This window comes from Patella vulgata, chromosome 4 (genome assembly GCF_932274485.2).
Source record: "Patella vulgata chromosome 4, xgPatVulg1.2, whole genome shotgun sequence".
NCBI classification, from domain to species: Eukaryota; Metazoa; Mollusca; class Gastropoda; family Patellidae; genus Patella; species Patella vulgata.
Window position 1 is genome coordinate 52,648,108 of NC_065882.2, and position 288,358 is coordinate 52,936,465.

Genomic DNA, 288,358 nt, shown 5'->3' on the forward strand with positions numbered 1-288,358 from the left:
GGTCGGCGTAGAATTCTTTCTTGTATACCCCTTCTTTTCGAGATCCTCGAACAGCCAACATTCCACCCAATTCTATAACTTTTCATAACGGTAATTTAGGGGTAGAATACATGCATTCGTTGTACATTGTATATAAATGTTAATTTGAATTGGGGATACTTAGCCATTTATCTTGAGTGAACGACATTATTTGCGAGTTTGCATTATACAGAGGTCGTGTTGATCTGCTGTAATTGGGTACCGGTAGGTACCCACACCGGGTCTTTGATGGATAACTAAAACAAAGGACCAAAAATGACTCTCGAAGGTAGGCAATAACAGCTGTGTGTATCTTAACCGGGCTTTGATATGTATAAAGTTAAAGAAAGAGTTACCAACACACGCACACAAACAAATATTTAATTCCTTAATATATTCTACAATCAATCTTACTGTCTTTGTTTTATGTTTTCAAAATTGTGTCCATAATTTACTGAAACTATGACTTAGTGAAAATGCAAAGTTCTATGAATTCAAATAAAATACTGTATGTTAGAATATTTTGAATTAAACCTTCTAGCATATTATAAGGAGTGATCGCTGTGGATAATTTTCATAAATTTTTTATAACGGTCCATTTGCCTAAACATAAAGACGGGTAACGTGCATCACAGAGAACAATCAATACTGTTTCTCGGGTATTTGATCGGTTTTTGTTCGATCTTATGTATTAACAATCCCTATTATTACATTCACTGTCCTTATTCTAATTTGCCGATTTTTTTACATTCGACATGTAGTTTGACTAAAGTTTATAATCGATTTTGTTCGCTTTGTCCGCACCACACAGAAACGAAATAAAAAGTTCGTTATTGTGACTTTAAGCACGTTAACAGCAACGGTGTACCGTTAACAGCAACCAAAGTCACTTGGAAAACAGTTAGAGTAGGTGGCCGTGTATGTCAAGCTTTCTGATTCTGTGTCGCTGCCGCGCTCCTGTACCATCATCAAAATTCCAGGATCACGCCTTTATCGGGTTGTATAGGATTTATGTTTATTGTATGCACCCGGCTACCAGGGGATCCATCGGCATAAAATCATAAATATATTATAGTTAGTTTCACGAAGTTTTATCTGGTTTTGTCATGGGCATGATGACTAAAAGATAAATAGTAGACATAGACGTCCCCAACACGAAAATCCAAAACATACACCGATCAACAACAATACCTACTTCCTGCCATTGTTTACAAAGATAATCATTTTTATCTCGGTCATTTTCACGACACATCATTTCATGAACTTTACACAATAGTTCATTAAGTTCACGATTCTCACCGCGATCATCACGTCGCTTGTTGGCGCGCTCCAGATTACGGCCATTGTTGGGTTCGCCATTTTCAAAATCTATCAAACCACAACCCGAATCGTGTGAAATGTTGTTGGAATTTCCTTTATAGAACATTTGGCTATTTCTCTTGCTTGCACACTGAATAATTTGACCGTCACAAACTGCCCGATTAACAAATCTAAGTTTTATGCAGCACACTTTGGAGAGAAGGATAACCACTGCTCTTATAAATGGCGGTAATGCCTTTTCGCGGTGACCACTATTACTGATGTTAGATACGACGACTGCTAAAATGACTGACATAGAAGTTAATGCCATAATTGTCGTCAAATAGATTCCTGAAAGATAAATATTTCAAACTATTAAGTTAAAATGTGAAATGAAATTGTTTAGGACTAAGATTACCGCCACAAAACCGGGGGTGGGGATTTATTCTCAGGTACGGCGATTTTTAGTACAATATTTACGACATGATCGATTTTTCCTGAGTTGTTAGTTTTTTAAGGATTATAATGACCTTTTCTGGTGCGGTCATTCGGCAATTACTATTAACCTAAATCTTCCCGGAATAAACAAACGTGCAGGTTTACATCCACTTAACACAAACTAGGTCATTTCGAGACTAACGTTGTACGTTTTTAAAATGTCATTTGTATTATTTCTTGCAGAGGTCCATAGCAGTTGGGCGGTTGATTACGGAGAAAAGTCACGAGTTGGGCAGTCGGCTCTAGTTCATAATACACCGAACTCTTAAGACTGTGAAAGGGAATGGCAACGTACAACATGCTAGGTATATTGTCTATGCATTTATAGTTAATTAAACGAATCAGTTCAAGTGAAATTGATGGATGTTCTAGCTGGTTACGTCTTATAATGAAGAGTGTGATAACCATATGGATTATATGGCTTGTTTACGAGCTTACTGATATCTATTGGAAGTTTTATCTGGCCATATTTCTTACCTATTAATGGGACGAAACTTGATGTAGCTGGCATGTTTTCAGCTATTAGAAGCATAAAGACCGAGAAGGCTAATAAAACTGTCAGACCCAAGGTAACCTTCTCACCACTGTCAGGACTCATCCAGAATACCAATAATGTCAACACCGACAGCATTATACACGGCACAATAACATTATACATGTAGTACAGAGTTCGGCGACGCAGATGAATCGAAAATGTCACGTCTGGGAAAGGCTCTGGACAGCAAGGATATTTGACAACATGTCGTTCAGCTTTCACGCTCAGTAAATCCCATTCGCCGTTACTAACAAAGTTGGACAGATCTATCGGATTTGAGCGGTTGAAGACATCCACTTGAAAACCATCATATGCCCAGGAGCCGAACTTCATATGGCAAAGCTGATCATCAAAAGGAAAGTAGGTAATGTCGATGTGACAGGTGCTGCGAAATTTAACAATAGGTGGCCAGAATACTTTTCCTTTATAGGACACCATGGCTAAGGCTTGCATATAACCATTGGTATAGTCTTCAGCGCTGAAATAAAGATACTAAGTGCATACGGTTAGCTGAGTAATTATCTATTTTAACGGTTAATAACGAATACCCATGTGATTTGATTAACATGTGGAAAATTAACTAATTAACACGTCATGGTCTTTATAATACACAGAGGACTGGTTACTAATATGGCATGGGATACTTATTTGATTTATGTAGAGTTTTATGTCCTTGACTAACTAATATGCGTAAATATACATGTTTTTCTTAATACTCAGCAACCGGGTTGTTAAATACGGTACAGATGCTGGGAAACTGTAATTTAAAATGTAATTAATGTAAGATAACATTATAATTAAAGATACTTCCGCGCGTACAGACTGTGTAAATTGATGATATATTTGGACTAAAACATATTCAAACTAATCAAAAGTTTGCTTCAAATCCCTCTCAACAAAACGGTTGTTAGACGCCATGTCTGTCACCTCAATTCGTTGAGAGAGGGTCCATTTTTCAGGATGTATTTTGCATTACTTACTGTCCATTTATAGTATATATTGAGGCCTTAGTAAATTCTTAATTATTTTCTGCCAACTTCTTTTTCCGCCGTTTAATTGCAGAGTCTTTTGTACTTGACACCCTCAATGTTTTCAAAACCGATTAACTATATATTTGATCAAGAAATAACAACCGCTGCCTCAGTAAATCTAGCATACAATAAGCTTGTAGACAAGAGTCTGGTTGCCAGTTATTGATACTTTGACAAATTTGCCCAGTGCTTGCCCCATGGGTGTTTATCGGTTAATCCAGTATGTTTCTGGTAAGATTGTGTGTCTATACTTTCCATATATACCAAATTTGCCATACTTCTACCGGACATAACCATCCAATAAATACTTTCAGGACAATGTATCTTTAAAGTAAAAATACTGTTATTAATTCAGAACACTAGTCATGTTCAGTATGTGCATAGAGTACAGACATACTGTATTATCCACAGCTTACGCTACAAGATAGTTTAATACCTATATGAAATCATTCCCCAAAGATAAAATGATATTAGGTGTTCTAGAAAGCGTAAGCATGCTCTGTCTCGTACACAACCTCCATCACTACTTATAGCTAAATAGTCATACCCCCGTGCGATGGACACCCAATAGAGTAACCGAACAGTAGAACACGCATGAATCAAACAACAATTAGTATGCCATGCAGTGCGCTATGAGGAAACCTTTGCCCGGATAACGGTGCTACTGTCTTCTCTTATTTCGAATTCCAACTGTCCGAACAACTAGACATTGTTCCTTACCAGGCCTTCCGTCACGCAACACTGACCAGGGGAACCCATGCCGTAAAATCCCCCGGAACTCCCTCGGCCAGCACCGGGCGCGAAACTCGGACCTTCTGGTTTTCGAGTCAGTGCATTACTCAATGAGTCACTGCGGCTCCACCAATAAAAGAGATCTAGATAGTATGTTGTTATACCTATTATATAAAATAATATCTGGTTTCCAGATTGTATGACATGGTACTCTTAACATTTTTAAGCCATTAAAATCATCAGGGTTCCATTTTAATTTCTCATCCCACCATTCCTGTAAAACAAATTTTATACAAGGGCTACATTTAAGTAATTGTGCAAATTTTTTGCATATTAAGTAAGAAAGCTCGGGGGATTCGTAATCATTAATGGTGACCGGAATAGGGTATAAAATGAACCAACAGCTAAATCACCTGTATCCAGTCTGAGCATTTCGCAGTGAATGTTCGCGATATATACAAGTTTCAATGCTAATAAGTGTAACAATACACATTTTATATTTCGATAATATGCCTGCAGAATTTTGTACTCAAAACCTCTCTAAAGGATGTTCTTATTATGTCAATCATCCTAAAAAAAACACTAGTTAATGACAACTTTAAGAATGACAGAGTTACCTCTCCTATACACGGCACTTCTATAGTTTTATATGATCGATTATTTCCATTTGTATAAATTCAGGGTAGTTAGTTGCTTGAGATTGATGGATGGACCGACGTCAGAATGACCAAATAGGATTCAGTATATTATTTTAAAACTCGGAGGAACATATTACATATCCCCATTTACGCTCCAAATATAATGGATTTCTCTGGGAATGATTCTTATAAAACTTCAGAGATGAAAAATAATGAAAAATGACTTAAGAAGACTTTCAGGATGAGCAAAAACTATTTCTGAATAAAGCAAACGTGGAGATATTTGTCCCTGAGGTGCTGTTATACAAGATGAAATCCACACATAACCTTAATGTTTAATATCAGATTAAAGTGAGCATTAGTTAAACTTGATTTTCAAAATAATTATAGATGCTAATTAACAAAGACATGACTTGCTTGTGTATCTATTAAAAAGGGAGGTTAGAATTTGTATACATGTACATACAACCAAAAATCGCAAAAGAATTCAAACATCCCAATTAATATCGCATTCTGCACACAGTCAGCTATCTACTAATTGTGAGTTTACTATGTTAAAACCGATGCGAGAATACCGCACCCATTAGCTGAAAACAGTATTTTTACATTACCTGCAATAGGCAGGTTTATCTTTTGCATAATGCATGTTTAATGTATATAAAAATGAACAATCTAACCTGGTCTAACCAAACATTTGTTGTCATCACTTGATTCTTCTCTTCCTGAAAAACAAAACATATCGCGATTGTAATTACTGTTCATCACCCCTTGAACTCTAAGGATAATAATTTATATCGATGCTAAATAATGGGAAATCGTGTCATTATGGTAGCCGTGTTGTGCAAATCGGTTTTTGTTTTTGCGTCATGGGCTTAGAATTTGATTGAAGAATCGATGGTTAAACATGGTTTGTTAACTTGTATATTTGGAATGATTGCGATGATATATATTCGCCTAGTTTTATCAAACTCGGTGGTTGATTTCAACGAGAATAGATATCGCACACTCTCAAGGTCTATCTGAGGATTTATTTAAACATACATTATGCAAAAGATAAATCTGCCTATTGCAGGTCTTTCTTTGGGCCTGAAATGTTATCTAAATTATTAATTAGACATTAATAAACTTATCCAGACCATAATCAACTCTCGATGGCATCGTTAGCCCGTGATATTTACTGGATTATGATCCCATTTGCTGCTAGACCACCATTCATAATTTAATCATGAAATGGATGATCGAGACTATGTTTTTATCGTACAGGCTTTAGCAATGGTGAAATTTAAATCGCTTAATTCTCGGTTCATAGTGGATAAAATTGCCTCAGCAAATTGCCTTTACCTTGTCTAGTTTTTAACTATTATAGTGAGAACTGCCAGCGCCCATAATGTATCTTTAATGATTTTTATCTAGAGATCATCCGTTTTATGGTACCCCTCATAGCGCATGCGTGGTTTAAGTTCACATTGCACTATTATCATTTGATCTTTTCAATTACCGTTTAAATCATAAATCAACTTCCATTCATATATTTGAGCTATCCCTATACTTAACCCCGGTCTGCATCCACTATAATATCGATTTTAACATGTTAACTGAAAAACGCACTTCATAACATAGAACGCTAGACTCAGTTTGTGTAATGAATATTGCAGACATTAAAAAATGAATCTTGATGAAAATCTGAGATTGGTTTCGATATTTATATTGTATCAAATAATATTACACCATTCATGCTTTCACAGACTTGTAGCACAATTTTTAAAATAAATATAATTAATATATATAAATTGTTTAAAGATACATTATGCGAGAGAGAGAAAGAGAGAGAGAGAGAGAGGGAGAGATAGAGAGGGGGAGGGTTGGTTTAACGTACACTCGACACAAACTAGGTCATTTCGGGATTAACATATGGTTAAATTATATCAATAATTCGCTTACGCGTAGGGGTCTATATCAGTGGGAGGAAACCGGAGGACCCAGTGAAAACCCACGAGGTTGGACAGGCGACCCTACTCCTCGTCACGTACAAACGGGGAATCGAAACCACGCCAGTTGACTCGATGACAGACTTTATGATACAGCGAGCACGTGCTAACCATTCGGCCATCCATTCCCACCCCACCCCCACCCCTCTGCCCCTCCCCCACCCCGTCATTTGAGATTTGCCTGTGATTTTGTTGGGCAAGGGAATGCACTTTCTTTTATCTTTGTTATCTTTCCGCCTCAAAATCAGGAATATTTACCAAAATATTATGTCAGAAAATAGGAATCCACATCCTCTTCTTTGATTCTCGCCAACCAGAATGTCAACCAAAATTAAAGGAGCTAATTCGCTAACATTTGGGACCTAGAAATTGACAAAAGTGGGTCGCAACGCATATAATACTGTAATATGAATGTATATAAACTGATTTACATTTAATGGTTTCCGTTTTTACTCCAATTTCAAATCAGTTATGTTCGGCGAAATAAGTCAGCAATCTCAATCGAGTGCAAATTTCTAGTGTCTAGTTATTCTAGTCTACATAACTCCATTTGATTTGGTGCAATGTGTCTAGCCTCGTCCCTCGAGTCTCTCAATACAACTGGGGCTGAAGCGCATTATGGTACACGATTCGTGTACCAATGTTAAAAAAATTATTTTATCTTAAATATCGGATATCAGAAGCTCATCTTTTCCCGGTAAGTTTACATCATCAATGTTGATTTAAATTGACCAATAATTCGTGTTTTCGATGTCGAAGATTTTGAAGGATTTTGAGTTACGGACTTAGGTCATTTAAATATACACAAAAACTAAAGGGAACTACTTTAAAGGAACTACTTTCGTTGCTAAATGATCTGTTGACGGTTTTCCATTATACGACAGTAATTATGGCAGTTATGTTTCTTGAAAGCTGGAACCATTTTTAACCATGCACTATGTCTTAGCTCTGAAGGATATTCATTTCAATATGTGTAAACAACAGAAAGAATATTAACTTCTATATTTGATTGATTAATATTTGTTTCAGTTATAATTGAAAGAGATGATGGCCTGGTGCGTGTTTATTTTGCGCTTAACAAAATAAATCTGTTGTAGCAAACTTGTACTATCACATAAATTTCATCTTTCTTTTTAAAGGCGACCATATTAGACATATCATCAAACATAGGCGTATAACTAATATCAATAATGCATATCGGAATTTATAAATCCCGAGTTGGGTTTAAGATGTGGGAATTTTGTCTCAAGACCAAATGTTTGTTTCATACGATATTTCCGTCAAAAACTAGAACGTTCCTTTAATCCGATCGGTTTACCTCTCCTCACAAAGCAATGATTGTGTAGTCAATGTAAACATCTACACGGACAAGGAGTTTTACATAACGATTCGCAAAGAACCGTCAAGAAAGAAAAAGCAGTTCAGAGACAAATGTTAATCTCGTAACCTACATAAACGTCACTTCTATAAAGCACTTCGATTTAGAAAAAAATATCGTTATAAAAGGGTTTACCGTCCGTGCTCCCCATTTTTTTGTTATCTCAATATTGAAATAGTTTACTCTATTTTAATTGATGGATTTGCTGGGTTTTGTCAAGAATAACTATCTAATGATAATATTTATATACGGCATTGGGATCAATGTTCGCTAGAATCTATCATCGAATTGTGATCACAATCTTGGTTTGTTTCTATGACGTTAGTAAGAACCTGTAAGAACACATGGTAGAAAACGGTTGTTAATACAGATTTTCAGTTTGTTAACTAAATGGTTTCCATACTGGAACAAGTCTAATGAGATTGTCTATAAAAATATGATATTATCCTAGTATACAAGGCAGTAATATATTTTTATATATGTAATTAGCATACATACACTTAACATTTTGTTCATACTTTTTAACTATTTTTTTTTTAATTTTAGATTATACTTAGGGTAAATTACAAATTATACAATAGGGCGAAAGGGAATAGAAAGCAATTTATAAACAAGCTAGGAATCAAACCAATGATTTCCTTTTTTCTGTCGTTCATAGGCGTTCAATTGTCTGGTAATTACTGTATTGTCTACGGGAATTATACCCTAATCAATTACCTTTCTCTATGTAATCTACTTAGTATTTAAATGAACAGTATTGGAGTGTTTTGTTTTAGTCTATTAAAAAAGTAACATACTAGGATGAAAGTTGGGCAAGTGGGCAGTGGTATCAGTGCGTTCAGAAGCGGCCAATTGCTTTTTAGTTTTATAGAGTAAAATATTATCAATGACCAAAACTGACATGTATGTTCTACGTTGAAAGCCCCGACATTTCAGACTAAAGATGGACTCTCGGGCTGTACACAATTACAGACATATCGGTCCAACTATTAATAACGTAGATCCATCCTAAAGTAATCCCATTATTTTCTATGGATCTTACATTAACCATTTGACGACTGAAGGAAACCTCATTTCTATCCATGAACATCGAGGCCAACTATTGTGTATCTAACCAAAGATATGTGTTTTAGTCGTCTAAATAACTATCTGAAGATTACCCTTCAGCCTTACTTTAGTTAAATCTAAATAAGGAAATTAATTAGCCGTCTTTAATGCATAATGTATTATTCATATACGAGACGAAATATGCAAACCACAAAAGACTGCAGAAAAGCTATGGGTTTTATTTTCTCAGTAATTGTCGAAAATATTTAATGTGAACAATTACTAATATGTCAAAGATTAACGTTATATGTACACTGTATTTTACCCAACACTAGCCACTACTACACTATTATTTGCTGAAGTGATCAATAGTTCGAATGTCATAAGCCGAAGCTACTGGGTAGAAGGTGATTTAAACTCAAAATGGACCTTAAAATATGGTATTCAAGAATGTGATACATATGAAAATAATACATTAATAAAAAGATACAAAAAAATAAATTCTTTTGATCTCAACCAAGATATTAACCCAATATAAATAAATGACCGAGGGTAAGTAAATCACAAGATTAAAGGTTTTATGAAAATCAATAATTTATTTTATGGTTTTCCTCATATTCTAAACATAACACAAATCGGCGGTATGCTCCATCCCAATACCTATGTAATTTTGTCAGTATACGTTTAATCAGCATTTACAAAACATAAAATAATAATACATTAAAATATGACTGTTCATTTGTTTTTACAAAAAATACATTAACAGCGTATACTGTTATCATACATGGGAGCAAATAAATAAATAAGCATTATGAGTTCAAGGCGTACGACGATGATGCCTTTTGATTGCGGCTTTCTATTACGCATTGCTCAGATCTTAGCAAGCCACCTTCATAACATAAAGATTACTGGATATCTTGACAAATGGGGAAAATGCCATATTTCTATAATGTAACAGATTAATCAGAATGAAACGAGGCAGTAAAAAGCCCCAGAATGGTTTTCTAATCATATTAGAAATAACTTAGATGTGAACTCCTTAATATATTTAAGTCTGATAAACACATGTTTATGACGGTTCTGCGAAAATTGAATACTTAATAATTTGATTCCACTGGTGCCTACCAACCCTAGGTTATCTTCTAAAATGCACGTCCAGACTATTGATACGTTCAGCAAATAGTAAAAGCATGGGTTGCGGGCAATGCAGAGTATGCATATAATCTATGTTTGACTCATCGCCATACAAAATGGAGACTATAATAAGACAATTATATATAAATATATATATCAAATATCAAAGCGAGCGAAATAACTGTTACCAGCCGGCATAATTTCGTTTTTATATCTTTGTATTCCAACTATTGAAAACGAAATGGAGTTTGGCCTCCTACTGTTCTGCCCCGACTGGGCTAATGAAGACGGGCATACGCCATGCAGTATCCTATGAGGGAAATTTTGCCCGTACAGTGGACCTACGGTCTACTCTTAAATCGAATTCCAACTGCCAAAGGATCTTTTACTTGCACTCCAATGTATACACCGCTCCTCGTCCCATCCGAACGACTAGACAGTTGTCCTTGCCAGGCCCTCCTTACTGCACCACTGACAAAATAAGGAGAAACCACACTGGGAAATCCTAATGAACTTTCTCGGTAGCGAACCCGCGACCTTCAGGCTAGCGAGTCAGCGTCTTACTCACTTAGCCATAATGCGCCGCCCCTCTTATTAAAGAAACCAACCTCTAACTCAATATTATCCATAATATTCGAAATTAAAAAATCGATTTAGAATTCAAGATTGGTCAATTCCAATCAATATGGATGTTCTCTTTGTTTACCGTGAGCATATGGTATTCTAATATTCATTATCTAAGACACAATGAACAGTTAAAATTAGTACATTACATCATGTACTTTATGGTTTTGAGCGTTATTTAATGAACAAAAACAACTATATCCCACCCACAAAATAATGTGAAAAGAATAAAAAATGTCGTTCAATTTAAACTGTCACCGAACAAAATTGTTTTTAAAGAAATTGAATGTAAATCACTTATATACACTCATATTATATTAATATGTGCCTTTAGACCCATATTCGTCTATTTCAAGTTTCCAAAGCATATAACTATTTGCTGTTTAACAGGAACCAAATCCACCGAACTGTTAAATTTTAAAGAACTTCTGTACACTCAAAGATGTCAGTTTCCCTTTTAAAAGTCTAGCAAACAAAACATATTTGGTACATTTTATGCAACACTTATCTCAGCCGATTTGACTAATTTAAACAGACATAAACCAGCCTTTTCTTGGTATATTTCTCCTGTGCTTGTTTTCTTTATAACAAATTATTATAACCCAATGAAATGGACACTGTGACCTTATGTCACCTCAAGGCCAAGTAAATATCTTATTTGAGAAAAAAAAGTATCTTTATGCGTTATATTTAAAGAAAATGCTAATACGCACAGTGGCTGATAATGGCTGATAATTTTCACCCAAATCATTTGCAATATAATGATGGGCCGGTCCCGCCTTTTGCTGGTCTTGAAAGTACTGGGGGCGTGGGGGGGGGGGATTTCGGGTGTGAAAATAAACGTGCAGGGGTCGACACAATCTTAGTCGAGATTTGACAGTGAAACGCATTGAAATGAAATGAAATGGGGGTTTAACGTCCTACTGTTCTGCTCCGACTGGACTAATGAATGCAGTATGCCAGAAGCGACACTACGATATCTCTTATATGAAATTTCAACTGTCGAGAGTTATTTTACATGCACGCCAATGTGTACCATAAGTGCACAATGGCCAAGTTGTTTTGTGTTATATCTTTTCAAAACACTGTGTGCTAAATTCGGTGTCTGGATGTTCGTAGGTGTTGGCTATGATTGGTGCATGCTGATATCAATATTGGCGTGCAAGTAAAATAACACTTGACAGTTGAAATTTCATATAAGAGATGTCGTAGTCGCCCCCTGCACGTTTATTTTCCCATCCGAAAGCCCCCCCCCCCCCCACACACACACACACGCGGTACTTACAGGACCAGCAAAGGGATTTCGAAGAAGAATAGGCGGGAACGCTGTCCGGGCAAAATGGCCCATCATTATATTACAAATGACTTGGGTGATAATTAAAAAAATAAATCATATTACAAATGACTTGGGTGAAAATTAAAATTTACTTGGGTGAAAACTATAAAAAAAAAACAAATTATATTAATATTGACTTGGGTGGAAATTAAAAAAAAACAAATTATATTACAAATGACTTGGGTGGAAATTAAAATTGACTTGGGTGAAAATTATAAAAAACAAATTATATTAAAATTGACTTGGTTGAATATTAAAAAAAAAAAAAATATATTTTTCATGTCCCTTATCAGCCACCGTAAATACGTTATATAAATGTAATTTATCGTGAACTTAAACTGGTTGTCATATTTCATAAATACCTTCACCCCCCAAATTTATTTTTGAGTTAATTTATTTCCAATGTTCAAAGGTTGATATTTTAAAAGAAAAATTCCTACCAATCCAAATTATTCGGTATCGCATCATAGCGTCATTAATTCACCCGAAATAAAATATTCAGTCAAGAGAAATATAATTAGAAACTACTTAGTTATAGATGAATGCACATTTGACCGATAAACGGTCTTCAGGGAATATCATAGTACCCTATTTTTAAAATTACTTTCTATCCTTTTCCTGATTAAAAAGTTTTTGGCCATAAATAATTCATTTTTAATAATTCTCCCAAGTTGTTTCATTGCAAGGAGCTTGTTTTTAGGCACTTATTTCCGATCCCCGTCTTTTAAAAAGAAAATAATGAACCAATTTACCGTTTACTGGATATTGGGTATTTATATTCTCATTCATGTTATATTTTGGCGTATAGATCTTTTTTATATGGATTTATGTCTCCGGACAAGAACAATGCCACAGAGTCGACGGTTGTCAAATAGCATAATTAAATTCGACGTTTGAGATACTTCCAATGCCAACATAAAATTGTATTTAAATATTTCGGTGACTATCGTATTACCTAGTAAAGACCGTGATCAAAAATGTCCACAAATAAAACAAATGTATGCAGTCGATCACTTTCGGTTCAAATCAACTCCTATCTCCAGGGTCTAACCTCATTGTGATGTTCTTGTAGTATGAAATGGAATGGTTCCTGAAATCTCGTCGATACATTGCTAAGACCATTTTCCGGCATATAGCTAAAGCCATGTATTCATTGTGGAGAGGAGAATTTTGCCTACCTTTCAAAATTAGGTTTCAACCAGTTTATTATTGATCTCCTAGTATAATTCGGATTTTTTCATATAGTCATCAAAACCAAATATACATGTAGGTTAAACGAAAAGTTTTGGAAAAAAGCTTCACTTCCTGTGCTAATGTCAAAAAACCTGTTATTGTCAATGACAACATAATTATTGTGCTTTACACGCCAACAATTATATATTAACCCTTTGGATATCAAAATTAGCATAATAACCCTAAATAAACGACATCTGGTTTAATATGTATAAAACATTCCTTTAAACCATGGCAACACAAAATATGCCCATACTACATACTACACTACAAATTTTTCACTCGTGCAATAAAATAAGCAATTTGAAATGTTATTACATAATTTACCTACCACGTCAAATATTTGTGTAAGGGTTATTCCCATATAGACATCTACAGCATGTGATGCATTAAATACTGGTCTTGTATGATTATCATAGTAGTGCATTAAAGTCATAAACAATCTCTGCTCATCTGTTAGAACTGGTACACTTCTATTAAAGCATATCTGGTACTCTGTAAAACAAAGCATGCCGCATTAATTTTCAGGCGGTTTAATAACTTCTTTAAAATTCATAACGAATTATTATTCTAGTTGTTACAATAACTAATACCAACTATATCGGCAATATCAATATCACTCAATTAATAACAATCAGCCCGGTGCATCCGTTCCGATTATCTTTTTAAAAAACGACAAACCAAATAATACAATAGTTTGTGGCACGTACTTCACCCATTTTGTAAAATTAATATCACCAACTTCAGCTTGTGGAATCAAATATGTAGAAACCAAAGTAAACTTTTAATGGTCACGACCTCAGTTAGATTTGATCGATTTGAAATTCTGGCTGTAACAGTCATCACTATTGTTTTTACAAAGACTCAATATACATTAAGAGCAGTTTTCCGTCTTTTAAATTCGTGCATCATTTCATACAGAATGTTGAAATTACACTCTGTGACATCTGCTTTAGCAACCAAGAAATAATCATATTTATTTATACTGCATGCACTTTGACCCCAATAAACATTTGATTGTTCTGCTCCTAAATAAACAGCTGGTCAATCCTGGATTAATCAGAAGACTAATACCCAGCTCACTCGATAGTTTCTCTTATTTTATTTTATTAGTTTATTTGATTAATGAAATGACGACACTTAGTAACACTCAACAGAAACCTCGTGTTGTGAAGATTAGCATCGGCGTTTTGAAATTTCGTTTGCTTTTTATGAATAAAAATTAGTTATCCCTTTATAATAGAATATAGCCACAATTCGACTTGACTTATCTGTGACGGTTTAGGTCAATGACAACTAACATTATACTAAATAAATTAATAGCAACAACAGATTAAATATTGCTCTTTTTATGAGTACCGATTGTATTAACTTCGATCAATATGGTCACAATTCAGGGCAACACGTTGCAGATTAATTCAGCAAATTGCGACTGTGTTCAAGATATAGTTCGGTAAATGGTGAGCCAAATATTACATTTAAACTATGTGAAAAGAACGGTTCGGATTAAAATACTGCAATAAATTGTTGGTTTATATCCTCAACTATTTTGGTCCGACATAATTATAGTTTAGCACCGGGGATTTAAATCTTACTACAGTACCCACGAACAATATCTATTCAACCATTATTTATTTGGTGACTGACAGCGCCACAGTACAACAATTGTAACAGTTAAAACTAGTGTGGAACTTTACGAAAACCGATTGTTATTCAACTGTTCAACCACCTACCTGTTAATGCTAATATACTCAAGTCTGGTATTACACACAGGTATAATGAAACTATAATAATCAGTATAACAGCCATTATTTCTCATCAATAGTCCTCTTTCATCGCTATCTAAAATATAAAAATAAGAGTAAAGTAAAAGAAGAAACACAAAACTATAATACAATACAGAAACTACAGGACACACAATGCAAAACAGTAGTACAAGTATTATGATACAATACAAGAGTACAAGAATGCTATATAATATAGCTGTACAAGTATTATGATACAATACAAGAGTACAGGAAATGCTATATAATATAGCGGTACAAGTGATATAATACAATACATGAATACACGAAATATGATACAATACAAAAGTATAAGAAATGTGATATTATACATAAGTACAGGAAATATGATACTATATAGAAGTACAGAAGATACAATACAGAAGCACAAGAAATGTGATACAATACAGAAGTACAGGAAATATACAATACAGACGTACAAGAAATATGATACAATACAGAAGTACAAGAAATATGACACAATACAGAAGTACAAAATATATAATACAATGCCGAGGTACAAGTAATATGGTCACGAGCGGATCTAGGGGCCGGGTACCTTTCATTGGGAATCATCTACTTTTAAATGCTGACCTAAAGAGGCACGGAGGTTGTGCCTTAATCAATGAAACTTTGGCTGTTTCAAAGAAATCCATACAGTTAATATCCGCTAAGCATAACCGGCATTTCAGAGTCGTCAGTTGACGGATTTTCGGCTTTATTGAATGGTATCAAGGATCACTTTAAACAAAGATGTTAAGAAGAATTTTAGATAAAATGTGGATGAGGGCTTTATGACAGTCTTTCATAACTTATGAAGTCCGATGGATAAAAAGCGAGCGCAAAGCAATATAATAGATCTACATATCTGAAACAATTTTCAAAGGGCATGCATTCCACAAATTAATCTGAATACTTCAGGGGTCATCAATTTTTGACACATGTCGCGTGGACAGTATAGGTCACCGTAGGCCATGACGAATAAACGACATTGGAACAATATCCGTCATAGCCAATAAAGAGTATGCACGGGGTAACACACCATCTGGTAGACATGCCCACACTTAAGTGACAGTTGAATAATACGAACAACGTGAACAGATGCGTCATTTGGATGAGACTTGTGGAGACTTTTAACAACATATAGATTCTTTATTCTCCACAAATAGAACAGACCGCCTGTTTGGATTTCAAAGCAGTCATCCGAAAGTTCTATAATGGCATCGATCAACAACATTTATAGCACAAATGAACACAAATATATTGTGAGTAACATTGACAAAAACTATCAATCAATCTTGGACACTAACACTTTCAAGCATGTACGACGATATAAGCGCTTCGTTGAAGGATGCAGTTCATAAAGGCGTGTGGATACTGCGTACAACACGATCTGAACACAATCTGTGTATTTCCGACTAAGAAAGCAGGGTTACTCCCATCAAAAAATGGCTATAAAAATATCACGATTTCACTAACAAAAAATGTCATCTCCGCTGGTATACATTTAATGTCTCATTAGAATAGTTTAAAGTTTTTCAAATAAAATTATTCTTAATATTCCGTAAGAAAATTCAATCGACGTTCTTATTCCATCTTATCGAACATGGCTTCTTCGTTTGGACAGTTTATGGGTCACGGCGGCTCGTAGGGTATGGCGGTTGCTCACTCCCTGTGTTAAGCCAGAAAGTTTCCCGCCCTTGTCAGCAGTGCAGGGTGGAGGAGGACTCTAGAGGTTCGAATTATTTGAAAAACCGAGCTCCCGGGGATACCATTGGTAGCAAGCTAAAGATTGAAATAAGGATAGGCCTCAGATCACATTGCATGGTGTACGCTGTTTCTAGATTTGGTCAAACTATTCAATTGGTTACCATCGATTGTCCATCTCCTTTCCTCTTTTGATCTAATTGAACTCATTCTGACCAACCGATAACGTGTGTTTGTCTATATAACCTTGAACGACGTATACCTATGGATAAACGACTATCTGCTCCGGTATCAAAACGATACGGTTTGTTAATTTCGTCCAATATGCCTCCATGTAATACTGTAGCTAAAATTCAACAAACTCTTGCCTATACATTACATTTTTTATGCTTTGTGAAAATTTTGAAATTCTTACAAATTTATTTGTGTTTACAGAATTAACAGATATGGGGAAAATTATACTTATAGGTCGTCGGCCAACCATATCTAAGCTTAATAATTACAGTGAAATCAGTACTCAAATTAAACACAAATCTGTAGACGGTCTACTAGTAGGAACGAGTGATATCAAATGATGAAAACCTTAAGATAAATAAATTAAGTTTAAACAAAAAGGTAAAGGTACCAAAATCTTGGCATTGACATCTTATAATGACAAACTATTATACTTTACAGTATTACTCACATTATATAAAACTAACAAAATACCCTATTACCAATGAAATTATTTGGTGTTTGGTTTCCTTTTTTCTGGAGGGAGGTGGGCGTGGGAGGGTGGTAGGAGCAAAAGTTGAAAGTAATTAATCATCTCAAAATAAATTCGCCATTTTCGGGAAACCATATACATAAATTAAGTAAAAGAGGCTAAGTTTGTCTTCAGCACTTTACTATACACATGATATAACGTGAAGTTACAGGTTTACTGTGCGGATGTCACAAATGGACAAACAGATTCAATATCAAGAATAAAAGGAATGATTATCGATGGTTCCACGTTTATGAGGTTTTAACAAGAAGCTGAAACTGTCAGGAAGTTGGTAGAAGTGCTACTAATTCCCGCAACTAATAAAATCAGTCACGGTAATGGAACCAAGGTCTATAGACTCAACACTTGAAAAGGGGTTAATGATGGCTAACTGCAAAAGAAACTGTTGTCTATTCGAAAGATCTTTGATGACACTTGACTAAGTTTCTAGCAACCCTTTGATCAATATAATCAGAGCTGCAACCAAGTCACTTAAACTTTCACATGGCACACACTGTTGCTTTATCGAAGGTTCTAATTAAAATAGTTAGGGTAAAGTCATTTTTAAAACCAATGAATACAGAAACGCAAGCATCTCTTTGACTATAGGATTTTCACCTTAAGATCTTTCCAATTTACAATATGTTCCTAATGAACACAAAAGTTACTCCGACACTGCAGAACAGTAGGACGTTAAAACTCATTTCATTTCACTATGACACATTATTTAAAATACAACACAAAATGGTTACACGCCTTACCTGGTGTACAGCATTCACAACTAAATTTGCAAAGGTTTTGATGAAGTACATAAATCTAGAATGATAAGATTCACACAATCATGTCAACAATATCCTAGGACACCAAGTCTTGTGAAAATATTAAATAAATGCTATATTCGTGGAAGTCAATTAACATAATTTCAGTTTATCATCCTTCAGTTTAGGACTGTATCCACGGTATGAATAATCCATGTTAATTTACTGGCTTTATTTGAGATAAGGCGCAAATACTATTTTATCTCCCGTCGTGATGTATAATTAACAAATCATTTCCAGACATCTGTATATTTAAAAGAGATGACAGGTTTCCGGCTACGTGTTATTTTTAACACCTGACATTAAAGGTTTATGGGCTGATTTGATGACGCAGGAAATATTCATTTCACTCGCTCCACAGTAAAATGAGAAAACAATAACAGTTTTAATAAAATATCACCTGTTTCAAAAGTTATCGTTCAAATGACCACACCTACCATAACAAACTAAAGAATACGTCAGGATAACTTAAGGCCGATGAGACAACGACCGTGCTTATATACTGAGGAATCATACACAATCGCCAAAAATAATGGAAAAAAAGCAAATGCTATGTTTGGACGTTCTGTTGTGGCATTGATAGATCGGAACGTCCACTTTTGATTCCATAGTTCATACATAACCCAACAGTAACATACTGAAATATATCTTTAAACAAACATGATTTGTATTCTCTCAAAGCTAAACAAGATTAATATATACGTCAATAACATGCCAGATTGCGTGTAGATTTGTAATCATTGAGATGATAGGTCAATCTTAAAGTATTCGTATCATGCCAATCATTTATATTCTCGTTCAACTATTAACTTTAAATAATGCGACACCAATCTGGCACCACTTCTAAGGCATACACAAAAAAGAATACGAAATTTTGCAAATAATGTTAATCATATTTAAACATGCGTATTTGCAGTAAACTAAGGCAGATGCTTAGATGGTAAGTGTTAACCTACTACGCCTTTAACTGTCCCTCTTGGCCATTAATGGGTGGCAGTTATCAAACACGGATGTCGAGGAAGGCGAACACATAATAGAACATTACCAGAAAATAGGTATTATCCTGCAAACAAACATTTCAGTTTAATAAATTTATGCAAGTTAGGGGTAGAAAATGATAAATTTAAATGTCGGTTATTTAATCTCAAACTGACATCAAACTCCATCTGTGTCTTTTAACTAGGCCCGATGTACTTTGATCGCGTCTCAATATTTTTTTTTACTCCGTCGGCTCGGGCGTGCAGGTAAGTGGGTGGATCGAGAGCTATCCAAGGGTTATTTGTTTGGACGCAAGTGTTGAAATTTCCCGACGGCCCCTATCACTAAATACTGAGTTAGTTAATCTGAACTTGTTCGTATGTTTGTCGAACATACATGCATTTCTTGATGGAAAACTTTATCTGTTGATATTAGTTTAACTTATGTGTTTACCTACATGGCGCGAGAGACTATATATATGTAAGTGCCAGACTAAAATAACAAATAGTTGAATTATCTGCTATAATAATATGTATCTGATATCTCACACATAAGGTTCCAGACTACAAAACAGAAATGTAACATGGTTTCTGTTATCAAGCTCACATATCGCCTACCAAGATATATTGGAGATAACTGGGAACGGAAAGTGTACGGTCGCTTTGTTTTGGTTAATGTTTCTGGGCGCTTGAAAATTATTTTGATAAAATTATGACGCTTAAGTGACTATTAAAAGTCCCTGAAGATTTCGGTATATGCATACTTAGCAACGTACATTTATTTCTGTAACCATATTGAATTCTGTAGTGGTGAGGGGGAGCCAATGTCCAAGAGCCTTTAAGTTTGAAGCTAATTCTGCTATTACTAGCAAACTAAGAATCGTTTCGGCTTTTCTAAACTTTATAAACACTATTAATGTAATGTTATTTGCATAGACATAAAATGGATATTCTATACGCCTTTCCCGAAACAACTATCTAAATAGTTAAAACAATCTATATTTTGAATTATTTACAGCAGTAAATCATGATTCAGTTGAACGACGTAAACGACAATTAATGTTAAGTGCAGTTCAATGTTCTTTCTGGATTTTTTCAGTGATTACACAAGGGCATGTTTAGGAAAGATATATTGGCCGCTGGGTCTGACATAATTTAAGCAATTTGTATTCAAGTGTACAAATTATTCTCGAAAATCCCATTCACGAGATATTCGCATTTTGCATTCCCTAATATTACGAAAAAGCTTTTAAGATTTCACTTTTGGATGGAGAGTTGTCAATAAGCAATGATTAATTATATCTTTAAAATCATTCGTAATTATTGCACGTGGATCATTAATCTTCAGTTCTAACATGTTCCTCTCATTTTCGCCAAACATAACTGCTTTGCAGATAAAGAGAGCGGCGTTCGACTGCATACCAAACCAAATGAATCGGAGTGATATTTATAAAGGCATGTAGTGTCTATGAAGGTAGTCGAAGAGGCCATTCTGAACCCAGACATATAGAGGAAGTTTTTATTGAATTTGTGATATTAAACATCATAAATCGCAACCCTAACAGTCTTAGCAATATATTCTCACTGACACTGATGATCTGTAAATGTCTTGCTCTTCCGTCAAATTAAACCTCGTCATTGATCTTCTCCAGTTACGATTACGACTTCTAGACCTAACGTTGAAATACCTCTTACAAACTTACCACTTCTATAAAGGGCTTCATTAGCACATATTAAGAGAAAAAATTCTACGTTTTACCATAGAAACTCGACTAATACCGTCGATTATTCTTCATAAATTTACCAAAATCGTCTGTTGAATATCTTGAATATCGTCTTAATTTTCTAAAAATGCACAGACGCAGATGTAGCTTATCATGTAATTTACTAGGGAAAAAACCCATAAAATTATATAATATGGTCGATTATTCTATATAGATAAAATCAAACATGTCTGCGTGTATGTTCGCCCATCACCCTTCGTCGCCGTGCTCCACCCCATATAATGTGTTATCAAATAAACCAGCATAACCCCGTGAATGTTTTAGGCCATCGAAATTAGGATGGGTGAATTTTGGTCACCCCCACATATATGGTATCAAATTAACCAGCATGGCTCCGTGCATATTTTAGGCCACCGAATTTAGGCCCCAAGCGAATTTGGGTGCCAGTCTGTGTACAGATCCTTAACGTCGGCTTGTATTTCCAAGAAAATATGAGCACAGACTAAAGATGGTGATACAATTTATTAATCTTTACTGGAGATTAATCGCTGAAATCTGGTAATTCTTTAACTAAGTGGACTTTGAATCTTATTAACTTTAATACCAAATGTCAACAAACCATGTATAATAGACGTTGATGAAACAATTTTTATGGTTGAACATGCTCATTTGTAAGATCAGCAGGACACAACTTTATCGTAATGATAGAAGTGATGATCGATTCTCCAATCCATATTACAGTTTGTTCACAATGTAAAGAGATGGTTGCAACTCATGTAGTTGCAAAACATAGTTTTTAAAAGATGTTTTGATCAATAATACATCTTCACATTTCTCAAGTGCTGATTGATTAAGTCTTCTTTAATTCTTCGAGGTCTCTACAGGAAACCAGAGACCAATCATGCTTGCACAAGTCACTATTAATTACTACTTCCACCATTCCCTCTTTTCAAGAATAGATGCAATTATATTGAACAAGAATTTTTTTGCAAAAATTGTATCTTTATGCTTTTCCAACGACTATTAGACTTCGTCATTCAGTGCAAAAAGTATATTCAGCGCGAGACGGATCTTCACTATATGACTAAAGTCCTGGAACCGCAACAAAAAACAAAAGTTTTTCCGAGGATTATTCTTGAAAATATTTTTTTGTTATTAGATGTCAAAGGTTAAAGTATTATAAAGATTAATTTTAAGTCCAATATTTCGCATATTGATAATGGTGGTGCAGAAAAAAAAAATGTTAACCCCATTTTATATCATTTAAAATGTAGTCATGGTTTATTTACTTTCCGAGCAATTCATGCGTGATCTTGGATTCAGACCGATATTATTATTATACACTTGGTAGAAACTATTACCCAGTGAAAAATGATATATAACGCTTTATTTAATATCGGAAAAGAAATTGAGTTCAAGGGTTAATAACTTTTCCTTACGTATCAATTCAAACAGTGAATTAAACATATATTATGCCTTTCTTTAGGCCTGAAATGTTATCTAAATTATTAATTAGACATTAATTAACTTACCAAAACCATAATCAGCTTTCTATGCCATCAAATGCCTGTGATATTTAGTGAATTCAAATACTTTTGTGGTGGATTCGGTTACCGTAATATTGAATAATCAAGACCTTGTCTGTAACGTTGTCGAAACAACAATATTAATGACAATCGGGGCTAGCCTATAATTATATCGCTGATTCCTTGACTCAGAGTGAGGTAATTTAACGGACATTTTTAAAGGATTTTCTTTTTATTATCTATTATTTAACTAGTATAGCGAAAACTGTCAGCTCTTTATCTAATCTTACCACCATATTGCCGCTTTAATAATTATAAGGCGCATAAAAAATTGTGCAAATACATCATATCATTCTGAAATAAATTACTGAAATAAAATCTTGTTTTTAAAAAAAAAATTTAAAAAAAAATGCTTTCATCCACATCGTTTGCATGCACCCAACTATCATGAGCTAAATCGTTATCTTCAAAGCACTCATTCCTTTAAAACCTTAAAATTTTAAATTAGAACTCTTTTGGAAGATACTCATCAAAGGATCCGCATCTTTATTTTCGTTAATAGCTTGTCGTTCAGAGATTAGTTTATATGCATTAAATGTTATTTGACATCTTATTCAAACATTGCGTCTTGAGAATGTCATTCTGTCGCATAAAAAAATGATGATTCGGAAATGGAAACTGCAATTACTTATCTATTTTCAGCTTTTGGACGCCTCATATATGAAAGGGCTGTGACGACCGGTGTATTTAAATTGTGCTTTTTGCACTCACGGCTATATAAACCATGTACATTGAAAACTATAAGTTTCCCAAACGCAAATAAATATAAATCCTGTTAAAAAAATATTGGAACTAGAAAGATTGCCCGGGTAATTTCCGTTCTTGGCTCCTTTTTCAGAAATTGTTACGTCTAGGGACAGTGGCATATTGCTCAAAAGAAAATCTTTAATGCTATCGATGGTAACAAATTAGATGTATGAATGCAAATCGTTCGACAGGTCCGATCCCAGTCGCCAACTCTATATTGTGTGGACGATAGTGGACCTGGTGTAAAGACCATAAAATTAGGCACATGTTATAAGTCTGTTAAATTGATGTTCGCAAGATTGTTATTCCAGGAAGCCTTAGAGATATTTCGTTACACACCTAAACATATACTTTCCCTAAGCAAGGGAATTTACACGCACTCTCAGTCATGACATTTTGGAAGAAGAAATTCTCACCTAAATTAAATGTGCTCGTCGGTAAAATCCATTAGGGAGTCTTAGCTTATTCATGTATGCATCACCAAATAATAATAGAACTTATTGGAAATCAAAAGCGATCCAGTAAAATACGTTATCCTGTATCAGGGTTGTAGGAGTGGGATATTAATTCTTCTCGAAGTGAGTTTGAGCTATATAACGTCATGACTGTTCATTAGCTTCGTATTACAATCATGTCGTTATTTTCATTTGCATTTATTTAACAATATGTTAAAACGGGTAGAATTGTCGGATTGTTTTATTCGTTTCTTATGGTATTGCGACCGAATGTCCAAGTCTGCAAGCGGTCACCTGTCGTTTCGGTACTCCTCGGGGTCAAATATCTAGAATAATTACATTAAACTTGACTCAATCTGGGCAGGAACCAAACACTCCGGGTTATAGATCTGCCTTTTTAGTATTGTATAATGGGTGTGCCCTGATTTTACTGACGTATACCGCTGTCATGTGGGCAATTTCCTGGAAAACGGCTTCCAAGAACTTAGAACCCAACCCGGTCACTTTTGGAGATACTGCGCGGAGTGGCGCGCCTGTAAATGGTTAACCAGGACTCATGGGCTCACGATTTATTTTACCATGCTAACAACCACACACATGATGTTCATTAAACGTACTTCCCGATTGAGGAACGTAGGTTATTAAAGGCCTTGAATCTAAAGCTACAGAAACAGTATTTGAAAAGTTTGACGATAAATTCAAGATACGCTTTAATTAGACGCTTGAATACTGGGTATTTATTGTTACTTAACTCCCCCATGTTTCATCGCTCCAAGATAATACCATTACAAACTTACACAAGATTCGAGATAACTTTAATAGGGGCCTCAAACATTTCTACACATTTCGTGTTTAACTTCCATTATAACTGCTACCAGAATCTCTACTTAGCGTTTCTTACATTACGCTAAATTGGTTTCCTTTTCAGCCAATTCAGATCTACAGACAAGAAGTCTGCAAGTGACAATTTTATCAGACTCCGATCCCCCAGTACATTCAGTTTTACTTCACATTTCAATGATCGCAGTGAATATTTATTCATATTTATAAATTGATATTCTATCACAAATAACTATACCCTAATAGTCAAAAACATCCTAACATATGATTTATAGATAGCTGTAGTTTTATTTTATTTAGTCCTTACAGTATAGAAATAAATCAGGTGAGCTCCTCGGTGCGAGACTACCAATGATTGTGAAGTTATACGTTATAGAAGAACATTTGCAAACATGAAATAAATTATATCAAAGTCATACCATGGCAATATTCTTAGCATTCGCAAATCAAACTCATTATGGGTCATAAAGTAGCTAACCTTTATCTCATTGTACTGAATGAGCAAAGTGTATGTTATTATTTCCAGACACAGTGTATTGTCTAAAGTAGAAACATCTATCGGGTATGCGAAAAAACCAACTTCCATCCGTGAACTTGTAGATAAGTACACAAAAGGGCCTTTGGGTATTGCAATTCAATAAGAGTTGGAGAAAAAGGTCACTTTTTCCGACAAAGACGATTTTCTACCGAATGTCAATCTCAAATGTGTGAGCGACTCATTTAAAAATACCTCATTTTTCGTTCTTTTTTTTTAAACCGGTCCTGTTTTCATGGAGCAACAAAGTGCCAACTAAAAGTAAATTACCATGGCTGAGGTATATATATAGAAAATATAATTTTAGCTTGTCAATATATAGGTAGGCTATATGTAGATAGATTACTTGCGGTCTAGACATTGTCAATCAGCCAATCAATCAAAAACACCTCAAATAATCGTTAAAGAGAATAATTGAAGCGATCGTCTACTTAACATTCCCACAACCATGGTAATATATTACATACACCCGCCGTAAACATCCTAATAAACCATGTTTTCTTATTACCTGATTTGATTTTAGATGGGTTTCAGATAGTTCAATTCTGATACAAATGATCGTAAGAATTACGTCGTTTGAGTTGGTAACATAATCGCCCACATACCATTGTACTTTTAGGTTGTAATGGCGTCTAGATGGTAGGAGACCATAAACCCTTTATATATACTAACAATTCTACCCAAACAATATTGTGTCATTAAAAACACACTGTGGCAATTTGACGTATCTGTGGAATGAAAATGGGTTTAACGTCTTACTTTTCTGCACCAACTGGGCTAATGCGGACTGACGTACGGTTTGTTATAGGGCAAATTTTGCTCGGATAGCGATCTAGTTTTATTTCTATTTCTAACTATTCAGTTATCTTTAGGGTGTTGCCAATGGTATACACTGTTTCAGAAATTGCATTTTTTTTGTCACAAACATTGCAAATATTAAATAAGCCAGTTATTCGACACTAAGCCTTGGCATATCTTCCAAAGATCGGTGGGGGGGGATTATATTATTACGCCTGCAATTCATATAAAACATACGTGCACAGTACGGACTAGGATACGAGTGTAGGGTCTTCACAGCCATCAAACATGAAATCCGTCAGTCGGTGCACAGTATTCAGAGAACTATCTACTCTACTTTGAGAATAGAACTCTGCCCTAAACGGCCGCCATATCCAACAATTGTTATATTGTTTTGTAATGCGGTTCTACTCCAGTTCACATCTGCTATACACAAAAAAAACAAATTAAACCATTTTAATTTTATTAAATGGAAGCAGAATATATACTCCTTAAAATTATCGAAATATACTTAGTGTTTTCAACTAAAATCGTCGATTTAGGTCAACTAGCTTAGTGTCTGTTCTCAAGCGGAGCTAATTGTAGACAGACAGCATAAGTTTAGTATGAGGAGCAAGCATGCCAAGTGTTATGTAAAAACTGGGAACAGCAACAAAAATAGAAAGATGGACCAAAATATAACATTTGCAGGTGCGCCAATGGTATACCTTAAAGTCTGGTGGTCCGTGTTATGTATTATTGGAAAACCGACCACATACTAAAGTATTTCGGAGATTGTTAACTCAGCGGTAATTAGCTATAATAGGTACCGCTTTTAAAATATCAAAATAATTCATTAAAAAGTGTCGAAACTTTGCACTCTGTTTACACTTCTTATTTTATATATTTTAGATATCGAGTTTCCTCCCTTCATTTTTATCTTTGTTAAATTCGTTCATTGAACAGTTCCCAGTGAATTATACGCGATTATATTCCTTATTCCTTTTGGTGCGCATGATCAACATTTAAATTCTTGAAATTATTACAGTTCCATGTATGGATCAACACAATGCCGCCAACATTCAACCATGCATTGAACATGAATCGGCAAGGCAAGCGAACCCAGAACCAGAGCCTTATAGATGATGCTGCACTAGACGATATCGAGAAGAAATCTATAAGCTCTGAATTAAAGACAACTGGTACGTATTGGGGAGATTGGCTTTCGACCCTGGTCGGTGATAATATGTTGTGAAGGCACAATGTTTCACATGGAATGGAACGAACTAAAGAAGAATGCAATAGAAAAGTTCACCATGTATACCATTTTATATCATAAAAACACCGATGGGTCTGGTGTGTGTAACATAACATTAAACTACCATTAGTTTAAAAGCTGAAACAGGTTAACGAAACTTCAATATAATGAAGTCTAGAGACAACTTGAATTCTAAACTAAATAACCATTATTAAGTGCGGATCGAAACCACAACTGTTACTCCATCGTCATTTATATTGAATGGAAAAATATTGTAATCGAAATTAAAAAAAAGAGTAAAAATACCGTACATGTATAGTCAATGCCCTGCACCAATCCATTTTTCCAATATGCAACTCCCCTATTTGTTCTTTTAGCGTCCTGTGACTCATTCTAGTGAAATTGGAGATTTCAAACCAATTGCCTGCTGGTTGAAGGTATAGCTTTGAGAATAATGTCACTGACTGGGATTGTTTCAGTTGGTTTTATTCGCCCTATTTAATAGTAAATGAAGTTACGGACACAGGATTTTTAAAAAATCTAACCCTTACCACCTAGCACTCATTTACTATTTAACTAACCTGGCAAATCAGTGGTGGCTGGGGGAGTACGGCGCTGGTTCATTAACCCGGTCCCAGGTTCAATCCCGGTGTTTGCTGAAATCGGCTTCCACGTAAAAGAATTATTGACAATTTGAATTCGATGGTAAGTGGTTGGAACCGCTATAGGCTATGATTTACAAATAATTAAGAATTACTGTATAGGCCTATCATTAAATGAATGCGCGTATTCGTATTCTTATAATATTAGTCATAATATCTGGTCGTTCCCAGGTGGTAGGAATAGCGGAGATATACCCGTTTACATGTAGGCGTGTACGCATCAAAACTCACTGATGAGAGGTTGTCAAAATGCCACTGACCTGGCAAAATCCCCACCCTATAGAAAAGATTAACCGTTACAACCGTATGTATGTATATGTTACTTTCCATTCCCCATCCTTTATAATGCCCGACTAATATTCAGGTTGCATACCCATCTGTGTTCTTTCCCAGAGATAGACACTTTCCAACGGGAAAATAAAGGCCCTTTTCGCCGATCCATTATCTTTTATACAACTCCGAAACTCTTTGTAATTTTATTTAATAGGTAAATAAAGGGGAAGCACAAACGATTATAACTTTTAAAAGAACGATCCGAGTCAACAAATATGAGTAATAACAAACGATTTTTTAAAATACTTGGTCGATTTACAAGATTCTCTCTTTCATATTTTGGGGACTAACATGTTCTGTAAGTTTGATAACCAAATAATATAACTGCGTGGAAATAATAATCTTTCACTTGTATCGAAAGCTACATTTTAAACGAAATGTTTGATGGAACACAATGTGAATCATAAAATAACCAGTTTAAAAGTTTCAACAGATATTGAACACATCTGTGTCATTTCTTTTGTAATTACAGCAGGTTTAATGCAAATAGCAAAAACAAATATGTGTCATTATTTGTTTTGTAATAGCCGCAGGTTTAATGCAATATGTAAAAAACTTATTATATGCGTCATTATTTATTTTGTAATAACACCACGTTTAATCCAAATAACGGAGAATGTATGTCATTGTTTCTTTAGGGTTTTTAGCCAATTACCATCTGCCATTAGGGTTAATATTTTAGCACGGCAATGTAACTGGGGTGCTGTATCTTTGTGATAGATATACAACGCTCAGTACACAGTTGACATTTAAAAAAAATAACGTGGAAAAGTAATTACTTTACTATTCAAGAAAACAATTTATGTGTATTTTCTATAATATTCCTGAAAGTGTAATCAATTTTAAAACAGTGATTTGTTAAAGTGGAGAATACATTCTTGTAATATCTCTCCATTTTTTATTTGTTTAGTTATGAAACAGTACATAATCCCTTGTTTCGGTTTAAAATGTCACTTCCCAATCTGGCTTTAATATTTTTGAATAATTAAGCAGGGTTGTAATTTTAGAATTTTTGTCGATCAGAACATCCGAATACAAAACTGATTTTTTATGAAATTTCATCCCTGCAAGTTTGTCAAATTTCTAACGTATTAATAACCAAATACCCTCATCCCGCCCCATGATATATTACTTATCAATAAATGTAACTCGGATACTTTTCAGGAAAGTTATTTTTCCACACGTATTTAGAACCAAAAGTGCCTAGCGGAATTTAATAAAACCTTAGATTAGCATCATCCATTATTAATAAGCTAAACATATCTCAAGGGAAAATGGAGTTTGTTCTACAAATATCATTTGTTTTACTGGACGTTTCATGAACACCTTCAGTGGATTTTTTTTATACAAATAGCTCACGATATAATCGGTTGCAACAGAATTTAATGAACAATTTGTCAGTATCAAATGGAATGAAATGGTATTACTCTTCTCATCAACACCGACTTCAGGCGTTTGGAGACTATAACAATATATTAATTATTGTTCCCAGTAAAAAAACAATCGACCTATTTAAAGTCTGCAAATTTAAGTCCTTTGATATGATTCCTAAACTTCTCCAAAGGACAACCCGTGAAAACTCGCCATGTCTTCGTCACACACTAAGATTTAGAATATTCAGTTGAAATTTCAATATATTTTAAACAAAGGGCAATTTTCAGCCATTATCAAATAACAAACAAGTATATTTCTAAACAATTTAGTTTTATTCTTTCAAATTCATAAATGGAACGATAATATTAATAACTGTTCACATTATGCAATCCTGATGTGTAAAACGTATTTAGTGGTTTCTTCAGCCAATAATTGTTGTTAAACCTGAGGAACAAAGATGTCATTGTCACAAACTGAAAATTCCCCCAGATGACCAGGTTATACTACTTGAGTAATCAAAACGATGAACATTCTGATCAATGCTTTTCCTTGGAGGATTTATCTCTATAACTAGAGTCCGGAATCCAAGCGAATGAGTCCCGATGCTATAATTAATAGTAAGGCTACCTACTTTTAACTCATATTTTTACATACGGCACTTTTGCTATTCGTATACTCAATAATGAATATCATCGGGGTGTCCTATACTTGCACACAAGAATCAAAATATATCAATACAATAACACCCAAATTAAGTTGTAAAAGCTTTCAAGTTTCTAGGTATATATTTTAAGATGATAATCAAGATTTTTAGTCCTCGTCCTGGCTGCTATGGAATACATTTTGTTCTCGCAGTGTACTAGTTTTCTGTGTAAATCAACAAGCTGTAGATTGTTTGTACCTAGGATTATCGAATTCTAATTCGTCTATTTATTTTCGAATATTATGAAAAGTATAGGGTTAGAGGTCAAACTCCTTTAACACACCAATAAGCTTATAATGGATTGCGATATATACTTCTATTCGTGTTGTTAAAGGTTCCTTTCTTTCCTTTTAACTTTTATTAAAATTTAGTTGTGATTTGCATTTTTTGGTAAAGATCAAATTTTTAACCCTATTATGTATTCAGATAACTTAACAAAATCAGCATATCAACCCTAGATAATCTTCGGCTTGGATTAAATCCGATTTTTTCTTCCATGTTACCTTTTATTATATCATTGATGTGTATAACAATGTGTGATTTACATTTTTCGGTGAATATAAAACATTTCACCCTATTATGTATTCATCAAAGCTAGATAATCTTCTGACATGGATTAAATCGGATTAAAAACATAAAGATTGCGATGGGCTTATTATATTGGAATATATAACAACGTTCTTAAAATCCGGCAATAAAAAGACATGTAACTGGCCGTTTATATCGAAATATCATTACGTCACCCTAGAAATACGACAATAAAATACTTGTAACTGGACGATAAAGTGTATCATGTACATAGGGCTCAGCATAAATCGGTGGAATTTCATATCTTTGTAAATACTGGACGGAATTGAACCAATTTTGAATTGTTATTTCTATTAAGAATCGAATTTTACAATACTGTGGTTTGCACGGGATTCCTATTTCGCTCAAACTCACGGGTGTATTGTAGACCCATGGTAAGGTAATTGATTAAATTATCAAATTATACTATGCAAAATTATTCAGTTATTCTTGGCAGCTATACGTATACGCTAATTTCCTCGTGGTTATGATCTTATCTTACACAGTTAGTCAGAACTTGATACTTAAAAACATATTCTTCCATTCCCTATTGGTGGTAACAATAAGTCGAATTAGAAAATTGATTATCGACAACGTCTAAGTAAAACGATCAAATTATATATCAATTGCCTTGTGTGTGCATCATATCACTGAGTACAGTTTTCTAAATTATATTGGCAGAATGAAAAGGCCTGACGAGGTCATCTTTGTTTTCAATAACGGACTAATACATACAGCTAACATATCTTTAGATGCCATTAACCCTATTGAATAAGTCCATGGGTAATCCACAGACCAGTACCACTAGAGTAATAGTTTATTTGCTCAAGCTTACTTATTTAAAAAGTCGTGACCGATAATATTAGTATTTGCAGAATAAAGCTACGGCCTATTCAGATTACCAATAATGACCGCCAATTTTATATGTAGAGGATCATTATGCTTGATATAAATGTAACTACTAAACTTGTAGAATATAATACTAAACTAAATCTTGTAGAATATGATACGAATCTTGAAGAGTATAATGCTAAACTTGTAGAATATAATACGAAATTTGTAGAATACAAGTTTATGGGTGTATATACTTGAATAGGTCGCTATATTTATACCACCACTATTAACCGGTAAGAAAACCACAAGAGTCTTTTTGTGAATAGCGGCATACATGTACGTATTACCAAAAGCGATGGCAAGTACAGATATTTTATAGAGATGTATATTCTGCACATCATATTATATAAAGTTTAAACACATTGACAAATTATGGATAATTGAAATTTTGACCCCAGCAGACCAAATTTATCGATTCAAGATTGCATACATTTCATATAGCACAAGTAGTATATATTTTGAAATATCTCCATTAATATCATTTATTCAAACGTAACCGTGTTTGGTTGGATATGCTAGATCTCTCTTTTATTGGTTCATGTCGGTAAGATTATTTTATGTCTTGGTCCTTGTTTGTGATTCGTGAAACAATAAGGTTTGTAGAGACATTTCTGACTGAACTGATTGTTTTACATATAGTTCATCCAGATTTTCCGGCGTGGTTCCCCCTTGTCAGTGATACAGGACGGAGGGCCTGACAAGGGCAGCTGTCTAGTCGTTCGGATGGGACGAAAAACCGAGCTCCCGTGTACATATTGGCGTGCACGTAAAAGATCCCCTGGCAGTTGGAATTCGATATAAATTTCCCTCATAGCACACTGTATGGCGTATGCCCGACTTCATTAGCCCAGTTAAGGAGCAGAACAGTAGGACGTTAAACCCCATTTCATTTCATTTCGTTTTACATACTCAGCCAAATTAAAAACTTGACACTCGGGATTTTTGGGACTACATTTTTAATATTTGGTTTAAGGCAACTATGTTAGTGTTATGTTGTGCACAGACGACCTTGACATCAACAGAAAGCAAGAATACGTCTCGCCGAAAGTCCTTGACATTGATAACGTTCGTGATGTCACAGTACCCCCCAAAATGAAATTCACAGACTTGAGAACAATCGGAATAAAGTGTTTAGTAACGGTTGTGGCCTCCTCTAGCGTCTCGTACTGCCACACAACGTCTTCTCATGGATCTCAGAACATTAGTAAACACTACCCGAGGAAGACGTCGCCATTGCTCAGCAAGAGCATGTTGAAGGTCCTGCAACGTCAGTGGTGGATTCACTTGCTGACGAACAAGTCGACCCAGTTCGTCCCAGATGTGTTCAATAGGATTTAGGTCGGGGCTAAGCGACGGCCAATCCAGGACTTGGACACCGGCATTTCTTAAAAAATTCTGGGTTGCAATTGCTGTATGAGGTCGAGCATTGTCTTGTTGAAACGTTAGTCCAGGCCCATGTCTCTGCATAAACGGAAGAAGAACAGGTTGCAAAATCTGATCCCTGTACTGGACAGCATTTAAGTTCCCTTGGACAACAACAAGAGGAGAACGTCCATGTGCACAAAAAGAACCCCAAACCATGACGCTGCCGCCACCAAATCGGTCAACTTCTCTGACGCATACTTGAGCGTAACGTTCACCTCATCTGCGGTACACTCGGACCCTGCCATCGGCAAATCTCAAAGTGAATCGAGATTCGTCACTAAAGACAACCGAATTCCACTGTCTTTTAGTAAATCTTATGTGTCTTGTGGCCCACACAAGTCGGTTACGGCGATGAAGAGGTGTCAATATTGGTCCATTATAGGGCCTCCGAGCTCGAAGACCAGCAGCCTGCAAGCGATTTCGAACAGTTTGTGCAGTTACCCTTCCACCAAACATCTCTCTACTTGTGGAGGTTGCAGTGACAAATCTGTTTCTAAGATGACGTAATCGTATTGCTTGATCTTCCTGGAGTGACGCCCTCGGGCGGTCGGCAATAGTTCCAGTTTGAAGCACTCTCATTCTAAGATTAATTATTGTCTGGCGTGAACAATTAAAGGCTCTTGCAACAGTGACCACAGACTGACCAGCATAGAGCCTACCTATAGCACGTAGACGTTCTACATTTGAAAGGTGTGGCATTTTCTAACAAAGATGAAAATAACAATTTTAATTTGTTTTTCCAGTTCAAGTTACGTGTGCGTGTTCAGTTTAAGCAAACTTGCATCGATTGACCTCACGAGTTTGTGTTTGCACGTGTTTTTCATCTTTATATGCTCAAAAGTCACGTGATCCACGTGACTTTACAATTTTATTCATCAAATTCATCAAATTCATCAGTGTCAAGTTTTTAATTTGGCTGAGTATATTTAGATTATTATCTATTATCTATCACATGGTTAATTACATACCCTGTTCGAAGTGAATTATTACGGTTGGGCCCTGGGTCCATTCAATTTATTTGATAACACCTTTGTTGTTTATTGCGTATGTCCGTGTATCGGACAGTATTCAAGGACCTGCAACTGAAAGGACTAACCCTAACACAGATACATACCAAGATGGTCTCCACTTTGGGGGATAATGCCCCTTCCTTTTCCACAGTTAAGACGTGGACTGGTGAATTAAAGCGTGACAGAGAGCACCTTAGTGATGGCCCGCGTTCTGGAAGAACATCAACCATTACCGGCAACGAGTTAGGAATGACAAAAGTTTCTGTAAGACGGGTGCCAAAACTATTGACTGCGGATTGTCGTTGGCAAAAGTGTGTACATCTCGAAGGGGACTGTGTAGACAAATAATTGGAACCCATCGACTATGTACAGGTCTTTAACAGATAGGTTTAGAACTTTTCAGCCAGCCCTCGTATCATATCTATACACAAGTTGATAAATATCATATCTCTATATATAAGTTGGTAAGTATCATATGACTGTAAGCTGGTAAGTATCATTTCCCTGTAGATAAGTTGATAAGTATCATAAGTTGGTATGTATCATATCTCCGTGTAAACTGATATATACCCAATCACGATTAAACGTGGGTTTTTGTTTTTGTTTTGTTTTTTTTTTGTTTTTTTATTATTTCGATCGCCTATCACATTTGTAGACAGAATTCTGTAATGAATCATGGTAGTCCTCTGCAGGGCAACCACATACCGGTAAAGATTTTTGTTGATGGGCACCGGCTGTGGCCAGGCCCTATTCCTCAGATACTGCCGGTCCCCAAAGTCTGTGGTTTGTTCTACCTGCCCACATGTGCACATTGTTGATGGTTACAGGTGCAGCTTGCTGTGAAGATTGGACGCTAGTCTGTTGTGCCCAGTTCTGACTTCTGAGTCGAAAGATGACCACCTGTTCTGCTCTGGTTAGCTGATGGTAGCCATCTTGCTGCTGTGATGGCCTATATGGCGCCTTCATGATTGAATTCACTTCTGTCAGGCTGTGCCAGTTTCTTCCTGATGGCCCTGGGCAACAATTTTTGCCATTTTATCAGCGCCCTCTAGAATGCCGCAGTGAGACGGAATCTGGAACACTTAATATTGCCCAGAGACTATTCTAATTTGGTAGGTTGTATGCAGCAAGCCCGAGGCGTCTGTAAGGAAGACAACCTGGCTGTCTCGGCCTGCTTTGCCGCTTTGCCCGAGGCGTCTGTAAGGAAGACAACCTGGCTGTCTCGGCCTGCTTTGCCGCTGACGATTAAACGTTGATTTTATCCTTTTTGTTATAGTTTATATATTCAAGATTGGCCAAACTACACCCACAATAGCGGAAGCTTTACAGTTGAGTCACTGTGATTTATAATTATTCGCTTATATATATTTAGTAATATTCAAAATTGTTGTCTCTGAGAGATCAATAGAACTAAAATAAAAAGTTAAAAATATTAATACATATTTCTGCAAGTAAAATTATCACACAAGTATTATCTTTATCTGAAAGTAAATGATATTTCTAATAACCTGTAAAATTAAATTTGCGAGTGAAATGGATCAAAACACACACAATAAATTAAGATAAGATAAGTAGTGCGCGTGCATTGCTCAATGACGACTAGTATATTGACCTTGACTTTGATCTTTTAATATATATTTTTTTTTTTTTTTTTGGCAACAAATATATATTTGTTAGTAGCTTGAAATATATTTCCCAAACGATATATTTAGGCACTTCCTTGCTATTAGCCAATTGCCAATGCGTATATTTATAGATAGATTAAGCGTACGAACTGTGTGAATTGATGCGATATATTTGGACTGAAAATTATGCTCAAACTAATTGATATATCAAAAGTTTTTTTGCCACAAGAATCTATATTAAGCTTCCTTGTTTGTCACTGTGACTTGAATGAGGGTTTTTTTTTAGAATGTATTTGTCGTTGGTCGCTATCCATTTACCATAAATATCGAGGCTTAAATAAATTTTCGATTATCCCCTCCTAACTTCTTTTTCCAGAGTCTAAAGGACGTATACGTCTATCAATGCTCTCATAACCGGTAGCCAGTAGATCAAGACATAAGGAGCGGAACTTACGTCACTCGAGGAGACAGACTGCCAGTTAGTGAAACGCTCACATTTTCGTTCAGTGGGCAACCCATGGGTGTATCATATATATAAAGCAGTCCCACGACGGACGAAAAGTACTTTAAAATGTTAAAATGTTATTAAACCAGTGTTGAAATCAGTTTGTGTCCGCATACCTTTTATCTTTTCATCGTTTACCCTGAAACAAAGTAATGCAACTTTGCGGTTGTGCTAATGTCATACTTTCATTTGGAAATAACTACTCTATAAACACTTTAGTGAGAAGGTGTCTTTTGTGTAAAAATTACATTGAGACAAGCCAACAGGTACATTATTTGACATCTCTGCCAAATTTCAAAAATAAAAAGCAGAAACATTCTTACGGTTAATACTAAATATGACATGTGAAAAAGAAGGCGTGAACACTTTTTTAAACCAGTTTTTCTTGTGCAACTCAAGACATCTTAAGACGAGTCACCCTCTGGAAACTGGCGATTTCTCGGGTTTTGGTGGGATTTTATTGTACAACACCTGGATGTTGTGTGGCTGTAAATGCGAAGTATTGGTTGTTCTTTGAGTAAGCATACACGACAATAATGCATGGATTTATAGCTAAATGGAATAACAATTTGAATACTGGCCCATAAACCTAAGAATAAATGTTGTGTCACGAGCCCAGATGTTTAAACAAAAACAATTAATACACGGCCTTTATTTTCAAACCACACCTTTAAATATGGCTTATTAATAATAGATATGATTTAAAGATACATTATGCAAGAGTTAAATATGCCTATTGCAGGTCTTTCTGTAGGCCCGAAATGTTAACTAATTTATTAATATTATTAATTAGACATTAATTAAGTTATCCAGACCATAATCAACTCTCGATGGCATCGCTAGCCTGCGATGTTTATTGGATTAGGTTCCGATTTTCTGTTCGACTTCCATTCATAATTTAATCATGAAATGGATAATCGAGACTATGTTTTTTATCCTACCGACTTTAGTGGATCAATTTGACTGAAATTTTCAGCAAATTCCCTTTACATTATCTAGTTTTTAACTATTATAGTGAGAACTGCTAGCTCTTTATCTAATCTCCCATAATGTATCTTTAAGTGTAGATAAAACGATAACGACACAAAAAATACTCTAGCAATAATATTGACTAGAAAACTAAAAACGCATGCCCATTTTAAATAAACCAATTAAAAAAAATGCCTTAATATGTCTATGTTAACCAAACACATAGATCCAATTATTAGTATTATTTTTCAAAATATTCAACACTGTTAAAATCAACAAAACATATGAAAACATCATACCTTCTGACTTCCATCTTTGTGTTTATTTAGTTCCAAGTAATGGCAGAATCCTTTCGTGTTCAGTCGTTTAAGTCATAAACTTCTGTTGACCATTCTACACCAGACTACAAAATTGATAGCTCCGTAGTAAAGCGCGGCAAACGTTTACAATTCGCTTGACTTATATAGGAATGATTGACTTCGTGAAAGAGAGTCTAGGCAGGCAATGTATTCTGATAGCAGAAACCGTAACATTACCTTAACTTTACACGCAATAATCATTTGTGCCAGTGTTCAATCGTTGTTTGATTGGCGACGGTGTTTTGAAGCTGTTAATACGCTTAGTTAAGCCCTTTACAATAACTTCCATTTACGACCAAGAAATGCGACTTGACAAGAGACAAATCATCAGCGGCTAACACGGGGGTCGATTTCGATTTTCTTTTAACAGTTTTAATATTAGAGAGATTCACCTTTGATCTTACAATCTGTAACCGTCTATGCTGGGTGTAAGTCACGGAGGCCATATAAATTAACGCCATTAAACATGGTCAATCTGAAGCATTTTAGCTAAAGGGCTTTGGACTGAATACCGGGATTCACTTATAAATCCCTCTTTAATCGCTAGGATAGTTTACGGACGTTGTCTGTATTTTTAGCGTCCATAAATCGATGCAAAAATAGCAAAATAATGTCGATGTATTCTGTTTCTCAAATCGTTTGCATTGATGATGGTTTATTTTATAGGGGTGAGTTTAACACGGTTATTATAACATGGCTTCAATACCAACCAGTTGTATATTTGATCGAAATCAACGGGTACCCCGTACGGTGTCAGTTATTTTATTTATAGATAACTGAGGCGTGTTCAAAACGATGTAGGTAGAGTCTGACCCGTACATGAAATTTGTTACTCGTTATTGTTTATCGGGCTAGTGTGTGCGCTATTCAGCTGCCCTCTGCAAAATGATAACTATTATTAGAACTAAAAGATGCGAAACAGTATTATTTGAGGGTATCTATATACTGCGACTTTGTGAAATGAAATGAAATGAAATGGAGTTTAACGTCCTACTGTTCTGCTCCTATACTGGGCTAATGAAGACGGGCATACGCCATACAGTGTGCTATGAGGGAAATTTTGCCCGGGCAGCGGCACTATCGCCTACTCTTATATCGAATTCCAATTGCCAAGGGATCTTTTACGTGCATTCCAATGTATACACGTCTCATCCGAAGGACTAGGCAGCTGTCCTTGTCAGGCCCTCCGTTCTGCACCACTGACAAGGGGAAACCACGTCGGAAAATCCAGATGAACTTTCTCGGCCAATGCAGGGATCGAACACCCGACCTCCAGGCTAGCGATCCAGCGTCTTAACCACCTAGCCACCGTGGCTCCCCTGCGACTTTGTAATACTAATAAACTCATTACGAGTTAACTTGAAGTAATATTGTAAATTGATTATATATTGAGTCCTCTGAGGCTTCACATATAGATATATATTTAGGCCAAAGGTTACACGTGTTATCTGGTCGGAATGCTATGTCTGACAGTGATTGAAAACTATAGAAGGCAATTTGTGTAGATGTAATTCATCGCTTCTGTGAGGTATAATTTCAAATTAAAATTGTAATTAATAATTAATGAAAATCCGGAAATATAAAAACCATTCTTTTATAAAATGATAGTCATCAACGAGAACATCAAATGCAACAGTGGAAAGGTAGTATATCGTCGTTGCGACATTGTTTTTAAATTTATAGACAGGGAATAGAGATATAAGATGGTTTAAACAATATTTTTATCTTTACAAATTATTCACTACTAGCAGGATACCCGGCTTCGCTCGGGGGTCATAACTCCGAAACCGGAAGTGGTAGACTAACGCCACCTGGTCTATGTTACTCCCCGGTCCGAGCTACCCCTATACCCCAAATTTCAGACTCGGGGCAGACCTAGTGTAGCCGCCATCCCCGAACAGACCGGCTTCGCTCGGGGTCATAACTCCGAAACCGGAAGTGGTAGACTAACGCCACCTGGCCTATGTTACTCCCCGGTCCGAGTTACCCCTATACCCCAAATTTCAGACTCGGGGCAGATGTAGCCGCCAACCCCGAACAGACAGACTTCGCTCGGGGGTCATAACTCCGAAACCGGAAGTGGTAGACTAACGCCACCTGGCCTATGCTACTCCCCGGTCCGAGCTACCCCTATACCCCAAATTTCAGACTCGGGGCAGACCTAGTGTAGCTGCCAACCCCGAACAGACCGGCTTCGCTCTAGGGTCATAACTCCGAAACCGGAAGTGGTAGACTAACACCACCTGGCCTATGTTACTCCCTGGTCCGAGGTAACCTTATACCCCAAATTTCAGACTCGGGGCAGACCTAGTGTAGCCGCCAACCCCGAACAGACAGACAGACAGACAAACGACAGTCACAAATATATATATAGATAGATTGTCAGTGTATTGGCTATGTTATGGGTGTATTTAAAATGCAAATTAATTGTTTATGAAATAGTGTGAGAATAACAGGAAAAAGGGTCTAAGTTCAAGGATAGATTGTGTCAAAAAACATGTGACTGGAAATTTACCTATTGCATCATTTGGTTTAGTTTGACCAATCTCTGTAATTATTTACATCATATTTGACCAATTAGATAATTGAAGGTCCAAAGCCCAAAGCTACAAAACTATCATATTGGTGGGTGATTGACAGACAACAGCTTGATTCCAGAAGGGGAAAAATGTAACAGTTTCTATCAGTTTGAGAGAATGACTTTATTCTATTATGCATTGTATCCATATGTAAGCAGCTATGATATATAAAATGCAAAAACGAACTGTTGCATTGTTATTCCTGGTAAGACAAACGTCTTAAGAACACAGTAAGAAGTTAATACACAACGTGAAACAGAAGCAAAGGCAATAAGTGAAAATACTAGACGATCACAAGGCTACTTATGCAGTAAGAAAAGATGCATGGGTCGTACGTAAGATGTGACGACCGGAGTTGGTTCCCCCGCTCTCCACGTCTGACGGAAGGCCCATTGTATTACAATAATTATCGTTATACATATACTACCTTTCCGGTGTGCATTTTCATCTAGACTCTTTTCACCATTATACCTCTGACAAAAATTAATCTCCAATTCTTACATTTCGATTTGAAATTTCTCTCCTAGGATTCAAATGCCATCCGTTTAAAAATCACAGGTTAAGACGAGTATTCTGATCCCCTGGAACGTCGGATCGCCTAGCTACTGGGTCCATCTTTTAGGTGGTAAGGCGTATAGCAATTTCACGTAACCAACAGCTTGGTATACAGTGCTCTTGTCCTGCATCGTATACGTATTAAAGAGGTGAATTTTACTATGATCTTTGGAGGATTTTAACAATGCTCGTTTAAAGCACCTAATTGTAAATTTGTTCCTGCTTGGCTTTTCGATACTAGCGTAACTTCAATTATGATATATTTTTTTAACTATTTATTTATTTTTCGGATTAAAGTCATATTTATATCTCTTTAACATAAATGTAATTTAAAATATTGTTCCTAGAACAGAAGAAAATATACGCTCTTGTATATGCTGATATAATTAGTGTGGCAAGGAATAGCGTATAGTCGTTCGGATAGAGCAAAAGACCGAGGCCGCGTGTACCCTTCGATAAAAAGCAGGCGGAAACGCCGCGATGAGGCTAAATTGTCCAGTCTGGATGGTGGAGAAAAATAGGATATCAACCACGTGATTTTATTTAAAATTTGTATCTCTTTACAGCACCGCCTTTTAATAGGTAGATCGAGACTACTCTCTAAAGCCGTGTGAACCAAGCAAAACATGGATAATTCTTTTGGACAATCCAGTTTCTCCGATTCTCATGCTATCCATTTGTAACTATCCAGGTAATTTCATAACTTCTCTTAGACGTATGGATCTACACCCAGGTGGATATATTTGTCAATTGTCGTATTTCCTTTTAAATATCCTAGAGAGATACAAATGTATTAAAATGGGTTATTGTGGGTTTCTTTTTATAAAACCGACATATTGCTTTCCAAATTATTATTTTTTTTTCCTCTTTAACACCGACTATCGAGTGTGTAGATCTCAATAGTATAGGCTCGTGGTGTAAATGCACGTGCAACGCACCAACTGCTATAAAAAGGTAAACTATCGTGGAGATTTCAGTAGATTTTTGTTGGCGACAATAATAAGGTGTGTAGTTAATGTTCTGTTTCTTAAAGTTATTTCTTGATTGTGAATACAGCTACTACGCGTGGAATACATGTAGATTAATGGTTTCATTTATGAAAATCAAAATGTTTATGTATTGTTATATTCCAGACAGCTACTGAAAATGATTGGGCTTCGAATGTTCGCTGTTTTCTTCATTTTGTCCGTGAGTACCCTTTCCTCTTTTTTTGTGTCACACCCTTCCAATTTTATGATAATTACAAACCAAACAGATGTGTCCCTTTTTACATCAAATGATTAACAGATTGTCGTGCTGCGTCTCCTCCGCCTAATCACTTAAGGCATCGCCTTTTGATGGTGATGGTTCATTGAACTTAAAACTCGTATTAGAGCCCATTTATGTGTGGGACACCCTTTTCTGTGTGGGACACCCTATCTTGTACGGAACAAAGATTAGTTTTCATCGGATTTTTCTGAAACTTCCAGGGACGTTGTATTAAAAGACGAGGATCCCTATCTCGATTCGTCAAAATCGGATTATGGTTTTCCGGAGAACATAAGGCGAGGATACCCTATTCTTTTCCGTCAAACTTTTCCGAAAACACTGAACGTCATGACTCATAAGAGCCCGTTTAAAAAGATTACGAACTGTGTGGGCATATTCTACGGTTTGCTCGACTGTCTTTTGAATTGACAATCCTTTCCATATATTTATTTTAAATATATATATATATATATCTATGCTTTTTTTCAGGCAGTAGATTATGCTGTTGCCTTGCCGAACGATACGATTTTAATAAGTAATTTATTTTTCATTTGTAATCGATAACGTAAAATGACAAATTAAACAAATATTGCACAAATTAAACAAATATTGCACAAATTAAACAAATATTGCACAAATTAAACAAATATTGCACAATTTAAACAAATATTTCACATTAAACTCCCTTGCGGTACAAAAATGGATTTTGATTGATGTAAACTTGTTGAATCTTAAATATACTCAAAGCCATCAAAAACGCAATGCTTAATTCGTGAAATATTTCTGGTAAACGTTTTCTTGGGCTTTCCTATCTTATGGCATATAGGTGAAACTTGTGATGGATCTCTTCTTGTAGAGTTTGGGTTTGAACCCTTTATCAGTTCTCGGTAATGAACTTTGTTCGTGCAAACGCAACACTTGTCTATTTTCATGATTTTAAGCAGTCCCATGTCACGTTTTGCACGTGCATTGCCTGCACTCTGACCTTTTTAAATACAGATCAAAATTTCAACATTCATCACGCCTTACCGGAACAGAGCTAGTGGCATGCTGGATAAGGGGGCTTTACAGGTAGCCGTCGCCAGACACTTTAGATGTCCACGAATCGACCATTGCTCGCCTTAGACAACACTTCCACGCCACTGGAAGAGTTGCCGATCGAACCGTCCTGGAACGCCACCTGTAACAACCGCTGCTCAAGATCGCCACATCGGACTACATCATCTGCGCAACAAGTCCCAGACAGCTACTGCCAGGGAACTGTTGGGAACACGGCAACGGAGATCAGCCCTCAGTCCGAAGGCGCCTGGCTGTTCTTGGGTTACGCCGCCGTCGACCTTACCAAGGTCAAATCCTTTTGCCTCGTCATCGACTTGCCAGACAGCAATGGGCCGCGGGCCGCAAATCGGGGGTATCTGCACAACACGCCATGGCGTCCGTCGACAGTTATTTTCCAGCATGACAACGCCCGACCCCACACTGCCCGGTTGACAAAACTTTCTGAACAATCATGTCCGTGTTATCGGTTGGCACGCTATGTCGCCCGACATGAACCCGACCGAACACCCTTGGGATGAACTTGGACGACGGGTTCGAACTCAAGCCGTGCCACCACGAACTGTTGCAGACGTAGCACAGGCACTCCAAAATCATTGGCAAACAATCCCACACTGTGTAGTAAGACATCTGTGCCAGTCCATGCCAAGGCGACTTCAGGCATGTGTAAGCGCTCGGGGTGGATATACCAGATATTGACTTCAGCTGACCCCTGCTTTGCTTCATGGTTCTGAAATAGACTTTGAATTTGGCATTGCGTTTTTAATGGCTTTGGGTGTATATCGTGTTCAGTTCGGTTTTAAAAGTTCGGCTGTGTTGATTGGAAACTGGCCTTATTTCCATTCGTTCTGGTGTTGATAGTGAATTGATAAGTGACTGCCGCGAACTGTTCGTGCACATAATGTAAATGGGTAAAGCTTCTTGATTTTTATCGGTTTCCGGACCATTTACGACCAACTGTATCGGGATTAAGTGTCAATACTTATGTGTGCTAGAAATGACCGATTGTATATTGATGTGCTAGAAATGACCGATTGTATATTGATGTAACGGTGGTAATTTAAATGTTATAATTTGAATGTCTTTTCGGTGTGAAGTCATTTTTCGCCATTGCCAAACGCCGTCTAGGTCGGTTGACGAATTAAATTCCAGGGTTACCGGTACGGCGCTAAAACCCGTTGTAGTCTGAACAAGAAACCACTTTAGGGTTAGGTATTGCTCTCTGAAATATTGAGTCTTCAACATGGCTTACTAAATGTGGTGTGGGGAAATATTGGGAGCTTATCACGTAAGTCAAACATTGAATGTAGCAGATTTAGATGTTTTGACTTATTCTGTACTACTTGTTAAATCAATTTCCTAAACTATTGTCGATTTATTCATAATCAGCTAAACCGTAAACTCGACCAATCGCTTTAAACAACTTTGCATTTAGATGATGCATCTTATGGACAACGTATTTTGGATCCAATGTTACTTAATTGATATTTTCGTTTCAGTCACCCCACGATGTTCCGATTTAACTTTGAAAAAGCCAAGTATAGAGATTGTAACCGATCTTTCTATTACTGCTTACGCCCAATGTAAGAATGCTAAAGTTAGCTTCAGTTCTAGCGATAATGTTAATTTTTATTTAAATGGTACATACTTAAAGACCTCGGCTAAAGATATTTGCCAGTTTTACGTAAGTTTTTCTTTTTTATTCCATTGTTACCTTGAATTAAATTATGAATTCGGATATTATTTGAAGCTATCAAATATTTTTTGTGGATAAATCGGAGCAATTTTTAACCCGTATCCTAATCATGTGTAACGGTCTTGAATTTATGTTGCTTCTGTCAACGCAATCAAATCTTCACATAGGAATTTTTTTTATTCATTTTTCTTTTAGAAAGGATTGTTTGTCAAAATCTCAGGCGTTTAATCACGACTGATAAAATATTCATTCACCTATTTACTGTTATGGAGGCCGAGCATTTTATCGAAAAAGAGAAATGACACAATGGTCATTGCATTGGAACTAACAAGGGGTGGAAATCAGCCCAACTGGATAACGCGCTGTTGGATCCCATTCCACTCTGTTGCAATGCTGATTCCAGTATCTCTGGTACTCCTGCCCTCTTGAAATAAAGCAAGATCAAAGTTGACTGTTGTACAGGAATATGTTTACGGAGTTTCGTTACGTCCTTTTAAAGGGGAGTCTTCGAGATTATAAGCTGTTCTGAAACAAAATCGTTTAATTTGTATATTTCAGAAACGCCAAGGTGCCAATGTTTACACTGTGGACGTTAATGTTGCGTGGGGCGAGTTTGGTGGTACCGTAAGAACCCATACAGAAGTTAATAGTGTCACTTGTACCTTCGATGACTATGGGAAGAAGAACACAACTGAAAAAGTAATATCTGAAAGGTATTCCATTTTTATTTGTGAATTGCCAAGACAACACTAGACGTTTTTACCTGGAAGTGTGGCCAGCGTCGAGTCTTCCAAGCGGCTGGTTCCTGAGCTCTTGGGTCGTGGCATTCAGCTAACGTTGTAGTGTGAATGATTCAACCATGTGCTTAGTGTTTAACGTCCGCTTCCAACGAAGTTGATATCGCAGACAAGTCTCTTTTTTGTTATCTTAGCGCACGCGCAGGGGTCTTTCCTGTGGGAGGAAACGGGAGTACCCGAAGTAAACCGACAATTCAACCAGGTATGGGGGTGCATTTTATAGGGCTGGTCCCGGTGAACAGCACGTGCAGCAGGAGTTCCATAAAAATCATGGAGAACACATCACCATCTCCAAGTCGGGTTACGTTTTTGAGAACATTTCCTGGTTTCAATTGTGTTTGGGAAGAAACCTTATTGCTCGGGTAAAGTTTGGAGATGTGGTCACAACTAGACAATAAAACATTTGGCGAGTTTTATGCAATGCGTCTATTCAGAGTAACTTACTAACATGAAATGCTGCTTAGTATATTTGATAGAATGTGAAAGGGGTTGAACCAACGCCATGACAAGTGCAGTGGGGAAACCGCAAAAACATCTGATCTAATGAAGAGCCCGGAATTGAAAACGAATTTAGTTTGAACTGTAAATTTTATACCTTAATATTTTTCAGTGTTCTGGCTCCAGTTGAAATATTAAGATCTATGGGATCAGAAGATAAGAATGCATTCCAACTGGATATTCAAAATGTTTTGAATAAAACAATTAAAGGGAATATTGCCTTAGGAAGAGTTGTGTCTATCGCCGCGACAGGGAAGGGTAAGTAATGGGTTTATACCAAGAGTGCATTTTCTTGATTTCAGGGGCCCGTTTCACGAAATTTGAACTAGGATAACATCCAAATTTTAGTAATTTGATTGAATAATAGATTGATTTTAGTGCTTGGTCATATCGAAATTGAAGTATCTACTAAAATTGGATTTTATCTTTGGCTAAGGTTTCGAGAAACGGGGCCCAGTTGATCATATAATTCATTCATACCTTCGAGCCATTAAAACTTTTTGCACTAAAACGGTTACCAATTTCTTGCTGAATTACTATGACTATGCAATACAAATCGCATATATCTTCCCGTTTACTTTGTAAGATTGTGAATACAGTACATGGGAGGTCCTCGAGTTGTTCCTCGTTCATTAGAAAGAAAAAGGTCGGAAGATCGGGAGTGCTATACATGTATACAGTAAGATAGTGGAATTGCCAAAGAACCGCACCGCACCCTATCTAAATTATGAATTTTCAGCTGTCTCGGCCACTAAGTCGCTTAATTACAAAGGACTGAAACTTCGATATTTTTCACTCTCATTGAATCGAGACTTGATGGATATATCGTTATCATTCCCTTTATACCTGGCGGCCCACAAACACAACCACTAAAATCTAATCTACCATTTACCTCCCATTTACCTCTGCTTCCGAACCCTATGTGATCCTCATTGGTAAATATAGGTTTATTACATAGCAGACATCTTGGGAAGTTCCAAGATCGCCGAAATAGTATATTTGGAGGGAGTGACCATCAAAAGTGGAAAGCTAGGGTAGTAAGTATTGAAGAAAATATACCTGTGTTGTCCGAAACGTTCACATCTATCGGATCTCAATCTGCTCCTAAAATAGCCGGACTACAAAAGATTTCTTCAACCACGAAAACATTAATATTCGACTTGTATTATTTCTCATTTACAACAGGCAACGGACTAAGGGTAATAAGTTGTACCGCCATAGCTAATACTAACGATGGGAAAGCTGTTAAATCGGTCATACTGAGCGGCGGGTAAGTATGTGAAGAGATTTGAAAGATTGAATTCTGTACATATTGACTTATCATTATGCACCGGAATGCACCACTTTTTGAAAGATATACAAAGGCAGTACAGTGACACTTTGGGAGTTTTTAATGTCATCGACTTCAAAACTGAAATCGATCACAAACCTTTCTTATGGCGCATTAATTTTATCGGACTGTATTTTACTTGGCTGCGTCTTGAACAATGGACTTGATCACTTTACTCCAAGAACATTTTCGTTCCTTGCAACTTTCTCCAGACTGTCTATACAAGTAGTGGGGTTCTACTGCAGTATTAGTTACCTGCGTGGCGTATTAGACTTTTGCAGTGTTATTTTAAGTTTCTACATGTGAAGGTTGTAGACGTCATTGAACTTTATGTATTAAAGGTGTGGTAATGGTCGAATATATGGTAAAAAGGAGGGCTTTTATACGGTTGGAAACATTGCCAGAAGTCCTTTCTTTAATATGTTTGCAATACGAAATTTGGCAAATGTGAAGTTTGAATGCCTTGCAACAGTATGCAGAACAACTTGTAATGGGGTGAGAATAATTTTTTACAATGTTTACCCATTATCTTAACAATTCACTATGGAATCGTCCTCATTAAATTTTCTATTCAAATTTTAAAGTGTATTGGTTCACATATTTCATATGGTTCTCAATTTTTCGTTGTCTCTTTGACATGATTAAAACAGAATCCGGCTAAAGCAGATTCGCTTCAGTTTGGGACGCGCGCCTTTTTTAAGCGTCAATAATTTGAAACATTTGTATATATGTTTTTACTGAAAGCACAAAATACAAGTATTTGGATTGTAATCTAGTAATGTACAAAACGATAGCAAACCACGATTTCCGGTATGGGAATCTGTAAATGGCTTTTGAAAATACTTTAGCTTTTGATGGATAATGTAAGGCGATACAGGGAAATGTTATCGGTGAGAATTCTCAACACGAGGCATTTTTCCATACTTTTTAAAGTATTTTATTGGAATTTACAGAGTGGTTGTGACCTGGAAAAGCAACGCCGAAAACGATCATCTGGTAAGTATTAGAAATAGAATAACTTCATTTTTATTTTGACACTAGCGGATGACCCGGCGTTGCACAAGTTGAAAGTAGTAGAACTCAGAAACAGGAAGCGGTAGGGCAACCCCACTTAGTCTGTTACTCCCCGGTCCGAGCTACCCTATACACCAAATTTCTGCCTCGGGGACAGCCCTAGTGTATCCGCCAACCCTGAACAAACGAGACAAAAATATTAGTGTAGAAATAACATGGTAGCTTGGACTTTGTAAAGCCCCTTATGGCAAGAAAAATGGTTGTTTTGGATTCAGTTACATTTGCTCAATGTTTTCATCCTCTTGTATTTTGCTTTCTGGTGTGGAAAGGTTTTGCAATGAAATTTTTAAATGTACTTGAGCACGATTGTCAAATGTATTTATGAAGTATTTTATTGCTATCTCTCGCATTTCAAATCTGTAAGATATTAAGCAGTAAATTGTCCAAGAATGTTTTGAAATTTGAATATTTTCTAGTAAGGAGGGGGGGGGGAGGAAACCAAGATTTAGCCTTGAGGCAATATTTTGCCTTGGGTGCGTTGACTCACTGAAATCTAAAAATTAATTCAGGCTAAACATACCGCAACCGTACACCGTACACTTGTATCAAAGAAATAGAACCTAAACAATGTTTCATGGACTTTAATTAAAAATTCTAAATTCAGTGGAAATGGATAAAATCAACGATAAGGTTTATTTATTAAGTTAGATTGGGGATCGATTTAGAACTTTTAAATTTGCTATAGTTTTAGAGATGCAATAACTGTTTAACTCTTACAATTATGGAAATTTACCTGAAAATCGTTTGGTTTTAATCTGATTTTTTTTTCAGATGAAAAGATCATGATTAGAAGTGAACGCATCTTCGTCGACAATTGGACAATGAATAAATACTGAATCTGCAGATTGTCCCAGAGTTTTTACTTTACAGGGGCATTTAATGTATAATGCATTTAATAAAATGGTTGTAGGTTAATGGGCGTTTCTAGACCGTGTTCATAAAACTGTTAACGTAATATACTCTTCAAAAAAATGTAGGGGATATTGAAATGCAAATACCTATGTAAGATTGTGATATAATAATCATGGACACTTGACATGCTTTGAGAGTATGTTCACGATGAACTTATTGCCCCAACAGAACCACCGCGGTGCACGTGCGACAAGCAATAGCGCCATACACGTGGAAGGGGGGGGGGGACATGACTGGCAGAACGGACTTGCATATAGTTGAAGGGTCACTGCTGTGTACTACCGTGACCACATCCTGGCACCGATAGTTCTGGGGCAGGTCGACGTTTTATCTTTCAAGATAATGCCCGTTCCTACTGCGCTCGTGTCGTGAATGACTACCTCCAGTGTCGCCATATTGTCCATATGCCTTGGCCAGTCACGAGTCCTGACTTCCTCTACAGAGCATGTCTAGGACATGATCGGGAGACGTGTTCGTCAACGTCAACCGACAACATTGCAATAATTGGCCGTGGTACTGCAAGAGGGGTGGGTCAGATTGCCCCAAATCGTGATTGGATTGTTGATTAGGATCATGCCACGACGAATTGCTGAATGTCTGAGGATTGGTGGAGCATTTACTCATTAAGACGAATCAAAAACGTCCATTTTCACATTTGACAGTATCTTTGCTAGTCAGATAAGGCGCCCATATGAACTGTTCATGTGTAGGCAATTGGTCTGTTAACATACACTGGTTACCTCTAATAAAAACAGAGCGCATTTCCGCAGTTTTGTATTGTTTCTGAATATCCCTACTTAGAGTATATAACCAAGCACTCGATAGAGTAATGGGAAGTAACGCACTCTAAGGCATAGTCCATTTCTGGAGTAAAATATGGTCCCAATTTATTTCAAACATTCGCTTGCGCGTACAGTCTTTGGCAGTCCGGGGACCGAGAAGAACCCAGGATTGAGCTGCTGGGAATCGCAACTACGCCGCAAGACTAGATGGCATCTCCTACTCTTAGGCGCAGGCATTGGTCCAACCATACGACCACCCAACCCTCCACAATGAGTAAAGCATTTCGAGCCAGGCATTCGCACAAATCAGTCACCTAATGGACTGGGCTAGTTTCAACTTTTCAAAACTGGCACTGCGCAGTATTCTTGCCTTAGAAAGCTCACCTATAATATTAATATGCGTCGATGGCATAGACAAATTATTTTAGAAAATAAGAAGCATTTTTATCAATGTTGGTACCTAATTTATTCAACGGAGAAAATTCCCTTCCAATTCAAATCATATTCAAATTTAGATACAAATCCATCGCCTGAAATAGAAATAATTCATATTAAAGATACATTATGGGAGATTAGAGAACTGGCAGCTCTCACTATAATAGTTAAAAACTAGATAATGTAAAGGAAATTTGCTGAAATTTCAGTCACTGATCCACTCTGAACCGATAATTTAGCGATTGAATTTTCAGCCTAGCCTCGATCATAAGTCGGTACGATAAAAAAACAGTCGACTATCCATTTCATGATTAAATCATAAATTAAAGTTGAGCGGCAAATCGGATCCTAATCCAATAAATATCGCAGGCTAGCTATGATATCGAGAGTTGATTATGGTCTGGATAAGTTAATTAATGTCTAATTAATGATTTAAATAACACTTCTGGCCTGAAATAGGCAGATTTAGCTCTTGCATAATGTATGTTTAACTCGGATGAAAATTTTCTATAACCTCACATTTAATGAGGGAAATATTCTTATCGCAATCCATCATTCTTGTAAACGCTTGAAAATTTTTATTTCTGCATGTGTTCAGCAAAACGGTAACCTGAAGACAATCTAATGTACAAAAAGATCGCAGTTTTTAGAACTTCCCGAGATACGTTGACTAATCGTACGGAATATCCCGTTCGAAATTCCATTCTCCCTTGCAATTGTATGCCCAATTAATCCCACATACATGGAAAATTGTCAATATTTGAATTCAATAAGACTTTTTGTAAGTGGATACCGATGTAGTGAATGTGGTGCTGTTCTTAAAACCAATTGTTGAGCTGCCTAACGTGCGTGTGTCTAAACTCAGTTTCTTGTTAGAGCTTTGTGTTAGTTTCGTAAAAAAAAAACCCAAACATAATCTTAACCCGGCCTATCAATCAGACGGGGAATAGTCGGTAGACTGGTCAAGCGAAACAAATTTCTAACAAGGGCACGTAACCTATTTACTCAGTGTCCGGATGTTATGACCGACACTCGTAACCATTTTTCAGTCTATTTATGGATGGTTAAATGTTCATAGCTTATTAAGTGCAACGTGGCCGTATATTAAGTGACTATAAATGTGCGAAACTGATTTAAGGCGTGGGGGTGGGGTGGGTTTGTGTGTGCGCGTGTGCTTTGTGGTGTAATTGTCGAGATATATATATATACTCAGCCAAATTAAAAACTTGACACTGATGAATTTCAACAATTTTTTTTTTTTTCTGGTAAGTCAAATAAATTTTAAAGTGTTTCTAACGATAGTAGGTAGTAAGAAGCCTTTAATTTCATAAAATTGTAAAGTCACGTGGATCACGTGACTTGAGCATATAAAGATGAAAAACACGTGCAAACACAAACTCGTGAGGTCAATCGATGCAAGTTTGCTTAAACTGAACACGCACACGTAACTTGAACTGGAAAAACAAATTAAAATTGTTATTTTCATCTTTGTTCGAAAATGCCGCGCCTTTCAAATGTAGAACGTCTACGTGCTATAGGTAGGCTCTATGCTGGTCAGTCTGTGGTCACTGTTGCAAGAGCCTTTAATTGTTCACGCCAGACAATAATTAATCTTAGAATGAGAGTGCTTCAAACTGGAACTATTGCCGACCGCCCAAGGGTGGGAGCGCCACGTGTGACGTCACTCCAGGAAGATCAAGCAATACGATTACGTCATCTTAGAAACAGATTTTTCACTGCAACCTCCACAAGTAGCGAGATGTTTGGTGGAAGGGTAACTGCACAAACTGTTCGAAATCGCTTGCAGGCTGCTGGTCTTCGAGCTCGGAGGCCCTATAATGGACCAATATTGACACCTCTTCATCGCCGTAACCGACTTGTGTGGGCCACAAGACACATAAGATTTACTCAAAGACAGTGGAATTCGATTGTCTTTAGTGACGAATCTCATTCACTTTGAGATTTGCCGATGGCAGGGTCCGAGTGTACCGCAGACGAGGTGAACGTTACGCTCAAGTATGCGTCAGAGAAGTTGACCGATTTGGTGGCGGCAGCGTCATGGTTCGGTGTTCTTTTTGTGCACATGGACGTTCTCCTCTTGTTGTTGTCCAAGGGAACTTAAATGCTGTCCAGTACAGGGATCAGATTTTGCAACCTGTTCTTCCGTTTATGCAGAGACATGGGCCTGGACTAACGTTTCAACAAGACAATGCTCGACCCCATACAGCAATTGCTACCCAGAATTTTTTAAGGAATGCCGGTGTCCAAGTCCTGGATTGGCCGTCGCTTAGCCCCGACCTTAATCCTATTGAACACATCTGGGACGAACTGGTTCGACGTGTTCGTCAGCAAGTGAATCCACCACTGACGTTGCAGGACCATCAACATTCTCTTGCTGAGCAGTGGCGACGTCTTCCTCGGGTAGTGTTTACTAATGTTCTGAGATCCATGAGAAGACGTTGTGTGGCAGTACGAGACGCTAGAGGAGGCCACAATTGTTACTAAACACTTTATTCCGATTGTTCTCCAAGTCTGTGAATTTCATTTTGGGGGGTACTGTGACATCACGAACGTTATCAATGTCAAGGACTTTCGGCGAGACGTATTCTTGCTTTCTGTTGATGTCAAGGTCGTCTGTGCACAACATAACACTAAAATAGTTGCCTTAAACCAAATATTAAAAATCTAGTCCCAAAAATCCCGAGTGTCAAGTTTTTAATTTGGTTGAGTATATTTAAGGTGCCCCCCCCCCCCACCACTAAAGAAGACGGGGCATGAATTTAGCCCTTTTGGAAAGGCGTATAATACTGCAGGCCATAACTGAATTATGCGTTCCATTAACTAGGTGTGGCAGTCAAGATTGTTTGCAATAGTCTTGCTTAGAATATTCGCGATTTTCATTAGTCTTTGCACTTACCATCGTCATCGAAGTAGGTACATATTCGTTTTATTTCTTTGGCATCGGCTTCCTTATTCAAGTTCCTATCCAACTGTTCAAAAAATACTGGTGCATGTTCCCTGTGTGCCAGATTTAAGAAAGTCCACCGTATCTCGAATTCCAGCTTGGAGATAATATTATCACCTAATTAAAAATTGAGTAAACAATGAAGTTAATCTTGTTTTAAATTTTTGTTTCTTTAATAAAGGAATTTCTAAGTTTAGTCCCGTGTAACTGCAGTGCCGTTACAGCCATTAAATTAAGACGAGTTGGAATTGTAGAGTTCTCAAGGTTGTAGTGTAGAAAATGCCAATGGATTAATTTATACTAGTAATATATTTGGATTACGTGCTGCGGATGAGCATAAACCGCGACAAAATGTGAAAGTTTCTAGTGTTGAAAATGCCAAGAGATTAATTTATAATAGTAAAATATTTGGATTATGTGCTGCGGATGAGCATAAGCCGCAACAAAATGAGAAAGTGTGACAAAATGTGAAAGTGCGACTCGATATCAAAATGTAAAGAAATGTGAGACAAAAAGTAAGAATATGACTGAGAGTGACTCACATTCGAAAAGTGCTGAGACAGTTGAAAATGATGACTCGTTTACCATAACATGTTCAAAACGGGTTGTAGATGTTCAAATAAATATGTAAATCATGATTTTGTTATTTTTGTCCCTTTTCAACTGATACACGGCCACTTTCCAACTGATACACGGCCACTTTTCAACTGATACACGGCCACTTTTCAAGCGAAAAGTGGCCGTGTATCGGTGTATACCCTCCCATTTTCATCAAAGAGTCGAGAAAAAGTATGGGTATAATCACTAGATATGGACTTAGTAATATAATAAAGGCACTTTTATAGGAAATACGCCCGGGGGGGGGGGGGGGGGGTACGGTTAGACACCAAATTTATCATCCTAGATTAAATACTATAGGGGATTATTGGAAATAGTGGTCTTCTTGTACGCCATCTTGAATTTCTCAAAACGCTCAAGGTTGACGAGGTTCACCTGGCAGATTCTGAAAGTAAACATCCTAGGCTACTACAATTGTATACAATTCCCAGGTTTACTCGAAATATTGTGTTTGGTGACCGGACTAAGAATATCAATATGATTTATTTCTACTTACTATCGCCATCGAATATCAACCACAGATTTTCACATTCTGTAGATGTAAGGAAAGTGTCATTGTTATTGTCGGCTACATGAAATAAGTCTTCATATGGTTCACTACACGTAATTGTTCTACAAAATATAATCTTTAAAACTTGATCGATAACACTTTCTCGGAATTTATTTGTCAATTTTACTTTAAATTTCATATTAAGAAAATACTAAAGACGACATAACTCTATAAATTAACACGAAGATTAATTGTATAATAACTAGTGGGAATCTGAAAAATTGAATTTAGATCTCATTTTCACCAGTTCTTTTTTTATATCAAAATTCAATCTGAGGGGTAGTAGTACTGTCACTTCATCGATCAAGTTTTCTAATTATCTCTGGAGATCCGCTGTGGCTCAGTGAGTAATACCTGGTTCGCTGGCCAGGATGTCTCATGTTCGCTCCTAGTGTTTCTTTAGAAAGTTCATCGGGACTTTTCGGCGTGGTTTCCCATTGTTAGTGGTGTAGGACAGTCGACTCGTTCGGGTGGAACGAAAAACCGAGGTCCAGGGTACACATTTCCGTGCACTAATAGAACAATTGACAGTTAGAATTCGAAATAAAGTTACCCCCACAGCTCACTTTATGGCGTATGCCCGTTTATCCGTCTTCATTTTCCCCGTTGATGCAGAAAAGTGCAACGTTTAACCCCATTTTGTTTTTGAAATTCGACATGAGGCATCGTAATATCTGTATTTTTAATGAACTCTTACAAAATACCGAATTAACATTTTCAAAGCAACCCGACTGACTATATTGCAGTCGGGTTAGGTTGTCTAACATACACATACCTAACCCTGTTGGTTTTCTCTTGGTTCCTCCTGTTTTCTCCCACTTCTCGAGACGCCCGCATTTGAGCGAATTATTGAAATGTCAATATAACACGCCAATCCCAGAATTACCTGACTGGAGTCGAGTTAAACTTTAAAACCATTTTCTCTTTCCACGTTGTCAATGGGGTACAGGAGAGAATTTCTTGCGACAAGGAATTGTCCAATTGAAAAAAAACCTTCATCGCGGCTGAAACATACTAGCTCAATCCTATAGAAGACCAAATTGGACAATATTCATGATTCTTGTTTCTACATTCCAGTTTGAACATTTTAGACACGAACGCAACATTCTAAACTAATGATTCTCGTTTCTACATTCTTATGTCAACATTTCATGCACAAAATCAACATTTTAAACAAAAAATTGACTTTATGTTTCATTTTCAGCGTTTTATCGGTAACTTTTATATATCATTAAATATTAAAATTAAAAAATAATTTCTTAATTTTACACGACAAAGAAATCAATTCGTTGGTTTCTGAAAGTATCTAAAAAAAAAATCTGGAATTTGAACTCTTATGAAAATATTTTCTACGTTTCAAAAAGTCTTGAAGTTAAAATCTTGAAATGAAAATGTCCAGAAAAATATAATGAATTATCAACATTATTACACCAGAGGGCGTTAGCGTATGTGTACAACTTTGATACAGACTATAGATTAGAAATCAAAAGTAGATTTTTCCACTCGAAACACGCGTAGGTCTAATTTGCAAACACTATCCTATAGTTATAGTTAATATGAAAAAGTAAACAAATAACAGTGAATAGATTCCATTTAAAACACAGCATTATCATCCATTTTTGCCATATTCGAAACACGTGTAGGTCTAATTAAGTAATTTGTAAACATATGAAAAAGTAAACAAATAACAGCGAATATGTAAGAAAGGCCGTTGTCCTAATTTTTCTAGCTGTTTAAATTATAAAAGTTATTTGTATTGTTATTATATCTCGAGCTTAATTTCTGTTTCATGCAACTAATTACGTGTACTGTAAACACAACAGGGGCCCACTTCCACTCGTGGAAAAGTCTACTTTTGAGTTCTAATCTATAGTCTGTATCAAAGTTGTACACATACGCTAACGCCCTCTGGTGTAATAATGTTGATAAATTCATGATATTTTTCTGGACATTTTCATTTCAAGATTTTAACTTCAAGACTTTTTGAAACATAGAAAATATTTTCATAAGAGTTCAAATTCCAGAATTCTTTTTTGATAATTTCAGAAACCAATGAATTGATTTCTTTGTCGTGTAAAATTAAGAAATTATTTTTTAATTTTAATATTTAATGATATATAAAAGTTACCGATAAAACGCCGAAAATGAAACATAAAGTCAATTATTTGTTTAAAATGTTGATTTTGTGCATGAAATGTTGACATAAGAATGTAGAAACAAGAATCATTAGTTTAGAATGTTGCGTTCATGTCTAAAATGTTCAAACTGGAATGTAGAAACAAGAATCATGAATATTGTCCCATTTGGTCTTCCATACAATCCCGCCTGTATTTGCTTACATGACTATTTTATGCACAACTGTTCATAGAACTAACATGAATGACTGGATTCGATTCTGTGTCCGTCGATTGTAATTGCCAATTTAAAACGTTTAGCCTTTTTTAATTGAGATATTTAATCCATTTGAAATTAAACGACATGGAATCAAAACTTTGAGGTGAATTTAAAGTACACAAAATTTCACATTCTAAACCCCTGCCCAAATTTTCTATTCCAATCTAAAGACATAGTAAATAGTTTCAAATTAAATGTTTCCTAAAGCAACGCCATCTGATACCGTTGAAGCCGAATTTGGCGCCTTATCACTTCTCCCCACATATCTGCTATGTAAAGTAAATTACCAACCAGGCTCTAAATCTCAAAATAACTTACCTATATCCTAAAAGAATGCACAAAATACCAGAATATAATATTGATTTGACCATTTCGTTAGCTTTGACCAAAGATGTGTACTGATCTATTTATTTCGGTTAAACAGATGGTTGTTCCCCAGTAAAGATAAGAGAGAATTGTGTGAAATTAGAAAATAAATATAAACTGTTAGATCATACACATATTATTCTAGTCTGTGGGTTTTATACATAGTGGGGAGACACGGTGGCTCATTGTGTAAGACGTTGGCTCGCTTACCTGGCGGTTCCGTGTTCGATCCCTGTGTTGACGGAGAAAGTTCATCGGAATTTTCCGGCGTGGTTCCCCCTTCTCAGTGGTGCATGACGGGAGGCCTGGTAAGGGATAATGGTGTTCACATGGGACGAAAAACCGAGGTGCCATGTACACATTGCATTGCATGTTAAAAAAAAAACCTTGACAGTTGATATAATTGTAGGCCGTAGCGCCGCTGTCCAGACAAAATTTCCCTCATGGCACACTGTCTTCATTAGCCCAGCGGAGCAGAACAGTAGGACGCTGAATTCCATTTCATTTCATTTTCATTTTTGTACATAGTTTATCCAATATAATAGTTCCTCCTTTTTCGGGTTTTACGTCGCATTGTAAAAATTTCAATTATCCATAATTAGTGTAATGAGGGGATTTTCAGCTTTCGATTCGGAGTTACGTCCCCTTTTCTGAAAAGCTTTTTGAGGTTACAGCTTTTAAGAGCGTGTCCGCGAGAAAACCATGCAGAAGGTGCTAAGGCTTCAATCACAGATTTTGACCAAATTTGGTTTATAAGTTGGGATAGTCCCAAAACACATAAATATGCAATATTAGATAAATCTTTCAATTCCTGTATGAGAAAATTGAAAAAACATTTTTCATATGGTGAAATTGCCAAATTCTGTCTTTTCTCAAATACCAACTTTGGCAAGTCCTTACACCTTTACTATACGTAGCAGAAAGACCAAACTCACACAGTTTATCGATGACTCAGTGCTGTTACCACAATATTAACTTCAGACGATTCTGGCGAACAAAATCTGTATACGGACTGGATATCAAAGCCTGCCTAAATTCCCCATTTTTCGTCACCCTAGGTTTGACGCCCTATAGCTACTTCTTTCATGGGGTGGGTTTAAAAAAATTATGCTCACGTGAACAAGCAACCTCCCAACATTTGATACAAAAAATAAAAATGACCGGAATCGACTTGACAAAAACTAGGTAAAGGAAACAATAACCCATGAAATTAACCTGTAATTTCCCTATTTTGGAGATAATTAACCGTAGTAGATAAAAAAAAAACTAACAATTTATTTTCCTCTTCATTCATATGGTGTTTACTACCAGCCCTAAAATACATTAGTATCTGTTTTATAAAAATATCTTGAAAAAAAATACTTTCCAAGGCCTGTAATCGTTCATGGCTCATCTGGCGTCAACGGGAATTGACTTCTGCAGTTGTCCACGACCTTCCATTGGAGTTTCGACGTGCTCAATCTTAACAAACATATCCATTACTCTCAAATAGACATTATTTTAAATAAAATAATCCAACGAAAATGAAAAATTCACCTAAAAGTTAGATTCGAACCACCAACCGAATGACTTCCCTCGACCCACCCTCTCACCGAGTTGCTTGTCCCAGGGCCCCAAGGTCCATGTCGTGGGCCCTGTTCAGGGGGTTTGCCTAGGGCCTCTCTTATTCTAAATCCGGCCGTGAAGGGGGGAGAAGAGAAAGAAGGAAGGAGAGGACAGAAGACAGGACAGGAGAAAGAACAGATAGGAAAAAAATGACAACACAAAAAAAGAAGTGTACTAGAATTCTCAAATTCATCTAATCATAGTGCTCTTAAGTCATTCTGTTATCTAATTGTATCAGGAAATCAAACATTTGCCTTCTTCTGCTTTGATCTGAAATGCTTGGAAAATTTGTTTGCGGTTGTCAATTTTAAAAATTTTCCTGGGGGGGGGGGGCGCCCCAAAGACCCCCTCGGACCGCGCTCGTGACACGCCTTCGGCGGGTACTTGTGTGGGCCTTGGTCAGTGACCTGACAGGTGGGCCTTTGGCCCACCAGTCCGGCACTGGCTGACGGTGCCCGAGAGCTGTAGCTACCATACTACACTGTTCAATGTCACCCACTTCGACGCAATTAGGCTTCGTTGCCGTTAATATTTAAGCTTCCACATTTCTGTATTGTAGAAATCAGTGGATGTGTCCCAAAATGAATTGTGGAAACATGCTCTGAAATTAAACATTTTGTAGCTATTTTCGGTAACTTGTTTGAAAATGAAATCTTAAAGAGACAATACAACAAATATGTTAAAGGGACAATACGACAATACCAAATATACAATAAATACAAATACACACTTATATAGAGTACAACATGGTACAAATAATGGCTATGGATATGATGAAAACGTATAAAAGTCAAAAATTTTATTTCTCTAATTAAATTCGCAAAAAAATGTATCACAAAAGCTTTTTTTAGCACTTTTCAATAAGCTGTATATTTTAAGTATGTTGCATTCCGGTCATTTTTTTTACACCTATGGATACTATGTGCTTAGCACTTCAAAACCATCCAAAGAAATTCTACTTGCGACCATGAAAGAAAAAGTTACAGTGTACCTTTTTCTGCACTATAAGGACAATGTGAATATGGTACCCTAAAACAAGTCCACACAAAATTAGTTTGTACTGATTTTTTTTTTCAAATTAGTGCTGGGGTAGAAGTTGACCACCCGCTTTATCAGACAGGGTCAAAATTAGAAGGTGCTATTCCACCATAGAATGCAGTCTGTGCTTAAAAAAGGTGATAAATACACATGTGAAAACCGCAATTTTACCCATAAAATGAATAATTCCTGTACAGTCCTTTAGAGCGACATCAGACTGTAACCACTTCAGCATGTTACCTCTTGCCCCTAGGGGGTGTCATACCATAAGTTTGATCAAAAACTTCCGACCCCCCATCTTAGCACTTTTTGCGATTTTTGCATGGTCTTCTCGCGGATACACTCTTAACATATTTGTGGCCTCACCCTTTTTGTTAGATTGCCACGAATGGGTTTGTGAACTCGATAGACGCTACTATTTTTAAAGGATTTTTATTCAAATTCGTTGGGAAGCTTTGGGCCTATCTACGTGGACTGGCTTAAGCCTTTTAAACTGGTGGGACGATTAAACTTCAACTTCAACTTCAATGAAATACTTCACAAAATCTTCTGTTGGACATAACATGAAGGTGCTGGGTGAACTGTACATGCGCGAGGTCGGATGTTTCTCCTAAACGTGAAAAGTTAAAAGTCCAACTTGTATGTACACAATACATTGAGTGTCTCGGGTTACAAACCCACAGTGTAATCAGCAAATGGACTGCTCCTCGTGTACAAAATAAACAAACGATTCCAATAAACAATTACGCGTGGGAAATGAGTCTTGATACACGTTAATTTTACAGTGGTATGGTATAAACTTTCTGCTGTGACGAACTGATGGATCTGGTAGTATGGCCAGTTCAGCTGCTGTATCATAAGTGTAATACAGGGTTCTGATAGTTATATAGCTTGCTAAGTACGAATCTAGCTGCATTACGTTGGATCTGTTCTATTTGTTTCACTTGTGTTTTATGCTACGGGTTCCAAATTGTTGAACTATACTCGAGCTTCGATCGTACTAATGTTTGACGTATAACGCGTATAGCAGTGGGAGGAAACCGGAGATAGCGTTTATTCATTTAGACGGTAATGACACCAGCGCTTGTTTTGTGTGATATAGGGGGGTAAATGGAACAGCCAGACATCGATAATCGCATTTGAAATAAATTTCCCGCGATACAACTCATTATTTTGAAAAACAATCAAGTAATATGCCCATTTAGCATCATTATATTGTAGTATTGGGTAGTATGTTGCGATATTGGGGTGGTATTTGGTGGCATTGGGTAGTATTGAGTAAATCGTCCCGCCAGTTCTAAGCCTATCTGTGAAAAACCTGTACAAAGTCGATATTTTCCATTCATATTTCTACATAGTTCCGGCTTGGATTTTTTTGGGGGTAGGCGACTCTGGGGGTTTCCATTCTTTAGACTGAATTTTGGATTATGTTTGAAAGTGATGAAACCGGGTTTCATCAGTGGTTACAAATCTGGCCAAAAATGACCCAGATTCTAAAGGAACGTCAGGAATCTGACACAACTCTGACCCACAGTCAAAAGCTTGGGCATCCGTCTTACAGAAACTTTTGATAATGTACTCAACCCTCATGAGATTTGTCCACGACATTGGCAATATGTCGACTGGTCAATCATCGATCAGCCTTCAATCACCATATCATGCACTTAGGTAAGTTTTTGTGAATGGTTTCTCTGTTGTTGCCCTTCCAGGACGCGGGTCATCAAGGCTCTCTCCGCCACGTTTAAATTTAGCAGCCCACTTCTTTACTGTGGAAAAGGAGGGGCATCATCCCCTAAAGTGGAGATCATGATCCTGTCGGCATGTAAATATTACGCGAATCCCCCGTTCAACTGTTACTCCACCCCATCCCCTCCTTTTTTGAACGTGATAGAGTCTACCGATGTTTTTTAAATGGATTTATTTTTAAATTTTATGTGAAGCATTAGTACTTAAAGAGGGTGAACCTTGTTGAATTTCAGATTTGCCATGAAGCATTCGGATAGGACACGATAAACACAGTTGATATGCAGCATTCTAGGACTTTATGTTCAAGAGATGTAATACGTGTCTAGAAAATCTTGTGAACGCGATATAGATCAGATTACTTGAAGGCATAAAGGAACCTTATCAAGAGTATTTCTACTCTTTGCGTAGCTATCACTGTATTTAAAAGTATTAACAAAGAAAACTATAATTGACCTACTATAGCACAGTGTCTTTTTCTCTCAATGGTATTATAACATACTGCTAGTTCGTTGATTTTTTATAGATAAGATCTATGAAACTTTTATGGGTTCTAATGTAGTCTTATTATTTGGCAACTATATTTCTCCATTGATTTTAAACTTAATTGTAGTTTCTTGCTTGGTTTTAACTTTTCTCCAAATTTCCTTTGGGTTGAATGCTTTCAGACTTAAATGGAGTAATATGCGTCTAGCCCAAAAGCATGTATGGAGTGTTGACGATGGGAATATTGAGATACATAAACTGGTGGTAGCATACTAGTAATAACCAACTTCTAAACTTTTATTTGCTTCCTATGTATTTTAATAAAATGTTGATGAAACAAAATGACAATCAGAGCGTAATGGCACAAAAAAAAAATAAAAAAAATAAAAGAATAACTGCAAACGTGGTGACGCTTTAAATAAATGTGTATAATCAATTGGGTTATGATTTTTGTGGTTCAATTCCAATTCCACCTGAAGAAAAGTACAAAGGGAGATAACTACAAAAATATTTTTCTAAAATCAAACCAAAATTTAAACAAATTGACAAAAAAGGGCAAAGCTCGTGGGGTAGTAGAGCGGAATCGAGTGATCTAACGTGTGCGATTTAGATCATAAGGTCTGCCATTGAGTTAAGTGGAGTGATTTCGTTCCCACGCTTGTATATGACAACGGTCGCCTGTCCAATTTCGTGTTTTTTTGTCGTATCGAACTGATGTTTTCGTGACAAAACTAACAAGGGCAACCAATTCAACTGAAATGGGCGGATTTAAAATCAAGATATTGATTTTTTTAAAGAAAATGTCACTAATTTGAAATATTTCATTTTATGCTCTTAGGCGCGATTTGTAATGCGATGAACAATACTAAACGTCAGTGCGTAAGTGAAATCACAAACCGTACTTCCGATGCAGACTGGACAAACAAGGTGCGAACGGCTACCATTCAATTTGGACTGCTTATTAATTTCAATGAACTGACTTTAGAAATTACAATAAAAGTATTAAAAAATGAATGTAATTTCAGTTTATATCCACTCATATTACATTAGTATGTGCTTTTTGGCACATTTTAGTCCATTTTAAGTTCCAAAGTATATGGTACCAGCTCCCTTTAAGTTATTGTTTTATCTGCCATACAAATTTATGTTTGCTAATATTCATGACAGCTAGGCAACATTCGTTTCCAAAGCAGAGAAAGTGCACACAGACAATATCGGAGACAACACGAAATCAATTATATTAAAATTGTAGTTTTAAACCTAAGATGTGATCTTTGGGGTAATGTTCATTATATAGAATTACTTCCCTTTCATCAAATCACACCAATAAGACCTGTAACTGACATGGAGTTGAAAATCTGTATTTCCCTTAACTTTTAAGTTGTCTGGCCTTGTGAAACAATAAGTCTTAAAATTTGTCATGAACTTTCTTAAAACTTTGCATAGTTGTTACACAGCCACTATTCTCGACCTAGGTTTGGTGCCATTTGCGATGCGCATGCCCATGTTTATCGGAGTAAGTTAGAGTATAAGGTCCGTTTGCTTTACAGACCCAATACTGACTTCATATTATCTTGGGCCTTATTGGTGAAAACTTAAACTGAAAATTAAGAATTATCAGTGGTAAGGCTAATCAGAAGTCGGCTTGTTTACCAATTTGAGTTTAATTTCTGGCTTTAATTTGTGTCGACAGTGGAACATATCTACACACTGGCTTTATCCATAGACGGACAATTTTCTACGTAGATAGATTTTTAACCTACAAACATATAGAAACTACAAACTAACACTTTTAAATATTTTTTTATTCTTTTTTTATTTTTTTTTTGTCCAGCCAAAGAGGTCTAGTCATTAATAAGGCTCCAGGATTTTAACCCACATTGTTATAGGTCGAAAAACTATTGTCCTCAATCCAATTTCTTAATCCAATTTGGCTAATTCTGAAATATTCGTTTAAGCCTCTTTTCCAAAAGGCGCCAATTCACGCTATCATCGACAAATTGAGATATGGGTTTGTCTTGCAAATCGTAATGGTTTTTGTACACAATTCTATCGATTGAATGTCATTTTCCTCTTTAAAATCATTGGTAGCAGCTGCATTGAACCATTAAACGAGATGTAATACTGGATGTAAATGCAAATCACTAAACTAATTTTCAGCTTTGTCAGTTTAATTGAGGTGAAGAACCAGGATTAGAAATCTAAGTCATACCACCAACATCTCTTTATCGATATGGCTAAAACATCTAAAATATGTCGTATAAACCAGAAATGTTTAGTTTTGTATAGCGGTCAAAATTATACAGCTCGGGTTGGGTTTTCACACCACAGAAGATCCGGGCAGCCAAATGTACAACTTATACATCTTCATTAGCCCGTTTCGTGCAGAACGGTAGGTCGCTAAACCCCATTGCGTTTCAATTAATATTGCATTCACTGTGTAGACCGATTTAGTTACTGCAGCGTATTGGTGTGACCGGATACACAGCTCTTTAATTCAACAACCCCCACAAATTTTTTGAGCATGATGATTATTTGTCTGTTTGCTTAATGAAAGAAACGTGAAAATGTCGTTTAAGATGTTTGAAAATGAACACAACCCAGGCACAATGGTCGACATTTAAATCCAGACCTTATTTCGTTTCGAAAGCATAACAGTCGAAACCAAATTTCAATTATTTTGACATCCTTTACCTACCTAGACTTCTGGTAATTTGGAAATCTTAGCACCCCATTACATTCTCATATCACGGTGTAAATAGCCTTCGGTGTGTCATTTTAATACTCAACAAAGCGGCACAACAAATGGTGTGTCTGATGTGGAATAAATAATAAATATAGCCTAAGATGACCAAACTAACAGTGGTGCAGGACGGAGAGCCTGACAAGGACAGCTGTCTAGTCGTTCGGTTGGGACGAAAAGCCGAGGTCCCGTGTATACATTGGCGTGCACGTAAAATACCCATTGGCAATTGAAATTCGATATACGAGTAGGCCATAGTGAAGCTGCCCGGGCAAAATTTCCTCTCGTCGCACACTGTATGACGTATACCCGTCTTCATTAGCCCAGTATAGGAGCAGAACAATAGAACGTTAAACCCCATTTCATTTCATTTCATTGGTCCAACCCTTTATGACACAGTGGCCATTAATCCAACTTTTATTGGCCTAGTTCGTATTAATTAATCATTTGTCCCACTAACACACCCGAATAGATGGCCAACAAAACCTAGATAGATTAGTAAATATTTTATTTAATACTCTGATTTAGCATAATTTTGTGTAACCAAGTGAATGATGATAAAATGACAATTTATATTTACAATTATTGTACAAATTCTTACATTATTACACTATAAAAAGTGATAAACATAAACATGCTATGACTACTAATAAACCCATCCTTAAAATTGTCTGCAATTGATTAATAGTGATCTAATAAGAAAAGAGACCGTTTTTAGTGCGCCCCCGTGTGTGGAGCATAAAACCGTTATGGTGAAAGTCATTTTTTTGGTATTTGAATTGCTTAGATAAAAGTGTGTTTTTCAACAAACACCAATGGTTATCTGATCTTTTATATAGCTTCTTCTGATTTTACAAATATGAAGTATTTTACTTTTATTTTTTTTATCTTTTCAGGTTAAACAAAGCAATGAAAACCAATAAACAAAATGTCTTCCTCCTTTTTTCACTAATATTATTATAAATTAATGTGAAAGATGCACGAGATCGTAGATCGTTATCATTATTGTCTATAACCCCTTTGTCAGGTCACCAATAAAATGTCGAATAAATAAATTGTAGTATTCTCACTTCTAAACGGCAATCAAACACAAAGTCCATTGATACAAAAAGAAACAATAATATAATCGTACATATAATAATAATACACTGTTTTGCACACGTCACTCACTGCTACTACAATACGCACGTGAGTACATACAGAAACCGTGTTAATTTACAGATATGTCGTGATGATATACGAAAAGGAGACAAATAGGGTTGAACATCCACTCGACACCAATACGATCATTTCGGGACTAACGACATTTCCTTGATTAGCGTTCTTGGAATACAGTTTTCAGCTCATGATAAATGCCAGTTATAATCATCGATCCCTTTTATCCCGTAAAACTCTACCTACTCCCACCCCCTCATCACATCATATTCGTGTGTTTCTGTAGCAACATGCACTTTGTAAAACAAGCTATATAAAAAAAAAAGATAACGGGCATATAACTGGATATAGCTGGAAGACGATTGAAGATTAACGTTTACATATCCCAAAGGTAAAGATACTACACGTATTTTCACAATCAAGGACGGTATAACTTTTACAATTATCTTTAAAACAAAACTTAGCAGGAACACAAAATAGTTATATGAATTAAACCTAATGTAAATTATATGTACATATTTATATAATATAACCCAGTTCAATAAGAATTGACCTCTAATTTCTACAACCAGATAAGTACTGATGCAGTTATCCGAAATTGAAAAACGTATGATGCATTCGAATTACATTGTTTTGAAGACTACGTTTGCAAGTACTAAATGTGACTGTGGCGCCATTTCAGATCAACTCATATCAGCGACCTACATGCCTTTTAAAATTAGAGAACAAGGCTTAATAAACAGAGCTTAACCTATCAGTGTCATAGCTGTATCGTTTGAAGGGCACAGTTCATAAACACATAAATCACACAATCTTTCAAAAGATAGATTATTGTTACAGTTACATTATCATAAAAGTAAAGAATTTGATGTTCACGAAAAGCAGTCGTGCGTGCGGGTTATACACCAACCTCTCAGATCTCCAATCTCCCATTTAATAGTCGTTAAGTGAAATTATCATGGTCAAAATCAAGTTATTAACGAAAATTATTTTCCAGAGACATATCAGTTTCATCATACACAGTACACATTTCACTGTGACCGTCTCCGTGGTTTCAATTTATACAAAAATTAAAGCGAACAACGAAAAGGAAAATTATTTCTGTTAATTTGATGCAGGGGACCATACATCTCATTAAATAGTTAGAATGCGTTGAAAGAAGTTAAAGTGTGAATAATAAAGTTCGCCAGTCTAAATAAAGGGCAAAATATACAGGCCTATTGCATCGCATATATTTACAAATCATACGGTATAAAAACGATAAATCACATTGGATGTATACGATAAGCTGATTACAAATTCACACAGTCTTAAGATTTTTACTTTTTAAAAAATCCGTCTATCGGTCACACCCTCTCTATTTCTCCACATTACCATTTATACTAAATATTTACAGTTTTACAATTTATTACAAATCTGGTTTCATTAAAGGTTTAACAACGAGAATAACTATGGAAGACACGACAGCCACAATTAAAAATATCCAGAACAGCAGACGATCCATCACGTGCGCCACAAGCCGCCATTCTTTTACAATGTCTAAATGCGCGTCTTCAGAATCTTGTCGAGCAACCAGGACTTTTAAATGACTGGTCACTCTTTCGCTTTGTTCAGACTTCCGGTCACGTGGCACTATTAATCCATTTGGAGGACGTCCACCATTACAGTTCCCACTTTCAATATTTTCCATAAAAGTTGACAGACATACGTCATCACTTGGGTTCTTTGCAGATTGTGCCGTAGAACACATACACACTGCCCGGGCTAAAATATTAATCACTAGCGATTTCATCCACCGTGGAACTGGCTTTTGATGCGGTCCAACGTGATGAAGTTGCAAAACAAAAACTGTCAGTATAATAGACATTGACGTCATTGCCATGGTGACTGTTAAATAAATACCTGAAAAGATACAATATATTATTGCTATTATATTATTACATTAAATGACCCAGGGATAAAAGTCAACACAAGCTAAAGGTTGTATAGGTGTATGGTCACAGATAACTAATGATTTCCCCATTGACTTTAATGTTAATTCTCGTCTCTTAGACCGCCTCTAATTTTTCCAAAAATTTTCGTTGGGTAGAACGCTTTCTACCACAGATGGAGCAACATGTGGCAACCTCTTGCCCAAAAGCACGTATTAGGTTCTTCCTGAAAAACTTGGGATACACAAGCTGGAAGCAGAGACAGATAAACATGCAATTTTCGGCCCTACATTTCAACCTAACCAAACTCTAAACTCTTGTATCCTTCCGCCTCAAAATTATGAATATTCACCAAAACCTGGCAGAAAATGTATTTTCAAACCCTTTTCTTCGATTCTACACCAAAACATCAACAAAAATCGACATGCAAAAGGGGGGAAGGAAAGGGAGGAGTGACGGCGTAGAAATATTGGATGAGGTGTCCGTGTTCATCATTATTAGTGCGATTTCTTTATGCAAACAAACTATCGCCGCGTCGTCGATTCATTTTCTTTAAATTGTGTATTTTTCATACCTGAACGAGTGTAATTTAAGTGAGCTAAAACCCCTTGCGTTTGATTAGAATAAAGTATTTATCTGGTATGTAAAACACTATACGATTAAATTTTGTTCAAAAAGTATGAGCGGAAGTCGGCTTGTTTGTTAACTATAATTTTATTTCTGGCTTACAGGGTGGACACAAGGGCTAACTATCTGTCATATATCAACACATAAAATCTAATGTAATTGACAACTTTATTTTTAGCCCAAATTAAAGAGGTTTAATCATGTGAAGGTGGACAACACCCCTTCACCAATTTGCCCCGGAGGGGATTCATGCTAATGGCATTAACCCTCTTATCGTTTTTATCTATTGTGTATACATGTATATATATGTATATATATCACCTATGTCTTACGTCAAGCTTTATTGTAATCTTCACAGTTATTATATATAAAAATCGATTAACAGTGATATCGGTCAAGGTCGCCTGTACTACACGGTCCCGTTAGACCAATGTTTCTCAACCAGTGTGCCGCGGCACACTCGTAAGTGTGCCGCGGAATTTTGAACGGCACACCAAGAAAATGCGAAAAACCACATGATCCCAATTGAGTATTCGCTGGTTTCCATTGATAAGTTCATAGCTGTGTTTTTCTTTATTTAGTTCGAGTCAGTCTATGTGTCTATGACTAGTCTCTGTCTACGGTTGTATGCCGCCTGACTTGCCATGTTTTTACTTTGCGAAATTCAGATGTTTTTCATATGTATTTGGCCAGGTGTGCCGTTATGTTTTCTTGTGTTTCAAGGTGTGCTGTTGGCAAAAAAAGGTTGAGAACCTCTGCGTTAGACTATTAATAGTTGCTATTGCTAGCCAGTATTAAAGATTTAAACACATATTCGAATTTTGTTTTTAAGTATGGTAGTCGCGGTGGCTCAGTGGGTAGTAAGACCTGGGGGTACTGTGTTGGCCGAGGAAATTCATCTGGATTTTACTGTGTACCCCCCCCCCCCCTTCAACCCCCGCCCCCTTCCTTCCGCCCGCCACCTGATCAGAGGTCCATGACAGAGAATCTAACAAAGGGACAGTTTATAGTCTTTGGGAGAAAAACCTAGGTCCCGTATACATTGACGTGGACGTAAAAGAACCCTCGACATAAAGAATTAGAATAAGGGAAAAACGGGCCATAGTGCAGTTGTCTGGCAAAATTTCACTTACAGTACAGTATGGCCTCTAAACTCCACTTGATCTTTTAGCACTGATGAAATGTGCGACATTTTAAAATCTGTTGTCATAAACGTGACCTACGTTTTCAGTTCCACCCTGATGCCAAGACGCTTTTCCTAGTCAGGTTCTCCGCCCTGTGCCACCGACAAGAAAAAACCCAAGGAACTTTATTATCCAACATCATGATCGAACCCGAGGCATACTGGTTTGTTTTACCCTAGTAACGAGGGATATCTAAAGGAAAATGGTGAGATGTTTAATTACTGTTAGACCCCATGACTAACCTATCATTTTCATAGATTATCCTATACATACAGATACGATCAGTAGACCAATCAAAGTTTTAATACACAGGATCATCCGATGTCATCGTTTACTCATTTACAAATTATCTATGGATTTTACTTGCTCTCATCGGCTTCTCTTGGGAATTCTGTGACACTATGAAGGATTTTAAGCGCTCAAAAATGCGTCTGGGAATAACACAACCGTGTCACGTAAAATTCTCAATTAAAATGTCTACTTTTTTATCCCGAAAAGATATTTTGGAGGCAGTCGGAATAAATTTCATGACAAAATTCAACCTTTTTATTCGAATCATTCAGCCAGATGACTTAACGAGTCTAATTTCGTAGAGATAGTGCTGTGAATAACTTAGTTAACAGAATAAAGGGGTGCCAGTACTCGATTATCCAAAAGAACATAGTCATCGGATAACAACTCTTAGCATCACTGGTATTTTGAATCAGTTAGTAATTTAGACTCTGGTGTCTGTTGTATAATAATTGCTATTATATCAGAGAATTAATAATAACTTATTCATATATCTAATAAATGTTGTACATAAAATTTTGTATTCATGTGATATATTCCTATAATGCATGCTGTTTATGAAACATCAGACACCACTTCGAATTTGATACGCCAATATACGTGACTAATTTTATACGCCACAAAACGCCTTTGCTTCGGAAACTGCTTTTACAAACACCTTTCACTGTGAAACATTTGCTTTCGTCAATACACAGAGATTGAATCGCTCTATCAATATAATAAGCCATGCTGTTGTGTTGCGGTGATGTTTAAAATATCCACGAATAATAATCACACCATTTAATTATTATTTACAATATTTATTGAGTGGTTGCAATGCTTGTCTTTTATTTAGATAAATACAAAACTTAATATAATCGTTTTGTGGCCCTCTTTACTTCAAGAACAAAGAAACCGAATTTCTGTTTGATATTACCGCCAATATATCTTATATGGCCTTATTCACAAGGTAAGTCCTTGAAATGGCATTCAATGATAAATTTGACGACGATATACGATAAATGGCTCATAAACATGGTTCAAAAGTCGATTATAAAAGTTTATTAACACGTGGACATGGTTTTAAACGACGGTTCACGCAATATCTGAATCGTCACTGTCATTTATATAGACAGGCTTCATCACCTCCTCTCATTCAGTATTCATTTTAGACTAATCCTTACCACGTTACGGAGATGAGTTTTAATGGAATCGGATCTTATTACATCCATTTCTGATTATACAAAAGCTAAACAGGTTTATCATTTACATGATTGTCTGACAACCTCGTGACTCTTCTACCCACAATAAACAAGACGATACACTGAACAACAAAAGAAACGACGTATATACAGATATTTTTGTTTCAAGTAATTGGCACAATTTCTTAGCCCCGAACGTGGATCTCTAATGAAGTTGTATCGGGTGTTCTGAAAATTCAGCTATGTCCTGCTATATAGCTAAAATATAGTACCAACAGAGACATATAAAAAGAAAGAAAAGGGGCTTAACGTAAACTCGATATTTGTATTCCGAGGGGAGGGGGCATTGGCAGCTGGAGGAAACCAATGGACCCAGAAAAAACCCAACAACATTTGGTACGCTATCCCACTCATTGTGGGTATAAGCCCTGGGATCAAATCTACGCCGCTAGCCACAATAACAGACCCTACGGTCGAAAGCGCACGCGATAGACTACTTGACCCTCGCCAAGTTGACGTATACTAATATCACCCTTTAAATCACAAACTCGACGTTTCTTTTGTAAATGAAGATAGATTGTGGAGAAAATTATACTTTCAGGGCCGTGGAAGTGTTATCTATAGTCCATGGCATCTTCTTATGAAATAACAATATATCTTGTGTATTTATTTACGATGTTCCGCGTGTAATAATTGAGCAATTGTGATGTTAATGGAAAAATTAAACAAAGAAGTTAGTTAGGATGCAGGCCGTTTCAACATCAACAATTTATTATCCAATATTTAAAAGTATTATTCTAGAGTTTAATATAACTGTAGGAAATAATATGTTTGCCAATATTCAAATGTATGATACTCTAGAATATGACATTTTCCGGGAGTTATTTTTTTGGGATACAAAAGAGAAATAAATAAAGTTCACAAGAGCATACCATGAATTATCTAATGCCGTTCTGGTTATATAATATGACACACGTTGTGCGGGTTTGTACATTTTCTATGAAACAAAACTGATAAATAATAATTAAAACATAGCAATGACAGAAAAATTTCTAATATTTTCCGAAAAAGGATAAACATAGAAATTGTGATAGGAAGATGTTATGTTAAGTGGGAATAAAAAATTCCGTACAGAATTAACTAGTAAGTGATGTGTATCTGGGTTTCCCCTTTTTAAAATGTTATCATACATACCTATTAAAGGAACAAACTCTGACGTAGCAGGCATACTTTCAGCAATTAATAACATAAACACCGAGAAGGCTAACAACACAGTAATTCCTAATGTTATTTTTTCACCTGAATCAGGGGGTAACCAAAATCCCAATAAACTGAGAATTGTCAACCACAGACATGGGAATATAATATTAAATAAATAATATAACGTTCTTCTGCGAATTATTATAGTGAATCGAACATCGGGATAAGGTTCCTTGCAACATGCATAATAAACTTCATGTCGAACTACTTTAACATCTATCAAATCCCATTCACCGCTATAAATATAGTTCTCTAAATCCACCCGACCCGAACGATTCACAATGTCCACCTGAAACCCATCATACGTCCACGAACCAAATTTTAACTCACACCTCTGGTCATCAAAAGGAAAATAAGTAATGTCTATCTTGCACGAACTTCTAAATTTTGCGGGAGGGGCCCAAAATACGTTGCCTTTACTCGTAACCATAGCTTTACTTTTCATATACCCCGTCGTAAAATCATCGGCGCTGAAAGATAAATAAAAAATTAAGTTATATTAACTGTTGAACATAAATACTTTGAAAAAAAGTGATTTTATTTAAAGGATGATGAAAACAAATGTGGAGAACAATGTATTCTTTTGCTCACCGAGCAGATCATCGTGATTGATTTAGCACTCACTAAGAGTCAGTCTTATCAATATGCCTTTCAAACCAAGGCAACAAAAACTGTATTTACTGCCTATACTCTTAAAGAATGACTATCATCCGATTTATGTCGAGTGAGAAAACACGACTATATTACCTCAATAGACAAAATTGATGAGCTATCGAGCACTATTTCATAATATTAGAAAAATATTTCATACACCAAGTGCATTTAGTTCTGCTCAATTGCTATGGGTTATTTCCTCCATTGATACAACACAAGGGAAAATAGTTATGGATTACGTGTCTATTCAATTCGATGTCTTTTTATTACATCCATGAAACTCATCGGATAGGATATGTTTGTTTAATAACTAAATTCATTCAATAAGCTTTATAAAATGTGCTGTATTTAGACCAGGATTAATATTCCTAATGCATCGTAGTTTAAGGAGATCGTGAAATCTGATATTGGAAGTACATAGTATTATATCTCAATACACGTAATGAAATTTCCAACAAAAGGGATATTGATTGCATAATATTTCAAGAGTTAGGTGTAATCGTCGGTCAAAACAATTTTTATTACAAGGTTCGCTCAATCCGAAAGCAACGGATTTGTATTGATAAAAAAAAGTCAGCTAATGCATTCTATACCGATACGTTAAAGATTCCAAATCTGTGAAAACGTCAAAGCGCTCAAATAAAAATGCTGTTACAACTATATTTCGACATTTGTATCAACCTTGGACAAAACACTGACCACGTGCTAGTTGTTAATCGTGCATATTTCAAGGACAAAATATTACAGAAGCAATTAACTTTGCTTACAATATTAACAAAAATTTAGAAACTGAGTATTCAAAAGATGTATTTAAGAAATGCGGGTATTCGCCTGATACAGTATGGTGAAGGCCGTTATAAAAGGCCTATATTATGTTTTATTCCAAGCAACCATTGGATACCAATTTCCCCTTGTCGGTGATGCAGGACGGGGTGGAAGGTCTGTCACAGAACAGCGTTAAGTCGGTGAGATGGGAACCGTGTACATAATGGCGGGTACGTGAAAGAACCCTTGACATTTGAATTTGAATAAGAGTAGACCACAGCGTATGCCCTTCCTCATTATCCCGGATAACAGAAAAGTAGGACGTTATAATCCCATTTCATGATGAAGTATTTCATGAATTTGTACAGCAGTTCTATTTTAACTCTACAGTTTCCTGCCGTACTTTGGCCATCCAACGGGATACCATGGCAGCTTTAAAGATATACGTTTTGAACGCACCAAGCTTTATAACCGGCAGATGTAATACATGTATTAGCATTTGATTTAGAGTGGTGGCCCACGTGATGTTTACAGATTTTGGTACATTATTTTGATAAATTATTAAATCTTGCTGATAAATGATTAAATACATAAAAACGTACTAAGAACACCTTCCATTCATATATACGCGGGCAAAAGTGAAATTGTGTCCCATTTTTTTAAATTTTAAAATTTCATTAAATATAATCATTTATAATAAGTGTGCACTGGTACACACAGGTTTCGGATATTTTTTACTTTCTTTTTACACCTTTGGATGTTTATATTTACGTTTTAGTCAGGAAATAAGTGTAAAACAGATCAGGTTAAGGTGACTTTCATAGAAAGCGCCAATTTTCACTTTCAAAGAAGTTTAATAGAGCTCGCAGTATCGTTAGTTATTAATCGTATAGGTCTTGACATATCATTAATCATAAAAATACACCAGGTGAACCCAATATTCAACACGTTATTTTACCCTGAATCCAAGAGGTTTGGATTTTTTTTAAAGCCCGAACGTTTGTTTAAATGTGACGTAAAACAGAGTTTAAAATCATACACGCACATAGGTACTTTTACTTTATTCTATGGCGAATTTATTCAAATCGATCAATTACTATAGTTTAAGTTCTGACCATTTAAAGTTTACATTGGTTACTATCGATTTCACACCGCCATCTTTGTGTGTCGTAGATACAGATAGTAACAATATTTCTGGTAGTCGATTTTTTTTTCATATGACGGTTTGTGTTTTACGCAGATCTGTTTAATTATATAATAACAAAAATCAAAATAGGGCATTGTTTTTGGTTTCGAGGTGGTCACGGTGGCTAAGCGGGTAAGACGCTGGCTTGCTAGGCTGGAGGTCGGCTGTGCGATCCCTGTATTGGCCGAGAAAGTTCATCCAGATTTTCCGGCGTGGTCCCCACTTGTCAGTGATGCAGGACGGAGGGCCTGACAAGGAAAGCTGTCTAGTCGTTCGGATGGGACGAAAACCGAGGTCCCGTGTACAAATAGGTGTGCACGTAAAAGATCCCTTGACAGTTGGAATTCGATATAAGAGTAGGCCTTAGTGCCGCTGTCCGGGCAAAATTTCCCTCATAGCACACTGTAGGCTTATGGCGTATGCACGTCTTCATAAGCCCAATTCGGAGCAGAACAGTAGGACGTTAAACCCCATTTTATTTCATTTCATTTATTTGCTTTCGAGTGATGGGTGAGTTATGTGGTCGTTGGTGGGTTTAAGTTTTTAACCAAAGAATTGGGAACAATTTGATAAAGATGTTAGTTAGTTGTATTTTACGTCCGCTTCCGACGAGGTGATATCGCAGACAAAGATAAAGATATTCCATTACCTGTTATATAGTACGATATCTGGAAGCCATATTTTTTCACAAGGTATACGGAGCACTTCCAGACCATTATAATCACTAGGTTCCCAAAGGAGTCTTTCGTCTTCCCATTCCTGTAATTCACATCAAAGAAAATCAAACTAAAGAAATTAATAAGCCTACTAAATTATATTGTGATTCAATGTCATAAGACCAATATTGATTGAAAATCTCGGAAATTGAGATAATTTCCTTCAATACTTAATTTGCTCTGCCTGCATTCTGAATGATTTTTGTTAAGTCTGCGTAAGGATAAATTGATTCGATGTCATATTCTGAAGTTTGACTTCAGTGTGATCTTTGTCTGCTGAGGGCTGTGACAGACGAAGACATACTAGTCCGCCGTTAAATGTATTTTCTACAGAAAAATGTCTTTAATATTTTAATGTTCTGTAGTGTTTCCAGAAATAACATCTCTTTCATTTCAACAAATATCTTGTTTATTAAATGATGGACAAAAACATATTCAGGTCAGATCGATTTGATCACAAAAGAAGATTTGTTTACCAATTGTCAACGTGATAATCCACGAAACTAGACGTATAATTTGGTCAGAACTAAGCTTATATGCATCAGGAAGTTCATTCACTGGTAAAAATTAATTAGTAAAAAAATGTAATATTGTATGTACGATGCCATGTACAAAGCAAATACATACAGATAGCAAGTGTCCATGTCTCTTGTTGATAATAACAAAGTCTACCATATAAATGCCATCGAACTGCGAATGCCTTAGCCATATTCTTTTTACAATCATACACGACGACCATCTCGCAACAGCTTACGGCTCCCTATGGCTGGACTTAAAAAGGGACCGTTGAGAAGCCCTGCAACAAGTTTGACATATCAGAAATAAACCACGACCGTGCCAAGGTCGCCCTAAATCTTACACCTGAAATGGTTACGGGTAACTGTAGTTCGAATATGTCTGGGGCATAAGCAGAACGACGATATTAACATCATGGTCTGTTACTACCAGGAATTTCACGGTGGCAGAGTAAGTAAGGAGCTGGTTCCCTAAACAAGTTCGCTCCCGGTGTTGGCCGAGAAAGTTCGCTGGGACTTTTCGGCGTTGTTTCCCTTTTCTGTGGTGCAGGACGGATGGGCTGGAATTGGAAATTAAAGTAGGACGTAGCGCAGATGTACAAAGTATCCAGCATAGCACACTGTATGGGGTACGCATGGGGTATGGGGTATGTTAATATTAACATGAGAAATGATAACTTGTTATCAGTACGTAAACATATTTGCTTTGCACATGACTCCAATTAACATCTTATTCGCTAAAACGGCCAGGATTTATTCACCGATTGAGTCTTCTTGTGAAACACCTAAATGGTGTTTTGCCTCTGATAAAAGACACTGTTTTGAGATCAAAAACTTGTTATGAAAGAGATTCGTGAAATAATTTGTTCAATCATTTGGTAATGTGTGATGTACATAATAACAGATACTTTAATGTTCAATGTTCGGGGACCCAAATATGACAGCAAACCTTCCGGGAATAGAGTGCGTAATACGTACAGTAACTAAAAGGTCGTAAATATATTTTAGATCTAAGAAGTTAATGTGTTTCTAGTTCAGACCATCTATCCATCTATATACTGACGTCCAAAAGAAATTATACGAAGAAACTTGCCGTTGGCAGGCATCAAATGCAGGCATACCAGAGGCACCGTGAAGGGTTGATGTTCAATTTTCGGATCAAGAGCAACAAAACTAAGTATTTAATTGTATATGACGACTCCGAATTGTGGTAGAATTCCCCTTAGCAAGGTTGAACAGGCGACCCTACTCCTTGTTACGTATAATTGGGAAATCCAAACCTCGCTAGTTGACTCGATGACAGACCTAAATGATACAGAGCGCACGTGCTAACCATTTGGCCATCCAACCACCCTAGCAAGTTTGAAAAAAGAACCTTCAAAAATAAAATCGTAATTCAGAGGCTATAGAGCATTTACAATAATTATGAACAGAAAGGCATGACAATAAGGGTAAGGACAATATACAATCTACCATATTTCGGGACTAACTTTGATATGGTTCAATTTTATTTCAATAGGGGTCTTTAGCAGTAGGAGGAAACTAGAGAAAACCCACGAGGTTGGACACACCATTTGACTCAATGACAGACCTTATGATACAACGCGCACGCATTAACCCTTCGCTCCCCCACCACCGCCCGAGTAACAATACCAGTACTACAAATGAAAAAACACGGACGACAGTAAACTTTATTAAAAACTAAATTATTAAAATCTAAGTGCATGATCTTTATTAAAACCTACCAGAAAATTACAAATACAGCTTTTTTATTAATTCAGTTTATGTTATCTTACCGGTAAACGACTATGATTAAAATATAAATTAAAGTTATAACCTAGCAAGTTTCATCATTAAAATCTTGATAGCTCTTATCAACAGGTGAATTAATATTATCAAGCTTAAACGAATGTTCACGAAATATATATTAAATTATGTAAGTTAAAAGCGCATAAGACAGTTAAAGTGAGAGCAAGAATAGTACAGCCGTATTTTGTATTTCCTGATTATGATGGTCATTAATATAAACATTTGGTATTATTCTCTTACTAAATTATATTAATGGAGATCTATCTCCCAGATGTCTTTTTATGAATTCTTAACAATATTGTGTAACACTGAACTAAAACAAATCAGAATATTTCGTTTATTTTGCTTCCGGTCAAATCTAAAATCCAATCACCGATGCTGTCATATTCTAACAAACATCAACACTCTAACAGGACGTATTTGAATATAAATATAGGAGTCCAGAATCGCATATCGAGCTATTAATCTGGGGCAGTGTGAACTTGAATCCTTTTTCGTTATTCGTTATTCACCAATAACGAATAACAAATAACGAGGTGACTTTCCTCGTTATTGGCGAATAATGAGGTACAATTTTTTTAAGCTACCTCGTTATTCGTTATTCGTTATTCAACTTTACATTCGGGACTCCAATATGCAGCTAGCCATGACTAGAATGATGGATGCCAAGTATCCCCCAGTAGTATAAAACACAGCAAAACGACCTCAAGACGAAAAACAGTTCACATTGTTATTCAAGCAGCGAATAACGAGCTGTTTGTTATTCGTTTTTCACCTCGTTATTCGGGATTCACATATGAAGGTGTTCATGTATCTTTAATGAAGATATTTCAGGATTTAATTCCAAACGATCACTAGACAACAATAGAATAATGGATTGCAAAGTATCCCCTAGCAGTAGAAAACTTATTAAATGACATATAGTCGGTAAATAAACCAGATTGTTATTCAAGCGGTGAATAACGAGGTGATTTATCTCGTTATTGGCGAATAACGAGGTACAAGCTACCTCGTTATTCGTTATTCTTCATTCAACGTTATATTCTGGATTCCAATAAGCAGTTAGATATGCCTAGAATGATGGATGCCAAGTATCCCCCAATAGTAGTATAAAACACGGCAAAACGACCACTAGACGACAAATAGTCCACATTGCTATATATTTTAAACACCAACCTCACATGTTTAGTGTACGTGTGTTTACGAAGACCACAACAGAGAAGAAAGGGTAATATTTAGCGCAAATCCCTTTTCAGTAATTGGTAAATTATTTTAATAATGCTCAGTAAGGTGTCTAGAGTAACAATTTCCTGCTCCCACAATCCTTTATTTCAAAAGCATTCATTTTATATAACAAAATTTGATCAAACTCAAATTAAGGTTGCATCCAATAATTGATCATTTTTGACAGTCACCTGTGTTTATAACCATTGAAGTTCGTTATTCACATATTATGATTACGCAGCCAGAGGACTGGTTTTTGGTGATTCTGTTTTCATAGCCTGGGGGTTAAGAGGCAATCAGTACGGATTTGATTCCAGAAGAAATTGAACATGTTTAGCACAAAACTTTCGATAACAGTGTCTCGATCTTATCATTTCAAAGACCTACGAATAACCTAATTTGGCTCCGTCCTAATCACCACAAACAACATTCTAATGCTTTCGTTATCTCAACAGTCGGTCTCACCTTTTGAATAAGTTCGCAATTGGCCGTAAAGACAAATCAAATCAGTAAAAGTATCTGAAAATAGCCGTGAGGTTATCCAAATTACACAGTTAGTCCGTAACAAGAGCATACATTTTATTGAGTAAGATGTAGGTATTTTTAAAGTATGCCTCGAGGCGGGAGTTTATCTTTTGACTGAAATCCATTAAAAACGTCATCTAACTGCTAAAATAAAAGAATGGAAATATCAAACCAATGCAAGACTACATCCTGATTACATAGCGTTTTTATATTTTTATCTGTCCAAGTTACAGGAATCACAGAATACTAATAATCATCAATGTGCCAAGTAATTATGTATTAGGCATGTCCACGAATGACTGTGAATTAATTCCATGGTTTCATTCGTCTACTTGAGTAATTTGAGGCCATATTAATCTATCTTGTCAATCACGAACCAGGCCTATAGTTGTAAAAATAATGGCATCCTTAGCGTGCCCTTTATATGACTTCTGAGATCTGAATAGATGGTATCTATCTAGCTTCGACTTGCACAACACACAAAACTTTTGATTGATGCTAGAACCTTGCCTAGTTTCTTGACACAACAATATTTGTAATTATTATTGTTCAGGGACACAATCTGATTATCTCACGGTGGCTTTGATATCGGAACTCAGATATCCTTGATAATCAGAACTATTGGGATCGATTAGCCATTGTTATATTACAAGAAAAGAAAAGTGTCAAAGACAGCCGTCAATAACCTCAAGTCACACATCAATTGCATCTGTTAAGTAGTCCACAATTGAAAAGTTTCAAAAAATTGTGTCCAAAATGTATGTCAAACTCCTTGAAAAAGAAAAAAAAATAAGAATTAAAGTCGTCAGAGTATGATATTAAATCGCTATTCTTTAGACCTAGAAATGGACACAAATGGGTCGCAAAGCATATAATAATGTAATATGAATGTATATAAACTGATGTACACGCAAATCGTTTTAGTTTTTACTCTAATTTCTAATCAGTTGTTCGGCGAAATACGCGAAGAGTGCGAATTGAATGGCAGTCAATGGCTTGGAAGCCCAACTTTCCACGGTAAGACAACAACATCAATGCACTACCGACAAGTTGAAACCGCGCCGGAAAATCCCGATGAAACTTTCTCGGCCAACACCGGGAGCGACACCGCGACCTCCACGTTAGCTAGTCAGCGTCTTATTCGCTTAGCTACGGTGGCTTCCTTATAAAATATGTGAATTTTGTCTATATAAAGCTGATAGCAGAAAATATATTCCGGTGTCCGATTCTTGTCTTTTGCTTCTATTAGTGTTAAATGTCCGCTTCCACGGAGAGTGATCTCACAGACACTCGTGGTTATCTACTAAATAGGTCTTCGAACTTATATACAAGCCCTATAGATATAATGTGGTAGTGCCTCTCAGAGTTTTGATGTAAGTGTGGTCTATAAGTAGCAACTTAAATAATAAGACCTGAAAACGAGAAGGTTTAAAAGTGGTGCTTATTTTGTAATTTCTCGAGGGAAACATCTTTAACGTGAACTTCAAATATTGTAGACCGATGATAACGCTGGACACACGAGATCAATCTTGGCTGTCATTTTGATTTATTAGCAATTCTAATTTTCTCTCTTTTTAGTGCAATTTTAAGCCAGTTCATTCTTTGTAAAGATTGTCCGGATGTACACAGCTCTCGATAATCCATTAAGCAAAATAAGCTGGTGCTTAGGGCCCACAGAGTTGCTTTTTCCAGTGCCAGATTTACAATGGACCAGGGTCCACAATAAATGGAAAAAAATACACATACAAAAATATTAAAAATAATGAAATATTGCTATTAATATATGTTTTAATTTTGGGAATATATCAAATTTGAATCTGGCAACTTATACCGTAAGTTGTGCTCATTATATATTATGCTGATCTTTTGTAATAAATTACTCTATGTTTATTGGTATCCAATTCGTATGTAGTTATACTGAGTAACTATCCCTTTATAGGATTTAAAGACATCTATAAGACATCTATATATATATATATATATATATATATATATGTATACGCAATTTGATATCACACTTTTATTCGAGGTTAAACTGATGATGTGGCGTTTACTGTAAGACTTTATCATTTCGAAATATAGGGCTTTATTTTACGATTTAATATTGTTGTTATTTTGAATTACATATACATCCGCCCCTGGATGAACATAATTACAACACTCTTTTCATTTTAAAGATACATTAGTTAAGAATTTTATAAAGAACTGGCCATTCTTGCTATAATAATTCAAAAATAGATGATAAAAAAAAGAAAATGTTGGAAATTTCAGTCAAATTACTTTGTATTGAACGGAATTGTCACTGTTGGAAGTTTGGACTAGAAATAGGTATCAGTTGTGTCTGCACCGTCTATATATGAGCATTGGCGATCGTTTGATTGACAGACGATAACTCCACCCACATATTCTTGATTATCAAGTAACATGCTCAATGGCTATAGTAGCTTCGCTTGGCAGGCCTTCCATAACAGTTTCCGGTAGTGACATCAGCGATTAACGGTAAACGTTAGCTTGATCCGTCATTTATTGATTTTATTTTAAACGGACGACTATTTAAATCCAAACTGTATCCAAGCCATCCGTGGGTCTACAGTGTTGATTTTGAGCTTGTCGTGTAAATAAAGGTCTAATTAATAATTTCTATAACATCTGAAGCCTAAATAAAGACTTGCAATAGGCAGATTTAACTCTTGCATAATGTATGTTTAAAATATGTTTTAACTTTTATGTGAACAATCTGGTTGATTGCGCGCCTTTAAGTCATACTGTCGGATATAATATTATTATACTCTTAAGGACAACCCACATCATGTACTACTTGGTAAAGACATAACGCAGTCTGTAAGAATTCAAGATACTATATTGACTATAAAAAAATCCAGTTGTGTGAGTTTTCCTTAAAATGTCTATAATGTAGTTACAGCCAGTAGTCAATTGTCTGTGTTTAGGCCACACCAATTTTATTTTCTGTTCTGCGGGAACGAATGTAAAAAAAACATACTTCTTATTTCTTCGAGGAAAAGACTTGTTATTAAGTGGATATCTATTGATCAAGACCCCGAAGAACAGAAAATCAATTGGTGTAGTCTTCCGGTCCAAGTTTCGTTTTCTTGTAGACATGGTGACCACTTACTTTGACAGGAAGTTGATCATACCTTAATAAAACTAATAGATCTTTTGATTTAATGTATATCACGTGGTCGTATGTAAACAAACACCGACGTGTTTATTGTACACATAGTATATTTTCATACACGCTGAAGTCATTACTGTTTTAATGTATAGAGTAGTATTGGCGGTCGCTTTCACCCCTTACTTATTTTACGCCCTCCTTCGATACAATGGCACCAGGCGGGCAACATGTCATTTACCAGACGAGACAAAGTTACAAATGCTGTGTAGTTATTAATGGTGTTCTGTTCACTTCGTGGGGCGATATCAATATGTTCCAAGCCTAAAGCAGCGTGTCTCACTTGGTATTTTTAGTGTTTGACCAGACATTTTATGAAAAGGAGACGTTAATTGACACTGTTACTAATAAAATCTTCCATGAATCGTACTGTAGCAGTGAGTATCAGAGATCAGTCTTATTAGGGAAAATGTCCTAATTTCCATTAATACATTTCCAGTTTTGGTTCTCAAAGAGCAAAATGGCGCCCTGGACATGTAACCAATTTTGAAAATGTTTTGCTATCGCTTAATAAAGGTATAATCACTGGTGAGTATCGTGCATGAGTTACTGCATGCTCACTCTTTGTATTTTTATTCTTTATATGGCTTCATAGTTAACTTTAAAGTTCCCATGGCTAACACCGTTTGTAGCGCCTTTGTATTAATAACTAGACTAGCATGAATCAGATGAATTAGTATACTTATCATGAGGAAGAACGGAAAGAGATCTGCAGTTAATGCCCGTCTTAGATATTCACTTGTTACTGACAAAACGGAGCCACGGTGGCTAGGTGGTTACTACGCTGGCTCGCTAGCCTAGAGGTCGGGTGTTCGATCCCTGCATTGGCCGAGAAGGTTCATCCAGATTTTCCGACGTGGTTTCCCCTTGTCAGTAGTGCAGAACGGAGGGCCTGACAAGGACAGCTGTCTAGTCCTTCGGATGAGACGAAAAAAAGGGGTCCCGTGTATATTTTGGAATGCACGTAAAAGTTGGAATTCGATCTAAGAGTAGGGATAGTGCCGCTGCCCGGGCAAAATTTCCCTCATAGCACACTGTATGGCGTATGTCCGTCTTCATTAGCCCAGTATAGAAGCAGAACAGTAGGACGTTAAACCCCATTTCATTTCAATTCATTTACTGACAAAACGCGAATACGTCCGCAAGTGCATTGATTAGGAAGAAAGAAATATTTGTCTCTGAAATTTGTATGCGCTGAATTTCTACTATTCTAAAATTTGGGTGAGGAAAACTTATTTTCTTCATTTTATTACAGAGGTAAATCCGATGGTTCAGAAAATTAGTAGACATACAGGTTTTCTCGTTAACGGTTCAGACATTTAATCGGGGATCGAAGTTGTGAAAAGTGAACATCATCGATTTCTAACAATAAAAATTGAGAAAATCTGCAATCTGCATATAAATCAGTTTAATGGGATTTCGTTTTAATGGTTTATGGAAACTGCACATTTAAAACGTTGGGTCACCTGGGAGCGTGTTTTATTTGCCAAGCCTGTATACTGTATGTCATCACTATTCATTAAAGTGGAATTTGTTTACCAACAAACATCGCGAGTATCATATATTTATTCTAGAAATTGTCCCTTTCCCGGCGGATTAAATTTTCAATTTGTATGTTTGAATATTAAACTATGTTTCCCCCCCCCCCCCAATTCCACATTCTGCAATATGTTTTAAACTACTGATGGACCCATGTGATTCCTGTTTAGGTGCATGGAAATTTGGGGAACTATGTGAAAAAGTCTAATAGGAAGATAAATCAGAAGATAAAACCCGGAACATGACGAAAACCCATAACATGAACAACGCGGGGACATTGTCAGACAAAAACACTATTATCCGAAAAAATGAATGGGTCAAGGAGCTAAGCGTACCCATTTACCACGCTGTACAGTCCAAGGTCTGCAGAGATAAGAATTCATTTTATTTTATGATAACCCAATAATTCCTCAAACATTGTATCATTTTTGTGTGTACCATAATCGATTGGGGGCATTGCAAGAAATGCCAACAAAATTCAAATGCAATCGATTTTGCAGACGACAACATTTTTAGTCATTTACACAAACGTTGATCCAGTAGCCACGGTCTTCTGCTCAAAGATGCACATTAATCCGTCTTGTGTCATTGCTGCCCGATACAATAATAATAACAATAATGATGTACATTTATGATTGCGCTCACTCCAGTACAAAACCCTTATCGTGTAACGGGGTTACATATCTTGCATACTCATCCCCTTTTGAATTTTGATAGTATATAGAATTATGTCAATAATAACTAACTAGACTCAACGTTCTCATTACCACCAGTTATAACTTAATTATCTGGCACACCCTACTTATGGCAATTATTTTATCGAAGATCTTAAAATAAAACTGAACTATTTGAAGCCTTAATGATTTCTCTTGAAAACAGTAAATCAAATTAACAGTCCTTAAAGATTTTGACGAATACAAGGTCTCATACTGAGTTGAAATAGAAGATGAATTGCACTTCCGTTACTATCGAATTTCCTTTGATTGCAAATATCAACAATATGAGTAAATTATGATATACATATCTCATACAGTAGATTTTATAAAAAAAAAAAAAACGTAAGCAATTGAAATTAGTTTCAAAGAATCAAAACATATTTTTTTAGGTGGGGGGGGGCACTTTATAAGGCATGTAAGCTCTAAAAATGGATTTTTTAAATTGATGTAGATTGTGATCTGGTGTGGGAGAGCGTGAACTCGAATGCCACACCGTGCACGACAATGATCACCACTACTTATAGCCAGCTGAAGATATAGCATGCTAGTAGTTTCAAATTGCAAAATATCGTTGTAATGATGGCATTTCCTCTAAAAGGTAACGGGTATAATAATATATGCTATAGCTTATAGTCTGAGAATTGATTTTATGGACTCGTGGTTGGCTGCCTAGTCGCTTGCAGATGGTTAGAGTTTAATACCCATCTGAAAAACACAATTACGACCACGAGCTCGTTACGTTAAAATGTGGGAGACCGTAGTGTCTGGCGAATTAACAATACCTGCTATATAAAGAATAAGACAATTAATGACAGTGACTAATAAAATTAGTTACTTTTAACACTGACCTTTTGTAAGTCTTGAACTTGTGGCATGACTTTGTTTTAAAGTCTATTCTCGTTTGATAGAAAGTCTTAGATGTAAGATCCAGTTTAATAACTTATTATTAAGTATCAGATTTTTTAAATAATGCGTTAATTAAGCGCAACTTGGGGAGAAAATTATAGTAATATTTTAGTAACCGCTTATAAAACATTCCTCCAATGATTTGCAAATTCGATTATTCTTTAGGATATCTATTTGTGTATATATAGAGAATGAAATGTCACAGAGATCAAGACTTCGCCAATTATCGAGCCTGTCATCAAAATCAAGTGGACCAGTAAAGTACATTAATCTAGACAGTGAAAATATCTCAAAATCTAGTCTATCAATGAAGATATCCGAAGAGGGCAATATTGACGTCATTATTGTTATATCTGAGGGTGAAGGGTTCTTTGGGAGCAATCGAAAGAGAGAGGAGAAGATAACCAATAAAGCGAATAAGAAATTTTAAGGATGTTCAAACAAATGTTTTCTTGAATTTTTACATTCGCTTATTTACTGATCTATGCGTGATCTGTCTATAAACATAACCAGGTTTTGTATGAATGTCTCAATTTAAACAGTGGTAATGAATTTCTACGTTATTAAGATATATAAAATGCATTTTTATTAAGCTTTTATCAGTTGAAGATTTGTTGTAATTATTTCCTACGGGAAGCGAGAGAGAGAGAGAAATGGGGTTTAACGTCCACTCGACATAAACTAGGTCATTTCGGGACTAACATATGGTTTAATTTTATTTACATAATTCGCTTGCTCGTAGGGGTCTTTAGCAGTGGGAGGAAACCGGAGGACCCGGAGAAAACCCACGAGGGAGGTTGGACAGGCGACCCTACTCCTTGTCACGTACAACCGGGGATTCGAAACCACACCAGTCGACCCAATGACAGACTTTATGATACAGCGCGCGCACGCTAACCATTCAGCCATCCACCCCCCCCCCCCCCCTACGGGAAGCGAAAAACAAATACGTGTTGTTGTGAATGAAAGGACTCGTACAAGATAATGATGAGAAGACCTACTTATTACATGAGAAGCCAAATTTGCTTGGGAAAATAATGGTCACTGAGTAATTTCCTCATATTGACGCTCAAGAAACTTAAATAAGTAACATTTTTAATGTTTTTCTTGCCTTAGATACTCGGTTAAAATTGTTATATCCTAAACTGTAATGGCCTCGATGTTAGTTGTTCACAAGGTCATTTTACGTCTATTAAATATGCAAGATCTACATTTGCCTTTTTTCTAGCTTCAAATGTTATATAAATTATTATTTAGACATTTATTCACACGATAAGTCAATAATCTAAACCACTGGATGGTCGAGCTATTGAATATATTAGAACACATGCACCATTTAATAATCCAACGTTGAATTGTATAATAGAGACTTGTTATTATCGTAGCAATGGTGCTTGAGAAAGGAGATTATCTTGTCACAGCTTCAAACACCCACACCTTTGCCAATAAAGTAATTTGACTGACATTTTCAAGATATTCATTTCTCATTATCTATTTATGAACTATTATAGCAAGAATGGCCAGGCCTTTATTTAAACTGAAACCCTTTTATTTCTTTGAAGTTCAAGTATTTTGCTCATATTATCTGTAGGTGAACACCTAGATATGCTACCGTGAAACCAGTAGAAATAAGCCAAACCAAAAACCAAATCATTTGTAGGAGTTATAACGATAATGATCAATATATTGGCTGGTTTATTTCGTTACCATAAACAGAATGGCGATCTTCGGATACTGTGAAGCCATGCATATAATGTTCTTGTTAAAAGGAATCCCAGTACAAGAGGTTTTTCGGTAATCTTGAAATATTGACAGACGTTAATGGAATATCTTCAAGACAATTGACCAAAATCTGAACTCCATCCCTGATAATTCGCTTTCAGAGATTTTTCTATTGCCGCCATTCAAGTTAATCGGGTTTTTAAATTCTTTTACGTAGTACGGTCATCGGTCCAGTGATAAGTGTCCTACGGGTCCATTTCATTGGTACAATGATGGACGTAATTAGGTCAGGTTAGGAAAGAGCAGATAACTGACGACACGTAATATTATTGAATCCCTAAAGGTTTTAGCCTTTGAATGCACATGCAATGTACGAAAATTACAATATGGCATTAAGATGCCACTTGACGGAAAACAATACAGTCTGGGCACTTTATTTTCTTATTTAAGGCTAATCATATTTAACCCGGAAATCACTTAATTTCGACCTACAAGATAACGGCGGCGCCTGAAAACCATCGATCCTTTTAATTATAAAAAAGTGTTTGACATATGATTTCCCAGATGGTTGGGAATGTCCAAAAAAGTCACTTCTCTATTGTTTCTAAACCTGTACTACATTTTATGGTGTGATCCGGATGTTTGATCCACGCAAGACGACTTTATTTGTCTAGCCCTGTGATTTTGGGGAAAATTCACATAGCCAGCAGTTTCTGCCATGGTGGCTTAAGCTAATAGCCGCTGTCACGACAGTGCCTACTAGCATTAAGCTGCAGTTTGTGTTATTCAGTTACAGTATATTATACATATTTTATTTATATAACAAATGATTTTATAATGCTTCTCATTAGCTAAAGCTGTAGTACTTTGGTATGGGCTACATTACACGTCAGTCCACATGAGACAGCGAAATATAGTGTCTTGTCTTTGAAATTTGTTGGGATTTTCTTGCTATCGTTTTTAAACTGTTTATGCCATTAAAATGTAGAAACATTGCATCGGGTCGCAGGACAGTGCACCTAGTTTGTATAATAGAAGGCCCCACAGTATGGATCCTTGTGGAACACCATATCACAGAATGAATAGGATATTCTTGCTAGCATTCGACTGATCTACCATAAATATAAGATCTGTATCAATCTTAGACACCGCAATTTATTCAAAATCATTTGATCATACACCTCTATAATTCAGCGAAGTGGCGTGATTTCGGTCTAAGGCTTGCAGGTGGCAAGAGGTGCGGGGTAGCCTACCGATATGTGAGTTTGCTAACAAAATATTATCATTTATAAATATCCACTCACCTGTTCTAACCAGACGTTTATAGTTAACACTTGATTTACCTCATCCTGAAATGAAAAAGAACGAATTGAATTTAATGCTTTTGAATCGGCTGACAAAGACCACAAGGAACTATAGATGTCATTAGAGAGGAATTGTTCACACAGCTTGGTTTCAATTTGAATTATATATTGACCATTGAAAATAAATAATTAAACATGTTGAATCATATACTGACCATTGAAGATAACTAATTTAGTCTTATTATGTATATGTAAAGTAGCTAACCAAGTTCAATAAAAAATATTTCAGTGAACATGAAGGAATTGTCGAGTTCAGAAAAGGTTAATTCATTAGTGGTATGCCTTCGTGTACTTGTCGATCAATACGCAATATAAATTTTACATACTGCATCAGTGATGAGATGTTTATGTGGTGGGTGTCAAAAAAGAGTTGATACATTATTTTGTAGCACAACGGCCACACTGTGTAGCTACGGCCCTGTGTCACGGAAGCTAATAAACGTTTTGACACTACAATTTTTGAACTTCAATATCGACTTCAATATCCATACTTTCCAATGAACCCTTTACTATAATGAAACTATGGAAAACCGTATTGTTCTAAATCCTTGTTTATGCAATCTTTTTACTAGAATAGAAACCACACGTACAGCTATGATATTAACAACTTGAAGATTTCCCCATCGTTGCTCCATGATGTCTGAGGAATCGGAGTCCTCTCAGCTCTTTGTCAAGGAACTTGTTACTTCATTGATCACTTGTACTAATGTACTAATATGGAAACGACGTACCCATTTTTCTAAGAATTAGCTGAGGGTGGGGGGGGGGGCACCAAAGGTTATGGATTGTCAGACATTTGACGCTACTGACCCAGCTTCTATCTTAGCCACCTCATTAACCCCAAATTGAATTTGAAACCCAGACAGACCTCCCAAATCCACGAAGTCAATTGTCTTAAGCAATTACAATAATCTATATGTGTATAGTAGTATTATGGTATCACGTTCAATGTCATGGTATTATGTAGGTAAATGATCCCAATACATTAAACCAACAGTGTATTCCTAATAGTATTATAATTATCCTATCAGTTTTTTAATAGTATGATGACTTTTTTTCAAAATAAAATGCCTTTCCTCCATGAACATTTAACTCATAGTTAATCGCATAACAGCCAAGAGACATTAACACGATAACGCTGCTGCTTGAGAAATGTGCTCAACATGTTAGACTACCAGATTCCAGAACCAACTAGATATCATTTATCTAGAGGTAATCATCCCCACCTTATAACTTTCCTTTAACTTGAAAATTAAGACTGGAAACTTTGACACAAGCAAACATGAAAACAAAGCAAGGAAAAATACATTCTCTTTGTAGACGATAAATTTACTGTCGGCACCCTCCTGGGGTCACATGAACTCGTCAATCAAGTTTTATAAAGTTTTTAATTCCAAATGTAATCTAAAATGTCATTAGTGTTTACAAATACAGCTTCTCTACGGTATATAGTCCACAAATACAAATAACCTGTATTAATCAAAACATGTCGAAATTATTGAATAGTGTAGTTTTATCTGTTTGTTAAATCATTTTGAATATATATATGATTTGCAGGACAACGGTGCAAAATGTCTGAGCAGTAATAATCATGTTTAGGGATAGTACAGTTTTAGGAAAGTCCTAAATTCACGTTTATGGAACCTTATAGATTTGATTATATTATTTTTTATTACTTACAATGTCGGTGTTGTATATGTTATGTGTTTATCTGGTGAGCGGGATTATCTTTTGGGTTCCTAATTAAGTATAAAGGAAATAAAATCTCCAAAACCTGTTCGTTGATATTAATTATTCATACATAAGTACCAGGTAGTTACAGCAATGTCTAACGGATAAGAAAGGAAATGCCGTCTCATCCGAATTTACTTTAGAAAGTGCTCTGGTGGAAATTAGCTTATTTAAATCTCTTCTAGCAAGTGACAGACAGTTTTATAAGTCTATCTGCAACCAAAATATTATTGTCTTATGTTTCAACGATGGAGTAAAAATAAGTTCAAGTTCAAAGAGACAAAAAAATCCTGGGAAATGTTTTAGGTTGTTTGATCACTTTAAAAGAGAACAATTAACCTTCTTGACATCTTCTCGCTTGTATTTCATCCATATTCATAAATCGTTTTGTATAGCATGGTTAGGGTCGGGATAAATCAATGTTCACAAACAAACATTTGCCCCGCTGAACAAAATAACAAACTGTGACAACAGGCATTTGAGGAAATATTCAGATACCAGAAAACAAAATATCTTTGAAGTTGGCCATCATGTAGCCTTCAAGCTGTCGTCTTTTTTGTCTAAAAATCCCAATCTGCTATGCCTCAAAACAATAATTAGTGTTTTCTATTATATATTTATGCAATTAAAAGAAAATCTGGGGAAATTCTAACTTAATGTTAAATTAGTTATTATCTACTGATATCTCGCTTGTATACAATGCCAGGATGACAACTACTCTAGAGCGGTCAAACTGGGGTTGTCTACAAAACTATACCCAGTGAACGTGATACAGGGCAAAGTTCTTGGTAAAATGATTCATTTGGGCCTTATCGAATTTCACCATATAACCATCATAGGACTGAAACAAACAAACTGATATAACTTACTAGAATATATTATGAAATTGGGTCAAAAAGGGGAAATCCAATACAAATCAGGGTTTTAGATGAATTCTTAGCTCTAGCAGAACAATATTTGTCGCACTTTTGTGAGAAGGTATCTAATATGCGACCCCAGTTTGATAGCTGTTGTATAACAACTCCCCATGACACTCATGACAGTGAAGTATACACATGATCTGTGATAACCGAGCCTGAACAATCATCAGTTACTTAAATTGCTAAAATTATCCTTTTAAAAATTACCGCATATTCTCTAATCTTTCGTTATTATCAAAGCTATTAGAAAAGGTCGTATCTCCCAGATTCAAGTTTCATATTGCACAGCACAATCTAGATGAACCGTTTCGATTTTCCTACAAGAAGTATAATAGTGCTATTATTATTATTAGGCCGCAAATCAATTTATTCTCCGTTCGCATTTTAATTGTCAAAGCCAAAAACCCTTTTAAACTTGTTTTGTTGACAACGACTTCAGAACTACTATGGACGGACGAATTTGCTGTCTGTGGGCTTACTGGGAGGGCTGAATAACCCACAGTCTATGTTTAGTATTATTATGGCAGATATGAAAACAATGCTTGCGGTAATAATTCGGGGATTCAATTCTAGTTCTGTTTAATAAACATGGAATCTAAGAATTGTTTAATAACGACAATTATACTAAACAGATCATCACAATTACATTATTATCTCGACGTAATTCAAATAAATTTTCAGGCAGCTTAGAAATAGTTTGGCATAGTCTTTAAGTCGCTTGGGTTATGCAATTCTTAATTCCTATTCTTCTGCTGCGCAATTTCTGTATTAAGATGCAATGTAGCTGAATGTTTCCCAGCACAGTTCTCTAATCACAAGTAATACAGATTGCAAGTCAGATGAACTATTCGTTATTATTATTCAAGGCATTCCTGGGTGATTTAGATCGTACTGAAGTAATCTATTTTCTTGATATGCGAACCACAACAAAAGCCTCTTAACTATGTGGGCTTGCCAAATATATAAGTCTATCAAGTACTCTAGATATAGTAAATATAATTGGTTGCCTTTTTATATTTCAATTTCAAGAGTTGTATGTTTCTTTTGGTGTTATTGTCTGACAGTCTCTCTGCGATGCGGCGCTTCCCTTGAGAGTACAGGGTACTTTACAATGTAATGTATTGGAAATGGCCACTTAAACATATCTGCCCTTGGGATGAGTCTGTATCAGCCTTTCGGGTGTTTGAACGGCTGTGGTTTTAGAACACATATGGATAGATGTATTAAAATTGGCTACATTTCAATTTTTTGAAATTCCAGTTCAATACAATTTATTTAGTTTTCCATAGTGGCCAGTTTCAGAACCTAGGGCTCGTTAATTTATTTCTTGAAACAGTGATAAATGGGAAGAATGATATATCATGCTGTAATGTTCTAACTTCTGTATAATAAAAAAAAAATCTAAAACAAAAATAAAATCTAAACATAAGATTAGATATATATAAGTGTAAATAATGGAAGTTGCAAGGGATAGTATAATAAGTTCGTGATGTAAGTTTGATACTTTGCCTGACGGAAGTCCTTGGGAGCAACAGCGTCGAGTCGTTCGTTGGGACTAAAACGCCTTGGCGTGTAGGTAAAGGGGCCGTTGACAATTCGAATTCAATTGGTGTCTTAGCACAATAGCACACCATATTCATTACAATGATCAGTGCAGAGGACGAAGGGGTTAAACCCTATTTCATTCATATTTACTATTACTTAAAATGACTATACAGTACAAACATGTGCTATTATTACACCATCACACTAGGCAAGCAGTATTAGCTAATATTGGACATATTAGAATCTGTATCCATTTACTTGGTAACACCACTTAAGATTAAGAGTCAGACCAAATCGGATAATATTCTTCTCTATTAAATATGAACCATTGAGGACAGCACAATTCGTTATAACGTCAATTATCGACCTCCATTAAGCAAGGCACGAAAAATGCCATATTAGAAAAAATCTTTTCTAATTTGGCAAATTAAGAGTTTCTATTTTTAATGGTACTGATTAAATTTAGCTAATGGTGATCACGCATCAACACGTCCAATTAATAGAACACAAACTGTAAAAACAAAAGTGTGTTCGGTTGTGTGACTAGAAGTGAATAGTAAGTGATATCAATTAAGCATCTCCATCTTAGCGCATGACAGTTTATAGTTTGTGCATTAAATTTAGCATACTTTCCATAGCTTCAACATGTATTTCAAGACTTCCACGTTTAATGTCATAGATGCTTTTAGTTCCACTTTGCTCCATTTGTGATAGAAAGCGTTCAATCCAATGTATATTTAAGGGAAAGTTAGGAGACGAAAATTAACAGAAATGAGGAAATCTGGGATGCTCTGTAGCCTCTTTTACTTCAGTCTTAGAATAGCGTCACAAGTATCTGCTAATCATAATGCCTTTAAGTCTGTAGCTCTGCTCATATAATTAGTAGATTACTGAGGAATTCGGACTGCTTGACTTCTGTATTAACAAACTACTAATAAAGACAGTGGCGTTACGAACAATGATCGAAAAACATTCTATGGAGTGACAAGATGGGGTTACACTTGAGAACACTCAATTTTAGATTGTGTGTTTGGTTTTTTTATTTACATTTTATGTCGCCACGTTTTTGTAATTAAAGAATCAAAAATAAATCTAATTGACACGGGTGAGGAAGAGTGGGAGGTGTGTGGGGGGTAGGGTATGGGGGGCGGTCCCTATCAACGCCGCCGGGTAATATTGGGCTGTGTGGAACGTGCTAGCGCCGATTTGTAGCATATCTGACCTGCCTTATATGTCTGACACTGATTAAGCATTATGATTATGCTTATGATTATAATGTTGAAAACCGCACTGAAACCACGTGATTTTTTGCCATTTGCGTGAGTGTGGGGGCACAAAACTCAACGGGAGCAAAAACTCAAAACTATGACGTCATTGCGTCCCTCTCACTTAGTCCCTGGGTTGGGGGTCTCAAACACTCCTGTCTCGCATCGACGAATTAACTAAATGTTCTATTTGTATACATTGTCACATCGATGAATTGTTCTTTTCGTGAGTCAAGATAACCCTAGAAGCGCATTTGCCATGATCGATGATTTAATATGATATTTATATTATATTAAAGATTGATGTCTTATTTCCACCTTCAGACGCGGCCATTATCTTTTTTATTTAACTCGTTAATAACACGAGCAAAGAGCAAGTATATGTTAGAAAGAACACTTTAATGTGGATAATCACACGTCTTTCTTTAATGTCTCGTTCGCTTTTTTTATATGTGCGGGACCAGGCGTCTTCAAGATAGATATATTAGGGGGTTGATTTGAAATCCTCTATTCAGATGTCATCGCCCCCCCCCCCCGCTTTACTCCGTAACAACAGCCGATCTCACATCCGGGACTTGGTCGTTGGACATCTTTACTTTATTATCAATATGGTGAACAGGAAATATAATGGGCGCCTAACTTCCCGCTGTCCTTTACCGCTGACATAATCCTACGATAATGCTGGTCGTTGCATATTTCATAATACCCGAAACCACTTGTCTTTGAAGGGATCACATCGACATCACATAGCCAACAAACTTTTGTTGTGGTTTTGTGTTAAAACCACGAAACTGGGGTTCATATGTCATCGTAAAGCCAGTAGGTTCATCTCATGAAATCTGCATCCAAACCACCTATCTATTTAGCTGGAATTCCCAATACCACATCCCTTGAGTGATGTTCATTTTGATAAGGAACTTTAGTTGTACTCTGATATTAGTAATACTACATTATCTAATCAACTACAAACCCACAAGGCAGAAAGACTGACAAGACAAAGACATAGACATTGTAAGACGACTATACCAAATCCAGTGAATGGATCAGGGTGGCCTATCGGAAGCGTAGACTCGGGAGCTGTAATGACACAGCTTTCACTTACTTTGAAAGTGGAAAAGGTCAAAATTGTAAAAAAGACAAGTGTGTGTAATACATTATTTATATCAGTATATAAAATATCATAAAGATGACTACATAATACGATTTGTAAGGCATTTGGTGAGTAACTTATTCATTATGAAAACCACCAAAGCCCATGTTCACATTTTAAATTATTTATTAATAAAAGAAATAACATTAATTGTATGTTTAAAGGAGCGTATGTTTAAAGGAGCGTTATGTGAGATTAGATAAAGAGCTGACTGTTCTCGCTATAATAGTTAAAAAATATATACTGAAAAGGGAATAATATCTTTATAAAATTTTAGTCAAATTACTTCACTCTGAGTCGAGTTATCGGCGATATAATTACAGTGTAGCTTCGATTGCCATGCTAAAGTTGTTACGATAATAAGTCTCCTCGATTATCCATTTTTACAATAAATCATGAACGTCAAAACAGACTTAAATCTACATAAAATCGGAGCCATCCGATGGCATCAAGAGTTGGTTATGGTCTTGGTAAGTTAATTAATGTCTAATTAGTAATTTATATAACATTTAAGGCCTAGAGCAAGACCTACAATAGGCAGATTTAGCTCTTGTGTAATGCCTGTTTAATCAATTCTAGCCATATATTTGATCAGTGTTAGAGAAAGGATCGGGAATAAACCAAATGTTTCATGAAGTATCAATACAAGATGAGAGATAGATAAAGCAAAATCTAACCCATCTTAACCACGTTGATTAAAATGCATCCTTAAGAACAGTTTTGGTAATCGTCACAAGCATGATGGTGCTATAAAAAGAGGAACCCGAAGAACTATCGCGGCCAGCAGCGGGGTCCTGCCCGAGTCATCTAGGTTTGCAAGCTAGAGCCTTATACATCGAGCCACCACGGTTCCCTTTTATCTAATACAAAGTGTATACCCATGTGACAGAATGTATTTTAAGCTTTTATAACTACACGAACTTGAATGAAACAATTAATCCAATTTATTCAGTGTTACGTCATCTACCTCTTTTACAGGAGTGGTTATTGATCCAACTTGTTACGTCTGCACAAAATGGTGTAAATCTCATCGAAACTTTAAATTGAAGAATGAGATGCTGCTGTCTATGTTGTCACTTCCAGTTTTAAGTTCTTTCAAGAAGAATCGTGGCCATCACCGCCTGTGGTCTCTATTACTGTTTCTCATCCCGTCCTGACATTTTGAACGGTATTTCTGAATCCCAAGTTTAATCTGTGAGAGAGGGTTTCATAAGACATTTTAACATTATAGTCTAGCATGACGGATTGAGCAAATAAAATTAAAGTTCACAATTTCCTAAAGGAATAAATGAGTTTTCGTATATCTTTCCAGCGAATAATACGTTTGTTTAGAAATGCTTAGTACAAAAAGGGCTTTACGTTCGAAATAAATGGAAGGCTATGTAATGAATATTGTTTCCATTGATATCCGGCGCATGTGATACGCCAGCGCAAAATTAACGATCATTTGTTGGCGATTATTTGTCTTCAACTAGTAATTGCTTATGTAAAGAATATGAGAAAACCAACAGATTTTGTTGTTTTGGTTCTTTTTGGTTTTTTGGGGTTTTTTTTCGGAGGGGGGGGGGATTTGTAGTAGTTTTTATTTTAAAATAATATGTGCCTTAAACAGATTAAAATTCTGATGTTTTACTTCACTGGTATCTAAAAGAACTTTTTCCGAAAAACATTAACTTGTTGGCCAATCAAATTGTGCTTTGTAGTGAATTATAAGAATTTTTTCAAACGCAAATTTATACGAGTAATTGTTTCGGCTAGAGTATGATTTACAGATACAAATAGAGCTGGAACTGACAGAACACGGCTGTGATAGACAGTAGGTATGATTACATTGTAGTAGAACGAGCGTACTGTGGACAAGAAACCGAACATGGCGTCATCACAGTCATCTTGGAATTGTGACGTCATGTCAAAAATCGAAGTCCGTTGGTCGATGCACAATTGTCCATGGAACAGGCCTGTCAATTTCTATGTTGAACGTACTTGATTTGGTACTTGCGTTGCCCCCAAGAAGAACAACAACCTTGCGTCCAGTTATTTTTCCAAACATCAGAACAAGAAAAATAAACCAACGTAAATGTAATGTAATTTAATTACACTGTCCGTGGCTCTAACTAATCTACATATTGAAATCATTGGAAATTATTTGAACTGTTAATTCTATAACTTTTTATGAATGTCAACTGGTCTAAAACGCATCTTATGTAGTATAAGTTAATATAAGTATGATTTTTCTTCTTATTCTTTCCTATTCTGCACGCTTCAGGTAATTTATTTCAAAAATCCAATATTCAGACATGATATCAGAATCAGAAACAGACATTATACACTTGAGAAAGAATATCGAGACATTGAAGTTCACTGGTGATTGAAATGTTTTATTGACTCGAGGGCAAAAAATATGTCAGTTTCTTTTCTGGACTAGATATTACTTTTTTGCTATATACCCAGATCACATCATATAATGTCTATATTTCTTGTAAGGCTGTCGGAGTATTCTAGACATTCAAACAAAAGAAAGCCGATGGCACGCTTTATATCCACAAGCTAATCAAATTTGAATATCTTTTTTTAAAAAATCTATGCAAAGTGTAAAACTATTTTAAATTTAAACAGTTTAACTTCGTTGGAGACTCTACTGGTTCCACGTATCCGAAAACTTTGCATAGGAAACACTCCAATGTACTTTTTTTGTTCCGAACAATATTATAAGTGAGTTATGTTGCCAATGTCAACAAAATACTTTGTAAGGGTTGTCATCAAAAAAAAGGCAGAGCTAAAGCACTCCGTGGCTTATTGGAAGGCTTCTATCTTCCATACGGTTAAATATGGTTTTAATGCTGACATTAAACAGACCTCGGAACATGTACATCTTTAACTGTGTAGATTAAGGATAATGTTTCAAGAATAGAAATGAATGCTCGTAATTCAATTTAAACGTAATAAACTTGCACTAAGCTTATGCAATTTGTCAGGCACGCTTTTATATCAAAGCATTTATTTAATCAAGGGGAGACGCGGAGGATCAGTGAGTAAGACGTTGACTCGCTAATCTGGAGGCCCTGTGTTTGCCGAGAAAGTTTATCTGGATGTTTCGAATGGACAACATATAGTCGTTCGGATGGGACGAAAACCCGAGGTCCTGTGTATTCATTGGCGTGCACGTAAAAGAACCCTTGTCAGTTGGTATTCGAAATAACAGAAGTCCGCAGCGTTGTTGTCCGGGCAGAATTTCCCTCATAACATACTGCATGTTATTTATGCTCGTCTTCTTTCGTCCAGTCGGAGAAGAAACCCAATGACATTTCATTTCATTTTTTAAATCAAGAGTGGATTACCGCGCTCAAGTAACAACCACAAATTAATAAATTAATGATCTTAGAGGTGATCGGTTCCTTATCCAAAACAGTTCGAATTTTCTATTCGGCATCAACATGTTTTTGTATCTTGTATATTGTTCACTCCTCGGTCATCTTCAATAGAAGGCTTGATCTCGCTTTAACTACGTACATCTTATCAAGGCCTTCACGCAATACCCTGCATATTTCGGCACTAATTTCGATTTGGTAAAAGCCCAGCTTGTGAGCCTATCAGATTCCTCGATCGTCGCGAATACCAAGTCTCGCGCTTTCAAGCTAAAATGTCTACCTGTGATAATCGGGTTGCAAAGTTCAAGGTTCATTCAATGTCAAGGGTTCCGTGGAAGTCGCGATGTCTCAACCTCTGATTGGACGCTACTGCTCACGTGTCTGTAGATAACATAGCTATAAGTTCGGGAATTATGAAGTAAACAAGCAACGTCCAGATGTTGTAAAACTCACAGTCGTTGATTCAGGAGCATGCTCCTCGGTTTGATTTGTGTTCTTTCTGCATTAATCTTTATTTCATACTCAAATATTATTCAGTTTCCAGTAAGTCATATCAAGCTACAATTATATAAATAATGGATTTGTATTGCTAGCAGGTAAATACAGGCTATTGTGCAATATATGGTGGGTGGGGATGGGGTATTGTAAAACCTATCATTCTGTTTCATCAATAACAACTGTCTTGATCTTTCTCAGATCGTATCGAATTCAATTTGGTTCAGATTCGACTGTTTATTATTAGGTTCAGAGCGAATGGGTCACTCCGATCTGACGAAAACCTCTAATCACCATGATTTGCAGTCATGGCACAATGGCACATTTTCATTGTTCTTGTTATAAACAATTTTTACTAAAGCTGAAACACAATATATCTAATTGACGCACACTAAATATTTGGGAAAAAACAAAAAGTATTCTCTACTTTTGTTTTATTTTATGAAGTGTTGTTGAACTTATTGCAAGTTAATCATATGTTTTTGAGGGTTTTTTCTAAACGTCAAAGTTAAAACAAACAAACTTATGTAAACAGCTAGACCAACTAAAAACAATATGTTTTATGTCAAGAAACATTTTGATCCACAAACTACCTTTTGAATTTTATGCGTACTTAAAATCATATGCACACCCTCAATGCTTGGGAGTGTTCACTGAAACATCTTCGCGGTACAATATGGAATTGTCTTTATAGATTTTTGTCGATTTCTCTTTTGGTTGACTGCATGTAATCCTACAGTAACAATGTTATATTTATTAGATTGTTGGAAATTAGGTCCACTATACATTGCTTCTTGAGTGAAACCGGGAAAATCTTAATCAATATGCAGTATCAGTTTAAGTATGGGAGAAAGCAGGGTTGCTTTAAGCCCCGTCCGTCCAGACGATTTCGTATTTGCTCACAATACCATCACACATTTGTATAATTGTTCATCGATAAATATATGACTATTTTCCCAACAAACTTGAATAGCTTCAATTTTTAGCTGCATGTATCATCTTGTCCACAAAATGTTCACCTGTACATTTTCAGCCAGTAACCAGAGAAGATGTATATAGTGGCTTTATATGGTTAACTAATAATGTGACAACAACAGACATTCTTTATATTACCGCCACTTTGTCTGTGTCTTACTTCATACTTCATTAAACAAATGTCAAAGAATCCAACAAATCTGGAAATTATCATACAAATATGATTATACAAATTTGTTTGAAATTGTTGTAAATTGGCTGGAAAATATTAATGACATCACTCAATGTTTCAGCATGGAGAATCATGATACGCTAATTATAATATACTCTTCAAAAAAAGAAACGCACAGCCCCTTTTTCATAATTTTTTTTATTTGAACAGGATTGTTGTTTCCATAAATATTACTTGTTTTTAATGTCATTATGTAAGGATAAAATAAATTCATTATTGGTTATAAAGGGTAGGGTCACTAATTATGACTAGTAATACTTTTTGCCGAAATTTGTTTTGGCTTGATTGCACCAAGACACATGAGTAATTTAACAACTTCGCAAGCTTTTCGCTTGAAACCCTAATCTATGGCCTTTAAAAAGCCCGGGGCCCTCGGTTTCAAAATCAAACGCACATGTAAAAACTCAACGAACCAATCTCAGACAGATGAAGTCATGCTGTTGAATGATTCTCACCTTTGCGATAGGTACTGACATCGGAGTTCAACACGTGACCGCCCAAGCTCAGGCCAAAGGAGAGTGACCGACACCTGCCCTAGATCGTCACATCCGGTTAGGTCATTTGCGGAAACGGTTCACAACAGCAATTCCTGGACGGCGTAGGATCTCAGACTAGACAGTCCATACACGCCTACGTGAAACCGGATTACGAGCCAGAGCTGTTGATTTGAAATACGCCGACACCGTCAAATCCGACTTCAATGGGTTCAGACACATAGGGTATGGGCACAGTAATGCTGGAGAACAGTTTGGTTCAGCAACAAGTCGCGGTTCTATTGAAACGAGGCGATGGTAGAGCGAGGGTATACCGACAAAGAAATGTCACTATGCGTTTCTTTTTTGAAGAGTATATTGGCTCCCTAATCTGGAGGCCCTGTGTTCGATCTCGGTATTGGCCGAGGAAGTTCATCGGGATTTTCTGGCGTGGTTTCCACTTGTCATGGGTGCAAGATAGATGTTCTGGCATTGGACAACGTATAGTCGCTCGGATGGGATGAACAATCGAGGTCCCGTGTAGACATTGGCATACATGTAATAAAACAATTGACAGTTTAATTCGATTATAAGAGTGGGCAGTAGCAAAGCAGTCCGTGCAAATCCGCCGCCCCCCTTCACCATAGTACACTGTATGACGTATATCGTCTTCATTAACCCAGTCGTAGTAGGACGGTAAACCCTATTTTATTCCATCGGTAATTTCTCTTCGAATGGAGCTGCCATTTTGTAAGTCAGATTATCGGGAGCTGTAACACTCGATCGTTATATGTATCTTTTGATGAAACATGCAGTTTTGTTGGGAAAACAGACAAAACATCATCATACAAATAATGATCTTGTTTTGAACAACGTGTGGTCGTCTGGTCCACTTCATCCTAACCCTAACCGTCTTCATTAGCCCACTCGGTGCAGAAAGGCAAGACATTAAGCCTCATTTCAGTTCCTAGCCCTATTTTTTAAATACATGTGTCTTAGAACAAAAAATTTTCTTTAAAGATGATTGTTATTATTGATACGCCATATGAGTTCTTATAATATCTTCACCACTTCAGATCATATATAAAACTACACAACACATTTTATTTGAAAACACCAGTAAACCAAAAAAACAACTTGGATAGGTTACATCTTTATTGATAATTAAATCAATTTAGTTTACAATTCATTCGATGCTTACAGCGAGAATAATAAACAGTAAGTGCTGCAGTATTAGGAGGAAATAGATTTTCTTTCACTCTAATTCACACCGTTACACAATTTAATTACAGAGATAGTGCTGACGGTATTTCCGGATTTACACAAAACGCACTCTTGCGCCAAGACTGTCGTCAACCTCTATCAATTTATCAAATAAAGTATAACAAATGAAAAAAAAAAATATATTAGCGCAATACATGTAAAATTACAGGACAATCAATAATTCCTATAAAGAGACTTGATAATATCACATACAACCTTGTCATTTTATTGTTAGACATTATGCTTGGGGTTCCAAACACACAGTATATTATTCTAAGCAGCTTAAGGAATATATTTTGTGAAATATAACATCGTGTTGGAGAAGAACATCATGAATTGTCAACTGGTTTTGTGAAACAAATTTCTTCATTTACTTTTTTTCTTAAATAAAAAGGTTTCCAATTTATCGATCAAAACGAAAGAATTTGATGCAACTAAATCGAATAGTTATCTTTTTGTGCGAAACAAATTTCTTCCCAGTTAATTTTTTTCTAAATAAAAATAGTTTCCAATATATCGATCAAAAAGCGATAGAAATGAAATGAAATGGGGTTTAACGTCCAGCATTTCTGCATGGACTGGGCTAGTGAAGATGGGAAAACTGATGGAGGAAATTAAACACAAGTATAATTATTTTACTGGCTCTAACAGTTGGTTCTGTGTCCGGTTTGACTCACAGGCGCCTGTAACGTGGAAAATATTTTAAAAAATAACATTAAGCTATGACTAAGTATATGTCTAAAGTCTGTTACGTCCATGTTCGTAAGCGAGAATATCAAATAACTGGTCTGATTCCAATTTCTAACCGATTCTCTTTCAGTAGATATAATTATACCAAGGTGAGAAACGGATTAGATAATCGAATCTACGATGATTTTTTAAAATTATCCACATGACCCTCTTGAAGTCACGTGGACAATTTTTAAACTTCATCGTAGACTCGATGGACGTAACAGCCTTTAGACATTTAATCATAGTTTTTTTTTAATATTTTCCACGTTACAGACACCAATGGTTTGACTGGCCTCCAATTTATATACTGATAACAACTCTATACTTTAAACCAGATGTGGCCGGCGAATTCCACCTCTGTGCAAAGGGTGAAGCCTTTATTGTGGAAAGAGGGGGTTGGATGGCCGAGTGGTTAGCACGTGCGTGCTGTATCATAAAGCCTGTCATTGAGTCAATTGGCGTGGTTTCGAATCCCCGGTTGTACGTGACAAGGAGTAGGGTCGCCTGTCCAACCTCGTGGGTTTTCTCCGGGTCCCCCCCCCACTGTTAAAGATACCTACGCGCAAGCGAATTATTGAAATAAAAAATTAAACCATATGTTAGTCTCGAAATTACCTAGTTTGTGTCGAGTGGACGTTAAACCCCATTTCTCCCTCTCTCTCTCTTTTTTATTGTGGAACGATAGAATGGTGTGATAAAGTATCCCGTATATAAAGTTTCTGCTTGAATTTTGAATAATGAAATGTATCTTTTCTGTAAGCTCCACTATAACACCATTGAAATTAAATTGGAAGGTGATCTTAAAGTGCCTAATTTTGGTGTAGCGTTTTTGTTTGTTTTTTTTATTTAATATTTCAAGCCTGAAATTCGCTTCATCAATCAGAAGAGGAAATATGTTTAGAAGTGGTGATTTATTTACACTGAATTATCGATAATGTTTCTATTTTAATAGATAAACGGTAAAAATCCAGCCAGATAACGATTTCTGTCATAAATCTTTTAAAATATAGATTTTGGGATCAATTTTTTGTTGATATACGATTTCTTGATGGGAGAGTGTGGTGAGGGGAAGATGATTTGACTGTGAAGGGTCAGAAGAAGGACCGTCTCTTGTCTACTCATCTTCCACCATCGTACAACACATCAGTTTTACTTCAAATAATTTATACCGTTACTTTTTTTTACAACTGCGAAAAAATATCCTGTTCACGTCAAAGCATTCTAAAATGGTCTCGTGAACACGGTATTGCATCAAATTAAAAAAAATAAATGATATGTAACTTATCCTGGATGAGTATATATTTCGGAAGCAATGTAACGAGCCAGGGGTTGAGTGACAGGGACGCAATGACGAGCTTTGCGTTATGGTTTTGGGTTTTTGAGCCCTCTCACAAATGGCAAACAATCATGCGGTTTCAATGCGGTTTTTCAACATTATAATCATAATGCTCAACCAGTTTTAAACATATACCGTGGATCAGATATGCTACAAATAGCCCAAAATTACTCTGTGGCACTGGAAGTAAACGCTACACAAACTAGGTCATTTTAGGACTAACATAATAATATGGTTCAATTTTTTAAAATAATTCGCGTGCGTGTCGGGGTCTTTAGAAAGTTTGGGGGGCACAGAGAAAACACACATACTTGCAGGGAACCGAAACCACGCCACCTGAGCCAATGACCGACTTTATGATTTAAAGCGCACGCCTTAGGCCATTCGGCCACTCAACCCTTAAAACCAAGTATACTATAACTGGTGAATGGTCTTGCGTTCGAGAGAGGGAGAGAAATAGATGGGGTTTAACTTGGCACAAACTAGGTAATTCCGTGACTAACATATGATAGAAGGTAGAGCACAGAGATCCCTTCTACCTGTCACCTGTAAGCAGGTGATCGAAACCACCTTATGATCTAACGGACACGCCCCCCCTCCCGATCCACAAAGCCCAAGATCTTAATATTTGCTATAAGATACTGTGTGCATGATAAGTAAGTGATATAGTATGTCCTGTGGGTTGGTGTTATGTAATATAGATGGGTTTGTCACCTGTAAAATTTGATCACTAGAAATACTTTATAATGCATTCTCATAATGAGTTTGGTTTACCTGGAAAGGTATCTTAGATGACACTAATGAAGCAACAAAAGGGGGTAATAAAATAAACAAGGGGATGTTTTAAAAAATTAATAATTATTCACCTGTGTTTTGTGTCCATTTAGTACAAGTCCCGATCACTTTAATTTTTTATTTTTTTATTTTCATTTTTATTTGCTATAATGTATATTACAATAAACATTTGGGGCCATGGTGGCTCACTTTACCAGCAGATCCCGTCTTCAATACTGGGGTTTGCCGAGGAAGTCCCAGTCTGGTTTCCAAGGAAATGCGCCTGAAGAGCATGTTTCCACGTGTACTCGTAGGGAAGCACGTAAATGATGATTGAACAGTTGCAATTGGGTGAACAGTATGCGGAAACACTGGTGGCCTGTTGGCCTGTTGGCCTGAATTATCCAATAAACATTTTGAACGACAAAACGTTATCGCAGAACAGGTCAGCCATCTTGAAAATATTACTTTCTATCTAGAAACTTGCCAAATCGTGCTTGAGTAATACTGCATTTATTGAAATAAGTAACATGCGTATTTGTATTATTTCCGGGTGGATAAAAAAAGATTCATGAATGCATATTTGAAAAGGTTCTACACTATAAATCAATGCAAAGTTTCACATTATTAGGTATTGCTTTCAGTCGGTATAAATGAGAAACTTTTAGCTATATAGGGGAACGATTTTTCAAGAAATTAAAAGGTAATTACAGAGTTAATGATTTTTTTATTTATTTGCTTGACGAATTTTGACAAAGAAAACATCGGACGTTGTCAAATTATATTTGAGACAAATGGTCTAAGCCACACATGACATAAAATGTTTTGACATCAATGAAGTTTAATGAAATTTACCAAACTCATAATATTATGGAGCAATGTTTAATGATATTTTGAATGTGATAACAGGGTACACCAGAAGGTACATTATATCCAATTAAAATACAGATGTGACGTCATCCTTTGATGTTGGCGTGCCATTATTTCCATACTAGATGAAATATTGGACTCGCGTGACGTATTTCATTGAAAAGTACGAGCGGGATAGTGTCTCGACCATTAAACCGCACAGTAGCTACTCCGTGTGGCAAGCGGGGGATATTTAAGTCGTGACAGATGTCTTGTACGAGCCAGTGTATAATTACTCTATCTTGATCACCTTTTACCACTTCTCATTTAATTGGCGTACGTTCTAACCCAGCTCCGTCTCCATTAGCCCAGTTCGGAGCAGAATAGTAGGACGTTAAACCCCATTTCATTTCATTTCATTTCATTTCTAACCCAGCTTTGACTTTTTGTGGACTTTGTATCTAAGTGATTTAACAGCAGACCGGGATTCACCTATTTCTATATTCTAACAATCGATGACGATGATCGTTACGGCTTTTAAAATCTGTCTTGACACGACGGTTAAACGCCAAACTAAATTAAAGATCTCTTTCAACAATTTACTTAAAAAATCTCCATTTTAACCTTCAAGACACCATACTGAAACAGATAGTAGTGTTGATGAGGTGCCCAACGCATTCTATTATTAAAAGTAACGCTTGAACAAGGACATTACAATTTTTATATAAATTGATCAGAAGCTTTTGTTAGAAAATAGAACGATACGCCTTCTCCTTTAATAAACTAGTATTGCGTACGTTACTGTCCTTATAGCTTTTATCTTAATGTCGACATTGCCAAGGCATGAATGTATTGTGTTGAACTGCAGGGATTCAAGTAAACACACTATCCCCAGCCCCGCGGCAAGTCTGGCTGTTGGTCAAGCATATTATCGATAAAGACATAACCGGAGTGCAAACTGCGAAACACTGCTATAAATTCCAATAACTCGCATCTGAAGACACGTAAATAGTACACAAACGTCTAGAATTTACCTAATTTAGACAGCGAGAAAGCTATTTGTCACATTAGTTTCGCAATGGACCTTATGGTAATCATATTTAAAGTTCGAGGTCATTTATGTAACTTAAAGAAACCACAAATCTTCAAATTTATTTCTAGAATGTGTGTACCGGTACCTTAAATGTATTACTATTAGAACACAGTTCATGAAATTAATTAGAGTTTAACACTGGCTTGGGTATCAAGCAAAACATTGAATGAATGAAATGTTGTTTAATGGCACGTCAGCTCCAACCGTATGGAAGTATAACGTTGTCAACATTATTTCATTGTTCACGGTGCAAACTGCAAATGTCAGTAGTTCAAAATACGTATTTTAGTTTTACAATTTGCAATTTCCATTGCTCAACAATACAAATGCCACGGTGTTAAAATACAGAATACACTTTTCAATAATACAAAATACAGTAGAATAGTTATTTTGCACATTACACTTCTGCATTCTGCATTTTGCATAATAGACAAATGCATAATAGAACCTTGCATAGTAGAACATATACCTTATATGGGATCTACGACGAACGTCAGTTGCATACGGAAAAAAGTCCGGACTATGACGGAAATTAATAATTTACGCGGTAAAGCCATCAGGTCACCTGGATACGAAATGAAGTTAGCACACATATTCCTAGCGCCAATAAAAACCTAGATATAATTATAACGAAAATAATTGTTACCTTTATATTAGAAAACGACATATTAATGCAAAGTATATATGTAATAGACCCCCCCCCCCCTCCTCCCTCCCTCATGAAAAAAAAATATTATTACCGTAAACATACTAAAATATCGCACACTAGGCTAACTGAGCACACAGAAAAGGGATACGCCCACGCTGCATCAAAACGCACCGAAACCAGCTTTGGTGGCAAAATGTTTTTTTGTTTCATGGAATCAAGGGATGAATAATCTACTAGAATACAAATTTTCAGAAGCTTCCTAAGCTGACTTTTAGAGAAATTTCACCGTAAACATACTAAAACCATGGGGGATCGGGTAAGGATAGGCTCATGGCGCACGCAATAACTTATAAAATAGCTTGGTGGCTCCAAGATCTTTATTTCACCAAATCAACAGATGGATAAGATATGAACAGGCCAATTTTCATTTACTTTCTATGTTGGCGTATCGAGTTATACCACCGCAAAGTTCCCAGCACCTGGATTCGAGGCGGGGTTCGCGGGTGCAATAAACAAGGGGTACGTCCACACTGCACCAAAAAGCACTCCAAACTGGCTTTGGTGGCAAAATGTTATGTATTTCACGGAGTCAAGGGATGAATTAACTACTAGAATACAAAAATCCAGAAGCCTCCTATGCTGGCTTTTAGAGATATATGTTGGCGTATCAAGATATACCACCGCAAAGTACCTAGCACCCGGATTCGAGACGGGGTTCGTGGGTTCAATAAATAAGGGGTACGTCCACGCTGCATCAAAAAGCACCCAAACCAGCTTTGGTGGCAAACTGTTTTGTATTTCACCGAGTCAAGGGGTGAATAAACTACTAGAATACAAAAATCCAGAAGCCTCGTATGCTGGGGTTTTTTAGATATATTACCGTAAACATACTAAAAATATGGGGGAGGCGTGTTAGGGTAGACTCACTGCGCACGCAATAACGTCTAAACTAGCTTTGGTGGCTCCAGGATCTTTATTTCACCCAATTGACAGGTGCATAAGGTATGAACATGCCAAATTTCCTTAACTTTCTATGTTGGCGTATCGAGTTATACCACCGAAAAGTTCCTAGCATCATTATTCGAGGCGAGGTTCGTGGGTACAATAAACAAGGGGTACGCCCACGCTGCATCAAAAAGCCCCCAAACCAGCTTTAGTGGCAAAATGTTTTTTGTTTCACAAAATCAAGGGATGAATAAACTACTAGACTGCACAATTTCAGAAGCCTCCTACGTTGGCTTTTCGAGATATATTACCGTAAACGTACTAAATATGTGAGGGAATCGGGATAGGGTAGGCTCGCTGCGCACACAATAACTTCTAAATTAACTTTGGTGGCTCCAAGATCTTTATTTCACCAAATCGACAGATGCATAAGGTGTGAACATGCTAAATTTCATTAACTTTCTATGTTGGGGTATCGAAAAGTTCTCAGCACCGGATTCGAGGCGGGGTTCGTGGGTACAATAAACAAGGGGTACGCCCACGTTTCATCAAAAAGCACCCGAACCAGCTTTGGTGGCAACATGTTTTGTATTTCACAGAGTCAAGGGATGGATAAACTACGAGAATACAAAAATCCAGAAGCCTTCTATGCTGGCTTTTGACGATATATTACCGTAAACTTACTAAATATGTGGGGAATCGAGTTAGGGTAGGCTCACTGCGCACCCAATAGCTTCTAAACTAGATTTGGTGGCTCATCATCATCATCATCATCATCATCATCATCGGTGAGGCCTTTAGATAGGTCAGCGACCTTTTGGCCGATCAGATTTTCTAAACAGGAATTCACGGCATTTATTAGATCTTTATTTCAGCAAATTTATTGGGGGGGGGGGGTCTATTACACATTATTATATACTTTGCATTAATATGTCTTAAAATGCTATTTTCTAATATAAAGGTAACAATTATTTTCCTGATAATTATATCGAGGTTTTTAATTGGCACTAGGAATATGTGTGCTAACTTCATTTCAAATCCGGGTGCTGGAATACGGGTGAGAGATTCCGCTCGGTTACTATAAGATTCTTTAACCTTACCCAAAAAAGGGGTTTTAGAGACCTGTCAATTAAATAAGATATTCAATTTAATTTTTAACAAGAAATTGATTCACTTGAAATATCTGGGGTTTTTTACCGATGAGAACAAATAAGAATAGTCTCGTTAAACCAGACTATTATCTTTCAGAATCCTCTAATCGTCGAACTGATTACATTATAGAGCCTGGACGTTGAAGACTAACAAAATCGAGTACTGCCCCCCCCCCCTTCTAATGACCTCGGTCTTATGGCTTTATCGCGTAAATCATTAATTTCCGTCATAGTCCGGATTTTTTTCCGTATGTAAATGACGTACGTCGTACATCCCATATAAGGTATATGTTGTACTTTGCAAGGTTCTATTATGCATTTGTCTATTATGCAAAATGCAGAATGCAGAAGTGTAATGTGCAAAATAACTATTATACTGTATTTTGTATTATTGAAAAGTGTATTCTGTATTTTAACACCGTGACATTGGTATTGTTGAGCAATGGAAATTGTAAATTGTAAAACTAAAATACGTATTTTGAACTGCTGACATTTGCAGTTTGCACCGTGAACAATGAAATAATATTGGCAACGTTATACTTCCATACAACCGGGCTATAATGCGCCAAACATATGGTGTCAAGCAATACACACGAATCTAATTAATATCCAGGCCAATTACCATTAGCACCATGGTGGGTCACAAGTACACATGAATAAAGTATAAAAATGTATAAATGATCAAAATATAATTGTAAAATGGTCGCGCGAAACAATCCTTTACAATTTAATAAAATAAAGTACTTGTGCTTCTTTTACATATTATATTAGTTTACTGTTTAGCATTACTATAAAATAATTTATTGATATAGACCATCTCTATTGTCTCGCCAGTTTTTGTTTTGTCTGAATCATTTTCCACTGACAAAAACATTATGGCTACTGTCATCTAACATATCTTTCCGGGTAAACCATTGAGTCAGGTGACGTGGTTTCGATCCGCGTGCGTTTTCATCGGGTCGCGTGACGTCTTCCCATTGCTAAAGACCCCTATTATTGAAATAGGGTTGTACCATGTGTTATGTGTACAGTGGACGTTATATTGGCATATATGTAAAAACAAAAAGCACATTAAATTGAACTGAAACCATTCTACTCCATTAATACACAGAGACATTAACTTTTAAAGATAATGGTGTTAAAAAGCGTGATTATATATTATAGTTTAAATTTAAATTTATTCATGATTATGATATAACAAGTTGCATATCATTAATTAATGACGTTTTCTGTCTTACAGACTACTTTTCGGAACGTAGGTGGACAGATTCATAAAAGTCCCGCGTCTGTTTATTTTATTATAAATTAATGACTTTCATTGAAGTTTATTTTAATGCATGCGGCTACACATATAGCTAAATAGCACAGAGTTTATTATTTTGAGCAGACATCTGTAGTTTTTAGATATCAGAGATCAAAGCATATTGATATTACTCATGTAATTAACTGTACCTTAAGTTGTGGTCTGTGTAAACTATATGCAGATATGATCAAGAAGTTTGAAATGAGTTCTATTTCTGTACCGGAACGGTCAATAACCAAGAAAAATACTTGTGGTAGGTATTGTGCTAATGGTAGGATATAATGACGTCTCCGTTTTTATTTTGTCCAGTAATAAACTGATTTTAGCACAAAGTACGAACATACTATGGACAAGTAACCGAGCATGTGTTTAATTCATTTTTATTTTAATTAAAAATGAAGGGTTTTAAGAAATGAAGCAAAAACTAAAATGTTTCCAAATATTTTGCTAGCAGATGTGTATGTAAAGTTGCTTTAAGAACGAAATGTCATATTATACGAGGAGCAGACAGTGGTGACACATTATTTATATGATATCATACAGATAATCATTCGCAAGGGTGACCCTTCATTATTTTTAGATTGCTCAAGATTGAACAGACTTATCTATACCCTATCAAAATTAATTACGCATCTTTACGCGTCCAACAACGAACATAAAAACGACCGCCATTTTAAAGCGGGAAACCATTTTGGTTTAAGTTCATCTTATTGGATTAATCAACAATGAAAATGAAATGAAATGAAAGGAAATGAGTTTAACGTCCTATTATTCTTCTCCGACTGGGCTAATGAAGCCTGGCATATGGGGGAAATTTTGCCCGGACAGCGGTGCTACGGCCTACTTTTATATCCAATTCCAACTGCCAATGGCCCTTAGTAAATAAAATCAACTAGATGTAAGAACCCCTAGCCCTAACCCGGTGATAGTGGAACAAACATATTTTAGTAGAAAATCCAATTCTTAGTAGGAAAAACACTAATGTGACTCTCACCCGAGAGCTTCAAATTTATTCCTTTTTTTCGAAAACAAAAATACCAGAATACCACAATCACAACCTAAGAAAGACCGTCAGCGCCACCATCACCAAAAACAGCGAAAACAACTTTGTATATAAAACTGCTTTGTATATAAATGCATTGTATGTATTTTTATAAAACCAGGAAATATCACGAACTGAATTGTCATCATCCTAGGTAGGTGCTTATGTGGAGACCCAACCTCTTCCCCAAATTCTTAAATCTAACCCTAGGTACACCATACCATTACATTCGCATATTCTGGGAAGTGGGCCTTTATGTCCATATGATGGAGGTCATAAATTTACCGAACGGTAAAAACGGGTTGCCGTTTACCTCCTTATAAGCCGATTTATTTCGTTATTATTATCCCTTTCTAGGCTGTATAATGATATTGGAACGGATGATATGTCCATGTCACATAGACTGACGTCAGAGCCACACTATATATTTGACTAAATTATATTATTCATAATGAAATATTAATGAGCGTATGCATTAGCGATGCATTATGTAAGATTTGGATAAAGAGGTGGTGGTTCTTACATAACAGTTCAAAGATAGATAATGTATGAAAAATTGAATATAATATTGAAAATTTCAGTCAAATTACTTTATTCTGAGCTAATGTTATGAGATTTCCAGTTTTGACAAGATATAGCATAAATAGCCACGATTGTCAAGTACTATTGTTACGATAATAAACAAACTACCGATTATCAATTTTAAAGCTAAAACAGTATATGGCGCGGATGTTCTAATGTAAGCCATCCGATGAGAGTTGATTGTGAGCTTAAATAATAAATAATAATTTATATAACATTTGAAGTAGAAAATAAGAACCAGCAAAGGGTAGATTTGGTTCTTACATTATACATTTTTAACTAAAAGACCAGACTGAAGCTATGTGGTAGTAGATGACATTGTGCCAATGGTCACCTACCATGTAGAAGACATGATAAGCTGTGGATATCCCAGAAAGTATCATAACAGTAGGCCTACAAATTATATAAGTTTACCAGCTAAATGAGAAAGTTGATATATGTTTATGCACAAACATGTTTATATTGTAATACTATTGATTTTTCAAACAACTGTATTCTACGGTTAACAACAGAATATAAAATGTATGTTAATATAATAAAAAGGCACCATCAGCTATGTATATAATAAAACTAAGCAGCAAAAGAAACATCAGATCGGTATGTTACTCTGAATAGACGCATTGCATAAAACTTGCCAAATGTTTGTGACCACATCTCCAACTTCACCTGAGCAATAAGGCTCCTTCCCAAACACAGAATTGAACCCAGGAAATGTTCTCAAAATCACAACCTGACTTCTGAGATGGTAATGTGTTCTCCATGATTTTTATGTAACTCATGCTGCACGTGCTGTTCACCGGGACTACCCTATAAAATGCATCCCATACCTGGTTGAATCATTCACACTACAACGTCAGCAGCATGCCACGACTCGCAACAGCTCAGAGGAACGAGGAGCTTGGAAGACTCGACGCTGGCCACACTGCCCAAGCCGTTGTCAATCACTTCCAGGTCATTGTTCGGACCATCTGAGGGCTTCAGCAACGCTTTCGGGCCTCCAACACCACGGATGATCGCCCCGAACTGGTAGACCAAGGGTTACCACAAGGCGACAAGGCGACAAGATGGCCATGCTGTGTGACAGCACGTGCAGAATCCCTTCATAAAGGCATCTGAGACAGCACGTCAGACAGTGGGACCCATCAGTACCGATACAGTGCGCCGACGTCTCAACAGAGAGAACATCCATTTCCGTAGACCTTACCGTGGACCGATCCTCACCCTCGCCATTGACGTGAACGTCTACAGTTTGTCCAACAACACCAGAACTGGCGACACAGGCAATGGAGAACTATTCTGTTCACAGATGAGAGTCGGTATTGCGTATCAACTGCAGATGGCAGTGCCAGAATATGGCGTCAACGTTGCCAGCGTTATTCTGACAATATGTCATGGAACGAGACTCATGGGGAGGTCCAAGCATAATGGTTTGGGGTGGAATCGGCCTGAACCAGAGAGTGGGTCCTGTGGTGTTCCAAAATATTGGTCCAGAGAGAGGAGGCGGCATCACAGCAGTGCGCTACATCGATCAAGCTCTCAGACCCCACGTCATACCACATATGGCACGTCATGGAAACAACGTTTTCCAGCATGACAACGCCCGTGCTCACACGCCAGAGTTACTGGGGACTTTCTACAGCAGAACGATGTCAACGTTATGCAATGGCCAGCCCTTAGACTAATACCCTGTTGAACATCTGTGGGATGAAATTCAGAGGAGACTTAATAACGACGTACCGAGATCAAACACAGCCGATGGATTGCGCCGGGCTTTTGTGAGAGTGTGGTTCCAGGTGCTAATGGCGTTCATCAATCGTCTGGTCCACTCCATGTACAGACGCTGCGCTGCTGTTATTGACACTCGCGGCGGACACACCAGATACTGATGTATAGACTGTGTACCTTCTCGTAATGTCTTGTAATCACTAATGTGTCAACATGCTGATCACAAGTCGTTTTCTAGAATGATTTGATTACAGTGCCTCTTTGAAATCATACTGGCGTTGTTTTATTTTTTGTTTTGTTTTTTTATTGTTCTGCTTTTTATCTTCAATTCTTATGATTAGCATACACTTTAAACAATACGCGTAGGTATTTTATGGATGTCTTCTCTTGAAAGGCTATTGAGTTCAATCGCAAGAAAGTAAGTTTTTAGTGGGCGACACTTTTGATTTACTGCATTGGATAAAAAAAAAGTTGTTGTTCTGTTGGGACTGAAGAAAGATACAAGAAAACCGGTCCTATTTTATATTAGCACGAAAATGCTGCTGCTTGATTGTCTAACACTTTGCTGCACAAATTACCAGCCAAATCAAAAACCGGCAATACTATATACCGGAAAACACAGGAAAACACCGGAAAACAACCGGAAAACAGCATTTTATACTGAATATCGGAAAACACCGGAAAAACACTAAATACCGGAAAATACCCTAAATACCGGAAAACACCCTAAATAGGTAACCCGGAGCCTGGTCCTCTGTGTGCGGTTTTGGACCAAGTGAGCGCCGATGAAGGAAGGTCAAGGTCATTACGATGTTCGTTTTACAAATATACCCCCCCCCCCCAACCCCCCAAAAAACATTTCCGATTTTTTTTTCTCCAAAATTTTTTTGACGAAAAACAATTTCGGTTACATAGAAAAAATTCGAATTTTTCCGAAAAATTGGTTTTACAAAAAGACATTCCGTAGAAAATAACTTTACAGAGAAAAATACTGGAAAATTTTTTTTTTTTTTTTTTTTTGAGAGAAATTTGTGAGAAGAAATTGTTTTAAAAAAATCTGAAAAGAATTTTTTTTTTGACCGTAGGCGATCGCTCGCTTGTATGTTAATGAACTTATTTCATCAGCGCTCATCTGGTCCAAAACCACACACGAGGACCAAACTCCAGGTTACTAAATAGCTACCGGAAAACATAGAAGAGTAAACTGTGCCCGAGATTTTTTTAGAGACGTGACGAACATAGATCTTCAGTTCCTCAACCCATATTATTTCCACAGTCATTGTCATTAATCACAAATTACGGGATGATATACGAAAATGCAGGTTTACTTTGAAATAGTGCAAATGATACTTTTCCATCTACAATCTTCAGATCAAAGGATGCAAGTTCTTACACAGTGCAGCATAATTTGTGCAACAGAAGACATCTCGAATATCGATTGTGTGAAAAAACATTTTCTCGGGGACATTTTTTTCCGAATACGCATTCGGTGTAAGTCTTCAGCCACCAGGAAGTGGTTAACATAGTAATGTTTTATTACGATAGTAGTACATAAAACAAATTGGTTGCCTGAGGTTCTCGGGGGGAGAGTAGCCTCATCGGCTAGAGTCCTCTATTTCACAAACAAAAACAACAATTGCTTCCTTGAAAATTTATCGATTAACCATTTTCACAGACGTCCAGCTTACCACTTTCCGTCAATGCAGTAAGATAGAATATGTAGTTTTCTCATGGACAATTGGGCGAAAGTTGGGGTTTTCTCAAGGAAAACTGGTCAACAAGTTGGGGAAAAAAGCTCGAAAAGTAATCCAGAAAAAAATCCTGTGTGCGGCCCTCGGAATATGATGGAATATGTTGAATATTATTATGGTTCAAGTATATTTGACCCTGGAATGAAAGTAAGCTCAGAATCAAGTAGATTTTTAGCACTTCCAACGAGATGGATAGCTCTTGGAAAGGATAGACACGAGAATTGCGTGGCATCCATTTCGTTTGGTGATTAGGACACATAGCGGTTAAACCTGGAACTTCAACTCGAACTATTCAGAGATTTATTAACTCGCTTTTGATGATACTTGCTGTTTTATGATGCGATTTTTTGTTACCTAGGGAGGAGTTGGCCTAGTCGTGCCTTCCACTAATTCGTACCACCCTGATGCCAGCGTTACTGGTAAGAATCAAGAGACCGGCGCAACCGGCATATAATGGGGCCCTCCGAGGGCAGTGTTTAATCTACTGAGTTACTAAAACACTGAAATCTACTGAAATTTACTGAAAACTAAAATTAAAATACAAAATAAAATATGGTCAATGATGGAGGTAGACTGACTGCGTCTTTTAAAACATTCAAAACATAATAGGCATCAACAAAATTTTGGAGAAAAATAATCGGAATTTTTTTTATTTTATTTTTTTTTTTGGGGGGGGGGGGGGGTCTATTTGTAAAACGAACATCGTAATGACCTTGACCTTCCTTCATCGGCGCTCACTTGGTCCAAAACCGTATACAGAGGACCAGGCTCCGGGTTACCTATTTAGGGTGTTTTCCGGTATTTAGGATGTTTTCCAGTATTTAGTGTTTTTCCGGTGTTTTCCGGTATTCAGTATAAAATAGTGTTTTCCGGTTGTTTTCCGGTGTTTTCCGGTAAATAGTATGGCCCATCAAAAACGTAACTTACATTTAAATTCTCAAATAGCTAAAAAAAAATAATAATAATCGGCCCGTACGAGCAGGAAATTGTGCGTTCGTTATTTTCTAGACATTTAACTAAGAATTACAAAGAAAACTCACCAATTTCTTATACGGGATTTGCGTGAAATATCCCATTTCTGTTGGCTTGTGATGCTTATAAACATGCATTCAAAAGAAAATAAACACGCGAGGCCTTGTTTGATATCCGAATCTAGACTCCGTTATTTACATTTAAGGTGTTTCTTGTTCATCTTTTAGTCTGGAGGTCATTTGTACTGAAAGTGAATGCGCAGTCATTCTTGTATCATGAAAACATGCTGAAAATGATCGAAAGTAATCACCCTTTCAATAAAAATGTAAACTTGCTAAATTCACCTTTGTTCTTTGTGACACCGGAGGTCAAAAAGTCAAATTTTTCGTTTTGGCACTAGGGAGATTTAAAGAAATCAGCGTAAAATATAAAAACTAAAGCCTAACCTGTTCTAATTAATAATAGGAACATTTAAAATTTATCTTAAGGTGGTCTTAGCACAGTACGTTTATTTTGGAACGTCGAAAAAGGTCTTGCATAACAGAACCAAAACACTTCGAACCCTGTTTAAAATACGTAAACACTGTCAAATCAAAATCTCTCAGATTTAGTTTTACAACGATTGCTATACATAATAAAACTAGTTATCCGAGAAAACAAATGAGTAGTTCGCTCTCGGTGTTGGTCGAGTAAGTTCATAGGGATTTTCCGGCGTGGTTTCCCCTTGTCAGCGGTGCAGAACGGAGGGCCTGACAACGACAGCTGTCTAGTCGTTCGGATGGGACGAAAAACCGAGGTCTCGTATACACATTGGCGTACACGTAATAGATACCTTGGCAGTTGGAATTCAATACAAGAGTAGGTTGCAGCGCCGGTGTCCGGGAAAAATTTCCTTCATAGCACACTGTATGGCGTATGCCCGTCTTCATTAGCCCAGTCGGGACAGAACAGTAGGACGCCAAACCCCATTTCATTTCATTTCGTTTCTCTTGGTTTCCATGTTTGACTAGAAAGAAACTAAACAGAGAATTGTTATTAAATTCTGTTTATCACGACCTAATACATGATTTCGAATCTTTTGTGCATATTTTAAAAAATCTAACACATCCGATGATCTAGAGAGCTGATTATGGGTGACTAAATGATAATCTATATAACATCTTAAGTCAGAAAAACATCATGCAATATATGTTAATCCAGCTCTCGCTTAACTGTTTTTTGTAGTTGCCCTTAAAACCCGATTCATTGTTTTGCTACAAAACACCGTAATATTATAGTGTTCAGCATATGTGTTATTTAGAAAGATGAACTATCAAACGCAATATTCCCTAATGGCTATTAAATTGTTTCTTAAATGTTAATATATATAGATGTAACGATCATTAACTGAAAGACATGAAACGAAATTGTCGTAAATATATCACGGTTACCGATTTTATCATTTGGAAGAGTTTATTTTATATGCTTTTTTCTGTTGAAAATATGAAAAGATAAGTTTTATTATTAAATGGTTTCACAGGTAGAATATACCCAACAGTACATGTACTAGTATATTAGATACGATATAATTTATTTAAACGATAGTACTATATGGACCAGTTAGCAATACATTGTCATTTTCGACATTTAATGTTGGATATGGCTACAGCTTGACATGGAATTACAGGGCCGATATGATTCGCTAATATCGATTCATTTATTGGTACCTAAATTTTATTTGCTGTCTAATCGTTTTACATTAAAGTAGCTAAGTCTCTAACTCATTATCATCTAAAGTCTTCGACATTGAAAACACGAATTATTTGTCAATTTAAATCAACATGGATGTTGTGATCTTACCAGGAAAAAAAACATTTAACCATTGGTACACAAATCGTGTTCCATAACGCGTTTCAGCGCCATTCGTAACAAGGGATTCAAAGAACGAGGCTAGACATATTCCACCAGTCATGTCAAACGGTGACGCCATATTCTTATCTGGAGAGCATGCGCAATAAATACTTTTGATGTAGACTGGAATATTAGACACTAGAGATTGCCATTCGATTGCGACGTTTGGCGTAACGGAAACAATTGAATGTAAATCATTTTATATACATCCATATTACATTATTATATGCGTTGCGAGCTATTTGTGTCAATTTCTAGATCCCAAATATTAGCGATTTAGCTCCTTTAACGACTAACGTTGAATTATTGTTAATTATTTCACCTATTTCCGAAGTCAAAAGCAAATTAAATATTAACAAAATGACGTCCGTTAATTTTATAGAAATTTAAAAAATAATTATAGAGGAAATAACCTTTAAAATACCAATATTAACACGTTAAGACGTCCAATTTGTGCATGGAGTTAAAACATACTGCACTATGGTCATCTACAAACTATTTGAATCTTACAAACCTCCGCATATCATCTCAATTGCAACGTTTGAATAGTCCGGATAGAGTTTGTTACTGTAAATGACGTTATGGAAATAAAAACAATGGGCCTTATTCGCGAATTTTGCAAATACCGGACCTTAAATTGTTGGAATTTATAAATTAATATGCATATTCAAAAGTTAATATGACTAAAAGTTAATTACTGAATGCAATTTTTTCTGATTTGTACAAATTCCTTGCCGCTTTAAATGTTGCAAATAAGAATGTTCTCAGATCTAGTTTCTTGTCGGCAGTGAATTCTGATATTTGCGTAGACGTGAGTTTGACTTCTCTTTTGAGTCCGTTCAATTACCCGGGCTGGGATAGTTGACAACTGTTAGAAAATCTGCATCGTAGACAAATGGTTTAACAACAAGACATTTTTCACCGAGGATGGATCGGAATTTAAACTGATTGAGAATTGAACTTAGTTAAGTTTTACCTAATAAAAAACGTCACCTGGGGATTAACGATTGAGTTATTTGCCCTTGGTTCAAAATGTAAAGAGTATCTGATCTTGGCCATTGTTCCAAATCATTCAGAGAATTCTTCAAAGTTTCAACATCGTCTCGAAATAAATCACCAGGGACGTTGCGCACGAACAAGTCAAAATGCGTAGGTAAATACAATTTGGTGACCTTTTGTGAGTTTCAGACTTGAACTGAAATCACTATTCAGTAGAGGTTTGATTTTCACAGTTAATAGGATTAAACTTTATTCGGCTATAAATAATTAATTGATTAAGAAACACATTTCACTTTAAATAAATAAAGTTAGTGAGAAATACCGACAACATTGTGTCGCCTACATCTGTTACTTTATAGCTCTATTTTATGTTATATAATTGAATGGAATGTGAGGAAAGGCCATTGTTATCAATGGTTTGTGTTCTACCGTGATGTATACAGGTTGCAACTATATAATTTATGGTGTGATTCCATTAATATAAATAAATTTAAATCCAAATATAGTTTGCTAGACAGCTAAGTCGCCTGGGCTGTTTATACAGTTCACACAACTAATATTTTCTTTAGTACTTTAACATCTTGACCGGTAACCTTCCTGACGGAACAGCTTCGGCTTCTAAAATCAAATTTCAAACTATTGCTGTTAGAGTGATTGGTGTATTCTTAGTGGTTCTCAATTAACCGAGGCGTTTACATACAGAACAATATGTTATATTGAAAACAAACGACCTTCAAAAGAATAATACGTATCGAGAGTTGTGCGGGTGCGGATTTAAAGATACTTTCCTAGAAAAGTATTTATTGGGTGGTTCTTTCCAATAAAAGTATGTCAAATTTGGTATATATGGGAAGTATAGACCCCTAATCTTACTAGAAAAATACTGGATTACCCGAAAAACACCCATGGGGAAAGCACTGGGCAAAATTGTCAGGGTATCACTAACTGGCAACCCGACTGTTATCTGCCAGCTTATTGTGTGCCAGCTTAAGTGACGGAGCGGTTGTTATTTCTTGATCAAATGGTTAGGCGGTTTTGGAAACACTGAGGGGTGTCAACCTACAAATGACTCTGCAAAAAAAGAAGTTAACAGAAATAATTAAGAATTTACTTAGGCCTCAATATGTATGGTAAATGTACAGTAAAGTAATGATAAATACATTCTATAGCTATAGATATCCCCGGCCAATACAAAGTTTTGAGAGAAATGAAATGAAATGGAGTTTAACGTCCTACTGTTCTGCTCCTAACCTGGGCTAATGAAGACGGGAAGTTTTGAGAGGGAATTGAAGCAAATTTTTGATAGATTGGTTACTTTGAATATGTTTTAGTCCAAATAATATCATCAAATCACAAAGTTTGTACGCGGGAATGTATCTTTAAGAGTGGTGTGTAAGACAATGTCCCCTCAGGTAGAGTGGTGCACAACCTCAAGTATCTTGCTGATAAAAATTTAACCTTCTCTTGTCAACATGACCACCACTGACCAGAATTCTCGAATGAAAACTAATCAGTTACAGGGTCGCACGTGCGCTGCAGACAGCAAACATTCGCCCAAAATAGACATTCACGTGACAATATTCATTCATTTATTTATCAATGTAACTGATATTTGGAGTGCTTTAGTTTCATCTCAGATCATTTTTTCATTATTTTAAAAGCACATGTCCGGAAGTTTATATCCTCAAAAATCAAACATGGCCAGACTTTCATTGTTGATGAATGAAGTTATTATGGTAAGCCTATCATATAATGTTAAGGGCAAGGTAAAGTGACAAAAATTGTCACAACACCTGAAATGGGGGGGGGGGGGTCCTCAAAAAATCATTCACAACACCTTTAGTGCTTTTATTTTGGTGTCTAAACGTGCTTGAAATGATATTGAGCAATAAAAAATGGATGAAAATCAAAAATAATGACATTGGAATTTGTAACTTTGGAAAATATGAAGCAAATATACCATTCGGCACTGTGCAGCTACAGGGTAAACAACTCAACAAATCACAAAGCCTCACAGAGATACCTGAATATATACAATACAACCATCAAGACTTCAAATTTTGAAAACTATCTTTGTTTTAGCACACCAGGTCCATATAATTAAAACAGAATTTCAAATATCCTCCATTTTTTTTCAAGGGACTACTTTTAGACTTTCTGTATGGAGTACCATCATAAACATCATTTGGATTAAATGTTTTGGGTCTGTATGGAATATTGTAAATACTGCATCACAATTTCCTTGAAACTGCTTTTGGTTTTCAGCATTTTTTTTATAATGAATACACATTGTTATCATTTGTATTAGTTCTTAATTCACCCCTTGAAACTTTGTGCCAGGAAGCATAAAGATGCACTGACAATTATACATTGAACATTTTTACTAACTTTTACAGTAAAATAATTTGTTATAAATTGTATTCAATATTTATCCACACTCAACACATTGTTTGATCTTAGATTGTACACTAATAGTCCACTATTGAATGTGGAAAAGTCCAGCTGAATGATTGATTTGAAAATATGATGTGTTTCAAATGGTACTCCATAGAAATGAATTTGCCCCACAAAAAATATATCTAGATAACAAATTCTATATCAGACCCTTAAAATGATTATTATTCTAACATAAATGAATAATAATCTTTCCAAAATTTAGAAACAAGTCTCTATGCTAACATTTACCAACACTTGACAACGGAAGCCATGATAGTTTAGATTTTGACAGTTCTGTTTCATCAATTTATAGAACGTTTTTCTATATGAATAATATTGATATTAAAAGATATTAAAATGAAGCGCAATAGTCCAAATATTACGATTTACCACCTGATGTAAGGATAATTGTGATAGTATAAGTCAAAAAGTATTTATTGCATTTTTATTTACCGTTCTGTGTCGAATTACCGCTCAAAGGAAGTGTTGCTCGCATCAAAGAGTTCATGCATGATTTATTTTTTTTAATATTATCAAATCCCGTAAATGACACCTCATTTGTAATTTGATATGAATTAATCGTACTCCGCAGTTGTTTAAATTGAAAAATTAAAGATTTGTATTTAAAATTAACACTTTGCTGATTGATATTAGCATAAGGTCAAGGACATACCAGATATTCGGACACGAAAGCAACCTACGAACATTGTTTACATTTATACAACGGCGAAATGTGTTATTACTGAAAGGAATACGACATAATTGTATGTAAGGTGATGTAAATGAAACCTTTGCATATCGATACAATGTTCCGCTAAAGTTTGACAGTTTAACGATTATTCGCATCACTCGTCTAAAGACATGAAGGGTCATTTTCAAAATTGAAAAAGAAAATGGCGGATCCCAACCTCGTAGAAATCTCACACTACAAGGAAGTATGAAAGCAACTCGAAAATCTAAGACTCAACTACTGTACTACATAGATCAGTGTATAAATAGAGAGATAATAGCTGCCCCCAAGTTTTATCGTTTTGTCTGTAGGTGTAACCGCGATTGGGCAAGAAGGTGATGAAACTGAAATTTTCGTTTACGTGATAACACGCGGATGTACGAATTAAAGGGGTACTGACAGTGAAATAGTGTATTGCGAGTAATAGAGTTTAATTTGGAAGTTTGTATCCAGGGGCCACTATTCTGTGTTGGGAAATAATATCTTCAACCTTGTTGGTGTTGAGACTACTATGCAACAAGATGGTGTCACTTTACCTTGCCCTTAAAATAAATCCCAAATATTGTCTGTAGGATGAAATTTCTTCTGACTCTCAACCACTCTACCTTAGGCCCAATCCCAATAAATTAAAAGCTCAGATACAATATGTGAAATTCTTTCGCGCCTACGGCCCTCGATTCCATTATGTCATCAGGCATCCACTCTTCTGTCTTATACTATCTCATCACTATCATATTCACGGTTACAGTGAATCGCTCATGCAGTTAGTAGTGTCACTAGTAAGATGGTCGTGAGGCGACAGACTGACTGTACAAATGTTATGTCAACTCTCACAAAACAGGCGGAATTGACAGACAGGCCTCGAGATTGAGATTCTGTCCCTTTCTTATCCTCTTGTTCACGAGAATTAAAAAGCTCAGTTACATATTATACGTTGCTATCTGTAATTTGTTCGAGCCTACGGCGCTCGATTCTATTATGACATTATTCTTCCATTCCTCTATGGTCTTATACTATCTCAGCACTATCATATTCACCGATATAGTGCACCGCCTAGTTAGTAGTACCACAAGTGTGTGGGTCGTGGGGAAACAGATTGTTCAAATGTCTTGTCAACTCTTACAAAACAGGCGAAATTGACAGGCAGATCTCGAGATTCTGTCCCATTGACTCCCATTTCTGGTCCACTCGTTCACAAGAATTTGCACCCAGCAATGACCTAAAATGCCAGGATATTGACTCAATTTTTCAAAAGATCCCCACCCCACCCCTTCAGGTTGGTCAGAGTTAAGGATCATAAGGATCACAAAATGTCTGACGACAAACATGATGCTGGGTTTGCGTTTCATATATTTTTAAAGATGGAATTTTGTTTGGTCGTCTTGGGGTTCGAAGGTCACTGATTATACTGCGCCGGTCATGGTTAAAATTAGAAACCACCGAAGGGAATGATATACCGGATACCACATTTATCATAAGGTGTGATATAATTTGTAACGACAAGATTATATTACACAACACACGCTGATTTCATCCACACTGTCAATCATTCCATTCATCAATGGAATTTTAAAAGTAATATGTGAATTAACTACCACTCGTCCTGAAAAGTTCGCGAATAATCGTAAAATCCGGATTTTAACCTTAGATGCATCATGTCAATTGCAAAATAAAGGCTTTTGTTTGAGCATTTCGTACTAAAAAACAACTAACAAGTTAAATTCAATTGATTCTTTCTACATGATTGAATATTAGAGGATTGCTGAATGTCAGTGGGGGTTTTGGGGTTTTTTTTTTCCTTTCTGTATTTCTTTTTACAAACACAGAATTAGACACATGTTCCTTCAAGCCGAATGAAAGCGAATATAATTCGGCAAACTTTTCTTGAGAAATAGCTCTGATACAGAAACTGCTAGATGGTTAGACCTGGGATCTTATGGCGAAAATAAATGGCCGTTTGTGACGTGACAAAACCAACATGCGCAACAGAGGAGCATCGAGACATGTAAACACGCCTACTCATATATCTGATCTACGACAACATCCGATTCCTGCTCATTACTGTGTCTTAAATATAAATCATAAGTAGTCACTAACAAACAGTCCCTACAGACTGACCTCCACCACTAGAATCGACCATCTTTGATGATCACATGTTAACGGGAAGTGTGTAAGCAAACCTGTATTACCATACAACATAGATTATTGTTGTTGACGTTTTATAATAACGGTCAGTTGTCATCTGACATCTGAGTTAATAATGCTAAAGATCATATAAGGATTAGTGCTCTTTGGGGAATTTTCCTTATGTTAAAGTCACGAATTTCAGTTTTTAAAAACGTGTCTTTGCTTACAAAATACATTTAATTGGCTCTAAAATGCTATATTAGTCCATTTAAATGAAGCCATCATAAGGTTGAAAAAAGTATTCTTTCTTTGATGTTAAAACAAACAACGTATATTAATTGTGGATCGCCATGGTATATCGTTAGGACGTCAACAGATGATTATAATAGAAAACAAAAGGTATGATGAAAGTACTGAAAATACTATTAGACCAATACAACTACATTGTAATATATATGGTCTTGAAGTCTATAATTACCGTTTGATGGAATGTAAATCCATGAAACAATACGAAAAGTTCCGTAAATTAGTTTACATTGATATTCATTTACGCAGGATTAATAATCAATGCTCTCTTTCCTGTGATATTTTCAGTGATGGGAGGGGCACCATTGTCCCCTTTTGTCCTTCATAAAATGCCGCATTCTCGATTGGTGCTCGCCCCCAACCTCCCCAAGTTACCCCTATATGCCCACTCGCAACACATAAGTATTCCGAATCTGGGCGTCACTGAAATCGCTTTATGGGTATGTTATTTGGTCGTGTTGGATGTTAAGTTTCCTATTTATCTTGCTGGCGTTTCAGCCACATGAACAAACATCATGCGGCTGAACCGCCAGCATGACATGGACGTCTTGAATTTTCCAAATTACTTTTGTTTGTTGATATACGTAGTGTGCATCATTATTTGTTTGCAATGTGTGTTAAACAAAATGTAATGATGTCGACGAGCAGCTCATCGTGTGGGTTTACAGGTGCTGTCGTATTAATGCCTTGTTAATATTAATATATTCGGCCTTAATGAAGATTTAATCGAACAAAACTTGCACTCCCGGACACGTTACATAAGATAAATCCCATAATAGAAAGAAAGTGGTACAAGGTGTTCTTAAAAAGGTGGGTACTGGGTGAAAATAACTAACAGTACTGATTCGACTGTAATAATGTAAAGTTTGTTATGTCTGTGGTTTGGTATGCAGTTATCAAGCATTCTTTTGTTTTAAATGCCTATCTATAGCAAATATTGTAATGTTGGCGGAAGACAGCAAGTAAAATCAAAACTATAATACATCGAATATCTCAAAGCAAATAATTCTCTATTAAACAGACATTATGTAAGAGCTAAATCTGCCTATTGCATATTTTAAATTTATGCCTTAAATGTTATATAAATTATTAATTAGTCATTTATTAACATGACAAGACCATAATCAACACTCGATGCGATTGGATGGCTCCGATTAGAACAGTTCTGCCAATTAATGCTTTACTGTAAAAATGGAGAAGCGAGGCTAAGACTGGAATGACCGTTAGTACGGTGGTTACGATCATTGCACACATCTTGTCAAAATTACAACCATTGATAACTTCGCAAAGAATATTTTCAATATATTCCTTTTGCATTATCTAATTCAGCTCTTTATCTAAATCTTACATAATGCCCATTTAATTATAAAAAGTAGCATTTTTTATTATAAGCGAAATGCAATATTCTAACTATCTTTATCTTAGAAAACTGCAATTCCAGCATAAAATGTATAACATCTAATATTATAAGAAAAACAGATTAATAAAGATATCGAAAAATTGAGAGGGTGTGTACCAAGGCACAGTATGGCTTAAAACATATCATACAAGTTCTTATAATTCTATTAAAATAGGTTAAGTGTTTTTAAGTTAACGAACACTTATCGCTTTACTGATTTTGTTTGGATGGATTTTTTCAGATTAATTTATACCTAAAAAAAAGTAAATCTAAATGCATCTAACATTATCAAAGTACCCAAGCGCATTCATATCAGATGTTGAGAGTATTGCGAGTTGTTTTGTTTTTGTTTCTTGGGTTGGTTTTTTTTTCAAACACAAGATTTATTAAATATTTGCTTCATGTAATATTTTTCTGAGCTGAGCGCTAGAATCTGGTCTAAGTATCAGAATTTATGTAAATACTGTTCGGAGAATGGTAACAGAAGTTGTGGGTGTTTAAAATAAATGACATTTCATGAGCAATGTCTCGGTGGCAGCGTCTAGGCAAGACGCGCGATGTCCATATGTCTATGACAAATGTCTAAACTACTAAGTGTGTCTAAACTGATTTAAACTTTCATTAATACATTGTAAATTACTTACCATATCAAAAAGCTGTATCAAAGCCATTCCAAATTTGACCAGAACACTTTTAGAAGCATTAAATATCGGTCTGGACAAAATGTCATAATTTTTAGAAAGCGTAGAAACTAACTTTTGTTCATCTGGGATGGGTCTGTTTTCCAACGGATCTATATGTTGGGTAAAAAAGAAAAAAAAGAATAGCGTAATGAAATATATAAATTACTCACCATATCTGAAATCTGAGTTAAAGTTATTCCAAATTTGACAGTTACAGTATGAGACGCATTATAAACTGGGCGGGACGCTGAATTATAATCCCCTAATATTGTATCCATTAATCGCTGTTCATCCGTCGGTTTATTCTGTACTAAATTCACAAATATGATGCCAAAAAATATTGAATAGAGTATAATATTCCTCGAACACATAATCGAAAGTTAGCACCCTTTTGAAAACTCATGAAACAAGCATCGGACACATTGAAAAGACCATCATATTAATTTTCACATGTGTTTTTGAAGTTTATGCTCCCAGATCGCACTTCATAATCAATAGTGTTCAGGGTTGTAGTACTATAGTTATAGCAATATCATTAACGGTTATCATAGCTAGCCGCTCAACCCATTGCCAATACTGTAAGACAACTCTTTCATGCTACCACAACTCCAATGATAATGAACAGTAGCCAATATACAAGCAAACGCCACGCGCATTGAAAAAGAAAATTATTGTCTATGAGAAAGGTATTAGCCTTATCTCGAATGAATATCTTATTACGGTGATAGTTCAATGACGGGGTGGATATTAATTGGTCGTCGTTATATTTTATTGAATGTGACAGAGGGGCGGGTTACGAATATAATAGTTGTAATGAAAATGACTAATACAATCGTTGACATCGATCTTATAGCGCTTAAGCTGTGTCATTTGTTTAATTATTATCTTTAACAAAACCATCTCATGGTATTTCCATCAATACAGAAACACAATGATTATTTAAATGGCAATAGATTACAACTCAAATAAGACAGATTTAAATCTCTCTTTATCCTCATCCATATTCATCTATTCATACACTTTCACGCTAATATTTATTTCTAGATTTCTATCTTTCCTGGCATATGTTAATTATATGATGTAGGGTTGAAATGGCCTATATTTGTTGTGAAATGGATCAGTGGGATATGTAAATCACAACAGAAAGTAACCAATAGTGCAAACTATTATAAGATTTGTACATGTTTCAATTATTTTATCAAATTTTAAATATATTTTGGATGACACTGTTTATTCTATTAAACTATTTTAGTTTGTACTATTTAAGGCTACTTTGTGGTACATGATATGTTATATTATTTGTAGAAAATATTTTCACGTTTATTTGGCAATCTTTATATAGATGATTTCTTTTCACATTATCCCAAAACAATTATTCTGATACCCCACGGCCTACATAGGGTCCATTAAATTTAAAAAAATATGCCTAAGCTTATGGAAGTCCATTACTACGTTTCCCGAATTACATAGAAATAGCCTGTCACTTTTGCCCTGTTCACTGACCATCAACTCGATGTGCATCTAGTATCACCGGAAGTAACCAGTTCGCATACAGAGAGTAGTTCTCTTTACAATAGGGGGTGGGGGATGACCGAATGGTTAGCGAGTGCGCGCTGTATCATAAGGTCTGTCACTGAGTTAACTGCCGTGGTTTCGATTCTCCGGATGTACGTGACAAGGAGCAGGGTCGCCTGTCCAACCTCGTGGGGTTTCTCCGGGTCCTCCGGTTTCCATCCACTGCTAAAGACCCCTACGCGCAAGCGAATTATTGAAATAAAATTGAACCATATAATGGTCCCGAAATGACATATTTTGTGTTAAACCCCATTTCTCTCTCTGTTTTTCACAATGATTTGTGCATTGAATATTTGATCAGCTATTTTCTACCTTCTTCATTATCCCGGTTGGTAAAGAAAAGTAGGTTTTTTAACTCAGTTTCATTCCATATATTTGTTGAATTCGAACAGCTGGGACAGAAATTTGTGAGTTCGGATTATATGAAACTTACAGAGAGGGATGATTTTAGAAATGAAAGTAGATCCATACATTCCAAGTCGCTAAAGTGGACAACACTTACAGCAAGCCCAAGCAGGGGTCGACGGTAAAACGCCACAACAAAGGTGGCAGACGAAAAGAAATTTCGCAAGGCTATTCTGTCGTGTTGAGTTGTTGTGCACGTTTTTCTTTAATTATTTCATAGAAATAAAGAATTTCCTTAGCAATAGTATTATGCCTTGCGAGTGTTCTGAATAGTCATATAAGTGACATTATTTAAAACAGGGTCTACTTTATAGATTCTAATATTAGTTCATCAAGCTATGTAAACATTACTTGGCATTTGTTGGTGTCCTTGAAGGTTTCTTTTATTACTTGTCGGACCCTATTTGATATGATTTATGTACGCCATGGTGATAAAATATGACACTAAGTCATGTCAATGGCACTGAAATCTTCCATCTGTGTATGCCATTATCGATAATGTCACCAATAATTTATACAAATTGACAATTGCTCTTAAGCCGCCATCCTGTTACCCATGCATACAATTATATTGCGTGTAAATGCTAGTATGTTCTTACAGAATAGATGTACTTTTATTGACCAGACTGGAAATTAAACCCAATCAGAAATTCACGAGACCGTTTTCCATTTTCGTGAACTTGCTGAATCATAAGATGTATTTTTTTTTTCATATATGGCGCCTTAAATGTTTAGATTTTATATTCTATTTTGCCCATATGAGCCAGTGACTGAATCTTGATTTAAAAAGGAACGGTCACCAACTAAACTGTTATAACACAGTCATAGTCATAGGGGAGGGGATGGGGGGTGTATCATTTTTGCCCAACAAATACGGCGGCGGCGCCCGTAACTTTACCAGATAGCGCCCGATCAACAATCAGCGATATTCAACAGATCTAAAATGCTTACATTGTCTGATCTCATAGTGTATTATTCATCATCATACCTAATTAAAAATTATCGTGTACATGTATATAGACACCAGTCTATTGAAATTAAACATGTAACAAAAATCTGAATGGTATGGTGGCCGATTGGTAGCATGTCGTGACGTCGTGGTGTCGCCCTTCATAAGGCGACAACCCGACATCACGACATTTTAACCCGACACCACGACAACCCGACAACACGACATTACGACATCACGACAACCCGACATCACAACACTACTACATTTTAACCCGACAATACGACATTTTTACGCGACATTACGATATTTTTACGCGACATTACGACATATTTATGTCTATTTATGTCGTGGTGTCGGGTGAAAATGTCGTATTGTCGGGTTATAATGTCATGAAGTCGGGTTGTCGGGTTGTTGTATCGGGTTAAAATGTCGTGATGTCGGGTATGATACCAATCAGCCACCATAGAATCGAAATCGGTCTATGTACAAAATAGTAATCTGGCTGGATGTGACGAGAGATTTTTGTTGAAGGGCCACGCGTTATGCAGTTCATAATCAAATTCCACACCGGTCAAAACAATGAATCAGCTAATGGGAAAGGCCTTAGTCATAGCCGCAAGTTTAAAATCACAAAATATCCGTAGTAAAATCTGAAAAATAACGGCAGGTAGCGCCTAGCGGGGCGAATTTTCTGGAAGTGCAGCTTTAATTTGAAAACTAGACACCCTGAATCAAAATCAGAATTGTGTGCTTTTCTGAAACTCCGGCTGGGAATTGCATCACCCCACACAACGGTCAGTAACATTCCCGGATTTCGGGAGCTTTATTTTGCTGGCAGCCTCCTCCTTATAAGTCTATGACACATCAACCAAAAAAATCCAAAATAAATATGAATCCATGAAAATAAGGGCGATATTTTGGAAATTTATCGAAGGATATAAATGACAGTATTTAAAACTCCACCATTTCATTCCATAACGATACCATTACATAAGTCGATATTTTTTTCTGCAACTGGCGGAATACTTATAATAAATGGACACCGAACTGAAATAAATATAACTTTCCAATTAAATGCACATAACCACATAAATATTTATACTGATAAAAAGCGTTTATGGTTCTATAAATAGCAGTAAACATTCTTTAAGTTGTCCATACGTATATTAAGAACCATCAATTGTGGGTTCAACATGTTAACCTTATCAGCGTTACACGGATTTTTCATCTCTTAAAAATACATTCATTTTCATTAATGAGGACTGATAGTCGACATAATTAGATATCTGATCGTCATATGACCTACAAGTAAGTTAATAAGTATCTAGATTCTTATATCATCGCCCATACATAACATCTCTGTTCTGCCATTACATCATCATCTTTTCGTGTACCAAGATAGTCAACATGTTGGACCTTCGTATCCTAGTCAAGAAGTAGCATTCCACTTGAGCGGCTTTGGATTATTAATTTTAGGTTACATTAATAAGTTCGATAGATAATAAATTTCGTTTAGAAATAACTATCGCGCCGGTAAAGGGTCATTTCACCAGTCACGCGAAACCCGCATGAGTTCCAAATGACAACAACTAATAAAAGGTGGAATAATAAGATTTTAAGAAATAAAATGCATGCCGATTTATTATTTAGAATCTTGACCTAAAGCATTGGTTAGTTCGATTAGGTTAGAAATCTACCCATAACTGGACACTACATACTCCAAAGATTAGTTTGAAGTTGGGAATTCATATAAACTCTTCTGTGCCCTCGTGTGTCCCTCGGCTACTCGATCAGCTTTAACGAAGTAGTGGTAGGTCAAGAAATGCAAGTCTATTGCTTCTCATTAATCAGCGTAAATTAGTAGCATGTTAATTGGCCTCGAACGACCTTTCTGTTCTAGATGAAGAAATCTGTTTCTGTATCTACACTAACATGGCTGTCAGTGTCTTCCCTGGATTAATTACATTACTCCAAAAACAAATAATTAAAAGAGTCAAGTGGAGTTGTCTTGCTTGTGGTTGTATTATTAACAACAAAGAAAGGACAGTCAGTATAGAATTGTTTAGAATGGAAAGGGGATTTTTGAAGAATTTTAACCGGATTCTTGGAATCAAAACTGCAAGTGTTCTTTCACGTGCATACTGGTATGTTGTTCTTGTTTTTCGCGCCATCCGAACGCCTTGGCACATATTACCTGTCTACCTCACAGACGCCACTTTTGATAGAGAAGAACCCGGAATTCGAACCTTGGACATTATAGTCTCGGCATAGAATACTTGTGCTACTGTAGAGAAACCAAAAATAGATCATTTTCTTTTACGACAGTAATGGGACATTTCTTTCTTATTCGTAAAAAAGACTGAAAATAAATTATTTTTAAAATATTGCCTTTAATTCCTTTGAAGCTAAATCTAAAATCTTTAAAGTACACTTTCTACATGAGAGTTTTAACTCTCATGTAGAAAGTGTACTTTAGTTGAATTCTCAAAAAATAAGCCTATACACGGACTTCATCAATGTTTTTAGGGTAAAAAAAATAAGACTAAAACAAACCATTGCTTGTTAGATAATAATTAATTAATTGCAATGAAATTGGGTTTAAAGTCCTACTTTTCTGCTCCATCCTGGCTAATGATGATAATTAAAGTTTAATTGATAGAAACGGAAACTATTTGAAAATCCATAATCCTCATCAAGTAAAAAGAAATAATCTTAATATCATAAACTGGAATCAAGTCTTTCATACCTCAGTAGATATGCATTTTAAAATTTGGACGCACAGTTATTTAAGTATGTTGCCTGGATTGTTGGATATTGGTTTGAAGTCATTTTAGTCTACTTGTCCCTTTAATAAACATTGTATTGCTCTAATGTCATCCGAGAACTTGTGATGTCAAGATCATACGCGGATCAATTACTTTAACGGTTACACGGCCATACTTTCGATTCATAAATTCATGGCTAGTTTACATTTTATTCGTTTGTACTGAATTTTATAGAAGGAAATTACCACAGATATTGTTAGCTTGTAAGTCAAGTAAGCATTCAGTTGACTTACTTGAGGTTGACAGGATTATTTAAGGGGCATTATGTAAGATTAGATAAAGAGCTGACATCGCTATAATGGTTAAATAATAACTAATGGGAAGGGAATATGTCGAAAATTCCAGTCAAATTACTTCACTCTGAGCAGAGTTATCGCCGTTAGAACTTAGAAGAACAATGTAGCCTCGATTGCCATTGCTACCGTTGTTAAGATAATAAACAGTCTTGATTATCAATTTTTAAATTAAATCATTACCTGCCAATGGTATTAAATCTGTTAAAAATCTCAAGCATCCGATGGCCTTCCAGAGTTGATTATGGTCTTGGTGAGTTAATTAATGTCTAATTAATAATTCATATAACATGTAAGGCATAAAGAAAGACCCGCAATAGGCGTATTTAGCTCTTGCATAATGCCTGTTTAATAAAGCTAACATACTCGATGTACATTGTATACACATTTGATACGAAAACGGCATTAAAATGAGGTGTATCATTCGGTATTCGGTTAACCTGGCAGTCTTTTTTTGTTATATTTTTGAGATTGACAGGCATGACATGTTACCACCACATAATAATGATCAGTGACAGAGTTGGTGAACGGTTAGACCGACGTTTCCATCGCCGACGTTGTCAAACTATAAAACGGTATTAATATACATGTGTAACGGGTTAGGGTTTGGGCTAGCGTTAAACATAATATCTATACCGAAACGTCAGTAAACGACACGTGATATCTTCTGGGGTCCTAGTAACCGCCGACAAGAACCGACAAGTGCGTTTCTTTCGTCAAAAGTGTCCAAAGGATTTCAAACAGTTATTCTTCTTCGGTGGTGGCTACGCACTAAGGCTCCGCTCGACATTATGAAACCTAGCAAGCTTGTGCATTGATTAACTAACTTAAGATTTTCATAGGCGTAGGGGCTCGATGACAGTTAGGGGGGCAGAACCCGAAATGCCCGAAAAAATTTCGGGTTTACAGACAGCAGCGACCTTGTATACCCCCCCCCCCCCCCAAAGACAATTTTGCAATATTTGACGGCTGCAAAAACGTTTTCCTGCTATTGCAGCCGTTGAACAAAGCAACTTCAAAGTGGTCTAATATAGCCTAATTAAGGTGGCTGACTCGGAATTCCAATCAATCGTTTACAGTCCTCGAAGACGGGACCGTTAGGAGTAAATTTTGAAAATTTAACTGCCGCAAACGCGTTTTCCCGATATATCAGCCAGTGAACAAAGCAACTTCAAGCGGTCTAATATAGCCTAATTAAGGTGGCTGACTCGAATTCCAATCAATCGTTTACAGTCCTCGAAGACGGGACCGTTAGGAGAAAATTTTGAAAATTTAACTGTCGCAAACGCGTTTTCCTGCTATTTCAGCCGGTGAACAAAGCAACTTCAAAGTGGTCGAATATATATTATAGCCTTATTAAGGTGGCTGACTCGAATTCCAATCAATCGATTACAGTCAACGAAGACGGGACCGTTGGGAGAAAATTTTGAAAATGTAACTGCCGCAAACGCGTTTTCCTGTTATTCCAGTCTGTGAATACAGCAACTTCAATTTGGTCCAATATAGCCTACCTGGCTGACCCGAATTCCAAACAACCAATCAATCGTCGCGCGGTATATGGAGGTCTCACCCTCCCGGAGAAAAATTTGAAAATTTAATCACCGTAAATGCGTTTTCTGCTATTCTAGCCCGTGTAAGCAACTCCAAAAGTATCCAATGGTTTTGTAACTGAAATCCCACTCTGAATTATAACCATCCAATCAGACTGTTGCATCTGCATTCACAAATAATAATCGATGCCTGAAAAATGTCGCACAAAGTAGAGTGGCTCCAGACAAAATGTTTTAATTCATAGTCATCTCAGTACAAATTCGTGATATTCAATTACAAGAAAAGTAAAATTAGTGTTTTATTAGGGCTCGATGGCAGTTAGGGAAGCAAAACTAAAAATGCCCGAAAAATTTCGGATTTATAGACAGCGGCGCCGGTTTTCTTTGAGAGGCGAATGACCCGCCAAGATAATTTTGGAATATTTGACGGTCGCAAACGCGTTTTACTACTAGTTTCCTCTGCCGCTTTCCGGCCCGATGCCGGGCAATACCGTTTTTTCGGGCATACCTATCATAAGAGAGCTTCGGGCATATTTTCGGGCATATGCAGTGGACAAGAAAAAGACGAGAAAAATACTTTTCGGGCAGTGTGGATCTCATAGAAATAAGTTAGTTATATTTTTTCTCTAAACGTTAATAGAAAAAAAAGGTCGTCGAATTTTTCATTGCCCGAAAATAAATTTGCCCCCCCTGCCCCCCCGGCTCCTACGCCTATGAAGATTTTGGATATGAGCTTATGACGATTGCGATGACGTCATCCTCGCTTCCTTGTCTATGCACCAACCAAAATGTCTTTTTGTAGACACCTTAACGCTGTTTTCTCATTTAAATGTTAAAGTTGACGACATACAGCTTCCCTTTGGAAAGTTCAAATGCTAATAATTCTTCAATTACTTCACTTGTTTGACTTCTGAACTGATTAACTTCATTTCAAATTTAAAATTTATTAGAAATTGAGTGTAATTCGATTTCAACCAAATAAAAAAATAAAGTGTCATCATGAATTCCGCTTTAATAAGAAAAAAATAATGTGCTTTAGATCACGAGGTCTGTCATTGATTCAACTCTCTCTCTCTCTCTCTCTCTCCCTTGCCATTGTGTTTTCGAATCCCCGGCTATACGTGACAAGGAGTAGGGTCGCCTGTCCAACCTCTTCTCTCTCTCTCTCTCTCTCTCGCTCTCTCTCGCTCTCTAATCTTTGAATACATTAATATCCGATGAGTATTGAATTTTACCAGATATATTGACTTGAAACCCTCACTGCACTTTAAGCATATATTGATTTTAATATTAAGCTATACAAAACTAGTTGACAGAGAAATTTATTTCAAATCGATTGATGTTTAATTAAATGTCTATCATCATGTCTCATGGAAAGATAAATTCGAGAGCGTAATCTTAGAACAATTTTATCTAATTTTGTACAAGTTTTACATCTCAGTAAAGGCCCGGTCCCACTGCAATTACGGATGCAAAGAGGATGTAAAACGGGGAAAAAACCTACCCTCCGTTGTGAACTCATTGCATACGTGTTTCATACGCTCTATCCAATGAGCATCCGTTCACTTTGATTTCATCCGCGCAAAAAGTTTTGAGCTGCACAAAACTTTTATAACGGATGAACTTTCTGCCGTGTACGATGTAAATGCGCGACATATACGAGCACCAAACGTTCCATGTCCGTTATCATACGTTAAACGTCCACTGTATCCTCTCTGCATCCTCTGGGCATCCTCGCATCTCACATCCGCTCCAGCTGAAAACGGAAAGAGGGAGGAAAGATAGGGTACATGGAACGGCTATACATCGTTGGTAGCACGGAAATAGAAATGATGTAAGCGTATGCATCTCGTATATAAAGTTTTCAAAACGGACAAAGCGTTTGTATCTGGGATGTATCTGGTATATTGAAGGATGTCTGGAGTTTGCCTAACCCCTTCGGAGCTGTCATCCACTTCCATCTGCTTTCATCCGCTAGGCTTCTGTGAACATCCATTTAACATCCCCGCTACATACTTCCCACGTTCGTTCTTTTCCGTTCTGTTTTCGCAAATTTTCGTCAATTTTGTACATTTCTGGAGCGGATGAAAACGGATGGAGCCACCCCCGAAAGTTTTCTCGTCCGCTGTGTCCTTTTTGCATACGTTTTGTGTCCATCGGCCACTTGGGCCGGGCCTTTAGTTTAAGAGGCGTGAAGCATTGTGTCTCTATTCCCACCCTCTATTGTTCAACTCTATATTTCGACGGCGATCTGGAAACTACAAAGCAGATATATTTGTACATTGTAAGGTATTTGTTCTGAATTATACTATTTATATACTCCGAATATATTCATCAATCTAAGCGTAGAAAGCTGACACCAAGTCCGATTGTTGAACAAATTTATTAATAATCTAGTAACAAATATAGCCTTTCGTTAAATTGAATTGTATTATTTAAAGATATCGATACAGACCTCTGATCGAACATGTCTATAGAACAGGCGCCATTTTGTAAACAAATGACCACCAATAAAACTTTTTGAACTAAAAGCCAATTTATACTATGATGAAGCTATTCTTATACCATAGAAATTAGCCAGAACATCGGATCCATGCAATCGGTAGTTTGGATTTCAGTGAAAGTTTCAAGATATTGGTCACCATCAAATAGCTAATTATAAGTATAACAAAAACTTATATTTTCGGGGGTCCGGTGGAGATGGGGTTGTATAAAGCAAAAATAGAACCATCGTTTATTATTTATCGATTGTCAAAGAATGGTCACATCATGTATAGAATCTCTGCTAGAAGATTTTGATAAATGTAGAAAACGACATTAAAATACCATAGACAATACAGTAAAACAATGTTCTGTTACATTTACTCCGTCTTTATTATCCCGGTCGGTGCAAAAAATAATAAGACGTTAAACTTCATTTTATTTCATTTATTTGATTTGAAATATGTGTTCTATTAGGTTAATTCAAATCATCGTAAATATCAGATATAATAATTTCTATAGCAACAGATTCTGTGTTAGCGGATTTGTTTCTCAGCTATGCACTTTTCTAACTGAATGACGGATTGTCTCGTAGACAGAATCTACCGATTCAACTGAATGGTGATATGTAGGAAAATACATCGCAATCGATGAAGTAGAAGATAAGCATACATAACACTTGGTATATTCTCACAGAAGTTGCTCTTGTAGTCCTTGTTGCGAATAATACAAGAATAAGAGAAAATCATTTATGTACTCTTCAAATGAGCCGGAAATAAATTACCATATTTTAATCACTTTTAGCTATTTGAGTTCTTACTAATTTGGACTAGCGGTGTAATCATAAGTACGTTTAAGCAGAATGTATCATTCATTTAACGATGGGGCACATCTTTGATAGCTACGTGAATTTATGTATCATTCTTTTAACGATAATAAAAAAAAAACTATTACCATGGCATATCTTTGATAGCTACGTGAATTAATATCACGAATTCATTTGCAAATAGATTATTACGTGTAAGATGTTAAAGATTTTAATATATTCCGAATGAAGCCTTTAAGAATGTATCATACATGTATAGCATTAATACGGTTAATACGTGATTCATCATGTTAGAGGAATGTAAAAATGATATATAACCTGTTTGGTGAAAATCCTAAATATGTAGGGGGTGGTTGAGTGGTCTAATGTCGTGTGGACATTAATCTCCTTATGTAATGATTATCCTGTCCAGAACCTTATTGGATGGTACACTTACTGCGTTCTGGGGTCACCTCCGGAATGTTACTGGAATATATTGAGGAATGTCGAATGTTAAAGGAGTTAAACTTCTAACTCAATATTATCCATTATATATTGGAAATTAAAAACACGAATAGAATTCAATATCATGGTCAATTTCAATCAGTTATCTTACCGTAAAAAATGGGATCCTAAAATGAACATTTTAAAATCAGTGCACGACTCGTGTAGTCTATGGCCATAGTGGTTTTGAATGCCATTTGTAATGAACAAAGAAAATATATCCCAGAAGACAAAGTAATTAAAAATGGCCGATTTACAAATGACTAAAAAACAAATAACGTTTGGACAGGACTAAGCAGGCACAAACGACTGTCGTACATTTTAGACTGTTCGAGTATTTCACCGAACATAATTGATCAGAAATTACAATAAAAACTTTAAAAATTGGTTTTTTGTCACATATTACATAAATGTGTGTTTTAGATCCATTTTCATCTATTTTAATGTTCCAAAGAATAGAGTTATACGCCCTTTAAGAGCATGTAATATCTTTCGTTGGGCATGATTGTATAATGGCGGCAACATGACTCCTCGCGTCATTAGTCAAATTAAACATTTGTGCACAGCAAGAACTCTTCCTAAACTTTTCATAAATCGGTGGGCGATCGTAGATACCAGTTTTCATCCTTTTAAAACTTAGCAGAATAAAAGAGACTGATTTACCATGAAGACGGCGGTGATCTGTGGGCTAAAGTCTGCAGACAGATTAATATGACCTCTTATTTAAAAAAAAAAAAAAAAAAACAACAAAAAAAAAACAAAAAAACTACGATACATTGTGTTTTCGTGCCTACTGCATTAGCATATCTGGATTTGTTTGAACAATTCTATTATTTTGTACAAACCTTTAGAACATCGTAAATATTCGAAACCTGATAAGAGCCAAAACGAATTCATTCTCAACAATTTACTGTTTCCTGAACGGTATAATCTTTTTACAGACATGTTTCCTTTGTATATTGATTTTTTTTAAAAAAGGCACCCTGACATATCTTTAAATCTAGAACTTGAAATGATGTTATGTCTACACTGTTAAAAATGGGTCTAATTAAAAACTATATACAGTGTTAATTTAGAGTAAAATTTACACCACAGCTAGCGTTTTTAAATTTTAACACTTTTTAATGGTAACCAACTAAAAGAGCTACACCCAACAAGTGTAACCGATATTCATGACTACTGAACGCCTGCATAGGTGTAATTGTGGGGTGTTTTGGATAAGGCACACCACTACTGGTGTTATAACTTATACTGCATTGACACCAAAGGGTGTATCTATTAATGGGGAACATATCCTACAACAGTGTTAATTTTACAACATTTATTGGGTTGCAAAAGTGTAACCGATATTCATGAGTACTGAACACCAGGATAGGTGTAATTGTAGCCGCTAAAGGGTGTTTGGGATGATCTACACCTCTACAAGCGTTTTATTGCATTTACACCAGCAGGTGTAATTATTATTAGGGAAACATTCCTCCGAATAAGTTGTCAATTTTACACCGTGAATTGCGTTACCAAAGTGGTTGTGTACTCCAACTTGAGTGTTTTTTTGTAAAATATGGCGTTACTTGCATTAGTAACACCAATATAACTCATTTTAGAGTGTTTATTCGTAACGAATATAAGTCTTCCAGAATATTATCACGTATAATAATTTTAATATATTTTTATAACGCCTCAAGTATAGATTATTTTAGCTTGTTTAAACTTAAAGACATGTAAATGTTCCAATATATTACCAAGTAGGGAGAGCGGGGATGGTTCGGACACTTTTGTTTTTTTTCGCATTTATGCAACTACTAATGCACTTGTCTCCGAACTTAACAATAGAAAATAGACTTTACCTTATTAGCTATATTCAGTCAGTGATACAGCTGTGTAGCTATAAAAGTCTTTGTGTTGGACCAATTTTTGGGGGGTTAGTAAAATGTCCGGATTTACCCCATTAGCAGGGAGACACCGGCCACCCCTGTGGGGATACTTTGGACAAGTGGAGGACGATTGGACAAAAGCAAATTGAAAAGATTTCTTTCACAGTTTACTTCTATTTCTTCAAAAAGTTCCTTTAACAATAAAGTTAACACAGTAGTGATAAATTTAAAGCTGAATGTCATCTGAGACATATTTTTAACATAGTTGGATGAAAATAAATGAACGTATTCAAAAAGGAATTAACTGATAATTCTAAAGCTTTAAAGCTTCTTGCTTTTCTCTAGGTATGACATCAATCTGAAATTTACATCAAAAAAGACAATGAATGTTTATTCCCGCAAATGACGGACCAAATTTGTGGTAATAACTCATCCCCTTGTTGCTACTGGATAAGGGTTTCGGAAGTATTGGCAGAATTTGATTTAATGGAAGTAAAGCAGTACCCACAATTTCAGTAAACCTATTATACCCCGCAACTGCCTGTCATCATTCTTTTTTTTTTATCAAATCTGACTCTTGGAAATACTGAACGGTTTGATCCGAACACTTCTGGGGTAATTCCGGACAGTGTCCGGATGTACCCCAAACCCATAATTCTGATATAAGCCGCCATTATGTTTATCTACAATGAAAATATGATACATTTTCAATGTATTTCTATTAATTAGCGAATGTAGAAAGAGGTGACAGCCTACTCCTAAAAGAAACTTGTAAAACACCGAATTAATTTAACTATTTAACTTTAGAAATTTTTTACACAAATTTGTCAAAAATAGAAAAAAGCTTAATCGCATCTACATTTGAATGTTTATCTCTGCCATGTGTTTTCCATGTTACAAGATGAGATCTTTAGTATTATAATAACCAATCAGAAAACGGATGGTATTGTAAAGATTAAAGCTATGGGAGGTGTCCGGACCATCCACCGTCCGAACCACCCCCCTCTCCCCTAATATATCTTAATTAATTAATCTTAATTCAAATGAGGTACACAAATGAATAAATCACATTATTCAGTTAAGTTGTAAGGATAGGTGTATTGATTTTTCCTCGTGATTTATATTCATTGTAAATTGATACTGATTGTCTAATTGCCCAGCAGCAGTTGAATTTGAATCAGCTGATTGACATTTGTCAATTTAATATCGCTGTAAAATGGAGCGAAGTAGCCGACGGTCTATATGTAATCTGGGTCGGGCTAAACGCCCCCTATACATGTACTAATTATCATAGAGGCCTATAGTCAATTTCAAGTTTTCTGTACTTAGAAGTCGCTGGCTTGAAATAAGTATCCAACACTACAATGTTCTAAAACAGTGTTTTCAGCAAAACAAATTATACCCAATTTGGGGTAATAATTAAAATGGAGGTGTAATTTACAATACATCCGTGAGGGGATATGCTTAATCTAAGTGTAATATTACACTGTCTGAGTACAACACTCATCCGAATATAGTGTATCAGGCAGGTTACACTACTGAAAGTGGCAACTAGTTTTCACCCGAATTGGTGTAATGTTCTACAGTAGTTGGGTGTTATCAGTTGACAGCACTAAAGGTTAGGGGTTACCCCTATTTGGGTGGCAACTAGTTTCTACCCGAATTTGGGTGGCAACTAGTTTCTACCCGAATTGGTGTAAACTACCTTATTAATTTTAACAGTGTATAATTCACAGTCTTTAACCTGCGTATCCCCCTTGATAATTAAATGGTCCTTGAGATATCCCACTCTTGTATCAAAACTAAGTGAATTTATATCACAATGTTACTTCAAAACCCCAAGATATCACAATGACAATAACACATGACCCAATTATATGGAATACAAGTTACTTGAAAGATTTATTTCTGGCGACATTTCGACGAGGGTTCTCTCGTCTTTATCAAGCAAAGAATCGCGGTAAAGATTTTAAGATCAGCCATTTTGATCAAATATTTTTCAAATCGATCGATTCTAACTTAAAAAGTAGTACCTTGTAAAGTTTGATATTGATTTCACACAGCCATCTTAAACGACTAAAAGAAGGTCAATTCTACTATTTTTTGTGTACAAGTGCGTCCATTCTTCATAAACCTTTTTATTCTCGGCTGTGTTTAGTTACCTCGTTACTGCAGTTTTTATATTAAAATTGTGCCTTTAAGGGCGTGGCATTTATCCTTTCCTGAAACGGAACCCGAACTACTACTATCTGAAGGACTTTTAAGTTAATATCAATGTTACCAGTAAATACTAAAATACTTCAAATAATCTATACACATCCTATCATAGTCTTATTAAATCTGATTCCACTAAACAGCTGTTAGCGTCGTGTAAAAACATGGTTTCCATGTAAACAAACAAGCCAATGCTCTGGTCGACTAGCACTGTATTAATCAGTCTATTAAGCAGCTCATTCGTGTTCTGCTTGCCAGATTGAAACGACACATCCACTCTTGTCAGTTTCTCCTCCAGGAATCGCTGGAATCGTGGATGTCATGTCAATTAAAACTTACATAGAATAACAAGCTGATAACGAACTGACCAATGGTCAATCGATTTTAAATGATGCTAAATTTAATCGGATTGATTAATTTTAAGAAGGTGTAGTTTTGAAGATTACCAATGAAATGGCACCTGTTAGTTTTAATCGTTGACCATGTCTTATCGTATAAACTAATTAACATCGTACTGAACTCAAATTACCCCCGTTCAAAGATGCTCTACGAACTTATATTCCGTGTCCATTTATGGCTTTCAGTCGTTTCTCTTTTATATAAAAAAAAGACCCAGAAGTTAAATTTCAATTTATAAATCTTTGAAATCTACATAATTTAAATCATACAAAATGTATAGGCCTAAATGGTTGTGGCGAACTTTGACTATATTATTGAGTATACTGTAGAATAGTGGGATGTATTACAATTAAGGAATACACATCATATGAAAGCAATCTAGCACCACATATTCGAAAAATGATCACAGATAATAAACTACTCTCGAAATGAACAAGATACTTTTGGAAAATACTAAAGTCTGGGCCATACTTTTTTTAATATTTTACATTATGGTTTAATTTCAAAACCATTTTTTTTTCAAATCAATAGCGACATATAGAAATTAATTTGTCAGTTATGGTTTATGACAGGCAGATGAGCAATGTCTTTCTCGTGTTCGCTGTTTTTATTGTCTTAAGGTATAATCTTTCAAAAATTTGTGTATTCAGGGGCAAATAACACCAACCCCCGATTAGTTATCCAAAAGACATTGCTTTTGTTCTTGAAATTACTAAATATTACTAATTTCAAGAACAAAAGCAATGTCTTTACTAATTTCAAGAACAAAAGCAATGTCTTTTGGATAACTAATCGGGGGTTGGTGTTATTTGCCGCTGAATAATATGCTGCCGATCTATGCCCGTCTTCATTAGCCCAGTATAGGAGCAGAACAGTAGGACGTTAAACCCCATTTCATTTCATTTCATTTCTATTCCAAGAATCTATATAATTTCGGATATATGAAAAGACGTGATGGCGGGCTACATTCCCCTTGAAAAATTTAACACCAAGGTCGTAGCCTACTCTATTTTTTTCTTCCAAATTAAACCGTATTTTGTATTAACGGACATTCAACAATATCATAAACACAGCCATATTAATTGGGTAACTCGAATGTAAATATGCCTTTTTATGATCCTTCACACTGATTATAACATAAAGCCATTTGATTACCATTTAATGACTAAAAAAATATATTCATCAATATTTATTTATTCAGAATTCCCAGGGGATAAAGTTAATCTATCATATTTAAAAAAAACTTCTAAGTATATTTTGACACGCTCTTTGGATTGGGTATGGTCCTGTTTGTTATAAAATGCTAATATTTGAATATACTGTAGTTTAATACCACACAGTCCTATAATGAAGGATAGCCTATATTCTTCCGAGAATATCCAGGCAGTAAATTTTACAATGTTTAATTGATTACTCTTTGGTGGAAGAATACTAATTGTACGTGCTATAATTATAAGGTGTTTATTTGAATCAGGAACTAGGTCTGTGAAGCGCTATTCATCTTGATGTTCATAGTCTTCGTTTTGAGGTGACACTCGTCGAAAACAAAAACTTTTAAAAAGCGATCGACATGAAACTTGGCATGCGTGTTCTTTGGACAATTGCACATGGATTGACGGACTTTGTACTTGCCGTCACAATTCCAAGATGGCACCGATGACACACGCCATTACAAACCGGTCTCAATTGGTGTAACTTCTTGATCATCATTATGACCAGATCTGGACCTGGTTTTATCGAGGTCCAGTGAAATGAAGTTCACTCCCACCTAAGCTTCATTATCACTAAGAAAACAGAACGATATACCCAGTCCGGTCCCAAGGAAAGAGGATATAACCATAGACCTAGCAAATCCCAGTCCTTCACGGTGCGTTTTTAACGCCGACAGCTAGACTATAGAATTACATTTTCGTGTATTTCAAGTGGACTAATTATGATTGTCAGATTTTTAATTACCACAGAGAAAGGTAAAAAAGCTCTACCTTCAAGATTAACATACTCGTCTATGGTTCAATTTGGGATAAACGATTCCTTTAATAGAAGTCAGGAGTCTTCATATTCTACATTTCTCTGTAGATGCAGTAATATGGGTTGTATATAAATTTTAATCACTTTTTGCTATAAAGTTCAGGTTAAAATATGCTTTTAAAAACGTAATCAATAATTTCTTTTTTACACATCACATCATAAATAGATTAATGGAAAAGATTGAAGTGCTAACTTGAGTTCTTGATTGGAGAGGGGGCACGTCTGGTCTCGTACAGTCATATAATAAGAATGCATTATATTAGCAGTGTATACTATCAACTATTCGTAGCATCCTAAAACAAAAACCTGATCGCTTTAATATTTCAGTATAGTCACTATTTTGTTTTTTCCTTTCGAATTTCAAACTATATCTTTTTTAGCTTAAAAGGCCAGCTAAGTTTGTGTTGTTGTCGTCTAGTCGAACTTTGCATTGGATGTGCTTTAGATACTAGAAATGTTATTTTGAAACTTAGCTTAATAATTTCAGCTTGTCATTAAAAGGTTATCTTCTTCCATGCAATGCAGAATTTAAATCGGACAGATAGAACCATATATGAAATCAGTATGCATGGCTTCTTATCACCAGCCAAAAGATTGCCCGAAAGGATTAGATCTTAAATACTTCACATGCCGACATTTCTGTCAGAACCAGAGAAGGCGTTAGCAATAAAGACACATGCCTCGAGTACATTTAATAGAAAACGGTTAATCAACGTTGCTCAGAGCGTGAAAGTTTAAATTCAGTTTTGTAGACCAAGTAGGTCTTCTGCTACTTTAATGCCAGCCTGGGGCGCTATCTGTAATAAATGTACTACTCAAAAATCTATCAGATGAGATAGAATATGTTTTGAATAAGAATAGAAGCCCACGGTACATGTGTACAATATTTCAACCAAATATAATGTTTTTGTCATGTTAGTTTTAAAAATAAACTGAGCTCGGGGTCTCTAATACTTGAGCATTCAGAAATCATCAACTACCTCCTTGAGCGATCTGAATTATAACGGAATGGACGTAGGGTTAGGTTTTGTTTTTTATATAACCTTCGAATACAGGAACAGCTCATGACGTCCTTAATTACAGATAGAAAATGAAAATGAAATGAAATGGGGTTTAACGTCCTACTGTTCTGCTCCCACTGGGCGAATTTTACAGATAGGAATGCCGTTTTAACAATCAGTGTGAAGAAATAAAGTATAAGTGAGAAATCAGATAATCCCGCTTCTAAATTCCTTGAAAACTTAAATGTCTAAATTCAATTGTTAAAGCCTCAGTGCGTCATTTGTAAATTTCGGAAAATGACAAATGTTCCACGACTTAACCCAACGCTAAATGTACTCAAATGGATTTTTTGAGCGTTTTATTAAGGAAACAAAATCAGTACATCAACGGTATATGATCCCTCGGCATGGATTCAACCAGATTAAAAAGTGGCACCTCAAAATAGTTCACCGGCTTCAAGTTAACAAAACAATCCAAAGATTTGGTCAATATATATAACTTCTAGTCAAACGACCATAGATTGGTCAAAATCGCCTTTAAAAAATCAAAACGATCGATTAAATATTTGGAGGGGTTTTTAAAAATAAAATAAGAAACCATTGATTTATATTTAGAAAAATGTTGACCATATTTTGGTTTGTGTTGTTTTTTTCCGTGTCCAATTATTTTATTTTTCAAATGACTTATACTATACTTATAGGGTCCACTGATAAAAGAGGGGTAAGTAGGTCATATCTATTCTCACATTCCATTCATTTATAAATAAAATAATGTTTATAAAGAAATAGCACTACATCTTATAAAACTTATAGAGAAATAAGATACTATTTCAAGACATGACAGACAATTTTACACCTATGCTGCTGTGCAAAGGCAGAAGGCAGTATCTACACTTTTGGCCAAAATACGTTTTTGGTATCGTTGTGATCAGCAGTATCTGCTCTATCACATTCTCTTTGATGCATCTATGACAACCCAGAACGAGATTTTGGCGGCAAATGTAAATTGCCTTGGTATAACTAAGGAGAAAAGTACTAAGAGTATATACCGCTGTTCTCCTTGGTACATGTATGACAACCTAAGACGAGGTGTTGGCAGTAAATGTAAATTTCCCTGGTATGACTAAGGAGAATAAATAGTAATTATGTCAAGTGTTTGGACCGGACTGAACAATATTTATGCAGAGAATTTAGACAATGGCAGACAATTTTACACACACTGAATGATCTATACATATTGAATATATAGGACCAATCAACACGTCTTTAACGGTAAACAACATGATTGATATACCGGTATTTCCATACACAATTTGGATCCAATAAATACGCTTTAGAAAGCTTTAGTATGCTGGACTTCTGTAATAACCAACCATTAAATGTACAGGTGTACAAGGAATCCATATCCGTTATTAACTATACAAGTAACACAAAAGTGGCATCAGCAACTTTACAGATGATAAATTGAGGTCAATGATATAGTTATTAACGAGTGGTCCGAATCATCTTTTGACATCTAGACTTCAGTCTTTTCTTTAGAAAATCAACACGAGTGTATAAGTATGTGAGTTCGAGATAGCCACCGTATAAATCAGATATGTCAATGATCATATGTTTGCTGTTTCTTTCAAGGACGACATATCAATCTGGTTATTATCAATCACGTGACACGAATCCGACACATGGCGTCATGCGTTACTATCACGATGTCAGTATTACATGGTTTACACTACTTTTTAAATAATCTCAGTTGGTTTAAAGGATAATGTGGTGTCAATTATTCAAATTAGTACAGCATCCCGAGATCAAATTATCATGGTACCCTAAGATCAATGCAATGGAATAGATTTATTGGTCAATTTTAATTGCCTTTGATTTAATTTATGCAAGTATATACATATATGATTGGCATCTTAGAATGTGTTGAATGACAGTGGAACAGATTTCATTATTCTATCTGTTAAAAAGAACGAAAAGTCAACCTTGTGGTTAAACTCAACTTGTTATTCGTAGATAATCTCCGTCCAGATTGCAACGATTTTTTTTTTGATTTTTTTTTGCTAAGCTCGTATTGTTATAATTTGAAATTTCTTACTTCGTATTTAGTTCGTAATTAACACTATAGAATGTAACTAGATGCGATGATCTCTTTCGGGATTTTTTATTTAAAATCAAATTGCGAAAGAAATTCCCCACCTTACGGAAATACCGGGTTTGTAAACACGGATGCCATATAAATACGATTTAGAAATAAACTTTATATAATGGACAGCTGGTTATAGGATTAACGAGAACTCCGTCCAGATGGTTAAAGTTTTCAGTAATAAATAGAGACTATATAAGATAGATGATTCCAGATTACTATATCGCTACCGTGTTATCATAATTAATGAGGTAGATGTTGTTTCAATAAGCGAGATATTATCAAATCTCCACAAACTGTCTTTATTGGTGAGTGATAATGATAGATGGGGGGCGGTTAGTTTATCTTAATACTTTTAAGACTAGTATATAGAATATCAAACAACTAATTAAGTTTGACCAGGGGCCTAAATAAGATATTCCACGACTTATCTTAATTACACATCTATCTTATATACCTCGCTTCAATGAACCCTTCCTTTTAAATTCTCGTTATATAGGCAGAATCCTGAATTAAATTTCAAAACTCTCATTAATTAACTTCGAAGCGTGCCATTAACCTGATCAAGAAAATCAAATGTTTGGTAAAATTTAATTTCTTAGTCCTGTGATGTTTCAAGGACATAAACCGTTTAATAGCAAATCGACGGACGTTCCATTATCAGAGTAGAGTCGGGTTCCATAACTTTGACCATTTTCTGAAAGGAGCTAAATCGCTATTCTATGGCACCTAAAACTGAACACAAATGGGTCGCAACAATGTAATATGAATGTATATAAACTGATTTACACTCAATCGTTTCTGTTTTACTGTAATTTATAAATTTTTATGGTCGGCGAAAAACCGAAGAGTCCGAATTGAATGACAGTCTTTGGCGTTTGGTTATCCCAGTCTACACCGGTAGTATTCTCCTACATAGGAAATGTTTAGCCTCGTCCATCCAGTCGCATCATACAACCGGCGCTCGAAAGCATTCTGGCACACGAATCATGTGAAAATTTGAAAATTTTCATTTTGTCTTAAATATTGGATATCGGAAGCCCAACTTTTCACGGTAAGATAACAACAGCAATGTTGATTTAAACTGACCAATCAGTGTTTGCAATGCCAAATACTGTGTATGATATTGAGTAGCTGCAATATTTGTAGCTGTGATAATTCTTATTTACGTCTACAACTGATACACTATTCGAGGCAAATAAAATTAGGTTCAATAACAAATTTTTCAACAGATATCATCATAGTTTGCGTGGAAATATATAACTATGTTACAAATAGTGAAGAGTGGAACACTGAAATCTTAATCTTATCTTACCGAACAGTTTTTCTGTATTTTCACCTTTATTTCAATGGGAATTGATTTATGTTAACCTATGTACAGTAAAGTTTTTGGTCAGTGTAATTGAAAGTTATATATAGGCCAGTAACTTATTTGTAGTCAAAACTTGCTCAAAGGAAGGCCTTGTGACGGTCCACTACACTAACTGTGGTTTGAGCAAGACGGAAGACATCAGTTGGCTCCTTTATGGTGGATACTAATTTTCAAATCAAATATTCCATTTTATCAGGAATGCGATGCCATGTTGAAATTTTATTGTAGCCGATTATCAAAGGAATAAAATCTTGTCCAAACCACCCATGACGACTAACAGTTATTATGACACCTTAATAAAACTACGGGTTTATTTGATGTGCCATAGACAGAGTACATATCTTAGACATCTCACGTATATCCTTCAATAAATTACACATTTCATAGCAATTCCTCCAACTAAATTATAACATTGCCAAGTTTTCAAATCAATAAATCGTATAGTAACACTGCCCAGAAGTTTCAAGAAGATAATAATGCTACTATACTATTCAAAAAAAGTAGGGGATATTTGATTTTGGGGGCATAATACTAAAATATGCAAATGACTACGAAAAAAGTCACTATAGAACCTAACAGAAGAAACATTTCCAGTTACATGTGACGCCCAAACGCACCAATAGCTACCGCATGGAATGCAGGTGATGCTTGGGATCATCATGGGGGTCCAACCCAAGATTTGCACGACTCTGACTTTGAATGTTACAGTCATTGTGGCATTGAATTCCAGGGTGGAAACATCAGTTTAATTGTTTTAGTGACCAGAAAACAAATTTTGATATGCGTCGGCTTACCCAAAATGAAAGGTTACGTGCCCTTGGCATGCTACAGATCGGCACAACACAGGCGGTTGTGGCGCGGACGATGAATGTTTCTAAGTCTGTCATAAGCAGGCTATGGTCCAGATACCGTGATACACAATCTGTACAGGACAGACCACGCTCAGGTCGACCAAGGGCGACAACTCAAGCCCATGATCGATTTATCCGCACCTTGGCCTTGAGAAATCGTGTCATCACAGCAAATCAGATCAGCGCTCGTCTTCAAACAGACACTGGTGTGAGAGTGAGTGGCCAGACGATTCGGAATCGACTGCATAGGGGTCACCTTCGCGCCCGACGTCCTCGCGTGATCCCTTGTTTGAGAGATCATCACATTCAGGCAAGACGTCGTTGGTGTAGGGATCGTCAACACTGGGATAATCGACGCTGGAGCAATGTGATGTTTTCAGATGAGTCAAGGTTTACTGTTGATTTTTTGGACAGACGTAGGAGGGTGTGGCGTCGTCGAAACGAGCGCTTCCAAGGCGTTAACGTCATGAGACATGATCGATTTGGGGGTGGTTCTGTTATGGTGTGGGGAGGCATCACTGTTGCTGGAAGAACGGCTTTACATGTTGTTGCAGGGCGTGTTACAGGCCAGTACTACCGGGACAACATCTTGGCAGTCCATGTTGTGCCGTTCGCACGACGTCATGGCCGCCGTTTCATCTTCCAGGATGACAACGCAAGATGTCACAGGGCCAGGATCGTTACAGGTTACCTCCAACAACAGAACATCACCACATTACCTTGGCCAGCACTGAGTCCCGACCTCTCCCCCATCGAGCATGTCTGGGACATGCTTGGACAGAGGTTACGTCAACGTCAACAACGTCCTGCCAATGTCCAAGAACTTGCTGCTGCGTTGCAACAGGAATGGGACAATCTGGACCAAAATGACCTTAGACGTCTCATTAGGAGTATGCCACGTCGGATCAATGCTTGTTTGGCAAACAGAGGAGGATTTACCCGTTACTGACTTGGTTGTGATGCTGTGGTAACTTTGCTGTTTGACCCCGGGTATCATTTTACCCTTATAATGGTCAGTCTGTGCCTTACTTAGTCTAACGATCATTTGGAATAAATCGATGAATGTGAACTTCATTTCATTTTGTCATTTGTTTCTTCGTCAGTTTCATTAGGTGACTTTAATAACACTTAAAAATCAAATATCCCCTACTTTTTTTGAATAGTATATATAAGCCAATTAAAAGTTAAATATAGTATATTTGATACATTATAATATGGTCTAAGAAACCGTACGTCTGTTAGCTGGGTAATACCTTACGACCAACAGATATAGTAATAGGTTATGTGTAGGCGTTCAGTTGAATCTAACCTACTGTGTATGTACTGTAGTAATATCCAATATTTAAAAGTACTATAGCCCACTCGTTTAATAGTCAGATCATTCCGTATCAAAATATGCCGGCGTTGGTCATTTCAAATTAAATGTTTCGGAATACACCAAACGGTTGTTATGTATGTTTTACAGTAAGATCACGGTAGAAATACTATGTTTACAAACGGTAAATTTACAAGGATTGTCTTTATAATAAAATACCTATGTTATAGACACCAAAAAATGTAACAGAGAGGAATAATCACTGTACTTAAGAAAATAAATGAAAATACTTTTATGTATTTCCTTGTTTAAAATATACGCTAGATTCATTGAATTATCAAAATATCACAGCTCTGGTCTGCTTAGGGTCAAAAGTGAACAAAGCATATAATTCTTTCAATGACATCTAGAGGTACGGTTAACTATTCACAACACAACACAGGGTAAATATGGATATGACTAATGACAAATATACATCTGTAAAAAGCATGTTTATGTAAAGAAATGAAATGGGGTTTATTGCCATGTTATTCTGCACAAATCGGGTTAATGGAGACGGACATTTTGTCCTGACAGCAACGACACGACCTACTCTTATTCAACGTGCTGCCAATGGAATACACTTGAAACTCGATTTCCGTCCAGCCAGACGCCTGGAAAAGGGAAAACATTTCTATTTAGCATAGTATTTACCCGAGTTTTAATGTTTTTTGACAAAATATGTGATATTTTGCTGCCTTTCGTTCGCAAAAATGGTTTTACTGCAATGAGAACGTTGCAACCTAGTGATTTATCGAATATTGTAGAACAAATTAGAAATTTCCTCGATTCTGATTGGTCGAAAAGGGTGGTCGAATGGACAACAAACTCTCTCTAAATTATCAAGGCGAATTACTGCGTATAAATATTACAGTGTACTTTTTTTCATTTTTGTGCTCAATGATCTTCCTCAACTCAAATCTTTATTGGCAAATATCTTCAAGAAATTCTGCACACATGGCTATCACACCATTTTAAAACGTCATATTTTATGAAAACACATTTCTGAAATACATAAAACAGTGGAAAATCAGTCATAAATTAGGCCTAATTAAAACCGTTTTCAAGTATCCAAATATATTCGTAACTAGGTAGTGACAGTACGGACAAATTTGTTTTCTTTTTTGGTAGGCTATCTTTACTCGCCAATTTTTACTTCATCCGGTGGAATTTTTTTAAAATCACGTTTTGACTAGCATGATCTACCTAATAAAAAGTCATCAGTCACCAGAAATCGCCTGAAAATACAATGATGGAGTCGAAAATAGCAGCTGAAATGTAGGCCTAATCATTATGTCAAAATTGACATTTGTTGACAACATGTCAGTATAAATAGCAACCACTAGAATCTTAGGCTAGACATCACTGTCATAGTTTTATAGGGTACTTTTGAGGATGAAAGTACGAACTGCAATTGTTTAAACAAGAACTAGCTACAACATTGTGATAACAGTCTGCAAATAAAATAATAAAGGCTGAAAACTTACATGAAATTCGCCCGAAGCGAAGTCATCTTTCTTGCCAAAAGTTACGTCTCTTTTAGTCTCTGATAGCAGGGCGGAATTATTTCAATCATACCAGAATAAGACTACTTTGCTCTTCTTTTAAAAATCTTCAAACGTTTTAAGGGTTGGGGTTTTTTTTTTCATTTCTTTTTTTTTGGGGGGGGGGGTGTCGATATCCGAATAACATAGTTCATTTACCAGCAACTCGAGACTCAAGCATTTTAAATTTACAGGAAAGCAAGGACAATCTAAATCTATTGAGAATATTATGAAAAATGAACGCATGCACGTGACCAAATAACGGCTTTTTAAAATGGATGTAAAAGTGTTTCCTAAATAGTTCCGAAGAAAATATTTGAGCTACAATACCGATAAACACGTTCCTGTTTCGTATTTATCTGGCGTTTATTGTCAATTTAAACTAGCTAAAGGGTTGAGAAATGAGGTTTTAATATCTGTCGCGTCTTATGTTCTAACGATTCATTGGTCCTTTACAATAAACTTTTAAAATGTCGCAGTGAAACCATAGTTTACGTCGACCTCATCATCTTTTTATATTATTACATATTTCCCCCATATCTGATCTCAAGAGATGTTCAAATAAACAAATGTAACAGCAGCAAAATGAATGTCTCAAATAAAACATGTTAAACGGAATGTCACGTAACCTTCACTTCGCAGTGAGTAAGAATATGTTGTCTTTTAAAAAATACCAACACACAAAATAATTCCATTATATCCTAATTTCCTTGTCTGGAAAAACCCTTACCGAATACAAATTTCCCAAACTAGTTAAACTGAGTGATAATTAAAGTATTTCGTCAATCAGATACTAACCAGACTTCGCTCGCAGAATAAGAATTACAAGTAACGAATAGGTGTTAGATTAGCCAAATAGTTGTAGTTCTATCAGAATGTGTTAACGTTTCACTCATTAACTCTAGTTCTGAACACGGGAGAGAATATTGTATGGACGTATTTAATTATTTTTCCTGTGACATAAAAACTGTGTCGAGATCCTGCTATCCTGTGATAATTTCTCGAGATCTCTATTTTATGTTCTCGAAATACCCTAATAATTTTCTTGAGAATCTCCAATCCTGCGTTAACGATCTGGAGAATTTATCCCCCTTTTCCGAAAAACTTAATAGCACGATAGAGCCTATATTTTTTTAACGGATATTTATTTTTCAAATTTGGTGTAAAGCATTGGCGTCACAAGAGGACGGCCCCTATCGATTTTCAGCGCACCTCATCATTCTGAAGTTACCACGTGGTTAATTCAATAGAGGCTACTGTTTGTAACTGATTTTGTTTTTTAATTTTGGTGTGAAATGTACTCCGCAAACTGTCTATTTTTTCCAAATATGGGACGATGAGAGGCTGAACCCTATCGATATTCAGCATTCTGTGACCTTATGTTCCTTAATATGGGGCCATAAGACGATGAACCCTATCGATTTTCTGAACTATTTTTTTTTCAAATTCAGTATAAAGCTTTGGGACCATAATAGAATGGATGAACCCCATCGATTGTCCGTTTATTAGTTAGCAGTTTTCCTTTTTAACAAATGTAAGAGTATTTGGGGGTATTTTCTTTATCAAATTTGGTGCGAAGTATTGGGTCAATGGTCGCTTCACAACGTGGAGAAACCATCATAAGGTTTCGGGAAAACTGTAGATCTGGGGACATTATCATATGTCGTCAAGATCTCGACAATATTAACTCGAGATCTCGAGAAAATTTAAACAGGATTTCAATATCTCAAGAACATGAACTAAGGATGGAACTATCGAGGGATTTTGAGAACATTAAATTGAGATCTCGAGAAAATTACCAGGTGGTCACGGGATTTCGAGAAAGTATCGCAGGATCTCGAGACCTTTAACAAAATTTTGTATGACCCCTATACGCTTCTGCAAAACCCAGCCCAATATTCATGGACAATACCGTGAATAGTTCTTTAAAAGTAAAGACAACGCCAACTCCGATTCCGTTTCTCTTTTAAGTTCAAAATGTCGACTAATGAACACAAGATCGTTCATATATCAGAACCTAAACCACCAGAATGCCCGAATAAAGGATAGATACAGAGTTTGGGCCATGCACAATCCAACATTTTGTTCCAAAATATATTCTCGTATATACACGTATTTATGTATGTGATATATGTGAAAGATCTGCCTTTGAAATCAATAGATTATAATATCAAAAACTTTATATTTTTTCAATATGGGAACCTCACGCCATTATTGACGTATTAAGTCAAAATGTCACCATGAACTTGGTAATTTACCGCGGGCAACTGTAAATAGTCATCTATATTCTGTAAGGGCTTTTCAATACATGCATGAAAATTAGGATAATATTTTTAATTACAAAAAATCAACAAAGCAAATTAAACAAATCGAGGGTTTAGAACATAACTGTGATAAGTCACAATGCTTGATATATTGACTTATCACAATTATGTTCTAAACCCTCGAAATACAGCTACACTGTCGGAAAACAAACTTGGCCCATGCAAGGTTGTTCATGTATTAATGAACAACATTGACAAACAAGGTGGCACCGCTAAAATGTAACCGCTCTTTAGGAGAGCACATATAAAATAAAACACAAAATCCGAAAAGAAGATTATATATATATTATAGCCAAGACTCCGACGGATCTAGTAAACAAGTGCTGATAAATGTGAACAGGTGGGTATTTAGATTGTTATCGGTTTGATCTGAAGGTGAATCAAAGTAAACAAGACATACCTATGTATAGATCTACATGTTCTTATTAAACAGGTAGAACCTTTGATAAAAACTAGACATCCTTGAGACAGAAGGTCGATCTAATTAAAATAAGATCATAAATTCGTTTCGTTTATTTTGTCTTATTTCTACACTTCATTTCAATGTAACCCTCAACCTAAGCAGTGGAGCATCTGAACCAAAAGATTATTTAAACTAATAAACACAAGATCTTGAGGTGGTCTATTTATCAAATATTTTACATGTTTAAGAAAAGTACATCCTGGACCTCTGATGGCAATATACCATAGATCTTCATTAAACAGATTTTAAAACAATTTCTCCTTATTTCTTTATCGCGATATTGATTGGTAGGTTGCTTTAATATATCGACCAATCATAATCTCCAATAAAAAAATTTTCGATACTTAAACAACCGAAGAAATTTTGCTATTTTAATTAATGCATTCGACGATGAACCACTGGTTTTGTCATGAGCAAAGTATAAACAGAACTATGTCTCAAGCTGTAAACCAACAAATTATAATGCTGATCATTTCAAAACATTGGTACGGTGTTTTGATTCTCTGTTAGTTTAGTTTATACAAAATATATCATGCATGACCTTAACAATAATCTGTAATGAGAATTGTATCGATTTCAAACTATCTGGGGATCTTTAGCATCCCATCCGAACGATTCGGCACATTTACTTGCCAAGCACTCCGTCCTGCACCACAAACAAGGGAAACCAAGCTGGAAAATCTACACGGGGATCGAGACCTGGGTCCTGTTTCACGAAATTTTAACTAAAGATAAAATCCAATTTTAGTAGATACTTCAATTTTGATTGGCAAAGCACTACAATCAGTCTTATATTATCCAATCAAATTAATAAAATTTGGATTTTATCTTAGTTAAAATTTCGTGAAACAGGCCCCAGGCCCCACGGGTTAGTAAGACAGTGCAATACTCATGCAGAATAACCCAGAATGGGATATTGTATCAGGTGTTGTATATCTCACATATAAAAAGTTTTACTTTCAATTAATAACATCGCCATCACCTGCCCATAATTCATTAAATGGTTCTATGTCAATCATTAAAAATGTCTAATAGGATATTAGTAGTAATAATACGAGTATTTTATGGATATTAACCGGATTTAAATGTCGATTAATTAACATTAAAATCGATATTGGTGTTAAACCTGTCTATTTATTAAACACACCTGAATCATTTTATTTTCAGATAAATAAAATCACAACTTCCATAGTATTATTCTGAAGTTCTGTTATATTATCAATACATTGCATCTAATATATGTGACCCAATGTAATCTAAAACATTCAAAATATAGATATGCTACTATTTATTTTATTTTTTAGGTTGGGAGGGGGGGGGTCATTAGCTCCTAAGGTCTGTCATTGTGGCAAGTGGCGTGGTCTCGACCTCAACCTAGTTTGTGTCAAGAAAACGTGAAAATCCCATTTCTCTTAATGTAAAAGAAATGAATTTAAAATTAAATTTGCCTTTAGTAAAAATCGAAATCAAAATAGAGTCACGTTGAATGGAATTTGGAAACAAGACGATATGAGTGAAGACACTATGCAGGAAAATGGATTGGCATTAGGTCTCAAAAGTCGTCAATACTAAAATCCCGAATATTTATCAACCTGTGGGTTCTTCTAAAATTTCGTGAGAATATAGCGTGCGCATTAACTGTACTGTGGATATATGCATCGCTTTTATCCAAATCTCATGTCGGAAACGCCTTCATAATTTAAACCCGTCCATATTAGGACACGGAGTTACCTTACCATAAACAGATGATTTCATAAGGGATCTATAGGCCTCATCAGTCTGGAAGTTGCAGTCGTGAGTGTGTCCACAGATGATGTCTGACTTGCATATATCTTTTGACAAATCAAAGCTCACATAAGGACGATTATATCGTTTATATATGAATAAGAACGTAGTAGACATGATATGCATATATACTCTTCAAAAAAAGTAGGGGATATTCAGAAACAATACAAAACTGCACTGCTGTTTTTATTAGAGGTAACCAGTGTTACTATGTTAATAACAGGCCAATTGCCTATACATGAACATAAACAGTTTATATGGGCGGCTTATCTGACGGCCCCATTTCACTCGCAAAGAGATAGACCGTCAAAAGTGAAAATGGACGTTTTTGTTTTTGTTTTAAAAATGAGTAATTGCTCCACCAATCCTCAGACCTTCAGCAATTCGTCGTGACATGCCCCTAATCAACCGTCCAATCACGATTTGGGGCAATCTGACCCCCTCCTCTTGCAGTGCCACGGCCAATTCTTGCAGTGTTGTTGGTTGACGTTGACGTCGACGAACACGTCTCCCGATCAAATTAAACGTAACACACTAAAGCAAAGATACGCTAAACAGTGAATCTTATGCAAGAACCGATAGGAATGCTAACATGGATAGATAAACCAGCACGCGACAGTTTTCATCAACCCTTCCCTGAAGTGTCACATCTGACAATGAACCCCTCCCATGTGTATGGCGCTATTGCGTGTCGCATGAGCAGCTCAGTGGTTCTGTTTGGGCGATAAGTTCTTCATCTGTGAACATACTCTCAAAGCAAGTCAAGTGTCCATGACTATTTACCATATCACAACCGGCATAGGCATTTGCATTTCAATATCCCCTACTATAAGCCCGCACTATAAGTTATATGGGCCTGCAACTGGTGGATTTATTAAATTTGTAGTAGAGCATGCACAGTTCCCGCCCACTTACATGTGGGAGTATATACGGTATTATGCCTTGATGGGTTGGTTTATAAATGATGCGCGGTTGGTTTCCCTGTGATATGAAGACGATTGTTCTTAGACAGGAATATCATCTTGTTATAAATAATAGGAACTAAATGAGACGTGCATGCATGTCTAATGCTATTCCTTGTAATTAGTGTGATAATTCAACGTGATCAATTCAGTAGTTTCACGTCTGGCATACGTTCAAATTTACATTATTTTACCTTTATATTTTATAGTTTTATACTTTCAGGATAACTAACCAGACATCCATCATGATATAAGTCATCTTCAATAGAAGGCTTGATCTCGCTTTAACTACGTGCATCTTATCAAGGCCTTCACGTAATACCCTGCATATCTCGGCACTAATTTCAGATTTCTCGATCGTCGCGAATACCAAGTCTCGTGCTTTCAAGCCAAAATGTCTACCTGTGATAATCGAGTTGCACAGTTCAATGTTCTTTCAATATCAAGGTTTCCGTAGAGGTCGCGATGTGACAACCTCTGTTTGGACGCTACTGCTCACGTGTCTGTAGATAATATAGCTACAAGTTCGGGAATTGTGAAGTAAACAAGCAAAGTCCAGATGTTGTAAAACTCGCAGTCGTTGCTTCGGGAACATGGGTATAAGTAGTAAGTTGTTGTGTCCTCCCTTATTATACATCAGGGAAGATAATTCAATTTGACAGCATTCGTTCAAAATGCTGCTGTATTGCCACTTTATTGTTTATTCCTAATTCTAATTTAAATTTCAATTCTATCGTTCTGTTCTGAACTTCGGATTTATTTAACTTTTTAATGGAAACGATTAATATTCCATTTCCATTCAATTGAGTAAAAACATAACCCCACATATGGCAGCCATAAACCACTCCCGTGTTATTGCGTAACACTAATTGCATTTATAGATATTATAATGTTAGAATGGCGGGCTTATTCTGGAAGAGTCAATCAGAACCGCAACGACTAAGTTCAAAACATTAGAATAAAATCAATTGAACCATAGAGACAAACGATATTTAGTCTCGAAATTGGAATCAAGTTGGGTGCCTTAATGTAATGAAAACCAAATATAGCGCCGTAAATAACATATTATCAAAATATTATTACATCGCAGTCTATTAACAACGGTTGTGTGGCTATGGATATGCTATAAATTTCACTGACAAAACATACGATAATGCTTCGTCTGGTGCAACAATCATAATAACATATTACATCTTATTCACCTCTAAACACGGTCGTTCAGCCTTATACATCGAACACATGGTACTGTATAGTGTTCCCCCAGTGGATAGACATATGAAAAAAGAAACACTTTTCCTGATTTTATTCAATCGCCCTATAAATATGATAACCGATTAAACTCTTGCCATTGTGTTTTCGAATCCCCGGTTGAACGTGACAAGGAGTAAGGTCGCACAATCGCGCACCTTGCCACAGTGTGACACAATTATAACACGTTGGATAAATGTTAAACAATTTGACGTACCTGCAACCACTGAGGATATGATAAAAATAATAAAAACGGTTACATCAGCACGGATCTCCATCTTCATTATCTCAAATTTACTGTAATCTACCAGTATTTATTTAGTGGAACTCAGACGTATTCAACCTGAAAAATACGAATATTTGTATTCAATAATATCAATTTATAACCTATAGCCTATACTGAACAAACTTTTGATGCACTTTTGATGCAAACAATACATAATGTGATATCTGTAAAATAAATCAATTATTTAATTTAAATTAATATTACTAATAATGCTATGCTTGTATTTATGATCAGATTTTTATATAATAATACACTGTATTTTGAAATTGAAGTCAGTATTTGCACAACCAGTTTTTCAGGCTTTAACAAAACATAAATTTAACACCATAACAAACATTAGTAATAACAAAACACATTTATATGGATACCAATTACTAGTTTATTTTACTAGCGATCTCTTTGCTATACAGCTTCACGGCTTCCTTACTCCTGTACGACTATATTGACTCTTGTCTGCGATATTACCCTAGGTGGAAGCGGACATAAAACCCCAAAGAAGAAGAAAGACAATATTGGCTTGTCTGTGATATCAATCTGGGTGGAAGCTACTACTGCTACCTATATGCCCATGGATTATCACCTGTTTGATAAAGACGATTGTGCAATTGTCAAAACGTTGCTAGTGTTGTCCATGTAAATGTGTTGTTAATTAAAATGCGACTTACAAAAGCATCAAAACATTAGTAATGCATGAACATTTTATAAATTTAACGTTATTAATAAAATATAATTATAAATGAATACTTTTTGAATCAAATAATATCAGTCCAAGAGTATTTGTTGGTACAGTATCCATTCTAAAAGTACAATACTGGTGTATAACTGTTTTGCGACCCTATAAATAGATTTCAATTTCTGATAAAGCCTTACAAATATAACTCGTAAAATTGAAATGAAACACTGGAAATAAGTTTCCATATCCAACAAAGAACGAAGTTATTTAATTCCTCATTATCATATATAAAATTCGAAATACAAAGGACTTATTTAATTAAACGGAACGTTTCTTTTTTGTCTCCTTCGATTCTGCCATGTTTGAAATTATTGTGTTTATATTGTACAATATCGATGTTACTTTGGCTGACAACCTGATGGTTATTTTGATAAAAAAATTATCTATTTTGTAATTATGTGAAAATATGACATAAATAAAGCAACTCATCCATAATACGATTTTAGAGACATAATGCCTGTCAAAATATAGCCCACAAGCGAAATGTTTTTCTCCGTGTTAAAAATTTATCACACCTGCAATATTTGAAAACTAATTTCAAATAGGTCGCAAAAGAATGCTGACGTCGTAACATAGTTTTATGTGACCCATTATAACAAACTGAGACATATATACACAAGTTAGCATAATTAGTAATTTTAACAGTCTAATTACAATCTGTTTCACAGAGATTTACGAGTCTTCTAATATCTCTGTAAAAGATGACTGCCTTTAACACATGCCGTCACAGCACGCGGCGTCAATAATTGGCTGAAGGGCGCGTGCATTGTTAACATAAGACGTTACTGCTTCGGGCAGAATGCTGCCTTTTAGTCATTTTAATACACTAAATAGGAAATAATTTTTACCTACAAATAGGTCAAACGTCTTTATATATTTTTCTAATACATCAAAAAAATGTTTTAGAATTTAATTTGTCGGTGGAAAAAAGTTAATATTTGAGACTCATCAAGTCGCATTGATGTCATCCTTATCAGTGATTGTAGCGGCCTATGGAATATTCACTTTTGATCAGTGTGGTCTAATAACTGTTTGAATGAAGCCTACATCCCACAATTCCGGGGTTATCTACCTGATAAGAAAGTAAACTTCTAGGTTCTTGGTGCATGGGGGTTAGAGTGGGTATTTACTTGCATCGAGCCCATCGACACATAACAATCTTGTTTTAGAGGCACAAGACATGTCGTACACATTATATCTTATATAAGTCAAAATTGTGTATTATTTTAATGTAATAACTGTTGTGATAATTTTAAAGCACATTAGGATATAAACACCTTCATGAAGAAAGTGTTGACTTGTACGAAAATGATAGCAGAATTATTATTATGTATTTGTCCAAGACACATAAAGAGAGCAAGGTGAAATCAATAGAAACTAATGTAAACTTTAAATTGCCATTTCATTAATCGATTTGAATAATTTAATTCTAATTTTATTTAATAAACTGCAGTTTAAACATACATTATGCAAGAGCAAATCTGCCTATTGCCGGTCTTTCTTTAGGCCTGAAGTGTTATCTAAATAATAATTAATTAGACATTAATTAACTTATCCAGACCATAATCAACACTCGATGACATCGTTAGCCTGCCATATTTAGTGGATTTGAATGCATTTTGTGATGGATAATTTAACGTAACAATGGATAATCAAGACATTGTTTATTATCGTACCAACGTTAGTAATGACGATTGGGGCTAGCCTAAAATTGAATCGCCAATATCTCGGTTCAGAGTGAAGCAATTTGACTGAAATTCTCATCATATTCTGTTTTAATTATCTATGTTTTTTTAACTATTATAGCGAGAACTTCAGCTCTTTATCTAATCTTACTTAATACCCCTTTACATATAGTGATGTTCATCGTTTTATAAGGTTTTTTTTAGCTCTAATAGAAAAGACTTTTCCCCCATTGTTGAGGACGTGGCATTGCTCTCAACTTGCACATAAAATAATCATTTGAATTGGTGCTTAATTGGCGTAGAGGTATACATTGACCTAGTAAATCTGAACCGTATGTAAATGCTAGATTCTATAAACTTTTGCAAGTAAAGAACATAATTGCATACTCTATTCTATACGTGACAGGCAACCAATGCAGCTCAAGTAACACTTTTTGTATGCGCATATTTAGTTGCACCCGTTGATAGAAAGTAGAGTTTAACAAAGAACTGAAAATGTCCAGCCTAGACGTGCTTGAATAAATGTCTTGGTAGCTTCGGTTGTTATAAACTTTCTGATTTTTACGATAGTACGCAGATGAAATTAAGTTCACTTTACCCACATTTCTAATTTCAGATCCCATGTTTATGTTGGTATGTAATATAGCACCTATGTTTCCTAGTTTCTTTCTCTCTTGCACTCTAACACTAGGAATCGCCATAAACAAATTCTTAGCATGCATTTCTGTAAGTTCAAACAGTCAACCAATCACAACTACTGTAAAGAAGTTAGGATGAATCAACTACTTGAGGTTCGCTGACTGTAAATATTGTAAATATTCATTAAACTGAAATACATAAACTAGACGAGAAATCTAGGGCCATTGATTTCTAAAAACTCGATTACATCGCAATCTATGGAATTGAAATTCTTAATTTTCGCTTGATATTAAAACATAACTCAAAGCAACTGTCAGCTTCCAGAGTATCTTAGTGTTGCCATTTAAGTTATGACCTTCATTAAGAGAAGCATTTCTCAAAAGTATTCAAATCGATTTAAAGCCGTTTAAGCTTAACTAAGGATATCTGGAATCGATCAATGTTATGTTGTGCTTGATATAGATATTAACTATTATTGTCGTGCACGTAAGAATCTTTAAATACACAATCTTGATTGATATATTTAAAAAAGCCAGCGAAAACATGATCCTATTTTTAAACTGATCGAAAAATGTACTCGAAATATTTGGCCTGAAAAGGGGAGTAAGGACCCTTGTAAATCAGTCTCGGTGTTCCCCAATACAATTAAAATCAACTGATAATTAATTTTCCTTTTATTTTTTATTTTGTAGCTTTTAAATATTACGGTCTCAATCTTACTAATACCCGGTTATTTTTTTCTAGACGTCCTGATGATACATACCACTGCTGGTAGTGATGGGTGTTATGCACGGAAACGTATATGCTTACTCTGGTACTACTTCACATTTAAGAGCGCATAGCGAAAACATTTCTTGGTGGCCTATGGTCCATGGATATCATAAGTCAAGTATGCTTACTCTTCTAGAACCTCTGGCACCCCTTCCCATAGCAAAACTAATAAAACTAATCTCGATATAGCCCCTACCTTCGAAATGTCGAGTTCGTGATAACGAGGTTTACTGTATACGCCCACCCTTTTATGGTTACAACACGCAATTATCACCAGGCCATGACACTAACAACAGTGAATTTATAACAAAAATTAAGAATATTAACGTTCATTTAATTGCTTAAGTTAAATATAAATATTTTTTGTTTAGTGTTTACATTTGTTACATTTAATGTCAAATATGATATAAAGGATACCTCATTTATGTCACTTCCTTCCAGATGTCAGGTCTAAATTATCTTCATAAGGTACATAATCTTAAGATGGCTGATAGCTGGCGCATTAAATCGGACCTACTGTAGACTTAAAAATAATTACAGGGCATTATATTAAGTCTCAGATAATTTCCTTGTATCCATGGAACACAAAAACCTTTATCTTTAATTGATTTTGTCTGGAATTAGTCCTGAATTTATTTAGATATTTTTAATGAAATCCATCGAATCGTTTCCATTATAAAACTAAATCGAACACGTCCCAATTTTGTTAAACTAACACCGACAGTGAAACGCATTAATACCCAAAACACAAAAATCTTGGTCCAAACTTTGATGTCTTAGAAGTTCACTGGTTCGGATCACGACACACAATTAATCTTTAAACTAAAGAACATCGATAGAATTAGTTGAGCGAGTTAGTAGTTTAACTTGAAGATTCGGAACCGTACTGTTGTTTTCAGACTCTTCTAGACTTACAATAGAACGCTTCCAAAGCAATTCAATTTGTCTCTAACTTAGGGAATACATAGAAATGGGAATATTAAGTCATGTTTTATGTTTCATAACTAATGCACACATGTGCTCCATTCTAAATTCAAGCATCGTTTATCGATCAAAAGTAAATTTATTGGTGTCTAGTTTTCCTTACGTAACCCTCGTATTACTTAAGATCGTTTGGAGTAGATAAGTTAGTTGAGAGCGCAAAGTCAATCGTCTTTGACATACATCATTTTATCGCCATTAGCCTTTGACTGTTATGAGAAAAATCCTCGTTCGCGATATATCAAATTAGGTTCCCCTTTTCAGCAGAATTATAACTGAGAAAGAATTCGATTTCTCATAAATTGTAAATTGTGTAGATTTATGCTTCACTAAACTACTACAAGATGCTAGCTAAAAATATCTAACTTTTTACGGAACAATACAATTCTTCCACTAGAAATAATATGTTGTAGAAATTTGTCTCAAAATATCTATATCTTTTACAGAACAATCTAATATTTCTACTTAAAAACATATTACAAAACATTATGCTTCAAAAATGTCTGTCTCTTTATAGAGATATTTCTACTTGAATTATATCACAAAAATGTATTTTAATCCAAGATAATCTATTTGTAGAAGAAAAAAAATTAATATCATAAAATAAATCTCTTTTGACCTATGTAACATTTTTAATTAAAAGTATACCAGAAAACTTTATATAAAAAAAAAACATCTAAATATTTACGGAACAAATAATATTTGTTAGAAGTTTTTATATTACAAAAATAACCGAACCGTTTCTCTAATGTATTGGCGTTAAGATGTCTTCTAAAAACACAGCTGATCATAACACACGCAAGAATACAATGTTTGAGAAATTATTCTCTTTTTGAGGGATTGTTTCTCTTGTTGTGAGTTTGTTTTCGTCCAGAGGACGCTTCAAGTGGTTCCACGGATCCACTCACATGATCTGATAATATTTTGCGGGTTTTTTTATTGCTTGCAATGTCCTTGTGTCGTTTGTCTTGTCCTCGGGTTTGTCTTATTGGTTTCTGTTTTTTCTTGCATGGTGCGGTTTCTCTTGCAGTTACATTTAGAGACCATCATAATGCTGAAGTAATTATTCGGTCCACCAATTAATGTTTAAACATACATTATGCAAAAGCTAAATCTGCCTATTGCAGGTCTTTCTTCAGGCCTGAAATGTTTTCTAAATTATTAATTAGACATTAATTAACTTATCCAGGCCATAATCAACTCTCGATGGCATCGGATTTCTTCGATATTAAATAGATTAGAACAGTTTAGCTTCGAACAACCTTCCAAGGCTAATATCTTCGCTCACAATAGAGTAATTTGAATGAAATTTTCAAATTATTCATTTTACATTATCTATTTTCGAACTATTATAACAAGAATGGCTAGCTCTTTATCTAAATCTTACATAATGTATCTTTAAGACACGTGCAACACACTACAGATAAGGTTAATTGGGTAATGAAATCTCGTGGACACGTTTTACTTAAAGGAACCTTTGAAAGTTGGAATTCGATATGAGTAGGCCATAGCGTTGCCGTCGGGGCAAAATGTCCCTCATAGCACACTGTATGGCGTATGCCCGTCTTCATTAGCCCAGTATAGGAGCAGAACAGTAGGACGTTAAACCCCATTTCATTTCATCTTCATCGTAAACAATATGTAAGCAGACTTGGGTAAAATCTCATTACAGTATTAGAAGTAAACAATGCTAAAACCACCCCATGGTGTCGCCACAATGGCCATTAAGGGTGCCAACACGTAGACTCCGATATTTCATTACCATACGCAATTCAAACAGCTGCGAAATTTCTAAATTTATCCTCGGTTTGCCAGCATGCTAGACGCAAATTAAGGGAATTAGAAACTATAATTAATTGTTTAATAGGAGTCACCAAATTAATGAGATGCGGTCAGTACTAGTAAAGTTGGCTAATCTCCTACTGGCAAGGGGTTAATTAGAGATTTGTAACTGCTGAATCTAATTCATAAATCTTAATATAAAATGGCTGTCAACTACCAATACGTCTTTCAGAATGACAAGGTTGATATACGATTTATTCTAAATGGCAGAGGTTGACGAAATCGTATTCATATCGGAACATATTTAGAATTAAAGGGCATATAGCTCTATTCCTTGGACACTTTAAATATTAATGTAATATGATGTAATTTCTAATCAATTATGTTTGGTTAAATACGCGAACAGTTTAAACTGAACGACAGTCGTTTACGCCTGATACACCCATTCTACTTTTTTATTATTTCTGTTGTCGTTTGTGAATCCACCATTACTAATTACTTTCGCATTGTCTCGTAGGATATGTTTTCTTTGTTCATTACATAGGATCCCATAGTTTCACGTAAAGATAACAACATTAATGTTGATTGAAATGGACCAATGTGGAATTCTATTTCGTGCTTTTAATTTGAATATTATGGAAAATATTGAGTTAGAGATATAGCTCCCTTAAAACGAGCCATATGCAATATTTCACAGACGTTACAATTTTACAGTTTTATTTGGGTGGTTCGGGTACATCACGACCTAAAATGTATCGTCAATTAGACTCGAAAATTCGTCAGTATAATAGCTGAACTAAAAGTACAATGTTTTAATTACACAATGGCTCTACTTCAATAAGGTTTAAGCGTTTCCGATCTTTTTGGGATATAAAATAGTGACTGTTAATGTGCTATTGTATTTTGTTAAACTGTTATAATATTTAATAAATAAATATAATATGGGTGAGTAGAAAATAAAATGATTTTATTTCATAATCACTGACAGAAAGCTTATTTTTTAAAGAAAAAACCCCCACAATATTCTGCAGTGTAATGTGAAACAGTTTACAACAGATTGGTTTTCGGGTTATCCAAGGATAGATATAACATCCTACTAGCAAACCGAGGACATCCCATTTCTCCATAGTTTGTAGTCTTGTGCCCTAATTACATACTCGATGATAAATTTCTTTTTATTCCATGGCAAAATAGTAACATGTTTATCTTATTCATTGTAAACTTATTAATCACTTTCAGCGAAAATAAGAACTGTATGTTCTTTTAAAACTACGTTTGCATGTTTCAAATACGAATTAATCAAACTAGAAGAAACATATCTTTAAACAATAATCATTCAGCTTTTCATATTCTACTTACTGTGTTAAGAACTGATTTTTCAATACCAGAGTTTATTCAACCTCTGTAGCCATTAAGGTGGCAAGAAAACGTGATTGGATAGATTTGAAGACAGGTATTTGCAGTACAGAATCTATAACATATGGCGAGGAGGGGTTAGATTATTAAAGATGATGGATATATATATGACTCAAAGTTCAAAGATTTCAAAAATGTTTACATTTTGTATCAAAGTTATATATACATGTATGTCGGTAGTCGGTACCAATACTGACACTGCAGTTGAAATCTAAAAACTAGGCAGTCAGCCTTCTTGTCCGAGCACCTATTTTTCCCACTCACTGCAACATTACAAGGAATACATAAAACCATTTCAGTTTATCTGTTTCATTTCAGAAACGGTAGTTTCCCTTCCACTTAAGACCATGATTAATGTAGAAAGCAGAAACTCTGTCGTAATTAACCGGTGAAATCCGAGCACATTTGCAATAAGAAAACCACGTGGGATGTTGTATCTTGTGTCATATGACACCCTTCACTCCCTGATATTAAACCCCACAAAGTTTCCTATAACACCTTGGAACTTTTAAATAGATTAAATAGTGAGAATTGCTGTACAACTTGAACGGTTACCATAATAATTAAACCCCAATAAAAAGTTCCCTCGAACTTTCCACGCTAGCAACAAAAGCTGATCTGAAGCAATTAGTTTAAAAGGCTGAGTGGTGTTCAGCTGGAGAGGTGGCTTTTGTTTTGTGGTAAGAATTTGACTTTTCAGAAGTTACAACACCAGAGGAAACTTTATTCTCTAAAGCCACAAATAAATCGAAGGTCCACAAAGGGATATTTTCATTCGTTTTGGCACGAAAAACTTCATTAAAGTTGTGATTACTTCTTTTGAGTCCCCGTGTTTCCTACTCGTGGACGAAAGAAATGTTTGTTTTTCTTTTTATACTTGTCATGTTCGCTTCGATGGGTATATTTTTTGTCAAATTGTTGGTTTAGGAAACGGATTTGTTTGTTGATTGTCTAGACAACCTGACAAATTTAACCCCTACTTCAACTACGTCACCTAAAGCATGAGTAAACGATTTTTTATATCATGAAATATGTTGCTAACCTACTAAACTTCTTTGCCAAGAAAATGTGGTTGGCTGTGAAGAATTTAATTATTATTACCATTTATAGATTTCAGTGCATAAGCAGTAATCATTTTACCAATTATCCGAAAAAGTAAATTCATATCTTTATACGGCATGTAAACTTTGTATGCTCACTCATTCTAGAACATTTGATACCACTTCATTATTTGAAGAGTTCACATAGCTTATACACTATTTAGATCATCTGTGACTACTTCTTATCTATTGAGTTAACATTAGCTAACATTGGGTTTGTGACTGTATTGGTGACCTTAGGTTAAGTTTATTTTCTACCCAGTATTATTCGACTTTTAAAATGCAGGTCCAAGGCATTGGTAGGGTATGCTTGACTCTAATTTAAGATGTTCACATAGTTATTACTATAATATGTACCTACAGGTATTATCCCTCCAAAAGGAAATAATTTTTTTTAAAAATGTATGTAATAATATTTAAAATAAGCATAGAATTAGCGAATTATATAAAATATTCAAATAATGGCCTGTTTGGAGTATTTCAATTTACACGCGCTTCTACTGAGCTTCTCTAACTTGCTAACAATTTAGTTTGAGCAGATCCCAAATAACTATACAGATAATGCAAAATGAAATGGGGTTTAACGCCCCGCTATTCTGCTCCGACTGGGATAATGCACCCGATTAGATTTTATTACATACTTTGAGAATGTATTTGTTGAGTAATAAAACCTTCTAGTAGTTTATCGAGGGCGGTAAGGACGGCCAACCCTCGATAAACTACTAGAAGGTTTTATTACTCAACAAATACCTTCTCGAAGTATGTAATAAAATCTAATCGGGTGCATAATGAAAACCTGCATGCGCCATACAGTCAAGGGCTCTTTTAAGTTCATGTCAATGTGTACACGGGACCTCGATCTGTCGTTCCATCCGAACGACTACACGTTGTCTAGATGAACGTTCTCGGCCCACCTACATGAAGATCGAACTCGGGACCTCCAGCTTAGCGAGCAATCTTCTTACTCACTGAGCTACCGTGGCTCCCGTACAGTTAATGCACCTCTAATCAAAAATTATTGTATTACCATTTAGCAGAGATTCCATTGATATGTTGATACCGATATGCAATGGTTTCTAGCAAACCATTGGCAATGGTTCTTACGTCGGATTGTCATTTTCTCTTCAATAACATAAAATTCATTGGTCTAAACATTGGCCAATTCTACTTTAACGGCAAAAATAAAGTACTTTTGGCTTTGGGATATATGTTTTTATCGTAAATAAATCAATTATTAATAATGCATTGTTATTAAAGATATAATGTGTTTGTCGTAAATATATCTGCTAGGCGACTTTTTTTTTAAATGTATGTGGGTTGTTGAAAGTGGATAGTAATGAAGTAAAGACTAACAATTTTTCATCCCTAGAGCGCCCTTAATGTAATGGGGTTTAATTTCTCGTTATTACAATAGTTCAGTCATATTACTAAATGGTCTATAAATGACTGAAGGAAGATGTCAAATTTTATTTAGTTTAAATCCCTTAATATGTTTGCTTACCACCAAGATGATTGCAAACTGTAAACTTCAAGATCTTAAACTTATTAAGTGGTCGGGATAGTCTTATAATAAACTTTTATAAGCTCACATTTCTGTGTGGGCGTACTATGTCGTCACCAATGTTCGTCTGTTAATCCGTCAACTTATTGGCTTGTAGTATAGTTTTCAAATTTCGTGTGAAGCATTTGTGCCATTGTGGCGGGCAAATTCTATCGATATTCGCCATCCTACGACCTACAGTTACCACCACCTCCTCCTTTGCCGAAAACCTTGTTTACAGTTTTAATGGATTTTGTTTCACATTTCGTGTGCAGCATTGCCTTCATGAGTGGGCGTATCGTATCCACATTCAGCGTGCAACAACCTTCCGTACACGATACCTATAAAACCTATTCAATTTGATTTAAAATACCTTCGGGATATTCGGTAACGAGTTGGCAGTTCTCACTATAATAGTTAAAAACTAGATAATGTAAAGGCAATTTGGTGACAATTTCATTCAAATTGATCCACTATCAACCGAGAACTAAGCGACTGAAATTCCCATAAGCCTCGGTCATCATTACTAAAGTCAGTACGATAAACAGCATAGTCTCGATTATCCTTTTAATCCTTTAATCGAGAAGGAAAGTTATACAGTAAATCGGTTTACAATCCACTAAAGATCGCAGGCTAGCGGTGCCATCTAGAGTTGATTATGGCCTGGATAGGTTAATTAATGTCTACTTAATAATATAGATAACATTTCAGGCCTAAAGAAAGACCTGAAATAGGCAGATTTAGCTCTTGCATAATGTATGTTTAAAGGCCCAGGAGTCGAAATGCTGTTATAATCGCGAAATCCTAACGGAAGTTCTTCCCATCTGAAGTTCACATAACTATCTGTTCATTTCGCGGCGCCTTCCATCTTGAGTTAGAGGTTTAGCTCCTTTAAAAACACATTTCGGCACTTTTTGTTGGAATTTCAAAATATAAGTAGTTATTTTAGCCGTTTGCCGCATTGCGCCTTTATTGAAATTGAATTGTTTATCTTTGAGATTGATAGGTTTAAATATTCATTAGAAATAAAACGATAATGGCAAACATAAGATCTAGGGTAACGATTGACATGCTGGTCTGAAGCTTAATCGAATGACAATCTATTTCCACAGATAATGAAGATATGTGTTGAAGAAAATCTTAAGAGTGGTGAGTAAAATACTTCATCAATCCCAGCAAGGCAAAAACCAATACGTCACTGAAGTTACGTCAATGAAGTCTGATGTGGTTCACGTATTAACTACAATTATATTAAAGGAGTACCAAAATTATATTGGACTTTCCCCTTTTATACACATAAGAAGAGGTTATTTAAAACGCTACACACTTTTTATACGCCCACATTTTCATGTGGACGTATTATGCCGTCGCCCCTGTCCGTCCGGACGTCCGTCCGATTTTGACGAAACCTGAAATATAGGTTTATCCCCAAATGATCTCGGCTGCTTTCGATATTGGCATGTATCGGATCGAAACTTCATGGATTATGGCCCCTGATTGTACGAAAAATCACGTTTTTAGCTTGTGGACCCTATAGAGGTCACAATTTATATCCGATTTTGTTGCAACTTGAAATGTAAGTTTATAACCCAAAGATCTCGGTTCCTTTCGATATTTGCGCATATTCTACCGTAACTTCCTGAATTATGACCCCTGATTGTACGAAAAATCGCGTTTTTAGTTTGTGGGCCCTATAGAGGTCATAATTTTTATCCAATTTAAAAAAACGTATTATTATATCACCGTTTCACCCTAAGGGCGGCTGAGTTCAAATTTCGTGAAAATCGACCCAAAATTGACAGACAAAATGGCCGCCGTTCGTTCTCAAATAGCGTAAAAATATGGTATATCAAGGTTGTGGACCCTATAGAGGTCACAATTTTTATCTGATTTTGTTGAAACTTGAAATATAAGTTTATAACCCAAAGATCTCGGTTCCTGTCGATATTTGCGCATATCGGACCTTAACTTCCCGAATTATGGCCCCTGATTGTACGAAGAATCGCGTTTTTAGCTTGTGGACCCTATAGAGGTCATAATTTTTATCCGATTTTAAAAAAAAACTATTATTATATCACCGTTACATCCTAAGGACGGCTGAGTTCGAATTTCGTGAAAATCGGCCCAAAACTGACAGACAAAATGGCCGCCCTTCGTTCTCAAATAGCGTAAAAATATGGTATATCAAGTCTGTGGACCCTATAGAGGTCACAATTTTAATCCGATTTTGACGAAACTTGAAATGTAAGTTTATAACACAAATATCTCGGTTCCTTTCGATATTTGCGCATATCGAATTGTAATTTCCTGAATTATGGCCCTTGATTGTAGGAAAAATCACTTTCTTTTTAGCTTGTTCTCTATCCATCTCTCGAAAATGTGGGCGTATCCTGTCTGGCAGCCGCTGGTTTTATTTTGTCGGGGACCATGCGATGACAAGTTAAGGTTTATGGCCAAACATTTATGCTTCCATGGGCAAGTACTAAACGGATTTACAAATTGTGCATAAACAAAATCCACAATATGCCCCATTACAGAACATCAGTTACTTATTATAACTCACTTTGTAAAATGTAGAGTACCGTATATAAATAATGACTTTATTTTAGCACACCCATATCAAACCCATTAATAATATAGAACGACTCAGCCATTATATTCATTCAAAGAAAAAAACTGATTTGGTTGACAATGAATGGAGGCAAAGAGACTTAAAATATTACTACCAATACTTTGGCTAATTTGCATATACAAAAAAGTATAGCGAACGTTGATTGATGGCGTTCTATTACATCAATCTTAATATTTTCAATTAATTAACTAATGAGAAAAGGGGAGAGCTTCTAATTTATTGCCACACTATATGGATGATACTGAATTTACTTCAGCAGTGACGCCTGCCGTAATCCAAAAAATACGAAGATGACACTAACTTCGTATTTACTGCGCCGGATCAACCTGGTTGGGGCCCGGGCCTTTGGACTTGAGGGGGTGGGGCATCACATTCCGCATTGAGGATGCAAAATCGTCCCTTACTGATAAATGAACAAAATCATGGACAGGGTTGTAGAAAAAGCTTATATCCAGAAGGACAGTAGCTTAAACGCTTTAACCGAATGGAAGACTGTTGGTTATGATCCATCGAACGTTTGAACGTTACTTGGCCGATCAAGCCTACGTTCACTTCATTTTACGTGACAGACATACATTGTTGTGAGAGGCCCAATTGCTGGTCCGACACTGCTTAGTTATTCCCCTACAAAGCGCCGAGCAATCAAATTATTTACTACTTTACTTAACCCAACTATAGAAAATTCTCATTTTCGAATTATTAATTTAATGAAAGTATACACCACGGCTTTCTTTATGGAGAATACAGTGAAGCATTTTCAGAATCTGTCCACTGAACTCTTCCTTAAACATAACCCTGTTAGTTGAACGTGCAGTAAAAGTAATGTGGGTGGTTCACAGGTTCTGGTAGCTTGCTAAATCAGCGAAGATATCCGAAAAAGATAAGTAATTGGACTTGGTGGTAGCTTGCTGAATCAGCGAGAGAGAGAGAGAGAGAGAGAGAGAGAGAGAGAGATGGGGTTTAACGTCCACCCGACACAAACTAGGTCATTTCGGGACTAACACATGGTTCAATTTTATTTCAATAATTCGCTTGCGCGTAGGGGTCTTTAGCAGTGGGAGGAAACCGGAGGACTCGGAGAAAACCCACGAGGTTGGACAGGCGACCCTACTCCTTGTCACGTACAACCGGGGAATCAAAACCCCGCCATTTGACTCAATGACAGACCGTATGATACAGCGCGCGCGTGCTAACCATTCGGCCATCCAACCGCCTCCCCCCTGAATCAGCGAAGATATCGGAACAAGACAATGATATTTATCGACACTTTGATAGGTAATTGGACTCGGTGGCAAGATAACAGAAGAAAAGTTGTTATCACTAGTAAACAAGAGAAGGGAATTCTATGACGATTTAAGTCACCGGTATATATAATTATTTACACTGTAACTCTTAAAGGCATTGTTCTTGATCATTGTTGTAAGAGAAAAAGGTAGTGGGGGATCGCTATACTTCCTAGGAAATTAATTACATTTGAACAAATATTAATTTTCATGGCTTCGAGTTACTTGAGATCCTTAAAGATACATCATGTAAGATTTAGATAAGGAGCTGGCCATTCTTGTTATAATAGTTCGAAAATAGATAATGTAAAATGAATAATTTGAAAATTTCATTCAAATTACTCTATTGCGAGCGAAGATATTAGCCTTTGAAGGTTTGACACGACGTGTGCAATAATTGCAACCACCATACTGGTTGTTCGAAACTGCTATGTCTCGCTCCTCCATTTTTAAATTAAATCAAAATATAGCTGAACCTTTCTAATCTATTTAATATTGGAGAAATCTGACGCCACCGAGAGTTTATTATGGCCTGGATCAGTTAATTAATGTCTAATTAATAATTTTAAAAAACATTTCAGGCCTAAAGAAAGACCTGCAATAGGCAGACTTAGCTTTTGCGTAATGTATGTAAGTTATGTCTTGTTAGCATAGATATGGAACACCAACATCAGAGATTAATAAATCTACAAAAGATGTTTTTACTGAATTTACAGGTTTATTATGAGAATTGTCAACAACATCGGGCATTGTGGATGTAATAGAATTTTAACAGCATGCATTCTTCTTATGCATGTATCTAAAGCGAGGCGCAGAGGGGCAACTTTTTCGAGCAACTTTCAGGCAACAGTGAAATCGCTGGTCGTTGAAAGAAAAAAATCGCTCGTCTGCGCCAACGGGCAACAATAGTTGCCTGCTGTTGCTCCGAGTTGCTTCTCGTTGCCAAATATCAAACATGTTTGATATTCGACAACAGAAAATCGCTCGTCGCCGAGAAATTGTTCATCTGTTGCTTCAAAATTGCTCGTCTGCGGCGGTAGGCGACAACAGGCAACAAGCAACTGGTTAACTGTCCAATCAGCGAGCGCTCTACTGTCATGTGATATATGTTGTTGCATGTACGGCGCAATTTTGAATGATTACGTGATATCGGCATTCCGGATACATCCGGGGAAAAATTGCTTCTCGTTGCCAGTCAGCGCACACGGGAGACCTCGAGTTGCCAATTGCTCGGAGTTGCCAGTAGTTGCCTATTGCAGCAACAAGCGACGAAAAGTTGACCGTCTGCGCCAAGCTTAACGGTACCCATATCAGGTTATAGCAAGACTGAGAGCGCCGTTGCTGATTAGTTTATTTCCGTTCTTAGCTCCAATTATTTAATGGAAAGACGCAAGACATAAAGTTAGGGGAAGCGGGCTATTAGATCAAGTAGCGTGTTTCGATTCCCAGCTTGTACATGGCAAGAATCGCATTACGAACCTCGTGGGTTTTCCCCGGTCTCTCCCGTTTCCTGCCACTGCTAAAGACACAAAACCGCTGGCGAATTAATGCAATAAAATTGAACCAAATGTTTGTCCCGAAATAACCAATTTTGTGTCGCGTGTACGTTAAAATTAAAGACAAGCGTAAACATGTAAGTGAATATATCACACTTCTATTATTAATGAACTTATTAAAATGTTAACCGTGTCAGACTGAAAGATTTTCAAACTTTATGTTATGGTAATGTTTTGAAAATACGACATGATCTGAAAAAGAACCCAAGTCCCGAATACAAGATGAAACTAAAAGCCAATTTAGTATTTAACAACCAAATCTTGTGAATTGGATCATATCCTAACACAGTAATTTAAACAATGACTAGAGTATCCACCACCCTACTGACATTGTTAATAACTCTTTAAAATCTGACCTGTTTAAGCAATATCCAGGTATACTTAATAAGTTAGATCATTTTAGAAATATTTCAATCACCTTATTAGAAGGGACATTTAGTACTGGGCGGCAATTTTTGCTAGCTGCACATTTGGTCTACATGCATTGCGATTAATTCTTAATATTTTAATAAAATTGATATTATTCTTTATAAATTCCAAACTGTCTATTTTATTATATTTGTTTACAGTCTATTTAATACAGTGAACTTATTTTTTGTTTTGTTTTAATGTATCATATTGCATCGGCGCCGCCGAGTAGTAATAGTTGCAGTGTGGCGTAAAGCACCCGGCCTACACGATCGAGGTCAACAAATTTTGTGTCAGACATGGTATGTTTTTGACGTACCAGACCATATTTCTACACCGCTAATAATACTGTTGAATTTTCTAGCATAGAATGCAAAGAAAAATGCATTTTACATATAGCAAGTAAACAGACTTTTGTAGTTTGAAGAAATAACCCTTCAACGACTGTAAAACGCCACACGGTGCCACGTTTCGGTACATGAACAATAAAAACAAATTTGAATCTTATAGAAAAATCACAATATTATAGTAACCCAAGCTAACACAAATATTTATAGTCTCTTCGTTCTGGTTTGATAAACCATGCGCGAAAATTTTTTTAAAAATGTGGCAAGAGTATGGAAATGGTTTTAGTGTAGGGGCCAATAAATCATTATAAATCATTGCATCGTCAAATATACATCGGTTAATTTTTTATGACTAGAAAACCCACAAGGGTGGACGGAATCGTTTACTATTACGTAGACGTTATACGGAATCCCTTTAAGTTAAAAAATGCCTCAACTGTCAACAGGATTATTCACCGTGTCATCGAAACCTTGTTTTCATGAATCAATTATTACGGAGTTGTTATCAACGAAACCCTGTAATTTATGTTTGAAACTTGCAGGAATTGTTCATTGGTCATTAGTCCGAATTATAGTCAAAGATTCGATTGGGGAAATGGTTGGGGAATGTTTAACAAATTTAAAAATGCTGTATTAATATTTCTAGCGACTTCTTAGCTAGTGGATGTATATTCCTTGCTTAGCAACGTTTGTTTTATTTCAGATGTGTATAAATATAATTAGCCAAATGGAGAACAAATATATTCTTCTAGGCATTTTTAAATCCATTTTTTACGATGAGAGGGTATATCCGTATTCCAAATTATTTTCCGTCAGATTTTCTGGATTTTTTAATATTTGTGATCATTGAATATCTTTAAAAATTTTTAATAGTAACTTTTGTAGTCAGCCATTTTGTACTAATAATTGACCCATAAGGGATATCGGACGGTGTCAATGTTTCTTGTAGTGGTTACGTCCTTGCTGATGGCGATAAGATTGTTTTCTTTACACTGTGTAAATCGAGGTTAACAAACCGTAAGGTAATCTACATGCTATTCCAAATGGCGCGTTGCTAAAGTGATACTATAACCTAAAGTGGATTCTATTACTCTGGGCATTGAATTGGAATAATGTCTTTGTCCATTTGAATTAGATTGTTCAGATCGTATCAGAATATTTGGATTTCTTCTGTCTCTCTTTTTGATGTATACGTAATACTTCAATGTTTTAGAATTGTGCAAAATTAAAGAAAGCGCAAAGGACAGTTCGTAAATTGTCAACACCCGAGCCATTTCGTCTCGAACCACAGGTATTCTTAACATTATTGATATAAGAGTTGTCTCCCTTTTTCCCATAACCAAAGCCATTTATTTGAATTTTTTGTTGTCATCTAATTTCATCTGAACACAGATTTCGTAATTATCAACACAGTTTACCAAGATACTTCAGGATATTGCTTTTCACAAAAATGTGTAAATGTATCAAGATCAGAAGTAGAACAACACCGAAGACGACACTCAGATAAATGTAAATAGAAATTCCGGCTCTTTCATTCCATTTATATGCATATTGTAATTAGAGAATTAACTAATTATTATGCGATCATGTCTAATTATAACACTGCTGATTCGCAGAACAGTTTTATTCATCAAAATGGTCATTGTTCCGTATTCAGGTTACTAGGCAACAGGAGGCGCGCCAGTTTATCTTATTGTGATAAATAATAGTCTTATATGCGATCTGTCATTATTCTTTGAGATTAAACAGTCAAAATGATGGCCCATTTCTAGAAAATCAATATAGGTATGAATAAATTGCATATAAACGCTAATTGCACCCGATATTATTAATTGAAGACAGACGAAGATATCGTATGTTTACGAGAAAAGTTGCCTGGGCTTAAACAAGATTTTACCGTTGCCTTGATTAAATCTTACTGAAAGATTTTAAAGTTTAGTCGACAATATCAAGCAAGCTTTTCAAATTTAACAAAAGATGGGTATTTGATTAGTAGAAATATCTAAACAGTATAAAAGACTGGGGTGGGGGCTTTCGATGGAAGGGGCAATAACTTCGTGAATAATTGATGTTGATGTACTATTCTGTCACGTGGCCCACACAGAACAATCGCAAGGGTGGCACAGCGCAATTGGCACTGGCTTACTAAACAGACGGTCCTGTGTTCAATCGAACTATTGGCTGAGAAAGTTTTTCAGGATTTTCCAGTGTGGTTTCCCATTGTGAAGGATTCGCGACGGAGAACCTGTAGGACGTTAGACCTCATTTCATTTCAGTAGAATGTGTTGATTTTTTTATTGATTGTTATTTATTAAATTGTTAATATATTATGCACCTGTCTGTTTATGGATCGTATCGTTATTTAAATTAAAGTTCCTTTATCAATTTGTACACGTACATGGTTATAGAAAACCCATGGTCATGGTCACTATAAAAAGATTCGAAGTTAGATACCAGGCACTCTAAATGTAATTTGATTAAGATGATCCAATTGAGAACTTACAAATACAATGTAGAACACAACAGTCAGAAGTTGGCCATCATTGGCGTACAAATAAAAGAACACTTTTTATTTGTAATTCGCTGAAGCGTAGGGGGAATTAAAATTTCCTTCAAATCACATTGCATGACCTGTGACCGGCCGAGAATGTTCATCCAGATTTTCTGGCGTGGTTCTCCCTTGTCAGTGATGCAGGACGGAGGGCCTGACAAGGACAGCCGTCTAGTCGTTCGGATGGGACGAAAAACTGAGGTCCCGTGTACACATTGGCGTGCACGTAAAAGGTCCCTTGACAGTTGGAATTCGATATAAGAGTAGGCCATAATGCCGCTGTATGGCGTATGCCCTTCTTCATAGACCAGTTTGGAGCAGAACAGTAGGACGTTAAATACCATTTCATTTCGTCTTCAATAGCCCTGTTATTCAATGTTAATGCAGAAGTTATATAATTTTCTGTTATCATTTTGCACTCACCAATATTGTCTATTATAACTAATTACTTCTGCGATTATATATGACTTTGTGACATAATGTACTCGTTTTACCTCCATAGTACCTATTTACCAGATTAGATTAACTACTTAATAGGGCCATGAATATTCAGTAACCGTTAACCTATGAATGAGTCTTTAGTAACAACACATACTTATAAGACGTTCAATATCTACTACTTTCTCGCCCATTTACAAAAACTTAATTCCACGTGACATAATATATGCCACATTTAAGTAAAACGCAAATCATTATTATTAAGCAAATATTTAATCAATTTGACCAACTGCTAACATACAAATGGGGGGCTTGATACTTGTATATTCTCCATGCGATTTCAAATTCGTGTATATTATTCATTTTATATCGTACATTATGCTTAAATGGACGATTAATGGCCGGATAGATATAATATAGAAGCGTTTTAAATGTAATATATATTAGAGATATACGTATAAAATGCTTACCTTATTGAAAGTTCCATTCCACGGTTAACTGACGTCAATGAACTCGTTAGCAGCTGTTCTAAGAAATTAGCAACAGTTTTTAGCACCCGTGGCAATAATGATTAAAACTTTTCATTATGGGCGGTATTCAAGTGAAAAAAACTTGTTGACATACACCATGTTGCAAATATTCACAGGTGCCGAATTAGTTATTGGCTCCAATCACTTGAAAACATGTAAGAAATCATCCAAAAGAGATACACTCCAGCGTTTTTAACTCATTAACTTCAAACTAATATTTTCATATCTCATCTCTTTTCATAAAACATAACTAGGAACACCATCTTGGAATTTAGAAACATTCACTTTTATCAAAATACAACACTCTACGTGTGACTTTTCTATACAATAAATACTCGTCTGCTTTCAGTCGACATTTGCATGTGTCGCTTACCTCCCCCTTATAATGGTATAAGATCTTACGGAACGCACAATAATGAGCAATGAAGTGTGAGATTGCTCAAATTGGTTAGATGGCAACACACTCTATTCACAAAATAGGGGCACGAATATATTTCTATAAACAGAACTGGTCTGATCTATTTATTGTGAAATAAGTATTGTTAAGACAGCTTTCAATAAGTTATCTATAGTTCGATTTGCAATTATTTCTCGGGCTTTATAATAATAGTCATGTCATCAATGGACAATGGAATAATGACAATAGTTAAACAGATGCCATTTTGCTTCACTGAACAAGGTGAAGCTTTTACATGTAGTTTGCCACTATAAGCAAATATTACAAAATGTTTTGTTACAACACGTAGGGTGCGGGATTTATTTTATGAACCTATATGTTATGTTTATATAATGTGTATATGTAAAACATACACGACACTAAAAGATATTTTATCACTTATTGCAATACATACATGTATGGCCCTATGCCATTTTATGGGTGTACATTATGTTTGTGGGTTTATAGAAAGGTGTCAATTCGTGTAGTTATTTAAATAGCAAATAGTATACAAGACAAGTTTTCGTATCTAATAAAATTGATATGACTATTCGATCTTTTCATAAAATAAACACAACTGAAGAGTTATAATTGTTAATGTTTATCTCCAGGAATCTTGTTCATTTAAAACAAAGAAAACAACATTTTGTTTAAACATTTTGAAAGGTGAACCACGGTCCATTTGCACGATACGGTGCATCATATGTTAAAGATGCATTCTGGGAAAAGTATTATGGCAAATGTTCTATATACTACAAAAATACTGATTCCTTGAAAAAGAACATTCATAGGACACACACAGAGCAAAATGGCAACCTGTTGGTGGATGATAATCCAACAAGTTACTTAAGCGTCGATATGTATGGTAAATGGACAACGAGTAACGACATATACAAGTTGTAACCTCGGTAAGGCGGTCTACAACCAGAAAATAAATACAATCATCAAGCTGTAGCGAGCCTATTTTAAAATATATGATAAGACTTACCATTAAAAACATCATTCATGAAAATTTAAAGTATTGCTAAGTTGGATTTTTGAATACTTTTTGTAACTTGTTCAAAAGTTGACCGGTGCCTCTAGCTTTGCAGCGGTAGCTTTTTTGTCACAGCGGTAGCTTTTTTTGTCACAGGGACATTGTCCTTAGTCGCATTAAAATTCCAACCTTCGCCCTGTAACGAATACTTACTTACCTCGGTCAGGATTCTTCATTTTTTACGCGCGTGCAAATGATGATCAGTTGTTAGTTAAATGTAAATAGTCATTGAATAATTCCCTGGCCGAAAACCGAATATATCGATAAACAGTCATTAAATAATATATTTTTCCGACACGATCTCCAGGGCGAATTATCGATGACACCTGAAACGCTTACCTATCAATAGCATATAATATCCGTTGAGCGACGGTTGGAATTAGACCGTGATGCAAGATTTAGTTTTAAATAATGTTTACAGTTACAATTTAGTATTTCATACACACTATAACGTAAAGGCTCAATTTCAAAAAATATTTAAATGGTATATTCAGATAGACTTATGTCGTGCCCGTTGGGAACACGATAAATCTGTATAATAATACTGTAATCAGGTGATTAGAGATACAAGAACGCCGCTTCTAAAACCTTTGAGATCATCTAAGGGTTTTGTCGAGAATATGTACCTGTTTTACACTGATTCAATTAAATCAGCAAAAATCGTCTTTTCCAGAGTAAAATCATCGCAACGACTACAATATATTGACAAATTACCTTATAATTATCGCGTTATCTATCGCGCTTTTGACTCCTATACGCTTCCATATATTCGAACTTGTCGGGAATTTATTAATAATGTGTGGAAAGGGGCCAATACGGCGATATTAATATGGTAATATTGTGATTTCTGAAATAATAATTTTAACCCAGAAAAGACGTTTTTTCGTGAGTTAATTGAATCAATGCACCATGTTGTGTGCCGTCATTTCGTTCTAAGTGCACACATTTGCGTTAAGATATTGCTATTCTGAAGCATTGTCATCATATTCCATTTCGCGGTAGTATATATGTCGACATAGCGCAAGATGATAATGGCCTATGTCGCCAAATTTCCGAAGAGCAATATCATAAAGCAAACGTGCGCATTTAAAACGAAATGGCGACATACAACATAGTGCGTTAGTAAAATTAACTCAACAAAAACTGTCTTTTGAGTGATAAAATCTTCACAACAACCACAATATGAAGACATATTACTATATTAAAGATACATTATGGGAGATTCGATAACGAGTTGGCAGTTCTCACTATAATAGTTAAAAAATAGATAATGTAAAGGCAATTTGCTGAAAATTTCATTCAAATTGATCCACTATGAACCGAGAACTAAGCGGTTGAATTTTACGGCTAGCCTCGATCATCATTACTAAAGTCAGTACGATAAACAGCATAGTCTCGATTATCCATTTAAAATCGTTAATTCGTGAAGGAAAGTTATGCAGTAAATTGGCTCATAAGCCACTAAAAATCGCAGGCTTGCGATGCCATCTAGAGTTGATTATGCTCTGGATAGGTTAATTAATGTCTAATTAATAGTTTAGTTTAGATAACATTATTTCAGGCCTAAAGAAAGACCTGCAATAGGCAGATTTAGCTCTTGCATAATGCATGTTTAATATCGTGATACCTTTCGCGCTATTGACCCCTATACGCTTCCATAATAACGCCTATTACAGGCATAATTTGTAATGTTTGCCCCGGGCAGTTTGGTCAGATTGCTCAATTCAATGTCTTATAAAATGCTGAACAGCAAATTATTGCTGGTCGCCCTTTGGCTGGTCTCTACCCCTCAGATCTCTCTCATAAAGAATAAACAAACCAACAAAATGAATCGTAAAAAATGATTATTGACTAGAAATTGTATTTTAAACATACGAGTCTGGTTAACCAAGACTACGAAAAATATATTCAGCAAAAACCTAACTTCTAAACTCGCGAAGGCGGCAACTAACCATAAGGTCTTATGGTTAAATAAATGCAAATTTCACAGTCTTGCAGTGTTAGTAAGTTGTCGCGAGCGTGAGTTTAAACAATAGAAAAAGGACGAAACTACACAAGTTGGCTCTGAACCGAGAACCGTTACAATCAAATAAATGAAATATAAAATCGACGAGTTTTATACAAAGTTTTGTTCAAGTTTGTAACAAAGTTTGTTAAAAGTCCAACGCGTAAAGAATATATTTTTAAGGGCCCCATTGTAGGGTGCCCCACGATAAATAAATATATCCAAATATCTCGACAATCACACCAGAATATTTGTATACATATACCAAGCCTTAAATCAGTTTCGCACATTCATATGCACTAAATAAACGGTCATGTTTTATTTAATAAGCTATGACCATTTAACCATCCATAAATAATTAATGGTTACGAGTGTCGGCCATAACACGCGAGCACTTTTGAGTAAAAAAGTGCCCTTTTTTTAAATTAGTCTCGCTTAACCAGTGTACCGGCCGTTCTACGTCTGAATGACAAGCCGGGATAATCAAGACTACTTTTTTTTACGAAACATAACAGGAAGCTGGAACAAGAAATTGAATTTAGAAACACGCACGTTAGGCAATTCAACAATTGTTTTAAGAAGCTTGTAAAAGTAAAATGAAACTACTGCTAGTATCATGTTCTTGTCTCACCCGAGTGTTTGAGATATATTTTTTGTACTAAACCAAAAGATGCAGCTCCTAACGGTATAGTTAATGATAAAGCAATTTAAAAAATAAAAGAATGTAATTTGTAAAGCGTTATAGCCAAAAAGCTAAATAATACTGCTATTCAGAATCGTCAACAATAGATTTTTTACGGCTAGAGAATTTCACGTGTGATGGCTATTTATAGATTCATAGACTCTAGCCCTGAGTATTATCGCACTGCGTGATTAGCTAAAAATCACTTCGAAACAAGTCACTGAAGCGTGCCTTTTGCCGTATCGCCGTATAGGGAAAATTTTCGCTGCACGCGGCACCCTACCCATTGATAAATAAGTGAATGAAGATTGTCATGTGAATGTCTATTTTGGGGGAATGTTTGCTGCATGCCATGCATGAGCGAGCCCTTGACTGAGATGAGTTCGTTCCAGTATTTGTCATTAAGAGATGCATCAATGCCATCATGCTGACAAGTAGGTTCGGTGTTTATTACCACAGTACATATTTGAGACTGCATGGACCACTCTAACATCGGCACTCCCTCAGTCAAGTCACTTGACAAACAAGATTTTTGCAGCCCGTGATGTGTGATCTCTCCGACTATAGTTAAATGCCCCTCTTAATTAGCACAGTCGGTGCAGAAAAGTAGGACGCTAAACCCCATTTCATTTCTGTCAAAGTTACTTTTTGATAGAAAGAAATATACTGAGCGCCATGGAAAACGCATCACTTAGTTTTTCGTATAACAAAATGATCCTGTAAACATATCTTATTTATTTTCCTTCTTATTGTGAACAATATTCAAATGGGAACACATCAATAACAACACATTTGTACACTTATGGGTGTTTAATCTGTAATCAACGGTACAAAGTCAGAGGGTCAAAACCAAAAGTACGACACAGGTGTCAGTAGCGCGTGTGTCCTCCACGGGCTCTTACGCACGCTGTGCAGCGACGTCGCATGGAATTTACCAATGTTTGAAAGAAGGCCCGGGGCAAATTGTTCCATTCTTGGACAACAGCAGCTTCTAAAGCAGCAATGGTGTGCATCTGTGGTCTCCGATACAGACGGCGTCCAATCTCATCCCAGACATGTTCTATCGGTGCCATGTCCGGAGACATGGCTGGCCAGTCCAAGACATTGATGTTGTTAGCAGCCAGGTAGTCCATACTAAAATGCGGACGTGCATTATCCTGTTGGAAGTGCTGAAGTTGTGGGTGCGCTCGAAACATCGGAACAACAATTGGTTGCAAGCCATCATCACGGTAGGCTACAGCATTAACGCCACCCCTGCAAATGTGTAGAGCGGTCCGGTGATGAAATATGTGAAGCCTCCCGACACCATTACACTTCCCCGACCCCATCGATTCGTTTCGAAGACGCGGCAGTCTGCAACACGTTCCCTAAGACGTCTCCGCACACGTTGACGGCCATCAGCGTGATAAAGATGAAAGCGACTCTCATCACTGAAGAGCACACTTTGCCAGTCTACTCTTCTCCAAGTCTGGTGTCCTTGAGCCCATATCAAACGCCGCTGACGGTGATGATCCCTCCAACATGAGGATAGCTCCAACATAAGGTCGTCGTGCACGGAGTCCTACTTCTCTTAGACGACGTCTTACGGTGTTGGCACTTACTGGTCCTTGTCTTCCGACGACTGCTGCACCTGTTCGAGTCGCTGGGCGGAATCTGTCACGCAGATGAGTGACCCGGATGTAGCGGTCTTGAGCCTGGGTTGTAACGCGTTGTGGACCAGGACGTTGGCGGTCACGTGTTGATCCAGTAACTCGAACACGTTCCACCAACCTTACAATAGTGGACTGATGACAATTAAATTGTGTCTGGCAATAGCACGTGTAGACATGCCAGCCCTGGACATTCCCATGGCTTCATTCCGTTGATTTTCAGTAAGTCTCGGCATCTCTAGCTCGATTCCTTCACACGTCCAACAACAAATTACGACAGATTGACGTTTCACAGTTCATGTACTGCACATTAAGTTGAAAACATGCTTTTAAAGGGCTCACACGCAATGCTGCACGTGAATATTGGGTTTTTCATGTGCATCTCGTGCAATTTTTGGGGTTTTTTTGCACACGGGCCGATAATTTTTGCGTTTGGGAGCATTGTGTGAAATAATAGTTCATAGTATTGCATAATATTATACATACAAAACCACCTAGTAATAAAATATTTGAGGAAAAAAAGTGATCACGGCGCTCAGTACATTCCATATTTAGTTTTTTTGTTACAGATTTCATTCTGAAACATTAGTCATTACTCCTAATTCTCCTTAACCTTCGAAACGTTTTCTCGGTGAAGGGCAGATCTGAATTGACGTCATGCAGCTTTCCACCACAATTCTTCATCCAGCTATTTATCACGGATAATTCAGATAGAAATCAGTTTCGCTACAAACAAATCTTAACTTCTAGAAACTTTGATCCCTTTATTAGCTGTAATGGCATGGTCTGTCAAAGATATATTGCAAAATAAAATGACACTATTATAATCGAATTGGCCATCATAAGAACGAAACGGATAGATATTAATAAATACGCACCGAAAGGAGGCGAAAATAAATGCCTTTTTAAAAAGAAATCTATTGAATTTGAATATTTTATTGAGACGCTCAGATTGTGGCAAACATGGCAAAGACTTTACTGACAAGCCCTTTGTTTGTTGGTGCGATTTATCATCTAGAAGGCGTTTACATGCTTTGAATTTGTGTTTTCTTTTGTCCTTGTCATTGGGAAAAGTATTGGATAATCATGTTCAACAAACAGAGTTCTTGCGATTTCAATTGTACATGTATAGGTGTATATTGATTTGAGAACTGCTTTGTATTCTTGGCGATTCCAGTAGACACTTCTACATGGTATCATTTCTCTCTTTAAGTTAAAGGTGACATCTTAACGGTTGTTAATAAGGCTGGAAATTGACATATTTTCCTCACCGCGTGGAGCACATATACATTTAAACACATGCCATGACTACACAGAGCGTTGTGGATCATCACTCAGTGTTATCGACAAACCTCTACAGATATGTTAACACATATAGTGCAGAAACTAATAACTTCACAAGAAAAACACAATAGTCAAAGTGTGGCACAAAGGCCATCACATAACAAAAAACACAATTGACTAAGTATTTGAATAAATTCAGTGTAAATATGAATAACAACAAAAAATATAGAAAGCAATCAGGTGCAGAAACAAAACACAGAACAGCTCAACTACATGTATATTATCTACACCGAAAAGCACAAAGATCTGTCTACACGACAAAAAAACACAAAACAACTAACTGCATGACGAAAACACAGAACACAAATATAGGCTACTAACTGCACGATGAAAACACACAACATCACAAATATACTATCTGTGCGACGAAAACACACATCACAACGCAACTAACAAAGCGCTATCAGCTACTTGAGCCCTTTCACGGTATAATTTATCTAACAAATATTTACAATTTGAACCCACCTTTATTTTATTACTATACTTATTTATCTGGTCTCCTTGAAGTCTTCTAAAGCAAGCGAAGTCATAACATTGTTCAACTTAGGTCCACTGTTGTATAATATTGTAAACATAAACAAAAAAATTTTTAGAACCTTAAATGAATGGGCAATAAGAGATGGTCCATCTAATCAGTGACGGACATAGGCGAAGACGTGATCTATGTGTCCAGTGCACGTAAAGGACCCCTGATGTTGGCGTGGCGATACTTTAAAATATCATTTTCTTTTCCTTTTGATAAACACCAGAAGAAAATACTAGTACCAGAAGTGAAAGTTATATTTGGATACTATCTAAAAGTAGGATTTTTTTATGAGAGTTATGTGTCCCATTAAATAAATTTTAGAAATGATTTCAGCAGGCAACGCATATTCTATTGTGAATTTTCTTGATATATTTGGCCGGTGCAATTTCAGTTCATTAAATATCAGTAATGGGTTTCGTCGCTTCACATTGCGAATACTACTTAGTTGGCTTAGGTTTATGTTAAGAAAATGGTAATAGCTTGGGGAATTTTCACAGGAAACGGTGGAATATTCATAGAGATGTTGTATTGTCTGTATTTTGCCATTATTATGCATTGCCGGTGCTTTAGATGTCCTCAAACAAACATAATGCGTGTTTCTATTCATTATTTCAATACAATGATAAACTACAACCCAAAGTATTCGCTATGTGAACTTCCCAAATAAAAAAAAGTGTTATGGGGTTTCTACAAAGAATAAATCTTGTATGCCACCGGCAGAAAACGCGACGGTACGCATAGCTATACGAAGCCATTGTTGGGACTACGATTTCAAAAGCGGATTTTTTTACTTGATAGAAGTTGAATCATAAGGTCTGTCATTGAGACAAGTGCGTGGCTTTTATTCCCCGCTTGTACGTGACAAGGAGTAGTGTCGCCAGTCCAACAGTGTAGGTTTTCCTCCCACTGCTTAATATCTCTCTCTCCCCCTCTCTCTCTCTCTCTCTCTCTCTTGGTAGAGGGTAACCTATCTACCTATCTGCATTGCCTACCAATCGAAATACTGTGAACATCCATTCAAAATGGCATGTGATCTAGAGAGGATTAAGTGTACACCACTATCTCGTTCACGATACCTATCAGTACTTATATCTGTACATAGAAATAATCTATATCTCGGGCAGATGCCCAGATGCCACACTACTAAAATTTCTCATATAAAACTGCTGAAAACATCCATCGGTTGATCAGAACGGTTGATCAATCATTTGTTTAAAAGTGCTATAAATAAAGTAGTGCTAGCTCAAACTATTATTTTATATCAATACTTTCTATTAAACCATAGTCCACTTTCAGTTTAATGTAAAGATGGTGTTGTCCAGCCCGTCGTTAGGAAATTCATATTGTTAAACAAGGGGACACATACTCGCAAAATATTGGGACGGGGGAGGGTGGGATACAACTGCCACAGGTTCCCACGAGTTGTTCGTTATACATCAAATATACATTAAGCTTCATAAAAAATGGACGTGCTTGTACGAAACTGAGAGCAGTATGGTTATTTTTTATTTGTCTAAGGGAAATACAGATGGTGGTGTGAAATCATAAGTTGTCAGTGTAAACTTTAAATGGTCATAAAGTAAGACTTTATTCGGTTATTGCGAAATAATACACACTCCTCCAAATGAAATTTAGATGGTAAATTTGCATATCATACAATCATGTGTAAGTCAAATCAACACAACTACGCATGCCAATCAAATGAACACATTGTCCGGTCTATTAGGCATTTCTTTATTGAAATAGGTGAAAAAAAAGTACATGTATATTATGTCGAATCGAATTCTTCATACAAACCGTTGTATACGCAGTACAACATAATGTACCATTTGTATTGGTATACTTACTCTGAAATGAAATTCCAACCAGTGTATTTGTGTAGCTGAGGCGACAATACCAGTATTATTGACCAGGCACGAGAAAGAACCCGTCTTTAATACATATACCTGTCATAGCTCTGCACTGTATGGTAACAAACTGTTTCCCTAATAAGATAGTATATCGGACATTAATTCCCCTCGCGGGATTTATAGTGTCTTGAACAAGCTTGTCATTTTGATTGCGACAGAGTCATAAATATTATTGATGATAGAATTGGCTGTTTTGAACTCATATTTTACACAGATAGAGAAGAAGTCTGCCGTAATTCTATAATCTAAAATTAATAGACAATTTTGACTGTTTTCTGAATGGATTCTTCCATTTAAATATTCATTTCTACGTTTAGCACTAAGCATAAGAAATCGTTTTCACCATTTAGCTTATGGATAACTCATTGGATACTATTGGAACATAGGTTCATTGGAGCTGAATCATTTTACACGTCAACAGAACATAACGCCTTAAACGCAGACATCTACCAAAGCGATCTGCAGAATGATTGAAGAAGATAAATGAGTGATAAATCGTTCATTAGGGAATATCCTTTTAGTTTGTGTGAATTTTCATTTCTATGTCCTTCATTAGTAACTGTGCCTAAATCAATACGATGGAAACGGATGTATATCATAGTTCCAAATGTTTGTTAGTTTTGCTGATTATATGTCATTTGTGGTGGTGCAGTTTGGCATCGGATACTTCAGTATTACCAGACGAACAACGATTGTCACGGAAATTGTTCTATAATTATGATACGAGCGTTCGCCCCGTATTCAACTCCTCACATAGTGTGATCGTTACATTCAACTATAATTTAATTCAAGTCATGGACATGGTAAGATCCTTATTATGTTTCCATTAAAAATATTAATAACCCTATTAAAGATATTTTACTTTTTATAGTTCTCTATAACATTAAATATTGCTTATATTATATAGTTTTCCCCATCTAGTCGCTATTGTCGGTTTCTTGGCCTCAATTTTACATAATATTATTTTCTATTATTATATAACATTCTTAGTAATATTTAGTAATAAATATAGCATTGATTAAAACATTATTTTTTATATCATAACTAGCAATTCTATACATAGTTTTGTTAATTTATGATGTCATATCCTTCAATAATATTTGCTACGTTACAACGGTGACCTCGAGGTTCTGTGTTCGATCTCAATGTTCCTTGTGATTTTCCGGTGTGGTTTCCCACTGTGAATGGTCCAGAACAGGTATTCTGGCAAGATATCGCGCCTACTCGTTTGGATAGGACGTAACAGAACCCATGACAATTTGAATTCAATTATTGTTCGTGCAAAATGTCCCTATAAGCTCACTGCATGACGTATACCCGTTTCACGATTAATTTATTATAACTAATATTTGTTGTCATTCCGTCAAGTCGTTGGTCTTTATTTACTGAATATTTTACGCATCAACTTAATCAAATAATTATTACTAGCCTAATTTTGGTATGATTTGGCACCACTTTGATAACACAGTAATTAGCACTATAATTGAATATTCGTTTATTTGGATCCTGTAATATATAATCAAATGACTCTATTAAAAAGTTTATTGAAGATTTCAAATCATTCTATTATTATTTTTTTTTAATAATATCTATGGGAAATTCAGACGTTGCGCAATCGATGTTCAAAATTGTACCCTCCTTTGATAGTAAATCCATTTAATTGATAATTGTACTGATTTATGTCCTGCATGGGCAACTCATTTTTTTTTTTTTTTTTTATTGATCTCGAAAATACATGTATTTTAGCCATATTCTATTTTCGTATGACAATAAACGTATTATTTATAAGGAGAAGTAATAATAGAACCGCTGCGCTTTTTAAATTATAGCAGAATCATGTTTGTCGACTTCACAGCAAAGAAAACGCGTTAGCCAAGCGTTAAACTTGACGAAACAAAATGTTGTTTTATGTTGGGTTAAAGGGACATTAAAGGGAGTATTACGAAGAGTATTGTCCACGTGACATTTCACTATTGATTTTAGGATCTGCAGTACAGTAAAAAAAAAATAGCCATATATTATGTACTTATCCTGTAAATTCGGTTTCAAAATATTTACTTGCTTCCTGTACACAAATCTTGTTCATGAAACCCGAAGGGATTAGTCAGGGCGATTTGGTAATGCCCCGCTAACAATCAGAAAGATGGACTGGAGCTGGTGGAAGATAATTTTTCAATAAATGTCTGTGTGAATTAGCTTCGTATACAGTAGCTTTGTATATAAGGATGTATATTGTTTTGAGGTGTATGTGAATGAAAAATTAATTATCAAATTATTGTGGATAACGCCCCAGAGAGGTGTGACGTGTGATTTTTAAGGCGTAATCTTTAATCACAGAATTCAACATCCTAAAATTTCAAACAAATATAATATCTTCCCTGAAGGCAATAAGGTACATGTCTCAATAGGTAATCGTAATAATATAAAATTGTCCTGTCATTTTGTTACGTTACAATTAAAGGGAAGCTGCATCCGGTTTATGTAATATGAAACAATTATATGATCACAATCGTAAGCCATAAATTTGTAGCAACCACTTGTCTGCAAGGAATACTGTGTACAAGAAAGTAGACTGTTTTTGTAAATATTTCTTTAGTTATTCGCGGGTGCCCACTGGTTGAGAAGTTATCATTTTACACTTTCCAGATGGCGACATCTAATTAATCTCAAATGTTTACAGATTATCATTAAAAGTTAGGGATTGAACTGAATGAAATAGGTTGAAGTTACATGGAATTCAAGTAATGCCTCTTTTTAGAGATTAATTTTACTGATGTTAAAATGAGACACTTTATAATAATAAATACTTCAGAACTTTTTAAACATTATATTTTTATAAAGCGGAAATATGTATATGCGAATTTGTTCTCTCAATTTTACAATACGGTAATGTAAGACTGCCCATAACTGGGACATTCTATTTATTCAATTAACAAATCAGATCATTATTAATCAATCTAATCAACACGAGTAACATAACTACACATTGATTTTTTCTGTATTTCAATACGCGACAACCGTTAAGTCAATACCAACATCTGAGATTTAGGCCATTGAAGCCATTAAACGAGCCATCAACGTTTAATAATTAACATCATTGCAAAGTTATTAATATAATTTATCTAGATGAAATTTATTTCTGGATGTGCCTATTTTAAGAAGCATGTATAATAACGATATATTAAAATGGTGTCGTTTTAGTAAAATTCGAGAACGGATACATAGATATATGTGTATGTATTTACTGTTAGCCTTATGCTGTCATTTAAAGCGATACTTTCTAATATAGATACACATTCTATATCAGAGATACGCCATTCTATATCAGAGATACACCATTCTATATCAGAGATACATGCCCATAATTCGTATTAAGATTCTATATCATATTCGTTCTAATTAAAGTACTTTAATATATACATATAAATGCGATGTATAAATTCTTTTAGAGATACACGCATTCTATTAGAGATACATGTATATGCATTTTAATGGAGATAGATGTGCATATATATTCTGATTTAGACATACATTGTAATATAGACGCAAAGATAAATGAATCTTGCTGAGAAAATGAATCCTAAAATGACTACTGCTTTTGCTTATTATGGGACATTAAAATCTAATGTCTATACAGGCAAAGATAGTGTTGAGACATACAACCATCATGACGTGTTGCACTTTAAGCCAAAAACAAAATTAAGATTAGTAAGCAAGCTGACACACGCTTACTCTTTGCAAACAAAAATTTAATTGGTGTTTTCCCCGTCAGTAATCGAAACAGCACATCTGATCAAACCGATCCAATTCTTTTATTTTGACATAAATCAATGTGATTCAACTCCTTTAAGTTGCAAGAGTATGTGGGTGTCTATATTATAATCAGTAAACCAATTTGCCGCAGAATGAAGTTGCCAGCATTGAAGATAACACTTTTTAAAATCACGTTTACTTTTTTATATATCTAAAATCCATTAATCTCGACAGACGCTTATCAACACACACGTTTTTTTTATGAGATTAAAATTACTTCAAGGTTAAGAGATACAGTCTATCACTGCAATGGAAACTGTTTCAACTAGACCTGAAGAGGCAAAATAAACGAATTCATATCAGTAGCTCTTTGAAAGGGACGCATGTTCCAAACGTAATTGAGCGTTTCTTGTTTCTTCCGTTTGCTGGCTCAACCAAATATTAACGACAAAATTTGAAGCTGTTGTCCATTGATTAACCCGTCTGTGGCTTATTTTAAGAAATTGATCTATTTTTATAGACACATTCTATAACGGTAAATTTTAAAGACTTGGATACAATTTTGAATCGAACAATATTAGGCTTCGACATGTTATATAATGTATCAGTGTGCAGTGTACAACTTCCGGTTATATCCAGTTCTGTTCATAGTAATAAATTTGTCATTGGCTTTTCGCTTCTCCTCAGATAAGCTTAAGCAAAATGATTCCCATGGGAACATTGAACATAGTATTTATTTTAACGATTTATCTCCTTACTACAAATCATAAGTTTCAGACGCTCTGGTATCAAATCTGTATTTAATGTATAAAGCTGACGTTCACTTTAAAGATGCTGATTTCATACATAAAAAATAGTTCTTTATTTTGGTAATGACTAGACGTAACAAAAACAACAATACGTATTATTTAGTTAACTAAATTTGATGTGTTGGTCTGTTTTACGAAATGGATATCCATTTATATTTAAAATTTTAGGTCCATATAAATATAGCCATTGCTGGGTTATACTGATTTTGTGTTCAACAGTCTTCGGTTTAAGCCAAAAAATCAAACTAAAATTAGGAAACAAACCGTTTTCCGCTTAACATTAAACAACATTTTAACCGTACAGAACTCGTCCCATCACCTATCAAAGTAAACCTTTATTTCTGTGGGGGGTTTTTTCAAATATTATACGTATAGTTCCTTTAAGGCACACTTGAAAAGAAATGGAACCCACTAATGGAATTAACTTCCATATAATATCCACGACAGTATCAATTGAAATATAACCATACCTTACCAGGTTACTCATGAGAGATTCTTTAAAATATGCATAATATTGTAATGTACATTATTTATTCTGACACTGTTATGTCGCCAATACTGTTCCAACTTAAAAGGTGAGCTTGTGTTTAAAAATTAGTAGGGTCGCCTGTCTAAACTCTCCACCCCCACCACTTCGCAATTAAATTATTGAAATAAAATATTCGATATCTGGAATTGATATAATTTACTGTTAATAAAGTATCAGCACATAAAAATGTCGACATAACTTTTAAGAGATAACGTATTCAAAGACGTGTATAAGTGGTGTCATTCCTTTAAGCTATATCGCGCTATTCTGAAAATCGACGATAACTAACAGTTTGCTTAGAGCCATCGTTTACTAAGATATAAAAAGGTGACCATTAACAATGTCTAAAAATCAAATAATCTGAAACTCTTTTCGAGTTTTCTGTTTGTAGCTGTAAGGATTGGTACACTTCGATTTTCCTCGTGCTTCAAAGAAGTGAAAACAAACGTAAATGCTATGGAAAAAAATGGGGTCAATGCATCGTATTATTCATTATTAATTAGTCGACGCAGTGGAATGAATTCAGTCCCTCAGTTGTTGCTCTCATCTTTTTTAGAGAAGCATTTGAGCTTTGAGATCTTGGAAAATTGTTTTTAAAAAAGAAGATATTTTTTGTTTTGATATGACATCAGAACAATTTTGTATGAAAAAGCCAAGTCAAAATATGCCAGACAAGGTTTGAACTTCCAATTTACGAAATTTGTAGTGCTCTGTAGGGTTTCCAAGAACTCAAAGTTGGTCAGTGTTTATAAATTATATTTTTTAAACATTAAAATCATTGAAATGAGTTAGATGTGCTCTTAAATAACAACGTTTTGGTTAGTATCGCGTCTATTTGGTCGTTATCTGTCTTGGATGTAATGTCCAAAGTGTAATCAGCCCTATTTCAATGCTGTTCGATAAATCATGAACACCCAATAAGCAATGGGTGTTTACAAGCTTGTTAATCAAGTTATTCGTCTACGCAGTGGAGAAATTAAGAAACCAAAGTTGAAAGTCGACGACCGGTAAACATATAATATGTGTCTTTATAACACAGTTTTGGCATCATGCTCCATATAATTGACTGCCAGACGACTTAATTAATCTATATAGGTCTAAGATGTGATCTTTACATGTGAGATCCAGATGCTATTTGAGCTTTAAAATCTGAGAAATGAAAGTCATGGCATTAATGTTCTCTACCTCTATGGCGCTGGTAAAACATTCTATTAAAAGGACACTGAATACGAATGTGCAATATCAACAATTAGCCTCTACGCATTGATCTTCCATTTTTTTTTTTCGGTCCTCCGGTTTCCTCCCACTGCTAAAGACCCCTACGTGCAAGCGAATTATTGAAATAAAATTAAACCATATGTTAGTCCCGAAATGACCTAGTTTGTGTCGAGTGGACGTTAAACCCCATTTCTCTCTCTCTCTCTCTCCATTTTTTTTTCGAAATCATGTTTTCTTCCCTGCTAGGCCATTGAAATATGATATAAGAGTAGACCATAGCGCCGTTGTCATATAGTACACTGTATGGCGCATGTCCGTCTTCGTTAGCCCAGTCGGAGATGAACAGTAGGACGTTAGACCCCATTTCATTTCTGTAGTTAAATTGCTGTCAAAGTTACTTTTTATAGAAAGAAATACATTCGATATTCAATTAGGTTTTCTTTACAGACTTCATTCTTAAACATTACTCTTAATTTCCTTAACCTTCGAAACATTTTCTCGGTGAAGGGTAGATTATATGTTTCCTGAATTGACGTCATGCAGCTTTCCACCACAATTTTTCATCCAGCTATTTTATAACGGATAATTCAGATAGAAATTAGTTTCGCTACAAACAAATCTGAACTTTGCAAATCGGATAAATGAAATGGATACATTGTGTTTTAGGAAAGTATTTATGATATCACCTATTCATGTGTATCAAATATGAATATTCTGTTGCTATTTTTTATTATTATTATTTTAGATTGTTTTAGTAAATTTATTAATATTTCAATGAATGAATTCCAGGAAACTAATTCTACATAATAGATAGCAGATACACTTTGACCAACTAACAATCGTCTTAGTACCAATAATAAAAAAACCACCATCTCTTCCTCCATGTTATTCAAAATAACTGATGAATGATATAATAAATAGAAAAGAATGGGACGGAATCCACGATTTGTGATACTAATCTGTTTAATGAATAAACATTATTTCAAGCTAACAAAACATAATGTTTTTATAACAGAACATTGATAGAATGGTAATCTATCCTTGACATTGTAAAATCTTTCCATTACAGAAGTCGGATGAGATACTGATATTTATGAGTGTAATCTAAAATCTTACGCTTTAAGCTATATCGACTATTCTGAAAATCGAAGATGTACAGTTTGCTTAGAGCTATCATTTACTAACTTATAAAAAGGTGACCATTAACAATTGGGGGGGGGGGGTACCCAAGAGAGAGAGAGAGAGAGAGAGAGAGAGAGAGAGAGAGATGGGGTTTAACACTCGACACCAACTAGGTCATTTCGGGACTAACATATGGTTCAATTTTTGCTTGCATGTAGGGGTCTTTAGCAGTGGAGGAAAACCGGGGGACCCATAGAAAACCCACGGGGTTGGACGGGCGACACTACTTCTTGTCACGTACAAACGAGGAATCGAAACCACGCCACTTGACTCAATGACAGATCTTATGATACAATGCGCAAGCGTTAACTGTTCGGTGACTCATCCCACAACAACCGCTTTTAGAGAGACACATCAAGCCAGATAGTTCACTTATCTCAAAAGTCAGAAATATGTACAATTTCCATAAAAAGTCTTTGTTATTATTTATTTAAGTACATTGACTCAATGACAGATCTTATGATACAATGCGCAAGCGTTAACTGTTCGGTGACTCATCCCACAACAACCGCTTTTAGAGAGACACATCAAGCCAGATAGTTCACTTATCTCAAAAGTCAGAAATATGTACAATTTCCATAAAAAGTCTTTGTTATTATTTATTTAAGTACACGCGTGAGTTAAAAAGAGATCGGGGAATTACTATTATTCTTCTGTTTAAGATACATAATATATGGCGATATGAAATCAGTAGAAACATATGTAACCTTTAAATCGCAGTAACGTAAGTTGGAATTTATTGAATTAATTGAATGATTTCTGAATCTAATTCTTCTCTTCTTTTTTTTTAAAGAGTTCTTTATTTTGTAAATGATCTCAAAATCAATATTTAGCCATTACTCTGTCAATTTTTGAAATCATTACAACGCGGTAGCCAAACGCCAGATGTCACATAAATGTCCCGATAATTTTCAGTTTTGAGACTTATGCATAAAGAGTCTACACTTAAAAGAAACACACGTCTACATATCTGAATTCCCATATTGACATTTTAAAAGGTCGTGTTGTCCTCGTCTAAAATCAACCGAGATTATCAATACCGAGAAAACAAGATGTTACGCGGGTAATTATTATATCTGAGACCATGATAAGACCACGATTACAAGTACAGCTTTGACAATTCATTACCACATTGATTTTCTACAATTTGCTGTATTTGTGAGAATCGGGTTATTTCCTAGGCGTAAAGTGTGCTAGTAATGAGAGAAATCATCTGATAGTAAAATGTTGTTTACACGACATTCGCTAAAACATTTATCAGAGATAAAATCATCAGAACAATCACAATATGTTGACATATTACCAAATTAATATTGTGGTATCTATCGCGCTTTTGATCCCTATACGCTTCCATAAATCCAGGATGCATAACTTGAAAAAGCTAAAATCACCATGGGCGTGAATAGGAACATTCTTTATCATTTGAGTTTCTTTTCATTTTAAATGAGTCCTGGCTATTTTGAATGGCATTTATTTTCATGGCCATTTATGCTGATATTGATAGCGATGTCAACTTCCGATAAAAAGTTGTATTAGCTAGTATATAAAGAGTAAGAAATATTCCAGACAAAAAGCAAATATAGACTTTCGGACCATACACAATACAGAGTCGAAAAGGCAAATCGGTCAGTCCTAATGGAATGTTATGACGATTTATGTTACTTTCTATTGATTTCATACCGACATCTTTCTTCTCTCTGGTAATTTCCGACGTTTGGTCGATATCTCATTGTTATCCACGAACATTGAGGTCAATAATGACATCCTATCTATGTTGGTTTTTTAATTGACGAGATTGCGATCTGAAAATACTTTTTGTTTTGATTGTCTAAATCACTCTACAAAGAACGCTTTAAATCCATATTTTTGTTAAATTATTTCAGGAAAATAGTTATAACGGCAGTATATTGCTTTGAAGCTTTTGTGCTGCATTATTTTGGACCAAATTCCAAAATTGTATATAATAAAGACGTGTACCACATGTGTGAACCTGGGAAGATATTTGTTGGACATGGCTGAGCAAATATTATTAATTATTTTCATATTTATATTCATTAGAAGCCAGACAACATCTTATAAAAAGTAAAAAGTGAGTCACAACCCCTCTGTGTATTTATCGTCGCTGTGATAATGACTAATATAAATTGTCGTTAAGGTAAAGTCTGCCCCAAGACGTATATCACCAACATCCGTTTGAACAGCGTTTTTTATTGTTTTCTGGCTTCGAAATGGCTGTCACTGGCCTGGAATCAGACTGGTTTAGCAAGATACTAATCCTACCAATGACATTAGAGTCAATTTAAGGATTTAAAGGAAAGAAAAGCCATCAACATCATCGTGTGAGCCTTTACCTCACATTATTTACTGTTACAGGTTTCTACGCAGCTTAAAACCAACAACAGCACTATAGACAAAATATATCTGTTTGCTTCCGTTTTGGTGTTATTTGAGCAAAACATACAAATTTAGTCTTAACATCGGAATGATTTAATAAATAAAATAGGATCCTTTAATGATATCTGTAAAATCGGAACAATTTATGTCATTAATGGAACTGATAATAGCATTTCTTACATACGAAAACACCTGCGATCGAAATTTGTCCAATGTGTCTCACTCTTTCCATGGTATAGCTCTTTTCTGGATTTTTCAACTTCGGAGGTTCAAGCTACATTTCTTCTGTGATAAGTATAATGTTGTTTGTTGTGCAACACTGTCTATTAATTCATTGTTCAAAAGTTTATTTATATGCCTTTCTTAGCGGTCATCTATCATTATTTCTAAAGTTTTGGCTGACATGACATATGGTCTCGTGGTATTGTTTTGGACACAACGCTCAACACACAAGCTGTAGCGAGATCTGGTATACGTATTCGGAAACATAAATATAACTTATACTATGTATAATGTATAATGTATGTGTGGTGTTTCGGAGTCGGGGATAAAATCCGTTTGAAAATTCTCAGAACTCCCGGTACTGAAACCCGACATATTGTTTGACTGGTCATTAAATTTGTCATAAAGATTGCTGAAGAGAAAGGGACCGGACTGTACGGATTCAACTAAAATATATCTGTGATATCCTACATCTATAAGGAATTTGTCATTACAAACTGATATAATTCAATATTTTACAAAACACGAGAAAATAAATTATAAAGTGAAATACAAAAGAATGGACTATAATAATACACAAGTGAAATACACAATGAGTTAAAATAATGAAGCGAAATACACAAAAAATGAGCTAAAATTAAAAGTGAAATACACAAAAAAATGAACTAAAATAAAGTGAACTACACAAAAAATGAACTAAAATAATAAAGTAAAACGCCAAGAGAATGAACTACAATTATAAAGTGAAATACAATGAATGAATGAATGAATTTGAATGAACGAATGGACGTAGTTTAACTTTTTGCTTTTCTGCAGAAATACAATGAAACGGAACCTGCACAAGTTAATTATATCTGTTCAAGTACCGTCTGAGAGAGTTATCTATACGATGACTTCTGGGCTTAAGATGTTTAAATTATAGATTTTTCTTTTCTGTGTCTTTAAGTCCATATTTGATGACAATGCCGTCTGTTAAACGCCAGTTAGTTCAATATCTCGCCAGTTTAGATGACTCAAGAACGTCATAAAGACGTCAATTCTGAAGAAAGAAGATTAAGACGCGTTTATGAAAATCTCAATGATAAGAGAAAAACAAACAATGGTGATCTAGTATTGATTTAACGAAGATAGAAAAATTTCCCACTCGCATTAATTTGTCTGCAATATATGCCGGTATTACGCGTAAAAGTATACTTTATAGAACGTCTCTAATTTTGATCCGTTTAAATGGACAATGAGACATTTAAAAAAAAATCGGTTAAAACCTGAGATACTGTAAGATGAATACTCAAAATTAGGTCGAATGGATGATTAAATAAGCCCAGATGACATTGATATGAAGATATATTCACAGCTTAGTTAATTGTAACAGCCAAATTAAATATGAATAGATGATCGCTCGTTCGTTTCTAGAGTTTTACGTCCACTTCCACCCAAGGTGATATCGTAGACAAGGAATAGATGAAATTAATGTTCGAATTTATTTAGGAATCAATCCACTCGAATCAATCAAGTACAGCCACTGTATTATGATTATCAATCAGGGTGTAGTGAGTTAATCTGGTTGACAGTGTCAGTGTAATTTCAAGTCTTATCATCTACAAGTACAATTTACAAACTCAAATGACAAATTGCAATAACTTTATAAAATATGTGCGGATGGCGTTGATGTTCGAACCTAATTCAAAATCCATTTATTAGAGATAAAAGTATTGGGATTTAAATAACCAGCAGATTGCAATAGGTAAATAAAATAGCCAGATGCTGTTATAATGAAAGTGTATTCTAAGTTATATCAAATCCATTCATTAGAATTAAGTAAAAATATTCCGTCAACTCATCAATCAATCAGATTGCAGTAGGCTAATAAAATAGTTCCATATTGGGCGGTATATTCTATGTATTAACGACGATGTAAACATTTTATATCATAAAACATAATTATTATTTAAATTCATTTGGCTCGTTAACTTGAAGATTCCAGGTTCGATTCCAATGTTGGCTGGGAAAGTTTCTCGGGATTTTCCGGCGTGGTTTACCTTGTCTGTCGTGTAGGACTGAGGGTCTGGGGGAATAGCATCTATTCGTTAGGATGAGACGAAAAACCAAGGTCTCGTGTACACATTGATGTGCCCGTAAAACAATCATTGACAGTTCGAATTCGAAATAAGAGTAGGCCGTACCGCCAGTATGCCCGTGTGCAAAAATTCCCTCATAGCACAATGTATGGCGTATGCCCGTCTTCATTAGCCCGAGTTGGGCAGAAAAGTAGGATGTTAAACTCCAGTTCATTTTAGTATTTTCGACAAATCCAACGCTCTGTCTCCTGACAGCTGCTGCTTACGATTATATAATTAAGGCTGTGGATGACAGGACGAGATATAATTAGAATTAATGGAACAGGAAGATAGACGATGTGCATAGAAGTTATTAACAACGTCTATACAAGGCGTGTGTTGTTAATTATTTTCATGTATTTTATATGTAGATACCAAAGAGTAAATTATAGTACATGATACAGTAGTTTATATTGAGACATTTTGTTTAGCGAGTCAGTAATAGGTTCAAAAACTAAGAGATGGATAGAGAAGAAGCTAAATAAAAAGCGATTTTTCGTAACATCAAGGGCCATAATTCAGAAAGGTACGACCATGAGATATGTGCGAATATCGACAGGAACCAAGATCTTTGGGTTATAAACATGCATTTCAAGTTTCATTAAAATCGGATCAAAATTGTGACCTCTAGAGGGTCCACTACCTTGATATACCAGATGTTTACACTATTTGCGTAGAGGGGCGGCCATTTTGTCTGGCAGTTTTCGTCCGATTTTCACGAAATTCGAACTCAAATCATGGTGTAACGGTGATATATTTGAACGTTTTTGTAAATCGGATAATAATTGTGATCTCTAGATGGACCACAAGCTAAAAACGCGATTTTTCGTACAGTCAAGGACCATAATCCAGGAAGGTACGATCCGAAATGCGCAAATATCGAAAGGAACCAAGATCTTTGGGTTATAAACACGTATTTCAAGTTTCATCAAAATCGGGCCAAAATTGTGAGCTCTAGAGGACCCACAACCTTGATATACCATATTTTTACACGTTTGCTTTCGAGGGGCGGCCATTTTGTCCAGCAGTTTTGGTCCCATTTTCACGAACTCAACCGTCATTAAGGTGTAACGGTGATATATTCAAACGGTTTTCTAAATCGGAATAAAATTGTGACCTCCATAGGGTCCACAAGCTAAAAAAAATGTGATTTTTCGTACAATCAGGGGCCATAATTCAGGAAGTTACGGTTCGATATGCGCGAATGTCGAAATGAACCAAGTTCTTTGGGTTATAAACTTACATTTCAAATGTCAACAAAATCAGATAAAAATTCAGGAAGTTACAGTCCGATATGCGCGAATATCGAAAGGAACCAAGATCTTTGGGTTATAAACTTACATGTCAAATTTCAACAAAATCAGATAAAAATTGTGACCTCCTGGGGCCGTAATCCATGAAGTTACGGTCCGATACATGCCAATATCGAAAGGAACCGAGATTTTATGGAGAAAAACCTATATTTCAAGTTTCGTTGAAATAGCATAAAACTTGTGACCTGTAGAGTGTCCACAAACAATTGTGGACGGACGGACGGGCGGACGGACGTCCAGAAGGACAGGGGCGACGACACATGAAAATGTTGGCGTATAAAAAGTCTTGTGACTGCTGCAAAATTCGTCCAGCTCCTTCCGTTATCTTTAAAACCTCATTGCCAGAAAAGACAAATGGTATGATCCTTAACCTAAGCTTTTAAGACAAAATCCTTAATATAAACGTACGTATAGAAAATGCGGTCTAAGTACAGTAGAATCTGTGCGAACAGCCACTCCTAAATAGCGACATCTCCTGTAAGCGGTCACGATAAATTCCCCCCGTAGAAATTCTACGGGAAAGGAAACATTCGAATGGGCATTGCAATATATATCTGCTTGGGCGACATAAATTGGTAGGATCGCCAAACTATTTAAAAAGAATTAGCTTATAGATAAAACAGTAGCATTTTATATGGCTTGCGTTTTCCTTCAATAGGAAATCGATATCTAAGTCATTTCAAACAAAATCTAAAGTAGAAAAGAAATAATCATGTCATCGAACCATTGCTCGCTCGAAGATGGCGTTTAGTGGTTTATGCTAAGTTGGCCATCATCACGCTAGGGGTATCCATTTTTCACTCTTGGCAGTAACATCAAATTCCACTTTCGGGTGATATCGGAGTATTTGCGAGGAAACAGCAGGACAACACGCTACCATTTTCCAGAAAGAGAGCACAATGACTAGATTAGTCTCGGCGCTTCCTTTCTTCGGGTTGTCATTATTAGCCCACTTAGCGCAGAAATGTAGGACGTTAATCACGAGGATGTCATTCATTCCTATTCTCGGGTAAATAGCCTAATTCCTCTGCGACCGAATCTAAGTCTGCAGAGCTACAAAATTAGCATTTCCCATAATCACCGTGCGTTTGCTGGGCCAGTTGGGTAGAACAGCGGAGTTGACTTCCAAGCATTACCGAACGATCTCTATACAGACATGTATTTACGCCGATGATGGAGTATAATACATCCGAAACATAAATCGGAATATAATGTTAAGACTCTTCTGGCCCAGAGCGCTGTACATAAATTGGCGGCTATTATACCAATCCGCAGCTTTCTGGAAGTCGTGATGAAACGATATTTTTTCTGTTCTGTGGTCTATAAAATAATTCTTATCATTTTACCGTAATAAAGATGCAATGGTAATAACATTGCAATTCAGGTCTGCTTTATTGAAATATGTGCTCAAATAATAGTTATCGTTTGTACCAAACCGTTCGCTTCAATGATAAACGCTATAATATCTCTTTGGGAAATGTTAAGTCGTAAAATCTCGACACGAATATCGGCTTTTATTCCGGTTTTTGTAACATCAAGCACATGTATAAAAGTGAGTTTCAGAATATGGCATTTGTCACCACAAACGTGTGATCAAGCAACCATGTTACGTATCAAAAATCCAGACGCGGATCAATCTGTCTGTTTTCTGATGCAAATCCTCACTTTATCTTGTTTTTTGGTTTGTTTCAGGATGAGAAAAACCAAGTCCTGACATTAAATGCCTGGCTGGAGTGGGTAAGGTCATTTCCTAAATTCAATTCAATACTTCCTCTAATCGATAATCAATTATTTCTAGATCTAAGAATCATTTGTTTTATCACAAACTGTCTATTTAAAGTCCACGATATACAGCACCCCGTCGTTTATTTGCATACAAACGAATTCAAACATTTTAACGTCGAAGTCCCGTCTGAGCTAACAATACATACGAGGTCCAAATACTTTTTGGTCTATTCTATTGCTTTTCACCGAGATTCCATCTTAACTAAGATTCAAAGCTTTGTTGCCTTGATACTATTTTCATTTTTACTGATAAAATTAAGAACTCAAGATCAGAATAGAAATGATCTGGAGCAATGAGTCTTTAAATTAATCATTTAAACATTTAAATGGAAGACGTTTGTTAACAGATTTTATAAATTAAACGCAAGGAAATGCATGCAGAACAGTCGTCACTGCGTTATAGCAATGACATTCTAATTTGTTCATGGTATTTTTTCTTTGGCGTTGTCGTGAGCATTTTATTAGAACAACGAGAAAGGTGATCACCACAAGAACACAGAACAAAAAAATGCAAACCCAATGACAGTGACATGAAAATATATAATGAGCTATTTTATTAAGTGACAAAATCAGCCCAGGTGTAACGTAAGATGAATACATAACTACCATCTTGGTTAACCACCTGCATTTCAATTACTTGCTGTTTCCGACACAAACTGAATGTGACCGGAAAATATGTGTAACGACATATTATTTTTCTGCAGCCTTGTTTAATCTTAAGTGGAAAATGTAACCTTTATTCTTAATATGTAAAGTGGCCACGTTTGGTTGGTTATTAATTAATACATGAAATGTATATTATCAGCAATGGATAGATGAAAGAATGACATGGAATCCACAAGATTTTAATGGATTAGAAGTGTTCCGAGTTCCTGCTTCTAAACTGTGGTTGCCAGACATACTCTTATATAACAAGTAAGTTATTTAAAGTGGGGGTTTTTCCGGGTCCTCAGGTTTTCTCCCACTGCTAAAGACCATACTCGCAAGCGAATTATTGAAATAAAATTAAACCATATGTTAGTCCCGAAATGACCTAGTTTGTGTCGAGTGGACGTTAAACTCCATTTCTCTCTCTCTCTCTCTCTCTCTCTCTTCATCTCTTCATTTGCCCCAGATAAATAGGACGTTAAACTCCGTCTCATTGATTCGACCACACTATCGTTTTTGTCGTTTTAGTGATGGACAAAATAGATGGGAAACCTGATTGGACAAAATAGACGGGGAACCTGACAATTAATACATTACTCCAGTAAAACACCATTTATATATAATTTCGAACGGCAGAATCTGCACCACAATTCTCGGAGATTCGGTCACAGAGGTGTAAATAAAAGAGAGCATATTCGATCTGGCGCTCTCTCCTCTGATGACCAACTATAAATACATCAATCGAGCATATTCTCCTTAAAATACGTTTACATATTGTCTTAGGTATTATTATAATATTACACTGATAAGCCAGTTTGTATTTAGAATTATGTTTGCCCTGTATGATCGAAGTTACTATATTTATTTTAAACACAAAAACATTTTGAATATGTTTCTTTTCAGTGCAGACGACTACACTTCCGGTTTTATGAAATGCAACGTCATGATTTTGAGCAATGGCCTTGTTCTGTGGTCACCGCCTGCCAGATTGAGGAGTTCGTGCCACATAGATATCACATATTTCCCTTTCGACAGCCAAGTATGTTCTCAGAAATTTGGTTCTTGGACTTACGACAAGGCTCAGGTTGATTTGCGAAATAAGTCAAACGTATTGGAAGTCAGTAACTACATCACTAATGGTGAATGGACGCTGTATAAGTATACATTAGTCCGTAATGAAGTTAAATATCCAATCGGCGACTCTGTATTTCCGGATGTTACCATATATATTACTATTTATAGACGTATTTTATACTATGTTCTCAATATTTTACTGCCGTGTTTCTGGTTAAACATTTTAAGTGTTTTAACGTTTTGTTTACCACCGGATGCTGGTGAAAAGTTGACTTTGAGTATAACAGTACTTCTGTCTTATTCTGTGTTCATGTTGTTGGTCGCTGATACGATGCCTCCAACTTCAGAATCTGTACCACTCATAGGTAAATTGATATTTTCTTTAAGTAGCCATTATTGCATCATTATGGATTTTAAATTATGGTTGTAACATACTTTAGCAATAGTCAATCGACCTTCCCCGGAACTGTGTTTATTCGTTCATATAGGGCGGAAAATTTGGTAGTACACACAAAAGATCTCTCGGCAGTTAGAAATTCAATAAGTCTACTAGTACGCAGAAAATTTCATTGCACCCGTAACAATATACGATGTATTATTCTCAAAACGACGAAAGCTTTATAAGAACTGTTCACACGGCGCTGAGAAGGAGCCTATGTCTAGTCGTTAGAATGATACAGAAAACCGAGGTCCAGTTTGTAGAGACATTGGGAAATACGTAGAAAAAGTCTTCCTTCCGATCATTGAACATGACGTAGTCATATAAAATAAATCTCAAGTAACGTAAGGGTTCTGTTAAACCATATTCCATTCTGTTAAACCATATTCCATTCCTTTCGTTTCACAACTTATAACAACAAATTAAGCAGTGAAGGCATATGGTAATTAATAATTATCCTTTTCAATATTATATATTTTGTATTTATATATTTTCAGAAGTCTATTTAACCATGTCCATGGCCATGTCGTCAGTCTCGGTCATCATGACTGTCTTGGTACTAAAATTACATCACAGTCCACCAAATCCCACTGAAGTGCCTAACTGGGTTCGATTTCTAATATTGGGTGTTTTAGCAAAAATCATCCAGTGTAAATGTTCTCCCAGAAAGGACAAAAAGAAATCAAACCCCCGATCTGCGATTAATTCCAATAAGTACAAGGAACCAGAAGTGACGTCAAATCTGATCCCGGAACCAACGCCATATTCTAGGAACTCGTTTTCGTCTGATGCATCTAGAGCAGACGATTATACAAGTAATGTGGATTCCAGAATAAATCGACGAAGTACTTCGAATCAGGAATCGTCATCAGAATATCGGGCTCACCTTTATGAACGGTCAGCTTATGGTATGGAAGAGCTTCTGAAATACCTAAAACTCATCGTAAAGAAAACAGATAAAGAAGCCGAGGAGGAAGATTTAACAGATGAATGGAAACAAGTTGCCTTAATAGTAGATCGAACCATGTTTTATACTTTTCTTTTTATAACGCTGTTTTCCACTTTAGTTATATTAGTACTTGTTCCCGCCGCCTCTTATGTAAAAAGTGGTGGTAAATAGTTTGTGGTATTTCCTTTGTATTATAGGAATGATATACATTAGGATTGTCCCCGTAACCTTTGCACAATATAAAGAACCGAAGGTAAAATATATAATGTAGCTTGCTGTAACTTATGCATAGCTAGTATATCAATTCAGTATCATGTACAGTTTATGAAATGAAATGGGGTTTCACGACTTACTGGTTTGCTCCGACTGGGCAGTTTATAAGTGCTCTGTAGAACAAATTTACTGCTATGGATGCGAAAGAAACTTTCAAAAAAAAATTTATTATTTTTTTTTAGGACGTTTAAAATAATCGAACTCTTGATAAATCTCTACGAGCTATATTTTCATTCTAACTTTAAAGAATTGTAATTTACCCAGAAGCGCACCCGATCTTGTTCCACTTTAAGTTGTACTAAAATTAAGTATTATGATTTACCCCGAGCGATACCTGAAGAATCAGGCCAGGATTTTAAAAAATATAAAGTTGCTAAATTAACCAGCAGTAGAAACTTTATACACTCTCAATTAATCTTTTGGGATCTACTTTAAGAAGAAGACATTTGGCAAATCGGTCGTTTTTAATCTAAATTTCTTACGTTGTAATTCGGAGACATAATACATTGTAACTGTATTAATTCGAGGTCTAGCATTTAGTCTATCAGACACCTAATTCAAGACAGAGACAGTTCAGTAGTTTACGATTAAATGAAGAAATCAGGGGTTTATTTCTTCTATCCCTTCTACAGACACATAATGTCATTTAAAGTAATTTAAAACTTGATAATATTGATTTTTTATCTCACCAATAACCAATAACAATAAACGTAAAAATCTGGTAGACAATTTATATCAAAATTAAAATCACCATACGTTGTTTATTTGGTCGTTATAGTTTAATTGAAAAGGGTAAAACTAATTTTGAAATCTGAACTGAACGGATTGAAATGATTAATATAATATGGTGTTTTTGATTGTGTTTACCTTTATCAAATTTCCCCGTGTAATAAAGGTAATGTTTGTATAGTATTACATACATTACCTTTAAATATTATTTCAGCATCTGCCATTTATACTTACCTATATATACAATATAGATTTATAATAATTTAACAATTTGGCGGTATATATTATATTTTAAATAAATGATTTGGAACATAGAAGTCAGGTGTTTAAAACTTGTATTAGTGTTTTAACTATATTGAGTTTCCTGATTTTTATGTTTTTATATCTTAATTGTGTATGGCTGGCCGATTCGTTTGGTCTTTAAGCGGTCCTATTAGAAAGCGCCCTAGCCATTCTGGATGTTTTTAAGCTATTTCTGTATATTTTGCCGTCTGGTGTCCGTAATTAATCCCATTGTTATCAGCTAATACGCTGTGAAATTTCAGACAGAACCTCGAAAGACTTTACATAGAATAATGCTTACTAACATAATTATTATTTACCCTATTTTGTACATCATTATGGCATATGTTTATAGCGCTATCCATCGTTGATAGTGATATTATTTAGTTGCAAACTTTTTTATAACGATCGCTGAAAATAAAGTGATGAATAAATGAAATAACAATACGAAGCTCATCTTCAGTTCTGTTCGAATGCTAACTCAAGTAAGAACAAAGGTTTCTGACCTCAGATAGGTACTGGAGTCGGTTCACTAGAATGTTGCGACGCGGTTGAAATATGACAGCCCGCACAATCCAACAAATATATTTATGTCTCCTAACACTTAATGCAGGTATGTATCTCCTAGGCCAGTTAAGATTATTTACATGTAGGGCTACTTGATTCACATAACAAGTTTTGAAGAAGAATGAGCAGTGAACAAACGACATCAGGCTGGGGTAATCTCAAAGGGCACTGAAAATCTGACAATTCTTTTAGCTGGAAGAGCACGGGGCGGCGTTTGACAGGTAAAACTGCCCTTCAAAAAAATATAAAATATGAGGATGGACATAAACATCGAAATGGACAGTGGTGAAAAACAAATACTTAATTTGGATCTGTAAAAGAGAGAGAGAGAGAGAGAGAGAGAGAGAGAGAGAGAGATGGGGTTTAACGTCCACTCGACACAAACTAGGTCGTTTCGGGACTAACATATGGTTTAATTTTTATTTCATTAATTCGCTTGCGCGTAGGGGTCTTTAGCAGTGGGAGGAAACCGGAGGACCCGGGGAAACCCTACTCCTTGTCACGTACAACCGGAGAATCGAAACCCCGCCAGTTGACTCAATGACAGACCGTATGATACAGCGCGCGCGTGCTAACTATTCGGCCACCCCCCACCCCCCGATCTGTAAATAGACAAACAAAGTATATAATTTTGATATAGATTAGAACAGTTTGGAGGAGATATTATTCAGAAAATGTGTGAAATTAAAGGTAGATTTAGCTTAGATTGGCGTATCTGTCGTAATTAAATCATAGTCTTGCGTGTTCGGATACTCGGGGCGGCGGTGACTCAGTAAATAAGACGCTGGTTCGCTAACTTGGAGTTCTCGGGTTCGCTCTCGGTGTCGGCCGAATAAGTTCCTCGGCACGACGGGATACCTGGCAAGGATGGGGCGAAAAGCCCAAGTCCTGTGTACACACTGACGAGCACATAAAAGAACCCTTGACAGTTGGCATTCGAAATAAGAAAAGGCCGTAGCGCGCAATCGGTGCAGAAAAGTAGGACGTTAAGCCCCATTTCATTTCATGTTCGAATATTCACCCGGGTAAGACGTGGGTCACATTCAGCCAGATCGAAAAGAGCAGTGCAAACTTTGTATACAGAATGTCATTAATTTACTTGAGTGTTAGCAAAATGAAATGGCTGAACTTGTGGAAACCAACTGGCTAATTAGCATATTGGTCAGTTTATAAACATTGGAGTCAACTTAATCCCGATTCTGGCTTATAAATAAGCTAATAATGACCTGTGTCCGGCTGTTCTGAATGGACAAATAACTCCGGAGTCAAAAATATTTTTCCCTGCATTTTATACTATTTACGTGGACCAGTATCCTTTACTATTCTAAACTGTTTTACATGTTCCACGCTGAACTTTCAACAATAAAATAAACCCTAGGCTCAACTTATTATCGAAAAATTCAGAACTGGCCTACTCAAACAATTTTTCCACGAATGCGCCACGTTAACTTTTTATAATGTATACGATTTGTTCGGAATCTTAAAACGTCTATATCTCAGCTATGGGTAGACAAATCTACCTCTAATTTTGGGAGCAATCCGATTCTTACTCTCCTCCACCACCCCCAATCCCCCCTCCCCGATCGACGAAGATCTCCATGGTTCTTAGTTTTGAATCTCCCATTTGCATATACACGATTTCACATCAGCCAAACTGAGCAATCTATTATTTTGATATCTAATTTAAGATTTATGTAAACATTATTTGACTTTGGTATAGTATTCTTGATACAATGTAGTTCTTCTAGAAGGATTCATCTGGAATTCCATAGGGAAATTAACGATTGATTTGTGTTTGGCGGCCTTGACTTGTAGTTAACAGAGTGATGATCACAACCTTTGGTATATTCACCGCTTCAGGAACGACAAACTGGTTATTAAAGAGTTTCACTTAGTTTGTTAAACTTAGAGAAAATGAACTAATGATATTGAACTGGACATTGATAACGATAAAATTGGTCTTTTTGACACGTCTGCGGTGACGTGTTCAAATTAAACCTGAAATTAGTCAATTGACGAGATGTTGGTGAAATCGTCAATATCAACAGGTCGAACGTCCAATAAACACGTCAACTCGAAGGTTGGATTTCTTTAAGAAAGATCATTTTTCATTGTCACGAGCAACTTGTCTTCAGCCATGATTTGGTGATAGCCAACTAATTGAATTTAAATCAAATTCATCAACCCTAATGTAAGGAATTGGCTTATTTGTGAAGAAGAAATAGATCCATCTTCACGCGTAAAACTGCATTTCTCTTTTAAATGTTCAGATTAAGATACAATGATATAAAAAATATAAATTATTTTTCAAAGCCTATATTATCAGGAATGCCAAATTTCAAGCGATTCCGGAGTTCTGAAAGAATCTAAATCTCTTTGATTAAAGGTTTGCTTCGAAACCTTCAGTACAAATCAACATACAAAATCCAACTAAATCACGATTATTTTTTTAAATTGAAATTAAATTAAAATAATCATAGCTTTAAAATGAACTTTGTAGGAGCACACTTAAACAGTCTTAACTGACGAATATTGTAATTAACCCTCAATCAATTAATTTTAACACTATACAATAATTGGGAGGGGTGTGGGGGTCTTATTTTTTACATCATACAAAGCTTAACTATATATTACTTGGAATGTTTTTGTAAATAGGTCATATGAGCAGAAAATCCACGTGTGCTTAAGTGACAAGGTGACAGTATTGAATGTCTCTCTCTCTCTCTCTCTCTCTCTCTCTCTTTTCCTAAGGTCACCAACTTCAAAATATCTCCATCAACTAGAAGTAACATTGCGACAGGGCTGAAGAAGCATCCCATAGGTAGCCACTCGGAGACTTGTCTCCTCCATTTGTGTTGTATAGCTGTTAGAAAACGACACGCGATCCTGACTTTTGATTATACCCATTTAGTCTGTAAAGCTGTTATGGCTTCAGTGGGCTGTTTTAGATTTCCGTCTATGGCTATATGCCCAGTCTACCATCATGCAAGAAAATCAAATTACAGCTGAATTATGTCCCTACAACACCCGTAAAAGGGCCCTTGACGGTTAGATTTCCTCGAAGAGTAGGCGGAAACAACGCTCTCCCGGTAAACGTTCCCTCATAGCACAATGCATGGCGTATGTCCGTCTTCGTTATCCCGGTTGATGCAGAAAAGCAGAACGCTAAATCCCATTTCAATTCATTTTACAAAATTCATAACGTTTTTCAATTATTTAATGAATATGAATAACCTAATGATCACATTATAGATTATCTCTGAGTATATATCCCTTTACCCCCCTCAGAGATGAGTTAATTGAACTTCCGTGTACAACATTAATTCTTTCACTATTGGTTCACTAGAACATAACCTAACTTAACTAACTTAAGAACGACATAACGGGGGACCCAAGGGTGAAATGACCCAAACTGGCGATTTAATTCAACTTCAGCGTACAAATATCATCCTTCCTGCCTCTGTGGACTTACTTAGATATACCCTCCATCCTTTAAGAAAGCCCCTTTACCACCCTCAGGGATGAGTTAATTCAACTTCCGCGCACAACATTACTTTTCTCGTTGAAAGTTTCACTAGAATTTAACACTAGCTTAAGAACGCGAATTTCCATTCTATCGCGGATAAGAAGAAAGTATAAGTAGTACGAAACGCGGCTCTCGGAGCTGGGAGCTGACATAGCTGATGGACCTACAAGCTCCCGACGTCCATTCTGTTTCACCGAAATATGATCTGTAGGATTCGTCATAGTCATGTTATTCCAAGATCTTCTAAACGGATTGATATGTGTATGTTTAAAGCGCAAGACAATACAACTTTTTTGGAAAGTACTTGACTTTGAGATTTCGCTCAGATAATGCCTTTTAAAGGTTGTAGCTCTATTCACCCAGTCATGTCTAATATCTCTTTACAAGAAAGACCCTTAGTCATTGCTCCAAGCGTTGAAGTGTGCCTTAAATTCGTTTGTGTCAGTGCCTGCCGGTTGCAAAATCTTAATTAGCCAGCCAGCAATGGTGCATGAGACCACCGGTCTGTGTGGTTCAACTCAATAAAAGCTGATGTCACAAAAAATTCAATTCGATTTCTCCAAATAGCCGTTCGATTAAGACATTCCCGTAAAACCCGAACAGCACGCAAGTTTGGGCCTTCCGGGAAATCCTGTAATTCTACGAACAGGAGAAGCCTCGCCAATCCTACGCGTCTTGGTAAGTTTACTTAATTTAAAACTAATATTGTTTCCATTGTCGGTCATAAACCTAATTTCAGGTGCACATTGCTCTGACGTACGCCCTTCGGATACTAAGGCCAACATTATGGAAGTTTTCAAAGTGAGCATCTTGTGGAGGTTTAGCATTAAAAGATGCTCCAAGTAAACGCTTTACTAAAAAATGCTGAATCAACTGATTCATAAAATTCTGAAATTGCAGATCTTTGGCAGTTCTCCCTTATTGTAACATTCCGACAAATAATTAACCGCCTCTACCACAGAGGATCGAAATGGATCAACTTGTCGTCTATTGCACCAGCTACACCAATGACGGTTTCTTGATTAATAAATGTAGAATTTTGGGAAATCGTTGTCTTGTCTGCCAGACAGGGGCCACTATTGTTACAGTAGCCCGTTCCTGTAGAATTTTAAACAGATATCTCAGTATCATCACAATGGGGATGGGGGTGCGTAAAGTCCCTTTCGGTTCCATCTCCTTTTAAATGCCAAATTTTGAATCAAACCGAAATAAGACATAACTCCCACCCTAGATTTTCAATATACAACTTAGCTACAGACAGTTTTAGTTAAGTTTTGGTTTGTGTTTTGATGTCATACCAAATACGCCGGAAGGGGCGGGGGCGTTCTTAAGGGTGAAGGGAGGATCGGGGTCTTCTTAAGCAGTGTTTTTGATGACATCTGGGGTTGGTCGACTTATGCACGAAAGTTGGTCGTTGTACGCAAAAGTCGAATTAAACTCGAAATTTCGACGTTTTCTCGGACCCTCCACCCTTATGGGAAGGGGATCCGCAACTTAAGAATCGGGCACCGCTGTTCACTCATCTAGAAAGTAAAATTGTTTTGTAATATAAAAAAATCATTCGCGTCAATTACTAGGAAGTTTATGGCTCAGTAAATCGAAATCTCCGATTTAAAAAGTAGATTTTTCAGACAGTAAATATATTAGCAATATAATTACCCATGTTTTCAAAACCCTATTGCGCCCTATGTATATCTAAAAGCGTTACAGTAGTACCGGTATTTACGATCGAAAAAATGTCAATCTGACATGAAAATCTATATTTACCAGTGGTTCTATTCATGTTTACAATACATTTACAATCCATTATATGCATAAAGATATGTAGATATTTCTATGCATTATTAAATTCACATTAATTGAAATATACTGTTGCGTTTATTCAATGTGACAGTCACCGAGTACAAATTTTCAAATTCATATTCACAACGTCGCTTGAGTTCACTGATAACTATTCTCGTAGTTTCGTAACACTGAATACGTAACACTAACATGCAAACCAAGAGTATTTTGTAGAAAACAATAACGAAGACCCATTTCCCAAAATTTGTGGAACAAAGTGACCTTTTATTTCGGTGAGTTTTGAAATTATTAGGTAGGGGGGCCCCAAAGGGGCATCGGTCAGAAAAAATATTGGTATCAACGATTCCACATTGGGTGGGTTGGCAGCGGGACGTTGATATCAGAAATGTTTCCATAACCCGAAACCCGAAATAAGATTATTTCTGGCTGACAGTTAGCGGTCTTGTTAATTGTCCAATATTTCGGTAGGGACCCGAACAAGAATCGAGAACTGGAGCCATCGTTCCCGAGTATATTCCTGAAGAAACAAATTCTGCACTATTCGGAAATACGATACGAAACTTCAAAACAATTTATCGGGGGAGGACACTGGGGAAGTCAACTTGTTACTGGGCATTGTGGCACAGATAAGAGAAAACGAGAAAAATAGAAATAGTCCGTGTATCTGTTATCACTCGTCACCTCAGTCAGATATATAGACCAAAGGATAACTCGTCTTTTCCTTTTGCGTTCGTCACTTCCCTTTCTTGAAATCTTCATAACGCATCTATCGTATATAGCAATGATCTCTGTATTAAAATTATATTTGAAACGTGTATAATCAGTTCTATCACATATGCGATAATGACTGTATGCACTAATATTGACCTATATGGGTTTTGTTTCGTGTGGTGCGGTCCTACTGCACTTTTTTCTGGAACTATACGAGAGTATGTATATGCATCGTGTATTCATGCATGCAGTAATTTAGACGTTTTATAGAAATCAGACTAATGATGTTTGAAGCCAGACACGACCAACTGACCTATTATACTGAAGAAGAAAAGAGCACGTCAGAGGCAAGCCGATACTGACATCCGTGTCATCTATCTGGCAAATAAATGATAAATAAATGCGAGGCAGTCCAAGACATAATCCACTACAAATTGATGTTAGGGGACGGTCGTATTGGGAGCCCCGTTTGAGCTTTTTAGTCAAAGGTCGACAGCAGTAATTTTTTGTCCTCAACCAGTAATTTTTCCACCGAACATCAACAAGTTAATTGCTTTATATTTATGTACGGATTATTGATATAATGAATACTGACTGTTTTATGTGTGAATTTTGTAATATCTTATTCGATGTTCTCTCTCCAGTTGCACATAAACGTTGATGAGATTAGACATGTGTGTGTAATAGATTATTTTTAAGAGGTTCTTGATGCAGGATGGATTTATCATCGGGAAATCTAGAGAACATTGAATATAAAATATGCACTATACGAGAATAATCACTGCGTATAGCTCAACATTGCACTGAAATACATTTTAAGAAACATTTTCGTCTGGTCACAGGAAAATGAAAAGCATTAAAGATATGTCATCTAATGTAACCTGATTTCATTTTGCAAAAACAATAGAAGATTTTTTTTTACAGTTAAAACGGTAAATTTGCGGATTTCGCCACAGTGAGAATGGGTGTACATATCACAATGGTTCCAATATTTGTCATATCCAACAAAATGAATTTGTATTATTCAGTGTAAACAAACCAATAGACTTCACATAAAAAAATATTTACCCCCACAACCAAACCTGGGAAATCAGTTTAACTTATAATGGTATAAAATTACTTACCGGTTTATATGCAAGCAGTTGACGATAAACTCAATACTTTTTAAATAAAAAAAATATTCAACTGTAGGTCACCTTTCTTGAAATTCTCATAGTTGTATGTACTTCTCCTTAAAGTTATGTCCTTTTCCTTCCATATATTTATCTGTGTACCAACATGGGACTTTTGACAGACGCAGAAGTTGTTATTCAATATATTTCTATATCGTGTGGTAGTGTTCAGGGATTTCATATTTCTTATTGGAAATAATCAAGGGCCAATACATTGATCTGACAGAAGTCTAATACAGTAAGGCTTCGGGTTCAAACTGAAACTTTTGTCGAGGGACAAAAGGAGTAAAGGTCTACAGTAATTAATTTTAGCAACATCCTTGGGGACATGCTTCTGAAGCTGAAAGAAATAGGTATAGACCCCGGTCATATTATTAAATAATAAATCATTTCAGATTGTGTCTGGCAATATTGAAAAAAGGGTAACGCTTCAGTGTGTACATTCCCCAGAGTTAAAATCGGGGTCAAAGTTCAGGGTTTGTGCTGTCAATCTCATATTTTTACCAACAAAACCTGGAATAAAAATTGAAATTCTTATTGCAAATAAAACTGCAGAGAACATAAACAAATAAAACTATGGAAAAATAAAAGATATCTCACCGAAATATAGTTATACACACCGACGAACACGCCAAAAATAACCCCAATGGCTACTTTAAAGTATCCTATTCCACCCAATTTGACCAGAGGATGTGGACTCATGGTTCTCTTTCTGGAAGAAGGATTCAATTTTTTACTCTCCAAACCTACGCATTCATATAATATTTATGCCTACCCTGGTCTATTGCCATACGAAAACCCATTTGATTGTATAGTTAGAATAAAATATTAATGTCTGACCATTAGGTTACTGCGAAGAAAATCCTAACTGAAGGGCCAACATCTCCCATTGGTCTGCAGTTTGGCTAGGTATGCAATTCCCCCTCCCCGCCAACCAATAAATTATTGGCCATCATTATGCTTCTACTGGGAAAGTAGTCGGTGTCCTATTACTTTGCAGTTTGGCTATATACCCGGACCCGTAAACAAAGAAACATCTTTAAAAAAAACATGTAGGCTTAGCAAAAATGAGACCTACTGATGCACAGGCCCCTAATACGAGTGACGCAGCCACGAGCAGAGCATCGCTGGTGCGAGCTTTCTAGCGGGGTCCAGGGGCACGCTCCCTCGGAGGAATTTTTGAATCTAGAGTCCCTGAAATGCCATTTCCCGGACTTTTGGGGAAGAATTTGCAGAACATAACATGCGTAAAACTGAGTAGCCTACACATGGGATTTGATGTTATTTATTAAGGATTTTTGCAAGAACGTACAATTAGTAGTGTGAATCTTATGGAAGTGATAATAATTACATCAATTACATGGACCTATATATTCGATTGTTGTGGTGAATATACATAAATTAGCAAAGTTATGACTGTCCTCATATTTTCATCAAGCGTCCGCGCTGCCATGGATCGGCGATCAGGCGCGGATCCGGGGGGGGGGTGCTCGCGCCTGGCGCCCGCCCCCCGCCCCCTATTTTTTGCGTGGCGAACAATTTTTTACCCCATATATTCTCGCGGGGAAGAAATTAACAGTCATTTTAGGTTGGAAATCGTAATTTACTCCGAAACGAGTCGGTTGGTGACTTGGTTGATTACCCGTCAGTACTCCCACCCCTTACTGAAAATCCTGGATCCCCCCCCCCCCCCTATTTTTTGAGTGGCGAACAATTTTTTACCCGATATATTCTCGCGGGGAAGGAATTAACAGTCACTTTAGGTTGGAAATCGTAATTTACTCCGAAACGAGTCGGTTGGTGACTTGGTTAATTGATTACCCGTCAGTACTCCCACCCCTTACTGAAAATCCTGGATCCGCCCCTGGCCATTTTGTCAAGATCGACCGTGTCCGTCATGTCACGCTCACACGCAAGAGTCAATAGTTCATTGAGGCGTGCCTGTTTTACTAATTTGAGCTCTGAAAAACTGGCGCGTAATTGTGATACCCAATGGAAGCAATCATACGTATACACAGATATATTCATACATATATTTGGGATCCGCCCCTGGCCATTTTGTCAAGATCGAACGTGTCCGTCATGTCACGCTCACACGCAAGAGTCAATAGTTCATTGAGGCGTGCCTGTTTTACTAATTTGAGCTCTGAAAAACTGGCGCGTAATTGTGATACCCAATGGAAGCAATCATACGTATACACAGATATATTCATACATATATTTGGGATCCGCCCCTGGCCATTTTGTCAAGATCGACCGTGTCCGTCATGTCACGCTCACACGCATGAGTCAATAGTTCGTTGAGGCGTGCCTGTTTTACTAATTTGAGGTCTGAAAAACTGGCGCGTAATTGTGATACCCAGTGGAAGCAATCATACGTATACACAGATATATTCATACATATATTTGGGCTTTTTCTCTTCTATTTTGGCATTGTTTGTTTACCTCTTGAATTCATTTAGTCGCCGATGCAAATTTTGAGACTGATGGGCTTCTGTAATAAAATATAATATGTCGTCATATTTATTTATAATTTATTATCAAGGCGTTTTTGAATAGATCTATATTATCAATTAATGAATAAATAAATAATATTTCCCCTGAGGACGTTGACTGTTTTAACTATTTATGTACATGTATAATATTTTTTTTTTCTCCTTTTCTTGGTGCACTCTTCGAACTTATGTCACTGCACGTTCCAATCTGTTTCACAGAGGATTACGAACGTGCATTCGAGTTTGTTATGATAAAAGGGAGAAAACTATATTTTTTTATATCTAGATTTGCCTCCCCTAGACCATAACTCTGTACCTAAATAGAGTAACATCCCTTGAAGTAAAAATGAGTCGACCCTAAGTCCAAAACAAATAGTCAGTCGAATAAACCGGTCGATGGCTTATTAAAATTTTGGAACCGTTTGTAATCTGTATAAGTTAAAGAAAAAACGCACTAATTCCAATATCTTTTATCATTGTTTTTGTTTATTTTTTACGTCCCCTCATGTTCAAATTTGATTGTTCAAATTAAAACTTTAAGGTGTTATCTTAGTTATTGCCACCGCGGCTTAATAAAGTCATGCTTGACTTTTTCCCTCATCCCCATATGCCCCCATCTTTTAAGTGCACGCCAATGTGTACACGGCACCTCGGTTTTTCGTCCCATCCGAACGACTAGACATCTGTCCTTGTCCACCTCCAAAAGAATAGAGTCCCTATATATGATATGATGGGTTAGGGGGGGCGATGGGGATGAGGTATTTGACATTATCATGTGGCCTCGTCCAGTCGATAAAATCAGTCAGTTAGTTCAGTCGAATAATCCAGTCGAATAAACCAGTCGAAAAGTTCAGTCGAATAAACCAGTCGAATACTTCAGTCGAATAATTCAGTCGAATAAACAAGTCGCTCAATATTAAGCAGCGGGCTAAGATAATATGGTAGCAAATCATGCTCGTAGACATAGCTGAAGGAGCCGGGGCATGGGGTAGGGACCGGGGGGCTTCCCAACTAGTTTCAAGAAATGAAAAGAAATGAAATGGGGTTTTAACGTCCTACTGTTCTGCTTGGAACTGGGCTAATGAAGACGGGCATACGCCATACACTGTGCGATGAGGGAAATTTTGCCCGGACATCGGCACTACGGCCTACTCTTATATCGAATTCCATCTGTCAAGGGGTCTTTTACGACCACGTCAATGTGGACACGGGACCTCGGTTTTTCGTCCCATCCGAACGACTAGACAGCTGTCCTTGTCCGCCTCGAAAAGAATAGAGTCCCTATATATGATATGAACGTAGAAAGGGGATGGGGTGGGGCGGGGGATGAGGTATTTGACATTTTCATGTGGCCTCGTCCAGTCGATAAAACCAGTCAGTTAGTTCAGTCGAATAATCCAGTCGAATAAACCAGTCGAATAATTCAGTCGAAAAGTTCAGTCGAATAAACCAGTCGAATAGTTCAGTCGAATAATTCAGTCGAATAATCCAGTCGAATAATTCAGTCGAATAAACAAGTCGCTCAATATTAAGCAGCGGTGGCAGCGGGCTAAGATAATATAGTAGCAAATCATGCTCGTAGCCATAGCTGAAGGAGCCGGGGGCATGGGGTAGGGACCGGGGGGCTTCCCAACTAGTTTCAAGAAATGAAAAGAAATGAAATGGGGTTTTAACGTCCTACTGTTCTGCTTGGAACTGGGCTAATGAAGACGGGCAGACGCCATACACTGTGCGATGAGGGAAATTTTGCCCGGACAGCGGCACTACGGCCTACTCTTATATCGAATTCCATCTGTCAAAGGGATCTTTTACATCCACTCCAATGTATACACGGGACCTCGGTTTTTCGTCCCATCCGAAAGACTAGACAGCTGTCCTTGTCCGCCTCGAAAAGAATAGAGTCCCTATATATGATATAAACGAAGAAAGGGGATGGGGTGGGGCGGGGGTGGGGGGGATGAGGTATTTGATATTTTCATGTGGCCTCGTCCAGTCGATAAAACCAGTCAGTTAGTTCAGTCGAATAATCCAGTCGAATAAACCAGTCGAAAAGTTCAGTCGAATAAACCAGTCGAATAGTTCAGTCGAATAATTCAGTCGAATAAACAAGTCGCTCAATATTAAGCAGCGGTGGCAGCGGGCTAAGATAATATAGTAGCAAATCATGCTCGTAGCCATAGCTGAAGGAGCCGGGGGCATGGGGTAGGGACCGGGGGGCTTCCCAACTAGTTTCAAGAAATGAAAAGAAATGAAATGGGGTTTAACGTCCTTCTGTTCTGCTTGGAACTGGGCTAATGAAGACGGGCAGACGCCATACACTGTGCGATGAGGGAAATTTTGCCCGGACAGCGGCACTACGGCCTACTCTTATATCGAATTCCATCTGTCAAAGGGATCTTTTACGTCCACTCCAATGTATACACGGGACCTCGGTTTTTCGTCCCATCCGAACGACTAGACAGCTATCCTTGTCCGCCTCGAAAAGAATAGAGTCCCTATATATGATATGAACGAAGAAAGGGGATGGGGTGGGGCGGGGGGGGGGGGATGAGGTATTTGACATTTTCATGTGGCCTCGTCCAGTCGATAAAATCAGTCAGTTAGTTCAGTCGAATAATCCAGTCGAATAAACCAGTCGAATAATTCAGTCGAAAAGTTCAGTCGAATAAACCAGTCGAATAGTTCAGTCGAATACTTCAGTCGAATAGTTCAGTCGAATAATCCAGTCGAATAATTCAGTCGAATAAACAAGTCGCTCAATATTAAGCAGCGGTGGCAGTGGGCTAAGATGATATGGTAGCAAATCATGCTCGTAGACATAGCTGAAGGAGCCGGGGCATGGGGTAGAGACCGGGGGGCTTCCCAATTAGTTTCAAGAAATGAAAAGAAATGAAATGGGGTTTTAACGTCCTACTGTTCTGCTTGGAACTGGGCTAATGAAGACGGGCATACGCCATACACTGTGCGATGAGGGAAATTTTGCCCGGACAGCGGCACTACGGCGTGCTCTTATATCGAATTCCATCTGTCAAGGGATCTTTTACGTCCACGCCAATGTGCACACGGGACCTCGGTTTTTCGTCCCATCCGAACGACTAGACAGCTGTCCTTGTCCGCCTCGAAAAGAATAGAGTCCCTATATATGATATGAACTAAGAAAGGGGATGGGGTGGGGCGGGGGTGGGGGGATGAGGTATTTGACCTTTTCATGTGGCCTCGTCCAGTCGATAAAATCAGTCAGTTAGTTCAGTCGAATAATCCAGTCGAATAAACCAGTCGAATAATTCAGTCGAAAAGTTCAGTCGAATAAACCAGTCGAATAGTTCAGTCGAATAATTCAGTCGAATAAACAAGTCGCTCAATATTAAGCAGCGGTGGCAGTGGGCTAAGATGATATGGTAGCAAATCATGCTCTTAGACATAGCCGAAGGAGCCGGGGCATGGGGTGTAGACCGGGGGGCTTCCCAACTAGTTTCAAGAAATGAAAAGAAATGAAATGGAGTTTTAACGTCCTACTGTTCTGCTTGGAACTGGGCTAATGAAGACGGGCATACGCCATACACTGTGCTATGAGGGAAATTTTGCCCGGACAGCGGCACTACGGCCTACTCTTATATCGAATTCCATCTGTCAAAGGGATCTTTTACGTCCACGCGAATGTGGACACGGGACCTCGGTTTTTCGTCCCATCCGAACGACTAGACAGCTGTCCTTGTCCGCCTCGAAAAGAATAGAGTCCCTATATATGATATGAACGAAGAAAGAGGATGGGGTGGGGCGGGGGGGGGATGAGGTATTTGACATTTTCATGTGGCCTCGTCCAGTCGATAAAATCAGTCAGTTAGTTCAGTCGAATAATCCAGTCGAATAAACCAGTCGAATAATTCAGTCGAAAAGTTCAGTCGAATACTTCAGTCGAATAGTTCAGTCGAATAATCCAGTCGAATAATTCAGTCGAATAAACAAGTCGCTCAATATTAAGCAGCGGTGGCAGCGGGCTAAGATAATATAGTAGCAAATCATGCTCGTAGCCATAGATGAAGGAGCCGGGGGCTTGGGGTAGGGACCGGGGGGCTTCCCAACTAGTTTCAAAAAATGAAAAGAAATGAAATGGGGTTTTAACGTCCTACTGTTCTGCTTGGAACTGGGCTAATGAAGACGGGCAGACGCCATACACTGTGCGATGAGGGAAATTTTGCCCGGACAGCGGCACTACGGCCTACTCTTATATCGAATTCCATCTGTCAAAGGGATCTTTTACGTCCACTCCAATGTAGACACGGGACCTCGGTTTTTCGTCCCATCCGAACGACTAGACAGCTGTCCTTGTCCGCCTCGAAAAGAATAGAGTCCCTATATATGATATGAACGAAGAAAGGGGATGGGGTGGGGCGGGGGGGGGGTATTTGACATTTTCATGTGGCCTCGTCCAGTCGATAAAATCAGTCAGTTAGTTCAGTCGAATAATCCAGTCGAATAAACCAGTCGAATAATTCAGTCGAAAAGTTCAGTCGAATAAACCAGTCGAATAGTTCAGTCGAATAATTCAGTCGAATAATCCAGTCGAATAAACAAGTCGCTTAATATTAAGCAGCGGTGGCAGTGGGCTAAGATGATATGGTAGCAAATCATGCTCTTAGACATAGCTGAAGGAGCCGGGGCATGGGGTAGAGACCGGGGGGCTTCCCAACTAGTTTCAAGAAATGAAAAGAAATGAAATGGGGTTTTAACGTCCTACTGTTCTGCTTGGAACTGGGCTAATGAAGACGGACATACGCCATACACTGTGCGATGAGTGAAATTTTGCCCGGACAGCGGCACTACGGCCTACTCTTATATCGAATTCCATCTGTCAAGGGATCTTTTACGACCACGTCAATGTGGACACGGGACCTCGGTTTTTCGTCCCATCCGAACGACTAGACAGCTGTCCTTGTCCGACTCGAAAAGAATATAGTCCCTATATATGATATGAACGAAGAAAGGGGATGGGGTGGGGCGGGGGTGGGGGGGATGAGGTATTTGACATTGTCATGTGGCCTCGTCCAGTCGATAAAACCAGTCAGTTAGTTCAGTCGAATAATCCAGTCGAATAAACCAGTCGAATAATTCAGTCGAAAAGTTCAGTCGAATAAACCAGTCGAATAATTCAGTCGAATAAACAAGTTGCTCAATATTAAGCAGCGGGCTAAGATAATATGGTAGCAAATCATGCTCGTAGACATAGCTGAAGGAGCCGGGGCATGGGGTAGGGACCGGGGGGCTTCCCAACTAGTTTCAAGAAATGAAAAGAAATGAAATGGGGGTTCAACGTCCTTCTGTTCTGCTTGGAACTGGGCTAATGAAGACGGGCATACGCCATACACTGTGCTATGATGGAAATTTTGCCCGGACAGCGGCACTACGGCCTACTCTTTTATCGAATTCCATCTGTCAAGGGATCTTTTACGACCACGTCAATGTGGACACGGGACCTCGGTTTTTCGTCCCATCCGAACGACCAGACAGCTGTACTTGTCCGCCTCGAAAAGAATAGAGTCCCTATATATGATATGAACGTAGAAAGGGGATGGGGTGGGGCGGGGGATGAGGTATTTGACATTTTCATGTGGCCTCGTCCAGTCGATAAAACCAGTCAGTTAGTTCAGTCGAATAATCCAGTCGAATAAACCAGTCGAATAATTCAGTCGAAAAGTTCAGTCGAATAAACCAGTCGAATAGTTCAGTCGAATAATTCAGTCGAATAATCCAGTCGAATAATTCAGTCGAATAAACAAGTCGCTCAATATTAAGCAGCGGTGGCAGTGGGCTAAGATGATATGGTAGCAAATCATGCTCTTAGACATAGCTGAAGGAGCCGGGGCATGGGGTAGAGACCGGGGGGCTTCCCAACTAGTTTCAAGAAATGAAAAGAAATGAAATGGGGTTTTAACGTCCTACTGTTCTGCTTGGAACTGGGCTAATGAAGACGGGCATATGCCATACACTGTGCGATGAATGAAATTTTGCCCGGACAGCGGCACTACGGCCTACTCTTATATCGAATTCCATCTGTCAAGGGATCCTTTACGACCACGTCAATGTGGACACGGGACCTCGGTTTTTCGTCCCATCCGAACGACTAGACAGCTGTCCTTGTCCGCCTCGAAAAGAATATAGTCCCTATATATGATATGAACGAAGAAAGGGGATGGGGTGGGGCGGGGGTGGGGGGGATGAGGTATTTGACATTGTCATGTGGCCTCGTCCAGTCGATAAAACCAGTCAGTTAGTTCAGTCGAATAATCCAGTCGAATAATTCAGTCGAAAAGTTCAGTCGAATAAACCAGTCGAATAATTCAGTCGAATAATCCAGTCGAATAATTCAGTCGAATAAACAAGTCGCTCAATATTAAGCAGCGGTGGCAGCGGGCTAAGATAATATAGTAGCAAATCATGCTCGTAGCCATAGCTGAAGGAGCCGGGGGCATGGGGTAGGGACCGGGGGGCTTCCCAACTAGTTTCAAGAAATGAAAAGAAATGAAATGGTGTTTTAACGTCCTACTGTTCTGCTTGGAACTGGGCTAATGAAGACGGGCAGACGCCATACACTGTGCGATGAATGAAATTTTGCCCGGACAGCGGCACTACGGCCTACTCTTATATCGAATTCCATCTGTCAAAGGGATCTTTTACATCCACTCCAATGTATACACGGGACCTCGGTTTTTCGTCCCATCCGAAAGACTAGACAGCTGTCCTTGTCCGCCTCGAAAAGAATAGAGTCCCTATATATGATATGAACGAAGAAAGGGGATGGGGTGGGGCGGGGGTGGGGGGGGGATGAGGTATTTGACATTGTCATGTGGCCTCGTCCAGTCGATAAAATCAGTCAGTTAGTTCAGTCGAATAATCCAGTCGAATAAACCAGTCGAATAATTCAGTCGAAAAGTTCAGTCGAATAAACCAGTCGAATAATTCAGTCGAATAAACACGTCGCTCAATATTAAGCAGCGGGCTAAGATAATATGGTAGCAAATCATGCTCTTAGACATAGCTGAAGGAGCCGGGGCATGGGGTAGAGACCGGGGGGCTTCCCAACTAGTTTCAAGAAATGAAAAGAAATGAAATGGGGTTTTAACGTCCTACTGTTCTGCTTGGAACTGGGCTAATGAAGACGGGCATATGCCATACACTGTGCGATGAATGAAATTTTGCCCGGACAGCGGCACTACGGCCTACTCTTATATCGAATTCCATCTGTCAAGGGATCCTTTACGACCACGTCAATGTGGACACGGGACCTCGGTTTTTCGTCCCATCCGAACGACTAGACAGCTGTCCTTGTCCGCCTCGAAAAGAATATAGTCCCTATATATGATATGAACGAAGAAAGGGGATGGGGTGGGGCGGGGGTGGGGGGGATGAGGTATTTGACATTGTCATGTGGCCTCGTCCAGTCGATAAAACCAGTCAGTTAGTTCAGTCGAATAATCCAGTCGAATAATTCAGTCGAAAAGTTCAGTCGAATAAACCAGTCGAATAATTCAGTCGAATAATCCAGTCGAATAATTCAGTCGAATAAACAAGTCGCTCAATATTAAGCAGCGGTGGCAGCGGGCTAAGATAATATAGTAGCAAATCATGCTCGTAGCCATAGCTGAAGGAGCCGGGGGCATGGGGTAGGGACCGGGGGGCTTCCCAACTAGTTTCAAGAAATGAAAAGAAATGAAATGGTGTTTTAACGTCCTACTGTTCTGCTTGGAACTGGGCTAATGAAGACGGGCAGACGCCATACACTGTGCGATGAGGGAAATTTTGCCCGGACAGCGGCACTACGGCCTACTCTTATATCGAATTCCATCTGTCAAAGGGATCTTTTACATCCACTCCAATGTATACACGGGACCTCGGTTTTTCGTCCCATCCGAAAGACTAGACAGCTGTCCTTGTCCGCCTCGAAAAGAATAGAGTCCCTATATATGATATGAACGAAGAAAGGGGATGGGGTGGGGCGGGGGTGGGGGGGGATGAGGTATTTGACATTGTCATGTGGCCTCGTCCAGTCGATAAAATCAGTCAGTTAGTTCAGTCGAATAATCCAGTCGAATAAACCAGTCGAATAATTCAGTCGAAAAGTTCAGTCGAATAAACCAGTCGAATAATTCAGTCGAATAAACAAGTCGCTCAATATTAAGCAGCGGGCTAAGATAATATGGTAGCAAATCATGCTCTTAGACATAGCTGAAGGAGCCGGGGCATGGGGTAGAGACCGGGGGGCTTCCCAACTAGTTTCAAGAAATGAAAAGAAATGAAATGAGGTTTTAACGTCCTACTGTTCTGCTTGGAACTGGGCTAATGAAGACGGGCATACGCCATACACTGTGCGATGAGGGAAATTTTGCCCGGACAGCGGCACTACGGCCTACTCTTATATCGAATTCCATCTGTCAAAGGGATCTTTTACGTCCACTCCAATATATACACGGGACCTCGGTTTTTCGTCCCATCCGAACGACTAGACAGCTGTCCTTGTCCGCCTCGAAAAGAATAGAGTCCCTATATATGATATGAACGAAGAAAGGGGATGGGGTGGGGCGGGGGATGAGGTATTTGACATTTTCATGTGGCCTCGTCCAGTCGATAAAATCAGTCAGTTAGTTCAGTCGAATAATCCAGTCGAATAAACCAGTCGAATAATTCAGTCGAAAAGTTCAGTCGAATAAACCAGTCGAATAGTTCAGTCGAATAATTCAGTCGAATAAACAAGTAGCTCAATATTAAGCAGCGGGCTAAGATAATATGGTAGCAAATCATGCTCGTAGACATAGCTGAAGGAGCCGGGGCATGGGGTAGGGACCGGGGGGCTTCCCAACTAGTTTCAAGAAATGAAAAGAAATGAAATGGGGTTTTAACGTCCTACTGTTCTGCTTGGAACTGGGCTAATGAAGACGGGCAGACGCCATACACTGTGCGACGAGGGAAATTTTGCCCGGACAGCGGCACTACGGCCTACTCTTATATCGAATTCCATCTGTCAAAGGGATCTTTTACATCCACTCCAATGTATACACGGGACCTCGGTTTTTCGTCCCATCCGAAAGACTAGACAGCTGTCCTTGTCCGCCTCGAAAAGAATAGAGTCCCTATATATGATATGAACGAAGAAAGGGGATGGGGTGGGATTTAGGTTGGGGGGGGATGAGGTATTTGACATTTTCATGTGGCCTCGTCCAGTCGATAAAATCAGTCAGTTAGTTCAGTCGAATAATCCAGTCGAATAAACCAGTCGAATAATTCAGTCGAAAAGTTCAGTCGAATAAACCAGTCGAATAGTTCAGTCGAATAAACAAGTCGCTCAATATTAAGCAGCGGTGGCAGCGGGCTAAGATAATATGGTAGCAAATCATGTTCGTAGCCATAACTAAAGGAGCCGGGGGCATGGGGTTGGGACCGGGGGACTTCCCAACTAGTTTCAAGAAATGAAAAGAAATGAAATGGTGTTTTAACGTCCTACTGTTCTGCTTGGAACTGGGCTAATGAAGACGGGCAAACCCCATACACTCTGCGATGAGGGAAATTTTGCCCGGACAGTGGCACTACGGCCTACTCTTATATCGAATTCCATCTGTCAAGGGATCTTTTACGTCCACGCCAATGTATACACGAGACCTCGTATGTCGTATGTCCGTCTTCATTAGCCCAGTTCCAAGCAGAACAGAAGGACGTTAAACCCCCATTTTATTTCTTTTCATTTCTTGAAACTAGTTTGGAAGCCCCCCGGTCCCTACCCCGTGCCCCCGGCTCCTTCGGGTATGGCTACGAGCATGATTTGCTACTAATTATTTTAGCCCGCTGCCACCGCTGCTTAATATTGAGCGACTTGTTTATTCGACTGAACTATTCGACTGGTTTATTCGACTGAACTTTTCGACTGAATTATTCGACTGGTTTATTCGACTGGATTATTCGACTGAACTAACTGACTGATTTTATCGACTGGACGAGGGCACATGAAAATGTCAAATACCTCATCTTCCCCCACCCCGCCCCACCCCACCCCATCCCCTTTCTTCGTTCATATCATATATAGGGACTCTATTCTTTTCGAGGCGGACAAGGACAGCTGTCTAGTCGTTCGGATGGGACGAAAAACCGAGGTCCCGTGTGCACATTCGCGTGGACGTAAAAGATCCCTTTGACAGATGGAATAAGATATAAGAGTAGGCCGTAGTGCCGCTGTCCGGGCAAAATTTCCCTCATAGCACAGTGTATGGCGTATGCCCGTCTTCATTAGCCCAGTTCCAAGCAGAACAGTAGGACGTTAAAACCCCATTTCATTTCTTGAAACTAGTTGGGAAGCCCCCCGGTCCCTACCCCATGCCCCGGCTCCTTCAGCTATGGCTACGAGCATGATTTGCTACTAATTATCTTAGCCCGCTGCCACCGCTGCTTAATATTGAGCGACTTGTTTATTCGACTGAATTATTCGACTGAAGTATTCGACTGGTTTATTCGACTGAACTTTTCAACTGAATTATTCGACTGGTTTATTCGACTGGTTTATTCGACTGGATTATTCGACTGAATTAACTGACTGGTTTTATCGACTGGACGAGGCCACATGAGAATGTCAAATACCTCATCCACCCCCACCCCCCGCACCACGCCATCCCCTTTCTTCGTTCATATCATATATAGGGACTCTATTCTTTTCGAGGCGGACAAGGACAGCTGTCTAGTCGTTCGGATGGGACGAAAAACCGAGGTCCCGTGTGCACATTGGCGTGGACGTAAAAGATCCCTTTGACAGATGGAATTCGATATAAGAGTAGGCCGTAGTGCCGCTGTCCAGGCAAAATTTCCCTCATCGCACAGTGTATGGCGTATGCCCGTCTTCATTAGCCCAGTTCCAAGCAGAACAGTAGGACGTTAAAAACCCATTTCATTTCTTTTCATTTCTTGAAACTAGTTGGGAAGCCCCCCGGTCTCTACCCCATGCCCCGGCTCCTTCAGCTATGTCTACGAGCATGATTTGCTACCATATTATCTTAGCCCGCTGCCACCGCTGCTTAATATTGAGCGACTTGTTTATTCGACTGAATTATTCGACTGAAGTATTCGACTGAACTTTTCGACTGAATTATTCGACTGGATTATTCGACTGAACTAACTGACTGATTTTATCGACTGGACGAGGCCACATGAAAATGTCAAATACCTCACCCCCACCCCATCCCCTTTCTTCGTTCATATCATATATAGGGACTCTATTCTTTTCGAGGCGGACAAGGACAGCTGTCTAGTCTTTCGGATGGGACGAAAAACCGAGGTCCCGTGTCTACTTTGGAGTGGACGTAAAGGATCCCTTTGACAGATGGAATTCGATATAAGAGTAGGCCGTAGTGCCGCTGTCCGGGCAAAATTTCCCTCATCGCACAGTGTATGGCGTCTGCCCGTCTTCATTAGCCCAGTTCCAAGCAGAACAGAAGGACGTTAAACCCCATTTCATTTCTTTTCATTTCTTGAAACTAGTTGGGAAGCCCCCCGGTCCCTACCCCATGCCCCCGGCTCCTTCAGCTATGGCTACGAGCATGATTTGCTACTATATTATCTTAGCCCGCTGCCACCGCTGCTTAATATTGAGCGACTGAATTATTCGACTGAACTATTCGACTGGTTTATTCGACTGAACTTTTCGACTGAATTATTCGACTGGTTTATTCGACTGGATTATTCGACTGAACTAACTGACTGGTTTTATCGACTGGACGAGGCCACATGAAAATGTCAAATACCTCATCCCCGCCCCACCCCATCCCCTTTCTACGTTCATATCATATATAGGGACTCTATTCTTTTCGAGGCGGACAAGTACAGCTGTCTGGTCGTTCGGATGGGACGAAAAACCGAGGTCCCGTGTCCACATTGACGTGGTCGTAAAAGATCCCTTGACAGATGGAATTCGATAAAAGAGTAGGCCGTAGTGCCGCTGTCCGGGCAAAATTTCCCTCATAGCACAGTGTATGGCGTATGCCCGTCTTCATTAGCCCAGTTCCAAGCAGAACAGTAGGACGTTAAAACTCCATTTCATTTCTTTTCATTTCTTGAAACTAGTTGGGAAGCCCCCCGGTCTCTACCCCATGCCCCGGCTCCTTCGGCTATGTCTAAGAGCATGATTTGCTACCATATCATCTTAGCCCACTGCCACCGCTGCTTAATATTGAGCGACTTGTTTATTCGACTGAATTATTCGACTGAACTATTCGACTGGTTTATTCGACTGAACTTTTCGACTGAATTATTCGACTGGTTTATTCGACTGGATTATTCGACTGAACTAACTGACTGGTTTTATCGACTGGACGAGGCCACATGAAAATGTCAAATACCTCATCCCCCCCCACCCCCGCCCCACCCCATCCCCTTTCTTCGTTCATAACATATATAGGGACTCTATTCTTTTCGAGGCGGACAAGGACAGCTGTCTAGTCTTTCGGATGGGACGAAAAACCGAGGTCCCGTGTCTACATTGGAGTGGACGTAAAAGATCCCTTTGACAGATGGAATTCGATATAAGAGTAGGCCGTAGTGCCGCTGTCCGGGCAAAATTTCCCTCATCGCACAGTGTATGGCGTCTGCCCGTCTTCATTAGCCCAGTTCCAAGCAGAACAGAAGGACGTTAAACCCCATTTCATTTCTTTTCATTTCTTGAAACTAGTTGGAAAGCCCCCCGGTCCCTACCCCATGCCCCGGCTCCTTCAGCTATGTCTACGAGCATGATTTGCTACCATATTATCTTAGCCCGCTGCTTAATATTGAGCGACTTGTTTATTCGACTGAATTATTCGACTGAACTATTCGACTGAAGTATTCGACTGGTTTATTCGACTGAACTTTTCGACTGAATTATTCGACTGGTTTATTCGACTGGATTATTCGACTGAACTAACTGACTGATTTTATCGACTGGACGAGGCCACATGAAAATGTCAAATACCTCATACCCCCCAACCCCGCCCCACCCCATCCCCTTTCTTCGTTCATATCATATATAGGGACTCTATTCTTTTCGAGGCGGACAAGGACAGCTGTCTAGTCGTTCGGATGGGACGAAAAACCGAGGTCCCGTGTCTACATTGGAGTGGACGTAAAAGATCCCTTTGACAGATGGAATTCGATATAAGAGTAGGCCGTAGTGCCGCTGTCCGGGCAAAATTTCCCTCATCGCACAGTGTATGGCGTCTGCCCGTCTTCATTAGCCCAGTTCCAAGCAGAACAGAAGGACGTTAAACCCCATTTCATTTCTTTTCATTTCTTGAAACTAGTTGGGAAGCCCCCCGGTCCCTACCCCATGCCCCCGGCTCCTTCAGCTATGGCTACGAGCATGATTTGCTACTATATTATCTTAGCCCGCTGCCACCGCTGCTTAATATTGAGCGACTGAATTATTCGACTGGATTATTCGACTGAATTATTCGACTGAACTATTCGACTGGTTTATTCGACTGAACTTTTCGACTGAATTATTCGACTGGTTTATTCGACTGGATTATTCGACTGAACTAACTGACTGATTTTATCGACTGGACGAGGCCACATGAAAATGTCAAATACCTCATCCCCCCCCACCCCCGCCCCACCCCATCCCCTTTCTTCGTTCATATCATATATAGGGACTCTATTCTTTTCGAGGCGGACAAGGACAGCTGTCTAGTCTTTCGGATGGGACGAAAAACCGAGGTCCCGTGTCTACATTGGAGTGGACGTAAAAGATCCCTTTGACAGATGGAATTCGATAAAAGAGTAGGCCGTAGTGCCGCTGTCCGGGCAAAATTTCCATCATAGCACAGTGTATGGCGTATGCCCGTCTTCATTAGCCCAGTTCCAAGCAGAACAGAAGGACGTTGAACCCCCATTTCATTTCTTTTCATTTCTTGAAACTAGTTGGGAAGCCCCCCGGTCCCTACCCCATGCCCCGGCTCCTTCAGCTATGTCTACGAGCATGATTTGCTACCATATTATCTTAGCCCGCTGCTTAATATTGAGCGACTTGTTTATTCGACTGAATTATTCGACTGAACTATTCGACTGAAGTATTCGACTGGTTTATTCGACTGAACTTTTCGACTGAATTATTCGACTGGTTTATTCGACTGGATTATTCGACTGAACTAACTGACTGATTTTATCGACTGGACGATGCCACATGAAAATGTCAAATACCTCATCCCCCTCCCCCGCCCCACCCCATCCCCTTTCTTCGTTCATATCATATATAGGGACTCTATTCTTTTCGAGGCGGACAAGGACAGCTGTCTAGTCTTTCGGATGGGACGAAAAACCGAGGTCCCGTGTCTACATTGGAGTGGACGTAAAAGATCCCTTTGACAGATGGAATTCGATATAAGAGTAGGCCGTAGTGCCGCTGTCCGGGCAAAATTTCCCTAATCGCACAGTGTATGGCGTCTGCCCGTCTTCATTAGCCCAGTTCCAAGCAGAACAGAAGGACGTTAAACCCCATTTCATTTCTTTTCATTTCTTGAAACTAGTTGGGAAGCCCCCCGGTCCCTACCCCATGCCCCCGGCTCCTTCAGCTATGGCTACGAGCATGATTTGCTATATTATCTTAGCCCGCTGCCACCGCTGCTTAATATTGAGCGACTGAATTATTCGACTGGATTATTCGACTGAATTATTCGACTGAACTATTCGACTGGTTTATTCGACTGAACTGATCGACTGAATTATTCGACTGGTTTATTCGACTGGATTATTCGACTGAACTAACTGACTGGTTTTATCGACTGGACGAGGCCACATGACAATGTCAAATACCTCATCCCCCCCAACCCCGCCCCACCCCATCCCCTTTCTTCGTTCATATCATATATAGGGACTCTATTCTTTTCGAGGCGGACAAGGACAGCTGTCTAGTCGTTCGGATGCGACGAAAAACCGAGGTCCCGTGTGCACATTGGCGTGGACGTAAAAGATCCCTTGACAGATGGAATTCGATATAAGAGTACGCCGTAGTGCCGCTGTCCGGGCAAAATTTCCCCCATCGCACAGTGTATGGCGTCTGCCCGTCTTCATTAGCCCAGTTCCAAGCAGAACAGTAGGACGTTAAAACCCCATTTCATTTCTTTTCATTTCTTGAAACTAGTTGGGAAGCCCCCCGGTCTCTACCCCATGCCCCGGCTCCTTCAGCTATGTCTAAGAGCATGATTTGCTACCATATCATCTTAGCCCGCTGCCACCGCTGCTTAATATTGAGCGACTTGTTTATTCGACTGAAGTATTCGACTGAACTATTCGACTGAAGTATTCGACTGAACTTTTCGACTGAATTATTCGACTGGTTTATTCGACTGGATTATTCGACTGAACTAACTGACTGATTTTATCGACTGGACGAGGCCACATGACAATGTCAAATACCTCATCCCCCCCCCGCCCCACCCCATCCCCTTTCTTCGTTCATATCATATATAGGGACTCTATTCTTTTCGAGGCGGACAAGGACAGCTGTCTAGTCGTTCGGATGGGACGAAAAACCGAGGTCCCGTGTCTACATTGGAGTGGACGTAAAAGATCCCTTTGACAGATGGAATTCGATATAAGAGTAGGCCGTAGTGCCGCTGTCCGGGCAAAATTTCACTCATCGCACAGTGTATGGCGTCTGCCCGTCTTCATTAGCCCAGTTCCAAGCAGAACAGAAGGACGTTAAACCCCATTTCATTTCTTTTCATTTCTTGAAACTAGTTGGGAAGCCCCCCGGTCCCTACCCCATGCCCCCGGCTCCTTCAGCTATGGCTACGAGCATGATTTGCTACTATATTATCTTAGCCCGCTGCCACCGCTGCTTAATATTGAGCGACTTGTTTATTCGACTGAATTATTCGACTGAACTATTCGACTGGTTTATTCGACTGAACTTTTCGACTGAATTATTCGACTGGTTTATTCGACTGGATTATTCGACTGAACTAACGGACTGATTTTATCGACTGGACGAGGCCACATGAAAATGTCAAATACCTCATCCCCCCCCACCCCAGCCCCACCCCATCCGTTTCTTCGTTTATATCATATATTGGGACTCTATTCTTTTCGAGGCGGACAAGGACAGCTGTCTAGTCTTTCGGATGGGACGAAAAACCGAGGTCCCGTGTCTACATTGGAGTGGACGTAAAAGATCCCTTTGACAGATGGAATTCGATATAAGAGTAGGCCGTAGTGCCGCTGTCCGGGCAAAATTTCCCTCATCGCACAGTGTATGGCGTCTGCCCGTCTTCATTAGCCCAGTTCCAAGCAGAACAGTAGGACGTTAAAACCCCATTTCATTTCTTTTCATTTCTTGAAACTAGTTGGGAAGCCCCCCGGTCACTACCCCATGCCCCCGGCTCCTTCAGCTATGGCTACGAGCATGATTTGCTACTATATTATCTTAGCCCGCTGCCACCGCTGCTTAATATTGAGCGACTTGTTTATTCGACTGAATTATTCGACTGGATTATTCGACTGAATTATTCGACTGAACTATTCGACTGGTTTATTCGACTGAACTTTTCGACTGAATTATTCGACTGGTTTATTCGACTGGATTATTCGACTGAACTAACTGACTGGTTTTATCGACTGGACGAGGCCACATGAAAATGTCAAATACCTCATCCCCCCCCACCCCCGCCCCACCCCATCCCCTTTATTCGTTTATATCATATATAGGGACTCTATTCTTTTCGAGGCGGACAAGGACAGCTGTCTCTTCTTTCGGATGGGACGAAAAACCGAGGTCCCGTGTCTACATTGGAGTGGACGTAAAAGATCCCTTTGACAGATGGAATTCGATATAAGAGTAGGCCGTAGTGCCGCTGTCCGGGCAAAATTTCCCTCATCGCACAGTTTATGGCGTCTGCCCGTCTTCATTAGCCCAGTTCCAAGCAGAACAGAAGGACGTTAAACCCCATTTCATTTCTTGAAACTAGATGGGAAGCCCCCCGGTCCCTACCCCATGCCCCGGCTCCTTCAGCTATGGCTACGAGCATGATTTGCTACTATATTATCTTAGCCCGCTGCCACCGCTGCTTAATATTGAGCGACTTGTTTATTCGACTGAATTATTCGACTGAACTATTCGACTGGTTTATTCGACTGAACTTTTCGACTGAATTATTCGACTGGATTATTCGACTGAACTAACTGACTGATTTTATCGACTGGACGAGGCCACATGAAAATTTCAAATACCTCATCCCCCGCCCCACCCCATCCCCTTTCTACGTTCATATCATATATAGGGACTCTATTCTTTTCGAGGCGGACAAGTACAGCTGTCTGGTCGTTCGGATGGGACGAAAAACCGAGGTCCCGTGTATATATTGAAGTGGACGTAAAAGATCCCTTTACAGATGGAATTCGATAAAAGAGTAGGCCGTAGTGCCGCTGTCCGGGCAAAATTTCCATCATAGCACAGTGTATGGCGTATGCCCGTCTTCATTAGCCCAGTTCCAAGCAGAACAGAAGGACGTTGAACCCCCATTTCATTTCTTTTCATTTCTTGAAACTAGTTGGGAAGCCCCCCGGTCCCTACCCCATGCCCCGGCTCCTTCAGCTATGTCTACGAGCATGATTTGCTACCATATTATCTTAGCCCGCTGCTTAATATTGAGCGACTTGTTTATTCGACTGAATTATTCGACTGGTTTATTCGACTGAACTTTTCGACTGAATTATTCGACTGGTTTATTCGACTGGATTATTCGACTGAACTAACTGACTGGTTTTATCGACTGGACGAGGCCACATGACAATGTCAAATACCTCATCCCCCCCCACCCCCGCCCCACCCCATCCCCTTTCTTCGTTCATATCATATATAGGGACTATATTCTTTTCGAGGCGGACAAGGACAGCTGTCTAGTCGTTCGGATGGGACGAAAAACCGAGGTCCCGTGTCCACATTGACGTGGTCGTAAAAGATCCCTTGACAGATGGAATTCGATATAAGAGTAGGCCGTAGTGCCGCTGTCCGGGCAAAATTTCACTCATCGCACAGTGTATGGCATATGCCCGTCTTCATTAGCCCAGTTCCAAGCAGAACAGTAGGACGTTAAAACCCCATTTCATTTCTTTTCATTTCTTGAAACTAGTTGGGAAGCCCCCCGGTCTCTACCCCATGCCCCGGCTCCTTCAGCTATGTCTAAGAGCATGATTTGCTACCATATCATCTTAGCCCACTGCCACCGCTGCTTAATATTAAGCGACTTGTTTATTCGACTGAATTATTCGACTGAACTATTCGACTGGTTTATTCGACTGAACTTTTCGACTGAATTATTCGACTGGTTTATTCGACTGGATTATTCGACTGAACTAACTGACTGATTTTATCGACTGGACGAGGCCACATGAAAATTTCAAATACCTCATCCCCCGCCCCACCCCATCCCCTTTCTACGTTCATATCATATATAGGGACTCTATTCTTTTCGAGGCGGACAAGTACAGCTGTCTGGTCGTTCGGATGGGACGAAAAACCGAGGTCCCGTGTATATATTGGAGTGGACGTAAAAGATCCCTTGACAGATGGAATTCGATAAAAGAGTAGGCCGTAGTGCCGCTGTCCGGGCAAAATTTCCATCATAGCACAGTGTATGGCGTATGCCCGTCTTCATTAGCCCAGTTCCAAGCAGAACAGAAGGACGTTGAACCCCCATTTCATTTCTTTTCATTTCTTGAAACTAGTTGGGAAGCCCCCCGGTCCCTACCCCATGCCCCGGCTCCTTCAGCTATGTCTACGAGCATGATTTGCTACCATATTATCTTAGCCCGCTGCTTAATATTGAGCGACTTGTTTATTCGACTGAATTATTCGACTGAACTATTCGACTGGTTTATTCGACTGAATTATTCGACTGGTTTATTCGACTGGATTATTCGACTGAACTAACTGACTGGTTTTATCGACTGGACGAGGCCACATGAAAATGTCAAATACCTTACCCCCCCCCCACCCCCGCCCCACCCCATCCCCTTTCTTCGTTCATATCATATATAGGGACTCTATTCTTTTCGAGGCGGACAAGGACAGCTGTCTAGTCTTTCGGATGGGACGAAAAACCGAGGTCCCGTGTATACATTGGAGTGGACGTAAAAGATCCCTTTGACAGATGGAATTCGATATAAGAGTAGGCCGTAGTGCCGCTGTCCGGGCAAAATTTCCCTCATCGCACAGTGTATGGCGTATGCCCGTCTTCATTAGCCCAGTTCCAAGCAGAACAAAAGGACGTTGAACCCCCATTTCATTTCTTTTCATTTCTTGAAATTAGTTGGGAAGCCCCCCGGTCCCTACCCCATGCCCCCGGCTCCTTCAGCTATGGCTACGAGCATGATTTGCTACTATATTATCTTAGCCCGCTGCCACCGCTGCTTAATATTGAGCGACTTGTTTATTCGACTGAACTTTTCGACTGGTTTATTCGACTGGATTATTCGACTGAACTAACTGATTGATTTTATCGACTGGGCGAGGCCACATGAAAATGTCAAATACTGAAGCGACTAGATACTATGCTGTCATCAGTTTTATGCATCGGACACAGACTTAATTCAAGTTGTTTATATTAGTACGGCCATTGTTTTCAGTTGATGACGTCAGTCGTTGACCCTTAACCCTAGATGACGACCTTACTCGCAAAGAGAGGTCAACACGTTGTTTAGGGTATTGCTATTGGAAGGAAAATCTCAATAAAATTGTGACTTCAACTGTCAGATTTGAACTTGGGGGAAAATAATCAAAATAGACAAAAAACGATGTAATCATATTTGAGTTAGTGCGTTTTTTATTTCAGTCAAACAAACTATTCCCAAATTTTAGCCCAACCATCGACCGAGTTTGTTGACTGGAAATTCTAGTGGTACTTAGGGGTAATTGAATGATTTCGTTTACTATGTCTGGATAATTAGATCTATGTAATCTTCAGTGTTGGAGATTACGGAAGGTGTTCAATGCACATTTTAGAATGGAAGAGCAGATGAAATTTCTTCGCGATAAACATGTTAAGTTTTTCCTTAGAACACTTCAAGTCCTTCCTGCCAGACATGCCACCTTCGATTCTAATAGGTGAGTTAGCAATTATTTGTTTTATAATGATCGGGTTTATCCGTAGCAACAGAAAACGACGTTTTGATTGCTGATATCTTTAGAAAAATTCAGCACAACATGTCTTAATTGACAGGTCTGCTGTTGATCTTTGCAGTTCTCAATATATAAAGGCGAATCTTTGTTTTTAAATTAAAGAAGTCTAGCCTCGACTGACACTGTCAGTGACAGATGATGATTCGTGTTTTATTACCAGTCTACCTGACATCCAGTGAGGATTTCCTGTTATGTTATTACAGCGACAGACCGATGTCATTTCCAGTTGTGGGCTGTGGCAGGGCCACCATTATTATCTCCAATTTATGTCATTCTGTGAAAATACCTGCACACCGGTAGCTTGTATGACACAGAATGGAACTCATGGCAATTATTTCTACATGTTACAGAAGTCAATATTTGTGGAATTATTAATTTGTCTCTAGAATTCTTTTACAGAACGACAGATCACCATCTCTCTATTATTTACTCTAATGCTCTATTTTAGTATTTTCTAGCATTTTATAACACAACAGATATTATCTATTAATTGTTTACAGGAATATTACAGTGTTACATTCAGTGGCCGACTGGACCGTGTGCAAGGTTATCATATCATATGATGTAGCTAGCCTTCTGTGCGGCATTACATGTTGGCCACAGAGGTTGTTCATATAAAAGTAATTCCAGACTATATTACTCTGTATACTATTTGAAATTTGCAAATAAGCTTATAATCCTACGGGCTCAAATGACCTCATCTCAATAGAAGTGAACAAGGCAGCAATTTTCATTTTAAGTTGAAAAGGGAAGTGGTAACTCAAACCAACAGTCTGTCGGGTCTCTTACATAGATGAAAAATGTTGCTTAACGGTAATATTTTCAGTTATGTAAAAGTATTGTCTTGTCGCTACACTAGGGTGATAGGTTTAATTAGTCACGCTGGTTTACACTTATCTTATTTTTAGATGTTACACACATTAATAAACTATGTGATTTTGCAAGGAAAAACTAAAGGGCTAAAGACAAGCATATCAGATTTATCAATGTTTTTAGAGACATTCTTGTAGCTTTGAAAATCTTGAACAAGTGACCCTCCAAAAAGCTGCTGGTGGCAGTATAAAGTTTTTATTCTCTTTTAAATTTAAATTATGTTTCTCATTTATGTTTCAGAATGACCATCGCCTTTTTTGCATTATCAGGACTTGATGTTTTGGATAGTTTGTCATCATTAGATAAAGATAAGGATAATATTATAGACTGGATATATTCTCTTCAACTTCTACCAAATGTTACAGGTATTTGTATAAGCATATATACAGGTGAAAATGTAATTGTGATTTCATTACCTTTTGTCCAGCACCTGACAGACAGGCCATCACTATAGAATTTCTGTGCTACAGTAAATTAGTGTAGACCTACATTTATACTACTTTCCTGTCCATACCAAATTACTTTTGGATAGAGGGGACATCTGACATGTCTTATTCATAAGGGTTATACACGGCGCCAGAGGACTAGGGGAGCAACAATGTAGTCGATCATAGATCTAACTTACTTTTATTTTCAGCTGTCCTAAAACTTTAAACCTCAGTCAAAGAAAGCAGTGTCTTGGACAATTAAAGTATTAATAATTTTCCTGTCTTTTCTTGTACACACAAGAAGATTTATTTATACTTACAATTACATATAATAGCCTTTGTATACAAACAGTACATTATGTTGACTTATTTGCCTTTAAGACATTGTTTTATGAATTTGATCTGTGCCCATCATATATTGCAACAAAAGTGTAATTTCTTATTGCAGAATCTAATTTACATCGCTGTGGTTTTCGAGGGTCTCCTGCCATTGGTAGTCCTTATGACATAGAAAAGGTATGTCATTTCAGTAAAGCCAAGTGCACATTGATTCAAATAAACAAACAGGGCAAAAACAACATTTGTGTAGCTAAGCTTTTTCGTACCAGTGTGGTGCGATAAAAACATTAAATTTCCATTAAGCTGAACAATAAAATCCTTAACACATATTGAATAATTGGTTACCAAAACAAGAGACTGCATTACATTCAGTAGCCCTTAATCATGCCAAAACATTCTATAAAATTATGCCGTAGACCATAACAAATGTTTATTGCAAATCACCGTTGTGAAGTAGAGTTGACAAATCAGGATTTGAATAATTTACAAAAGCAACCAACTTTTCCCGTAATGCGTCGTACTTATGAAAAAAGGCGCAGTACCTACCTTTGTGAGCCTAACACAATTCTTGTCTCAGTCACACAATTAAAGAAATGGGGCACTAGCAAATTTACTCTAAAATATTATAATCCAGTAACAATACTAGTCTAGAAAAGCCCATATTTTCCGAAGAAGGCAGAGGACTATTAAAATGTGTTCGTCCGTCTGTCTGTCCGTCACACTTTTTGGAATACAATAACTCTCCTTCTAATTGAGTTAGAATGTTCAAACTTGGTGTCAGTGTTTATTAGGTCAATGGAGTTCGAAGATGAACATTTTCTGCTTAGGGTAAGCAGAGATAAGCAATTTGATTGGTTGATGATTGGGGACATTATAACTAATTAAGTGAGAGTGATCAAACTTGGTGTATAATTTTATTACATCTATACCTTGACTAAGTTCGATAATGAGCATTTTCTGCTGAGGGTAAGCAGAGCAATAAGCAATTTGATTGGTCGATACTTTGGATCACAATATCTCTCCTAATTGAGGTAGAATGTTCACGCTTGGTGTAGGTGTTTATTAGGTGAATGCCTTGATGGAGTTCGAAGATGAGAATTTTCTGCTATGGGTAAGCAGAGATAAGCAATTTGATTGGTTGATGTTTTGGGACACTATAACTTTAGTTCTAATTAAGTGAGAGTGATGAAACTCGGTGTATAGTTTCATCACATTGATACCTTGACTAAGTTCGGCAATGAACATTTTCTGCAGAGGGTAAGCAGAGCGATAAGCAATTTGTTTGGTCAAGACTTTGGAACACAAAATCTCTCCTTCCAATTGAGGTAGAATGTTCAAACTTAGTGTAGGCGTTGATAAGGTGAATGCATTGATGGAGTTTGATGATGAACATTGTCTGCTTACGCAGAGAATAACGATTTGATTGGTTGAAGCTCTTGGGCGCGATAACTTTGTTTATAATTAAGTGAGGGCGATGAAACTCGTGAGTATAGATTTATTATATCATTACCTTGACTATGTACGATGATGAGAATTTTCTGCTTAGGCTAAGTAGCGATAAGCAATTTGATTGGAACATAACAACTCTGCTTTTAATTGAGATAGAATGTTGTGCTTGATAACGATAAGAGAATACTTGTCGAAACGTCGTGCTATACTTATAAACCAGTGATTGTATTTCCATATAAACTGTGTTGTGTTTTTTAGAATGTTTAAACTTGAAAAAGATGTTCATTAGGTGAATGTCTTTTAAGTTCAATGATTACCATTTCCCGCTAAAGCTAAGCAGAGTTAAGCAAATGACTTTGATTCTATCTGATAGAGAGTGATGAAACTTAGTTTATAGTTGATAATCAGTTTGATTACACGATACTTTTGAAAAAGATCAATGTGCAATTAATTAATTAATATGTGTCATCTATTTATTTTGGGTTTTTGGCGTGGGACATCAGCTTCACAGTTGGCTTGTTTTATATAACTTAGGTAATGATTAGTATAGCCAGCATGTTAATTGAAGTGCGCCGTCAATCCACTTCAGCTTGTATATACAGTGACGTCGCACACCAATCAATGGTATTAAGGCTGTAATCAAAAAATTGAGAAGTGTTTTAGAGGTTCTAGTGTCAGAAGTTCTGACACTTAAACAGTCATACCAAATGATTTAATCAGATTGGTGTGCAATTGGCTAAAGTGTTTATAATAAACACTGGCTTCAAGTACATACAACTTTCATATGGTCATTCATGTTCCTGAAGCAACGACCGCAAGTTTTACAACATCTAGCCGTTGCTTCAATACTCAACAATTCCCGAATTTTTGCGCTCATTGTGTTTAGACGTGACTAATTAGCATTGTCCAATCAGAGGTCGTGGCACATAACACACTGTAAACAAATATGGCGGCCTCCATAGAAAAAGAAATAGACAAGTTTACAGCCTTTTTTGATCAACCATGATTTCCAGCAACCTTGACATTGATCGAACCTTGAACATTGCAACTCGATTGTCACATGTAGACATTTTAGCTAGAAGCGTGAGACTTGATAATCGTAACCATATTTTTAACGAAGGAATCTGATAGGATCACAAGCTGGACTTATACCCAATCGAAATTAGTGCTAAAATATGCGGGGTATTATGTGAAGGGCTTGATAAGATGTATGTAGTTAAGATGAGATCAAGCCTTCTATTGAAGATGATGGTCATTTGAATGGAATGGTACAGGTCACTGATAAAGCTTATGCACCATATTGGTGATGCTCATTGATCCAACTGCATCCCCAGAATATCTTTTTTATACTCCCACATGGAAATGTGGTCGTATATTGCCGTCGCCCTTGTCTGTCCGCCGGTCGGTCCGTCTGTCCATCGTCCACAATTTCTTGTGAACACTCTACAGACTACATTTATCATCTGGAGTTATGGCCCTTGTTTCACTTTTTTGCACCTTGTGAACGCTCTAACGACAAAAGTTATCAACCGATCTGTATGAAATTTATATGCATCATTTAAATTAGTAAAACAATGAAGCCTATTGAATTTTAGCAATTTTCGTTAATTACATCCAGAGTTATGGCCCTTGATTCACTTTGTTGAATCTTGTGAACGCTTTAAATGCTCTAACGACAAAAGTTATCAACCGATCTGTATGAAATTTATATGCATCATTTAAATTTGTAAAACAAAGAAGCCTATTAAATTTCAGCAATTTCCGTTAATTACATAGAGTTATGGCCCTTGTTTCATTTTGTTGAATCTTGTGAACGCTCTAATGACCACAGTTATCATCCGATCTGTTTGAAATTGATATGCATCATTTAAATTAGTGAAAAAAAGAAGCCTATTGAATTTCAGCAATTTCCGTTAATTACGCCGTGAGTTATGGCCCTTGTTACACTTTGTTGTACCTTGTAAATGCTCTAACGACAAAAGTTATTATCCGATCTGTATGAAATTTATGTGCATCATTTAAATTAGTAACGAACAAGCCTATTGAGTTTCAGCAAATTTTCGTTATGACCCTTGATTTACTTTGTTGAACTTTGTGAATGTTCAAACGACAAAAGTTATCATCCGATCTGTATGAAATTTATATGCATTATTTGAATTAGTAAAACGAAAAAGCCTGTTGAATTTGAACAATTTCTGTAGATTACTTCCAGAGTTACGGCCCTTGTTTTAGTTTTTAGAACCTTGTGAACCCTCAAACGACGAAAATTATTATGTATGAAATTGTCTATTAAATTCCCCTAATTACCTACAAAAGAATAGATATGTGACAACCCTTGTCGACTGCTCGGATGATTTAGCTGATGTGGGTGTATGTTTTGTTGCCTGGCAACCTTTATTTTATATCTTAGTACAAATACAGAATAAAAAAAATTTGACCAGAGACAAAAATGATGGCTTAATGTGGGATCAGACCAGGGGAGACATGGGCTGAATTACAAACAGCCATCGGTGTTGGCATCACAAGAGAGGACAAATGAACCCTCATAGTAATATTATATTAGCAATTGCAATTCATATACATAGCTATACCCATTTGTTATCAATCTATTGTAAGAAACTACCAGTAACAATAGTAACTAGACTTGCTTGCAAGGCTGAAGGCTTTCACCATACCCAAGGCGTTACACGGTTGCCGGATGCAAGACAAAGACTATTCTAACACCCCCAAAACACACACTTGCGAAACTCAGATATTGACATGTTCTTTGCATGCGCATTACAAAAGAAGGGAATTGAAAAACAAAGGTGAACAATTCACATCATAATAATCTTAGACGGTAATTGAAAACTCAAAATCCCAAGAAATAACAATTTTAGTAAATTTTCAAGAAAAAATGAGAACAACGTGGTATCTCAATTCGACAGTTATCACATTCGCAATATCCCCAGCTGTACAAAAATATAACTTTTGGACTATTGTACAATGGTTTCATACACCATACCCAGGCGTTACACGAATGCCGGATGCAAGACAGAGACTATCCGCACTCCCAAAAAAACACACACTTGCATAACTGAGATATTCAGACATTCTTCACATGCGCATTACGATAGAAGGAAAGTGAAAAATATAGTTGAACAATTTACAACATAATAACCTTAGATCGATAGAATCGGACAGACGCCGGCAATCTAAATATGCAACTGAAAACTCAAAAATTCCAAGAAATAACAATTTTAGTAAATTGTGAAATTTTAAGAAAAATTGAGAACGACATGGTATCTCAATTCGACAGATATCGCATCCGCAATATCCCAGGCTGTACAAAAATTTACTTTTTCGAAAATCGGTTGGGAATTGACTGAATTACGGCTGATTTTAAATTTTCGTGCACATTAAAGATTTACATCACTTCTCAAAAGTTATAAGTACTAACTGTTAAAAACTTTCATGGGACAAAATCAATATTCAGAACTCTGTCTGTTACTGTTTCAGAGATCTACACGAAATGGAAAGGAATAAAAAAAAACAAAACTGTTTTCCGAATGGGATAAAAAAAAGTATCTTAAATCTAAGATAACTACCACAATTTACATCATACTTACAAGCATTATTTTTCTTTATGTATGAAGTAATGCGACTTTCTTATAAATAGCTGCAGAGGAGCGTTTTATTTTCACTGGTATTAAGTGATGATGTCATGTAGACAAAAATCCTGTCATAATAATTCCAGGGAAAACTGTTACTTGCTAAAATGACTTATTTTCACTCTAGAAGCACCAGTACCAGATTTTGGTTACCAGTAAAACACTCTTAGTTCAAATATTGTCACTTTGAAAGAGAAAGCACTGAAAGTGAATATGCTGTATACTTTGGTAATAGGTACAGATTTTATCCACTCTTCCTGCATTTTTCGCTTAAGTTGATACATCGCATTTTTGAAAATTTTGAAAATTTTTCAGTTTTCACCCCCAAAAATGAGAGCGACAAAGTTTCTAAATCCAACGTTTTTGAACTGCTATGTGCTCAGCAATGTTTTCGGCTATCCAAAAATGTAACTGTCTGAAAAATAGGTTAAGAATTAACAGAATTATGGCCGATTTTCAATTTTCGTGCACGTTAAAGATTTGATGGATTACTGCTATGCGCACAAATTTTATTTTATATTTAAGCGCTAACCCATTTTCCCGACAGAAAATCAAACTTCAGACCTCTATCTCTTATACTTGCTGAGATCTAACTTTCCCCAATAAAAAAAAAATGATAATAATAATCTTATTAATAACAATAGTCTTTCACCAAATGTGAAAGCCTAATGAGACACTGCCTTGTTGATATATGAGATCAAATTATTTATTTAATCATATTTTTTAGTCACAGAAGAATCCTATAAATTATGATAGTGGTCATATAGCTGATACATATACAGCGTTATCTAGTTTATTGATATTAGGTAATGATTTATCTGGAGTCAATAAAAGAGCTATATCAGCTGGTTTACGAGCCTTACAGAAAAAAGATGGGAGGTTAGTAAGATATCGTCAAATAAAATCCAATCTAATTCAAATTATATTACAATTTCATTTCAATTTTAGGATTTGGGAAATTCCTTGGATTGGTTGAACAAATGTTTCAGATGAGTATAACAGTCCTTGAAACTTCATAGGGCAACTCATTGCGAATAAATATTTCTTTGGCACTAAAATGTTATCACAATGGTAAAAAATGATAAACTTCAAAACATAATTACAGCAAATCTATATAAAATCCGTCTTATATGTCATCCACAATGAAATTCAACCTTTAGCGTATTAAGAAAACACACCGGAAAGACCTTATTTCAATGCTGGTTTCGAGATACATGCTGTCATCATCAGACAAGACAATATTACAACTCACAATGGAATTTATATTGACTGTTATTTACTGATGGTGACATATGCTAAACAGGATATATATCTATATGATCACACAAGTGTATGGACATTTATCAATCATAATGTTTAATTTAGTTTGATTTTAGTTATTGCCGCAATAGTGACCTCACTTTTAAAAAAGACAGGAATTACCAGTCACTCAGTGGAGCTTATCAAAGGGTGTTATCTTATTACATCAAAGATATTTTCTTTGGATTTTGCATCATTTGAAATGAAAAAAGCTATCGTCAGACTCCGAATTTGTTAGGCTGTTTTGATTTTTTTCATTTAATACTATTTAAATGTTCTTTTATTGGTGTTGAATGAACAAAAACATCAGGTGATTATCGTGGGATTGTAAACCATATACACTAGAAAACAAATTGCTTTATATTATGAGACCTTGTGTATAATGGTGTATTTTTTGTAGTTTCTGTGCTGTACCAGAAGGTAGTGAGAATGATATGCGGTTTGTGTTCTGTGCTTGTTGTATATGTTATATTATCAATGATTGGTCTGGTATGGATAAAGATAGAGTTGTAGATTATATCAAAAATAGTTTGGTAAGTTGTCTATATTATGAAGGCTATTAAAGATACATTATGAGAGATTCGATAACGAGTTGGCAGTTCTCATTATAATAGTTAAAAACTAGATAATGTAAAGGCAATTTGCTGAAAATTTCATTCAAATTGATCCACTATGAACCGAGAACTAAGCGGTTGAAATTTCCGGCTAGCCTTGATCATCATTACTAAAGTCAGTAGAATAAACAGCATAGTCTGGATTATCCATTTAATTGTTAATCGTAAAGCGGCTCATAATCCACTAAAGATCGCAGGCTAGCGATGCCATCTAGAGTTGATTATGGTCTGGATAGGTTAATTAATGTCTAATTAATAATTTAGATAACATTTCAGGCCTAAAGAAAGACCTGCAATAGACAGATTTAGCTCTTGCATAATGTATGTTTAATTAAACATTGCAAATATGCTTTCCTTTAAATTTTAAGTATTCTCTCAAGAACTGCACTAGTCCTTATGTTTAGTCACAAAATAAATAGTGTTTGTCATCTTGCTATCGGTGTCATCAATATAATGCCACTAGATAAAGGAAAGGTTGTGCGAACCTGAATGTAACATTGTATGGCTATTTACAATCTATATCCTTGGTTCAGTTACCCTGTTTTAGTGTAAGCTTACAGTTTGGTTTTGTGGTCATGTTGGCCCGTCTCATTGATTATTGTTGTCTCCATGTTTTGGTATTTTTTGTTTACATTTGTTTAATTTATATACTTTAGACATACGAAGGAGCTATTGGTCAGGGTCCAGGATTAGAGGCACATGGTAAATTATAACACTTTCGTATTTATGTTTTTATAGTATAATAATGATAATGTCCTTTTATATACAGTAGCACCAAATTCACAAAATGTCCTCATAGCGCATACAAAACTATATAAAAATGCTTTTGTTCATTTTTGTAATGAATTTTGAGATTTTAATTTAGAATGACAAAGAAGTCGAAAAACAAAGTTTAACTGGGAGTGAATTCCATCTTGCATCTTTCCACAGCAGCAAATTTTTAATCAATTTCACATGATTGACAGGTACTACAAAGGGTTTGTAACACTGCAATTTTTTAATCAGAACAATGATATCATATGTTTAGGAAAAATACCTTATCTGTAAGATATTTTGTTCATTCAAAAAAAAGCCTTGTTTTCAAAATAAAGAAGTGTATGTCCAGTGATTGATTCACAAAATTCCTGTTCACTCCATTCGATTTATTTAAATAGGTGGACCAACATTTTGTGCTGTAGCATCTTTAACTTTAATGGGCAGGTTAAATTCTACATTTACACCAACGGAGATTAGAAAATTAAGAAGATGGTGCATATCTCGTCAATTAACAGGTTTTAATGGTCGTCCTAATAAAATTGTTGATACATGTTATTCATTTTGGGTTGGAGCTACATTAAAGGTTAGTCACATTGAATTTATTTTACAAAATTTATATTAGGAATCCAGTCTTTTTGCTGAAAAATTATTTTCTTTGAAGATAAAAGAATGTGTCAAGGACTATGAGGGTTACATATATATGGAATCAGTCTTTTCAAGCTGCTAAAATTTATGATGAATATTGAATTTTTGCATAAATTGTTCATTGTGCTTAAAGCCTCAATGTACTAGACTGCCAATTCAAATTGAACAAAAATAAGGAGGTTTTTTAGATAGGAATCTGGAACTCATACTTTTCTGGAAATGAATTATTTTTATTATAAAAACATCAGATAATGATCTTAGAGAAAATCGAGATGGCAGCATGAAATAATGGGAACTTTAAGTGGCCATAACTTCCATTTAGATTGATCATTTTGATTAATTGTTAGACCAATACTCTTTTATAATTAGACTATTATTTTATTGTGTCTGATTTGAAAATCTTTATCAATGTCTTTTATTGTGGAATATTGTGTATTTAATGTATATTGTTATTTCAGTTATTAGATATATTTGAATTAGCAGATGCTGATTTTAATAGAAGTTACATTTTACAAACACAATCCGATATTACTGGTGGATTTGCTAAGTGGCCTCAAACTTCTCCAGGTAATTAAGGGGTTGTTTTTAAATAAGAAAACAATGTATACTGAAAACAGACAATATGTTTCTTCCAAATTCAACAAGATATTGGTACATTGCAAGGATTCGTGTCACCTGCCTATCTATGAATTCTTTGTTGATTGTACATAGGTGTGAAAACCAGTTATTCATATTAAAAATTGTGTTAGTCTCAAAAAGATTTTGTTGGATGGTGTTCATTTCATGAACATACAACAAACTGAACAGGGACAGATATCTGGAGGAAAAAAACGGATAAGATCTTATTTGAAATTACACCATTTGATGTGTTATAACGTTTGATCGATAACTTTATAGATTAATAATTTATATTTTTAGATGCACTTCATGCCTATTTTGGTGTATGTGGTTTGTCTCTATTGGGTGAACCCGGCCTTGTTAATCTCCATCCAGCTCTAAATATCAGCCAACGTGCCTCTGATCATCTTCATCTTCTTCATCAGAAGTGGAAACAAGAATCATGATCTGGTTTTTATTTGCTACAATATAATTTTCATCCCACCTACTATCAGTTTTCATAAATTTATAAATATTTGGACTTATGAATAACTGTGATATTAATTGGTTCAACATTTTAAAAGCTGAGCATACAAATTAATAAAGTTTTCTTTCCATATAGTTGTTGAAACGACCAAACAAATTAAAGTATTCAGTTAATTAGATTTTATATTTTCAACAGTTGACACAATATGCCAAAATTGAATTTTATAAATTAACCTACGCAAATGGACAAGTAATTGTAAAGAGATTGTTCCATCCCTAATGTAAAATACCATATTTAAATCAACCCAAATGAGTACTTTATTTTGATCTAAATCGAAGAGTTTTAGCGCCTGTAAGTTATTTTTAATTTGTTTTCATTGCATTGTCACGTTAAAGAACAATATTTGTTTGATATATGATAAAATGGTTTTAACACATTCTAAATATAATTTTAAAAAAGAAATCTTTACCATGATTTAAAGTTATTGTTAATTCCAGTGAAGTCAATTCTTCTTATGAATTCATGGTTTCAATATCCACTCACACCAACTCTTTATTTTCATGTAAATTATCAGTGATCTGTTAGTATAGCTATTACAGCTCTCCACTTCAGTATGTGATCGTAACAGATTTCATTTATTTGCATCACTTCCCAAATTTTTAAGCTGATCTCAAAGATCAACAATAGCAAAATTTTCTGTTAAAATTATATTTGGAATGTGTTTAACCATTTCTATCACATATGTAATATCGGTGGACGCCAACACTGACATTCTGTCAGAAATGACTGAGAAAACTTTTCTCAAAAAATCATCCATTAAATGGCCAATATTCTAGACTAAAGAGCAATTATAGACTTTTAGTCCATACACATTAAAAATTAGTCTTACCAGTCCAAAGTTCACATTAGTTTGTATTGATTTCATGCCACCACCCTTGCAGTGTTAAAATGGCTATTAAATGATTGAAGGATAGCTTGAAGATGTTTTAATTTTCTAAACTATGATCTAAAGAACTGTTGATTGTGTATGATCTTAAACTTATTATTATGGCATGTTTTGGAATGGAAACTAGTGTTAAGAATATAAACAATGTGTTATTATTGTATAGCTGTATTAATTAATGTGGATTATAATATATCTAATCTATATTACACAAAGTTTCATAACCACATTTTCTCATTCCATATCATTTGATGTGCTATTGTAAATCTTTCATGTACAAGCTCAAAGATCTGGAACCTATTTCACAGAAATTAAAATCTCTTACTCCTTTGAAATCACCCTATTGCCACAGTACATTTTGGTTTGAAGCGTATTGTTTTTAGCATGTGCATTGATCAAAGATCATGGCTTATGTCTATGTGTATCCATCAAAGGGTAAAATTGACAATTAAAGTCTCTGATTGCCAGTTAAGGGGTTGTTAATCCCTTGTAAACTACAGTATTGTCAAAGTTGAATCTCTAAAAGTAATATGCGTCCAAATTCTGTTCAGTATTGTCAAAGTTGAATCTCTAAAAGTAATATGCGTCCAAATTCTGTTCAGTATTTCAGAGATGAATTAAAAAAATATATTTCAAAACAAGACAGTAACAAATATAGCCGTTGCTAAAAACTTTGAATGAGTCTGTTTTTAATCTGATTGAATCTACCTGGGAGATTGTCTATCATTTTCTTAAATTTAAAATAAATGAATTTGAGTACGTTTTTAGCAAGTCTTGAAAACTATATATTGTCTGAAAAATGAAAATGGCAATCAGCGGCTGAAGATTCAAAGGGAGATAGATACCTTAAATTACTGATTTTAAGAAACTTAACGCTAATAATGAACTAAGTAAGAGTTTTAAGAGATTTTAGTACTGTTTTAGTACTTTCAGAGACTTTCTTTATTAACAATAACATCTTTTTCTATCTCTCCATACATTTAAATGGCGAGACAGGAATATTTAACAACGATGTAAGATGCACAAAAACACATGATATATGGTTATGTACTTTTCTGTATTAATTAGTGCACAGCAAATAACCAATAAAATAATTGATTGTCTAGCAATTTTACTAGAGCTGTTTAACATGATACATGTACTTAAAAGTTTTACAATAAACATTTTTGTTTCAAGGTCTATTTCATAATCGAAATTTTATAATATCAATGAATTTTTAGTTATATTGTATAAAATGTCTTATAAACAATTGAGTGCCTGCTATCATTGTGATTTTCTATATATTATATATTCACGGTAGATTATTAATACCTAATTTGTAAATATTAAGAGAAAATATGACAGAATGGAATATTAAAAATGAATTTAAATTGTTTAATTGAATAAGGTTGTTTTCTATGCTGTTGTGTTGTATTTTTATTTATTATTGGCCTGATGTTAAACCCCATTTCATTTCATTTCAAATTACTGTCCGGGATTACTTTTATATTTGTAAATTAGGACTCTGTTTGAGTTACCTCCCTTACACTGTTTGGTCAACTTGCCATATGAACGTAAAGGCTTGAAATTTGTTAATCAGCAGTTTACAAAATACTCAAAAACATGAAAGACAGTCTAAATAACAGGTTTTGGATTTTTTTTAAATATTCAATTGTTGAGGAGTTGTTGAACCATATTTTCGCTCCCTCCGAACTCCAAGGTAGTTATTGGTGTGATATTTCAATAATATATCGCGATAATTTGATAAATGTATCGCGATAATTTGATACATATATCACGATAATTTGACAGTTATATCACGATAATTTGATAAATATATCATGATAATTTGATAAATATATTGTGATAATTTATTAAATGTATCTAACATATTAACTGATGAGTGAATAACCAGGTTTTTCCTGTCATTCATAAAACAATATCTGTTCAATAAGAACAAGTCAAATGACACTTTTTAATGATAAATCTTGTTGATAGGTTCCAGATAAATGCCAATATTGTATTGAGTGTTGAATGTGGAAGGCACAAATAAATGTAAAAGGTTAAAATGAGCATCATGATGTTTTTCCACTAATGATAATAGAGGTTGAGTTAATGAAAACCTTAATGTTTGCCAGGTACCAGGTTTTGGTAAACAGTTGTGTATTACAGTAGAATATAAATAATATAGTTTCATCTGTAATTATAAAATGATTTACAGAGTAAGGTACTTCGGTTCTCACCCAATCTGATTAAAATCAGATGTCAATTAATTCACGTTTTATTTTTTGATGTTCTACATTAATATCCAACATGTTTTATTTCAAGACGGTGTTTAGATAACATGAACTTATAGTCTTATCAAATTATTAGGATTAGTATACAGAGCTGCATATTGTTTATTGGGTGATAATCATCTTGAATAGGATTAAATTGTGATGATAGAAAGTTTGTTAAGATACAAAGTTTGTTAAGATACAAAGTTTAAGATACAGTCCAGTGCAAAAAAAATCATAAAAAATAAAAGGAACAAAATTGTTGTCTAGTTTTTGGCTGGTCGTCATCCTGGATGTTAGAAAATTGCTCCACTCTGAACCGAGATATTAGCTTTTGAATTTTAGGCTAGCATCGATCATTGTTACTAAAGTCAATACAATAAAAAACAAAGTCTTGATTATCCATTTTTACGTTTAATTATTTTTCAAATATGTATTCCAATCTGCTAAATGTCGCAGGCTAGCGATGACATCAAGAGTTGATTATGGTTTGGATAAGTTAATTAATGTCTAATTAATAATTTAGATAACATTTCAGGCCTAAAGAAATACCTGCAATAGGCAGATTCAGCTCTTGCATAATGTATGCTTAAATGATATGAAACTATACTTTTATTTTCTAGACAAAAGTACTGCTTTCTTTTTTATTTAAAAGCCAAATATAAGAAATTAATATTTTCAATAACAATTGCACAGATAAAATTATCAAAAGGGCTATAATTAAGCATCATTTACAAATTATTTACTTTGTAAATTAGTTGTCTCATTGTTTATCACATGTATATAGTAATATACAGTTTATTAATAGATTTATTATGTATATTTTTAATTATTTTTATTTAGAATTTGTTTAATTTTATTGTACTTATTTAAACACTATATTTACCCAATGGTATGATAAACTATTTATAATATAAGATCTATCACTAAGACATAATTTGGCTGGAAATAAGTATAAAATGTCATTTTAACTGTCTGTGCACCAAAAATACTGAAAATAGCCATTCCTTTTGTGACTGACAACATCCATTAGTTTCATTTTATGTACAGTATTGCTTAGTTTTTTTTAAAAAAAAAACAAACTGGAATTACATTTATTTCATATGGTACATGTATATGCTTAAGGTACTTGTTTGTTGAATTTGGCAGGAAATGTACAAATTTTTATTTTTGTTTATGTTCATCCAGCTATCTGCAGCATCATAAATTATAGCCATGTTTTTTACCACATTTCTCATGTCACAACATAAAGTGGCAAAGAATATGTATATATAAACATCAATGAACAGTGTCACCACTACAGACATGTTCAGTCTTAAAAGATTGCTCAAATTAGCTACCATTCCCTACCTTTCTCAATCTGGACATTAACAAATTGATTATAAATAAGTGAGTGATCAAATACATGCACTATAGATCTTGCTATCTATGCAAGCAAGTCATGGCTTCTATCCAAGGTTTGTATTTGACAAGGAGTAGGGTCACCTACCTAACTGTGTGTGTTTCTGCTGGGTGCTGTATTCTATTTATTAAAATATGTTAGTCCCAAAATGAAATGGTTAGTGTTGAATGGATGTTAAGTGTCTATTTCTCTCCCTTTGTCACATACATTCTAGGGATTAAACTCATTGATTGCCCAGGCAAGAGTCCTTTGATACAGTTTAAACATAAAATAAATTGAGATTCGAATTCTAATTATAAATTAATTATAAAATACAATTTGAATATTTGTGTGGAGCCAATCTTCAGTAGGGTATATTTTCTGAATATTTATGCCCAATTATTCGCTGAGGATACTAGGCCTCAAAGCGACATAAAAATTCTAGAATTCTGGATAGTATATAAGATACATGTACATACTGATGGAATACGATCATAATGAGGGAAATATATTTCCACTCAATCAACCAGTTGGAATTCGGAATAGAAAATGTCTGGCCTATTTCACTAATGACTTTGTGTAATTTCTAAGCCATATGCTTTCATTTCTTATTCGTATTCTCAGGAGTCTTCAATTTTCTTTGTTTCTTTTGATAAATTACTGTAGGTTGTTGGCTTAGTACAATCACAACCTAGACTATTACATTCAGAGTTGTATCTGTATAACTATTGTACATTAATCATCATTTACTTTGTAATTAAAAGACTTTTTCTGAACTGAATAAATGTAAATATTTTTCAATATCCATTTGAATTTATTGATTTGTTTTTTACAACAAAATGAATCCTGCAGGTGTTTGCAAACACTTTTTTTCGTTTCCATAGAGATCTTCACAGTTTGTGTTTTTATGAACAATAAACTAATTATAAGAAGGTCACAATCTAGTTTAAGTGTCGTATTTACCACAACGATTTGCCAAATCGATTATGCAAATCTTCCAACTTGCTTGCCTGCCGGATTGACGATTCGATTTCCAAGATGGCGTCACCCAACAAGGGACACGACGTGCCCGACGTTAGATCATTTTCTTTTGAAATCCACTTTAAAATATGAATATTATGGACATTCCTAATAAAAATAAGGGGCATTTGGGGACAGTCAACTGGTACAACTTTTCGTTTTTATTTTTGGGCGGTGTCGCCAAGAACATAATAAAGAAAAGTGAATTTTTTAACATTTTTCCTTCAATTCTTCAGTCTTCAGCCATCTTGCGAGGCAACTCATCGCGTTTACGAGAACCGATTCGAATACCAACTCGAGACCTATGTCTTTGTACAAAACGAGATAGGTAATCGAAACTGATTTGTTTTCTCGTAAAAACGCCTTATGTCACTATATATTTGTCACCGATCTTATTTTATTTTTACTTACCACCTTTTCGACTTTTGCATTTTGTCTCAAAACCTTGTAAACGCTTTACTGGTCAGAGTTTTTTTTAGATTTTTTTATCCAAACTTGGTTGGATTGTTAATTTTGTCATATGGTGGAATCCTACTGAAATTGCACATAAATTTTACTTGGAATTACTGCCTGTCACTGAAAAGAGTTTTTACTTTTTTTATCCAAACTTGCTGAGATTGTTCTACTAGTCATTGGTAAAACCTAATTAACACTCTAGAAGAGGATTGTTTGTTTTGCAGGGGTGGGGGTTGTAAATTATTAAAATACAGTCAAGGATATGTTCATACAGATAAAGCTTATTAAGTTTTGGGAGTAATGTCATTGAAACTTTTACATATGGAGTTAGTGTTCTTTCTTACATAACAAAACTGTGACAACCTTAGCCATTTTTGGAATGTTGCTGATAAGTGTATAATCATTGCCTGGCAACACTTGTTTTCTAACACAGAACCTTACCTGAACTCTAACTAGTAGCTAGTAGTATGTGCACTACAGGTAATGTTAATGGTTGATTCTGGTATTTAGCCATAGGAGATTACTTTTGACAGACATTTATAAAAGTATTTTTTTTCATTACAAAACCTGTCCCCTCTTCATTAGTGGTTTTGCAGTCAAAACTAAAAAAATCACTTAGGCACAGCTATAGTAAAGCATGATTTAACCACTTGCAAACCACAATATTGTGAAAAATGCAAATCAGGCAAATCAAATGTTTCAAGGCTTGATTGAACACAGATGGTAAGACCTCTGCATTGGCAGATAGTAATAACATCTTCTCAAGATTAAATTGCATTTTTGTTTGTTTGCTGAATGTTGTGTGTTATAGGTTTCATGATATCACTATGAATGTCAACTAATAAAATATAGGTATTCATTGGTCTAGACAAAATGTTTTCACCTACCCATGTTCAAATTTAAACTGCCAAAAGCTTTTTTTTTTTTACTTGTACTAAAATGTATGCATCGTACAGTGGTTGTTAACATAGTCCGAAATTCAGCCACACTTTCCTGGTCTCCCTTGAGATACCAGAGAGAGAGAGTGTGAAATGGAGTTTAACAACCACTTGACACAAACTAGGTCATTTTGGGACTAACATATGGTTCAATTTTATTTCAATATCTGCTTGCGTGTAGGGGTCTTTAGCAGTGGGAGGAAACCGGAGGTCCCGGAGAAAACCCACAAGGCTGAACAGGCGACCCTACTCCTTGACATGTACAGCTGGGAATCAAAACCATGCCAGTTGACTCAATGAAAGATCTTATAATACAAAGTGGACCACTAACCATTCAGCCATCCAACTCCCCTCCTTGAGATACCACTTCTGCTTTGTGCTGATGGACAAATATACAAGATACCCAGTTTAGAATATTTAAAGTGGGTTTCGAGCAGTGCTATAATTCTGATTTTTCATAAAATTATAACCCTGCCCATTCAACTTGTATGCTTTTACACAGAACACAAATAGCATTGATGTTGAAGCTAGGTGGATGACATCATGCCAAAAGTGAACCAGGCTGAATCGGTTTTTTAACCTCATGAAAACCATAAGAGCCACACATGTTGATGATATTCGTTGGAAAGAATCAAACACTAAGTTGCCAATGCCATTAAGACTGTACAAATAGGGGCAGCTTAAGGGAAAGGCCACTATATGTGCCCCAGTCCAAAGAGTTCCATCATTTTCAAATTCTCTTCCTCCAGCGTTGAAAAATGTTATGCTTTGTGGAACATGCTAGAGTATCTAAGCCATGGAACATGTTTGACGCTGGATGAGCAATATGACAATGAAGTTTAAAATCTGAACATGAAGGTTCATGTGAAAAAACCATTGCGAGCCAATAGCGTTGAAATCTGCATTAAACCAAGCAAAAGCATGTCATTCCATCCCCTCCAGTAAATCCCTGAGTGAGAATAAACGTAGTTCAAACACACAATAGCTGTGTCGTCTTTAATAAGTACTGCTATGCTGCAGCAACCCCACAACTGATAAGATCCTGAAGAATCCTGAAAAACCCACACCAAGATCGGATGTGAGACTGAACTTGTAAACATCCCAGACATCTGATCCAAAGTACACCACCTCGAAACTCTCTACAGCCCACCCCTCACTATAGTCATTTTAAGATATATAAAAGAAACAAGAAGACAAATGTGGCTTTTTGATGTTTTAATAATACGATTCAGATTGAACTGTTACTTGGTCAACAGCAATACACTACAACGCTCATTATATACACAGGAAGCAAGACGGTGCCATTATACCATAATATATTATATTTGGAGAGGGAGAGGGGAAATACGGGGGAAAGGGAGTGCACCGTAGTGTAGTGATAAGAGGGGGAGCTGGCTGTCTTAAATGACCTCAACAATACAAAACTTCATCAATGAACGTTTACAAATATTCTTTGTCTACAAAAAATTTCTACAACTTGAAATAATGCATGTACATAATTTTACAAGGCTTAGTAGTTTCACATGGTTGTATTATCCCTGAATAACAGATCTAGGCATAATAAAATATTTCATCTCTCTCTTTTTAATGAAAATCATCACAAGTTCGTTCCAAATAATTCACGTCAAACTATATATTGATCAACCTAAAAAAATTTCAAAAATAAATATACATGATCTTAATTAACACTATGTAATTAAATTTCTGTAAAAATACATAAATTCTAATCAAATCTCTAGGCTTAATTCTAATACAGCTTATTAAAGCGAGCAGAAATTATCTAAAAGATGTACTGTCCAATATAATGAGATCTTTTATGTGGATATCATGATGAGTTTTCTCCGTGGTTCCTCTACTACTGACCGAATAACACACATGGGAATTATTGATTGCCAATAACGACTTGTAAGGTACAGATGTGTTTCTTAGTGTGTGTGTCTTGTAGATTTATATACCATCAAGATGTTGGGGTATTGTGTTTGTGGACAATACATCTTTGAGTCAACATGACAGCCTACATATGTACTAATTAAAAACAATCTTTAGTGTCACGTCTTGAGTATCAAATATACTCTATGTCTGACTAATATCTAGCAATACATTTCCATGGTAACAGAGAAACAATACATTAGTGAGACAATGGTAGGCAAGAATTGATCAAACTGGCAGACTACATCCACAAAACCTATTCCAATATCAATGTCATTCAAATTTTGAAAACTTTATTGAAATGATGAACAACTTTTTTCCCCCATTTAGAAATGTAAATATATTAATATTAACACAAGAAATAGCCTACGCATTGAATGATATAAATTACAGTTCTCTTACTTGTTTATTTCCATCTATTTGTTCAATATTTGTATTCAGTGTCCAGTCCTGTAAAAAAGACAATGTTTTTATTGTCTTTTGTGACAAAAGGGCCATAAAAGTGAGGCTATCAATCACTAAGATAGATAGGTATAAAAAGGTTATAGTGAGTAATAATACACTTACTAACACCTACACCCTAGGCCAATTACAGCATTATCGCCAATATCATTTACACATAAACAAATAAAACTAAACAACAAACAAATAAGCCGTCTGCCAGTCAAATAAATTATAAGTTAGATTTTTTAAGAATACAAAATAATGAATACAAGCATTGTGGTCATAGAGTCACACATTACAAAATATATTATAATATATCTATACCGTCTGGGTGATCTAGTGTTGTGTATCGGTAATCAGGTCTGGATTACCCAGTCTGTCGAGGCTCATACTACATGCAAAGAAATGTCTACAGCCTTATTAATGAATATGAAATATGTAAGTGTGATTGCGTGATGGGTGATACAATTATCATCACAATAATTTACTTTGGCAACAAATATTCCTACAGTCGCAAAAAAAGTATATTACAAAGAAATATGCAACAATAAGATTACAAGTTCCAATTACAAAATAAAACTATTTTATTAGACAACAATTCACTACAATAAATTATATGGATAAACATTCCGCAAGATTCTGTTAAAATTTGAAAACTGTTAAAAATTCATTTGATTTGTATATTTGGGGCCTTTTTTGACTTATTATAATTTTCAAAATATTTTGTGTTTCTTATCTCCATTAAATATCACAGCAGATTTCTTAACCTTGCAGAATCAATAATAAATTATTTTTTTCTTTTTAATTTAATTTACAACAAGATTTTTCTAAAATGTTGCAAACTTTTTATAGAATTGTAATATTCATTAATCAATAATGAAGATGCTCATTATAAAACTTACCGTGATGATTAAATTATTGGTATAATATTAACAATGAAATTATTAATTAAGTAATTGGGTTAATTGATTTTTGTTAGTTTGACTTAACGCCTTGCCTTATATTAACTATTGCTGTGATAACCGGGTCTACGAGATTAAAAAATAAAGTCGTCTGCAATGAGTTATTCCCCTTTTGTAACCAAATACAGTTGTATTTTCTCCAATATCAACATATATTAATACAATTGTATATAAGTAAAATCTATACATATTATATAATAACTTCAATTCATTAACATGGGCTTACAAAAATACACAATGTACATAATATATATATATTTATATAATTCTTTTGTGTCAATAGATAAAACATGAGAGATATGTACAAAAATTACAAAACAGGGAGTATAACACCATACTTCTACATAAGATGTCATCAAACATTTAATTCATTGTAAATCCACATTTGAATATATGTTCAAATTATATCTACAACACAATTAAAATTTTATTACTTCATGCTGCCAAATCAAAAACTGATAGCAATTCAAGTTAATTTTCTTCGTTTATTTATAAAATGAATGATAAATCATTTTTCTCAGAGACATTTATTTGCCCTTAAAATAAAATGTGTAAGAAATAAATAGTATATGTTTAAATATTCTGGTGTGGTGGTAATATACCATAACGATGTAGCACACATTTCACCTAGATGAGGAAGGTTTAGTCTATATCTAGTACCACAGAGAAATTTACATGATTTGTACAACTGTTCAGTTTGTTTTCTTTTTCGTTGACGACAATGTCTGTCTAATGCAAACGTAATGGGACCGTTTCCATGCAACCGTTGAAAACACACACATGGAGAAAGGGCCTAAAACTGTTAGCTCTCGCAGTCCTATCACTAACAGGATGTTTTCACCTTTTTTACCCTTCAAATGCCAACCATGTTAAGACAGATTTTGAAAATAATCTATAAATAAGATCTAGGAAATTATCATAAATTCTCCCAAAACATGCCAGCCTAACCTCCTATATGTTTTGGTTTTTTTTGAGTAAAGATTAGATTCAATGACAAAGATTATATTCAATGACAACGCCAGGTCACTGACGGCAAAAGATGAAAGAGATATACAATCATCTCAGGTAAAAACAAAATAAATGTGCCTATAGGCATTTTTGTTTATGTCTTTCAAACTTGATTAGTTATTCATACAAACTGATGATCAAAACATGGTGTAATTTTATAGCATTATTTCATGGTGTAATTTTATAGCATTATTTCATGTTAAAAAAAAAAAAGATGTATATTATCAAAGAGAGAAAAAATTAACATGAATTGCTGACTCTCCTTGATTCTGAGGCAGTTGTATCGAAAATCACAGAATGATGGCATTCACAAATTATGTAATTAAAAATTATACTCAAATTAAATTAAAAGTTCAATAAAACCGACCAATTAAAAAGAACAACAGAAGTAATAAATAAAGAAGCTTAGCAATAATTAGTAATTGAATAAAATTAAATAAGTTAAGAAATAGCTCAAAAACACCATTATATATAAATCTGGTATACATATTATATATCATACAACAAAAGCCATCCATTGCACTTCATATTTGGCTAAAATTAATTCTGTAAGTTATCAAATAAACAGATCCCTTTTAAAAACAGAGATTTTATTGTCTAAAACTAAAATGAAATTATTCTAAAATTGTGGATAATTTACACCGAAAACCTAGCTACTCTTTTGAAACAGTCTTAACTAATTCAACAATAATAATAGCACTTAACATGTCAGTGCTGTAAACATACAACTGTGTAGTGGGGGGGTGATATAGTGTAATATTAATACGAAGAACAATAATTATTGTTTTCCATCTAATTTAACCAAACTAATGACAACAGAACAATATGATAGTGACCGATATATCTATATATATAACCAGAGAAATATTCATGTGCACAATTTGATTTTTATTAACAACAATACAAATTGCTAATCATAGCACTGTGTTCCTCGCATCTGTTCACATCTCCTAAAAATCAGGGAGTTAATCCAATAACTATCGGCCGCAAATAGCCAAAAATACACCTTAACAAACAATTCACCAGCACTTTCAAATGATAAAGGCGTCAAACATTGTCCGTCCATAAATAAAAGGTCCAAAAACAATTAACATTAGTATAAAGAGGAATCGGTGATTCCTTATAGCACAATATAGTCACATGGCGCAGGCTATTTATATCTATATACAATTCTTGCCTGACATCACTCCAAGGCATCCCGGGCTGCGCCCCTCGACTTATTTTACCATATATGGTAAGGAGATTAAATTAAAAGTAGAGTTCAACTGGAGCCGTGCTTGCTTTTAAGTCGTCCAGGCTTTTATTCGCGAGCGTTTCATCAGTGGGCCATCGTAGTCTTGGATATGATTATGTATGTTGACCGGTGACGAGCTGTTGCTATGGGAGTGCGAGATATGTCCAGGTGACAGATGACCTGGTCCGCTTGATGGCGGCCGCAACATGTGATGACTAGAGGGAGTAGTAGTTTCTCTTGGTGGCGATATGGGTTCACTTTTAATATTCATAGCACTCATTGTGTTAAGGGCCATAGGTGAAACATTTCCAGAGCTGATTCCATGTGAAATTGATCTAAAAAATAGAAAATTTTAAAATCCATGAACAACAGTATTAATACTAATAGACATACTTCTCAATATAAAAATAAGTGACATAATTTTTCTTAAAAAAGTTTCTAAAAATAGTCTCCTTGTTTAAAATGATTAATACTGACCCAAGTAAAAAAAATATAAGTCATGGATGAAAAACTTTAATTTCAAAAACGACATATAAATCTTGTAAGAAAATAGTTTATTTAACATGTACATATACATATTTTAATGTCACATTAAATATTTTGAAGGGTAAAATGTTTCCGCTCTATGTCATTATATAAAACTGTGAAATCATTTCATTGGTTGGATCCACTTTTAATTTAAATTTGATAAGCATGGAGGAAATTTGTCTGGCAGTGTCACAGTAGAAGACAGAATATGATACATGTGTATTCATATTTATTGCATCATGTCATGACATGTCATGTCATATATAACGCTATCACATCAATTCCCAGTTTTCCCACCTGTTTTAAACTTGTACTAAGTAAATTGTACATTATCAGAAATTATCATTCACTTGTTTACAAACATTTTCGATCTATGTACTGTCAAATATTTTGTAATTGATAAGATGGAATATTTATCATTTAGTGAGGAGAGAGAACAGAATATTTAACATAAGTGTCAAAATAGAATAGGATATTATTCATCCTGTCAACAAAGAATTATATATCAAGATTTACAAGGAATTTTCTGTGGGTTGAATTAAAATATAACATTTAGAGTGTTGAGGTAAAATATATTTGCCTTGGTGTACACAGGAATATTTTCCAAGCACACACAAATTCCCCAAGTACAAAGTAAATCTAAAAGTAGATATTTGGGAGACAGAGAAAAATATTTACCCTGAGTGTGGAGAGAGTCCACCAGGATGACCTGGACCAGACATCATACCCTGACTACCAGACCAATGATGATAATTACCAGCATCAGCAGCAGTACTCATTGGAAAGTTATCTATAAAACATTCAACAATATACTTACAACAAATCACAAACATGGTTCAATTATTTTCAACTATTAGACAATAAATTCAAGTGTTAATCTATCAGACATATAATTTGTTTATAATTATTTTTAAAAGGACTCACATTATCAACAGAAATCATGTTGGAAGTCTTGAAATCACAAAATCACTTTAATATTTAATAATATTGATATCTTTAAATAAAATTAATATTGATAAATATACTGAAATATTTCTCAAGTGAAACAATTAAATAAAAATTCACGAAAAGGGTTATGAGGTAAGATAAAGCCCAACTATCTACGTCATCACAATATTTAAATAATAAAACTTACTTTGAAGATATGAGGAGGGAAGAGCGGACGGAGGGTAGTTTGACATGCCTACAGAACTGGGAGCCATTGATACAACTGGGGGTGCTAGAGAAGAGTTCATAGATCGACCGTGTCCCTAAAAACAAACAACAATACTTATAATATAATACATATATATTTACTACTAGAGACATAAGATATTGGCACACTGTAAACTGAAACAGTCTCAAATCTATGTTTGTTTGGTTTTTTTATAAACAAATATTGGGAATTGGGGAACAGGCATAACTTATATTAAACACCTATCCTTGTCAGATGAGATACCCGAATTTACCTTTCATAAATATACAACGTACGTACAAGTGAAAATAAAATTACAGAGTACTTTATTTGCCCAAATTTTGAAATTTGGTGTTATAGTTGTCCCTGGAACTTCTGGTGATTTCGAAATACGAGTATTATATCACATGGTCATGTCATTTCTTTAATATCAATAAAACTCTTTAAATTTTGATCATCCTATTATAAAATAATAAACAGAGATGTGCCAGATATATTTTAGTGAATCAACCTGGTTAATTCTGCTAGGAAGACTTTAATATGATAATCAAGTCAGTCCACATGAGCCGTAACTGCATTTCTAGAAGTGTTGTTATTTTTATGTCAATGATATTTCTTTTCAAGATCACTTACAAGTAATTTTGTGTTGTGTTATTTTTAAGGTAATAGATTTGTGAATGGTTTTAGATATAATTGTATTGTATAAGTCAAAAATGCCAATGTCATGAGCCATATATGGAATTTACCACCAGTGAAAAATTCAGTGCACATGTCAGACGCCACTTTATAAACATGTAAATATTTTCAATCAATAAAAATATGCATATCTATTGTGCTATATGTGTCTCATTGACTGTCCAAAAATAGAAGTCTTTACTATAACTTGCTTAATGGTCTTTGATCAGGTTATAAGTTACATGGAATTTTCCCTTACACATTGATTTCACAATCTCAAACATTTACTTGTTTAATAGAGCTATGAGAATGTACTTATTTAATGAAATCATGTATACATACGTACGATTGCGATATAATTGCTTTAAAGAGAGTGTGATTAGCCGCCATTAAAACTTACGTCTTGTTGGAGAACATCGTTGCGGTTGTTGTTGTTGGGAATCATGACACGTATATTCTGATTAGGGTTGGGGCTGGGTCTCATGCTGGGAGGAGTTGGGGCAGGGGATGGTTTGTTTAAACCTTTATGTGCCATAATGCCAGGTGAACTACACGGTGATACTCGATGGTGGTAGCCATTAGGTGTTGGAGAGTGACTCATATCAACCATTCCACCTGAAAAGAACAATGCCAATTGTTAGTTTGACTAAACATGTAAAATATTTAATTATAAAATGTATCATGCAGACAAACTTAAAGGACTAATATCTCTTTGAATCCCACTGAGCTACTATGAGGAAAAACAGTAAGCCTGGATATACAGACCACTTACAGTGTCACAGCATACTGGTTATGTGTATACTCGTTTTGAAATTGAATATCATATATTTTGACTCTCATCTTGTGATCTTATACCTATAGGGAAATACGTCATCTCAACATGAACACAAAATCAGACACGTAGGATAATCTTTCTTCAGAATCATGTACCAGATATAATGAAAACTGAAAAACTCTTGGTGACAATTTCAATGAGATAAAGTCTCTTTATTCACACAAATACTTTATTCAAACAATTTCTGTGATCTTTGCTGTAAAACATCTCTTACATGTAACATTAGCGATTGTTTTTAAAATTGACTTTGAATCTGAAACACGTATAACAGCTGTATGGAACAGATGATTGAATTTAAATATGTTCATTGATTACAGTGATGTTAAGTTTACATCAAAGATTTCCAGACCCAAATCAGTCACGAGTAAATTCTGCTATAAATGTAATGAAGGATTGGGGACTTTGCTTTTACTGCTTGCTGTCAGTGTTCAGATCAAGTCAAACTTAGATCCAATCAAGTCAAATTTAACCATGTCACAATTTTCTTTATAATTTCAAAGAAGTATATATAAAGGAAATATCACCTGTTGAGTTCGGTCTTGGACTAACACTTGGTGGCGCCGATGGTGGATGTAATAGTCCAGGTGATCCAGACATAATATGATTCTGTTGATGTGGGGACATAAGGTTCATTTGTGGGGGTGGGTACCCGCTGTTAGGTAGTCCCAATCCACCTGGCATACCAGGATTCTGGAAATGTGGCATACCTCCCTGAAAGCAGATGATAGAAATAAAGGTAAAAAAAAAAATCCATAGAAATTTTTAGAGCACATTTCACAATACTCTACTCCATGTTTTTATCCTTTTATCTCTAACATTAAAGCTCAAAGCAAATGCAAATATTGAATGTATGCATTGGATCCATTTGATAATAGATCCATATATAGTTGGTAAACGCGTGTATAAAAAGAAAATACAAGTCGTCGATAGCATATTAATGGTAACAATCAATCCAATAGAATTAAATATCATGTTATGGTCTGGTTGTAGTGACGCATGATGCCATTAAAACATAATACATTTAATGGTAGACAAAGAATTCAATTGAGAAAAAGAACTATCATTACGCAGGTATCTGCTCTTTTGCTTCTTATTTTAAAACACTTTGGTGGATTTGTTTCCTAAAATAACAGCTTTTAAAAAAATTGTCGGCCCAAAATAGACAAATTAACACATAATGCTTTGTTCCAATCTTTGACATCATAATGACAAGAATCAAATAACAGAATCTAGGTATATGAGTGCACAAGCGTAAAACCGCATCAGATCTTAATGAAATTTCAAGTCCTGTCGTACTTTCACAATACTTTGAAGTGCCTAATTTTAATATCTTCATACAAATAGATAGCAATAAAACAGTGATTAAACTTACTCGCATCTGATTCAACTGTGAGTGTTGCATAACCCTTTGGTATTCATCATTGATGCGGTCATATTTATCATCAGTGCGCATTCCATGTACATAGGGGTCTGTATCAATAGGCTCTGGGCTGTCACATCCCTTGTGTTCTTTTTTGTTCAGATGCTGAAAAATATAAAATAAAGAGACACATGAAAATCAACCTTCTGTAGTTTGCTGATTTGATCTGATTTAATAAATTAAGTACTAATTTGAATACAATGACACCATAACACATACAGGTCACAAGTCTACGGAATACAAATACTGCTTATATTACTGATCATTACTAAATGCTGTTGAAACAATTTACTAAATAAAACACATGATGATGGTGTTCTGGTTTCAAGAGATATTCACAGTATATGGACTGGTGTACCACAGGCGTAAGATGAGGTATGTTGAGTTGTATTACAGTATCAAGTAGGTGGAAAGCTAGGATACCATCCAATACCATGATATTATATATATGTCCATGGAAATTTTGAGAGACCTCACATACAATACCCGCTTTTGAATTTAATATCAGTTTAATAGTTTGCCATCCAGATTTCTTCCTCACATTGAAATAGAATGTGCAAGCAATCCAAATAAATGTATTTGAAAAATGAGTGATAAAAAACTTTAAATTATTCCATGATATTTCAAATATTTTATGAATCTTCAACATAAAACCATAGAATTTTCATTATGTGTCTAAAAAATGTTAAAAAGACTAATAATAAGGTCAAATAATATCATTTATTTTTCTAGAATATAAGAAAAAAAAAGACATTGGTCTTCAAAGTCCCAACATGGCAGAATAAGATTAAATATTGAGTTTAAATAAAGAACATACACAATGAAAGAGAGAGAGAGAGAGAAATGGGGTTTAACGTCCACTCGACACAAACTAGGTCATCTCGGGACTAACATATGGTTTAATTTTATTTCCATAATTCGCTTGCGCGTAGGGGTCTTTAGCAGTGGGAGGAAACCGGAGGACCCGGAGAAAACCCACGAGGTTGGACAGGCGCCCCTACTCCTTGCCACGTACAACCGGGGATTCGAAACCACGCCAGTCGACTCAATGACAGACTGTATGATACAGCGCGCGCACGCTAACCATTCAGCCATCCAACCCCCCCATACACAATGAAAACAACATTTATTAAATACCACTTTGATTGAAAAATTCTCCAAATCAATCAATTCTAACTTAGTTATGGCCTTTTAGTTTTATAGGTTACATTAGTTTCTTATTGATTCTGAATACACCGCCATCTTTATGTGTCTTAGACTAATAAAGTAAGATTAATTAATAATAATCAATACAGGGACAGATCAAAGGTTGAGGGGGGAAAGGGGGGATGGGTCCATCCATATAGCAATAGTCTTTACCTTAAAATAGCAAATAATTTTGAGTTTTTGAGATATATGTGCCTTTCTTTTATATTTTGTATCTGTTATAAACTAATAAAGAGATTATTAATTACATGTATGAAAAAGGGGAGTTTGTGGTCCATCCATTTACAATGAGGAGAAGGTGAGTTTATTAGGTGTAAGTGCAGCCGCTGAAACTGAACACTGACTTTATAGCCCATTAATGGGTCAGACCTGTACATGTAGTTACCTGGCTTCTAACTGATCAACATTTTGACTCATGAGCTAGTTATTTTCGGCATCTGGTTAGGTTATTAATAGCCACCACACCACAACCTTGACTATTTTTGGTAATGGATCAATTTTCTTATCACTCTAACCCATATAATGCACTGTTATCTGTAGGCCAAACCAATTTTACCTTATTATTAGGAATGAGGAAACATATGGAGTTTCCAAGCCAATTTTCTGTTGACACACATTTCATATAAAGTATGAAACCTACGCCCACAATCTATTCAAATTAGGCCAAAATAAGGTTTTTTTGTCATTTAGGAAAATAGACTGAAAATTTCAAGTAGTATTTTTTAAAATTGAACTATAATGTAGCTTTGCATCTTGTCAAAAGAGAGTTAATCATTTATCAATAAATAGTTTGAATGAAAAAAAAAAAATAAAAAATAACCAGACAATATATGAACCTTAAAGATATTATTCAAACTCAAACTAATCAGTTGGAGGACTATAAAATAAATAATATCTGACATTCTATTTACATCCTTTATCATTATTTTTTAAATTTTCGTACCCTATAATTTACCAAATATAGACAATTATTGACATATATTTTCTATTTCAAAATTTTATTGGTCAAACATAAATCATTCTCATGGACAAGAAGAATGACTCAGCCAATAAAAAGCTTCAAACTGGGGGTGAGCTTACAAGTTCAAAACTTTAATGTTAAAATGTAAACACAAGTATTCTAGCTTTAAATAAAACTCTCCCTCCTTAAGAAAAGTTATATTGGTAACGGTATATGTAGATTTATATTGTAATGGACTGAGCTATTCTAGTTTGTTTATATCCTATATTTAGCATAATTACAGATTGAGTGTGAGAAGCGCTTTTATATAGATTATTACATAATCCTACGCAACACACTATATTTTTAGTATACAAAATAGGCCACAGATGAGAGAACACGGCTGACGTCAGAGAGCTAGTTTGAGGAGGAAATTACAAACCTGTGTAAAAGCAAAGTCTATATATTCTATTACTAGCAGGTCTAAAATAAGTTGAAAAATATTGATTTTTATCTTGGGAAAATAATACTACTAGTCTATGACATCATTATATATTCAAAGATTAATAGAATAATGTGATGTCACAGAATATATTATTACAAATATATCAATTATTTATTGGATTAATAAACATGTTTTTATGGATTATTATATACAGACTGTTTTATATAGATTTGTGACCTATTAAAATTCACAAATTTATTAAATGTAAGGGATATTAATAATTCAGCATATAAAATAATAGTGTATTTTTTCGGTGCGTCATGGCACTACTAATTAACATAACACGAAACAGATATTTTGTTTTTTTGCTGTGATCAAGTTACACCCCCCAAAAAAAAAAATAAACAAAAAGGACCAATCACTCACATATTTGCAAAGACAATACATAAAACAAATGGTGTTTAAACCTTTATTTTTGGCACCGACGTAATAAAGATCGGCACATGCCATGCAGGGAGCCATGAGGGATATTTGGTGAGGAGAGCAGTGCTACAGCCTACTCTTAGTCTTAGCTATATTCTAATTTCCAACTGTCAGAGAATCTGTAATGGACTGTCAGTGGAGTACATGCAACATCTTTCTTTTTTGTTCCATCCAAATGACTAGACACTTTTCCTTGCCAGGCTTACACTAGGCACAGACAAGGGACCTCAGGGTTACAGAGCCAGTGCCATACTCGCAGAGTTACCATAGCTGCCCTTACAAAATTTCTACAGAAGCCCATCTTCAATTGTAATTATGAGTAATAGACGAATATCTAGACATTAAATATGACTGACAAACATATGATATATTACCCATATATAATTCATACTACATGTTGTTATTATAATTATCATAATTTATTGTACTTGTCATAAATTTTGTATCGGACATAAAGTGGTGTTCAGTGTTTAAGTTCTATAAAAATTACATTAATTTAGATAAGATGAATAAACATAGATCTGATTTTATATCTAGATCAAATTAATACTGGCATTACATGATTTTACATACTATAGTAATTCAAATAAATGTTAAGGTGCTAAATAGTATGACATTAAAAACTTTGGGCATTTTTACATTAAAGTAATGGTGCGTTATTTGCATCTTTCGAGAAATATCGAATTTCTCACAGCTAATTATTCCATGCTAATTAGTATGTAATGAGATTGATTATTTAACAGTGTTAAAAAAAATCTATATATCAATGCTAGATAATCTCCCACCTTGGATTTAATTGTATTAAAAACAGGCCCATTAATTAGATGTTGGGAAAACAAAGATGGTGATAAGAGTGTTATAATATCATGATATTATCCAACAATAAGAACACTTGTATCTGGCAACTAGCCTATGGTAGGTTGCAAAATGGTGGAAAGTTCAACTTCCAAGAAATGTAGAATGGTATTGTTGACAGATTCTGTCAAGAAAAAGAAGCGAGAAGAGAGAAAAATAGAACAAGTAAAGTGTACCATTTACATAACGGGGTGGGAGCCAAGGTGGCTAGGTGGGTAAGGCGCTGGCTCGCTAGCCTGAAGGTCGGGTGTTCAATCCCTGCATTGGCCGAGAAAGTTCATCCCGATTTTCCGACGTGGTTTCCCCTCGTCAGTGATGCAGGACGGAGGGCCTGACAAGGACAGCTGCCTAGTCCTTCGGATGAGATGAAAAACCGAGGTCCCATGTAAACATTGGAATGCACGTAAAAGATCTCTTGGCAGTTGGAATTCGATATAAGAGCAGGCGATAGTGCCGCTGCCCGGGCAAAATTTCCCTCATAGCACACTGTATGGCGTATGCCCGTCTTCATTAGCCCAGTATAGGAGCAGAACAGTAGGACGTTAAACCCCATTTCATTTCATTTCATTTCACATAAGGGGGTAGCATGGAATTTCACTTCATGAGATGAAAAACCGAGGTCCCATGTAAACATTGGAATGCACGTAAAAGATCCCTTGGCAGTTGGAATTAGATATAAGAGCAGGCGATAGTGCCGCTGCCCGGGCAAAATTTCCCTCATAGCACACTGTATGGCGTATGCCCGTCTTCATTAGCCCAGTATAGGAGCAGAACAGTAGGACGTTAAACCCCATTTCATTTCATTTCACATAAGGGGGTAGCATGGAATTTCACTTCATCATTACTTTATAAATACTGAATGGAACTGAGCAGCTTTTGGACTGATATTCTTAGAAGAGATTCAACTTTGACAATATTGTAGTTTGCAAGAGATTCCTATGTCACTTTAATCATGCTCAGTAACTTTAAGAAAGTTATTACCATAGTCAAATTTCTACTTTAAAGTATTATTATCATTCAAATCCTATATCATTACAGTAATTATACTTTCTCATTTTTCCAACCATCACGGTCCTTAGTAGAAAAATGTTATTAGTTTTGCTACAGAATATGTGTAACTGTTCAGAAGTTTCCATTTGGAGTTAATAAAATAGTAGTCACTGGTATATAAAAAATATTAACATTTACACAAAATAATCAGGTGAAAATTTATGGATATGAAAAAATCTTATGTTTGTTTTGTAGACCTAAAAAAAGAAAAAAATAAGATCTTCTCAATCATGCACAAAGTCTCTTGACAGCAGAATCCATAGCAATGCTATTACATGGAAATATTGCCATAACCCATCACTTGCACTAACTTTTTATTTTTAGCAATATTTTTAAAGATCTACTTCCCACCAATCTGATTAAAATAAAGATCTAAATCTTGTACGATTTCTTTACATATGGGTTTCATGATAGGTTTGTGTGGGAGGGTGACATCAGGGGGTCATCATGAATGAATGATGTAGACTATTATATTTTGTTCTCTACCATTCAAGCTCAACAGGTAATTTCTAGAATATATACACAATCGATGGTGATTGGCAACAAAATCATAATTTATCAAATCGCAAGTGTCCAGTGACATTTTTTTAAAAACCATACATGATATAGGAATTGTATTGTGGCAGATGTGTTGCCAAGATATACCAAGATAAATCAATGACACAGTGTCAGTCTGCAAAGAACATATTTACAGTTTTGACATGGACATAATATTGTTTTTCAGATAAAGGTAATTTAAATCAACAGATGTATAGAAATTTTTACAAGTTTTGACATCAACTCTGGCAACACAGTTTTTAATATTAAATTCAAACTTCTTTATTTTGATTTCAACTAAAGTCTATATCCAGTCTTTACTCTGTCTGATCACCCTTTGTTACATGAGCACAATTTTCTGTATGATTGGTACATATTTAATTTTCGTTCAAAAATTACAAACGTGCTTAAAATGGTTGAAAATCCTACAATTTAGTTTGATTAATGTATTAAATATTTACATCTCATCTAATTTCTAACAACTTTCTATAGTCTAAGCTTATAGTACAATTTCTGTACACAAAACGTTTTGTCAGAAATTCAGACACGATTCTTGCTTGTTCATGAAAAGCTCATAAAAATTCAGAATTTCAAAGATTTAAGAAAAATGTTGATAACATAATAAAAAGAACAGAGAAGGACAGGCTGACATAATTATTTCAAAATACCATTGATTAAATTAAAGTGGTTTAAAACACTGTTGACTATTAACACGATGGTGGGATATACAAAAAAAAACAGTTTTATACTTATCTTCCAGAAGTTTTTTTTTTTAAGGCTGGATTATGGGGTGTGTGTGTGGGGGGGGGGGGGGGCCTTAACATTATGACCGTATGCAAAATATATACGGATTCTTGTCAGTTGTCAGGTTAGTTGGCAGGTACAGGTATATTGGATGTATGAATTGCATCAGAAACACCTACATTATGCAAATATCTAAAGGCTCTCTCAAATAAAATGTTTATGGTTTGGTAATAAATATAATTGGCAAGAATGATTTCTATTTTGAATACATTCAAAATGTTTTCATTGGTTTAAAGATATGATTGGTGAAAAACATTTTAAATCCTGCAATATTGACCTTGACAACTTGGTAAATATCTATTCAAACTTAGTTCCGTGTAATGTGTGTGAAAAGGACGTAAATTATGTATAATATGCAAAATCCATTATAACCAAGCCTATTATATTATTATTTAATATTATGCAATGTGGTGTGTAAAGCCTTTATACTTAATAATAACCTAGAATATGATTGGTTGTAGTCTAACGCAATCGTTCTAAAAATATTTTGGGGGAGGAATTCCCCACTTGAGATCCGTTATAAAAGTAGGTAAGGATGGTCGTGACACTGTTATTTGGCCTAAATTTCAGTCACTTGAGGTAAATTTCGACAAATTTCCAAAGATTGATTCATTGAATCAGCTAATATCCTTCCTTTTCAAGCTATTAACCAGGATACCCCTCTCATAGTTTTCCTAAGAAAACGGGATAAACTTTACCAATGGTTTATCACATCCTTAATGCGTGAAATAAGTGATGCAAGTTGTTATACTCAGTATAGCCTATAAGTCACAAATATTTCTTGAAATATAACGAGGAGAAGTTGAATCTGAATTGATAAAAAATATGTCTAAATTACTAATGACATATCTGCTTTAGCATTATATGACTTCATTTATTGAACTTTATTAGTGATCTTTAAGAGGTAATAAAGCTTGAATGTTCTTTATAACACATTTTACTCAACACATTAAATTGACTTCATCAATAAGGTACCAGAAAAGTGTATGTAAGCTTTTAATATAAAAAGGTTTACTTCAAGCATAATGTCTAATGTTTTCAAATTTTTACTATTATATGACTGATCAGAAATGTTCCGATCTGATTGGCAAAAATCTTGATCTGAGATTTACCATGATATTAGACTCACACCTGGTACCGTACATGAAATAAATAATAAACTTACCTCTATAATGTCTTTGTTTGTGCGACTCTCATGGGGTTCATTATATTCTGTATATTTAAGTAGAACTTTATCCATATCTGTACTGGCATATTGAAACAGTTTATTATTGCCATTAAATATAATCAGAGCTATCTCACAGTCACATAAAACACTTAATTCATATGCCTTCTTCATCAATCCAAACTTACGCTTTGTAAAGGTCACCTGCAAAAGACCAAAATAATTCAATGATATTTTGCAACAATATTATTATACAAATATTTGATGAAACATTTATACTTAATACAACTAAATAAATTTTAGCCAAACTAGGGTGGCAGCCAATAGGTGTAAAGCAGAACTTTACGTGTAATACCATATTCCATTTGGGGAACTGGCTGTTAATGTATTTTGATGAAATTATCGATTGTGTTTGACACTCCAGACAAAATCACAAATATAAACTTTCAAACCATCATACACAATAATAATAAAAAATAAAAATGTAGTCCAAAAATGATTAAAATCAATTTGGAATAATTGATTTCACGCCACATTCTTTATTTTATTATACTTGCTATTTGACAACTAAAGAACAGCTCATTTCTTTTCATGAACACTCTGGCCCAGATCCCATCTAAACCAGGTTAGAAAGATCAAAAACGGTATTGAATTGGGTTGATATAATGTGTCATTTCGTTTAGCGATGTAGCAAGCTCTATATGAAATTTTGGTTTGCTGCACGCTGTATCAAGTAGAATAACAAATTGGTTATATTTCTACACTGAGTTTGTACACAGACCTAACATTTTGAACATGTCATCCCACAATACAAATCATTATATAAAATCCAATGAAATCGACAATTTTATTTTTTGACTCAAATTAAAGAGCTTGTGTAATTTAAATAAAGGAACATGTTCAAATTATCCTTCAGCCACATCACAGCTTTAAGTATTCAATTCACTGTTAATTTAACATGTTGCAGATGATAATTCTAAAAACTAACAGAAAGATTTGCAAACAACTTCCAATTCAATTAGACAGTGGTCAATATTCTTATCCTAAAATGGCAGACAAGATGGAAGCCACGAGAAAGATGGATTTATAAAACATTTATTTGTTGATTACATGTTATCAATAATACAGACATTTGTCTGATTTTTCCAAATAGCATTTTAAAAACAAATATTGATTTACATGTTAAAAATCAAAAGCTTACTGTCATTTAAATATTACCTACACAATTTCATCCAAATCAAAATATGTAACATTTTTTTTTTTTCCCCAAAAGCTTTAAAGAGCTGAGAGTTTAATTTGTTTAATGTTAATTATTATTTAGACATTTATTTACATGACAAGCCTATAATCAACACTCAAGACCATCAGATTACCAAGATTTAATTTGATAATCTTGTCAATCTGATTAAAATACAAATCTACACTACATGAAGATCTAACCAGTTGTACTGGGAGGTTGCATCAGGGGGTCATACGAGTGGCTTTTGACCCTATGGCGTCAGACATTTGATTAACCAATCTGCATTTATGTTTTTAGAGGATTACCCACAGTTCCGTGCACCACACGCCAAAAGTTTGCCGTAACAGACTGTTTCATTGGCTAATTCCTCACATCATCCAGAACACATCAATGATAACAACTCTTCCAGATCCTAGTGTAGTTAAGACAAGTAAAACAGAATTTTGAACTATAAAAAAACCAAAATGAAATAGGATATATGTGTTTTAATCAGACTGATGATCTTTTCAAAACTTCAAACACTGATAACTTTGCTCAGAATAAAGTAATTTCAACGAAAAATATTCAATATATTCATTTTTAATTATCTATTTTTGAACTATTATATAGCGAGATTAGCCAGTTGTATTATTAAATCTTCCATAATGTATCTTTAACCCTGTTTTATTCAACAGTTCATAATAATATTAAAACAGAGCCTTGAAAACATGCAAGTTACCAGAGATAGTTACCACATGGTTACCATGATGGAAGTAGTTATAAAGAGGGATGGGGGCAAAAATAATTGCAATCTCTATGCAAATGTCTATAACAATTGTCATATTAATTATTAGCTAATCTATATGATTAAAGGTGTGAATGTCCAGCTGATAATGTCCAGGTGATATTGATGTCATTCAACACCACCTGTCAATAATATGAGGTAATTGAAGGATGAGGTCAGAGGGGTCAAGTAAGTTTCTGACAGCAGTGGCACAATGCCTAATGGCTAATGAGAGAAGCTCCTGTATAAATGGCATGGCGCCAAGTCTATAATTTCATGCTTGTCGGAACTTGTTTTGATGAAACTTTACAGTATTGTTTCCTGTAAACGCAGGTTAAAATTCTCATTAAAGTTAACTTTAAACAAAGAAAATATGAATAGAGGCTTGTCTATGTCTAGATAAAGATGTCTGGGTCTATAAGATTGATATTAGCTCCAGGGTACATCTTCCCTAAAATTATTCAAATCATGACTTCAAAGTCTCAAATTGAATAAAATCTTATCAACATTTAGACAACTGCTTTAGTTTGAAATGGGGGTATAATGGAAGTACACCAAGGATATAATGTGGACAGTGAAAGAGTTACAATGATATGAAGGGTGTACATAAATTATAGTTGTCTTATTAATATCTTTTGTATTTCAATTCATTTTTAACTTCTCTTATGTCCAGAATTTTCATTCCACCTAACTCTTAATAAAGCCAGATAAGTGAGGTTCCAGGAAATGGGCGTGAATGGAGATGTAGCTCATCGCTACACATGGGTATTTGGTGATTGCATGATGATCTGATATTGACAAGAGAGAGAGAAATGGGGTTTAACGTCCACTCGACACAGACTAGGTTATTTCGGGACTAACATATGGTTTAATTTTATTTACATAATACGCTTGCGCGTAGGGGTCTTTAGCAGTGGGAGGAAACCGGAATACCCGGAGAAAACCCACGAGGTCGGACAGGCGACCCTACTCCTTGCCACATACAACCGGGGATTCGAAACCATGCCAGTCGACTCAATGACAGACTTTATGATACAGCGCGCGCACGCTAACCATTCAGCCATCCAACCCCCCTGATATTGACAAGCGACAGTGTTAGTCTCAAGTAAAGTCTGAGCATGTATAAAGTCAACTGTCATTTTAAAGACCACCTCTGGTTCATACATAAAAATGAAATGAAATGTGGTTTAAGGTCCTACTGTTTTGCTCTGACTGGGCTACTGAAGACGGGCACATGCCATACATTGTGCTATGAGTGGAAATTTTGCTCAGACAGCAGCACTACAGCCTACTTGATTCCAACTGCCACAGGATCTTTTATGTGCACACTAATGTGTACATGGGGCCTCGGTTTTTCGTGCCATCTGAACCAGACACTCCTCTTGCCATCCTGTATCACTGATAAGGAAAAACCACACTGGAAAATCCTGAGGAACTTTCTCAACCAAGACTGGGTTTGAACATGGGACCTCTAGGTTAGAGAGCCAACGTCTCACTCCTTCATACATAGAAAATGCTGGTGATTTGTGAAATGATTGTTAAAGCCCCAGTCATTTGAAACATCAGTTATTTCAAATATAACTACTTAGATAAAGGATTTTTAATCAATATCTAGATGAGTGGAATCAGTTCTAAGAAGATTATAAATCTGCAGACTGTTTTAGTTTTTGGTCTTCAATGATTGCATTGCAGTACAATCTATCTTCAATTAAATGCAATCATTGATAACCAAGTTTTTCCATGCGCCAAACTATTATTTTATTAGAACTATGCACATCTTGTGTGAACAAGAGTACTTAACCCAAAAAGCAGTTCTGATATTTGATTTGATAATCAATACCAGGAAATTGACGTCAGAAATCCTAACTACCATCTAGAGAAATAAAAAATTCATGATGTCTGTCATTGTAAGATGATGTAGAAATAAAGTAAACAAGAGAAATATATGGACTTTATCAACATTCAACACAATTGGGAATTACTTAATGATCTACCTATCAAAATTTTACATGATTTACTACAACAAAATATTTTTAAAAAAAACCCATCACAAACAGCATTAGAGGGAAAATGGGACCTCAGGTTTTCATTCCTTCATGTCAACTAGATGCACGTGCACCTGACTAGACTGAAAAGAGGAAACCGGACTGAAAATTCACAAGGAACTTTCCGCTCAGGATCAAACACTCAAATTTTGGGTTAATGAGCCACCTCATCATTCCCTGTCCCACTGTGGCTCCCTGTTATGAAAAGAAATGAAATGAAATTGGATTTAACGTCCTACTGTTCTAATGAAGACAGGCAGATGCCATACAGTGTGCTTTAAGGTAAATTTTGTCCAGACAGCGGCACTAAAACATACTCCTATATATCAAATTCCAACTGCCAAGGGATCTTTTACGTGCATGCCAATGGGTACACAGGACCTCGGTTTTTAATTCCAACCGAATGACTAGACAGCTGTCCTTGTCAGGCCCTCAGCACTGTACCACTGACAAGGGGAAACCATGCCGGAAAATCCTGATGAACTTTCTCAGCCAACACTCACTTAGCCTCATGGCTCCGATATGAAAAGACGTCTCTTAAAATTTATATACAGCATGAACAATAATTGTTAAATCTCAAATTTGTCATGATTTAAGCAACTTTAGACAAAACCAACATGATATCTATAGCCTGCACTGGGGATTGTGGAGTCTAACCGTTTTGCACTAAAGCCAGCGGTTGCCAGGCAAGATACACTCACATTTTGCAAGAGATGGACAGAGAACAAGCTCAAAAAAGAAGAAATTTTTTGTACAATCAGGGGCCATAAGCCAGGAAGTTAGGGTCCGATATGCACGAATATCAAAAGAAGTGAGATCTTTTGGAATATATATAAACATATATCTTAAGTTTCATCAAGATCGGATAAAAACTGTGACTTCTAGAGGGTCCACAACTTTGGTATTACATACTTTTACACTATTTTCGTACAAGCAGCAGCCATTTTGTCAAGCAGTTTTGGTCTGATTTTACGAGATTCGAACTCAACTATCATTTGTGTGTAATGGTGATATATTAAACAGTTTTTTAAATTAGATAAAAATTGTTACCTCTAGCGGTTCCACAAGCTAAAAAACATGAATTTTTGTACAATCAGGGGCCATAATCCAGGAAGCGACGGTCGATTTGCAAAAAATAATGGAAGGAACTGAGATCTTTGGGTTATAAACAAACATGTCAAGCTTCATCAAAATCGAAAAAAAAAAGGGTCTACAACCTCAGTATTACATACTTTTAGACTAATTGCAGTTTCAGTCAGATTTTTACGAAATTCGACCTCAACCATCACCGGGTGCAACGGTGAAATATTTAAACATTTTTTAAAATTGAACACAAATTGTGACTTCTTGAGGGTCCACAAGCTAAAAATGTGATTTTTCAAACAATCAGGGGCCATAATCCAGGAAGTTACATTCTGACTTCTTGAGGGTCCACAAGCTAAAAATGTGATTTTTCAAACAATCAGGGCCCATAATCGTGGAAGTTACGTTCCGATATGAGCGAATATCGAAATGAACCACGATCTTTGTGATATAAACATACATTTCAAGTTTCATCAAAATCAGATCAAAATAGTGACCTCTAGAGGATCCACAAACTAAAAATGTGATTTTTCGTTTAATCAGGGGCCATAATCCATGAAGTTACAGTCTGATACATGCAAATTTAGACAGGAACTCAGATCTTCGGAAGATACACCTTTATTTCATGTTTTGTTCAAATTGGATAAAAATTGTGACCTGTAGAGTGTCCACAAACAAAATGTGAACGGACAGAGGTACAGTGGCGACGACAATATACGTCAACATGAAAATGTGGGCGCATAAAAAGAGAAAATCTACATGAAGATCGGTTGACTGAACAAGGGTACGCTGACTGAATAAAAATAGAAAGAGTTATTGATAATCCTATTCATGGTGTTCACAGTGATTGATATAGCTTACTCAAGTAGTATTTACCGATATATTATTATAGACAAGACAATTCACACCCACACGATCAACTGTGTCCTAATTAAGGTAAACAAATTGTACAATCTACATGTTATGATCTATGAGAGCTTTCTGGTTCACTTCTATGCCATTTATCAGTTTCACCTTAGAAATGTCACCTAATTTCGTGATTTCTAATTAGGCCAAAAAAACTGTCACAGTTTATATTTTGCAATCTGCTCGTGTCACAGGTTGACTGAAGTCTTTATGGCATGACAAAATCTCATTCGTATAGATAAACTGGCATGTTAGTCTCCCCATCCTAGATTCTCTAGACATTTTGTCAAAATAATTCACCCCGAGGTAGACAGATGTAACAAAAGTCATATTTCTTAATACAGTACATGTGTAGTCTATATTATATTCAAGACAGAATAAAACTGTCTAGGATGTATTATATAATGAATGTGAGAACTCTTCTTGTATCATAAAAAGAATTCTATTTTGCAATATCATAACTTTGAAAATCTAAACAAGGAGCTTATAAAACCATTTCAAACTTTGGTGAACATATTAATTTTAGAAGTCACATCGAATATATATGGAGTTTACTATTTAAGTATTCTAAGTTATGGTTAGTCTATAAACAGTTTTTGACCCATCCAAAAAATTGTTCCATAAATCTGTTCCATAAATTTTGAATATTACCGGTAGTCAATTTTAAATGATTTTAATGATCAAATCTTTCATAGGCTTATACAGTGGACTCTGTCACTCCTGACATCTGAATACTATGTAGAGCATTCTGTGAAATCTGTCATCATTTTCATGTTTTGAGTAGTCTGTATTCTGAATATTCCGAATTACAACATTTTAGGTAATAAAATTTTGAATGTACAGAAACATTTATCATATTTTATGTTCTGGGTATTCGAAGATGCATACTTGTGGTATCCAAGGTACAATAATACTTTCGATATTGAGACAATTGAGTATTCCATCATGCTGTATAATTCGGCATATTGTATCGATCCTGTACGTCGTCGGAAGTGACAGAGTCCACTGTACTTACAGGAGACAAGAAATTCATCGAATTCCATCAATTATTTAGTTTTACTTCAGATCGAAAAATAATAAGTACCAAAATATCAGTTCATATAGGGTCGAAAAAACATTTTAAATTTGAATATGTGTGCTCTCTGTCCTGGAAGACAATCTTAAAACAAATAACTAACACAAGATAGTTGGTGTGAAATGTCATTTAAATGATGACTAAAGCATAGGTTCTGACAGTAATTAAATGTAATTAGACTGCCAGTACATTAAAGATATAATAGATGCTTATTAAAAATATCAAACAATTACCCGAAGAACCTCATACTTCTGAGAACCAACCAAAACTCATCACAAACAAAAGCAAACAACCATAAGCAATGGCAAACAAACACACAACATATTCAAATTTAGGCTGGAAGATAGCATGGAAAGAAAGAGGGCAGTTCAAAGTTAGTCTTTGAGTCAGCCTATCACAGTAACACAGTTTATCCCACAATGATCATCAGTGAATATTCGATAGTCGCTATGCAAATTAAATTCTAGAACATTTTTTTAATCATTAGAAAAATAATTCATGGTGTCTCAAGTATATGTAGGTAAAAAATATTTCCTATTTTTAGTGTACCTGGGTATGTAAAATGAGTAAAAGGCACCATTCTGCCCGGACTAGTAGCGTCTTATGTAAACTATGCACGTGCCATTAAGCCAATGATTGACACCGCGTGATGTGACATCAGATGATAAAGCAGTCATCTTTTACAGAGCTATAAGTCTTCGCAATACCCAAGCAGGATAGCAAATGCGCAACAATAATAGTGGCGGGAAAATGATCGAAGCACTACCGGATGAGCATTAATTGATTTTCTAAATGAAAAAAATATTCCTATACTGTATTGATGACATTTAAGAACAGCGTTTGTCATCTCAAGTTTAATCAAGAAAGTTTAAATCATGACATAATGATATATTAGATGTAGGTAACAGCCAGGAAATGGGCTTATTTAAAATTGAAAGAAGACACTATATAGAAAATATATGGATATGTTGCTAATTTCAAACATCCTACTTTTCTGTACCACTACACTTTTTTCCTTGCAAGATCCTCCATCCTGCACCACTGACAGGGATACTGGAGGTTAGATAATCCTCAGGAAGTTTCTCGACCAACACACTGACCTCCTGGTTATTGAGTCAACACCATACTCAGTGAACCAGGGTAATGCTACCCTACACGCATGTATATAGGCCCCAGCTAGGTGACCACTTATTTCTACCACAGATGGAGCAACATGTGGCCATCTTTCTCCAAAACATGCATGAGGTTCACTATGGAAATCTTGAAGTGGCACACTAGCAAACATGTACAACATTCCATCCTACAACGTAACCAAACTCTTAACTCTCCAATCTTCTGCCTCAAAATCATAGAGTTTCACCTAAACGTTGCAGAAAATATAAATTCAAATCATTTTCTTTGATTCTACACAAAAGTTGTCACGCATGGAGTAAAAGGAAAAGGGATAAAAAGACTATAAATAGAAGGAATTACATTCATGGGTAATGACTGCGATATCACCTCGGTGGAAGCGGCCGTAAAATACAACTAAAACTAACAACAATTCATGGGTAACCAAATGGAAGAAAACAGTGGTCTTTGTCTTTTTATACATTTTATTAAAAAACCTGACCTGTCTATTCCTTTCATCACTGATCCGTGATATTTGAATTTTCTTCCTTCCCATGGTTCTCCTCCTGCCACCTTCTCGGTCACCCTCAGTGTTGGCGTTATGCTCCAATTTGCCGACTTAAAATTCACCACAGAAAACTGCAAATAGAAAAATAGAGTCATTAATTCATATGGCATCATCCTTTTTCAAGGAAATAACAAGAAAAAATAAGTAAATATTAAATAATTACCAATTAATCACCAATTAGTAATGAGTGTACATATCATTATCAACGTCATCAGATTTTTTATATTGTGCTTGTAAGTAAAATTTTACATACACATACATGAACAATAAGTATTGTATATTATAATAATCCGAACTACTATCACGTACATATACCATATCAACATGTTAGTATAATAATTCATTTGAAAGCGGGACATTGCAATATCAACATGTGACCATGAAAAGAAGATTTGTGGTTTTACATCTTTATTAATTGCATCACAACTCTAAGTAATAATATACGATTATTCGTCTTTGTTGTTGACAAATAAGATAATGGTATTTTCCGTATTGTCATTGCTATTGTTTGTCAACTTTTAAACATACAATAGGGTACCTGTCTTTTGTCTGCCATGTACATCTTTCTTTTTAAACTTGGGGACAAGAAAATACTACTTTAGATCAATTTTTTTTCCTTATTCCTGTCAGCAATTAAATGTGAACTTTTCTTACCCAAGAACAATGCCAAGGTGTATCTTACACTATGGTTTTGAAACAAAAGACGCTTAAAGGGCAGAATACTTCCTAACAATGGCATCCTTATAATTTGAGTTGACACTGATTTTAAACAAATATTAGCGATTTTTCTAAAAGAATTTATTGTATAGATTTGATACTATTCAACAGGAGGATTTTGCAGTGTTCGTTTAACAAATGTAAGAAAACAATTCATATTCGCACATCACTCTTTTAAATATTATTTTAACATTTCTTTGGAATGCTGTACCTACATATACTGCCCAAAAAGGGTGACTTATGTAATAAAATCTATCTATCAACAGTAGGCTACAGAAGAGTCTTGAGGATGAGTTTGTCTCCTCAAATCTTTCAAAAGTTGTCAACACCATAGAAGACATATCAGCTAGACAAAAATGACTGACAGATCAATTCCATACATTTATTCTAATTATTAGTACAATGATAAAATCAATTGCTTTTAACTACAGATTGCTTAAAGTTGTCTCAGGTTTCCCAAAATGATGAAATACCTCCTAAAAACTTTTAATTTTACAAGTCAAATGTTACTGGTATATGGGCTTGCATCTGTCTGTGAGAAATTCTGATAACTTATATTGCTAACTGAATATGTAAGATAAGAACAACACAATTACTATACATATATGACAATATAGAGGCTTACAGCTCAACATTATAATAATGAGAGAAAGTCATCCACCCTGTTAATGATATTAGGGCCTGCTTGTGCTCCATTAATTAACTGAACATACCTGACAAGTCATGCAATATCACTGATGACATCAAACAGAAAGGAATACTTTCAACAATACACGAAAATCTCAGGGGCGGATCACAGTGGGGGGAACTCCTAGGGGCCCAGGTCCCCCTTAATTAACAGTATAAAAAAGTTTGCTTGTTATATTCTGTTTCTTTGAAACATGTAAATTTGAGCTTTATGTCTGTTGGGGTGATGGGGAAGTTGAAATTGAATATTATACTTGGA

At 36.2% G+C, this 288,358-nt stretch overlaps 6 protein-coding genes across 15 annotated transcripts in view; 3 read left to right on the top strand and 3 right to left on the bottom strand.

The window, feature by feature from the left end:
* Positions 1–385: 385 nt before the first annotated feature.
* On the bottom strand, positions 386–38,164 carry LOC126818777 (neuronal acetylcholine receptor subunit alpha-10). Of its 2 annotated transcripts, XM_050546337.1 has the most exons (7): positions 37,811–38,164; positions 15,225–15,333; positions 13,823–13,986; positions 5,429–5,473; positions 4,278–4,387; positions 2,293–2,828; positions 386–1,668 (listed from the first exon to the last, which is right to left on the bottom strand). In XM_050546337.1, the coding sequence occupies exons 2-7, from the start codon at positions 15,298–15,300 to the stop codon at positions 1,100–1,102; spliced, it is 1,500 nt and encodes a 499-aa protein (XP_050402294.1). In that variant the 5' UTR covers positions 15,301–15,333; positions 37,811–38,164; the 3' UTR covers positions 386–1,099. The 2 variants fall into 2 exon arrangements, with proteins under 2 accessions (XP_050402294.1, XP_050402295.1); XM_050546338.1 differs by lacking the exons at positions 4,278–4,387; positions 5,429–5,473; positions 13,823–13,986; positions 15,225–15,333; positions 37,811–38,164 and having other exon boundaries at positions 2,293–4,271.
* Positions 38,165–41,912: 3,748 nt separating this feature from the next.
* On the top strand, positions 41,913–49,618 carry LOC126818780 (vitelline envelope sperm lysin receptor). The gene is made up of 10 exons (XM_050546343.1): positions 41,913–42,008; positions 42,138–42,192; positions 42,742–42,787; positions 44,808–44,992; positions 45,563–45,717; positions 46,412–46,557; positions 47,485–47,569; positions 47,971–48,124; positions 48,583–48,625; positions 49,475–49,618. Exons 1-10 carry the CDS (start codon positions 41,926–41,928, stop codon positions 49,537–49,539), a joined length of 1,017 nt encoding a protein of 338 aa, XP_050402300.1. The 5' UTR covers positions 41,913–41,925; the 3' UTR covers positions 49,540–49,618.
* Positions 49,619–65,844: 16,226 nt separating this feature from the next.
* Positions 65,845–182,699, bottom strand: LOC126818778 (neuronal acetylcholine receptor subunit alpha-10). Of its 2 annotated transcripts, XM_050546339.2 has the most exons (7): positions 182,262–182,699; positions 161,861–161,986; positions 128,653–128,801; positions 89,741–89,785; positions 76,224–76,333; positions 72,904–73,439; positions 65,845–68,397 (listed from the first exon to the last, which is right to left on the bottom strand). In XM_050546339.2, the coding sequence occupies exons 2-7, from the start codon at positions 161,925–161,927 to the stop codon at positions 67,904–67,906; spliced, it is 1,401 nt and encodes a 466-aa protein (XP_050402296.1). In that variant the 5' UTR covers positions 161,928–161,986; positions 182,262–182,699; the 3' UTR covers positions 65,845–67,903. The 2 variants fall into 2 exon arrangements, with proteins under 2 accessions (XP_050402296.1, XP_050402297.1); XM_050546340.2 differs by lacking the exons at positions 128,653–128,801; positions 161,861–161,986; positions 182,262–182,699 and adding an exon at positions 128,862–129,258.
* A 9,212-nt stretch (positions 182,700–191,911) lies between these two features.
* Positions 191,912–212,076, top strand: LOC126818205 (neuronal acetylcholine receptor subunit alpha-6). Its single transcript, XM_050545473.2, has 5 exons — positions 191,912–192,712; positions 207,139–207,183; positions 208,037–208,146; positions 208,783–209,318; positions 209,890–212,076. The coding sequence occupies exons 1-5, from the start codon at positions 192,488–192,490 to the stop codon at positions 210,510–210,512; spliced, it is 1,539 nt and encodes a 512-aa protein (XP_050401430.1). The 5' UTR covers positions 191,912–192,487; the 3' UTR covers positions 210,513–212,076.
* Positions 212,077–241,879: 29,803 nt separating this feature from the next.
* On the top strand, positions 241,880–258,597 carry LOC126817887 (geranylgeranyl transferase type-1 subunit beta). The gene is made up of 9 exons (XM_050545058.2): positions 241,880–242,006; positions 243,195–243,319; positions 243,831–243,898; positions 249,548–249,699; positions 250,520–250,652; positions 251,390–251,435; positions 251,888–252,072; positions 252,593–252,701; positions 253,053–258,597. The coding sequence occupies exons 1-9, from the start codon at positions 241,906–241,908 to the stop codon at positions 253,196–253,198; spliced, it is 1,065 nt and encodes a 354-aa protein (XP_050401015.1). The 5' UTR covers positions 241,880–241,905; the 3' UTR covers positions 253,199–258,597.
* A 2,814-nt stretch (positions 258,598–261,411) lies between these two features.
* LOC126819606 (myocyte-specific enhancer factor 2A) overlaps positions 261,412–288,358 on the bottom strand; it is an 86,071-nt gene continuing 59,124 nt past the window's right edge. For all 8 annotated transcript variants that reach the window (XM_050547725.2, XM_050547730.2, XM_050547731.2 and 5 more), the window contains 8 exons: positions 286,630–286,766; positions 277,906–278,109; positions 270,373–270,525; positions 269,525–269,711; positions 268,566–268,780; positions 267,452–267,566; positions 266,995–267,106; positions 261,412–266,123 (listed from right to left, as the gene is read on the bottom strand). In XM_050547725.2, the coding sequence (XP_050403682.1) occupies positions 265,838–266,123; positions 266,995–267,106; positions 267,452–267,566; positions 268,566–268,780; positions 269,525–269,711; positions 270,373–270,525; positions 277,906–278,109; positions 286,630–286,683 (1,326 nt within the window). In that variant the 5' untranslated portion in view covers positions 286,684–286,766 and the 3' untranslated portion in view covers positions 261,412–265,837. The remainder of the gene's footprint in view (positions 266,124–266,994; positions 267,107–267,451; positions 267,567–268,565; positions 268,781–269,524; positions 269,712–270,372; positions 270,526–277,905; positions 278,110–286,629; positions 286,767–288,358) is intronic.

Excerpts from the sequence above, each read along its gene's own strand:
- LOC126818777 (XM_050546337.1), bottom strand. The coding sequence starts at position 15,300 with ATGGCTGTTATACTGATTATTATAGTTTCATTATACCTGTGTGTAATA. Across the intron at positions 13,987-15,224 it reads GAGTATATTAGCATTAACAG|AGTACCAGATATGCTTTAAT; the intron begins GTAGGTGGTTGA and ends TTTGTTTTACAG. Across the intron at positions 5,474-13,822 it reads TTACACAAATATTTGACGTG|GAAGAGAAGAATCAAGTGAT; the intron begins GTAGGTAAATTA and ends TTTGTTTTTCAG.
- LOC126818780 (XM_050546343.1), top strand. The coding sequence starts at position 41,926 with ATGCACGTGCAACGCACCAACTGCTATAAAAAGGTAAACTATCGTGGA. Across the intron at positions 42,788-44,807 it reads GAACGATACGATTTTAATAA|TCACCCCACGATGTTCCGAT; the intron begins GTAATTTATTTT and ends TTTTCGTTTCAG. Across the intron at positions 44,993-45,562 it reads AAGATATTTGCCAGTTTTAC|AAACGCCAAGGTGCCAATGT; the intron begins GTAAGTTTTTCT and ends TGTATATTTCAG.
- LOC126818778 (XM_050546339.2), bottom strand. The coding sequence starts at position 161,927 with ATGAAGATGGAGATCCGTGCTGATGTAACCGTTTTTATTATTTTTATC. Across the intron at positions 76,334-89,740 it reads TAAACGTCTGGTTAGAACAG|GAATGGGAAGACGAAAGACT; the intron begins GTGAGTGGATAT and ends TGTGAATTACAG. Across the intron at positions 73,440-76,223 it reads GATATCGTACTATATAACAG|CGCCGATGATTTTACGACGG; the intron begins GTAATGGAATAT and ends TTTATCTTTCAG.
- LOC126818205 (XM_050545473.2), top strand. The coding sequence starts at position 192,488 with ATGGAAACGGATGTATATCATAGTTCCAAATGTTTGTTAGTTTTGCTG. Across the intron at positions 192,713-207,138 it reads TAATTCAAGTCATGGACATG|GATGAGAAAAACCAAGTCCT; the intron begins GTAAGATCCTTA and ends GGTTTGTTTCAG. Across the intron at positions 207,184-208,036 it reads TAAATGCCTGGCTGGAGTGG|CAATGGATAGATGAAAGAAT; the intron begins GTAAGGTCATTT and ends GTATATTATCAG.
- LOC126817887 (XM_050545058.2), top strand. The coding sequence starts at position 241,906 with ATGGAAGAGCAGATGAAATTTCTTCGCGATAAACATGTTAAGTTTTTC. Across the intron at positions 249,700-250,519 it reads TTACAGAAAAAAGATGGGAG|TTTCTGTGCTGTACCAGAAG; the intron begins GTTAGTAAGATA and ends TATTTTTTGTAG. Across the intron at positions 250,653-251,389 it reads ATTATATCAAAAATAGTTTG|ACATACGAAGGAGCTATTGG; the intron begins GTAAGTTGTCTA and ends TATATACTTTAG.